Raw genomic sequence first — 254,376 nt, 5'->3', positions numbered from 1 at the left:
CGGCTCACAATTATGTGCATTGTGTTCCTTCTAGAGCCAGTGGTGACCCTATAAAAATATATGTTAAGCAGTATCGATGACACAAAAGGGACATGCTAGGTTGAGTGGAGGGTTTTATAGTTAGCAGTTTTTAGGCATTTACATAATAGTTGAACATTGACATTTTTATTGTATGTGTGTGTGTGTATATATATATATATATATATATATATATATATATATATTATTTGTCACAGAGAGAGCGAGCGAGCAATAGCAGGGGGAGAAGCAGTTTCCCCCCAAGGAATCTGATGTGGGACTTGATCACAGAACCCTGGGATCATGACCTGAGCCAAAGGCAGATGCTTAACTGACTGAGTCACCCAGGCGTGCCTGTATGTGTGTTTTAAAACACTCTCATAAGAATCCATTACTTCCTGCTTGTCACAGTTTCTGTGATGAACAGAATGATTAGTTACTCAACTTCCCCATGGGGAAGGAAAAACTTTCTCCCTCAGTACTGGGTGGGCTGTGGGCAGAGGCCCTCAGCTGTCAGAGACTCATAGGTGTTGCTCCTCCTGAAGAGAGCTGCCTTGCCCAAGTCATGTCCCATTCCTGGGGTGGCCCATCTCTAGTGGCTGATTGATGTTTGGGGGCATAAAGGTTCAGCCTTCCCGTCCCAACTCCGGACAACTGCGAAAGTCATCTCACCCATAAGACTTCCCTGAGGGAGGACAGAGAGCACCAGGGACACTATGGTGGCTTGTCTTCTCCCTTTGCCAACTCTGCTTCCCTGCTTCTCCTTTTCTGGTGTCTGCCTCTAAAACTCTCCCACATGCCATTCTCTTCCTCAGAGTCAGACCCAACCTGTTGATATCTGGCACCAGAAGTAATTCCAAAATGCAGATGCTGGGAGAAGATTTTGGATCTGGATCTTGCACGAATGGCTTGACCATGAGGACTCCCATCAGTAGTGGCGAGTGGGGTGCAGAGGTACAGACAGCACGAGGTACAGATGTGGCTGTTGAAATTTTTGACCCTGTGTGGGTCACGTGACCACTTCCTCACTGTGGACTGGGTGAGAAGGGGCCTCACCTGGGTCATATACTTGGCCACCAGGGATAGGCAGGACACCGTGATGGAGATTCCACAGAACCACATGGGGTAGGGTGGGAGTTCACCAAAAAAAGGAAGATGTGGTGTCCAGCACAGTTGCTGAAGTCCTTATTATGGCCCCAAGGCTCTAGTCCACCAGGCCTTTCTAAACTTCCTGTCCTTCCACTGTGGCCCCCGCCACTGCCCCCCCCGCAAACAGGCAATGCTAGCCTTCTCATTGTTCCTTAAATAAGTGGAGCATTTAGTTCCTGCCTTGGGGTCTGTGCAAGGCCTTTCTCTTTGCTTGGGAAGCTCTCTACTCACCTTACCGTGATTACTCCCTCACTCCGTTTGTGTCTCTGCTCTGTGACATTGGTGTCACTTACTTAGGTCTTCTAGACTACTTCTGGAGTCATTTGGTTCATCTTACCCTTTAGCTAAGCTTAATTTTCTTCACACCATCAAATTGCACTTGGCTTGAAAATTTTTTTTAATTAACATATAATGTATTATTAGCCCCAGGGATACAGGTCTGTGAATCACCAGGCTTATACATTTCACAGCACTCACCATAGCACATACCCTCCCCAGTGTCCATCACCCAGCCACCCTATCCCTACCATGCCCTCCCCTCCAGCAACCCTCAGTTTGTTTTGTGAGATTAAGAAGTCTCTTAATCTCCCTTTGTTTGTCTCCCTCCCAATCCCATCTTATTTCATTGCTTCCCTCCCTACCCCCCATGATTCCCTGCCCTGCCTCTCAAATTCCTCATATCAGAGAGATCATATGATAATTATCTTTCTCTGATTGACTTATTTCACTCAGCATAATACCCTCTAGTTCTAACTACATCATTGCAAATGGCAAGATTTTGGTTTTTTGATTGCTGTGTAGTATTCCATTGTATATAGACACCACATCTTTTTTATCCACTCATCTGTTTATGGACATCTACGTCTATGTTCTTTCCATAGTTTGGCTATTGTGGACATTGCTGCTATAAACATTCGGGTGCACGTGTCCCTTTGGATCACATTTGTATCTTCAGGGTAAATACCCAGTAGTGCAATTGCTGGGTCGTAAGGTAGCTCTATTTTCAACTTTTTGAGGAACCTCCATACTGTTTTCCAGAGCGGCTGCACCAGCTTGCATTCCCACCAACAGTGTAGGAGGGTTTCCCTTATCCATATCCTCGCCAACATCCATCATTTCCTGACTTGTTAATTTTAGCCATTCTGACTGGTGTGAGGTGGTATCTCATTGTGGTTTTGATTTGTATTTCCCTGATGCCGAGTGATGTGGAGCACTTTTTCATGTGTCTGTTGGCCATCTGGATGTCTTCTTTGCAGAAATGTCTGCTCATGTCCGCTGCCCATTTCTTGATTGAATTATTTGTTCTTTGCGTGTTGAGTTTGATAAGTTTTTTATAGACTTTGTATACTAATCTTTTATCTGATATGTCATTTGTGAATATCTTCTCCCATTCTGTGTTGTCTTTTGGTTCTATTGACTGTTTCCTTTGATGTGTAGAGGTTGAAATTGTTTTTGATCATTGCTTTGTATCGGCCACTTGAAGATGAGCTCCTAGAACAAGCATTGTACCTTTTTTCCAGCACTGTAGCAGTGCTCCTGAGAATAGGGCTTGGCCTATAGTAGGTGTTGGGTAGTAATTACTGAATGGATGGAGATAAAGCGCAGATGGTAACAGAGAGAGGCAAAGTAGGGAAATTAACCTGTTTTGACTAAAGAAAGCGATGATAAGGGCTTCCCGGAGGAGAAAGCATTTGAGTTGGATGCAGAGGGTTGGATAACATCAACAAGCAGAAATGGAAAAGTTCAGGGAGAAGGGTGTTTGTGGGCCTTAGAGAGGACCGAGTAGCCCATTGTGTCAAGGGTTATGATGTAGTCTGGTGACTCAGACCACGTGGTCTTGGGGCTGGTTCATAGTGTGGTCTAAGTTCCATTGATAAGCAGTGTCTAACTATGGAATTCATGCTCAGAAATTCATTTCTGCAGTTCTTCAAATAATTCCTTACTAGGTGGCGTGCAAACCACCCATTTGTGTTTCCTGCTCACAGTTCAAACTAATTTACATATCTGTTGACCACACCATTGTTGATACTTACGCATAGTATGTTCAAGTTGAGTAGTTACTCATCCCTGGGGTGTGCCTGGGTGGCTCAGTGGGTTAAGCCTCTGCCTTTGGCTCAGGTCATGGTCTCAGGGTTCTGGGATCAAGCCCCACATCGGGCTCTCTGCTCAGCGGGAAGCCTGCTTCCCTGTCTCTCTGCCTGCCTCTCTGTCTACTTGTGATCTCTGTCTGTCAAATAAGTAAATAAAAAAAATTAAAAAAAAAATAGTTACCCTTCCCTGCCATTTCCGTGTTCCTGCAGGGTCCTAGCACAATGCAGAGAGGACCAGTACTCCTGGCAAGACGGTGGTCGAGAGGGAGCGAGTGACATGATTTCTTAAGCCTGTCAGAGGTTCACACTTGAACAAGGCTTAGGTAAGTCCTCTCAACAATGACAATCAGAAGAGGTTTCAGGTGTTTGCATGTTTGTGTCTTTTCTCGATATTCAAATGTATAGCTCTGCCTTTTAAAATATGGAATATCTAATGGGTATTTTGATGAATAATCAATTATTTTATCAGGTACTTAAATATTCAAATTAGAGAAATTTCTAGAAAGATGGTAAAATCAAAGCAAGTTTACCTTGTTCCTCTTCCTGAAAACTAAAGAAATGAATACAAAGAAATAAATGTAGGGAGAAAAATATCTATAATGAAACTAGGAAATAGCTCAATGCCACACCACAGGTTGAAGAATATCTTCTAGATACAACCTCATTTGAACCTAATCAAAGAGGGTACTCAGAGCTGACTCCTGTATCCTCTGATATTGGGAAGGGATTAATCTTGTGGGTGTCTCAAGGACAAATAGGGTGGACCATGGGAACATTTCTATTCCAGAAGATGTTCAAGGGAGATGATGGTGAAAGGGATCATGTGGCCATTCGATCTTGTCTGTGACCTGTCCCCAGAATAAGATAGCTTCCTGAGTAGCAAGACCTTGAGAGAGCACCCTCACAGAACCAGTATGTTTACATAACAGAGGAATCTTCAGTTTTGTAAGAAAAGAGATTATATGAAGCCAAGGTTTCAGTGGAAAGCACCCCCTACCCCCAGATTTAAAAAAACCAAAGACTAAGAAAGAAAATGAAGATTGTGGCAGAGATATTCTAAAGCAAGTGGTTTTGACAATAAAATGATCAAGAAAGAAAGTCATTGTGAAGATGTGGTACTACTCAATGCTCTTTTTTCTGTCTTTTGGAAACGTCTAATTCCTGGTTTGGACATAGAGAAAGAGGGAGATTAGAATAATTTTGAAGTCATTTGCTTACATGCACCATTGACTCCCATTCTATTTGACTATTATTCCCCTATAACTCAAGTGATATTCGATCTTTGTGCATTAGTTCTTTGCAGCCTAATCTAACTTCTTCTAAGTCAAATAAGAGAAGGAATCAGTAAAGCAAATTTGGAGCTTTCCCAAGATTTCCATGGTTTAGGTCTTTTTCTGATTTTTGTATCCTGATGATCAAGAATTGATTGGAGGTGAAAAACACATTGAAAAATTTTGTCATTAGGTGATTTCTTTTCCTCCCTTTAAGATTTCTAATATATGCAGGTTACCAGTTGCTCCTTATCATTATTTCCTGTAGAGGTTCTGTAGTCCAAAGACAGGGCATTAATTTATGGCTCTGCTGTTTATTTATCTGCTTGAGTTGGGGCAAGTTTCTTAACATGTTCAGGGTTTGCCTTTGAAAAACACAAGTCATATGCACCTCATAAGTTGTTGTGAGGATTAAACAAGATATCGTTTTGTTGGAAAACACCTGACTCAGAGTCTGGGACAGAGAGGGCATTCCAGTAATGTGCTGTTGTTTCTTATTTGATAATAAGAGCTCATAACTCATGAAATATGATAATGCCAAAAAGAATGGTTCCTTCACTGAAGGATTTTGTCCCTCCTAGGTAGTAGCTTGCCTACGACATCTGTTACATTATTCTATATTCTTAAAATTAGCATACCCTATCATTCTGCTGGACATTTTATGGATGGAAATAATGAGAAATTTTATTTTTGGTTCAGATAATGGCCTCTGAGCATATGGAAGCCTCCTAATTCATTGGCAACGAGTTCATAAACTCTGTTGGGCCTGCAGCTGTGAACCTACAGGACCCGTCCTCTGGGTATTTTTAACAGGTTTTTGCTCAGTGATAATTAATAAATTAATAATTGGTGCTAAGAGAATTTAATGTATCATGCAAGGAGAAGCAGAAACAGCAAGTAAGAAACGCATGTTTCTATAAGGGACAGGCTATTAGAACAAAAGGAAAGCTCAAAGGGTGGCTTGACCTTGGCCAACATGCTGGCTGGGTAGATTGCTTATCCCCCATCCCCTCGTGATGGTTAAATGAATGTCCATATTTCAAACACTGATCGTTGATGTTATGGAAGTCATCAAACTTTGTTAGAATAATGGTATGATGGGAACTCTTGAATTATTAATGATCAGTGCCTAAGTATTACATTCATATGGAATACATCTGTACCCTTTAAAGGAAAAGTGATGCACATGTTGTCTTTGTTGTAGGAAGTCCTATTTTTCTACATAATTGTTCTCTTTTGTAGGAAAGAACTCTGTGTACAGTCTCGTCGCCATTCATGTTCAGTATGATTGTAGAAGGGGCTCCTGGGTGGCTCAGTCAGTTAAGTGTCTGCCTTCAGCTCAGGTCATGATCTCAGGGTCCTGGGATCAAGCCTCTGTTTCAGGCTCCCTGCTCAGTGGGGAGTCTGCTTCTGTCTCTCCATCTGCCACTCCCCAGCTTGTGCTCTTTCTCTCAAATAAATGAATAAAATCTTTAAAAATACCCAATATGATTGTAGGCACCCAATAATATGAGCTCAGAATCTGTATACAATGCTCTTTAAAGAGCTTCCTCAAGTATTATGCTGAGCCAAATTAGTCAGTCAGAGAAAGACAATTATCATATGATCTCTCTGATATGAGGAAGTTGAGAGGCAACGTGGGTGGCTTGGGGGGTAGGAAAGGAATAAATGAAACAAGATGGGATCAGGAGGGAGACTCTTAATCTCACAAAACAAACTGAGGATTGCCGGGGGGAGAGGGGTAGGGAGAGGGTGGTTGGTTATGGATGTTGGGGAGGGTATGTGCTATGGTGAGTGCTGTGAAGGGTGTAAGACTGAAGATTCACAGACTTGTACCCCTGGAGCTAATAATATATTATATGTTAATAAAAAATAAAAAAAATATTAAAAAAAATAAAGAGCTCCTTCAAGTTGTTTGGAATTAAATTTATTATTTATTTATTTATTAGTAGTATTAGTTAGTATTATTTAATGTCCAGGGATTGAGAATATTTATTTATCAAACATTACAGGCCACAGTGCCCTTCAGATAGAGTCATGGCCTGGGAATGAGACTGTTCTAGTAAGAATAGTGCCTATTAATTTTCTTAGAAACTGGAGAAAGGAGATGCCTGGGTGGCTCAGTGGGTTAAAGCCTCTGCCTTTGGCTCAGGTCATGATCCCAGTGTCCTGATCAAGCCCCGGTATTGGGCTTTCTGCTCAGCAGGGAGCCTGCTTCCTCCTCTCTCTCTGTCTGCCTCTCTGGCTACTTGTGATCTCTGTCTGTCAAATAAATAAGTAAAATCTTAAAAAAAAAAAAAGAAACTGGAGAAAGGAATGAGAAACATACATGAAGAGAATATTGTTTTTGTGCTTTTTCTTTTTCTTTTTTTAAGATCTTATTTATTTATTCGACACAGAGAGAGAGAGATCACAAGTAGGCAGAGAGGCAGGCAGAGAGAGAGGGAGAAGCAGGCCCCCTGCTTAGCAGAGAGCCTGATGTGGGGCTCGATCCCCAGAACCTGAGATCATGACCTGAGCCAAAAGCAGAGGCTTAACCCACTGAGCCACCTAGGTGCCTCTGCTTTTTCCTTTTTTACCAAAATAATAACCCTCCGACTGTGATCAGAACCCACATGAGAGGCTGACAATCCACACTGCCCGCCTAACATCTCCATCGGATGTCTTGAACGAAAGCTAAATCACCATGTCTAAAACTGTACCAAGCTCGCCACTGGGACTCCCCCATACACATTCCCCCTTTTGGGTTTCCTAGTTCAGCAAATGGCACCGCAGTTCCCCCAGATGGGTATGTCAGGAATTGGGCATTGTTCTTAATCCAAGTACAGCCTTTTGGCTTTAACCTCCAGAACCACAGCTGACCATTTTATTTCTCAGTATCTTCCAAATCAGTCCGATTCTCTCCACCTTCATTGCCACTGCCCTAGATGAGCCAGCAGCGGCCATGTAATGGGTCTGTTCCTTTCTGCTTTTCCCCGCCAGTGCATTCTCTTGCAACTCAAGTAACCATTTAAAACCTAGTTGGATCACATCACTGGCCCATCTTAAATACTTGCAGCTGGGATAAAGCCTGTCTGATCTGGACCCGGGTTTGTCTGATTGCTACTGCTATCTTCTTAGACTCCTTCAGCTGTGACATGCTCCTTCTAAAAGCAGGAATCTCACCTTAGTTAACTCCTTCAGACCTCAGAGCAAAAGCTACTCTTGGGAAGATCTCAGATACTCCAGACTTTTGGTACCAGGTACTTTTTCCTTGAACATTGATCACACACATTCATTGTGTGATTGCTCAATATTTGCCTGTGCAGGTACTCTGTGAGGTCACCATTGTGACATTGTTGCCTGTCCCGTGCCCTTCTTTTTACATTAATTCCTTAGCTCCGTTCATTTTCAATATGTCATCTTCAGGGCTGGTTTGGGGGAGGAAGCAAGAGCCTACAATAATTACCCATCTTGACAGGTGTTCCAGTCCTTTTAATTTCCACAAATAGTATTTTAGTGGCTTCTGTAATCACTATGAGGGACCACAATATGAGATGTTCAGAAAGGCAGGGAAAACAGAACTGTAGTATTGAGGACCGTATAGAGGTAATAAAGCAATGAGGTAGTTACCATAAAAATTGGGATAGATCTTAATTTCATGGGGAGAAAAGGGATTGTAACTGGGAAGGGACAGGCTAGAGGGGCTTCTGAAATATGACTTTTTTTTTTTAAGATTTCATTTATTTATTTGGGAAGTTGAGAGAGCATGAGCAGGGGAAGTAGGAGAAGGAGAAGCAGACTCCCTACTGAGCTGGGAGCCTGATGTGGGGCTTGATCTTGGGACTCTGGGATCATGACCTGAGCCGAAGGCAGACGCTTAACTGACTGAGTCACCTAGGTGCCCACATTTGTTTATTTCTTGACATGGACCTTGATCAGGATGGGTAACATAAATTCTGGAGTCTGTACCACATGGAGACGTGGGGCCCCCTGTTTTTAAAATTATTAGGAATATCAAAATGTTGACAGCAAGTCAGCAGGCCAAGCATGGTACCCTTCTAGGTGGGGGTCCCTGTGTGACAGGACAGGCTGCATGCCCATGAATTCAGTCTTGGGGGTGATTATATGAGAATTCACTCTGTAATGATTTGTTAAGATATGTATATATATTTATGTTTTATGGATTTTCCTCTATGTTTGCAGTGTTTCACAATGAAAGAGATGAAAATAGTTGAATACAATGAGAAGTCCAAAATATATATATAAAAAAATTAGAACCCTATATGATTACTTTGAGGAACTTCTACTGATAGGAAAATGTAAAAGGGTAGAAAATATGAACAAAAAGTCAAGAGATAGGAATAGCAAAAGAAACTGTACTAGCATCTGCATAAAAATAGGGAGCCTCCAAGGAGATGAAAAAATATAAGCAGAGAAATAAATCCTTTAAGGAATAATGACCGAGAACTTTCCAGAATGAGTGAAAGTAGAAAGAATTCATAGCGTACAAAATAGGATAGATAAGAAGTCTACACCTATGTTTACTGTCACGAAATTGAAGAACAAAAAACCATTTAAAATTCTAAAAGCTTCCAGAAGAGAGAACAGATAACTCATAAGGAACAAGAATGAAATGGATGCGTGCTTCTCTTCAATGGCATGGAATACAAAAATATAACGTAGAAGTGTTTTTGAAGTATTCTCTAGGGTCATTCAGGAGGCTTCTGAAATAAGAATGTGGGTAATCAGAGGACAACAGCATATCCTAACATGAGGCTTCATTCCCACTTAACCTAAGAGTTCAGGAAACAAATGCAAAGGAAAGAAACCAGCCAATCAGTTTTAAAGCAGAAACCTGGGCTCCAGGGTAGAGTAGAATCTAGGACAAGAGTGTTTAAGAAAATAATACCCAACTTTTGTAGCAACATGGACGGGACTGGAAGAGATTATGCTGAGTGAAATAAATCAAGCAGAGAGAGTAATTTATCATACGGTTTCACTTATTTGTGGAGCATAACAAATAGCATGGAGGACATGGGGAGTTAGAGAGGAGAAGGGAGTTGGGGGAAATTGGAAGGGGAGGTGAACCATGAGAGACTATGGACTCTGAAAAACAATCTGAGGGGTTTGAAGGGGCAGGGGGGTGGGAGGTTGGGGTACCAGGTGGTGGGTATTATAGAGGGCACGGATTGCATGGAGCACTGGATGTGGTGCAAAAATAATGAATACTGTTATGCTGAAAATAAATAAAAAATAAATTAAAAAAAAAAAGAAAAGAAGATCAAGAAAAATAAATAATGCTGAAAGCACCCAGGAAATGAAGCCTGGGCTACTTCTCAAAGTCAAAGGACTACATCAAAAGTAAAAACTTGGGATGTCTGGGTGGCTCAGTCAGTTAAGCGTCTGCCTTTGGCTCAGGTCGTGATCCCAGGGTCCTGGGATGGAGTCCTGCATGGGGCTGCTTGTATTGCAAGAAATCGGCTTCTCCCTCTACCTGCTGTTCCCCCTGCTTGTTCTCTCTTTCTCTCTCTCTGACAAATAAATAAATAAAATCTTAAAAAAAAAAGTAAAAACTTTCAGGTGTCTTAAGTGACATAAGAAGCAGGTCAGTAAGCTGAGCAAGGAGGAATTCAACAGCTACTGGGGAAACTTTTTCCATTTAGGCTCACAAAACGAAGCCCCGTCATGTAAAGGGTCATCCTTTGAGAAAGCAGGCCTTCATCCACACTGTTGTCTTGGTCTGGCACTTCTCTTTCAATCTTGAGAGTGCAGATTATGTGCAAGGAGCCTATAACTCTTTCCCTAAATCCATAAGGTAAGTTAGTCATGTTCCCGTGGGGTCTACTGTACCCTTAGCATTTTTAATCCTAGTATGGGTAAGCCTGGAGAGGAGGGAGAATGGATTCATGTGATGTTTTTTTCATCCTGTTGCTCCATCTGGACTTGTCCCGTTCCTGAAGCATTACCATTTTTGGAGGTTAGGAGAGAATTGAGTTGAACCCTCTAGGTCCACTTCCTGCAAAGCTGGTAGGGTGTAGGAGCCTTCCCTCGCATGCCCAGGAGCTCCATGTATTTGAGACCAAACCAACCAACGGACAACCACTATTGTGTTTACAGAAAAATGCTTTATCACTGGTTGAATGAAAGAAATGATTACTGTTTTTCAAATTCAACGAGGTGCGGACATGGTAACAGGCACAGAGCTAGGCGCTTATGCATCTATTATTTCATTTTATTCTTAGCATCGTTGTTCCCCTGAAGTCCCAATGGGAAATTCAGTGATACTGCAAGCCATTTGTGGGGAAAATTGCTGCCAAATGCTTAGAGGAAATTCAGAGCTTTAATGAATGGTTTAATTCAGGCCTGAGTTGAACCAATCCCAAGTGCTTTCCTATCCCTGTTCAGATTGTGTGGTTTTTGCCTCTTCCTTTGAATCTCCCACAAATGCCTCAGGTCCCAGACCTTGTCATTGTGAGCCCTGGAACATGCAGGCAGATTTGAGATGAGTGAGCTCTGCTAGGAGAGCACGACTGACCAACTCTTGTCAAAAGGTGTATTTATTAAAAAAAAAATGTCCATTTATTACATTGATCCAGCCAAGAAGTTTGCATCCAATACTCAGGGTCTCCTGCTCTGATGAGATGCTGGCAGAGGGGCCAGGATGCAGACCAGGCGGGTGGGGCTTTCTGGATGGTAGGACCTCAACAGGTCAACCTCAACCTACTGGTCATAGTCTGATTCCAGATAGAAGGCATTTTCTAAATGCCACAGATGGAGTTGCTGGTTCAGTTTTTAACCCTTACTCCAACTCACTATGTGGCAGGCAATTGAGCTCAGAGGTAATACGGTCCTTCCGAGCAGGTCAGGGTCCAAGCTGGAGGGCGTTCGTGGGTTCTCATGCAAGGTCAGGAAGAAGAGAAACCCCATCAGGACCCTTCCCCTCCCTTCCTCAGTCAGGAGCTAGGGTGTGACCAAGGAGGTCCTGGCTCCCTGGTCCTGCCTCCCTGCTTCTCACTGTAAAGTTTCAACCTGTTCTAAACTTTATTATTTACTTAGTAAAAGAAAAAACATAATTTTTTTAAAGATTTATTTATTTATTTGACACACAGAGAGATAATGAGAGCAGGAACACAAACAGGGGGAGTTGAAGAGGGAGAAGCAGGCTTCCTGCTTAGCAGGGAGCCCGATGGGGGGCTCCATCCCAGGAACCCAGGATCATGACCTGAGCCAAAGGCAGACGCTTAACTGACTGAGCCACCCTAGGTGTCCCCTGTTCTGAATCTTTAATGGATGTTCAGAGGGATACCTGTCACTGTCAGGCTGTTTTCTGAGCCGGCAAAGAGCCCTTTGAGGTCAGCTATCACCAAGAGGGGTAGCTGTCACCTGGGGGAAGCAGAGGGGTGACACCGATGAAGCAAGATGCTTTAGCCTGAGAGACTGTGGTCCCGGGGTCCTCCTCCATCTCCTCTGATCCAACCTGCAAGCTGAGAAGCACATCCCTGAGGCAGAGGAACTGGGGGAAGTGTGCTTTCCACGACTGGCACCTGGAAAAGAAAAGCAAATCCTCAGAGCGTAACTGAGGAGAGTTTTATACCCAGTACAAGGACACAGCTTTGGGGTGTGTGTGTGTGTGTGTGTGTGTGTGTGTGTGTGTTGGTAAAATATATATAATATAAAATTTTCCCTTTTAACAATTTTTAAGTACACAACTCAGTGGCACAAAGTACAGTCACACCGTTGTGCAACCATCCCCCCATCCATCCCCAGAACATTTCCCTCACCCCAAACTGAAACTCCCTACCCACTGAATACTGACTCCCTAGCCGCCTCTCTCCCCAACTTCTGGCAACCTCAGTTCCTTCTGTCTCTTTGAATTTGAATACTTACCTACCCCATGGAAGTAGAATCATGCAGTGTTTGTCTGCTTGGGACTGGCTGATGTCACTTACCAAGTCATCAAGTTTCATTTGTGTAGCAACATGCGTCACAATCTCTTTTCTTTTTCCTCTTCTTTTTTAAGTTAATATATGATGTATTACTTGCCCCAGGGGTACAGGTCTGTGAATCACCAGGCTTCCACACTTCACAGCACTCACCATAGCACATACCCTCCCCAATGTCCATCACCCAGCCACCCCATCCCTTCTCCCACCTCCAGCAACCCTCAGTTTGTTTCCTGAGATTAAGAGTCTCCCATGGTTTGTTTCACTTCCAATCCCATCTTGTTTCATTTTTTCCCTCCCTACTCCCCAGACCCCCTGTCCTGCCTCTCAAATGCCTCATATCAAAGAGATCATATGATAGCTGTCTTTCTATGATCAATTTATTTTGCTCAGCATAATACCCTCTAGTTCCACCCAAGTCATTGCAAATGGCAAGATTTCATTTCTTTTGATGGCTGCACAGTATTCCATTGCATATATATATCACATCTTTATCCATTCATCTGTTGATGGACATCTAGGTTCTTTCCATAGTTTGGCTATTGTGGACATTGCTGCTATAAACATTCAGGTGCATGTGCCCCTTCAGATCTCTACATTTGTATCTTTAGGATAAATACCCAATAGTGTGATTGCTGGGTTGTAGGGTAGCAAAAGGTTAGCAATGACCCCAGAAAGATATACACTAACCAAATCAGAAGAGACCTGAAACCAGGGGGAGAAGAAAGGAGGAAAAAAAGAAAAAAAAAAAATATATATATATATATTAGACTAGTGACTAGAACAGAACCACACACTTGATTTTGGGTGTATTTTGGTCTGTTAGAAGAAACTAACTCCCAAAATTTTCAAGGAAGAAAAACTTACATATATACACAAAAATAAAGGGAAACAGAATGAAGGGATGGAATATTATTGTAAAGATGAAAATTAAGAAGATTCTAAAAAAGCAATTGGTAAGATAAGTTGGTTGAAAAAGAAAAAAAAGTTGAAAGAATGTGATAAGAAGATGAGACTAGAACAAAGCCATGCACTAGATTTTGCATATATTTTGATCTATTAGAAGGAGCTGTATCCCAAAATTTTAAAGAAAGAGAGACCTATATGTATACAAAAAATAAGGTTAAATACAATGAAGGGATAGAATATGACTATAACAATGAAAAATTTAAAAAGATTTATAAAAAGTTATCGATAAGATAAAAATTAAAAAGGTTAAAATGGGAAAGAGGAAAAATTAAAAAAAAAGAATGAAAAAATAAAACTTAAGAAATTCAACTTTGGGGGCGCCTGGGTGGCTCAGTCGTTAAACATCTGCCTTTCGCTCAGGACATGGTCACAGGGTCCTGGGATCGAGCCTTACATTGGGCTCCCTGCTTGGTGGGAAGCCTGCTTCTCCCTCTCCCACTCCCCCTGCTTGTGTTCCCTCTTGCTGTGTCTCTCTCTCTCAAATAAATAAATAAAATCTAAAAAAAAAAAAAAAAAGAAATTCAACTTTGAAAGACTAAAGAATCATGGGAACGAAGCCATGATTTCTATGTGCTGTATTCTCATAGCTGTGAAGTTCTGCAGTTCTCCTTGATTGGTGAACTTGGTCGTGGCTGGATGTTCTTGCTGATCTTCTGGGGATGGACCTGTTGCCGTGATTCTCAAATGTCTTTGCCCGAAGGCAGAATTACACCACCCTTGTGGGGACTGGGCCAAGTAATCTGCTCTGGTTTGCTCTTGGAGCTTTTGTTCCCTGAGCACTTTCTGTAGAGCTTTGGAGGATGGGAATGAAGATGGCGGTCTCCCCATCTTCAGCCTGGAGGAGCCGAGAGCTCAGGGCCGCGCTCCTCAATGCGCCCAAGGAGAAAAGCATTCACTCCCTCCTGTCTCCCTGGTCTCCAGCTGCGCTCTGAGCTCACCCGGCCTGTGACCGAGCATTTCTGTCTGGTGCACGGCCCCATTTGGAGTCTCCAAACCCCACAGATTCCTGCTGTGCATTCCCTCCACACCTGCCAGGGGGAAGGTAAGTCTCCTGGATCTGCTACTTGTGGGGTCCCTGCTCGAAGAGTAGTGGCGTGACTGTGCTGGGGATCATGGTTTAAGGTGACCCCGAGTTGAGAGCTCACTCCTCAGCTCTGTCTGTGTAGCCGGCTTCCCTGCTCTGATACCTGGGGGCTCTGCCGCACTCAGACACCCCCAGTCTTTCTGTGACCCCAAGGGACCTGAGGCCACATTGTCCCCGCAAGGGCTCCACCCCTGCTTAGCCTCTGGAGCGATGTCCCTCGGTGGAGCAGACTTCTTTAATAGTACCGATTTTGTGCTCCGCTGCTTCACCGCTTGCCGGGAGCCGGCCCCTCCCCCGTGGTCTATCTTCCCGTCTCTTTGATTCACTTCTCCACACATCCTACCTTCCCGAAAGTGGTCGCTTCTCTGTTTCTAGAACTGCTGCTCTTCTTCTCTCTCCTGTTGGGTTTGTAGGTGTTCAGAATGGTTTGATAAGTAACTGAACTCCTGCATCCTGATGATATTTAGGTCTCCTTCTCCTCCACCATTCTGCTCTTCTCTATTGGTTTATTTTGGAGAGAGAGAGAGAGCATGAGCAGTAGTGACAAAGGAAAAAGGAGAAAGAATCTCAATCAGATTTCATCCTGAGCATGGAGCCAGACGGGGGGCTTCAACTCATGACCCTGAGATCATGGTCTGAGCTGAATACAAGAGTCTGATGTTTCACCCACTGGGCCCCCCGGCGCCCCTTTTCTCCAATTTTACATTATGGGCTCCTGAAGTGAGCCCACTGGCTTGATCTCTTCAAGGTCATCGACTCCCTCACTTTTTGTCTATCGTTTTTCCGTTAAGAAAAAAAAAAAAACCCTCCTTTTATTTGTGATAAAACCCTCTCTCTCAAGCACAGTGTTTTCCTTTGTTCTCTTTTCAAAGAAATGAGGGAAGACATGTTTTTATTTCAATGATGCAGACTCATCTTTAAAATGAGATCCTTTGGGGGCGCCTGGGTGACTCAGTCAGTTAAGCCTCTGCCTTTGGCTCAGGTCATGATCTCAGGGTCCTGGGATGGAGCCCCACATCAGGCTCTCTGCTCAGCCTGGAGCCTGCTTCTCCCCCTGCTTGTGCTTCCTCTCTCTCTCTCTCTCTGACAAATAAATAAATAAAATCTTTAAAATAAATAAATGAGGTCCTTTGAACATGACCTGGCAAATGAAATCAATTATTTATAGTAGCACAGAGGACCCTGTTCTTTTCACCCTAGTAAGACAATGTAAGTGGTTTTTATTAATTTAAAAAAAATTTTATTATGTTAGTCATCATACAGTACATCATTAGTTTTTGATGCAGTGTTCCAAGATTCATTGTTTGCATACAACACCCAGTGCTCCATGCAATATGTGCCCTCCTTAATGCCCATCACTGTGCCCACCCAACCCCCCATCCCCCTCCCCTCAAAAACCTTCAGATTGTTTTTCAGAGTCCACAGTCTGTCATGGTTCATCTCCCCTTCCAATTTCCCCCAACTCCCTTCTCCTCTCCATCTCCCCATGTCCTCCGTGTTATTCCTTATGCTCCACAAGTAAGTGAAACCATATGATAATGGACTCTCTCTGCTTGACTTATCTTACTCAGCATAATCTCCTCCAGACCCATCCATGTTGATACAAAAGTTGGGTATTCATCCTTTCTGATGGCTGAGTAATATTTCCTTGTGTATATGGACCACATCTTCCTTATCCACTCATCTGTTGAAGGGCATCTTGGCTCTTTCCACAGTTTGGCAATTGTGAACATTGCTGCTATGAACATTGGGGCCCTTCTTTCCACCATATCAGTATCTTTGGTATAAATACCCAGTAGTGCAATTGCAGGGTCACAGAGTAGCTCTATTTTTAATCTCTCAAGGAATCTCCACACTGTTCTCCAAAGTGGCTGCACCAACTTGCATTCCCACCTTCTCACATCCTCTCCAACACTTGTTGTTTCTTGTCTTGTTAATTATACCATTCTAACTGGTGTAAGGTAGTATCTCAGTGTGGTTTTTATTTGAATCTCCCTGATGGCTAATGATGATGAACATTTTTTCATGTGTCAGCCATTTGTATGTCCTCTTTGGAGAAGTATCTGTTCATGTGTTCTGCCCATTTTTTGACAATATTTCTGGGTGACAATTTTTGGGTGTTGAGTTTGAGGAATTCTTTATAGATCTTGAATATCAGCCCTTTGTCTGTAGTGTAATTTGCAAATATCTTCTCCCATTCCGTGGGTTGCCTCTTTGTTTTGTTGACGGTTTCCTTTGCTGTGCAGAAGCTTTTGATCTTGATGAAGTCCCAAAAGTTCATTTTCGCTTTTGTTTCCCTTGCCTTTGGAGATGTGTCTTGAAAGAATTTGCTGTGCCCGATGTCGAAGAGATTACTGCCTGACATAGATGATTTCTTAAAATGGCTGCATTCTGTCTCTCACTGTGAAACATAAAGCTGTCTCTGAAGAGCTAATGTCTGGGGCTCATTGTTTGGGACAAAATTTCCCAGCAAAGCTTCTATGCTTTTTTGAGACGTGGTTAAGCACAGCACCAAATATGGATATTTTGGTCCTTGCTTTTCCCTGGCGAATTAAGGAAACAAGCTTAGTCCTTTTTAACTGAGTGGCTGGATACGCAGCATCCTTCCTGGGAAGAAGGAAGGAAAGAACAAGAGAAACAGGCAGACTCTATTGGCAGACAGTTTCCCCCCATGTCTCTTGTGTATCTGCCCGTCTTAGGAGCAGAGGCACTGAGCGGCTTTGTCTTGGGCTGTCTTTACTGTGATGTTTGTACAGCAACTGCCTTGGAAGATGGAAACAGGGTCTCCGTCTGGAACAGAGAGTTGGCAGGTTTACTGCCCTTATGAAAAGCTGGGTTCCTGCAACACACCTGTTCACCTGAAACTAGAGTCCCAGCGAAAGGTGAATGTGTGCTCATTTGGGATAAGAATTGCAGTTCATGGAGCACAGGTTCAGGTAGAAATCCAAACAGAGTCCTGCTTGTAAGGTGAAAGCTAGAGGTTTTTTATTTTTTATTTTTTTAAAGATTTATTTATTTCAGAGATGGGGGGAAGGGGCAAAAGGAAAGGGAGAGAGAATCCTCAGCTAGACTCTGTGCTGAGCTTGGAGCCTGACTCAGGGCTCAATCTCATGACCCTGAGCCGAAACCAAGAGTCAGATGCCTAGTGGACGGAGCCACCCAGGTGCCCTGAAAGCAAGAGGTTTTTATGAGGAAAATGTAAGGCAGCCACTACACAAGTTGAAGAAAAGGAGGAAAGAAAGCCGTTTTCTATGGGCACTAACAGCTAAGCGACTCTGGGTTGTACATTGACTGGCTACTGAGTCTATCTTCAGACAGTTGACAGCTGTCAGCCTTGGGAGCAGGACGTCTATTCTTGATGGCTGGCTTTCCCGGCAATTGCTTAGAACAATTGCCCTTTTGCCCAGTCCATAGGTGGGGAAGGCAGTCTCTCTGCAGTGCCAGCTCTTACTCTGTTTTAAAGATTTTATTTATTCATTTAACAGACAGAGATCACAGTAGGCAGAGAGGCAGGCAGAGAGAGAGGAAGGGAAGCAGGCTGAAGGCAGAGGCTTAACCCACCAAGCCACCCAGGCGCCCCTCATGTTTTTTTAATAAAGATTTTATTTATTTATTTGACAGAGATCACAAGTAGGCACAGAGGCAGGCAGAAAGAGAGGGAGGAAGCAGGCTCCCCGCTGAGCAGAAAGCTGGATGCAGGGCTCCATCCCAGGACCCCAAGATCATGACCTGAGCCGAAGGCAGAGGCTTTAACCCACTGAGCCACCCAGGCAACCCTCTGGCTCTGTTTTAAAATGGCTGCCGTCATGCCACCTTTTCACACACTTCCTTCTGTGCAGGTGTCCCCTGACTCCCTCTGCACTGACCTTCAGGAACTCAGCTCAGGGAATTGGCAGAAAAACATGGGAATAAAGTTCCCAGGTTCCCATGTGGCTCAGTTATTTGAGTATTTGACTCTGGATTTTGACTCAAGTCATGATCTCAGGGTTGTGAGATCGAGCCGCAGGTTGGCTCCCCATGGAGCCTGCTTAGGATTCTCTCTCTTCCTCTTCCTCTGACCCTCTTCCTATCCTCCCCACCTTGCCCTGCCCCCCCCCCCCAAAAAAAATGAAATGCAAATATTTTGGCAGCTGCCATTGCTGTGAGTAGCCAGGTGTTTTGACCCTGACCCGGGAGTTTTGTGTCTTGTTACTGCTGCGAGAGTCTGTTGTGTGAATAGTGGTCTTGGTTCTTGGATTCCCCTTGAAAGCTTTACATGAAGATCCATGTTCAAATAAAGACAGCTAGAAGGAAGGTAGCAAGCACAAAGCAGTGAATTAAGGCCGGTACGCTCTCAAGAAGAGGGAGTGGGCAGAGGGGGCCCCTACACCGAGGTGAGGGGTGTCTTTTCTTCTTATGTCTGCGTAGGTTATGAATTATAGCTAGGGCAGTCTCCCACTGAGGGTTCTTCCAGCGGTCTCAAGGGCTCCTCCTGCTGGTTGGAAGGGGGAGATTTTGCCCCTACCAGGTTCTTGGTGGAACTGTCTGGACCATATCCACCCCCCACCAAGGCCCCCCACCCCCAGGGGGCTGAGACCACAATGTAAATGTATTCTAATGCAGCTCTATCTGTTCCCCTGGGGTACAGATGGAAGAGGAGAGAGGTGTCACCTGTTCATCACTGCCTTTGGCTCCAGCTCTGATAGTCTCACTATCACTCTGCTCTATCACTGTCACCATCCCTAACTGTGGCCCCTGAGAGTGGATCTTCCAAGAGATGTTGTAGGCGGTTGCCTGGAAAGGATGTTGTGGATGTGGGGCAAACTATGACCAGACGTCTGCTCCCAAGACAAGGAGTTCCATATCCATGGCCCTTCCCTCTTATGGTTTTCTTGCTTAGAGACCTAGTTATCACTCTTGTCCCAGAAGATCTCTCCCACTCAGGGAGGGGGGAGGGTACTGGGACCTCTTGTTATCTCAGTCCTGGAAAAAGGCATTTTATAAAGTAGGCACACAAGAAATAATAGCTGTTGATGACTTTGCTCTGAGTTCTCCTCTGTCCTCTGGCTATATATACAACTTGGTGAGACACTAGGATATCTGGGATTCTATTGAAGTCTTTAGCAAATATCAAAGTATGATGTAAAAGTCTTATTAATCTAATCAATACACATTAAGATGAATGGTGTTGGTAACTCGATTTTTACTGGCGTCCACTTTTTAAAAAAAAGTTTTTATTTATTGATTTGACAGAGAGAGAGAGAGAGAGAGAGACAGAGAGAGAACACAAATAGGCAGAGAGGCAGGCAGAGAGAGAGGAGGAAGCAGGCTCCCTGCTGAGCGGGGAGCCCGATGTGGGACTCGATCCCAGGACCCCGAGATCGTGACTTGAGCTGAAGGCAGAGACTTAACCCACTGAGACACCCAGGTGCCCATGCTGGTGTCAACTTGTAATGTGGGGGAAATCACTCAGTAATATAAAATAGATTTAAAAAAATAGATACAAAATCCTTCTTTCGGTAAATATAAATGGTGTTCTAGTGTGTTCTGGGCCTTCGGATCAGGCAACAACTTCTGATTATACCCTTGCCGAGAACTTTAAGATTTGAAGCGGTGCATATTAGGAAATATTTTTACCTAAAATATTTGACTAGAATGATGGCAAATTTAATTTAAAAATTATTAAGAAGAATGGGAAGGTGGGTGAAATAAGAGATAGTTTTAACTACATGTGTCTCAAGGCAAACTTCTATTTTTTTAAAAGGTATTATTTATTGATTTGAGAGAGAGAGTGAATGGGAGAGAGAGGGAGAAAGCACAAGCGCTGGGGAATGGCAGAGGGAGAGGGGGAAACAGGCTCCCTGCTGAGCAGGGAGCCCAAGGCAGGACTCGATCCTGGGACCCTGGGATCATAACCTGAGCTGAAGGCAGTTGCTTAACAGACGGAGGCACCCAGGTGCCCTGCAAACTCCTATTGGTACAAAGAAACAAGGCATCTACCTGAATGCACCCAGTCTCAGGACCAATGCTGTGCCCAAAAATTCTCTTGAAGATCAGGGACCTCATTTAAAAACATTCCAAACCATCTCTCTCGAAATAGAAGGGATAGGAGTATCTCCTCTCCACACTCGTATCAAAATTTCTTCAAAACTCCATCCCTACCTTTTCTTCTCTGGGGTTCATATTTTATAGACTTTAAATGTTTACGCATTTCTTTTAGGAATTTAAACGTTGAATCATTCCTTTTAGGATTTAGAGCAATTCTTTGAGAATGGTATGTAATTCAAAGGGGTCCAAAGCGTCTCTCAAAGGAATTCAATCCAAAGCAACTTGCCTTTGCCTTTGGCAGAGATGTGCCTACTTGAGGGAGAGAGACAGGCAGATTTGTGGGCCTCTAGAGTGAAAGTTCTTCTTAGTTCTTAGAAACACAACCATGGGGAAAACATAACCAAATAGCCAAGAAGATGCTCTTTTGTTTTGCTTTTGTAAAATGACTTCATTTTGATATAGGAAACCACAAGGGAAACATTTAAGTCTTAAGAAACAAACAGAGAAAGTTGACTGGAGAATTTTGAACTGGAGGATGAGTGAAAAAATACAGAAACAAAGAGCTGTTAAGAAAACAATGTCTCCCGGGGCGCCTGGGTGGCTCAGTGGGTTGAGCCACTGCCTTCGGCCCAGGTCATGATCTCGGGGTCCTGGGATCGAGTCCCGCATGGGGCTCTCTGCTCAGCGGGAGGCCTGCTTCCCTTCCTCTCTCTCTGCCTGCCTCTCTGCCTGCTTGTGATCTCTCTCTGTCAAATAAATAAAAAATCTTTAAAAAAAAAAAAAAAAAAAAAAAAAAAGAAAACAATGTCTCCCGAATTTTGTTGTGTGTTAGAATGACTTGGGGAATCTTTATTTTATTAAAAATTAGTTATTTATTTGATGGAGAGGAACACAGCAGGAGAGGGAATGCAAGCAGGGGGAGTGGGAGAGGGAGAAGCAGGCTTCCCGCTGAGGAGGGAGCCCTATGTGGGGCTCAATCCCAGAACCCTGGGATCATGACCTGAACCGAAGGCAGAGGCTTAACTGACTGGGCCACCCAGCTGCCCCTCAAAAAAAAAAAAAAAAAGCAAAACAAAACAGAGTCTAACTGGCCTCCCCCAAAACTGGTAGAACAACGATTGACTGAGGGATCCTGGTGGAAGGCACACGACTTAATTAGGGGATCAAACTATGGAAATAGGGTAGAATTTCTGTTCATCTGCCAGCTCTGTCCTTTGTGTCAGTGGGGATGCAGCTACAGATCTTAGGTCTTCACAACCATATCGCCTCTGACTCCTGGTGCTTCACTGTGGTGTTGCGGGCGGTGGGGAACATGCAGAGGCAAATCACTGATTGATGGCCGTGGTCAGCAGGATATCAGGTATGGATGGCTTTGGGCCGGTGTGAAGAGGACATGTGTCCAGATACGCTCCTGAGGGTTTGATTCTGTTTCAAAGCCAGATTTTCATGATTAGGGGTTCTGATTCACAGTAATGTCTTCTAGCAGAATACCCTGTATTTTAGTCTTGCTGGTCCCTAATTAGCATTCAGAAACTCTTTCTAGGGACATGAATTTGGCTTTTTAGGGCTTTGTTCTAAGATTCCATATATAAGTAAGTTAGTACAGTGTTTGTCTTTTGCTGTCTGACTTAATTCATTGAAGCACGATGCCCTTGAGATCCATCCATATTGTCAAAAATAGCAGGGATTTCTTCTTTTATGGCTGCATAATGCTCCCCTCAATATTTTGAAGGCATTATTCAATTCTCATGAAGCTTCCAGTATTCCTGGGAAGTTCTGATATCTTGATTCCCTAGCCTTTGTTCATGACATTTTTCCCTTCTAGAGAATTATACTTGTGTGAGTACATTCTACGTGGAAAGTCATGTCATTTAGCTCCGGGAAAGCTTTTTTAAAAAAATTATTTCTTTAATAATTTCAGGTTTAATGTTTTCTGTTTCTTTTGTTTTGTTTTGTTTCTGTTCTGTGTTTTGTTCTTAAAGTCAGACACTGCACCTTCTAAACCAAGCCTCCAGATGCCTTTCCTCTCCCTGGTTCCCATGATTTTCTGTTTTGGCTCTATTTTCTAGGACATTCTTCTCAACTTGATTTTCCAACCTTCCATTGATCTTTCAGAATTTTGTTTTACATTTTCAAGTTCTTTTGTTTCTTGAAGCAACCCTTCCTTGTTTCTTGAAGCCATCTTTTACTTAGGATGTCAATGATTATTTTGCTTTTTGAGTTTTTCTTTTTCTTTCAAGTTTCTCTTTTTTTTTTTCCTCCATGACCTTTCTTTTGTCTGGTTTGCCTGTTTTGATCTTATCTCTCACACTGAAAGCCTTCTCCAAGCTGTCTGTTCATCTCTAAGTGAGGCAGTAACAAGTTCTGTGCATGGGCAAGGCATAGCTTTTGGTAGCTTCAAGGTAAGCCCATCTTGGGGGCCTGGGGTTATTTATTAGGGGACTCCCAAATGTCAGGCTTTCCTCCTTACTTAACTCATTTCTCCAGAAAAGAATTCCACTTCCTGCCTGGAGTGGGGTGATATGATCCCAGATTCCTGGTTGCTGAATGAAGGTAAGGGGTAGAGTAGCTCTATAGATCAATACAGTACATAGGCTTTTACAACTTTTGTTGTTCTTTTTAAAGATTTTATTTATTTATTTAACAGACAGAGATCACAGGTAGGCAGAGAGGCAGGTGGGGGGAGGGGTAGCAGTAGGGAGCCCAATGTGGGACTCAATCCCAGGACCCTGAGATCATGACCTGAGCTGAAGGCAGATGCTTAACCCACTGAGCCACCCAGGCACCCCTTTTGTTGTTGTTTTGTGCCTTATTTTTATCTTCTGCTGTTCAGGATAGGCCCACATCCAGAGTCTTTCAAGTTCGATTCCCCAGAGTAGGGGCTTTCAAAGTCTTTGGTTTCAAAATCCTTTTACATGATCTGAAACATTATGGAGACCTCCAAAGAGTGTTTGTTTATGTTGATTATATGCATTGATTTTATTGTGCTACAATTCAAAACAGAAATTTAAAGAGTAGTTATTAATTCATTAAAGATAACAATAAGAAGCACATTGTGTTTTAATATAAACACATGTTTATGAAAAGCACTTAAAATTTCCAAAACAAGCAAACAATTTAGTGAGAAGAGTAGCATTGTTTTATATTCTTGCAAATCGTTTAAGTACCTCGCTTAAATAGAAGACAGCTGGATTCTCACATCTGCTCCACGTATACTCTCCAGAAAACTGCACTCTAGACTAATGAGGGCAAAAAAGACAAAGAATATTCTGGCATTCTTGTAAAGATAGCTTTGACCCTGTCGACTCTGTCTTGGGGATTCCACACTTTAGAACTACTGCTCATGGAAGCAAACTTCCCTCGTCCTGCTGGGATGGGAAGGGGTTGGTGGTCTGTCTCTGCAGGTTGGGGAAAGGGCCTGCGGGTCTAAGTGTTCCTTATGTAGAGACTCCCCCAGATTTCCTGTCCCAAGCTTCACCCCCATCCCTGCCTCCTGTCCCCTTACCTCGGTATCGAAAGTTCCAACCTTTTCCCACTCGGCTAAGTCCGAGTGGTGCTTTTAAAAATTTTGTTTTATTTATTTATTTTTAAAGTAATCTCTGCAGCTGACATGGGGCTTGAACCTACAACCCTGAGATCAAGAGTTGCATGTTCCCCCAACGGAACAAGCCAGCTGCCCCAAGTTGGTGCTTTTAAAACATGTCTGCAAATACCTTGACATTCCTGCTCATGAAAGGTGGTGGCAGTGAGGTCTGTGTTTTCTCTTCTTGAACATGGGCCAGCCTCCATGACTCGTTGACCAGTAAAGTACAGTGAAACAGTGTGACGTGTTAGATCAGAAAAGGTAGACCTTCTGCTTGGTTCTCTTGAGATGCTCATCTTTGGGTCTCTGAGTTGCCATGTGAGAAGTCCTGGGCTGTCATGCTCTGAAGAAGCCTAGACCATACAGACACGTCCTATGTAGGCATTCCAGCCAGCAGCCAAAACTGAGGTCCCCACCGGCAGTCAACTTTTGCCCCCCGAGACATGAGTCACAAAGCCTCCCGATAGTTCCAGACCCCAGTTGTCCAATCACCCCAACTTGAGTCTTCCCAGCTGATGCCTCTGACCTGGTTGAATGACAAGCTGTCCCTGTTCCTGCCATGTCCTTTCTAGATTCCTGACTTCCATAACTGGTAAGCATGTGCACACGCACGTGTGCGCACACACACACACACAGTTATTTTAAGTCACTAAGTCTTAGGGTAGTTTGTTATCCAACCAAAGATACAAGGCAGTTAATGACCCCTCATTCTTCTGCTCTCCATCTTCTAGAATTTTCTTGTCACCATTCATCCACTGTCTTCTTATATTCTGTCCTTCTGTTTGTTAACCCCTTTATTCTTTAATGTTATTTTGGGGATTTTGGCAGATGGTGAAGAAGAACACCTGTTCAATTTGCAGTGTTTTGATGGGTGACTTTTCCAAGTGTCTTTTATCCCACTGAAATACATTTCAAGATTGTTTCCATTTTAATCGTAGTCTGGCTATAAGTTTTCTCTGTGAGTGGGTATGCCTGTGGACTCATGAGATATATTTATTTGACCTTCTGGAGAAAAAGTTAGAAGACAAGTGACGCCTACCACATAAGAACAGTATGCTTCCTGTCAAACATGCCCACGGTATTCCTCCAAAGCTGAGGAGCTTTAGACAAAACATGTTTCCCCTCACCTTTGGGACTCAATGATGGTGTATTCTTTCTTTCTTTTTTTTTTTAAAGATTTTTCTTTATTTATTCTACAGACAGAGATCACAAGTTGGCAGAGAGTCAGGCAGAGAGAGAGAGGGAAGCAGGCTCCCTGCTGTGCAGAGAGCCCAATGTGGGACTCCATCCCAGAACCCTGAGATCATGACCTGAGCTGAAGGCAGAGGCTTAACCCACTGAACCATCCAGGTGCCCAGGATGGTGTATTCTTGAGTTATTACACAAAGAGTTACAGAAATCCTCAAAACCCCCGACAGGAAAAATTAGTCAACATTAAAAAAAAAAAAAGATTTTATTTATTTGACAGGAAGAGAGAGCACAAGCAGGAGAGCAGCAGGCAGAGGGAGGGAGAAACAGGCTCCCTTCTGAACAGGGAGCCCAATGTGGGGCTTGATCCTGGGACCCTGGGACCATGACTTGAGCCAAAGGCAAATGCTTAACCAACTGAGCCACCCAGGTGCCCTAGCCAATAATATTTTTATGCACCAAACTGTGTGTCCTCAAAATTCCTATTTTGAAGTCTGAGGCCCCCCCAGCCCCCTCAACCCTGGACTTCACAGAATGTGACTGTATTTAGAGATAGGACCTTTAAAGAGATAGTGACCAAGTTAAAAGGTGCCTTCTAAGGCATGCCCTAATCCAATTTGACTGGAGTCCTTAAAAGAAGAGGAATCTGAAACACACAGGGAGACGCCAGGGATGTGTGTGCACAGAGAACAGCCCAGGTCAGGAGGCAGTGAGGTGTGAACATGGGGAGAAGGCTCAGGAGAAAACAAACCAGTTGGCCCTTTGATCTTGGACTTCTACCCCCGGAACTGGAGCAAATACATTTCTGTGGTTTAAGCCCACCCACTCCCCCATCTGTGGTATTTTATTACCGTAGCACAAAACAGAATTAAAAATTGATAGCAACATTAAGTGTTGCTGCTTTCTCTGTAGGTTCCAACACCTGACAGATAACAAAGGATCAGATTAAATCAGCTGGGATCCAATGGAATCCAGTGGTGTTTGTTGAGCTCTTTGGGTGGAGCTGTGTGCAGCAGGACCTCCGTAGTGGTGCCCAGGGGAAATCAGCATGGAACATTCTGCTGCCCGTGCAGGTAGGATTGGGCCTTTGGGGCTAATGCGTCCTGTGTGATCATGCTTCTTTCCCCCGGTTTAGGAAGAGAAGAACGTCCACATGGACTCCATAAACAGATGGGTTTCACTTTCTCTAGTTAGTATCCAAGGCACTTCCTTTAAATTTTTAATTCCATCAAGATTTTGCTTCTCCAGAGCCAGGGTGTACTCTTGAGGAAGTAGCACTTCTGAATTAAAAGAAGAATCCAGAGTGTGAATAAGCAAAACTCAAGGAAGGAAAAGAGTGGAGATGATCTCAGGAGCCCAGGTTGTATCTCCTACAACGGATCTTCCCTCCATTTTGGAGGTAACACCATTTCCACGTACAAGGACCCACTGCCAAGAATGTCTTCCCGCGACTCCATCTTGTCCGCACGGTAGACCTTTCATCCATCCCTGTCCATGGATCTGATACCACTTTGTGAAGCCTTCTCAGCTCAGCCACCCCACCCCTTCCTCAAGCCTTTTCTGGAAAAGACCAGACAGTTACTTTCCTGACAGTTGGCACTGTGTAGTTTTTAAAGACACTGTCTGTATAAAGTATAACTGTATTTTTTTTAAACCAAATTTAACATTTAACTTGAGCCCCATTCAGTGAATTCTGAGTTGTCCTGCTTCTTTTTATAGGGAGGGGAAGGTATATCCTCTTCTTGGGTCATCAGTCCCTACTGGCACGTGTCCATCTCAGTCACAATGGCTCCTTCCTGCCTATCTTGGTCATCGGCTTCCGTCTTTGCTGGCCTCCACGAAACGTGGGCTTTCCCAAATGGATTCAAGTGCAAGTTCTAGAAGACAGTCCCTGCTTCTTCAGTCTGACTCACCTCAAGTCTTCCTTAGGTTCTTGGGCTCTCTGTGCTACACAAGGTCTCACCAGGGTCAGGTCAAGGAGACTTGGGATGCTCTTCCAAGCCACAGTGGGTCATGAGAACTCAGTGGGGGCTGTCTTAAGTTCCTTCTTCCCCATCACCATATCTTCCCCACCACTGCAGAGTGTGAGTGAATGTTAGGATTTCATTTAGGAAGCAAAGCTCAGATTTTATCTGATCACGCATCTCCAAACTCAACAGTGGATTCTTTCAGCCGAAGAGGACAGAGGTGGTCATCAGGGACATGGTTAATCAGGACCAGTCTCTGGTCCTCTTGCTTCCCTTCTGACTACACTCGTGAAGCTGAGAGGGCCCCCATCATGGGTGGGAGATGCTCGCTGTAAGTAGTCACTTACAGATATGAGTTTCGTATCTGGACTTGGAAGCACCAAAGCCAATATTTGGATCCTTTGTTCTTCAGGCTGCCTGTGACAGTCTCCCTCGTGTCCCTTCACTCCCCAGGACAGCAGGCTCAAATTGTGACTTCTATTTCTGTCAAGTATATGGCATGTGTGTAGGTGAGAGTGGCTTGTTGTCCTCATTTTTTGACGTTTTTATTTTTGGAGATATAGGTGTACTATTTTTGCTCCTTTTCCTGTTTTCCTCTCTGGCTGACTATAATTCGTAGATGACAACGGGGAGCAGCTGTAAGATGTCCTTGGCCATGGAAGTCAGACTCTGAGGCTGGCAGGAGACAAAGAGGATCCTGGGTCACTGGTAACTTCCTAGAGCTAAAATCCCTGCCCTGGGTTGCCTACCCCAAGACAAACAGCTCTAAGCTCGGATTGTCTTATGTGAAAGAATCCTGTTTTTTTGTGTTTAAGCTCCTGGTCTTTTTTTTTTTTTTAAGATTTTATTTATTTATTTGACAGAGAGAGAGTGAGAGAGGGAACACAAGCAGGAGGAGTGGGAGAGGGAGAAGCAGTTGACCTGCTGAGCTGGAAGCCCAACATGGGGCTCGATCTCAGGACCCAGGGATCATGACCAGAACTGAAGGCAGGTGCCCAGTTTTTTGTCTTTAAATAGAGCTAAACCTACTTCTAACTGATACCTGCTCCCCCAGTCATTTAAAACTTGAGTCTGTAAGTAGGGGGTAGACACAAAGGGAAATAGGACCTCATCACTACTCTCAAGGACTCCCTGAGCCCGTGCAATGGGCAGAAACCTGCACAATTTGCGCCAGCACAAGGTCAAGTTGGAGAAATGCAGAAGGATGTGCAAAATGCCCAAGGAGCTTGGAGGCAAAGGACATGTAAGTGTAGCCTGGGGCAAATAAAGTGGAAGACTCGGCAGAAGATGGATCTTGCTAGAAAAGGAAAGATTGGTTTGGGTTTTCACTAGAGACAGGAAGGGAAGGGGTTTCCAGGCAAAAGGGGAGTTGCATGGCATCTGTTCTAGAAACATTCCCTTGTCTAGTCTGGTAACATTCCTATGTGGAGAAGCATAGGGAGAGATGAGGTTGGAGACCTAGGCTGAGGTTCATTGAGTCTCCATGTAGCAAGGTCAACTGAGAAAGAGTGATGAGAATTTCTCAACACTTTGTGCATTTTTCAGGGCTCATCATGGTAAGTGTACTTTTAATCCCCTGCACCTGTTTCTCCCATCCCCCTCACCTCCCCTCTGCTGACCACCCGTGTTTTCTCTATGATTAAACGTCCACTTTTCGTTGGTCTCTTTTTTTTCTTTGTTTTGTTTCTTAAATTCCACCTCTGAGTGAAATCACATGGTATTTGTCTTTCTCTGACTGACTTATTTAACTTAGCGTAATACACTCTAGTTCCATCCATATTATTGCAAATGGCAAGATTTCATTCTTTTTTATGGTTGAGTAATATTCCACCATATATCTGTCTCTTCTTTATCCATTCAAGTACTGATGGACACTGGGGTTGTTTCCCTATTATGGCTATTTTAGGTAATGCTGCAGTAAACCAAGAGGTGCATAGATCTATTTGAATTCATGTTTTTGTATTCGTTGGGTAAATACCCAGTAGTGTGAGTTACTGGGTCATAGGGTAGTTCTATTTTTAGCTTTCTGAGGAATCTCCATACTGTTTTCCACAGTGGCTACACCAGTTTGCGTTCCCACCAACAGGGCAAGAGGGTTCCTTTTTCTCTGCATCCTCGCTAACACCTGTTGTCTGTTATTTTTGTGTTGTTGATTTTAACCATTTTGACAGGTGTGAAGTGACATCTCATTGTGGTTTTTGGTTGTATTTCCCTGAGGGTCAGCGATGTTGAGCTGATACACAATTTATGTGTATAAGATCAGCCTCAGGTTTCTCTTAAAAGATTAGAGGGGCGCCTGGGTGGCTCAGTGGGTTAAGGCCTCTGCTGTTGACTCAGGTTGTGATCCCAGGGTCCTGGGATCGAGCCCCGCATCAGGCTTTCTGCTCGACGGGGAGCCTGCTTCCTCCTTTCTCTCTCTGCCTGCCTCTCTGACTACTTGTGATCTCTGTCTGTCATATAAATAAATAAAATCTTCAAAAAAAAAAGATTAGAAAATATCTTGTGTGTTTTATAAACACTCAAAATTTATTTATTTTTCTAACACTTGGCCTTTTGTTTATTACAATTGTATACCATGAAAACAATGTGATCCATTTTTCAGAAGGCCCCCTGTAGATGTCCGCAGATCTCTTCTAGTTTACTCCAGCGTGCAGACCAAATAGCACCACATTTTGTGTTTGTTATGAAAAAGGATTGGAAGCACTGACGAAGAGGAAGAAAAGTCTGAGGTCCTGCCACCCCTCCATGGAAGGGGTGAAGGGGAGCCACGTACATAGGTCAGGAGTCAAGGATTATAGACTGGTCTGGATGGGTAGGTCCCTAGGAGCTAATGGCAGTCTGATGTGAGAATAGAGCAATTACCAGGGGTAGGGCCCTCCACACAGGGGACAGGAGCTGAAATCAAGAGATGGATGTTCTCACATGACTCCAAACAGCGAAATGTGGCCAGTGATTTCTCAGGGGTTCAGACAATTTTGCCTCTTTGCAGCAATGATTAGAGTGGATTCAGAGGCAAGCATGGGGGCCTGAGCACCCGTCCCTGCTGCCGCCAAGGGGCGACAGTAATATACTGTGGCTGTCTTGGGGAAGTTGGAGGTGAGGAAGCAAAATCCGGAAGAGTGAAAATTTGGTTGAAGGGTCTGTGTCCTCCAAAAGAGGTCACGGAAACTCATGGTCCTTTGAATCCACAGAGTATTTCGATGAAATCATTTAAACCATTTCAAATGAAAACGATTAAAATATTACTAATTGATGGGGCACCTGGGTGGTTCAGTGGGTTAAGACACTGCCTCCGGCTCAGGTCATGATCTCCGGGTCCTGGGATGGAGCCCCACATCGGGCTCTCTGCTCCATGGAGAGCCTGCTTCCCTCACTCTCATTCACTGTGCTGTGTTCCTTCTCTGCCTGTGTCTCTCTCGGTCAAATAAATAAATAAAATCTTAATAGAAAACATTACTAATTGCAAATCTAAATTATCTAGCTAGGTGAGAGCTTGAGGAGGGAGATCAGACTGGGCCTTCCAGAAACAAGAAATCAAGCTTTCTGGCCACATGTGAAGGCGGAATGAGCAGATAAGGAGCCAGAGCAGGTAAGAAGTTAGACTTCATTTGGTCAGCAGCTGCGGGGCGGGGGTCCGGCACTGGCTGGCAGAGCTGGCTGTCTGTGCTATAGATCGTGACCTTCTTTTCCCTTTTACTTTCTAGTTTGTCCAAGCTGGACTCACTGGTCCCAGAACAAGACCCATCTTTGCTCCCCTCAAAAACCCAAAGTTAAAATTTCCTGTTAAGGAAAATCAGAAGTTTTCTGGTTAGGAAAGAATCTGGTCCAATGAATATACTCATTGGAGTTTTTATTTCTCACTATCCACCTTGTCTTTCTAAATCCTAAAATCCTAAGTACACTAGGTAGCAGAATGGTGATGAATCTCCTCCCACAAAAGTAGCTAGAAGTAGAGACTGGTGAAAAAACTTGCATGGAGACGTCACGAAAACCATCTTCTTGGGTCTGTGGAAAGATTTCGGAAACGGCATGTGAGGCAGTAATTCTGACTTACTGTTTCCCACATACCTTGGAGTAATTTTTTTTTTAGCCGAAATTATTGGATGATTCTTTCTAATGTGAAATGTTTTCCCATCATCAGATGTGCATTGTGACATCCCTGTCATGTGTGTCTGTTTGGTTGGTCATCCCAGGGATGAACGCAAATAAACCGGAAAGTAGGAAAATAAACGGGAGGCCGGGCACCTGGATGGTTCAGCTGGTCAAGCGTCTGCCTTTGGCTCAGATCCTGATCCCAGGGTCCTGGGATTGAGCCCCTCATCGGGCTCTCTGCTCAGCAGGGAGCCTGCTTCCCCTTCTCTCTCTCTGCCTGCATCTCTGCCTACTTGTGATCTCTAGTTCTGTCAAGTAAATAAATAAATAAATAAATCTTAAAAAAAAAAAGCTTTATTGTTTTATTTTTTCAAAAAGGAAGGGTCCAGTTAGGATGCCCAAATTTGAATTAGGCACAGAAAAAATGCGAATATTACTCAGTTAAAATACAACTTCTCTACCATTTTTTTTTCTTTCTGCTTCCTAATTACACTGCTAGTTTATATGTTACAAAGAAAAGCTGAGTTATGAAAGGTGAGGAAGTTATGAGTGAGGGATGCTCAGCTTGGAAATTTTTTTTTTAAAGATTTTATTTATTTATTTGAGAGATAGACAGTGAGAGACAGCATGAGCGAGGAGAAGGTCAGAGGGAGAAGCAGACTCCCCATGGAGCTGGGAGCCCGATGCGGGACTCGATCCCGGGATTCTGGGATCATGACCTGAGCTGAAGGCAGAGGCTTTAACCCACTGAGCCACTCAGGCGCCTCTATTTCTTAAACTTATTAACATATAATGTATTATTTGCTCAAGGCTTTCCTTTCTTTTGACACTCTTATCCTTGAAGAGGGAAGGGATACTGAGTCCACTATTCACATTAATTATGAGCTGCCTTCCTTTTTTTTCTCTGAGAAGACAGAAAACATTAAGGTTTTTAGATGGTAATTGTTCCTTGACTCTGGCCCTGAGTCCAGTCTTTGGAGAAGTTCCCTCTGGTAAAAGCAAGTCACCCACGTGCATTGGAAATGAGGATCAAAGGCTTTCCTAAAGAAGCTAATAGTACTGCGTCCTAAAGACTTGCGAGGGAAAGTTGAGAGAATACATCAGAGAGGTTTTGCAAAGGGGTTTGGAGATGAAAAGTGCAATATAAATGCTAAGCAGCCACAAATTTTTCTGGGAAGAGGTGGAGTAAATGTAATCAGGGCTCTGCTCAAGCATAGCAGCCTGGTGGCCACCTCCACACTTCTATTTAATGTTGATGGAATCACTGGCAGAACTTCCAACAGAGACGGTCTTTCCTCTTACCATAAGGTAAGTAATTTCCACAGAACTCAGGGCAATGCGAGCTTCAGACGTCTCGTGCAGAACTGAAGGAAAAAAGCCAGGCGTATGGTATTTCTATAGTAGGTGCTCAATAAGTATCTGTTGATTTTTATCTTATTTCACCCACGGTTTTCCAGACTCCCCTTACCCTCCTCCCCACGTGCTTTATGAGGATCTCGCCACTAGATGGCGCTCTGTCACCGCAGAAGACTGGCCCCTGGGGTTGGGTGGTCAGGGACGGACCCCTCTGATTTTGTTAATTCGTGAAGAAGGCAAGGGCTTCATTTTAATTCATTTCCTCCTGATTTCCCTTGAAAAGAAATCACGACATTTTTATTGTTTAAATGGTGGGTTAGGGATCCACCGTGTGGTTTTCCTTCTGCATAAAGCAAGTTCACTTTTTTAAAAAGATTTTATTTATTTATTTGACAGAGAGAGACACACAGCAAGAGAGGGAACACAGGCAGAGGGAGTGGGAGAAGGAGAAGCAAGCTTCCACTGAGCAGGGAGCCCAATGCAGGCCTGGATCCCAGGAACCCTGGATCATGACCTGAGTCCAAGGCAGACACTTAACGACTCAGCCACCCAGGCGACCCATGCAAAGGAGAAAGTTTAGAAATGAAGCCAAGAAAGGTACTCATGAGGCTAGAGGTAGCTGGATCCATGAGAAGGCAAAAGTTTTTTAATTTAAAAAAAATTGTATTTATTTATTTATTTGGGAGAGAGAGAGAGAGTGCACGCATGCAAACTGGGCAGGAGCAGAGGGAGAGGGACAGGCAGACTCTGTGCTGAGCCAGACTGGGGCTGATCCCAAGACCCCAAAGTCATGACCCCAGTGGAAATCAAAAGTCAGACACCCAACCAGCGGAGCCACCCAGGTGCCCTGAGAGAGAAAGGAGTTTAGGTATAGGTTAACTCCCCACGTCCTAAACTGTGCTATGACAGCCGGGAGCACGGCAGCCAACTCACAGGGTTGCTCTGAAACGCCCTGACTTTTTATTTTATTATTTTATTATTTATTTATTTATTAAAGATTTTATTTATTTATTTGACAGCGATCACAAGTAGGCAGAGAGGCAGGCAGAGAGAGAGGAAGAAGCAGGCTCCCCGCCGAGCAGAGAGCCCGATGCAGGGCTTGATCCCAGGACTCTGGGATCATGACCTGAGCCAAAGAGAGAGGCTTTAACCCACTGAGACACCCGGGCGCCGCCCTCCCCCTCCCCGGCTTTTTGTTTTTTAAGATTTTATTTATGATCCTGAGTTTTTAGAGAAACATCAGTCAGAGACCAGGCTATCCGCTTCCCGGTTGAACTATTAGGTTGCATGATTTTCCTTCAATGACATGGTGTTTTTGCAAAGTTGGGTCTTCAGGCGTCGATGGGATAAAAAGCAAGTCGGTATAAAAATCAGTACAGAATAGTTAATTAAGAGGGCACTATCCAGTCTGAAGCTGATGTTTAAGGAGCGACGCAGTGTCCAAGAGGCACCTACATCTCTTTCGTAAGTAATTATGGTTATTTTGTAATTAAATGGAACAAGTTTCCCTTCAGTGTCCGGGAATTGTTTTTCCAAACGGCTACTCAGCTGTTAGGACATAAGTACTTATTTGGCTTTTTGGATATTACAACTGAATGAACGAAAGGAGCGGTTAGGTGTTTATTTTGGCATGTGGGTAAAAAAGTTACCGAGATACAAGGAGGGCTTCGAACTTAGAAAATTTGGGAACTTCTGAGCTAATGTGGGAAGGGGCTCCCTGATCCTTCTTGACGAATGGCAGACACACTCCTACCTCAGGGCCTTTGCTCTCACTGTTCTCGGCATCTGAAATGTGCCTCCTTCAGATGTCTGCTTGACTGAACTCTTCCTTTGTGGTTAAGTCCTTGCTCAGGTCCCACCTACTCATGGAGGCCTACACTGACCTCCGTCTTTGGTATTGTACTCCATCTGCCCTCCTCCGTGCGCCGCAGCTACCCCTGCCTTACTGTATTTTTTATTACGCTTATCACTTTGAAAGGCATTACCTAGTTGTTTCTCATTCTTATGGTTTATTATTTGTTCCTCTCGCTAAAGTATAAGAGTCACATGGGCAAAGTTCTTTACTGTTTTATTTATTAACTAAAAAATTGGGGAAGTATTTAGGGGGACACCTGACTGGCTCTGTCGGTAGAGCGTGAGACTCTTGACCCAAGGGTTGTAGGTCTGAGCCCCACGCCTGGTGTTTATTTTTACCTAAAAGTAAGATATTTGAAAAATAAGTGTTTAGACCAATGCCTGGCACATAGAGGTCTTTGTAAATATTTGTTGAAAGAATGAAAAATCATCGATGGCACCTGGAGCCTGGTAAATACGAATTTCCATATATGTTTGTTAAATAAAAAGGATACAGAAGTTATAAGGATGAAAGTACCTTAGGAACGCTTCCTTGCTCCAAGGTTATTTTGCAATTCCTGTTCTTCCGGCAAATGATGAAAGAAGAGCTAAGAAGTCACTGCTGTTGTTGAAATAAATCCTTATGTTTTTGCTTTATAGAATGAGGGTGCAAAGAAATCAAAGAGTCTACTCTTGATGTTTCTAGTTCTCTGCATTCTTTAAACGCAGAAGAGCCTAGAGCTCTTCTAAATTCAGTAGTCTTCCAGGAGAGGTGATCCTTTGCTCTGTGAAAGAAGGAAAAGGTATCTTTCATCTTTCGTTTTTCTAAGAGTCGTGTTTATTATTTATTTGAAAGCGAGAGAGCGCAAGCAGTCAGAGAGGACGAGGGAGACAAGCAGACACCCCTCTGAGTGCAGAGCCCCATGGGGGCTCGATCTCAGGACCCTGATGTCCTGACCTGAGCTGAAATCAAGTCAGACTGACTGAGCCACCTAGGTGCCTCTCTCTGGGGGTTATTTTGCAACTTCAGACCTTTCTGAAGGGAAGGACACCTGATTGAGCTAATGCCACATGTTCTACAGGGAGGGCTGGAATCATCACGTATGCATGAGGGCATGAGGGAAGGAGGTTACCGAGGTTACTGAGTTCGGTTGATTGGACGTGAAAAGGTCTCCATGTTGACTCAGTGTATTAGTTTCCCACATGTGTAACAAGTCACCATGAACTTAGTGACTTGAAACAATGACCATTATCTCACAGTTGGAGGTGTTAGACAGACTGTATTCTCTGCTGGGGGCTGGGAAGTGTCTGCTTCCAAACTCAGTCATGTTGTTGGCAGAACTCATTTCCTGTGGCTGAATGAAAGGACCACACTTCTTAGTGTCTGTTGGCGGAGGCTGTCTTGGGTTCTGGAGACCATCCTGGTCCTAGATTTCCTCAGGAGAATCATCTGTGAAACAGCTTTCAATCCTTGGAAAAGTTGTGGTGGGGATGTTTTGGGCAAAGATGTGACTGCATATAGGGAGATCGTCAATGCATATTAAGTAACTATATTTTATTTAATTTGACCATAAACTTTCACTGAAACAGAGTATGCATTTTATTAAATGTTGGTAACCAACATCTTTTTGGAAATGAGAGAGATAGCTATTTTGGCATTAAAGAAAGGAGGTCTAAATTGCTTTCTTGCATTATTATCTACAAAATCATTCCATTCTCCTGGTAAATTCTACTAACTATAAAACCGAATCATAAAAAAAAACAAACCAAAAAACCAAAGTACTGACTTGAAATCAATCCGTCATTTTTATACTGAATATCTATATTGTTTCTGTAATAAGAAAAATCAAGTGTTATCAGTAAAGATATTAACTTATCAAAAGACGTGTGTAAAGGATTTAGAGAGATGTAGGAAAACAGTCATTTTATGTAAATTTCACTGGGGAAGAATACTGGAATGTTTTCCTCAAGACCCATGAGAACCATAAATCCATGGAAACTTGAGGAGTTTCACTTTGCTCTGGGAAAAGAGAACTGCATGAAGCTTTACCTAGGGGTATAAATTTGCATTTATAAAAATCTATAAAATTTTTACTAAAACCTTGTTTTTAATCATCTCACCATTACATGGATTTCATCACACGGGGAGTGAACTTCGTGCCTGCAGAGAGCCAACGATAGGGGGTTACCCAACAATACAGTCAGGATTTGAACGTTCCAAGAAGTAGATAAGCATTTTGGAAATATTTGTTAAGCACTGCTGACATCCTGGTGCCATACAGAAAATACATGTTTTTTCTCCGTGGCCTCATAACTCAGAGTACCATGGCATCCATCCTACCTTTGGTTGTCAAAACACAGCAGGGCACATTTTATTATCTTAAGGTTTTGTAGGCTCCATGGGAACTTTATAGGTAAGGACAGGTTCTTAAGGACTTTTTAAGGCAGAGATATCCTGTGTCCAGGGTGGGGAAGCTTCATGAGAGATGTCAGCAGATGCCTGGGAGAGGGGGATGGGGTCTGATGAGAGGTAGGCAGATGGCTGCTCCAGGTGTGGAGAACCCCACTGAGAAGGTACAGAACCATCAAACAGCTGTAAGACCTGTAGCAGTGGTTCTCAAACTCAAGCCTCCAACAGAATCTCCTGGAAGGCTTGTTAAAAACAAAGATGGCAGCCCCTACTCCCAGTTTCTGATTCAGCAGATCTGGCTGTGGGTCTGAGAGTGGCATTTAGGACAAGTTCCCCTATGATGCTGATGAGCCTGTTCCAAGGACCCCGCTTTGAGAAACACTGAGCGTCCTACCACTCAGTATGGTTAGGTACGGGTAACTGGCAGAGACAGTAGGAGGTGTGGAAACCTAGAAGGAATGCCTAAAAGGAGCGTGAACGTGAGATGTTTTCCAGGGAGTCTTTGGTTGACAATGGCCTCGGGGACAATCATTTTCCTCCCACCATACATACTGATGAGAAGACGAGTCATCTTTCACTCAGGGAAGCACTTCTCTTTGTGATTAGGGTCACAGGCTTTGGCTTTGGGGGTCAGCTAGGACTTGAGCCTGAGTCCCCGTACTTGGGGCGACACATTCTGGTTTCCTACATCCACGTGGATGTTCTTCCTGGAGTGAGAGGGTGTAACAAATGGGAGAGACAAAAATGACGAGATGGTGGCATCTGTTGGTAGCCGAAAAACACTCAGTGTTCATCTGTAGTGATGGCAGCATCTAGCGGTGGTGGCATCTCACCAAGTGACAGATTGTTCAATGCCTTCACCTCCTCTGGGTCTTTGCCCAAATGTCAACTTTAGGTTATGTTCCAGAACCATTTTTTAAAAAAAAATTTTTATTTATTTGACAGAAAGAGAGGGATCACAAGTAGGCAGAGAGGCAGGAAGAGAGATAGAGAGGGGATGCAGGCTCCCTGCTGAGCAGAGAGCCCGATGTGGGGCTTGATCCCCCGACCTTGGGATCATGACCTGAGCCAAAGGCAGAGGCTTAACCCACTGAGCCACCCAGACGCCTCCAGAACCGATCTTATTTACAGGAACAATAGGCAGAATACATCCCTGTCGCCCAAGCAAATGTGTTCTTCTCATCCATACTTCTTTATTTATTTATTTATTTTTATTTATTTATTTATTTATTTTTTACTTTTTAATTTATTTGACAGAGAGAGATCACAAGTAGACAGAGAGGCAGGCAGAGAGAGAGAGAGAGAGAGAAGCAGGCTCCCCACTGAGCAGAGAACCCGACGCGGGACTCGATCCCAGGACCCTGAGATCATGACCCGAGCCGAAGGCAGCGGCCTAACCCACTGAGCCACCCAGGTGCCCCATACTTCTTTTTTTAAAGAGTTCTCTACCACGCTGTATATTTTATTTGTTTTATCTAACTCTTCCATTGGAAGCTGAGCTTTTTGAATTTGTCCCTTGTTCACTGTTGTATGGCTTTGGCTTTGGAGTCAGCTAGTCTGATGCCCAGAACAATACCTATCACATAGTAGTACTTGGTATGTATTTATTGAACACATGAACAATGTAGGCTTGTGTTATTCTTTGGTGAGTTTGCTCTTTGCCTAAGAGAACTAATATCTGTTTGCTGCTTGTGATTATGGACCCTGGCCAACATAGATAGCTATTATTACTAAGTTTTTAAAAGCAGTTTTTAGCTTCTTTAAAAATCTCCCTATTCATCTTTTGGCATTACTGCTCTACTTTACATAGAAAGGTTATCAGTCAAGGATGTTCCTTATTAGCGAGGATTTGGTGAGATGCAAGTATGAAACAGCTTTGTTTCTTATTTCCATTTTTTTTCCTTTCTGCCATTAACCATGAGCTGTCAAGTCTTACCCATCTCAACACTATCTTGGAGAGAGCCTATTGTTTTGTGGACATTTTTGGGCTTGAAAGTCCAGCCCGGCTTAATTTAATCAGGCTACAATTTCAGCCTCCTTTTTTTTTTTTAATTTTTATTTATCTATTTGAAAGACAGAGATCACAAGTAGGCAGAGAGGCAGGCGGAGAGAGAGGAGGAAGCAGGCTCCCTGCTGAGCAGAGAGCCCAATGCGGGGCTCAATCCCAGAACTCTGGGATCATGACCTGAGCCGAAGGCAGAGGCCTTAACCCACTGAGTCACCCAGGCACCCCTACAATTTCAGCCTCTAGACAATCCTTTTCCACCAGACGTGGCTGGGAGCTCACAAGACCTGTGTTGGTGGAAGTCTGGCTTGCTCCTTCTCTCCTTCTCTACCTCTTTCCTTCCCTCTCCTGGGACTTGCCTTTCCTTTAGTGCATTAAATTTTGGGAGGCAGAATGGAGGAAGAACAGATGTCTCCTACATGAGAGGAGTGCTGTGTTTCTTTACTGGCTAGCCATCTCCTCCATGTGGCAGACATCAAATGACCACACCCTTCTTGCTTAGTGGGCAACCCCTCTGGCTACACGGCTTAAGCCTGGATGACTTCCTTGGTCGGGGCAGTCCATTCCATTGCTGCCCCGCTTTCAGTCAGCCATTTTCCCACAATACAATTCCCTTGTATTCACTTTTTAAAGGAGCACCAATAGGGCACCTGGATGGCTCAGTGGGTTAAAGCCTCTGCCTTCGGCTCAGGTCATGATTCCAGGGTCCTGGGATCGAGCCCCTCATTGGGCTCTCTGCTTGGCAGGGAGCCTGCTTCCTCCTCTCTCTCTGCCTGCCTCTCTGCCTTCTTGTGATCTCTGCCTGTCAAATAAAATCTTAAAATAAAATAAAATAAAATAAAAATAAAGGAGCACCAAGGCAGATTAATATGTCCATTCATAGGTAGAGTCCTCATGGGGGAATGGATGCCAGTCGCCCCCTTTTTTGTAGCCACTGCTAATTTCTTGAATCTCTACTGCTTGGATTTAGGGTAGGAGAATAGCCCAGTCCCTGAAGGGAATGGAGAAACCCCAGGACTTTCACCTTATGCCAGCATTTCCTAATAGGAGCGCTATTGGCAATTTGGGTGGGAAAACTGTTTGCTGTCTAGGGTTCTCCCCTTGACTGCAGGATATTTAGCATCCTTCGATCCTGCCCATTCAACGCCAAGAGCGCTCCCAGAGATGCCTCCTCACATTTCCAGCTCACACTCAGTTTGAGAACCCTTGCCAGGCCAACAACTCAGTGACACATGAGAATCGAGAATTTTGAATCTATCACTTCTACAGGCTGGTGGGAGTCAAGGGTGATAGTTGTGTGACTTTTAAGTTCTGTAGATACATGTCTGTCAGTTCTCTTTAGAACGTGGGAGTTTTTGGGTGCCTAGGTGGCTCAGCTGGTTGAGCGACTGCCTTCGGCTCAGGTCATGATCCCGGACTTCCAGGATCGAGTCCCGCATCGGGCTCCCAGCTCCTTGGGGAGTCTGCTTCTCCCTCTGACCTCCTCTCTCATGCTCTCTCTCACTCATTCTCTCTCAAATAAATAAATAAAATCTTAAAAAACAAAACAAAACAAAAAAGAACATGGGAGTTCTTAGTCCCTATTATCCCCAGCTTTGGGCTTTAGTTGACATTCTGAAACAAGAGAGGGTCTTTCAACATCCTCTTATAGGCTGATCACAACATGTTTCCAAATTGCGTGTTTGCATAGACTGTATTATGTCTGGGGTTTCCTTTGCACAGCTGGTCCCCTCCTAGTGTGTGGGTTCCAGTCAGACTCAATTGGAAAAGCTGTCCTTTCCTTTCTTCTTCCTCCAGTTCTTATGGAGGACCCATCTGGTAGAACAGTATGCTTATTCTTCTATAACTACAAATCCTTTCAGAACCATAATCATGACTTAAAGAATATTTACTTATTTATCTATCTATTTACTTATTTATTTATATATTTAGAGAGAGCCTGAGCGGGGGGAGGCGGCAGAGGGAGAGGGAGAAAGAGAATCCCAGGCAGACTCCACGCTGAGCACGTAGGCCAACGTAGGGCACAGTCTCACAATCCTGAGATCATGACCTGAGCTGAAATCACGAGTCAGATGCTTAACTGACTGAGCCACCCAGGTGCCCCATAATAGTGAATTTTTACGAAGTCTGTAGTTTTACAGGATTTTAAAAGTAAAGCTCATGCTTTGTATTTGATTGAACCATGAAAGGAGCACTCTTGCAGGTTAAAAACCATTGAATATTGGCAACTTTGTGTAATTCAGTTTGATGCTGTTGGTCGATGCCATATTAATTTGAAAGCGACCTTTGCGTAAAGCAGTGGTGCCTATTTTTAGCAGTTGAGACATTATGTTATTTATGAGAGATTTTATCCCTGTTGATCGTGGGTCAGTCTCATCTGAAGAACAGGTAAGATAAAAAGGGAGCCAATCTTTTAGGTTTGCATTATGTCCTGTAGTTTTAGAATGTTTTCGTATGAATGATCTCATTTGCTCTTCCCTAAAATCCACTTCACAGAAGGATATTTGTGCTCCTTCCAGGGTACAGTGAGAAAAAAGGACAGTTTCCATGCGTGTATAAAACATCTAATCTCTTGGGGTGCTTGGGTAGCTCAGTGGGTTAATCCTCTGTCTTTAGCTCAGGTCATGATCTCAGGGTCCTGGGATCGAGCCCTGCATCAGGCTCTGTGCTCAGTGGGGAGCCTGCTTCCCCACTCTCTCTGCCTGCCTCTCTGCCTACTTGTGATCTGTCAAATAAATAAATAAAATCTTTTAAAAAAATCTAATCTCTTAATGGGATCTCTAGTTTTAGAAAGCCCTTTTGCTAATACTTAGGATATTCTCTCAAATTGATTCTCTAGTTAGTCTAAATGTTTAAAATGGTTAAATAATAAAGAACTACCTTGTTATGATCATTGTGTTATATGTTTTACACTTAGTGGTTCTATTGTAGGTTTCGATGAATAATTTCCACATATCCTACAACATACACTTTAAATGAAATGTCTTTCCCGAATCAGTGCATACACCCAGTAAGGAAAACGTCAGTTTTCTTACCAAAGCAGTCAAGGGAGGAGATAAGTGGTTCTGGGAAGGGAGTGTGGTTCAGGAGTCTCATCATGTGGTTTTTGGGATTGGCAACTTTGCGGGGAGGTTGTCATGGTAGAGTTGAGGTTGTAGCATTGGCTTGAAGATGAAAAGAAAAGGTCTTTTATGGGTAAGAATAAGAGAAATTAGTTAATGATAATTTAAAAAAATCCTCAGATCTCTTATTTGTTGGTTATCTACAAACCAAGAGGTCTACATCCTTATTCTAGTACATGCCAACCCATGAAATTCCGCTGATGTGGATTTTTCAAGAAAGCAAGATCTTTCACAAAGTGAATTTAACCTTTGTGTCCACCCATGTGGATTTGGAGACTGTACCATAGAGTGGAGCCCTTTAAATCTGAGTGTTACTCAATATACCTGTTGTTACTGCCGTAGCTACCTCTTTCTTCTCCTGGAGAAGGCCATGAGAGTCTGGAGGCTGTGTCCTTTATTCTCCTTGTTCTGGAAGAAGCTAGGATGTCATGTTGGTCCATTTGCAGTGAACCCCTTCTATTTGCCCTCAGTAACTGTTTCTTTGACCCTCTACGTTGACTCCCCAGAGAAGCAATCTCAAATCTCTGCCAACTTGACATCCTCAATTCTGCTCTAGTCTTTCAGATGACCTCCAAAAGTCCTAGAAAATGCTGAGGGAAAAGAGGTCACAGGACATTGGGTGAGTCCCAACCAGAGATTTATAACAACTTAAAAGAAGAAAAGCATTACATTTTATCATACACCCTTTGGTGTGCTTCTCTCTTTTGGATAGGACACGAGATAATTAATGTGTAAATACCAATTAGGGTGCTTGGCACAGAGAAACCGGTTAATAACCGTTTTTTTTTTTTTTTAATTTGTCTGTCTCTAATTAATAACCTTTGACCAGCAAAGATGGTTTAGAAAAATATTAGGTAACTCAGTGTCAACAAATGTGATGCTATAATGAGTTATGCTGACCTAATTAATGTCCTTGTTCATTTGGTGTCTCAGCTGGCATAGCGAAAATATGCGTGTGAGATGACTCTAAACAATGATGATGTCTCAAATGACACCTGCGGTCAGGCCAGGTGGATGGAGATGCCTTTTACAGCTATCACCCTACCTTGGATTCAGTTTTCTTACTAGGGGCCCCATGATCTTCATGTTACCAGCATGAAACTACAGAGCAATTAGCAAATTTGCCACTTCTCAAAGATATCCACTCATTTTCACTGCTGCTGTGATTGCTACTGCTTCCCTGGACTGATGGGTGACCATTACAGTCCCCCAGCCTTTTCTAAAACCCAAGAAATGGCTTACGAGAGCCTTCCAACTTGGCGTAATACAACTGGTGACCTATGGCACATGCTGGGGCCATTTTCAGGGAGAGGGGGGTGAAGGCACTGACTCAGCTAATGCTTGCTTAGGGCTTGTGGGTAACAGATTACTTCTTATTTGCTGCCTCTTTTTTTTTTTTTTTTTTAAATACTTACATTAAATCCATGAAGTAGGCCCAGCAAGTGTTTTTATTTCTCTTTTATCCATCGAGTTGGACAGTATTATTTGAGGATATTATTCTTTTCCTTTCAAATGAAAAGTGTATGTCCAGCTCTTAAGTGAATTGAAAGAATGGCTAGTTCTAAGAGAAATGGCTAAGTTTCACCCTTTTATTTTATTTTATTTTTAAAGATTTATTTATTTACTTTAGAGAAAGAGACAGAGAGTGAGTGTGGGGGGAGGGGTAGAGGGAGAGAATCCCCAAACAGACCCTCCACTGAGCATGGAGCCCACTGCTTCCATGGGGTTCTATCCTACGACCCATGAAACCATGACCAGAGCTGAAACCAAGAGTCAGACACTTAGCTGACCAAGCCACCCAGGCGCTCCTTGTTTATAATTTTTTTTTTAAAGATTTTATTTATTTATTTGACAGAGATTACAAGTAGGCAGAGAAGCAGACAGAGAGGAGGAAGCAGGCTCCCTGCTGAGCAGAGAGCCCGATGTGGAGCTCGATCCCAGGACTCTGAGATCATGACCTGAGCTGAAGGCAGAGGCTTTAACCCACTGAGCCACCCAGGTGCCCTTGTTTATAATTTTTTAAAAAAGATTTTATTTATTTATTTGACAGATCAAGAGAGATCACAAGTAGGCAGAGAGGCAGGCAGGGGTGGGGGGAAGCAGGCTCCCGGCTAAGCAGAGAGCCCGATGTGGGGGTCGGCCCCAGGACCCTGAGATCATGACCTGAGCCCGAGGCAGAGTCTTAACCCACTGAGCCACCCAGGTGCCCCCCTTGTTTATAATTAAAAAAAAAATTTTTTTTTTTTTAAATCCCTGCCAGGAAGAGTGGGCACCTGGTAAATATTTGGGCAATGAAAGAGTGAATGAAATGTGGAAGGTATCATTACAGATGATCGATATTCCATATTTGAAATTGGCAATCTTGTATCCTGTGTATTGATGAAACTGGACCATTGACCAATTCCTGGATGTCACCCACACCTTCCTGCCCTCTGTGCCTTTGGTCACTCCATTTCTTTCACCTTGATTGCCCGTTATATCTCTATCAAAATTCTACCCATCCATTGGCCTGGGCCAAATGCCATTGTCTCCCTGAAATCTTCTTGGCTTCTTCATCGCCACAGATGGAAATAATTGTATCTCAAAAGGTTCTCGGGGTGCCTGGGTGGCGTTGTGGGTTAGGGGTCCAACTCTCGTTTTGGCTCAGGTCATGGTCTCAGGGATGCAAGATGAGATCGAGCCCTGGGTATGGCTCTGTGCTCAGCTTGGAGTCTGCTTAAGACTCTCCTTCTGCTTCTCACACGACCCCCCAGCCAAATAAATACATAAAAGTAAAAGAAAAAAAAAAGGTTCTCATAGCACATTGCCGTATTTTTCTTATAGTAAAGCATTATTGACAGAGGAGAAGAGTCTGTGAAGCAGCTAACATGTTCATTTGGGTCTTCGTGATTGGACTGAAGTTCAAAATGTGCCCTGGACCCAAGCAGGGCATGCAGGTGCTGACAGAGTTAAACTAATACACCAATGGCTATTTAGCTACAGTGTTACATTTTCTCTATTTCTGTCCAAGTCCCAGAAGGTGGTCCAGGTGCAAGTGACAAGTTGCAATCCGCAAAAGTCCCTGCTGTTCTGAAAATTGAAACATCAGATGTGCCTTGACTTTGCATCCTCAGTATCCTCCCCACTGTATTTCCAATGACCCTCTTTGCAATGCTTACTTCCCTTTGGAATCTTCTTCTGCAGCATATACACATCATCTTCGTAGGATTTAAGTTCTCTGAGAACAGAGAACAGTGCTCATCTTTGTACCTCACACAAACACTTTAAAAATAGTGTCACCCTATGCCAGTTTCTCAGTCATTTTTGTCGCATAAATGATGCCTGCAGGGAATGAACTTTCCTTTCCATGTTGTAATACCTATAGCTCTTCACAAATCTTTTCAATAAAGTTGCTGACAAATGGGAAAAACACGCGCATTTGATTTCTACTGAAATTCCAAAGCCACAGATGGAAATATAAGTAAACAGTAAAGTGGACAAGACTCCCGGGAGAACTAAATTCTTAAAAAGACACAGAGGGGAAAAATTGTCTGGATTAATGGGGGATGAACAATCTCAGTAAGAAACACTGGCATTCCATCTAAAAACCTTGGGAGAGAATGCAGCCTTTTTCTACAGACAAGAGGAAAACAGTAATTTTTAAAAAATGTTTCTAGTTTGGATTTCAGCATGTGGCTCTCCCACAGTCTCCAAATTACTCCTTTAACTCCCAAAGCCAACACAGAAACAACGGAAGGAAGCCTAGGGTATTATCTCTCCTCCAGGGAATAGAAGGCACTAGAAAGAACCACCAGGGTCTCTGGCCTGGGGTGGGGGTAGGGCTGGAGCCAAGGTGTGGCCTGCAGCAGTGCAGTTCCTTCTCTTGTACTGTTATTCCAGGCAGGGGCGGGTTCAGGCTGATTATTTATAGATGAATTTGCAGTGTGACAAGCCTCAGGCTGCGAGGTTCCGGTGAAATCCGCATGACATTGCAGATTTCCTAGAGCCCCGGGAAGGAACCACAGGGCAGCCAAGAGCAAAGCTCCCCTGGCTTCCCCCGCCCCCTCGTCGTCCTTGTTTTTTTCCTTTTAACCCAAGTTTCCCAGAGGGCTTGGGGGGGGGGGGGAGAAAGAAAAAGAAAAACACTGATTCATCTTAAAATGTGTAATGGTGAATTCCCCAGCAGCAGCTTCCTTCCCCACAGAGACGGAGTGTTAACAGCCCGCAGAAATCTGGGTTACTGACTTGGAAACCAAATAATAGGGATGAATGAATGGACCAGAGAGTAAAGAGTCTGCACATAAAGGGAAACTCCTTCTGACTGCATCTTTCATGCTGCTGGACATTAGGATCCCGGCAGGCAGACTCAGCTCTTAGGTTCGGTTGCCCAGTAACCAGAGGATGCACAGATTTCCATTTTTACCTTCTTTCTGATTCAGGAAAGTCTTTTTTTTTTTTTTTTTTAAATTCCTTTTTAAACAGAAGGATTAAAGAACAACCCCCCACCCCGCCCCACCCTCGCCCTCCACATTAAGGTCGAACCAATCCCTTTCACCTGTTGGTGGCTAAAGTGTTTGAAAGGACCCCTGTTTTAAAACAGGTACGATGTTAGGAAATCGTCGGGGCAACGTCGGGATGCAGACAGAGGGTGGTAAGGTAAGAGACAGCTGCACCCCTGCTAGGAGTTCAGGCAGCGGGTGGATCCGCCCCCATGCCTTCCTCGTGGGGGTTTTGGGGGGATGGTAGGGGTGGTGGTTCTCCGGTCCCTGGAGAGCCTTAATCTTGCTTCTTCAACAGTTCAGTCTTGTCTGCCCCCTTGCTGTGAATTTCCCTGTCCCTCGAAAACACCCAGGAGAGTCTCCCGGATTGCCTGATTTTATTTATTTTTTTAAAAGCTTATTCTTAACCCAGCCTTTTCTGAAAGAGAAATCAGTTTTTATTTTATTATTATTATTTTTAAATGGGTCATCAATGAGCTATTTTTAGCAATCCAGTAAAACCAGACAGGGCAGAGTCCTCACTTCTCTCTCTCTCTCATAGAGAAGGTATATGGGGATTTAAAGCTTAAAGTCTTAGGGGAAGCGCTTTTCTTCCATTTGATGGGAAAGCAGCCAAAACAGAGTGGCTGCTTGAAATCCTTTGGAGCGAAGACTGAATCAGGCTGCAGTCTGCTTCTGTGTTTAGGAATGAGCTCTCTGGATGGGGTATGTGCCCCTGGGCTGGTTGTGGCTGGATGGGTGTGTCTGTGTGTACAGCTGAGGGTTCATTGTGAGTAGATGGTGTCATTATGAGTCTATGGGGACACCTGAGAAGCTTACTCCAATGCTCCTCCCTTTAGAATGGCAATCCCTAAGAAGCCAGGCTGTTTAAGGCAAGGCTCACGTTTTTTCTATAGGGCAAACCTGTAAGGAAACCCCACAGAGAGAATTTCCTCCTGTTTGCCTAGGATGAGCAGGGCAGGAAAGACCCATCTGCGGATCTGTTGTCTTTTCACGCTGCCTGCCTGGGAAATGGGTCCTTTGAAATCTCAGCTGTTGTCTCAGAGCTCTGTTGGAATAAAGACCCAAGCAAAAGGAGCCACGGGCTGAAAGATAACTGTAGCACTGTGATGGATCCCCAAGATCACTTCTATCAAACACTCTGGACCTTTGCAAGATCACCTGATGGGAGCAGAGTACCCCAGTTTACTGTTTATTGGGGTACTTTAAGTTGTAATAACCGGCTGTCCACATCCTCTTGGTTGAATTAGTAGAACCTGCTAGGAGATAGCAAGTAACCCCCAAGGCTGAGTGTTTTGTGATGAGTTCAGCCCTTCGTTCTCCAGCGGTAGAGATGCTTCCTGGGTTCGTTACAAACTCCTCATGGGAAACAGTGCCATTCCATGGCACATGGGACCAATTAGAGTATATTACCAAATGTGATTTCTTCCCCGGCATTGCTATAGGAATGAAAGCTGGGCAAAAAGAGCATTGGCGTTAATGTGCATGGGGAAAAAGACGTCGCAGAAATGTCCCGAAATGCGACTTGAATGGGGTGGCGATGGCTCCCTAGTCCTCTAGGTAAAGGAGGCAGTCAGCGATCATTGTGGATATTCCCATATGTTTTGTGTGTATTTGTATACCTGTGTTTATATATTTGTGAGCACAAATGTGAACATGTAAGCACATGTACAAACCTCATTTTTCACGTGAGTGGACCACGTTCTCCTCTCACACTCTTTCAGAGTTTGGATTCCCTGGAAATGAGGGAACCGGGATCAACCCAACTGGTCTTCTGCAGGAGTGTCGGACTGGGGAAGAGTCAGGTTGGCCAGGCTGTGCACTTTGCACCAGGTAGTGTGTCCTCAGTAAAGCTGTGGTGGGGTGGGAGAAGGTGGGAGTGGGGAGAAGAGAGTCAGGAGAGCCAAAGGCTGAGCTGCTTGTCTTGTGGGGAGTGCAAATGTTGCCTCCCAGGCACTAAAATGTTGGAAGCAGAATCTGCAGATCCAGAGGCTACAATGCAGCTTCCCAGCAGACGGACTCCACGTCCCTACTTCAATTTCAAGGACTCTACAGGAAAACCTTTTCTTCAGATTAAGGGGAAGGTAGTCCTGTTCCCCTCTTTCGCCAGTGTGTCTCTCCCAGTTTTTTTTTTTTTTTAAATTTTATTTATTGATTTGTCATAGAGAGAGAGAGAGAGAGAGAGAGAGAGAGAGTCAGAGAGAGCGCACAAGCAGGGGGAGCAGCAGGCGGAGGAAGAAGCAGGCTCCCTGCTGAGCAAGGAGCCCATGTGGGACTCCATCCTGGGACCCTGGGATATGACCTAAGCCGAAGGCAGACTCTTAACCTACTGAGCCACCCAGGCGCCCCTCCCAGTCCTCTTGATGGCCATGGCCACTGCTTCCCACTATTTTTTTTTTCTCCCCTCTAAGGGAAAAAGAAAGGGTAAGTTGTCACCATGTCATCGTCTGTTCCGTTCCAAGCTCCCCTCCCCCACTTTGGGACTCTGATCAGCAGAGAAATGGTTTTTATTGAGACTTGAGTCATCATTCCTCAGGAGCAGAACGTGCAATTTAACAGCATGGACACGTGTGCGGGCTGTCAGCTCCGGTTATGCAGGGGCTCCCAAGGATGCTCTGAAGGTTGCGTCTGTTCACCAGTAATAGGATTTACATCGGGGGATGTTTGTCGTCTCATTTATATGTATTACATTGTTTATGCAGCTCAGCTGCAAGAATGGTGCCGACTCTAGTGATTTATTGTACCGTGCCCCCTCTTAAAGCAGTCGCTGGTTCTGGTGTCACGTGAGGCTTTTGTTGAGGAATGAAATCATGTGGCCAGGTAAATACACAGGACGTTTCTGTTTGGTTTGCGTTCCCGTCTGGTTTTCTCAGCAGGCTCTTGGTTTGAAGGGCGCAAGGGGTAGAGATGACAGCTGAAGAAGAATGAATGGACTGCAAGCTGTCCTTGTTCCCCAGTGACTTGAACGAATGTCAGCGAGCCCTTACTAGTGGAGAAAAGAGGGCTGGAGCAGAAAGGTTTCTGGGGGTGATTTTCATTGTACTCTAGCCTTTGTGAGTTCAAGCCCCACATTGAAGCTTACTTAAAAAAAAATTACGTCTGGACACCTGGGTGGCTCCGTCGGTTAAGCATTAGATTCTTGATTTCAGCTCAGGTCGTGATCTAGGGTCATGGGATCGAGCCCCAGGTTGGGCTCCACATTGAGCGCAGAGCCTGCTTCAGATTCTGTCTCTTCCTCTGCCCCTCCCCTAAGCCCATGTGGTGTGTATGCATGCTCATTCTCTCTCTCCGCACCCCCCCAAAAAAAATTGTGTCCCACAAGTGCCTAGACGTTGGGAGGGAAATAGTGGGTCACACTCAGATTCTCTATACGCCTGCACGGAGTGTGTCCTTTGGCGGATCGGTTACATATGAGCTGGTGGGAGGAGGTCCTTATCCCTCAGGAACATTCAGGAAGTCATTGGGAAGAGCTGGAGAACCTATGTCCTAGGGATCCTAAAATGTCTCAAAAATCACAAATTTGTTGTGGCAGAAGTATCAAACTTGAAAACCCTTCATAAAGTCGGGGAGAAGAGTATTCTGGGCTTCCCTGTGTAGGGGACATATGAAACTGTAGGAACAAACATATGGGGTCTAAATATTATGTCCACAGCAGCCAAGAGATTTCCCAATTGTTTTAAATTGGCTTGATTATAGGAAATGAGAGCACATACCTTAGGATAGGTGCTGAAGCACCTACATCTGGCTTCTGAGGTTATGAAAAGTTGGAAGAAATACAGTGCATCTCTTCCTAGTTAATCAATGCACAATTAAAAAGGTGTTTATTTTTTTTCCATTTTATTTTTATTTCTTTTCAGCGTTCCAGCATTCATTGTTCATGCACCACACCCAGTGCTCCATGCAGTACGTGCCCTTCTTAGTACCCACCACCAGGCTTTATTGTTTTTTAATTATTTTTTTAAAAGATTGTATTTATTTATTTGACAAAGAGATCACAAGTAGGCAGAGAGGCAGGCCTAGAGAGAGGAAGGGAAGTAGGCTCCCTGCTGAGCAGAGAGCCCCATGTGGGGCTCGATTCCAGGACCTTGGGATCATGACCTGAGCTGAAGGCAGAGGCTTTAACCCACTGAGCCACCCAGGTGCCCCAGTTTTTTAATTATTTTTAAAATTTTAGGTAGGCTCTGTGTCCAACATGGGGCTTGAACTCACAACCCTGAGATGAATGCTCTACCGACTGAGCCTGCCAGGCACCCCTCAATGCAGTTTTTTATTTTTGCAAGAGCAGTTGATCAAGGCTTAACGTATCTGTTAGCTTTTCCCATGGGTCCTTAATATTTCTTCCCGTACTTCACGTCCCCCAAAAGCAATGAAATGTGGTGATGGAGAGGGAGTGTATATGAGGAGTGTCCTTGTTATTATTTAAGCTTAGAGAAGGAAGGTAGACCCATTTTTGATCCAGATCACGTTGTATTTAACCAAAGAAAAAAAAATTTTTTTTGCCGTCTCATGACTGTGTGATCTGGAGAGATTTCAAAGTCTTGACTGGAGCACATGCAGTAATTAGGAGGTATTACTAGGTTAATTAGAAGCTGTGCCTCTTAATGATTCAAAATGGTTCAGGGGAGAAAATTGCAAGAGGAGAGTGAGTACAGGGAGAGGATTTGTCTCTCAAAGCTGCTCTCCCGTGAAGGTCATGCTATTGTTATGGCAAGATATGCATGTGTTCCTGCTAGAAATGTTCATTATGCCTGCTTTGTGTCAGCTGTGTTAAGTGAACAGTAATGTATTTATTAAAATAATTTCCATTCATTGACTGAGTTGATGCAAAAGTATGAAACCAGCTTTGACCCTGACGTGATGGGTTAATTGGTCTCCTTGAAATCCAGTCCTCCCTCAGGTACGCTGTCCCTTGGACTGATCTGCAGGTCCCTTAGGCTGGATCTTCTTCCTTTGCTCTCGCTGTGTGGCTAGGCTAGATCTCACAACTCCCTGTGTGGTATGACAGCACGTAACGTCTCGATGTGTCTAGAAAGCACTTTTCTAGCCTAGACCTTTCTCCGGAGCCCCTGCCCCCCCCCCCCCATATGACCGATGGCTCCCCTCAGAGGCAGCACATCCCCTTGGAATTCACACTCAGCCCTCTCCACGGTCTCAATGTGGACCCTTGCTCCCTCATTCAGCAGATCTATGCAGGCATCAGATCCTGGGGATTCTGTCTCCTTAAATCCCCTGAAACCTGTCCACCTTTCCGTTCTGTTGCTGCTGCCCTTGGTCCCTTCGTCCTGCCGTGAATACTTTAGTCCCTGGCCATCCCACTCAGGGCCTCAGGAGCATGAGTGTTCCCCTGTCCTCATCTTTGGTTCCTTTCGTGCCGTGAAACCAACTGGTAAACCATGCCTGGTGCTCTCTGGTGTTATGGAGATGGTTTGTTGTCTGTATGGACTGCCTTGGAACGCTTCGGAGAATCAGCAGAGGTGTGATGCCGTGGAACATTCTAGCATGTTGGTAGTTCCCGTCCCGGACCTCCCTGGGGTAGGTTTGTTAGAGCTACCTGATCTTCTGCTTCCCATCCCTTGTACTTTCATATTTATTTTATTTTTATTTAAAAAAAATATTTTATTTTAAAGAGAGAGAGGGGGAGAGAGAGAGCCCACGAGTGGTGGGGGAAGGGCAGCAGGCAGAGGGAGAAGCGGACTCCCCACTGAGGAGGGAGCCTGACACAGGACTTGATTCCAGGACCCCAGGATCATGACCTGAGCTGAAGGCAGACATTGAACCCACTCAGTCACCCAGGCACCCTTGTATTTTTGTATATAACAAAGGGTGTGGCTTGGTGTGCCTAGTATCCTTATTTGACACCTACCCAGCTGTTCCTCTAATAACCCAAAGACCAGCAGACTTCCTTCCAAATGGTTTGCTTCTGCAGCCAAAACTCTGTACGGGGTCGATGCTCCCGGCTCCTATATTTCTCTGACGTTTGCTGCAATTGACCCATCTTTGTTCTTTTTGTTTTCTCCTTCTTTCTCCTCCTCTTTCTTTTTCTCCTTAAACTCTCCATACACTTTGGGTTTAGTTTTGGTAGAGGCTCCCCCTCCTTTTTTTTTTAGAGGGGATGAGGGGCAGAGGGAGGGGGAGAGAGAGAGAGAATCTCAAGCAGATTCCCTGCTCAGGAGGGAGTCTCATGTGGGGCTTGGTCCCAGGACCCGGAGATCATGACCTGAGCCAAAACTAAGAGTCAGATGCTTAACCCACTGAGGCACCCCTAGTTTTTCTTTTATATTTTACTGCTCATCATTCTCTCACTTATTTCTGTTAAGGTGGCACACTCCCTATTGTTCTGCTTGGTTTGTCTCCCTTTTCCTCCCTTTTGTTTTTTTGTGATTTTATTTTTAAATAACCTCCACACCCCAGGTGGGGCTCGAACCTCAAACCCTGAGATCAAGAGTCATGTGCTCTGCCGACTGAGCCAGCCAGGCTGCGCTGTGCTTTTCTTTTCCCTCACGGCTCCCTGATTTTGCTCCAGAGCCTCTTTCTATGCGGCGAATAGCGGGTCTTCCTTCCAGTTCTGTGCCCCCCCCCTCCACATTCTGGAGTCCAAGGGAGCTCTTTGTCTAGGGTACAAGGCCCTTCGTCTCCCTCTCCCGCCGTTGCTTCCTGTACTGACCCATCTCGCAACTTCTATGCCAGCCATAAGGAATTGGTAACGGTTGGTGTGGATCCTTCTGGAACTGCCGGATGCTCCTGTTCGCCCTCTCTCTGTAATGCTCGTCACCACCCTCTCCACCCTATCCAGTTGCTTTAAGTAACCGACTCCGTTTTCAAAACCCGGTCCGTGCTGTGAACTCAGGAATCCGTTGCCTCGAAGACCTTCCTGCTCCCTCCCACGCTAGAATTGCGGTTCCTCTCTGAAGTCCCTGCTGTGTCCGGCAGGTGCGTCTCCCGAGCATTAGGTCACACTGTGGAGCATGATGGATTCGCACCCCGCACCACATGGTCCCTCCTGTGTTCGAGGATCTGTGCGGGGTGCTCACCCAGACCGTTTGCTGGTTACATATCTGTCTCCCCGTTGAGCAGGGAAAGTCTTAAAATGTACTTTAGAATTATTAGCTTGTATTTTATTTATTTTTAAAGGTTTTATTTCTTTGAGAGAGAGAGCAAGCACAAGCAGGGGAGCGGCAGTGGGAGAGTGAGAAGCAGACTCCCCGCTGAGCAGGGAGCCCCATGCAGGACTCGATCCCAGGACTCTGGGATCATGACCTGAGCCACCCGGGCGTCCCATGCTTTGGTTTCTAAGACCAATCCCTCTGCATATGTTCTGGAGCTACCCTCTCTCACTTTATCAGGGACCACATTTCTACAAGTATCCGCTTTATTTCTTGCATCTTCTAGCGTGGTGGCAAACAGCTCATATCGCCGGTTTTTAAATCTTGGCTCTGCAGATAGCCTCGTGACTCTGAGCAGATGAATGGACTTCTCTCTGCATCTAAAATGGTGATACTTTTGATAATTAAACAAGCAATACAATTATTGCTTGTTTATAGGGGGCCAGTGCCTGGCACAGTGTAAATGCTGAGTAAAAGATCATTTGTGGGGCGTGTGGGTGGCTCAGTCCATTAGGCCTCTGACTCTTGGCTTTGGTGCAGGTCATGATCTCAGGGTCATGGGGTCAGATCCCTGTGCCCATCTCTGCGCTCAGCGGGGAGAATTTTGGAGAATCTCTCTCTCTCCTTCTCCTCTTGCGTGTTCTCTCTCTCTCTCTCTCAAATAAATAAATAAAATCTTAAAAAAAAAAACCACAACACTTGCAACAGCCTATAAAATGCCTCATTGTCATGCAGTAACACACACCCCTTGGGCTCTTGCTCCCCTCCCGCTCCTGCCCCATCTTCATCTCTGCTTCGGAGCAGACATGGTTGGCAGAGCTGCTTGTACCTGCTGTCTCCTCGTTCCCCTTTCGCTCCTTAACTCAATGGGTGGCGCTTTCATCCAGACCGCTCCAGTGAAGCCGCTCCTCCTGGTCAAGGTCACCAGTGATTTCTACCTTGTCAAGATCCCATGGTCAATTCCATCTTTCTTTGTTCCCACCACTGACCTCTCCACTGCAGTGGACATGGTTGAAGATGCCCTCCTCAAAATGCTTTTCTTCTGGGGGCTTCTGTGACATGGGAAGCCTGGGTTTCCCCACCTTTTGGGCCCCTCCTCCTCAGTCTTGATGCTCCCTCACCAGATCTCTGAAAGTAAGAGTCCTCCAGTTGCTTGGTCTTTGGTCCTGTTCCTCATCCAGATTTCCTTCCTCCCTGATCTGACCTCGTCCCGTGGCTTCAGATACCAGTTACGTGCTGGAGAATCCTCAAATTGTTCTTTCTTTCTTTCTTTCTTTTTTTTTTTTTTTTAAAGATTTTATTTATTTATTTGACAGAGAGAGATCACAAGTAGGCAAAAGGCAGACAGAGAGAGAGGGGAAAGCAGGCTCCCTGCTGAACAGAGAGCCGGATGAGGGACTCGATCTCAGGACCCTGAGATCATGACCTGAGCCGAAGGCAGCAGCTTAACCCACTGAGCCACCCAGGCGCCCTCAAATTGTTATTTCTAGAACTCTTCCCTGGGCTCCCCACTCAGATATTGAACAGGTTCTTACCGTAGAGATGCCTGATAGGCATCTGGAATGTAGTATGTTCAAAACAGAACCGTTCACTGTTTTCCTCGAAAGTCACCCCTACCCCCTCCATGCCCCCACCTCCCCCCACCTGCCCCCTGCCTTTCAGGTAAAGGGCACACCATCCAGTATTGGGTGCAACCTGGACCTGCTCCTTCACTGCTTTCTTACCTCCACACCCTGTTAGTCAAAGTCCCCACAATCAGTGCATTATTTCCAGTCCCCAGCTCTGCTCCTGCTTTAGTGCTCCCACCCCGTCTTTCTCAAGCTTAAATTCAACCACTTCGCTCTTGCTGAAAACGTCCATTATACTTAGAATAAAATCCAGGCTCCTTGACATGACCTAGAATCATGGCTCTGGGACGGGACCTCACATTCTTTTGCTTTCTCTCTTGCTCTCTTCACTCTAGCCGCCTTGCCTTGGATTTCTTTGACCTTGAGCACGGCAAGCTCTTTCCGGTATCTGGGATTCTGCACGGGTTTTTCTTTACCTGGGTCTTTATGTGGATACTGTCTTCCCCTACAGATATCCTCTGAGGTATAGCAGTAGGTATTCGACAGAATTGTCTCTATTTATTTAGAACTTTCAACTTAGAGGTGACCTCTTTCATGGCTCTGTATTTTATTTTTGTAACTCTGTTGGAATAGAGGTCTAACTGCCTTTTCTCCCCCAATTTGGCCAATCATCCAATGCCATTTTTTTGAGACATCCATTTTCTCCACTGATTTGAGACGCCAACAGTGGACCCCTAGATGATTCGTACTGGCATTTCTTTTCTTTTTTTTTCCCCCTAAGATTTTATTTATTTATTTGAGAGAGAGAGAGAGAGAGCACAGAGGCAGAGGGAGAAGCAGACTCCCAACTGAGCTGGGAGCCCGATGTGGGGCTCGATCCCAGGACCCTGAGATCATGACCTGAGCCGAAGGCAGAGGCTTAACCCACTGAGTTACTGAGGAGCCCCTGTATGATCATTTCTTTTGGAAGAACTCGTAAATGTCCTTAACCTGCCTCTAGATTTCATGGGATAGCTAGCAAGTCCTCTGGATTATGGTCAAGGTTCCTCTTTGGTTAAAAATTTCTCTGCTTCTAAGAAATTTCAGTTTTAGGCTGGCATCTACTGTCTGAAGGAACATATTTGTGAACAGCTATGACTGTCTTGTAAACACTGTAAGACAAGTCCAAGTGAAGTGCCTATTAACTAACCTTCTTATCTGTGAAATGATTTTCTCACCCCTTCAGCTCTAAATCTTATGATTCTAGGCTTGGCTTCTTCAAAGCTTTTCCCTTATATTTTCGAATGAACTCTACTTGAGATAGTCTGTAGTTTCCATAGGACCTTCTTTGCTTTTGAGATTAGAGTACAGAAATCCAACCACATATAGGTATTTCTTTTTCTTTCTTTTTTTTTTTTTTTTTTTTTAAGATTTTATTTATTTGTCAGAAGACAGAAAGAGTGCACAAACAGGGGGAGAGGCAGGCAGAGGGAGAAGCAGGCTCCCTGCTGAGCAGGGAACCCGATGCAGGACTTGACCCCAGGACCCTGGGATCATGACCTGAGCCGAAGGCAGATGCTTAACTGACTGAGCCACCCAGGCATGCCACACATACAGTATTTCTTTCACTGGAAAAGCAGTAGGTATTTGTCAACACCCAAGACTTGGTGTTTACACTATTGAAGGTTCTAAATGTTCCCTCCCATCCATCTCTGTTCCTTTTTTCCCTCAGCGTCCTACATTTCTTCTTAAATGTGTGACCAGACTACGTGTTGGTAATCGTGGACGGTCTGGAGGTACGCTGGTATTGTGTAGAGCTTTACTTTTCTTCCCTTGTTAGTGCTGGAAATTTCTGATTTTTGGAAGGAAACCGAAATGCAGATATAGCCATGTTTTCTCAAGGTCTTTTTTTTTTTTTTTTTTTTCCTCCAAATCACTGTGCTGAATTCGTACCTTATTTGGACAATTTCCATATTGAAAGGCTGAGAAGGTGCTACTCTGACTTCTCTTTTGCCCTCTGAGAAAAAGGTCTAAACATTTTAGATGGAAATAGCAAGCCTATTATGTAGGAAGTGTGGTTGTAGAGCAGAATGGCATTTTGATAACAGAAAGCAAGAAAACTCCCCAATAGAGCCTGGCTTCCCTATTCTTGGTGCTAAATAAATAATGCATTTTTCAAAGGCTGTGTCTTTGGATGCAAACCTACTTTTTGGTAAAAGAGAAAGGCATTTCCACTCTGTTATTGGCCTTTGGGTTGCTTCTGTTTTCCACCAGTGCTGAAACTGCAGTCAATTAGGTACTTTTTCTTGTGACAGATTGGAAGCCAGAAGGGAGCTGATGAATTCAAACAGAGAAATAGGAGCTAAAAATGTCTTTAAAGCCCTTCTTTGCACATTTTCTCTTTAGAATTTATAGAGTACATTAATTTTCTGATATAATGAGTTATGAGATGCTTAGCCTTATGTAAAGTTAATAGAAGGCATGCTTTATTTTGAATCCCTACCTGTTTCTCAATTTATTTACTTTAATTATGTGCTCTCTGTTACACAATCAGTGGCCTGGACTCCCAGGCCCCCTTGACAATTGATGTCTGTTGTTTCTGTTTTTGTTTTTATGTATGTATGTATGTATGTATGTATGTATTTATTTTACCACTTGGTTCCTCGTTGGATGATGTATGATTGCTAACCTTTTCTGAGTTTGTGGCACCATCTGGATTTTTCATTCAGAGTCCACGGACTGAAAATAGTATGTTTCTTTTTATGGTTGGGCATAATTTTTTTGGGTTCCCAATGGGCACAATTCCTGTCTCAATATCTTCATTTTGAAAGAGATATTTCAAATCCATAAGTATCAATCTGGCCAAGCAGTGTTCGTGTTTGAAGCATTTAGTGAGCGGGGGGATTTGGTGGATAGTTTTTAGTGTCCTGTCCTGATCCCCTTTACCCATGAATTTAAAGATTATTTATCTGTTTGTCAGAGAGAGCATGTGCACAAGCAGGGGGAGCAGCAGGCAGAGGGCGAAGCAGGCTCCCCGCTACGCAGGGAGCCCGATGTGGGACTCAATCCCAGGACCCTGGATCATGACCTGAGCTGAAGGCAGATGCTTGACCGACTGAGCCGCCCAGGCGTCCCTTACCCATGAATTTAAATCTCTGGTCCAGACTCTGCTTCTAGAGAATCCGATCTGTGATGGTTGGTCCCAGGAAAGGGTCCCAAGGAAACCGACCCTAAGAGATTCTGAGGTTGGTCACTTCCTGGGTGGCTGTCAGTGAGCCCCAGTCCCTGGTGCTAGGTGATTTACCAGTCATCCCTGGTTTGCAAGAGCACAGCAATTGTTAAGCCTTTTACTTGTGGAAAGATTGGAGGGGGGCACAAGAGGAAAGAGATGCATAAGCTTGTTGTCATATCGCTGGCATTTGAGAGGTTCACGAACATTCATATTATAAGGACCGTTGCTGAAGACTTCACATGCTCATGGCAGTCAATCACTAACTCAGAGGAAAGTGTGCAAGTCAGAGGGTGTCCTCGGCAGCACTGAAAGGGGTGATTGCATGAAAGGCCAGGCATGGGACTTAACTGCAAGAGTGATATTACTTTGGAGAAGGCTGAATTCTCAGCCTGGACAAGTCTATGGCAGGTCTGTGACCTCTATGACAAGCGAGGTCCCTGTTTGGGAGAGAGCAGGACTCTGAGATCTGTTTTCAAGTACCTGAATTCCCAGATTCCCTTAAATTCTTATAACTGCAGTAGATTCCCTTGTTGGAAGACAGAGTCCTCCTGCTTGCTTAAATACCATGGGGGAGCCACATGGGATAGAATCACCTGGAGAATGATACAGGTTCTCTCCGATCTGCCCCTTCTGTCTTCCTAGCCACCAGACCAATAGCTAAGGTCAAGCCTTAGCATGATCCAATGGGGCAAGGTTAGATTTGCTGGGGAGGGGTAGGGTGTTAAATGCAAAAGGAGCCACAGGACCCATTTGCAACCAGGAGAGCGTGCTGGAGAGTGAATACTGAGGTGTTGGATTAGGCGATAGTGAATTTAAAGTGGCCTAGGGGAGATTATTATTATTTTTTAAGTACAAGATAATCTTCTTCGATACAAGATTTAACAGCCTGGCAAGGACTCTGGAGATAGGTCTAATATTCTGCTGGGATGATGGGTCTTGGAAACCTGGAAGGAAATATGGCCCCACTAAATTGTGTAGAGAAGCCGGAATTGCTAGGGCTGACTCTGGAAGGTTTGCAGTGAAGCCTTTCCCTTAGCTCACACCTGCCTGTGACTTCATGGGAGGTTCTCTATACTCAGTTGTTGAAGGTGGGGAGACCTGAACCAGGTTCATGGATGAGTAGGCCTGCTATGTTTGATGGAAGTGAAAATTCTTTGCTTTCACACCTTCTCCCCACTGAGGGGTGGTTTGGATGCACAGCGGTGTGGGGAAATACTACCTATGGGCAGAGTTTTGAGCAGTGTAGTCATTTGTTGTGTGGAAGGAGAAGTAGCCCAAGGTAAGGGCTACCTATGGGGATGGATGAGCCGTGGCAATGGCTTAGCTAATTAATCAGGGGCCTGGAATAAATGAGATTGAAAGGTAGGAGAAAAGGGATTTTTGGGAGGAGGCACTTGGTTGGACATATGGGAGCAGACCTGAAGTGTGAATTACACACACTAGCATTCGAGAAACAACATCTACTGGGGAATTGTCATGGGCCATGGGGACACAATGACTCAGCCAGTTGATGTCAGCCAACCTTTATTGTTGGCCACCCCAGTGCTTGGGCAGTGAGCTTATGAATGGAGTAATCATGGTGGGAGGTACGAAGACTAGGTAGGGACCCATCAGTGTGGGGTCTCTCCATTCAGGCTTAGCTAACTGCTGCTGAATGGTTGACCATCAACAAGAGCCTGACACCGAGCTCCTGACACTCCTCAAGGTGAGCCAATAGCCACTTGGTGGCACATGGATTAAATTGAACCCCTTCTACCCTGGGAAGAACAATACTTCATCCTGGCTGGGATAGATACATCTTCTGATTATGGGTTTGACCTTTCCACCTGGAACGTCTCCATCAGAACCACTGTACAAGGGCTTAAAGAATAACTCGTCAACATTGGGTCCTGTAGCACCAAGAGACATACTTCATAGAAAACAGGGTGTGCAGGAGGCATATGACCCCCAGATCCATACTTCATCCCGTATCATTGAGAGGCTGCCGGCCTGAAGTGTCAGTCAAGTCCTCTGGGGAATAGGTGGTGAGAATGAGCTTTGGAAGTAGATAAAATGTCTTTGAAAGATTAGGGGAGTGAAGCAGAATTGGGTATGGAAAGCTTTCAGGCGCTAATGGAATCTCATATCTGTGGAAAAAGAAGGGAGGAACCAGGATGAGGGATGGCAAGTTGAAGACCTCAGTGCCCATCTGGCAAGGTCAACAGGGAGTCCCAGGGCAATGGGTGCTTCAAGAGCCCCACCCGGGGCAGAGGTGCTTAGTTGTGGGCTGAGGGAAGCCTGGGAAGAGTGTGGCCTCTGATCAAAAGCTGAGGCAGATCTTGCAGGTGCTGTCGCCCAGAGGATGTCCACAGGGTGCACTCCTTGAAGCTGAACAGAGGGAGAAGCAGATTCCCTGCTGAGCAGGGAGCCGGACCCAGGGCTCAATCCTAGGACCCTGGGATCAGGATCTGGGCCGAAGACAGACTAAGCCACCAGGCACTGCAGCAAATTCTTCCTTAAAGGGAGGTTTGAGTGGCATCCTTCCACGGCTGTCACCATTGACACCCCATGTCCTGTGGATCCACATGATCAGGGGGCATTTCCCTCAGGGTTCTAGTGGACTCTGTTCAAGGGTAGACTCAGCAGGGGGAAGTGGCAGGAGGGTCTTGGGGCTTCCTCTGGTACTCATCATTTTCCTCCTGCACTACCCACTCTAAATTCCCATTTTCACCTGTCCTTGGTGCTTTACTGGGAGGTGTGACCCAAGTCTCCATTCTGGAGGGGTCTGAGCCCCTGTAATTCTCTCCTCTGGTTGGGGCTTTGGCGCTTGTCCATTTACGTTCACAACTGGACAGAGGAGTCCCAACGGGTATCCACGGGGATCCCCGGAATCCCACACATATCCCTCCTCGTCTCCACCTCCGCCTGAGAATCAGGGACCATGGCCCCCTCAGCCCCCACCAACCCACCCCGGTGGTGATTGTTCTCCTTGTCTGTTGTTCCCTGGGCACCAGGCATTCAAAGGACCCAGGATGCAGCCTTAACCTGCAGTTTGTAGAGACCTTTGCTGTGTTCTCTGTCAAGAGCGTGGCCCCCCCTTCCATGGACCAGGACATTTAGCCCTGCAGAGCCTAGAGCGGTGAGAACAGGAAGCGTGAGATGCTGCAGTGGGACACTGGGAATGATGATAAGGGACAATTTCTGCTTCTGTGCCTGGGGTCCTGGATCCATGTATTAGAGGTTTCTGATTCCCTGCGGATACAGCACCCTGAAAATGGCACCTATCTTCGTCGAAAACTGCCTCTGAACCCATGCCCCAGCATGAGGGATATCTACACTGCTGACCGCAGGGCGCAGAACTCATGGTTGAGTACAGTAGGGTTGAACAAAAGATGCATACTGAGAATCAGGCTGCCAGTTTCTCTTCTCATACACGGATAACCAGGAAAGAGAGGGGAAGCCTCTTATTCAGAAAAAAAGAAAAAAAATGTCCAAGTACTGATATTTGTGTATACCTCAGTAAATGCTCACCTCTCTGCTGGTGGGGAGATCTTTTTAAAAATCAGATTATAGGGGCACCTGGGCAGCTCACTTGGTTAAGTGTCCAACTCTTGATCTCTGCTCAGGTCTCAATCCCAGGGTGGTGAGTTCAAGCCCTGTGTTGGGCTCCATGCTGGGCATGGAGCCTACTACATAAAAAAAGAAAAATCAGATTATCTGATTATGTTTGAACATTTGAAAAGTGATACTGGTAGGCATTTGACAGATATGGTGGAGCATGAAGAGAAGAAAAATTAAGCATAGTATCTAGAAAACTAGCTTAGTATTTTGAAAACTAAGGAGATCATGTTGTTGTTGTTGTTTTAAACACCACCTACCAACTTATGAATTCAATTTTTTATAGGGTTTATAGCCTCCTTCTAGAATGTCAGAGCAAGGGGTCCAGCAGGCTTTGCTCACAACTATATCCCAAGTGGTTAGCATGGGAGCTAGAGCACAGGGGACTTTAACAACAGTTGAATAGTTGAACAAAAAAGCAAGCTATTCTTATTTATAATCTAGGAAACAAATATATAGGAAAACTTGGGTGTAAGACCAAACCCTATTATAACATGATTTAATAGCCATGTAATATAATATTAGAAATCACAACACGGGATGCTTGTGTGGCTCAGTCAGTTAAGCATCTGCCTTCTGGCTCAGGTCATGATCTCAGGGTCCTGAGATCAGGCCCCACATTGGGCTCCCTGCTGAGCGGGGAGCCTGCTTCTCCTTCTACCTCTCCTGATATCCCTACTTGTGCACACTGTCTCTCTCTCTTTCTCTCTGTCAAATAAATAAATAAAATCTTAAAAAATAAATCACAACATGATTATCTGTAACAATATAACAAGTAACATAAATATGTATAATTTGAAATAGAAATATTTCATAGCAAATGGAATCAAATAATGTTTTACTGTTTGTTATAATTAATATATTGATTAGATTGCATTATGATTATATAATTAGCATAATATCATTATATACTTCAATTTGCTATAATTATAACATACAACAATTATTTTAGTTTTTATTTTTATTTCTTTCTCCATTTATTTTTTTTTTAAATTAACATGTAATGTATTATTGGCTTCAGGGGTACAGGTCTGTGATCATCAGTCTTACACAATTCATAGCACTCACCATAGCACATACCCTCCTCAATGTCCATCACCCAGCCCCCCAGGCCCCCAGTAACCTTCATTTTGTTTCTGAGATAAGAGTCTCTTATGTTTTGTCTCCCTCCCCAGGCCCATCTTGTTTCATTCTTTTCCTCCCTACCTCCCATGACCCCCAGCCCTGCCTCTCAGATTCCTCATATCAGAAATATCATATGAAAATGGTCTTTCTCTGACTGACTTCTTTCTTTTTTTTTTTTTTTTTCTGATTGACTTATTTCGCTTGGCATAATACCCTCTAGTTCCACCCATGTCATTGCAAATGGCAGGATTTCAGTTTTTTGATGGCCACACAATATTTCATTGTATATATGGACCACATCTTCTTTATCCACTTATTTATTGATGGACATCTAGGTTCTTTCCATAGTTTGGCTATTGTGGACATTGCTGCCAAAAACATTTGGGTGCACATGCCCCTTTGGATCACTACATTTGTATGTTTAGGGTAAATACTAAGTAGTGTGATTGCTGGGTCATAGGGTAGCTCTATTCTCAACTCTCTGAGGAACCTCCCTACTGTTTTCCAGAGTGGCTGCACCGGCTTGCATTCCCACCAACAGTGTAGGAGGGTTCCCCAGTCTCTGCATCCTCGCCAACATCTGTCATTTCCTGACTTGTTGATTTTAGCCATCTGACTGGTGTGAGGTGGTATCTCACTGTGGTTTGGATTTGTATCTCCCTGATGCCGAGTGATATTAAGCACTTTTTCATATGTCTGTTGTCCATTTGGGTGTCTTCTTTGTAGAAATGTCTGTTCATGTCTTCTGCCCATTTCTTAATTGGATTCTTTGTTCTTTGGGTATTGAGTTTGAGAAGTTACTTATAGATTTTGGGTACTTGCCCTTTATCTGATATGCCATTTGCAAATATCTTCTCCCATTCTGTCAGTTGTCTTTTGGTTCTGTTGACTGTTTCCTTTGCTGTGCAAAATCTTTTGATCTTGATGAAGTCCCAATCGTTCATTTTTGCCCTTGCTTCCCTTGTCATTGGTGATATTTCTAGGAAGAAGTTGCTGCAACTGAGGTCGAAGAGGTTGCCGCCTGTGTTCTCCTCAAGGATTGTGATGGATTCCTGTCTCACATTGAGGTCTTTCCTCCATTTTGAGTCTCTTTTTGTGTGTGATATAAGGAAATGGTCCAGTTTCATTCCTCTGCATGTGGCTCTCCAATTTTCCCAACACCATTTGTTGAAGAGACTGTCTTTTTTCCATTGGACATTCTTTCCTGCTTTGTCGAAGATTATTTGGCCATAGAATTGAGGATCCATTTCTGGGCTCTCTATTCTGTTCCATTGATCTATGTGTCTGTTTTTGTGCCAGAACCATACTGGTGATTGATGATGACAGCTTTGTAATAGAACTTGAAGTCTGGAATTGTGATGCTGCCAACTTTGGTTTTCTTTTTCAACATTCCTCTGGCTATTCGTGGTCTTTTCTGGTTTCATATAAGTTTTAGGATTATTTGTTCCATTTCTTTTAAAAACATGGATGGTATTTTGATAGGGATTGTATTAAATGTGCAGTTTACTTTAGATAGCATAGACATTTTCACAATATTTATTCTTCCAATACATGAGCATGGAAAGTTTTTCCATTTCTTTGTGTCTTCCTCAATTTCTTTCATGAGTACTTTATCTTTTCTGAATACAGATTCTTTGCCTCTTTGGTTAGGTTTATTCCTAGGTATCTTCTGGTTTTGGGTGCAATTGTAAATGGGATTTGCTCCTTAATTTCTCTTTTTTCTGTCTTGCTGTTGGAATATAGAAATGCAACTGATTTCTGTGTATTGATTTTATATCCCGACACTTTCCTGAATTCCTGTATAAGTTCTAGCAGTTTTGGAGTGGAGTCTGTTGGGTTTTCCACATAGTGTATTATCTGCAAAGAGTGAGAGTTTGACTTTTTTCTTTGGTGATTCAGATACCTTTTATTTCTTTTTGTTGTCTGATTGCTGAGGCTAGGAATTCTGGTACTGTGTTGAATGGCAGTGATGACAGTCAACAGCTCTGCTGTGTTCCTGACCTTTGGGGAAAAGTTCTCAGTTTTTCCCCATTGAGAATGATGTTTGCTGTGGGTTTTTCATAGATGGCTTTTATGGTATTAAGGTATGTCCCTTCTATCCTTACACTGTGAAGAGTTTTTTTTTTTTTAATTTAATTTTATTTTTTCAGTGTTCCAAGATTTATTGTTTATGTTCCACACCCAGTGCTCCATGCAATACGTGTCCTCCTTAACACCCACCAAGCTCACTCTTCCCCCCAACCCTCCCCCCAAAAACCCTCAGTTTGTTTCTCAGAGTCCACAGTTTCTCATGGTTCATCTCCCCCTTCCATTTCCCCCAATTCAGTTTTCCTTTCCTTCTCCTAATGTCCTCCATGCTATTCCTTATGCTCCACAAGTAAGTGAAACTATATGATAATTGACTTTCTCTGCTTGACTTATTTTACTCAGCATAATCTCCTCCAGTCCCATCCATGTTGACACAAAAGGTGGTTATTTATCCTTTCTGAGGGAGGTATAATATTCCATTGTATATCTGGACCATATCTTCTTCTTCTTCTTCCTTTTTTTTTTTTTAAGATTTTATTTATTTGACAGAGATCACAAGTAGGCAGAGAGAGAGAGAGGGGAAAACAGGCCCCCTGCCAAGCAGAGAGCCTGACACGGGGCCCAATCCCAAGACCCTGGGACCGTGACCTGAGCTGAAGGCAGAGGCCCTAACCCACTGAGCCACCCAGGCGCTCCTGGACCATATCTTCTTTATCCATTCATCTGTTGAAGGGCATCTTGGCTCTTTCCACAGTCTGGCAATTGTGGCCATTGCTGCTATGAACATTGGGGTACATGTGGCCCTTCTTTCACTGTATCTGTATCTTTGGAGTACATACCCAGGGTTGCAATTGCGGGGTCATAGCTCTATTTTAAATTTATTAAGGAACCTCCACACTGTTTTCCAAAGTGGCTGTACCAACTTGCATTCCCACCAACAGTGTAAGAGGGTTCCCCTTTCTCCACATCCTCTCCAGCAATTGTTGTTTCTTGCCTTATTAATTCTAACAGGTGTAAGGTGGTATCTCAGTGTGGTTTTGATTTGAATTTCCCTGATGGCCAATGATAATGAACATTTTTCCATGTGTCTGTTAGCAACTTGTATGTCTTCTTTGGAGAAGTGTCTGTTCATGTCTTCTGCCCATTTTTTGACGTGATTTTCTGTTTTTTTGGGTGTTGAGTTTGAGGAGTTCTTTATAGGTCTTGGATATTAGCCCTTTGTCTGTAGTGTCATTTGCATGGTTTGCCTCTCTGTTTTGTTGACTGTTCCCTATGCTGTGCAGAAACTTTTTTTTATCTTGATGAAATCCCAAAAATTCATTTTTGCTTTTGTTTCCTTTGCCCTTGGAAACATGTCTTGACAGAAGTTGCTGTGGCCAATGTCGAAGAGGTTACTGCCCATGTTCTCCTCTAGGATTTGGGTAGATTCCTGCCTCATGTTGAGGTCTTTTATCCATTTCAACTTTATCTTGTGTATGCTGTAAGATAATTGTCAAGTTTCATTCTTCTACACATAGCTGTCCAATTTTTCCCAGCACCATTTATTGAAGAGACTGTCTTTTTTCCACTGGATATTTTTTCCTGCTTTGTTGAAGATTATTTGACCATAGTGTTGAGGTTCCCTATCTGGGCTCTCTACTGTGTTCCACTGGTCTAGGAGTCTGTTTTTGTGCCAGTACCATGCCGTCTTGGTGATCACAGCTTTGTAGTAAAGCTTGATATCAGGCAACGTGATGCCCAGTTTTGTTTTTCTTTTTTAACATTTCCTTAGCAATTCAAGGTCTCTTCTGGTTCCATAAAAGTTGTAGGATGGTTTGTTCTAACACTTTGAAAAATGCCGGTGGAATTTTGGTTGGGATTGCATTGAAAGTATAGATTCCTATGGGAAGTATAGACATTTTAACAATGTTTATTCTTCTGATCCATGAGCATGGAATGCTTTTCTGTCTTTTTGTGTCTTCTTCAATTTCTTTCATTAGTGTTCTATAGCTCCTTGAGCACAGATCCTTTACCTCTTTGGTTAGGTTTATTCCCAGGTATCTTATGGTTCTTGGTCCTATAGTAAATGGAATTAATTCTCTGATTTCTCTTTCTGTATTTTCATTGTTAGTGCATAAGAAAGCAACTGATTTCTATACATTGACTTTGTATCCTGCCACATTACTGAACTGCTGTATGAGTTCTAGTAGTTTGGGGGTGGAGTCTTTTGGGTTTTCCATATAAAGTATCATGTCATCTGTGAAGAGAGAGAGTTTGACTTCTTTGCCAATTTGAATATTTTATTTCTTTTTGTTGTCTGATTGCTATTGCTTGGACTTCTATTACTATGTTGAACAACAGTGGTGAGAGTGGGCATCCTTGTCATGTTCATAATCTCAAAGGGAAGGCTGTCAGTCTTTCCCCATTGAAAATGATATTTGCTGTGGGTTTTTCATAGATAGATTTATGAAGTTGAGAAATGTTCCATCTATGCTATACTTTGAAGAGTTTTAATCAGGAATGGATGCTGTATTTTGTCAAATGGTTTTTCTGCATCAATTGAGAAAACTGTGTGGTTCTTCTCTCTTCTCTTATTGATTTGTTCTGTCTCATTGATCGATTTGCAAATGTTGAACCACCCTTGTATTCCAGGATAAATCCTACCTGGTTATTGTGGACAGTCTTTTTAATGTTCTGTTGTATCCTATTAGCTAGGATCTTGTTGAGAATCTTGGCAACTGTGAAGAGTTTTGATCAAGAAAGGATGCTGTACTTTGTCAAATGCTTTTTCAACATCTATTGAGAGTATCATATGGTTCTTGTTCTTTCTTTTATTAATGTAGTGTATCACATTGATTGATTTACAGATGTTGAATTAACCTTGCAGCCCAGTAATAAATCCCACTTGATCGTGGTGAATAATCATTTTAGTGTACTTGTGGATCCTATTGGCGAGCATTTTGGTGACAATTTTTTGCATCTATGTTCATCAGGGTATTTGGTCTATAATTCTCCTTTTTGATCAGGTCTTTGTGTCGTTTTAGGATCAAGGTAATTCTGGCCTCATAAAATGAGTTTGGAAGTTTTCCTTCCATTTCTATTTTTTGAAACAGTTTCAGGAGAATAGGTATTAATTCTCCTTTAGATCTTTGGTAGAATTCCCTTGGGAAGACATCTGGCCCTGGGCTCTTGTTTGTTGGGAGATTTTTGATGACTGCTTCAATCTCTTTACTGGCTATGGGTCTGTTCAGCTTTTCTATTTCTTTCTTGTTCAGTTTTGGTGTTCATGTGTCTCTAGAAATGCATCCATTTCTTCCAGATTGTCTAATTTGTTGGCATACACGTTCTCATAACATGTTCTTTTAATTGTTTGTATTTGTTTGATGTTGGTTTTGCTCTCTCCTTTCTCATTCATGATTTTATTTATTTGGGTCTTTTCTCTTTTCTTTTTGATACATCTGGCGAGGAGTTTATCAAATTTGTTAATTCTTTCAAAGATCTATCTCTTGGTTTTGTTGTTTCGTTCTACTGTTCTTTTGGCTTCTATTCCACTGGTTTCTGCTCTGATCTTTATATTATTTCTCTTTTCCTGCTGGGTTTAGGCTTTCTATGCTTTTCTTTCTTCAGCTCTTTTAGGTATAGGGTTAGTTTGTGTACTTGAGACCTTTCTTGTTTCTATTGAAAGGCTTGTATGGCTATATACTTTCCTCTCAGGACTGCCTTTGCTTCATCCCAAAGATTTTGAACTGTTGTTTTTTCATTTTCATTTGTTTCCATGAATTTTTTAAGTTCTTTAATTTCCTGGTTGACCCATTCATTCTTTAGTAGGATGCTCTTTAGCCTCCATGTATTTGAGTTCTTTCCAACTTTCCTCTCATGGTTGATTTCAAGTTTCAAAGCATTGTGGTTTGAAAATATGCGGGGAATGACTCCAGTCTTCTGGTACTGGTTGAGACCTGATTTGTGATTAGATGTGATCTATTCTGGTGAATGTTCCATGTGGACTAGGGAAGAGTGTGTGTTCTGTTTATGTTATAAGTCATATATATTCATTAGATTGCATTATGATTATATAATTAGCATAATATCTTATGGACTTCAATTTGATATGATTATAACATACTAACATTTTCAGTTTTTATTTTTAAAGATTTAATCATCCATTTTAGAGGGAAAGAGAGAGAGGAGAGAAAGCTAGCAAGCTAGCAGGGGGAGGGGCAGAAGAAGAGGGAGAGAGAGAATCTCAACTAGACTCTGTGCTGAGCATGGAGCTTGATGTCGGGCTCAGTCCCAATATCCTGAGATCATGATCTGAGCCAAAATCAAGAGTCAGGAGCTTAACAGACCGAGCCTCCAGGTGCCCCATTTACCATAGATTTAAATGTTAGTTGTCACATTACTGATTTGGAGGTTTTTAGATAACTGGTAGGAATTTAAAAGTTATACTATTGTTTTCTACTTTGGGAAATCAGTTGATAACATCCCAAATTTTGAAGTGAGTAAATGGCTCAAGAAGCATATTATTTAGAAACGTGGAAAGCAAATACTAGAAAAGACATTTGGAGTGGTTGGAACTGTTAGATCCCGGGAAGTCCAGTGAACATTTGGGGAAAGTGACAGAAGCATGTATGGTTTCTCTTGATTGACCTTGTATTGTGTTTGATTCCTCCATTCTGTGTTTGTATTGCATAAATAAAAAATACTCATTAAGTAAATCCATTCTCCAAACAGTTCATTTGAACAAGGTGTTGTGCAATTTTTGTGATCATCTTAGACATATTCCTAGACTTCTTAGGACTGTGGAATCCAGTTGCTGGGGTGGCTTATGCCATTTGTGCTTTTCAGACCAATTTTCTTGGCTTCCGTGCCTATGGGGTAGCTGTATACTGATGCATGTCCTAGAAGGTGCCAGTGCAGGGCTGAGTAGTTGAGAGTGGTCTGGGAGCTGGGAAGGGTGTTTCCAATAGCCTTCACAAAAGTGCTGATATGTGTTTGTAGAACGTACATCCTCAACCGTGTCTGTGGCATGGGGTCTGGTTTTCGACTTCAGAATCCACATAGTGTGGTGCCTTGGAATACAGAAAGCTTAAAAAACAGCTGTTGAATGAGGTTGAATTATTTGATAAATGCTGAGGCATAAAATCAACTATGAGTTTCAGTGTCATTTTGACCTCTTTAAAAAATTCTTTCAGCTATCGTAATACATATATCATCATATATTTGTTAAATGATACAATCTACCTATATGGTAGTAATGGGGAAGGAAGTCTTTTCAACAGAGAGCATAGTAGGCATATGGCTTGATAGAAGCACTTATTTTTTTTAAAAAAGATTTTATTTATTTATTTTTTTGACAGAGAGAGATCACAAGTAGGTAGCAAGGCAAGCAGACAGAGGGGGGAAGCAGTTTCCCCCTGAGCAGGGAGCCCAATGCAGGGCTCGACCCCAGGAACCTGAGATCATGACCTGAGCTGAAGGCAGATGCTTAACTGACTGAGCCACCCAGACACCCCTAAAAACACTTATTTTTAAAAGCATCTATGTGGGGAACCTGGGTGGCTCTATCAGTTAAGTGTCTGACTCTTAATTTCAGCTCAGGTCTTAACGTTGGGGGTCAAAAAAACAAAGCATCTATGTAGGGGGGACTTGCTTGTAGGCAGTTATGATAAAGCAGTTTGGAAACTACATTTTCCCCCAAAAGTACAAAGCACTTTCCACACTTAAAATTCTCCCAATGGAGTGTCAAAGGTATTACACCTCGGGAATTCTTATGCATATTGTATAAGTGGGAAAATAGGCCAAGCAAGGCACCCACCTGAGGCAGAAGTGAGTGGGGGGAGACCCTAATGGAGTTTAATGTCAGAGGCTGGCCTTCATTCTGTGTAGCCCGGCTTGGTGTGCTGGAGAACTTGGCTTGGCCTCTCTACCCAGTACCTCCTATTAACTCCTGAGCAAATGATCTGCCATATTACTACTTTTTATAATTCTTTCCTGGTTTTCAGTTGTTCTAGGTCCTCCAGTCTTTCCCCCTTTGCATTATTTTCTTTTTCTTTCTCCTCTTACTTTCACTCCTGGCCCATTGGAACATTGAAGTTTTATTCTGTCTCTTGTGTGTAATGGAAAGCGTATATTTTATTCATATTTTTGATTGACTAAAGATCTTCCTTTGGATGGCGTCCAGAGTCACGACATTGTAATTGAATAGCGAACAGTTACAGTGTAGAGTGGTTATATTATTATTCCAAGGAAGGGCAATGGTAGGGTAGTAGGTGACTCCCAAATGAGAGACGAAGTACTGAGTTGTTTAGAAAAAATAAATGGCATTTTCTTGGCATTCCAGAAAAGGGGTGATGGAGCTTCTGTAGTAGGTGCTATTGGGGCAAATGTATCGAAACCTAGGAGGAGACCCAGATGAGAAGGACGCAGATTCCTCTGCATCCAAAGACTAGAGGGAAAAAACTTTTTTTTTTTTTTTTTTTAAATTTGAAAGAGAGAGAGAATGCAAGAGCAGGGGTGAGGGCAGAGGGAGAGGGACGGTTTTCTGTAGACTCCGTGCTGAGTGCAGAGCCCAATACAGGGTTCGATCTCAAGACTCTGAGATCATGACCTGACCTGAAATCAAGAGTCAGATGCTTACCCAACTGTGCCACCTAGATGCCCCAAAGGAAGCAGTTCTTGCATGGAAATGAAGTGAGTGAATCATCAAGGAATGACAGTCATGCCCAATCGGCATGTATGTCTGCAGGTTCTCCCAGTTACATAGCAGAGTAGGTTGTACAGTCTAAATAACTGGTCCTTATGCGTCACCACCAGAGGATACAGATAAAAGAGGAAGCAGGGTAACCCCGTGGGTCCCAGGGAAGCCAGCCTGGGATGTGCTGTCTCCCTTCACTTTCTGCATCATAGCAGTCGGAAGACACCAAGTTGCAAATTCCCTGGAGAGTGAAAGAAGACGCATGCAAGGAGGTCTCCTGATTTTGTGTCAAGAATGTAGTGATCTTTACTGTCATTGGCTGCAGATAATTTTGAGCGGAGCCCAACAAGATTATCTTTCCTTGCTCCTGCAGATTAGGACCTGGAATAATGCAAGTAGGCGTCAAGGAGGGACACAGGGTGCTTGTGGACAGCTGGACCCCCATGATGACCACTGCGTTGTAAAGATCCTTCTGTGTGAGTTTTATGCTGCATCATATGTTTGATAGCTGTTTCTGTTACAAGAATCGTCTAACATCAAAGCGGCCTAATCAATCTTCCTTCTCAAGGGCTTGATATTAACGAGAAAATGCAGTTCTAGAGCAACACTTGAACAGGATCTCTTTTGAGGGTTTGCACGTGGGGCCATACAAGAGAAGAACGTAGAATTTCTTCTGCCATCCAGCGTTAAGATGATCTTGCATTTTACGACAGAATCTGTTCGGATGAATATTTGGATTAATTTGTGTTGGGGTACGGAAACAAAATGTATGCTATTAGAAATGCCAGCGTATATATTTTGTTTCTTTTCAAATGAGTTGGCAGGAGAGGTTCTGGGGATAGATTTCAGGACAAATACCCACATAGGCTGACACGATCTGTCCAGATCTCCTCAGTGTCAATTGCATGGACCGGTGCGCTGTCTTCTTGGTGCTTTCTTTCTGGAAGGGCTGTCCTTGGAGATGGTTTTGCCTTAGTGCAAGGAGAGCAGGGAGTGTCTGGGAATCCAGCACCTCCAGAGCCAACCCTTACCTGGTGAAAGGCAATGTTGAGACAAAAAGGACTTAATCCCCCTTGCTCCTGATGGGAGAGTGGCTTCCACTGTCTTCAGACGTATCCGCCCCGCTCCTGCCTGTGGGGTTGAGCAGACGCTACCTTCTCTAAGGCTTGGCTTGAAATCTCACCCTGGCATGGCTGCCTTTCTTATCCTCCTCCTTCCCCACTCCCCCACTGTTTGTTCCTCAGAATACTTCCTAATAAATCAGTTTCACGCGACTCCCCGTCTCAGGGTCTGCGTCTGGGGAAGCCGACCTCAGACACTTAGCAGATGGAGGTGGCATTGGAATGAGAGATAGGCAGATCGTTGTAGGATGATACTTAGGAAGTTTCCAGGCTCTGACTTTCCTCTGATGACCCATCCTGTTTCTGTCCCCACAGAACTGCTTGCTGCATGGTCTTCTGGAGGGTTTTCAGACCCATAGGCATGGCAGAAAAATTCATAATGTATTTAAGTGAAGCTCCCATTTTGCCTGCCAGCAGGTTATTTGCTCATCAATAAGAGACTAGTTATTTTTATGCTTGGGAAGGGAATTCCTTTTTAGCATTCAGATTCATGGCTCTGCTTTGTAAACAAATTACTTCCTGTAACATAATTTATTTCAGTGGGGTGGAAGCAGCACTAAAAATATCTCTGGTATCTGCATCAATCTATAAATATAAGAGGGAGAAAAATGAGAGGTGGCAGGATGGAGGGTTGGGGGCTGGTTTGGGGAGACTGCTAATATTGATCGAAAATGTTCCATGCACCAGACCTGTGCCTGTAATGGGCAGAATGAGGCGGGGGGGGGGGGGGTGCGGGGGGTGCAAAGTCAAGCAGTTAGTGATCAGGAAGCCAGGAATTTAAACCCCATAGAACTGAAGTGAGGGAAAGGAAGCTCTTTTGTGGTTTTATTCTTACATGTTATGATAATTCTGCAGCTCTTATCTTCTTGCAAATACATCAGCCTTTTTGGTTTAATTGCCCCATTCTTTTGCATTTTCATTGCCAAAGGTAGGTCAGGGCTCAGTGGACATCTCTTTTTAGTGTGCTTTGGTGTGTCTCTGTCCCCAGAACACAGCTGAGGTTCCCCAATTACTTCTTCCATAAAATCAAGTTTTTATTTTTTATTTTTTTATTATTATTATTTTTTTTATCATGGGATTTAGGGGGTCTCTAGCAGTTGAAGGGAAGTCCTTCTTTTGACAGTTGCTTTCATCGCCCATTTGCTCTGGCCCATGCTTTTGGCCAGAAGGCTAAGCCAATTTCTTATGCATGTCCAGAAGATAGGCCAATTTGCTTTTGAGCTATGCACGAGCCTTGGACCTTGGGCCTTGGCTACTCTTTAAATTCCTTCTTCCCCTCCCGACTGCTGGAGCAGGATGGGTTGATCGGTGCGCCCTTTCCTCCAGGGTCCAGTACGTGAGTCCTTACCACCATGATCTTTACCTGTCTGGTCTCCCCTTTGCTTGTGGGGTAGTCCTCTCCACCCCACCCACATGCTCACCAACTGCCTTTGTGCCTGTCCACAGCCCCAATCTGTATTTGCCCACTGTGAATAGTTAGATGTCTCCTCATGTATTCTCCACAGAACCACTTGGTCCAACTGCCAATTTCCTGTTGTTTTCTGCTGTTTGGATCATTTTTGTTGTTGAAGTGAACCATCAGAGAGTCTGGGGTTTAGCACTGAAATAGCTTAAGAGATCATTTTTCTGATCCAATCCTCTCTACTTAATTTATCTGATTCATGATGTATATCATTTCATAATTACCAAAGTTCTGTAATTTTTGGTTCTGGAAACTTCTAAGACAAAAAGGAGAAAACAGAGATCAAGTTTAATACTGATGGCTACTAATACTTTTGTGTGTCTTTAAAGAAATGCTGTTTATGCCAGTCATTTAAAAATATAGACCAGGGGCACCTCAGTTGGTGGAGTATCCAACTCTTGATCTCAGGTTTTGAGCTTAGGGTGGTGAGTTCAGGCCCCATGTAGGGCATGGAGCCTACTTTAAAAAAATAAATAGATAAAAATATTGAGTGGTGAGGGAGGGGCAAGATTGTGGAGAAGTAGGAGATCCTGTTTCAACCAGTTCCCTAAAGTGAGCTAAATATTTTCTAGAGTGTTCTGAACACCCATGAAATCAGCCTGAGATGAAAGATTATACACTTCTGCATCTCTAGGGGTGCAGAAGACATCAGTGGAGAGGTAAATCAGAGTGGAACACTTGGACTGGTATCGGAGGATAAACAGAATGGGGAGGGAGCCACCAGAAGCGACCCTTTGGAAAATAATACCCAAATATGAAAGTGCCCTGTGATTGGGGACCAGCATTAACTTGGAGTCTGGTTAAAAGCACTCAAAAAGAGCAAAAGATGTTAAGGGGCAACCGGTTGAATCAGGTGGTCACGGGCAGAGGCCTAACCCAGACCCAGAATGGTCACAGCCGGCGACCTCCATGCCAGAGAGAGCCCAGTGGTGTCTCCAGTCCATGGTCCTTGAGCCCACCACTTTCCTCTGCTTACACCACCGCTGGGCTGGGCACCCTCCTGCCCATACCTGTGAGCCTGGTGTGGGAGCTGAGAGTGGTCTCTGGGCCTGCAGCCCTCCTCGACCTGCATGGCCATGGGGTCTGAGCGCACCCAGTCCACACCTGAGAGAACCTGGCACAGTCTCGGTCGGGGTCCCTCAGCCCACAGCCTTCCATGAACTGCGCCTCTGCTGGGTCTGCATGCACCAGGCGTGGGCATGGACCCCAGACAGAAGTCCCAGCAATGGCAGCCACCTGGGCTCAGGCTCACCCAGACCAATAAGCTCACAGCTTTAGTGGCACAGGGGTGCAGAGACAAGTGGGGGCCTTAGGCGACCGCTGGGATGGTGGCTGGGGGTGAGCACCGCCTGTGGAAGGCTGTGGTCTTCAGCGGAGTTTGCTGATGGAGAATCTGTGGGTTCAGGATCACCCAGAGGGGAGTGGTTCAACATTTGCAAATCAATCAGTGTGATAGAACAAATTAATAAGAGGAGAGAGAACCACAGGGTCCTCTCAATTGATGCAGAAAAAGCATTTGACAAAATACAGCATCCATTCCTGATTAAAACTCTTCAAAGTATAAGGATAGATGGAACATTCCTTAACTTCATTAAGTCTACCTATGAAAACCCAACAACAAATATCATCCTCAATGAGGAAAAGCTGACAGCCTTCCCTTTGAGATCATGAACAGGAAAAGGATGCCCACTCTCACCACTGTTGTTCAATATAGTACTATGTTGAACAAGCAATAGCAATCAGACAACAAAAAGAAATACAAGGTATTCAAATTGGCAATGAAGAAGTCAAACTATCTCTCTTCACAGATGATATGATACTTTATATGGAAAACCCAAAAGACTCCACCCCCAAACTACTAGAATTCATACAGCAGTTCAGTAATGTGGCAGGATACAAAGTCAATGTATAGAAATCAGTTGCTTTCTTATACACTAACAATGAAAATACAGAAAGGGAAATTATAGAATCAGTTTCATTTACTATAGCACCAACAACCATAAGATACCTGGGAATAAACCTAACCAAAGAGGTGAAGGATCTGTGCTCGAGGAGCTACAGAACACTAATGAAAGAAATTGAAGAAGACACAAAAAGACGGAGAGGCATTCCATGCTCATGGATTGGAAGAATAAATATTGTTAAAATCTCTATATTGCCCAGAGTAATCTACACTTTCAATGCCATCCCGATCAGAATTCCACTGGCATTTTTCAAAGAGCTGTAACAAACAATCCTACAATTTTTATGGAACCAGAAGAGACACCGAATTGCTAAGGAAATGTTGGAAAAGAAAAACAAAACTGGGGGCATCACGTTGCCTGATTTCAAGCTTTACTACAAAGATGTGATCACCACGACAGCATGGTACTGGCACAAAAACAGACTCCTAGACCAGTGGAACAGAGTAGAGAGCCCATATATGGACCCACAACTCTATGGTCAAATAATCTTTGACAAAGCAGGAAAAAAAATCCAGTGGAAAAAAGACAGTCTCTTCAATAAATGGGACTGGGAAAATTGGACAGCCGTGTATAGAAGAATGAAACTCGATCATTCTGTTACACCATACACAAAGATAACCTCAAAATGGATAAAAGACCTCAACATGAAGCAGGAATCTATCAGAATCTTAGAGGAGAGCATGGGCAGTAACCTCTTTGAGATTGGCCACAGCAACTTCTTTCAAGACACGTCTCCAAAGGCAAAGGAAACAAAAGTGAAAATGAATTTTGTTGGGACTTTTTCAAGATCAAAAGCTTCTGCACAGCAAAGGAAACAGTCAACAAAACAAGGAGGCAACTCATGGAATGGGAGAAGATATTCACAAATGACAATACAGACAAGGGGCTGCTATCCAAGATCTATAAAGAACTCCTCCAACTCAACACACACAAAGCAGATAATCCTGTCAAAAAATGGGCAGAAGACATGAACAGACACTTCTCCAAAGAAGACATACAAGTTGCTAACATACATGGGAAAATGTTCATCGTCATTAGCCATCAGGGAAATTCAATCAAAACCACACTGAGATACCACCTTACACCAGTTAGAATGGCAAAACTGACAAGACAGTAAACAACAAGTGTTGGAGAGGATGTGGAGAAAAGGAAACCCTCTTACACTGTTGGTGGGAATGCAAGTTGGTACAGCCACTTTGGAAAAGAGTGTGGAGATTCCTTAAGAAATTAAAAATAGAGCTTCCTATGACCCTGCAATTGCATTACTGGGTATTTACCCCAAAGATACAGATGTAGTGCAAAGAAGGGCCATCTGTACCCCAACGTTCATAGCATCAATGGCCACAATCACCAAACTGGAAAGAGCCAAGATGCCTTCAACAGATGAATGGATAAAGAAGATATGGTCCATATATACAATAGAGTATTATGCCTCCATCAGAAAGGATGAATACCCAACTTTGGTATCAGCATGGATGGGACTGGAGAAGATTATGCTGAGTGAAATAAGTCAACAGAGAAAGTCAATTATCATATTGTGGAGCCTAAGGAATAACATGGAGGACATTAGGAGAAGGAAAGGAAAACTGAATTGGGGGAAATGGGAGAGGGAGATGAACCATGAGAGACTGTGGATTCTGAGAAACAAACTGAGGGTTTTGGAGGGGAAGGAGGTGGGGGGATGGGTGAGCGTGGTGGTGGGTATTAAGGAATATAGGAACACTGAAAAAATAAAAAAATATATATAGAGTGAACATTTTATTTCCTGCAGACATTTTTTTCTTTCACAATCTTATACTTAAACATGTAATCATTACGGGCATATTCACTGTCCAGAATTCCAACAATATAGATCAAGTGAGATGTGCCCTTGGGCCCTCTTTCCTGCCCCTCTTCTCAATCACCATCATCAGTGTAGTATACCTCCTTCCTCATCTGTTTCTCTGAATTTACACACATGTATGCACATGGAGAAATATGTAGTTTTGTTTTATAGATATATATATATATAATATATATAAATGTACATATTTTTATATAAATTTATATAAATCATAAAATATAATTATATAAATAAATTATAAAATAAATATTTTATTATATTATAAATTTTATATATAAAATACATAAATTTATATATTATATATATTTTTATATATTTTATATATATTCAGTTTAAATATTTAAATATATTTAAATTTATATTTATGTAATATATATATAAAGTGATACAATTCTTGTGTATGTGTATATATATGCATATATATACACATATATATATATACACATATAAACACATATATATGCATGTATATATATATCTATACATATATACACATATATATGCATGTATATATGTGTGTGTATATATATATACACACACACAAGAATTGCATAATTTTTCCATGCTCTGGTCTGGAGCTTGCATTATTTACTTAAAAATATGCTCTAGGGGCCCCTGGGTGGCTCAGTCCATTAAGTGTCTGCCTTTAGCTCCTGTTGTGATCTTAGGGTCTTGGCATTGAGTCCCCCATCAGGCTCCCTGCTTCCCTACCGCTCCCCTGCTTGCACTCTTTCTCTCTCTCAAATAAAAAATAAAATCTAAAAAAAAAAAAAATACTGTCTAGACATCTATCTGTGTCTGTCAGTAACCTGGAGGAAAATACATGACTCAGTCAAACTGGGTAATTTGAGGAGAGTTTGATGCTGAACCAGGGTGTAGGGAAAACATGGGAACATAGAGCACCCTGAGGTCAGTAATCATGAGGATGCTATTACTACCTCTAGACCAGGTGAGGGAATGAGGGGGAGGAGTTATGGGAGGGGGAGAGGGGGAGGGAAGCAGGAGAGAGAGGGATGCGTGGAATGGGTTGGTTGGCAGGGCTGGGATTGCCAACCCTATAGGGAGGCACCAAGGGGAATAAAAGTCCTTCCTTCCTGCTGCTCCCTTTCTATGATGGATTAAGTGTGTGTGTTACCCCTACATTAATATGTTTGATGTTCAAACCCCCTATCTGATGGTTTTTTGGGGGTTGTAGGGCTGTTGGGAGGCAGTTAGGGTCATGAGAGTGGGGTCCCATCAATGGGGCTAGGGCCTCAGAGAAGGAAACGTGAGAAGGCTTGCTGGCCCTCAGTCCACGTTTATGTGCTGAGAATGGACCAAGGAGCACACACGAGAAGGCGGCTGTGTGCAAACCAAGAGAAGAGCCCTCCCCCCGCCGCCAGCCTAGTTCAACTTTCCAGGTTCCAGAAATGTGAGGAAGAAAATGTCTGCTGTTTAATCCTCCCCCCACCCCACCCCCCCTTGGGGTATTTTGTGATGCAGCCCCGACTGACTAATATACCCTGATCTTGGAAGGAGATTTTCACTGGCTGACCCTTATGGGAAGCTGGAGAGCAAGAGAGTGTGTGAGTGTTTATTGATGTGGTCCGTAGACCTGAGCGTCCCAAGAACAGTACAGGCACATTCTTAGAGTCTTAATTCTTCCAGTAAATTTCAGTACCTCTATATGACGGACATTGTTCTAATGGGCAAGAGAATGCTGTCAAAATACAACAACCACTGTCCATCAGAAGCTCACGGTTACCCTGTGGCGCAGAATGCAAAGCATTCCCTAGCTCCCATGTACCAGAGTTGGCTCAAGATCTCTGCTGGGGTGGGAATCTGTGCTGCTTTGATTTTCCTAACTGAGATAGTGTTGTGGGACTGTCCTTTTCTGTGAGTCTTTCTGTGCATGTAATAGTATTTCTTTCCGGCAGATTCTAAGAATTGTTGGATTAAAGGAAATTCGAATGGCGGCACCTGGGTGGCCCAGTTGGTTAAGGGTCCAACATTTGGTTTCGGCTCAGGTCATGATTTCATGGGTCATGAGATTGACCCCTGTGTTGGGTTCCAGACTTAGCCCAGAGTCTGTTGAAACTCTCTCTTCCTCTCCACCTGCCCCCCTCTAAAAAACATTAATCTTTTAAAAAAGTAAAGGAAATGCACACATTTAATGTTAAATAGGCTCATGAAGTCCCCCTCCTCCCTTGATAACAGTTGTTTCCACTCTGTCAGAGTTTTACCCTTCTGATGGGGGCAGCGGACAGGGATAGCTGGTAGTTGTTGTTTGAGTCTGAGCCCTCGTGTTACTCAAATTTGAACCTTTAAACAGATCTACAGCCATTGGTGATTTTTCTTGGCGAGTTGCCCTGCCTGTTCATATCTTTTGGCTAGTTTTTTTTTTTTTTTTAAGGCTGTGCCTTTCTTGTCTACACTACAGGCCAAGGCTTCCCATTTCTCTTGGATCCTGCTTTTCTTCCGTCTTTCACAGAGTCCTCAGAAATGTATGTGCAAAGCACCTCCTCTTTGTTCCTCATGGCTATTACGGAATTCAAATACATTAAAAAAAAAAATATTCTGTTATGACCAGAGATTTGCAGCCAGAGGGTAAAGGCTGGAACAGGATCTAGCCCAGGGATTGCCAGCCTTTTTCTGTAAGGGATAGTAGTAAATATTTAAGCCTTCACAGGCCAGATGGCTTCTGTCTGGACTGCTCAGCCTGTTTTCGTGCAAAAGGAGCCATCACTGATAAATGATGGATGGATGTGGCCATGTTTGAAATCAACCTGATTTATAAAACAGGCACGGGGCAGGATCTGAGCCAAAGGCCCTCACGTGTAGACACCTGACCTGTTATTATTATTATTTTTTAATGATTGTATTTATTAATTTGTCAAAGAGAGAGCACAAGTGGGGGTGGGGGAGCAGCAGGCAGAGAGCCCGAACTGGGGCTTGATTCCAGGACCCTGGGATCATGACCTGAGTTGAAGGCAGGCCGACTGAACCACCTAGGCACCCCTAGATGTCTTTGTTTGGTAACAGATGAGAGTTGGGAGCCTAGAGGAGAGGGAGTGGAAAAACTAGATCAGTCGCCTCTTCTCCATACTCACCTGTGAATCTGTGATCTTTCTTCCACTTGGCTCTTTTTGTTAGAAAGATACCTAAACATGTCTTCCTTGGAAACAAGAAGGTTACTTTTTCAACTTCTTCCTCTGTGTCTGTGACTGGAAAGCAAAGAAAGCCCAGGCCACCTTGCTTAGGAGGGAGCCACTGAGAGAACTAGGCATGCTGGGGCGATTGTTGGCATCAGGACCAACGGGCGCTCTCGTCCACATCTTATCTTTCCCTTTTAGGAGCCTCTAGAGACATTAGGCAAGATTAATGAAGCATCAAGTATTTGAGCTCTTCTAAGACAAGACTCAAGCATAGCCATAAACATTATTACTTCGTTTTCATCCACAGAGCCCCACAGGGCATAGAATTTGATATCCTGGTAAGAGCGGTGTCTCTTTTTGTCCAGCTTTGGGCGATAGGAAAGGGCTTATATTGGAAGTTAGGGTTGAGGCTTGAGTCTGTGCCTGACACTTACAAGCTGTGTGAGCTTGAAAAAAAATGACTTCAACCCCCAGGTTGTCATTCCATGCGAGTGAGAAAAATGTGAATTATGATGCCAGTCTCATAGGGTTATTGTGAAGATTAAGCGAGACGGTGTGTAAGAAGGTAATTGCTACGTTGCAAAGCATTGTAAAAACAGAAGTTATTAGTATATGGATTGAGAATAGAAGCCCTGCTACAAGCAGCAAATTAGTGGCAATGGCTGTGATTGGGTATTTGAAATGCAGGGAATTGGGCGTATCAATGAAACCCTACAGAGCCCGTATGACATTTAGTAGCAATGAAATGTTAATTTATTTTGGTTTAAATTTTATTGTTCCCAGGAGCTTTATGTCAAGTTTAGCACATCTACTTTTAATCGTCTTGTGATTATCTAGGAGAATAAATTAAATTTTCTTTCCATTTGGGTTTTTTTTTTTTTTTTAAAGATTTTATTTATTTATTTGACAGAGATCACAAGGAGGCAGAGAGGCAGGCAGAGAAAGAGGAAGGGACGCAGACTCCCCACTGAGCAGAGAGCCCGACATGGGGCTTGAACCCAGGACCCCAAGATCATGACCTGAGCTGGAGGCAGAGGCTTTCACCCACTGAGCCACCCAGGCACTCCCCTGGGTGGGGGCGTGTGTTGAAATGAAGTGTCCCCTTTTCAAAGGCAACTGTATACAATTCCCTTTAAAAAGACAACTGTGTACAATCTAGTACTGCTTGGATCTGAGGAATACCGTGCTCTAGTGAATTTCCCTGTTTGTTTTACAAAGTCACTCTTCATGCTCCTTTTTTTATTTAAACAGGGTGGTAGGACCTCATGGATCTAGCGTCCACCTGGTTTGAATTCTAACTTTCACATTATCAGCTACGTCCCTTTAGACAACATACTCACTCACTGTTTCTCATTTCTTTCATCCATAAAATTGGAATTATAGTTCATACCATTTTTTAATGGCTTGTTTTAAGAATTGGATGTGTCTTTGCATGTTAAACTGTTTGGAGCAATGCCTGGCCTGTACTGAGAGCTCACTAGGTACACACAGACCTCAGATATACGGTTTGGTTTCAGACCACCCCAGGAGAGTGAATATTTGCAGTAAAGTGGGTCAAGTGAATTTTTTTGGTTTCCCAGTGTATACAAAAGTTGTACTCACACTGTACTGTAGTCTATTAAGTGCAAAATAACATTACATCTCAAAAACCCCCATGAGATACAGACCTTAATTTAAAAAAATACTTTATGACTAAAAATTGCTACCCATCATCTGAACTTTCAGTGAGTTGCAATCCCTGATCACAGATCCCTATGACAAATAGAGTCATCATGAAAAAGTTCAAAATATTGTGAAAATTACCAGACTATGACACAGAGACACGAAGTGGGTGAGCTCATGCTGTTGGAAAAATGGCGCTGACAGTCTTGCCCAAAGCCAGGTTGCCACAAAGCATCAATTTGTAAAAACTGCAGAATCTGCCAAGTGCAATAAAGCAAATTGTAACAAGATGAGGTGGTCCCGTATTAGATGCTATTACCTATCACGACTGTATGCTAAACATGGTGCAAAGGATCTAAGAGACCTGATCCGTGCATTAAGAGTGCCAAATGAGCAGACCTGGGATTTTAAAGGCATTCTGCTCTCAATGGTGTGGGGAGAAAGAAAGCACACAGAGGCAAAATGGGGAACTCCTTAAGGAATGAAACAGTTGCTTAATTTTAAGAAAACCTTCAACAGACCCTCAAGACCTGGGTTTCGCTTTACATTTCCTTTTATGGAGAAAACCTCCATTGCACAAGTGATGAGGGGTGAAGCCTGGTTTGGATCTCAAAAATCTGTCTTCTTCTGTGGTGGGCCATCACCAGGCCTGCTCCATGGAAGGATCTGGCAGTCTAGAGGCATGGTAAGGAACCAAGCGTGACCATAGCTATGTTGTATAAAGTGCTTTGTCAGCTAACAGCTGTGTTCTGTTACTGTCATGCCGTGGGTACATTTTTTTTTTTTAAAGATATTATTTATTAATTTGACAGAGAGAGAGATCACAAGTAGACAAAGAGGCAGGCAGAGAGAGAGGCAAGCAGGCTCCCTGCTGAGGAGAGAGCCCAATGCAGGGCTCGATCCCAGGACCCTGGGATCATCACCTGAGCTGAAGGCAGAGGCTTAACCCACTGAGCCACCCAGGTGCCCCCGTGGGTACATTTTGAACCTGAACTTGGATATTAGCTCGCTTGGCACATGGTAATATGTGCTGTCCTTGGGTCCTGATGTACCCATGCAAGCTCCTGGCCTACAAGACAAGAGGTGGTGAGTCTGATGTGGCTCTGTCCTCTGGATCTCAGAAGATGGTGCATTGTTTCACGGAGGCTGCTGAAAATACTAAAATGCAGATGCACTTTTTTTTTTTTAAAGATTTTATTTATTTATTTTACAGACAGAGATCACAAGGCAGAGAGGCTGGTAGGGGGGTGGGAAGCAGGCTCCCCCCTGAGCAGAGAGCCTGATGTGGGGCTCCATTCCAGGACCCTAGGATCATGACCTGAGCCAAAGGCAGAGACTTTAACCCACTGAGCCACCCAGGCACCCCATAGATGCACTTTCTTGCGGAGCAAGGAAGGTACAGCAGAACTGTGTCCATAAACAGTATCAAAATCTCTTGCTCTCCATGTGTTTTGGTACCCTTTGTTTGCTTGTTCAGCAGGAAAACAAGATATAAGAAAGGAAGCTCAAATCATTGCTTTTGCCAGTCTTTGTACCTGAACCATCTCTGGGCTGACTGCTCTCCTGCTTGACTGCTGGGAACTCTACCGTTACTAAGCTCAGACATTCCCCGGATCCCCCATGCTGGTGGAGAATTCACTACTTCGAAGTTGTGGTTTTCACTACCAGCAAAGGGTCCAGGAGGACCACCTTACTGTGGGGGAAATGAGATTAATTATACAACAAACTTGATACTCTCCACACAGATTTTTATCTTTGGAGTTTCTCTCGGGACCATTTCATAAAGATCTGAGAATGCTGTCCATAAACTGGGGTCTAATTAGGAAGAGAACTGAAATTTTTTCCCCCTTATTCTCTTGCCGAAGCTGAGATCAACTAAAATTTTCTAAAAATACTAACATTGATAAATTGAGGGAGGTCGGCTTCCCATTATGGTGGGATAAAGATGGTGGTGGTTCCTCTCTTCAGAAGCAAGTACAAAACTGGGTACAATTGTCAAAAGTAACCTTTGAAGGGCACTCGAAACTGACCAAAGGCAGACAGCAGGGAACAATTTATCCTTGAAAATGAGAGTTTTAGGGAAGAACAGCAGGTGATGTGGCCCTCTTATCTGAGGCTCCCTGCATACCTTTAGGGTTGTCAGATAAAATACAAGATGCCCAGTTAAGCTTGAATTTCAGATAAACAAAAATTAATTTTTTAGCATAAGCATATCTAAAATACTCCATTGGATATATACTAAAAAATACTCATGGTTTATTTGAATTTAAAATTTATTTATTTATTTACATTTTAGTTATTTATTTGAGAGAGAGCACAAGCAGGGGCAGAGGGAGAAGCAGGCTCCCTGCTCAGTAGGGGCTTGATCCCAGGACCTCAGCTGAAGGCAGAGCCTTGATCTACTGAGCCAGTCAGGTGCCCCCTGATTTTCAAATTTAACTGGAGATCCTGTATTGCCTTTTTTTTCTTTTTTTGACCTCAGGCAGCCTCCCCCTTCTGTCCACTCCACCCCACACTCCAATAGTGGAATCAAGAATATGCTGCTGGATGGGAAAACCAGTAGCTTTACTGGCCAGAGAGGGTAGACTCGATTTGGGGGTGGAAAGTGGGGATGCAAACTTGTGGATTTTTTGGCTAACAGTGATGAACTTGGTTGGAAACAGGAAAAGTCATCTGCTTGACTAATGGGACATTACAGTTCTTGCGGTGAGAGTTAGGCCAGCCAGCACTTAATAGAGAAATCACAGAAGTGAGCTCAGCTCTTCAGATCTCCCTGGCTGAATGGAAAGCCACACTGATGCACAGAGGAGATCCGAGAGAACTGAGTGGGGAAGAAATCCCAAGGAAGACCTAACTGATGGTAAATTTGAATACATTCCCAGACATCAGTCAGCAGAGGTCGAATGCTTTCTGGACATAAGATGTTTGAGTCCAACTTCTACTCCAAGGATTGACTGACCCATGAAACTTTGTAGACACAGGAAACCATGAAGATGGCATGGTAAAAAAAGACACAACTAAATATGTAAAAAATGTGTCCAGAAACATCAGTGACTACACACCACAGGAGAGACAGATTTTATAGTGTAAGTCCAGGCAAGTTACAAAGAAAAGAAAAAAAATCCTTGGGAAAATGAGACAGAATTAGAGTTGTTACAACATATCATCTAAAATGTCCAGTTTCTAATCCAAAATTATGAGACATACAGGGGAGCAGAAAAGTGTGGTGAATATTCAGGGGAGAAAAAAAGCAATCAGCAGAAACTAATTCTACGTGGACTCAAAGACCTCTACATGTCTATTATAAATAGGCTCAATAAAATTAACTGAAGTTGGATTTAATTATTTGAAAAAACTGGTAGTGAAAGCAAAGAAGAAATTGCAAGAGAGAAATGGAAACTATAAAAAATATAAAAAGAAAAGGCAATCTACCATTGAAAAGTAAACCCAATGAAGAAGTTAGCAGGTAGGCTCAACAACAGATTTGAGATGGCAGATAAAACAGTAACTGATCCTGAAGATAGCAATTACTCAATTCAGAGAACAGAGAGAAGAAATGAGATTAAAGGACAGAAATGAGCGTAAAGCATCAGGGACCTGTGGGATAATATCAAGATCAGTCTCTAATATTTGCAATAGGAGTCATAGAGGGAGAGATGAGAGGGAAAGGGGCAAAAAGAAAAGAAAAAAAGCAACAGTGATCCAAAACTTCCCATATTTGATGAAAACCTGTAATCTACAGATTCAAGAAGCTCAAAAAGCTCTATGAAGGATAAACACCCAGAGAAACACATCTAGTCCCATCATAGTGCAATTGTGGGAAGACCTAAAGAGCACGTCTTGAAAGCAGCAAGAGAAAAATGACTCATTGTCAAAGAGAAACAACTGTATGGAGAGTGTCTGATTTTTTGGGATATAATGGTGTCCAGAAGGCAGTAGAATGGCCAGTTAAAATTCAGGAGAGAGTGTTGTTGAAGAATTCTCTACCTGAGGGGGCGCCTGGGCTGCTCAGTGGGTTTAAAGCCTCTGCCTTCAGCTCAGGTCATGATCTGAGGGTCCTGAGATGGAGCCCCGCATCGGGCTCTCTGCTCAGTGGGGAGGGAGCCTGCTTCCTCCTTGCTTTCTCTAGCTGCCTCTCTACCTACTTGTAATCTCTGTCAAATAAATAAATAAAATCTTTAAAGAAAAAAAAAATTCTCTACCCAAGAAAGCTATTATTCAGAAAACAAGAGTGAAATAGACTTCCCGAATTAATAAACTCTGAAAGTATACCTGCCCTATAAGAAATACTGAAGGAGGTCCTTCAGGCTGAAAGGAAATGATAATAGTAACTCAGATCCACCAGAAGGAATGAAGAGTACAGATGTGATAAAAGTGTGGGTCAGTAGAAAGACTTGTATATGTATTCTCTCTTTTCTTCTAATTTCTTCAAAAAGCATACCACTGTTTAAAGCAAATGTAAGACAGATTTTGGTTTATAACATAAATTGACTTAACATTTATGATAATAGCATAAGAGATGGGGAGAGGAAATGGAGCTTACTGGATGAAATTTGCTGTATTTTACCAAAATGAAGTCAGTATTGTGGTTGGTGCCTGCCTGACTCAGTCAGTAGAGCATGCACCATCCCCTCCTTTTTTAAAAAAACTGATTTATTTATTGAGAGAGTGGCACAGAGGAGGCGCAAATGGTGAGCGAGAGAATATTTTTTTAAAAAAGATTTTATTTATTTATTTGACAGAAAGATAAGGAAGGAGCACAAATAGGCAGAGAGGCAGGCAGAGGGAGAGGGACAAGCAGGCTTCCTGCTGAGCAGAGAGCCTGATGTGGGACTTGATCCCAGGACCCTGGAATTATGACCTGAGCCTAAAGCAGACGCTTAACTGAGTGAGTCACCCAAGTGCCCCTAGAGCACCTTAAGAGAACCTTAAGTAGACTCCATGCTGAGCATGAGCCTGACACAGGGCTCAATCTCTTGGCCCTGAGATCATGATCTGAGGTGAAATCAAGTGTCAGATGCTCAACTGACTGTACCACTGAGGTGCCCTGAGCATGTGACTCTTGATCTGGGCACTGTGAATTCAAGCCCCACATTGGGTATAGAGATTAGTTAAAAAAATAAAGTCTTAAAAAAAAAGTTAAGTCAATATTAATCTTAAGTAGATTGTGATGAATTAATGGTACATAGTGATTCCCTCCAAAACCCCCCAAAAAACAAAACTAAGAAAAGCTTAAAAAGTAGTAGAGGAATTAAAATAGTAACCTAGAAAATACATATTTAACACAAAAGAAGGCAGTACAATGGAATAGAATAAATAGGACAAGAGACACATAGAACAAAAATGGCAAGATGTCAGACATCAGTTCAACTACATCAATAGTTCTATTGAAAAGCAGAGATAATCAGACTGAATAAATAAGCAAGATCCTACGATACATGATGATGTATAAGAGACACACATTTATTTAAAGATACAACATTGACTGGAAATAAAAGGACAGAAAAGGTACAGCTTGCAGAGAGTAGCCATAAGACAGCGGAACTACCGTATAAATTTCAGACAAAACAGACTTTTTGGCAAAGAATATTATGAGAAACAATGTGGAATATTTCTTAATCATAAAGGGTCAATACACCAGGAAGCTCTCACATTTATAAACAATTATATATTTGAGACAATAGTCTCAAAATACATGATGCAATAAGACAGAATAGAAAGGAGAAATTGACAGTTCAGCCATAATGGTTAGAAATTTCAATAGTCCTCTCCAATTAATGGAATTGTTAGACAGAAAATTAGTAAGGAGAGGGAGTCAAGATGGCAGAGAAGTAGCAGCTTGAGACTACTTCAGCTAGCAGGAGGGCAACTAGATAGCTTACCTAAACATTGCAAACACCTACAAATCCAATGACAGATCAAAGAGAAGAAGAACAGCAATTCTAGAAACAGAAAATCAACCGCTTTCTGAAAGGTAGGGCCGGCGGAGAAGTGAATCCAAAGCGACAGGAAGATAGACGGGGGGTGGGGGGGGGGTGGGGGAGGGCCAGCTCCCGGCAAGAGGTGGAGCAACGGGGCACTAAAACAGGACTTTTAAAAGTCTGTTCCGCTGAGGGACATCGCTCCAGAGGCTAAACCCGGGTGAAGCCCATGCGGGGTCAGCATGGCTTCAGGTCCTGCAGGGTCACAGAAGGATCAGGGGTGTCTGAGTGTCACAGAGCTTGCAGGTATTAGAATGGGGAAGCCGGCTACAGAGACAGAGCCGACAGTGAGCTCACAGCTCGGGGTTACCTTGAACCGGTCGCAGGATCGGTGAGCTTGGAGAATGGCCGGAGGCCCGGGAGATGGGGGTAATTGGGTGCTGTTCTCTGAGGGCGCACCGAGGAGTGAGACTCCGGACTCTCAGCTCCTCTGGGCCGGAGACCAGGAGGCCGCCATTTTCATTCCCGTCCTCCGAACTCTACGGAAAGCACTCAGGGGCCGAAAGCTCCTGAAAGCAAACCCGAGCAGATTACTCAGCCTGGGCCCTGGTAAGGGCGGTGCAATTCCGCCCGGGGCAAAGACACTTGCAAATCACTACACCAGGCCCCTCCCCCAGAAGATCAGCAAGAAATCCAGCCGAGACCAAGTTCACCTACCAAGGAGTGCAGTTTCAATACCAAGGAGAGCAGCAGAATTCCAGAGGAAGAAAAAGCAAAGCATGGAACTCATGCAGTTAATTTAATTTTTTTTCTTTTTCAATTTTTTTTCTCTTCTTCTGCTAAATTTTTTAAACTTTTACCCTTTTCTTTTTTAATGTTTTTTAACTAGTTTATCTAATATATATTTTTCTTTTTTATACTTTTTCTTTATTTGTTTTCTTTTTTTAATTGTTTCTTTTCTTTCTTTCTTTTTTATTTTTTTTCTTTCTGAACCTCTTTTTATCCCCCCCCCCCCCCCCCCCCACGATTTGGGATCTCTTCTGATTCGGTTAAAGCATGCTTTCCTGGGGTTGTTGCCATGCTTTTAGTATTTTACTTGCTCCTTCATATACTCTTATCTGGACAAAATGACAAGGCAGAAAAAATTAACCACAAAAAAAAGAACAAGAGGCAGTACTGAAGGCTAGGGACCTAATCAATACAGACATTGGTAATATGTCAGATCTAGAGTTCAGAATGACGATTCTCAAGGTTCTAGCCGGGCTTGAAAAAAGCATGGAAGATATTAGAGAAACCCTCTCGGGAGATATAAAAGCCCTTACTGGAGAAATAAAACTACTAAAATCTAACCAAGTTGAAATAAAAAAAGCTATTAATGAGGTGCAATAAAAAATAGAGGCTCTCACTACTAGGATAAATGAGGCAGAGAAAGAATTAGTGATATAGAAGACCAAATGACAGAGAATAAAGAAGCTGAGCAAAAGAGGGACAAACAGCTACTGGACCACGAGGGGAGAATTTGAGAGATAAGTGACACCATAAGATGAAACATTAGAATAATTGGGATTCCAGAAGAAGAAAAAAGAGATAGGGGAGCAGAAGGTATACTGGAGAGAATTATTGGGGAGAATTTCCCCAACATGGCAAAGGGAACAAGCATCAAAATCTAGGAGGTACAGAGAACCCCCCTCAAAATCAATAAGAATAGGTCCACACCCCATCACCTAATAGTAAAATTTACAATTCTTAGTGACAAAGAGAAAATCCTGAAAGCAGCCCGGGAAAAGAAGTCTGTAACATACAATGGTAAAAATATTAGATTGGCAGCAGACTTATCTACAGAGACCTGGCAGGCCAGAAAGAGCTGGCATGATATTCTCAGAGCACTGAACGAGAAAAACATGCAGCCAAGAATACTATATCCAGCTAGGCTATCATTGAAAATAGAAGGAGAGATTAAAAGCTTCCAGGACAAACAAAAACAAAGAATTTGCAAACACCAAACCAGTTCTACAGGAAATATTGAAAGGGGTCCTCTAAGAAAAGAGAGAGCCTACAAGTGGTAGATCAGAAAGGAACAGAGACCATATACAGTAACAGTCACCTTACAGGCAATACAATGGCATTAAATTCATATCTCTCAATAGTTACCCTGAATGTTAGTGGGCTAAATGCCCCAATCAAAAGACACAGGGTATCAGAATGGATAAAAAACAAAACCCATCTATATGTTGCCTACAAGAAACTCATTTTAAGCCTGAAGACACCTCCAGATTTAAAGTGAGGGGGTGGAAAAGAATTTACCATGCTAATGGACATCAGAAGAAAGCAGGAGTGGCAATCCTTATATCAGATCAGTTAGATTTTAAGCCAAAGACTATAATAAGAGATGAAGAAGGACACTATACCACCCTCAAAGAATCTGTCCAACAAGAAGATCTAACAATTTAAAATATCTATGCCCCCAATGTGGGAGCAGCCAACTATATAAACCAATTAGTAACAAAATCAAAGAAAAACATCTACAATAATACAATAATAGTAGGGGATGTTAACACTCCCCTCACTGAAATGGACAGATCATCCAAGCAAAAGATCAACAAGGAAATAAAGGCCTTAAATGACACACTGGATCAGATGGACATCACAGATATATTCAGAACATTTCATCCCAAAGCAACAGAATACACATTCTTCTCTAGTGCACATGGAACATTCTCCAGAATAGATCACATCCTCGGTCCTAAATCAGGTCTCAACTGGTATCAAAAGATTGGGATCATTCCCTGCATATTTTCAGACCACAATGCTCTGAAGCTAGAACTCAATCACAAGAGGAAATTTGGAAAGAACCCAAATACATGGAGACTAAACAGCATCTTTCTAAAGAATGAATGGGTCAACCAAGAAATTAAAGAAGGAATAAACCTGGCCAAAGAGGCAAAGAATCTATACTCAGAAAACTATAAAGTACTCATGAAAGAAATTGAGGAAGACACAAAGAAATGGAAAAATGTTCCATGCTCCTGGATTGGAAGAATAAATATGGTGAAAATGTCTGTGCTACCTAAAGCAATCTACACATTTAATGCAATTCCTATCAAAGTACCATCCATCTTTTTCAAAGAAATGGAACAAATAATCCTAAAATTTATATGGAACCAGAAAAGACCTCGAATAGCCAAAGGAATATTGAAAAAGAAAGCCGAAGTTGGTGGCATCACAATTCCGGACTTCAAGCTCTATTACAAAGCTGTCATCACCAAGACAGCATGGTACTGGCACAAAAACAGACACATAGATCAATGGAACAGAATAGAGAGCCCAGAAATAGACCCTCAACTCTGTGATCAACTCATCTTCAACAAAGCAGGAAAGAATGTCCAATGGAAAAAATACAGCCTCTTCAATAAATGGTGTTGGGAAAATTGGACAGCCACATGCAGAAAAATGAAACTGGACCATTTCCTTACACCACACATGAAAATAGACTCAAAATGGATGAAGGACCTCAATGTGAGAAAGGAATCCATCAAAATCCTTGAGGAGAACACAGGCAGCAACCTCTTCGACCTTAGCCGCAGCAACATCTTCCTAGGAACATTGCCAAAGGCAAGGGAAGGAAGGACAAAAATGAGCTATTGGGATTTTATCAAGATCAAAAGCTTTTTCACAGCAAAGGAAACAGTTAACAAAACCAAAAGACAACTGACAGAATGGGAGAAGATATTTGCAAATGACATATTGATAAAGGGCTAGTGTCCAAAATCTATAAAGAACTTAGCAAACTAAACACTCAAAGAACAAATAATCCAATCAAGAAATGGGCAGAAGACATGAACAGACATTTCTGCAAAGAAGACATCCAGATGGCCAACAGACACATGAAAAAGTGCTCCATATCACTTGACATCAGGGAAATACAAATCAAAACCACAATGAGATAGCACCTCACACCAGTCAGAATGGCTAAAATTAACAAGTCAGGAAATGACAGATGCTGGTGACGATGTGGAGAAAGGGGAACCCTCCTACACTCTTGGTGGGAATGCAAGCTGGTGCAACCACTCTGGAAAACAACATGGAGGTTCCTCAAAATGTTGAAAATAGAACTACCCTATGACCCAGCAATTTTACTACTGGGTATTTACCCTAAAGATACAAATGTAGAGATCCGAAGGGGCACGTGCACCTGAATGTTTCTAGCAGCAATCTCTACAATAGCCAAACTATGGAAAGACCTAGATGTCCATGAACAGATGAATGGATCAAGAAGATGTGGTATATATACACAATGGAATACTATGCAGCCATCAAAAGAAATGAAATCTTGCCATTTGCGATGACGTGCATGGAACTAGAAGGTATCATGCTTAGGGAAATAAGTCAAGCAGAGAAAGATAACCATCAATGATCTCCCTGATATGAGGAAGTGCAGATTGAACATGGGGGGTTAAGGGGGTAGGAGAAGAATCAATGAAACAAGATGGGATTGGGAAGGAGACAAAACATAAGTGACTCTTAATCTCACAAAACAAACTGAGGGTTGCTGGGGGAAGGGGGGTTGGAAGAAGGGGGGTGGGGTTATGGACACTGGGGAGAGTATGTGCTATGGTGAGTGCTGTGAAGTGTGTAAACCTGGCGATTCACAGACCTGTACCCCTGGGGATAAAAATATATTATATGTGTATAAAAAATTAAAAATTAAAAAAAAAAGAAAATTAGAATATAAAAGAAAATCACTTTCAACTTAACCTATCTGCCATATATAGAATACATTGAACAATAGCACAATATACATTCTTGTTATTGTCTTGTCATTTTTGATTGAATACTGGACATTTTGTATGAAAAGAAGAGTAGAGCCTAAGGTAGGTAGGATTTATGCCCAGAAATGGGTATGACTCTTCTCAGTGTTTCATGAGAGAAGATTGAGCCAATGCAGCTTCGGTTTAAGCTGATTGTAGGGTTTGTTGTTGCTATAATTACTATATATTACTATATTACTATGTATCACAGTCTTTTAATGACCCTGTGTGGTAGTGAGGGGAGGAGTGCTGCTGCCTTGTACTTAATGCAGATTTTAGGTTGCTGGTGGATTTTTCTGTTTTCCTAATTCAATTGCAGCTTTAAGCAGCCCTGACTGCATATAAGGTCTGTGTCTGTAGCTCTTACCTTTCTTATGTTGTATCCTGCCAGTTGTTGTTTATTGGGTGGGAGGCTAAAGATGGGGGTGAAGTGGGCATTCTTCATTCTTTTGGTCCAGGCTCACTGAGCTGGATCCTGGGTACATGGATCTCAAGAATGGGGCTTTTTCAGCATTCTTGTCCCTGACACGGCAGCCAGACTCTGGCTAGTATTTCTGGAGAATTTGGGGCAGGAGATAGTTCCCTGCTCTTCCCCGAGTGGCAGCTGACCACTGCTTTTTGTCAACACAGGAGCAGGAGTGGATCTTTCCTTGAAATGAGTGACAGGTGGGTTGCCTTGTTGCTCCACAGCCCAGCCCTGGTGGGAGATTGCTAGCCCTTGTTGCCAGTACATGGTTGGTGGTGGGTTTGAGTGGGGCTGCCAAACTCTGTCCTTGGAGTTCATCTTTGCCTGGGACTGAGGGAGAGAGGGCAGGTTTTCCACACCTCCACAAGTGGTGTTGACTTCTATCCCTGCCTAGAGGCAGTGGATCTTTCTTAGTTGTAAAGGTGGGAGCACTTCCTGCCCCTTACCCAGGACCCACAGTCCTTGGCTCCTGCTTCCAGAAAGTTCTCTTCTCACAAAGGGAAAAGAGGGTGGGGCTTTGTGTGCCTGTGCTCTGGGGCAGGGGTTGGGAAGTGGGGTGAAAGTGTGCAGACTTCCTGTGTCTGGAGCAACCAGGGATGTGAATGTTCCTCTAGCCCTTGTCCTTGGCCTTGAGGAACTCCTTAAACATGTTTCTATTTTCTGTTTAATACCCTTTTTAAGGTGGTTGCCTCTGTAGGCTGTGCTTTGCCACAGGTGAAACAGTTCAAGCATCTGGCCTCTCCCAGAGGCCTGTCATCTGAAATTTAGTTCATCTGTCTGCCTTGCTGCTTCAGCTCTCCAGTGAGCTCAAAGCAAATTATCCAGCTTTCTTTTGCCTTCAAGGTGGGTTCAAGGTCAATTCTTTTGTGGCTTTCTACATCTAAGGGGAAGAGAAATAAGACACCTCCTATTTCCAACTTTCTTTTTGAGTCTCCTGTGCCACAAGTAGGTGGCAACTCCTTACTCTTTTGGGAGAGAAGGTGATCATGAAGTCTCTATATACCTGAAAAGAAATGGAAGCCATCAAGACACCTTATCCTTCCTTCTTTAAGAGTTGAATGAAGGGGCACCTGGATGGCTCAGTTGGTTAAGCATCTGCTTTTGCCTTAGGTCATGATTTTGGGGTCCTGGGATCAAGTCCCACATTGGGCTCCCTGTTCAGTGGGGACCCTGCTTCTCCCTCTGCACCGCCCCCTCTTTGTGTGTGCACACTAGCTCTCTTTTTCAAATAAATAAATAAAATCTAAAAAAAAAAAGAAGAGTTGAGTAAAGAACTGAATGGCCTATAATGTATCGTTACAAGCATAACATTTTCATACTTTGATATTAAATAAATAGGTTGTTTTAAAGTGGGGTGGGTTCATGAGGGACACCTGGGTGGCTCAGTCAGTTAAGCATCTGACTTTGACCCTGGGCCATCATCCCAGGGTCCTGGGATTGAGTCTTGCATTGGGTTCCTTGCTCAATGGGAAGCCCGCTTCTCCCTCTGCCTGCTTGTCCTCTCCCTCTGACAAATAAATAGATAAAACCTTAAAAAAAATTCTCTCTCTCCCTCTGTCCCTCCCACCCACTCTTTAAAAAAAGGGGGGTCATGAAGAAATGGGGGACTTGGTTGCAGATTTTGACTGGTTTTTGCTTTGAATAATTTCAGATTCTTCATGGTTGCTTAAATTGTACCACCTTGTATTATTTAGAACATCTTTTATTTTCCTTAAGTTACAACTTTGAGTATGATTTAGGTATGTGTACAGTGAAATATTTGGAAGAGATGGACTTTGGCCAGTCAATGGAATTTTATTTGATCTTCTCATCAAATGACTTTAAAAATGAAATGAAAAGTTTCAGCTTTCCCTTTTTAATTCTTTTGGCAAGATACGATGAAATCCAAGAAGAGTAGGAAGATGTCGTGTGAAATGCCAAGAAAATGGATTAGCGCAGAAAAAAACAATCTGTTTTAAGGTGGAACAATTCAAATATTAAGAAAAAGACCTCATTCATTCTGGTGAGAGAGACATTTTGGTGGCTTTATTTCTCATACAAGACATGGGTTATTCTTTATTTAAATTAACGGATACAACCCACAATTCACACGACCCTCTGACCCACCTGTCTAGAGAGAGAATGGTAAACCAACAAGGATACAAAGAACTCACAAAGTGAGTCCCAAGAAGGAAATATTTGGTTCAAGTTCCTACAAGAACTTTGTGGGTATCTGAGACATCACAGTGAGGCAACTGTTTTTGCAATGAAGAAAATATGAAACTTTGAAGCAAAACCAACTCAGAAAAGCTCTTGCTCTTAGGTGTGAAGCCAGCTTACATCTGCCTAGGACTCTGCATGATGACTAACGTTGAACTTGGTGGCTTTTTTTTTTCAATGTAGAATAAACACAGTCTTCACACAGGATCTTATTTTTAAAACTGTGTGTCTCTTTTACTCCCTAGGTTTTATGAAATCATCTAAGACTCCTACCTACAAAATTCTAACATCCTCCTAGAATAGAATTACTTTTTGGTGACTTGGAAAAAATTATGTGAAATTCAGATTTCAGTGCCCATAAATTAACTTTAATGGAGTGCATCCATCTCGTTTGTCATGTATCATCTGTGTATGCTTTCGCTCTACAGAGGCTCCCTTGCATAGTCATCCCAGAGGTCATGTGGCCCACAAAACTTAAAATACTTACTCGGGTTCTTTACAAAGTTTGCTGACCCTTACTACACATCAGTATGCCTCCAACTTGAACATACATACAGTCATCCAAGGATCTTACCAAAATATATCCCCTCCCTCCCTTCCTTCCTACTTTTTTTCCTTTCTTCCTTTCTTCCTTCTGGAGAGCATGCATGAGCATGGGGAGGGACAGAGGGAGAAGGAGAGAGAGAATCTCAAGCAGACTTCCTGTTGAGCATGGAGCCGGAAGTGGGGCTCAATTCCATGATCCCGAGATCAAGACCTGAGCCTAAATCAAGAGTCTGATGCTTTACCAACTGGGCCACCTGCACACCTCCAAGGTATAGATTCTGAAATTCTGATGACTGGTTAGGGAGAAGGAGCTCAGAAAGAGATACAGATGTCACCACTTTCTCACCTCTTGGGGCTTCTATTCCCTTCTTGGTCACCTGGACCCAGAGGAATGAGGGTCAGCCTCACAGACGTGAGCTGAGTGCAGCCACAAGAAAAGGAAGGACAGCCAGCAAGATGCCCTCTGTCAGCAGAACGAGTTGAGAGCTGTGGGGCAGAGGCAGAGGGGGTGGAGGGAACATGTAGAGGGAGCTGTGTCCTACCCAGAAATATGCCCCCAGCTGCTCCACATGGCATCTTCTCCCTTCCCCTACCTCACCTAAAATTCTCACCATCAAGTTCACATGAATAGGATTCCTTTGGTTTGTTTCAGTAACACAGGTTGATGTGGTCAGGAGGACTCAAGGCTCTCTTTCTGCCTCTCTGGTTTCTCTTTCCTCATTTTTTTTGCTCTTTCCTTTTCCTCCCTTCATTCAAGCTCCGTTCTTGTCCTTCTCTCCTTACTCTATATTCTCTCCTGGGTGATGCCACCTGTTTCCATGGCTTCTCTTGCTAGTTTTATCTTGATAACTTCCAAAATCTTTTTTGTCTGGGCTTTCTTCTAAGTATTGGTTTGTCTGCTTGGAATTTCCACTTGGGTGTATCACGCTCAATTCAGATTTAATATTCCCCTGCAGGAGCTCATGGTCATCAGCTCCAGACTGCTGGTCCTCCAGTGCTTTTTCTTGTAATAAATGACTAGCAGCCCCCACTCAGAAGTTTGTGCCAGACTACTGGAATTTATACAATACAAATGTAGTGATCTTAAGGGACACCTGCACCCCAATGTTCATAGCAACAATGTCCACAATAACCAAACTATGGAAAGAGCCCGCTATTCATCAACAGATGAATGGATAAAGAAGATGTGATTGATATACACGATGGAATATTATGCAGTCATCAAAAATGAGATCTTGCTATTTACAACAAATTGGATGGAACTAGTGAAATAAGTCAATCAGAGAAAGACAATTATCATATGAGCTCACTGATAGGAGAAATTTGGAAAACAAGACAGAAGATCATAGGGGAAGAGAGGGAAAAATGAAAGAAGATGAAACCAAAGAGGGAGACAAACCGTAAGAGACTCTTAATCTCAGGGAACAAACTGAGGGTTGCTGGAGGGGAGCAGGGTGGCAGGGATGGGGTAGCTGGGTGATGGACACTGGGGAGGGTATGTGCTATGGTGAGTGCTGTGAATTGTGTAGGACTCACGAATCACAGACTTATACCCCTGAAGCAAATAATACATTTTATGTTATTTAAAAAAGAAAAAATTTGTGCCAGAGACCTGGGAGTCGGGTTTGCCTCTCCCTCTTCCTTACCCCCCATGAGCTATTATTATGACCACCTCCTAAATATCCCTGGGATCCATCCATTTCTTTCTTGCAGTCCCCATTCTAGGCCACTGGCAATTGTCACCCGTTTTTCTGCAATAGCTTTCTGTGGAATCCGCATATTGAATGTCACTGTGCGAAAATCAGTGGTCCTCACCGTGGCCAGAGTAATCTGCTTCAAATGAAAATGTGATCATATCCTGCTTCCTCAGAATAAGGTCCCAAACTCCCTGTTACGGTCTTCAGGCCCTGCGTAACTGGCCCCGGCGCCTTCCTGTTCCTGGCCTGTCTCGTGGACTTAACTCCCTTGCTTCCTGCATTCCAGCCATATTCAATTTTTTTATGTTGTTTTTTTCAGCCAAGTCATTTAACCATGATGCTGCCTATAATTCTCCTTCTCCCCATTGTAAAATGGCTTTTATCTCTGCTCTTAAAACTCGCTTCTTCTGGGAAGCATTTCCTGAGCCACCAGATTAAGTCAAATATTCAGGGTACATGTTTTCATAGCATCCAGCTCATCATAGTGGGTTGAACCTGGACTATAATACAATTGAGTTGTATCTACACATTTACAATAAATAAGTAGAATATTTAAGAAAAAAAAAGGAGGGGGGATGCCTGGGTGGCTCAATAGGTTAAGCATCTGCTTTCGCGGCTTAGGTCATGATCCTAGAGTCCTGGGATCAAGTCCATGTTGGGCTCCTTGGTCCATGGGAGTCTGCTTCTCCCCCTTCCTGACTGCCCCCCCAACAAATCAATAAATAAAATCTTAAAAAAAAAAAAGTAGGATAGTATTTGCATCTCGAGTGCCCAGGGGCAACTTACCCTTGTTGCAGTAGACCTTGGTTCCTCTCTGTCCTGCACTTACCCCAGATGAGAAGTCTCAGCTTTGGTAGAAGACATGGCTGGTTGATATCCACCTCTTGTTCTCTGCCCCCCAGTAGACCTCAAGTGAGTTCAGGGACTGTGGCTTTTCCACCACTGTGTCCTAAGCATGGGGCAGAATGCCTGCCATCAATAATTATCTGTGAATAAATACAAAAAATATAAGCCACCAATTTGATTTGGATACAAATCATGGGGATGTTTAGGAGCCATAGAGTATGTCTAATATCCTCACCTTGTAGAGAATCTGTTTGATGATTGTGATTACTATGACCACCCCATAGGGCTTCGGTGTTTCCCACATAAACCTGGGTGGCGTCCAGAATTTCCTAGCAGGAGATCAGCTTCCTACTTGGCTGTGTGGCATGCTGGCTCCAAAGGAAGAACTGCGTGAAAGACTTTCCAGATCCCTGTGCCCCTTGACATTGTTGAGGGAGTGAGTCCTCACCTCTAGTCCCTCTTCTGAATGACGCTTTGAGACAGCCTTCCCTCTCAGACACGATTCCACTAGGTAGACTTTTGCTGTAAAGACTTTTTGGATTTAGCTTTTCTTCTCGGCGATGGGAAACTTTGTCTTGGGTGTCTCAGCTTTGGTTCCATTCTAATGGAACACAGTATTAATGTCATCCTCACTGGGAGTGGCAGTTGATTGAGAATATAGTGTAGCAGTAAATATTAATAAATGCCGAGTGTTGATAACATAACATAACAGTAAATCCATGGTTTATTGGATGACCACTGTGTTCTGGGAACTGTTCTAATCTAATCTAATACTGATTGGTTCATGTAATTCTTATCCAACTACGTAAAATGCATGCCAAGATTAACCCCATTTTCAGGCAAGGAAGTTGAGGTTAACTTGCCCATGGCCATATGGCTGTTAGGAAGAGGAGCCTGGATTTGAAAGCTTTGTTGAAAGTAACTTCTTTTCCTGAGAGTAGGCTTTCACTGTAGAGCATTGAGAGAGCTATCAGGCTCTTGGTCAAATGAAAGAGCCCCCCCTTGGCTCAGCTCCCCATCTTAGGGTATACTAGGCTTACCTTGCACTTGGAGCTCTTGAACCTGTCCCACCCCTTTCCTCAATATGTCCTGTAGCTCACAGGGGATATTCCAGGGTGAAAGTCCTGTTGTGTTCCAGGGTGAGAGTACACGCTTGGCCCCCTGGCAATCCTGGCCATCCACGTATGGGTTTGTTCTATCCCATGGAGAAGATGAATGTCGCTTCCTTGGCTGGGGAGGTGGGGGTGAGATCGGAAGCTCAGTGCTGAGGGTTGCAGGAAGCAGTGTACATCCTGGAGATCTGTGAGGTTCTTCCAAGTGGAATGGGGAGAGGTTGGGGGCTTGGAGCACGCAGTGCCGCCAAGATGGGAGGAATGATGGCTGCATGAGGAGCCCACCGAGAGTGGAAGCAAAGGTTCCCAAGGCCCAACTTGGCCGGGAGGACGTGGATCTGTGAGAGAAGCCCCCTGCACCATCCCACCTTTTTCATGGATCCTGGCTTGGGTAGGTAATCACAGAGGCCGAGAGCAGGCCCTTCCCTGTGATCCAACATCCCATTAATCCCTGGGTTGTTGAATGATGAAAGGAGTGTGGGGGGAGACCTGGAAGTTTACTGGTATGTTTGTCTTCCAGCCTATCATATGGGTTGGACCTGGAGTATAATACAATTTAGTTGTCTCTACACATTTACAATAAAGAAATATGATATTATTTGCATCTTGCATGCCCAGGGGCAATGTACAATAGACCTTGTTGCAGTAGACCTTGTTCCTCCCTGTCCCACAGCTTAGCGCAGAAGAAAAATCTCAGCTTTGATAGAGAACGTGGCTGGCAGGCAATTGCTGACTAATCTTATATAATGAGAGAAGAAGATCTTGTAAAATCATTCTGGGAAAACATTCTCTGAAGGGTAAGATGTTTGGGATGGCAGTTATATGTCTAGACTCTGGAGTTATTGCTGAAGGTAACACTATTCCCTGCCCCCTCCCCTGCAGTAGTTACTAAATTTAGTTCAAAATAGTTTGCGTCAGTTCTACATAAAGTGCCTTTGAATTCACCTGTAACACAACAAAATGTGATATGAACAACTGCAAAATCTTATTTTTATTTAGCTTTATTCAGCCCACATGTCATTTCCATCAGACTGAGAATGCTCCCAATGTAATTTCCTGGTGTTGAATTATCTCAGATCATTGATAACTGTACCTTTTAAAAGATATGTAGAGGACAAACGTTCTTCAGTTTAGCACATTAAAAAAAGACATCCTTTTTTTTTCATAAGGGGAAGTTTAAGTAATAGATGGATTTTTAAAAGATTACTTGAAGTCTTTGTATTTTATCAATTGAAACTCTTCATGGGAATATGGCCTGTTTAACATACTTATAAAGTGGGGTGCCTGGGTGGCTCAGTGGGTTAAAGCCTCTGCCTTCGGCTCAGGTCATGATCTCAGGGTCCTGGGATTGAGCCCCATGTCAGGCTTTCTGCTCAGCGGGGAGCCTGCTTCCCTCTCTCTCTGTCTCTATCTGCCCCTCTGCCTACTTTTGGCCTCTGTCTATCAAATAAATAAATAAATAAATAAAAATCTTAAAAAAAAAAAACCCCATACTTACAAAGTATGATTTTTCAAGAGGTAAGATCATGATTCCCAGACAGACAGAACATGTGTTCATTGATTTTATTTAATATTTTAATTAATCAAAGAACCTGTTAGATGTTAATACTGGTTGAGAGAACATTTAAGAAGTGAGGACGTTTATAGGCAACTTAATAAAGAAATATTAAGGTAGGATTGCTGAGTTTGTTATAAAACTGTTTAATGTCTAGCAGGTCGTAAATCTTTGGGAGGTATCTGTTCTGTTGAAGAGTTAGCAAGCTCGTGAAGTCGAACCTTTCATCAGTGGCAAAAGTTCATCCCCACATATAATTCTTGGGCAGCTGTTGCCCCATATGATTTGGAAAGTGTGCCCTATGCACACTTTTTGCCTTTCTTCCCCAACTTTCAGACAAATTTCCCAATGTGTTGTTTCAAAAAGGTTATTGGCTCAGCTCATTTCTGGTCTCTCCAGACTTTCCTGGTCTCCCCAGCTGGGTTCCTGGCAACCCAGCTGTGGGGGATAAGGGTGCTACAGAACAGGGCAAGGCTGATGGCCCATCACCTCATTGGCAGGACACCTTCACAAATAACCGCAGCTTTCCAAGGAGTTCTAGACTCTCACTTTAGTGAACAGATGAGTGATGTAAGCACGAAGCCTCTAGCTCTTGTTTTTGAGTAAGTTTCCAGTGATCTCAGAGCAAGGAGCTAATGGGGTTTTTACAAGAAGGCTTATGAAATAAACATGCGTGATACAGTTTAGGGGTCCGGAACCCAGGCACCAGATTCAGAGAGCTCATAATTTCACCAGTGGTCTACTTCTCGTTAACTCTGTCATCTTGATTGTCCACTCGAGCTCTCGGGGCCCTCAGTCTTCTTATGTGGCTTATCATGAAGGTTATCTAATAGAATGAAGGTAAATGCTCTCCATGATGGCTTGGACACAGTTATTGCTTGGCAATAATGAATAAGTGATAAATTATATTACAGATTGTTCTAGGTCAGCCTTGGGCATTTCGGGATGAAATGGTCCTACACCTGAAGATAGGTGCTCACATCAGGGAGAGAGACAGATCTGTAATCCATAATCACAATGGAGGGGCACCTGAGGGGCTCAGTCGGTTGGGCGTCTGACTTGGTTTTGGCTCAGGTCATGATCTCAAGGGTTGTGGGCTCAGGTCCTGCATTGGGCTCCACACTCAGTGGGGAGTCCTGCCTGAAGACTCTCTCCCTCTGCCCCAACCACTCCCTCCTCAAATAAATAAATAAGTCTTGAAAAATATCTTGATGGAAAATATAGCTATGATAGAGAATCCGTAAATGGCTCTGGCCATAATAGTGACAAAGCTGTTAGCTCCACCTAGCAAGAGGTGGTATATGGAAGAATGTTCTAGAAGATGACCTTCAGGATGGGCATTGAAGGATTGGGAACAGGGACCTCAGTCAGGGGCAGCAAACCTTTTCTGTGAAATGTCGGATAGTAAATATTTTAGGCTTTGTGGACCATATCTATAACTGTCACAACTTCCTCTCTCTTTGTATCCTACAGCACAAAAACAACCACGGATGATACACCAACAAATGGGTGTTGCTGTGTCTCAACAAAACTTTATTTATTTTTTTAAAAGATTTTATTTATTTTACAGAGAGAGATCACAAGTAGACAGAGAGAGAAGGGGAGAGAAGGGGAAACAGACTCCCCACTAAGCAGAGAGCCCAAAGAGGGGCTTGATCCCAGGACCCCGAGACCATGACCTGAGCTGAAGGCAGAGGCTCAACCCACTGAGCCACCCAGGCGCCCCCCAACAAAACTTTATTTACAAAATCAGGCAGTGGTCAGATGTGGCCTGTGGGCTTTAGTTTGCCAATCCCTGGCCTAGAGGATGAACCAAAGGATACAGAGATGGATGAACTGTAGCTGGGGAGATAGGGGTGGGATGAAGTTGTTTCCAAACGTGATTGGTGACATTCTCGTAAAGGAGAAGGGCAGGAGTCAGGAGTAGGTTTCCTGACCTTGAATTTCATCTGATGCGATTTCTGGCAATTTCCTTCCTCCCTCAGATATTCTTGGATTATCAAGAGTAGAGCAAGCTAGGGTCACATCAGCCTTGGCCACAGGCATGAAAGGGCAGGACTCAGAAAGAAGCATCTGGGGTCTGATGAAAGAAGGGCTTGTTTTCCATGCATCTGCTGGAGGGAAGGATTATTACTCAAGAAGTGGATCAGAGGCCAGGGACTGGAAGCAAATAACTGAGCATCAGAGCTAGGATGGCCATTAGGAGTCAAAACCAACAGAAGTATGCCAGAAGCCCCAGCTGGAGTCTGCAGCTGAAGTCTGGTGGTCCAGGTGCTAAAAACTGGATGGGGCTTCTTTTTTCGTGGCAATGGTGTGGGTTGTCTGGGTAGAGAGTAGGTAAGAGGGAATAATTGCCATGGTTCTAAGAGTTTTCAAATTTAGGAGCCATACTTTATGTTACAGAGGGACTGGATCATTAGTTTGTTTTATAAAACATAAAAGCAATTTTTGCCAACCAGAGTTCATGCATGTTAGGATTCTAGTTGCGTTCCAATATTCGTTGAGTTTTAATACAAGGGGATGATGCATAGCTGGAAGAAAGTACAAAAGAGAAACAATTTTATGTGTCAGGAGGAGGAAATTCAGCATTTTGAAAAATGTATTTACAAAAGGCATCTTCTAGGTAAACAGGACTTTGAAGATTTCTGTTGCTTAATGTAAGCCAAGGACACCACAGGGCTACTAATGTGATCTTTGTTCATTCAAAGTGTCCCAGTGCTGGGATAGTGCTGAGGTTCTGGGAGGTCTGAATGATTCTGTAGCCTGCATGGTTCAAGGCATATGTGGAGATTTTTAGTTTTTGGTTCTGGGTACCATATCCTAAAGGATAAGCTTGGATAAGAATATGTCAAGAGAGGGGCACCTGGGTGGCTCAGTGGGTTAAGCCGCTGCCTTCGGCTCGGGTCATGATCTCAGGGTCCTGGGATTGAGTCCCGCATCGGGCTCTCTGCTCAGCAGGGAGCTTGCTTCCTTCTCTCTCTCTCTGCCTGCCTCTCAGTGTACTTGTAATTTCTCTCTGTCAAATAAATAAATAAAATCTTTAAAAAAAAAAAAAAAAAAAGAATATGTCAAGAGAAGGATGGCCGGGAAGGTAGAGAATATGTCCGCCATGTACTGTAAGTTTGGTCGCCATATAATTTATTGTCTGAACTGGAATGTGTTGGGAGAACAAAAGAGGGCTGTTAAGAAAAATTATCCCCAACTTGGAAACAAAGCAAGAGAATGATTGACTATCCTTTGTGTATCATACTGGGACATTATCAGCCAAAGATTATTTGATGCCCTTGGAGGCTGTACCCATGACTTTTGTTTTTTGCTATTTGGTCAGAGCCCAGACAGTGTGAAGTCTACAAACTTCCCTTGTAGAATAAATAACCCCAAAGTTTATCCTTCAGTTCCAAGTAGGGTATGACTAACTGGTTTTATATCGCACCTAGCAAACTGTATTCTACCATCTTTTTTCCAGTTCCTCTACTATGTTCTTTGTTCCCTCCCCAATTAATAATTTGAATAAAGTATTTAATGTGGATTCATTCTATGTTTATTTCAGTGTCATATTTTAACTTTGTGAACTTCATATTTTGAGGTATAATTATCATTCTAAAAAAAAAAACAATAAAACAACCCAGGTTAGATGTGCCTGGGTTGCTCAGTTGGCTAAGCGTCTGCCTTCGGCTCAGGTCATGATCTCAGGGTCCTGGAGTTGAGTCCCACATCGGGCTCCCTGCTCAGCGCAGAGTCTGCTTTTCCCTCTGTTCTCTCCTTGCCTCCCTCTCTTTCCCCACCCCCTAAATAAATAATGAAATCTTAAACAAACAAACAAACCCAGAAGGTTAAACCTGGGCTATTCTGGGAAAACCAGACTCTGTAAAGAAATTTTTGAAGGAATTCAGAATATTTATTCTGGAGAAAATAAGGTGTAGGACGCTTTACAGGGGATTTGAGTGATGAAATGTCATTTGTAGTTTTGTGTATTTTGAAAATGTTAGCAGAATGAGGAGGTAGCCTGCCTAGAGCTTCCAGAAGGGGTGGAAAGATGGTGGGCAGCCAGAAGGTAGTTTTTGGGTGCTGAAGCAGTCCGCAAGGGGGTCTAGAGCAGGTCTGTGGAAGCCCTGTTCTGTGAATCAGCCTCTTGTCACTAGTAAGAGCTGGGACCTGAAGGATGGTATAGCTGAGGAAACCAGATCTGCCAGAGAGGCTCAGGGGGATTAGGTATTTTACTGGTCATTGCTGAAGTTGGAATTCAGACCTTGGTTTCTAGGTTTCAAAGCCAGAGCTCGTTCCATCCACATCCCAGCTGGATTCCCATTTTAATTTTACTTGGTGGAGTTTTGGTTAGTATGTCTATACTCCATTATGGATTGAGTTTTACACTCACCAAATTTTATCAACTTCTTTCTAAGCATTAATGCAGTCAACAGAGTTGATATATATTTTTTAAAGATTTTATTTATTTATGACAGAGATAGCGAGAGAGGGAATATAAGCACAGGGGAGCTGGAGAGGGAGAAGCAGGCTCCCTGCTGACCAGGGAGCCCGATATGGGGCTCGATCCCAGGACCCTGGGATCCTGACATGAGCCAAAGGCAGACCCTTAACAGACTGAGCCACACAGGTGCCCCTGTGTGTTTGACATTCTTCATGACTGAGAGAGATTAATCGTGTTGATACATTGTAACATACATATCATGTTGATACATTGTAACATACATCGTTATTACAAGTAAGGAGCAGTTTTAGCGTTGTGACAGAAATTGCTTATAAGAATATGGACTATCGGGGTGCCTGGGTGGCTCAGTGGGTTAAAGCCTCTGCCTTTGGCTCAGGTCATGATCCCAGGGTTCTGGGATTGAGCCCCGCATCGGGCTCTCTGCTCAGTGGGGAGCCTGCTTCTTCTTCTCTCTCTGCCTTCCTCTCTGCCTACTTGTGATCTCTGTCAAATAAATAAATAAAATCTTTAAAAAAAAGAAGAATATGGACTATCATTGCCACTAGAATACCAGAATATCTACCAAAATACACACACACACACACACACACACACACATATGTATAGATCTGTGTACATATACTTAATTGTAGAACCTTTAGAAATGTAAGTCCAGATTTTAAATGAATGGAAACCCAAAACGAGTCTTTCAGCTGAAGGTGTTGTGTATTGGTATGAACCATTCAAACATACCCAGGGAAATAGATCATTCCTTCTTATAGCAGTCTTCAGTTTGACTTTAAGGAAAAACAATTAAAAATGGCTTAGTAAACTCTGAAAAGACTCTATTTTATGGATGATTGCACCACTAAATAAGAAAGCATTATCTGTGAAACAGTCTAATTGAATTCCTGATAACATGGGTCAGCTTTATTGTTTTTCAAAAGAAATCTACACTGAAGATAGATCGGAGCCTCAGAGTGGTTATTCAGCTCCTAAATATTTTTGCTTTGATACATTTGGAAAACAAATATAATGTTTGTGAACTCGGACTAATAACAAAGTGCATTAAAGTCTTCACAATGATAGATTAGTGGAGTCTCAATTCACTTGCTCTGTGACCAACCAGAAATTGTATCCCTTTTTTCCCCATAAGGACACGACCAGCTGCCTTTTTTTTTTTTTTTAAGATTTTATTTATTTATTTGACAGACAGAGATCACAAGTAGGCAGAGAGGCAGGCAGAGAGAGAGAGAGTGGGAAGCAGGCTCCTTGTTAAGCAGAGAGCCCGATGCAGGGCTCAATCCCAGGACCCTGGGATCATGACCTGAGCCAAAGGCAAAGGCTTTAATCCATTGAGCCACCCAGGCTCCCCAAAGACCAGCTGCTTTTGAAATTGTTATCTGGTCTTGATCAACTGCTGCTGTATTCTAGGTTGTCCTTGGTTACTACAAGACATTAAAGACCTGAATGAGGGGCACCTGGGTGGCTCAGTTGGTTATAGCCTCTGCGTTCTGCTGGGGTCATGATCCCAGGGTCCTGGGTCCGAGCCCCTCATTGGGCTCCCAGCTCCAGGGGAGTCTACTTCTTTCTCTGACCTTCTCACCTCTCATGCTCTCTCTCTCTCTCAAATAAATAAATAAAATCTTAAAGACCTGAATGGCTTGAATTAGCCATTCTCAAACTTTGTTGTTGTTGTTGTTAACTGTTACCACCTTCCAGGGAAAAGTAGACTCCTTGATAATGGGGAATTGGAAATGAAAAAAAAAAAAAGAAAATGGTACAAAAATTCATGCACAATGGACTCATTTGTTCATTGTTAGTATTTGTGCTGTCTAAAATGGAAGTATCCAGAATTCGAGCTGATTCTCCTGCAGAGACAAAGAAAGGCCTTGGATATTTGGGTCAGTCTTCAGAAGGAAGACCACATGTCCCCTCTCTTCCGTCTTCCATCATCACGGACTCTGCTTTTTGAGTCTTTGGTTTAAAGCAACAGAGTGGGGGTGTCTGGTTGGTTCAGTCGGTTAAGCAGCTGCCTTCAGGTCATGATCCTGGTGTCCTGAGGTTGAGTCCCACATCAGGCTCCCTGCTCTGCCACTCCCCCTGCTTGTGTGTGCTCGCTCACTCTCTCAAATAAATAAATAAAATCTTTGGAAATAAAAGAATAATGGGTGCCTGGTTGTCTTAGTTAAGTGTCTGCCTTTGGCTTGGGTCATGATCTCAGGGTCCTGGGATCAAGTGCCACGTTGGTGGGTGGGTGGAGTGGGGGGGGTGGGGGGGGTGAGACACGAGGGTTCCTGCACAGCAGGGAGCCTGCTTCTTCCTCTCCTTCTGCCCCTCCCCCTGTTCCTGCTCATTCTCTCTCTCTGACAAATAAATAAATAAAATCTTAAAAAAACAAACAAACAAACAAACGACAAAGTGATCCCAGTGTTAGATTTGTTCAGTCAGAAAAGACATGATAGAAATGAGATGGGAAGAACATTGGCTGTCCCAGGACTGCAATTTCAGGGATGCTGATGGAAAGCCCAGGATAAAAGTCTGCTAACAGGGGCGCCTGGGTGGCTCAATGGGTTGAGCCTCTGCCTTCAGCTCGGGTCATGATCCCGGGGTCCTGGGATCGAGCCCCGCATCAGGCTCTCTGCTCGGCGGGGAGCCTGCTTCCCCCTGTCTCTGTCTGTTGCTCTGCCTGCTTGTGGTCTCTGTCAAATGAATAAATAAAATATTAAAAAAAAAAAAAAAAGTCTGCTAACAATCTCAGTGTTAAAGGTTTGGCTTTGAAATACTGGTGGGGCCGAATGGTTTTCTTTCTGTCCCATTATCACTTACTTGTGCGTTGAGTATTTGAGGGAAGAGGGGCAGGCATGAGGAAGACGGGAAGACAAGGAATTTCCAGGGAGGCCATCAGATCACTTGCAGTAATAATCATTTTCTCCTTTTTTTCTAAAATTGGTATTCATGCCTTCTTTTTACTTTTTTTTTTTTTTTTAATTTTTCCTGTTTCAGAGGTAAAAAACGGTCGAGTGAGCATTTTTCCTTCCCTTAATCCCATCCCTGATAAGGAAATGTCTCTCAGTTTTCACTGTTATTTATGTGAAGAAAAAAATTGTTTTTGCTTTAAGGTAAAATACTCCTTGTCAAATGAAGGAATCATGGTCTATGCAACAATTTGATAACTATTTATTGAATGCTTCCAACATCATAGGCTGTCTTAGGTGCTTGAAATGTCTTTCTGGGTCTAGTTTACAAAGAGGTTTTTAGTATAAATATATAAATACATATAGATATATATAAAAATATATAAATACCTGTTTCAAAAGACTTCATGTTTTTCTTTTTTTACATTGAAGTATGTGATAAATTACATGAATGCATCTCTTCATACTAAATCACTCTCACATTCTTTTTTTTTTTTTAAAGATTTTATTTATTTATTTGTCAGCGAGAGAGAAAGAATGAGTGAGCACAAGCAGGGAGAGCAGCAGGCAGAGGGAGAAGCAGGCTCCCTGCTGAGCAGGGAGGCCGATGTGGAACTAGATCCCAGGAACCTGGGATCATGACCTGAGCTGAAGGCTGAACCACCCAGGCAGCCCTCACTCTCACCTTCTTGCAATGAAATTGATTTGTCCAACTTTTAGAAAACATTGGCCTAGACTTGATTTAGTATATATATGTTTTTGGATTTACTGAATTTTGTGACATACAGAATTATAAGTATGCCAAGTAATTTTTCTTTCCCTGAGATACAGTTGACATATAACACTATCTTAGTTGCAGGTGTACAACATAAGGATTCCATATTCATCTTGAAATCAGGGCCACAATGAGTCTAGTTACATCCATGACCCCACACAGTTACCATTCATTTGTTGTGATGAGAACTTTTAACATTTCCTCTTTTAGCAACTTTCAAATATACAATACAGTATCACTAATGAAAATCACTATGCTGTACATTATATCCCCATGACGTACTTGTGTTATAACTGGAAATGTGTACCTTTTTACAAACCCTTTCATGCCTTTGGTCCAGCCCCACCCTCTGTCACTGGCCACTACCAAATCTGTTCTCTGTATCTATGAGTTTGTTTTTGTCTTAATTTGTTGGCTTACATGCCACATGTGAGTGCTATTTTTCTATCTGACTTACTTCATGTAGCATATGTTGTCAGGATCCGTCCATGTTGTCACAAATGGCTGGACATTCTTCTTCTCCTTCTCTTCCTTATCTTCCTCCTCCTCTTCCTCCCCCCCCCCCCCTCGGCTTCCTCCTCCTCCTTCTTCTTCAGATTTATTTATGTATTTGAGAGAAAGGGCAGGTGCAGAGACAGAGGGAGGGAGATCGGCAAGCTGACTCCCCGCCGAGCATGGAGCCCAGTGTGGGGTTCGATCTTGTGACCGGAAGATCATGACCTGAGCTGAAGCCAAGAGTCAGACATTTAACCAATGGAGCTACCCAGGCACCCCAGGATTTCCTTCCTTCCTTTCTTCCTTTCTCCCTCTTTCTTTCTTTCGATTTAATTTTTTTATTTGATAGAGAGACAGAGAGAGATTGAGAGAATGAGTGGGAGGAGGGACAGAGGGAGAAGCAGACTCCCCACTGAGCAGGGAGCTTGACATGGGACTCAATCCCAGGACCCTGGGATCATGACCTGAGCCGAAGGCAGATGCTTAACCCACTGAGCCACCCAGGCGCCCCTGACAAAGGTATTCTTACAGATTGATTTTTCTGTGAATTTTGGGATCCTTTTTTCTGCGGAGGGGGGGCAGGTTGCTGTATGTGTGTTCCATGGAAAATCTTGTTGGGTTTTTATTTGAATTATACTGATGGTATTTATTATTTGCTGGAGATCAGAAGGTTTACAATGTTCCCTTCTCTAACCATGGGCATGGTTTATCTCTCCGTTTATCCAGGTCTTCTTTGAAGGCCTCCAGTAAAATTTTTCTTCAATAGTATGGTTCAGTTGGTTGTACCTCTCTCAGGCTACTGTTTTTTCTTTTTCCCCCTACTGATTTTCTTTAAATGATTGGTTATCCTTAGTTGTACATTTGTTTTTATGGTGATTAGAGTAGGCAATAATGTTCACCCCCAATACTGATGTCTTACATGGGCCTGTGAATTCTCAGCTTTGCAGTATGGGAGGGTTCTGTTTCAAAGGTGAACTTCCCTCTGGGGTGTGTCTTTGTGGAAGGTCCACTATGACTGCAGGATGACTTGACAGTGGAGGGGTAGGGGAGATGTGTGCCTTGGTGTATTGAATTCTGGAAAGAGTTAGATCAGGCTCTAACGTCCATCACAGACTAGTCAAGCACACCTTTCCCTCTGTTTGGATTTAGGAAGCAGTTCCTTTGAGTTCTGGCTGAGGGCACGTTGCTGTAGACAGCTATTTTGTTTACACCGAGTAGAGGATGGACTGCTTAGGCCAGTTGTCAAAGGTGATTCATTATATAATTACCTTAAATACTGCCCTACGGCCCCTCTGGCTTCTATTCCTGCCAATTCTGAGCCTAGAGCTTTCTTAGTTAGGAATGACCCATCCCTCTGCTTTGTCCTGGACTTATTTTGCATTTTGGTTTTCTCTGCTCTGGTCTATCTGTCATTATGATCCTTTCTACCTTTAATCTTCTAAAAAGCCATCAACATTTCTGGAAAAAAACAACCCTTTCCCCCGCCCCCCAAAATAGTTCTTACCCTGACGATGGCTGTGATTTTTCTTTATTAGCCCAGATTTACTGTCATGTTAGTGACATTTTGATGTGTTTGTATGTCTATGTGATTGGGGAGGGAACATCTACATCTGAAATCTGGAATTTAAAAGAATTCCATTTTTCTAATATGCTATGTTTCCTATATAAGGAAGTCACCGACTTTTGTATGTTTTATATGTAACTAGCTGCCTTTTTGAGCTTTCTTTTTCCTTTTCTTTTATTATTTATTTAATTTTTTAAAGTGGGCTCCATGCTGGGCTTGAACTCACGACCTTGAGATCAAGACCTGACCTGAGATCAAGATTTGGATGTTTAATCTACTGAGCCACCCAGGTATCACCCCCTTTTATTTCTGATGGCTTTATCAGTTCATTTCTTTGTGGTTGAGGAGTTAGCTTTCCTAATATAGTCATTGATTGGCATTAATTTAGTCATTATGATTTGCAGACTCAAGACTGTTCTTTTTGGGAACATCTCTTGTGAAATTGTTCTCATCTGTTCTATTGCCCCTTCATAGATATAAATATATACCTGTGCTTTGTATCTTCTTTTTTCTCATTTTCTAAAATCTCTTTTCATGTTCTGTGGTCTGGGTTCCCAGCAGACACTGAAAACAATGTATATGCAGTAGTTACACCGCAGCTTTTCTTTTCTTTCTCTAGTTTTTTTTTCAATGTTTATTTATTTATTTGACACAGAGAGAGAAAGAGAGAGTGAGCACAAGCAGGGGATGGGAGAGGGAGAAGCAGGCTCCCCGCTGAGCAGGGAGCCCAATGTGGGGTTTGATCCCAGGACCCGGAGAATATGACCTGAGCTGAAGGTAGACACTTAAGGGACTGAGCCACCCAGGAGCCCAGAATAGTACTGTTTTTATCATTCTTTTGTTTCCCCTCTTATTCATATTCGCTTAAAAATAATTTATTGTTTCACTTATCCAGTTTCTAAATTTTCTCAAAAAGAAACCAAGAAGGGGTCACCTGGCTGGCTCACTGGGTGGAATATGTGACTCTTGTTCTCCAGGTTAAAAATAAAATAAAATCTTACAATCTTATAATTCATATTTATTTTATTTATTTATATATTTATATTCTTTTTTAATACTTATATTTATTTATATATTTTATATTATTTATAATCGAAATCTTAAAATCTTATAATCTTAAAAATAAAATCTTCTATTCTCAAATGACACAACAGACAAAGGGCTGATATTCAATATCTATAAAGAACTCCTCAAACTCAATACTCAGAAAACAGATAATAATGTCAAAAAATGGACAGAAGACATGAACAGACAATTCTCCAAAGAAGACATATAAATGGCTAACAGACACATGAAAAAGTGTGCATCATTATTAGCCATCAGAGAGATTCAAATCAAAACTACATTGAGATACCACCTTACCCCAGTTAGAATGGCCAAAATCAACAAGTCAGTAAACAATGTGTGTTGGAGAGGATGTGGAGAAAGGGGAACCCTCATACACTGTTGGTGGGAATGCAAGTTGGTGCAGCCATCTCACCCTGCAATAGCACTACTGGGTGTTTATACCAAAGATACTGATATAGTGAAAAGAAAGGGCCCCGATGTTCATAGCAGCAGTGTCTACAATTGCCAAACTGTGGAAGGAGCCAAGATGCCCTTCGACAGATGAATGGATAAAGAAGATATGGTCCATATATACAATGGAATATTACTCAGCCATCAGAAAGGATGAATACCCAACTTTTGTATCAACATGGATGGGTCTGGAGGAGATTATGTTGAGGGAGATAAGTCAAGCAGAGAGAGTCAATTATCATATGGTTTCACTTTCATATATCATATGGTTTCATATCATATGGTTTCACTTACTTGTGGAGTGTAAGGAATAACATGGAGGACATTAGGAGAAGGAAAGAAAAACTGAATTGGGGGAAATGGGAGGAGGAGATGAACCATGAGAGACTGTGGACTCTGAGAAACAAACTGAGGGTTTTGGAGGAGACAGGGGTGGGAGGTTGGGTGAGCCTGGTGGTGGGTATTAAGAAGGGCACATACTGCATGGAGCACTGGGTATTGGTGCAAAACAATGAATCTTGGAACCCTGAAAAAAAAATAAAATAAATAAAATTAAAAATAAAAAAGAAGTCAAGAGGATATGTACTTATTAAATAGTCACACATAAAATTTTTGTGAAGAGGGAAAATGGGGCAGAGTATACTCACCTCTCCTCTTCTACCATTATGTGGGTCAGATGTGAAGTAGGAAAATGTGCAGAGGTAAATATTTATATTCATCAGACACACAAGCTAGTCCCACATCATGGGAATAATATTTTGGTGCAAGGATGGACAAATAGACCAACAAAATGGATCGAGTCCAGAAAGGGATATGTACATGTATGGTTACTTGGTTTGTGATAAAAGTACTAGTGTGTGGGGGCACCTGAGTGGCTCAGTTGGTTAAGCATCTGCATTCAGCTCAGATCATGATCCCAGGGTCCTGGGATCGAGTTCCGCATTCAGCTGTCTGCTTGGTGAGCCTGCTTCTCCCTCTCCCTCTGCTGTACTCTCTCTCTTTCTTTCTCTGTCAAATAAATAAATAAAATCTTAAAAAAAATGTTCCAGTACGATTCATTGGAGAAAAGATTACTTTTCAATAAATGGTGCTAGAGAAGGTGGTAGCTAGCTGGGAAAAAAAAATAAATCTTGAACTTGACCTTCTACCTTAAAAATTAATTCAAGATGATCATAGCTCTGAATGTGAATGGCAAAACGATAAAGCTTCTAGAATATAATGAAGGAAAATGACCACGGAGTAGGTGAGATTTCTTAAACAGGACACAAAAAGCACTAAGCCATAAAGGAAAAGAGAAAAAGATAAATTGAGCTTCATTAAAATTGAGGACCTCTGTTCATTAAAAGATGTAATTAAGAGAGTGGGTGGGCAAGACAGTTTGGGGAAAGATCATTGTGATACACACATGCGTATAACTTGACAAAGGACTCATATTCAGTAGAGATACTAAAAACCTATAAATCAACAATGATAAGGCATGTAACTCAAATTAAAGCCACAAGGAGAGAATGGCACAAAACCAGTAGAACAGCTAAAATGAAAATACTCAATGTGTTGGTGAGATGTTAGAGCAGCTGACAGTAGATTGGTTGAACCACTTTGGAAAAATATGTCTTGCTACTTATTAAAGCTAAACACTCTCCAATCTTATGACCCAGCAATTCAACTTCCAGATATATATCCAAGAGAAATGAGCTTCTGTCCACCAAGAGGCATATAGAAGGTTGTCAGCAGCTTTCATCCCAGAATCCCAAACTGGATATAGTACAAATATCCAGCAGCAGAAGGATACAAAAGTCAACTGTAGTATGTTCGTAAAAGAGAATTCTTGCAGCCATAAAGGGAAGGACTGACATATGGGAACATGGATAAATGTCAAAAAGTTCTAATGAGAGGCACCTGGCTAGCTCAGTTGGAAGAGTGTGTGGCTCTCGATCTCGGGATCACGAGTCCGAGCCCTGTGTTGGAAGTAGAGATTACTTAAATAAATAAATAAACGTTAAAAAAAAGTTACCTCCCTAACATAACAAAAGAGACACCTTAGAAAAGAAGTTCTGTTGAATTAGTAAAACCAGGCACAAAGGCATAAATATCGTGTGATTCCACATACGTAGAGTTAAAGACGGGTGAAGATAATCAATGACGATAAAGTGGGGTAAGAATTTATACAACTGTATAGTTAAGAATGTATACGTTACAAGTATATAAATCATAGCCGAAACAAGAAAAAAAAAGGTTGGGAAGATGGGTGAGATAGATGATGGGGATTAAGGAGGGCACTTGGGATGGGCAGTGGCTGATGTATGGAAAGGTTGGATCCCTCTATTGTACACTTGAAACAAATATTGAACTTTGGTTTACAAATATGTAAACTTGAAACAAATATTGAACTTGGTTTACAAATATGTAAACCAACTGGAATTAAAATAAAAACTGTTCTAAAAAAGATTTTATGTGTTTATTTGAGGGGGTGGGGGAGTACAAGCCAGGGGCAGAGGCAGAGAGAGAAGTAGGTTTCCCACTGAACAAGGAGCCTGATGCAGAGGACCCCAGGACCCTGAGATCATGATCTGAGCTGAAGGCAGGTGCTCAAACAACTGAGCCACCTGGGTACCCTTAAAATAAAAACTGGAAAAAAAAAAAAAGCTAAGGAAGAAAATAACATCTATAATTTTTTGTTTCCTTGCTCTTGGCTCAGTGCTTTAGGAACAGTGAGTTTTCCATGATTGTGCTGAGAAGTCTTGGCCTCTTTCCTTATGGGCCCAGCAGGAGGCAAAACACAACAGAACGAAACGATAGAAATCATGGTGGCTGTTAGGTTGACCTTTTTGTATCCTGTGAGGAGTGGCATCAATGTCAAACTGGACTCTTGTCCTTTTAAGACTCTCCCTGAGAGAGTGCCAGGGCACGGGGCATTTGTTCATCACTCCTTGGCATACACAGGAAGTAGAGGACTCATCCACAAAGATCTTCCAGCAAGTGGGGGCTGAAGGGCCCCAGGGCACCGTGGAAGCATAAAGGGGAGACAAATGAAGCAATACATGGAGCAGGGCTAAAGGACATATGTGCATAGCCCTATGACCTGCACACACACCTGATAAGTCGTAACTACTCATATTCAATCTTAAGTTTAAACAATTTTTTAAAAATTTGTATTTATTTTAAATTTTTATTCATTTTTAAAAATTTCTTTTCAGTGTTCCAGAATTCATTGTTTATGCACCACCCCCAGTGCTCTATGCAATCCATGCCCTCCTTAATACCCATCACCAGGCTCACCCATCCCCCCATCTCCCTTAAGTTTTTTGATTAAGTCAGTAACACCTCTGAGTACCTGGTAAAGACTCATCTGGCCTTCTTTTAATGTCTGGGCAAGGGTATGTGTGTATGTGGGTGTATATATGTGTGAATATCTGCATGGGGTGTGTGTGTGTATGTGTGTACACATATGTGTGCACTACAAGAGAACTATCTTTGCATTAACCTGATAATCCTTATCTATGAGAGATCACTTCTGCTGGATTTCTGGCGGATGATAAATAGCCCGTTTGCATCCTTAACACCTGCCAGCAAGGAGCCCAGCAGAGAGTCAAGCCCTCTGGTTGGAGAAGTCATGGGCCATTCTGGTGGAGAAAATCAGGCGCTCTAGGGAAAAGCAGATTTAACTGAAGGGTAATTAAGGAAGCAACAGGACTGGAGTGACCGTCATTTGGAAGTGAGGGGGAAGGACTAACGAGAGTGAATGAAGACTGATGGTATAATGCTGACCCAAAGCTAAGTTTCTAGCATTGCCTGAATAATACATAAACTTGTAATTAAACTTTAAGATGAAGCCCTGTGGGAAATGTTCTTTGGGGCCAGAAGAATTCAATATTTCTTGTGGTCATTAAAGGAAAGATGATAAATCATCTTTTCCTTCTCTGTTGGAAGTAAGAGAGTGGGAACTTGAAACACCAAGAAAGTGCTGAGGTATTTAGAAGGAAGAACTTGAGGCTGCTGGAGATGGTACCAGGAGGTTAGAAAGTCCAGACTCGTAGGAGTCTTAGTGAGTTCTCATCTGCTGAAATGTGTGTCATGACCCAGAAGAATTTTGACTTTTTGGTGTGGGTGTTGGGTGGAGGATGGGGAGAAAACTGACTTGGAGTTTTGAACTCTTGGGAGGTTTTTTAAAGGAGAAGTTGATCTAAACACTACTGTCCTGCCGACTGGTATTTGTTGAGCTTAGATTTTAGGTGTGAGATCGTTGCAGTGAAAGTGACTGTTCCAACTATCTTGACTGCATTCTGTGAAATGACTCTGTGTGTGTGTGGCCCCTAGGTGGAGGTCCATTCACAACATTCAGGATAGTGCAGGGTGAACCTCAGAGTAATGGAGATTGGAGTTATAAAAATAACTAGGTCACTTACCACGTTTTAAAATTAAATTACATTAAAAAATGTTTTTGAGAGAGAGAGTGTACAGTGGGGATGTGCGGTAGGACTGGGAAAGAGAGACTCCTAGGCAGCACCCCCCCCCCCACCAGCATGCAGCCCAGGTGACAGGTTGGGGGGGTGGTGGGGGCTTGGTTCCATGACCTGAGATCATGGCCTAAGCCAAAATCAAGAGTGGGACCACTTGAACCAACCAGGTGCCCCACTTACCTCATTTTATACACAAGAAACCAGAGTAGATTATCCACAGTTATGCAGCCACTAAGCAGGTGGGCTGGGAGTTGAATGCAGATTTCCTGACTCAGCATCTGGGGTCCACAAAGAGGTGATTTCAGTCAGAGACTGCCCAGGGCAGGAATCTTTTTGTCATCAATTGCTGGTGCCTTATGGTTTCTCATAGATGATCATACTGGGCATGGATGGAGAAAATCAGACACATTTTTTTTTTTTTTTTCTTTAGGCTACAGGTTTAGGGAATAGAATTTTACTGATTTCAATAGCCATGAGAGGTAGTTTTATTATATCGTCAATAAGGAAGAATAGGGAGAACATTTCTCCTTCAGTTTCATTTATCTGAAAATGTCTCATTCTTTTTTTTTTTTTTTTTTTTTTTTTAAAGATTTTGTTTATTTATTTGGCAGACAGAGATCACAAGTAGGCAGGGAGGCAGGCAGAGAGAGAGAAGGAAACAGGCTCCCCGCTAAGCAGAGTACCTGATGCCAGGTTCAATCCCAGGGCCCTGGGATCATGACCTGAGCTGAAGGCAGAGGCTTCAACCCACTGAGCCACCCAGGAGCCAGTGAAAATGTCTCTTTCTTTAATAATGGCTTGGCTGTTTGGCTCTTTCCCCTCAGCACTTTGAAGGTGTTAATGAATTATTTTCTTCTTGTTGTTACTATGAAGAGTCCATTGTCAGTATAATTAGTGTTCCTCTATAAATAATTGATCATTTTGGCCTTGTCATTTTTTGTGGTTTCTTATAGTTTCACCATGAGGGTCGATTTGTAGATTTAGCGATATTAATTCTACCTGGACTCATTGTGGTTCCTGAGACTTAGGCTTTGTCTTTTACCAGTTGTGAAAAAATTCACAGCTCTTATCTTTGTCATATTGCCTCTCTCCCATTTCCTTGTTTTTTCCTCCCAGTCTCTTAAAACATCTCACTGTCTCTTTCTTTTCCCCTAACCTCCTGTTCATGGTTTGCATCTCTCCACTTATCCTTGTTCATCCTTGACCATTTCCCCACATCTGCCTTCCTCTTAACTGGTTTTCTCTTCAGATTCCAAACCTGCTGCTTTGCCTGTGCATCATGATATCCTTCTTTTAAATTTCTGTGTGTTGCTTCAACCAATATGTTTGTCCTCTTGCTCTGATGGTTGGGGAAGATCCCTTCTCAATCCAGTCTGTCCTGAGAGTGGATTCCTTCAAGGATCCCAGCTTGGGGTGGAGTCTCTCTTCTACCTTCTCTGGGCCAAGGCTCATCTCTTTATGGCTTGTTAATATGCAAATCCTCTGTTACAACTTCTCATTCATTTCCTGGTGTCTGAAGCTTCAGCTCCCACTTACAGTTTAACTTCTATTTAACAAGAAAAAAAAATTCTTGGTGTTCCTCTTCATTTTGGGGGTGTTTTCTTTTATTTTTGTGTCCTTGGTCATGCATTTAAGTGGAGTTTTGAGATCAAGTTCCCCTAGATGCTCCCCTAGATAGCCGGAACCACCCTTGTATCTAGGCTTTGTTACCTGGGGTTGGTTTTTAAGTAAGTCCCCTGGGGGAAGGGGAGCAGGGACAGTTTAGGGGTTAAACAACAAGGTTATTGTTTAACGTGGATGGAAGCCTCTAGCTAAATAGGTCCTTAAAGGGTGAGGCCTGAGATTCTGCATTTCTCACATGATGCCAGTGCTCTGGCCCACAGACCAACCTCTGAATAGCAGCATCCTAGATTACCTATTATTTATTGCAAACAGAAATCAGTGGAAATTTATCTCTTTTCCAAAGAAGTAAAGGATTAGAGCATAGAGAAAAAAATTCTAATAGTTATATTAGTTAGTTTTGTTTAACTGCAAGTTATTTTGTACAAAAACTGGAGAACCCCTTGGCATCCTAGACAGGCTTTTTTTTCTTGGTCTGCAGAATGGCTGTAAATAGGGATTTGAATGTGGTCAGCCAAGAAACTTTTAGAATTAATACATGAATTCAGTCAAATTTCAGGGTACAAAATCAATATAAAAATCTATTGTGTTTTTATATACTAAAAACAAGCTATCTGGAAGGGATATTATGGAAATAATCTCATTTACAATTATATCAAAAAGAATAAAATAGCTAGGAAGAAATTTAACCAAGGAGGTGAAACACTAGGATTCTGAAAACTATAAGACACTGGTGAGAGGAAGTTGAAGACACAAATAAAGGGCAAGACACTCTGCTCAAGGACTGGAAGAATTACTATGTTTAAATGTCCATACTATGCAAAGCAATCTACAGATTCATTGCAATCCCTATCAAAATTCCAACGGCATTTTTCACAGAACTAGGACAATTCTACAGTTTGTGTGGAACCACAAAAAACCCCTTGATAACCAAAGTAATCTTGAGAAAGAACAAAGCTAGAGGCTTCATGTTCCCTGATACCAAACTCTATTATAAAACTATAGTAATTAAAACAATATGGTATTGACATAATATAGATCACTGGAACAGAATAGAGAGCCCAGAAATAAACCATGCTTATAATATGGTCAATTAATTCATGCAAAAAAAGGGATTGAGTCTTCAATAAACGGTGTTGGGAAAACTGGGTGGTGACATGCAAAAGATTAAAACTAGACCACTTTCTTATACCACATACAACAATAAACTCAAGGGGTGCCTGGCTGCCTCAGTTAGTAAAGCGTGTGACTCTTGATCTCGGGGTGGTAACTTTGAGCCCCATGTTGGGTGGAGAGATTACTTAAAATTCAGAATATTTTTTTTAAGATTTTTTTCTAAAAGATATTTATTTATTTATTTATTTATTTATTTATTTATTTGACAGACAGAGATCACAAATAGGCAGAGAGGCAGGCAGAGAGAGAGGAAGGGAAGCAGGCTTCCTGCTGGGCAGAGAGCCCTATGCGGGGCTCAATCCCAGGACCCTGGGATCATGACCTGAGCCGAAAGCAGAGGCTTTTAACCCACTGAGCCATCCAGGCACCCCTTAAAATTAAGATCTTAAAAAACAAAATCAAGAAATGGGCAGAGGACATGAACAGACATTTCTGCAAAGAAGACATCCAGATGGCCAACAGACACATGAAAAAGTGCTCCATATTACTCGGCATCAGGGAAATACAAATCAAAACCACAATGAGATAGCACCTCACACCAGTCAGAATGGTTAAAATCAACCAGTCAGGAAATGACAGATGCTGGCAAGGATGCGGAGAAAGGGGAACCCTCCTACACTGTTGGTGAGAATGCAAGCTGGTGCAACCACTCTGGAAAACAGCATGGAGGTTCCTCAAAATGTTGAAAATAGAACTGCCCTATGACCCAGCAATTGCACTACTGGGTATTTACCCTAAAGATACAAACGTAGTGATCCGAAGGGGCACGTGCACCTGAATGCTTATAGCAGCGATGTCCACAATAGCCAAACTATGGAAAGAACCTAGATGTCCATCAACAGATGAATGGATCAAGAAGATGTGGTATATATACACAATGGAATACTATGCAGCCATCAAAAGAAATGAAATCTTGCCATTTGTGACAACGTGGATGGAACTAGAAGGTATCATGCTTAGCGAAATAAGTCAAGCAGAGAAAGACAACTATCATATGATCTCCCTGATATGATGAAGTGGTGATGCAACATGGGGGGTTAAGGGGGTAGGAGAAGAATCAATGAAACAAGATGGGATTGGGAGGGAGACAATCCATAAGTGACTCTTAATCTCACAAAACAAACTGAGGGTTGCTGGGGGGAGTGGGGTTGGGAGAAGGGGGGTGGGGTTATGGACATTGGGGAGGGTATGTGCTTTGGTGAGTGCTGTGAAGTGTGTAAACCTGGCGATTCACAGACCTGTACCCCTGGAGATAAAAATATATGTTTATAAAAAATAAAAAATTAAAACAAAACAAAACAAAACCCCAATAAACTCAAAATGGATTAAGTACTTGAATGTAACATGCGAAACCATAAAACTGGTAGAAGAAAATGTAAGCAGTAGGCTCCTTTCCATCGTCTTGGTGTTGATTTTGTGGACCTACTTCCAATGGCAATGGCACAAAAGCAAAAATTAACAACTAGGACTACATCAAACTAAAATTCTCCTGCATAGTGAAGGAGACCATGGACAAAATTAAAAGGCTACCTACTGAATACAAAATATTTGTGAATCACATGTCTGATAAGTTTATATCTAAAATAGGTAAGGAACACATACAACTTAACGCCCCCCAAACCCCAATAATTTAACTAAAAATGGGCAGAAGACCTGAATGGACATTTTTCCAAAGAAATCCTGCATATGGCCAGCAGATACCTGAAAAGATGCTCGACATCACTAATCATGAGGGAAATGCAAATGAAAGCCACAATGAGAATGGCTAGCATCATAAAAACAAGAAATAAGAGAATTGGTGGAGAAACCCTCATACTCTATTGGGGGGAATGTAAATTGGTATAGCCACTGTGGAAAAGAGTATGGGGGTCCTTCAAAAAATTAAAAATAGAGTTACTATAGGATCCAATAATTCCATTTGTGGGTATTTATCTGGAGAAAATGAAAACACTAATTTGTAAAGATATATGGAATACTATGCTCATGGCAGCATTATTTATAATAGCCAAGGTAAGGAAACAACCCAAGTGTCCATTGATGGATGAATGGATAAAGGTGATGTGGCATACACACACACACACATATCTCATTCTTTTTTATGGCTGAGTAATATTCCATTATATGTATGTGTGTGTACATACACACATATATATTCCATTTTATATGTGTGTGTGTGTGTATAACGGAATATTACTCAGCCATAAAAAAAGAATGAGATCTTGCCATTTGGAACAAAAGTGGAGCAAGACAGTAATCATGCTAAGTGAAATAAGTCCAACAGGGAAAGGGAAGTACTATATGAGTTTACTTACATGTGGAATCTAAAAAACAAAACAAACAAACAAACAAAACAAAACTCTTAGATATAAAGAACAGATTGGTGGTTGCCAGAAGAGAGGGGAGTTGGGAGTGTGTGAAATTGTTGAAGGTGATCAAGAAGTACAAATATCCAGTTATAAAATAAATACTTCATGGGGATGTCGTGTACAACATGGTGACTATGGTAAATAAATAATATTGTATTGCCTATTTGATTTTTTAAAAAAGATTTTATTTATTAATGTGACAGAGAGATAGAGCCAAAGAGCACAAGTGGGGAGGATATGGCAAAGGAAGAGGGAGAAGAGGGTACCCCACTGAGCTGGGAGCCCAAGGTGGGGCTCGATCCTGGGACCCCAAGATCATGACCTGAGCTGAAGGCAGATGCCCAACTGACTGAGCCACCCAGGCACCCCTGTATTGTTTATTTGAAAGAGTTGATCTTGAAAGTCTCATCACATGAAAAAATGTTATGACTCTCCATCGTGAGAGATGGTAACTAGACTGTGGTGATCATTTTGCAATGGATGCAAATGTCAAATCATTATGTGGTACACCCGAAACTAGTATCATGTTACATTCACTTATGCTTTAATAAAAAAAGGATAATTATGAGATATGAAATTAGGTATGAAAAAGGAAATTATTAGGTATGAAAGATCTGAAAGATGTAAAAATAGTAATTGTAATAATAATAGTCATAGCGATAGTTTAAAAAAACCCATAAACTAAAAACAAAACAAAACAAAACAAAAACCCGTAGGTGATAATAGGGCTCTGGAGTTCTTTTGTGGCTCATACCAAGTGATGGCATATAGCTTTCATTTATTGGGGTGATCTTGCTTGTGGACACACAGTGCTGCAGCTGAGGTCATGGTTCTCAAAGCATAGTTCCTGACAGCAGCATCTGCAACATCTGGGAACATGTGAAAAATGTAGTCCCACTCAGAGCTACTGAGTCAGAAACTCCGAGTCTGGACCCAGGACATCTGGTTTTAGCAGGTGCTCTTGGTAATTCTGATGCATGCTGAAGTTTCTCTGCAGCTGGCATAGAGGTTGTATGGTACATGTCAGAAGGCTGGAGGGCGCAAGCAGACCCTGAAGGCCCTTGTGAATCACTATGTTGAGAAGGTAGAGATCCTATCCTCTTTCTATATTCCCATCAGACAGAACGTGAAGAAGAACGTGCATGCAAGGTCAGGGGTTCTGGGGTTGGCCAACCAGAGTGTCTCCTTTGTAATGAAGAGGGTCTGGATGGCTGGTGTTGATGTCCTTGGAAAACTGGCAATGCAAGGTGGAGAAAGGCTACAGATGCAAGGCTAGCTCCTCCACCATAAGAACTAGCCATGATGCTTTGTCCAGTCTGCCGCTTCTGGACTCCGAGCATGTGAGCTCACCCCAGAAACTTAACCTTCTCGCTCAACGTCTCTGGGTCTTCGGTCCTGGACAAACACTCACCCTTGGCTTAGAATCCGATAGGGTGCAGCAACACCAAGGTTAAGTTTCTCAGCTCTGGCGTGAAACAGCTTCATCTTGAATCTTGCCTCTGCAATTTTGCCTCTGCCTCAGCTGCGTAACTTTCTTGACCAGTTCCCCATTACAATCTTTTTGCTAATCTGGAAAATGAAAATAACTTTCCATTGTTTATTGGGCTAGTGTCGGTATCAAATGGGATTTAAAATAATTGGAAAGCTCACTAATTCAGTCTCTAGGAAATAGCGACTTATTGAATCCTTACCTAAACGCTGTGGTAAGGATCGTTATTTCTTTGTAGGGTTGCAAGAAATAGCAAGTAAAATAGAGGATGCAAGTTAAATTTGCATTTCATATCCACAATTGTATGACCCTACATTTTCACGTTTTCACATTTTCACGTTCTTTGTTAGTAGTGCAAGGAGCATATTTAAACTATAAAATTATTCATCTTTTTTCAAAAAAATTTTATTTATTTTAGAGAGGAGGAAGGGCAATGAGAGAGAGAGAGAGAGAGAATCCTCAGACTCCCCACTGAGCCTGGTGCTTGAAGTGGGGCACGATCCCAGGACCCCCAGATCATGACCTCAGCTGAAGTCCAGAATTGGCCACTCAACTGACTGAGTCACCCAGGCACCTCAAAATTATTCATTGTTTAATTAGAATTCAGATTTCTCTAGGTGTCCTATATTTTATCTGGTAAACCTGTTGCAAAGTTTCAAATGAGTAATGCAGCTAGGAGGACCCAATGGGGTAACTTGTCCAAAGTCATGTGGTTAGTAAGTAATGTAATTGGGATGAAGACCCAGGTATGTCCATTCCAACATCAGATTCTTTCTGTGTTCTGCTATCCCTCATCCTTGGTGTTGGTAACATGTGGACCAATCAATTTCCCTGAAAGGACTAATTTTTATCCCCTTTAAAACACTGGTAATGGGGGTGCTTGGGTGGCTCAGAGGGTTAAGCCTCTCTGCCTTTAGCTCAGGTCCTGATCTCAGGGTCCCGGGATTGAGTCCCATGTCAGGCTCCTTGCTCAGTGAGGAGTCTGCTTCTCTCCCTCTCTCTGTTCCACCCCTCACTCATGCTCTCTCTCTGCTCTCTCTCTGAAATAAGTGAATAAAATCTTTAAAAAAAAATCCTGAAGTTCCTATTGGAGTCCCATATGTGAGAACATATTTAGGCAGAAATAACTCTGTGCTATTGCATTTTTTTAAAAAAATGCTTTTCTAATGACCAGAATGCCAACAGAATTTTCGCACCTTCCTTAGATAAACATGGGGGATACCCTGTGGATTACTGTCTGGAGTTTATATCTGTATTTAGCACATGTGGTATTTATTAATCAATATTCTCTGTCTCTTTCTCTTGGAGGTGTCCTTAAATCCTACAGTTTTTAAAGAAATATATCTTAAATTATTACAATGACCCAAGCATTGATCTGTTGGTAAGTTGAGAAAATACTGATAAATGAAAAAAAAAGTTCTGTGTTCCTGTTGAGCACGATGACCTACACTGAGCGTGATAGATCTTGCTGAGTCACAGAAATCAGATGGTTTTATTTTAATTTCAAAACATGCTTTGATCCTTTTCTCACAATTGAACACAGATATCCAAAACTTGCCGAGTCACTGTTGAAAATATTAACTTCTTTCCTCCTTTTGGTCTCCTTTGAAGAGAAATGATTCAGGAGAGAGAGGAAAATACATGTGAGAGGAGAAAGTGTACGAGATGGCTATTGAGGATGACAAAAATGTTTGCCACTTCAGCATTTTCAAATTATTTGGCAATCAGTTTGACTACTGATGTCGAAATTCATTCATTATCCAAAGTGGCCAAGGCTGCATGAGTTTGCAGTGGTTGTCACATTGCCAGTAACAACCCTGCAAATACCTCAGATGTATTAATAGAATAGGGCTTGCACTGTACCCAGGACTGTTCCAAGGCCCCTGGGATAGAAAGGTAATTGAACTAGATCAATCCTGACTCTCGTCCCTTTACAGCCATTTGGGGAGGCAGGACATAACAATCCGAAATGAAGCAGGGGGCCCGTAAATCTAGACGGGATACCGTTGATATGAGCCTGTGTGGTTCAGAATTGAAATTCATCTTATAACTTCTTTTCTCAGGAGCATTTAACCAGAAGCAAGGGTCCTCAAGTACGTATGGCTGCTACCTTAAATCAGTTTACTTGCATTCTCCTTGTAGTCTCTCTTACTTGTAGTCTCTTTTATCCACTGTATAAACCGTACAAGCACAAATTTAATACAATCTTGATCGCTTATCTTACGAGAGGCATTTAAAAATGGGTCTGAAGGCCAACCTGATTATATAAACTCTAGGATATCGACAACATGGTTAATTCTGTAGTTATAATATTTAATTATGAATTTGCTTGCACTACAAATTTAAAAATGCGTATGTAACATGGGATGATTTTAGGGATGTTGCTTTTTTCTAGGCTCGTATGTTTCTAGAGGACAACACTTTCACTTCTGCCTTAGTTACTGAAGACATCACTTTTCTAAATCCTTGTGTGATGCTGTCAATGGTTGGGTCCAACATACCCATCTGCTTCACACTGGAAAAGTTATTTAAAAAAATGTCTTTTCAGTGTGTCATTGAGATCTGTACAGCATAATCACTCAGTGTGTTGCTTTTCAGGTGATCTTGAAAAAACTTGTTTACCGAAACAACCCATTGGATTCGTGTTACATTTATTGTTCTGCTTTTAAAAAATTCAGCTTTGGGGCACTGGCGTGACTCAGTCATTAAGTGTCTGCCTTCAGCTCAGGTCATGATCTCAGGGTCCTGGGATAAAGCCCCTAGTCGGGCTGCTCAGCTGGGGAGTCTGCTTCTCCCTATCCCTCTCTTCCTGCTTGTGTTCCCTCTGTTGCTGTCTCTCTCTCTTTTATTTACTTATAAATAAATAAAATCTTTTTAAAAAAATCAGCTTTGTCAGTTGAGCACGCTTACACATCCCATGACTTTGGTCATGTCAGGCTGTAGTGGCAGAGACCATAATGTTCACCAGATACACATTTCTTTTCCTACATTTCCTCGCCTTCTTACAATGATATGAGAATCATATCATTTTGCCCTGGCCAGGGCAATGTGAGGGGCTGGGATTGTGTCTCTTCCTGGCATAAGATAGAGGAAGATCCATGGGTGAGCTTCTGGTACCATTGTTGGCAAGCCACACATTCCACATGGTGCCCTTGCAAGACAGTGGAGGCTCCGTTGTCCTGGATTCCTGGGTGACCATGTGGAAGTGAGGTTTACCAACCCACAAGGGCCATGAAGAATGAGCAAGAAATAAACAAGTTGTGTTAAGCCACAGAGTCTTTGAGGCTCATTTGTTACCACGGCATGCCCTTGCCTGCTCTTACTAACTATGTCTTCTTGAAACAAATAAGATAAAACAACAGCTGGGGAACCTGGCTGGCTCAGTCAGTATAGTGTGTAATTCTTGATCACAGTTGGGGTCATTTGAGTATAGAGATTACTTAAAAATAAAAGCTTAAAACAATCAAAACAACAATGGACGGAGTGCTCAATCATGAGACATATTGTCTAGACTTGAATAAAAATCACTCCCGATTTAGTATGAAAATAGTTTGAGAATAGGGGCCCCTGGTGACTCAGTCAGTTAAACATCTGCCTTCAACTCAGGTCATGATCCTGGGGTCCTAGATCAAGTCCCACGTTGGGTTCCTTGCTCAGCAGGGAGTCTGCTTCTCCCTCTCTTCACCCTCCCCCTACCCTGCTCATAATCTCTCTTGGTCTCTCTCTCAATCTCAAATAAATAAGTAAATAAATAAGCAAATAAATAAAATCTTAAAAAAAAAAAGAATTACGTGCTTCTGCTCTAACCATCTCTAACCATGAAAATGCTATTGTGCCAGGGTGTTTTTCTTTAAAAAAAAAAAAAAAAGTAAATATTTTGAGGATATATTTCATCTTATAGCTGAGGCATATGGTATGCTGAAATAGGTTGACTGTTTTTTCCTCTCTTTTTTTAAAGATTTATTTATTTATTTTAGGGAGAAAGGCAGAGGGAGAGGGAGAGAGCGTCTCAAGCAGACTCCCCACTGAGCACAGAGCCCAATGCGGGGCTTGATCCCACCACCCTGAGATCATGACCTGAGCTGAAACCCAGAGTCAGATGCTTAACCCACAGCACCACCGAGGAGTCCCTGGTTGACAGTTTCTTTAAGGTCATGTCTTAAAAGAGTCCGATCTTTTAGATTTGTCAATCATTACTCATCACCAATTAATAAATTATGTCCACGCCGATACCATTTCTAGCAGGCCCACTATTTTCCGTGTGGCAAATAACATCCACAGCCGGTCACCATTTGTCATTTAGAGATTTAGTACAGGACTCTGAAAAAGAGTGGTCTTTATATTATTAGCATAATGACCCACAATTTTCTCAGAAGGTTTGTGTCAGGGGGACCTGGGTGGCTCAGTGGGTTAAGCCTCTGCCTTCAGCTCAGGTCATGATCTCAGGGTCTTGGGATCAAGCCCTGCATCGGGCTCTCTGCTCAGCAGGGAGCCTACCTCCCTCCCCTGACCCCCCGTCTGCCTCTCTGTCTACTTGTGATCTCTGTCTATCAAATAAATAAAATAAAATAAAATAAATCTTAAAAAAAAAAAAAAAAAAGAAGGTCTGTGTCAACATTTACTCAGATTCACACCCAGGCTCAGAATTTGATTGTTAAATGCTGGAATTGTGGATAAAAGGGACCCGAGGCACTTGTATTTGTACCAAAGACATTGTAGTATCAGATAATGGTCCCCGGGCATGAGAGCAGAATTCTATTTCTCTTCAAAGTGTTTACCAATAATTTCCCCAAAGATGCTGCACATATGTCCATACCTCAGTTTGTCCCCTGTGGGCACCATGCCTATTTTGGGCTTTTACTCTAGGTTTCTCTGATGCACAAAGCTGCTAGAAGAAAGAAGAGCCCCTGCCTTTGCCCATCAGGAGGACAGCCCTCTCTGTGCTGGGGGATTGGCTCCAGAGTCTCCTGGATCCCTACAGTTGGGTATTTTCAGAGATGTGAAGGCCTTACCAGCTCTGAGGCACACTGTGTCATGTGGGCCCGAAGCAACTCTTCTTATCTTGAAAATCTCACAGAGAAATCTCTAAACAATATCCTACATGATCATTCTCAGTCTCCTAGTAAGAGGGGTGCAAACCCAGGAAGCTGGAAGAGAAAGAGACAACACCCTTCTTCACCCTTTGCAAGGGTCATATCCCATATTTTTCTGGTGTCATATCCCAGTGGAAGACATTTTTCTTTGTTCAGTTCTAATACCAAGCCTGTCACGCCTTTCACGGGACATGGTGTGCACACCTGCATGTGTGTGCGTGTGTCTGAAAGGTGGAAGTATTACCAGAAGCAGCTTTCCCCGCTTACACCAAAACCAGCCCGGTACATGGTTTTACTCTTTTGTGACACGGACTTGCTTTTTATTCTACAGAGTGTTGTAATCCTATCAGAGAGACTGAGGACACTTGAAAAAGATGACCCTGGGTCTCTCAAATGAAACCAAACGTCGGGTTTGTAGGAATCTGAACAAGAAAGATTTACTTAATGGAAAAGCTCTAGTTGAAAGATAAAACAAGTGTCCATCCCCAGATGAATGGATAAACAAAACGGTGTATATTTATACAACGGGATATTATTTGGCCTGAAGACGGAATGAGAGTGCTGACACCTGTTACCACATGGCGAAACCTTGCAGATATTAAGCTGGGTGAAGGAAGCCAGACACAAAAGGACCAATCCTGTACGATCCCACTGATATGAAGTACTTAAAACAGACAAATTAATTAATATAGACGGTAGCATGGAAGTTACCAGGGTCTAAGAGGTGGGGGGTGGGGAATGGGAAGTTTCTGCTTAATGTGTCCAGAGCTTCTGTTTGGGATGATGAAAAAGAGCTGATGGACGGTGGTGATGGTCCCACAGCACTGCAAATGTAATTCATGCTACTGAACTATGCCCTCAAAAATAGTTAAAAAGAGGAATTTTATGTTATGTCTGTTTAATCACACGCAGTAAGTCTACAAATGTTCTGAGAGTGTGTGTCATTCTCACGGAGGGGACACAGGGGTTTGAACGATGCTGATTTGCCTTCGCTAGATTGTCAGCTCCTTGAGGACAGGAGTGTTATCTTGTCATTGTCCATGTCACTGTATCTTAGAGTAGATACACTGTATCTAGATACACTGTATCTATTAGAGTGTCTTTACCAAGACTCCATGAATCCTGGCTGAATTGAATTAGACAGTGGCCTACAGGATTTTTCAATTTAATTTGTCCTTGGAAGAGAGAAGTGAGTAGATTTTCTGATCAAATACAGGGAAATGCTTTTAAAGGCTTGTTTTCCTGGAACAGTTTGTAGAAGCTTGCCGGTGTTTGACTGTGGGTTTGGTGCCCAGAAACTTGGATGGGAGCCAGGCAGAGCGATGAGAGAGAGAAGCCGTAGGTTGAGGAGGGAGCAGTCAGAATTCAATCTGATGTCGCCCCAGCAAAGGGGATGTTCAAAGGTTAATAGCACAAAGATATTGGCTTTGAGAAAGAACATTCTTTGAAAGAATCCAAAAGGACACAGGAACTAACTTTATTGGAGTTGACTGTACAGAATCTCTACTGTGTAAAAGAAGAAGGCAAGTGGAAGGCACTTAGCATGGTTAATATTCCTCTTTCATTGCAGGAAAATGCAAGTGACAAAAATAGCCAGTGTTTAATAGCAGCTGAACTCGTCCAAAAATTTGTTCAAAAAGATGCTGTTCAGGACTCTGGGTGGCTCAGATGGTTAAGCGTCGACACTTGATTTCAACTCAGGTCATGATCTCAGGGTGATGAGATGGAGTCCTGGGTCAGGCTCTGCGCTCAGCAGGGAGTCTGCTGGAGATTCTCGCTCTCCCTCTTCCCCAGCCCCTCCCCATCCTTCCCTCTCTCTCAAATAAAAAGAAAAAAAAATTTTTAATAAAGATTTTATTTATTTATTTGACAGAGAGAGATCACAAGTAGCAGAGAGGCAGGCAGAGAGAGAGAGAGAGAGAGAGAGGGAAGCAGGCTCCCCACTGAGCAGAGAGCCCGATGCGGGACTCGATCCCAGGACCCTGAGACCATGACTCGAGCCAAAGGCAGCGGCTTAACCCACCGAGCCACCCAGGCACCCCCAGAAAAAAAATTTTTTTTTTTTAAAGACTTTACTTGGCTTCTTCCCTTAGACACAAATGATATCTGTCCATGCAAAAATAAAATATAGTAAAAAGGTGTCCTGGGAGGTTATACTCTTAGGGGATCTACAGTGTAGCATCTAGATTTGGCAGCGATGATTGCAACTTTATTTTATAACTGAAATTTAATCGAATCATTTTTCCTTGAGATCATTCCTTACAAGTCATACGTGAATACATTCTCATGGTATTAAAAAATTCAGGCAGTGGGGCGCCTGGGTGGCTCAGTGGGTTGGGGCCTTTGCCTTTGGCTCAGGTCATGGTCTCAGGGTCCTGGGATCGAGCCCCGCATCGGCCTTTCTGCTCAGCGGGGAGCCTGCTTCCCCCTCTCTCCCTGCTTGTCTCTCTGACTACTTGTGATCTCAGTCTGTCAGATAAATAAATAAAATCTTAAAAAAAAATTCAGGCAGTGGCTGAAGTATGCAGAGTTAACATGGAAAGTGTACCCCTTTCTGATTCTCCCACCTCTTTAAACAACCGGATACAGAGTGTGTTCTTCCAGATGTTTCCCTTAGATTTGCACACATGTATGAATATTTATAGAGCATTTATTTATTTATTTAGAGAATGTGTGCATGTGAGGGGCGGGGAGGGCAGAGAGAAAGAGAGGGAGAGAGAGAATCTGGAGTGGAGCCCAGGGAGGGTCTCCATCTCACAACCCTGACATCATGTTTGGAGCCAAAATCAAGAGTCAGATGCGTAACTGTCTGAGCCACCCAGGTGCCCCATGAGCTCTTATTTTCATTAACATTTTACATCTGTGGGAATCAAACTCTTTTCCTAAAAAATCTGGTCTCATTGCAGGTTTTGAAAGCAGTGGCTTGACTGCAATGAAAGAGAATAACAGGGACCTTATGTCATCTACACACCTGAAAGCCAGTGTTTGTATAATGAGGAATTGCCTGAATTACTTAAGATATTTAAAGGCGCAAAGCTGTACGAGGTGATTTTCAAGCTATTCATATGAAAAGTGGAGAAGTTTGTGGGACCAGAACTTAATAGGACAAATCCCACATAACATAACACACACAGAAAGCCTCCCCACTGTGAAGTCATAGCTTTAGGCTTACCTGTTAAAAAGTGCACCTTTTGTATGTAAGCTTGTTTTTCTTTGACTGGTTGATACCTTAAGAAATTAACACCTTTTCTGTATGTGTTAAAGTTTTGCATTTTCCTTTGTTAAAGTGAGGAATCACAGCTAGTTGAATAATTATCCAAACTAGAACATGCATAATATTAAAGCCAGATAATCTGGAGATCTAAAGCCTGGAGAAAATTAGATTAGCTATAGATTTCTCATGGAAGGCATAACCCTCAATTTAGAAACTGGCTGAGTCTACGGTAAAGAAGAGAGAACGTTACCTTTCAAATTAGTGTCCAGTTATTGTGTTCCAGATGAAAAAATACCTTGTTAGTTTTATAGATATTTGAATTTCGCTTGGAAAGATCAGGTGCTCTAGGTTGTCGCTTCTTCTGTTGGCAGAAGGCAGTCTCTCTCTTTGAACATTGATCTATAGACCAAGGTACAGAACTTACAAGTTGCGCCATCTGTAGTGGGATGTCTCCCACCACCTCAAAACATGAAGACTCTCTCCAGCTTCTATGCCTCTCTGCATGTCGGTCTTCCCCAGAGTTCAAAAGGGCTCCCTGGGGAGGTGTGGGGTGTGGAGACTCAGTGGATTTGGAGCCTCAACTCCTACTTGGAACCAAGTTAGCTGCGTTTTAGGATAAGAATCTTGAGTCTGGTCAGCAGTCAACACACGTGAATTCCCTCGCCTTCCTCTTTTCTGGCATCATAATAGGATTCCAGAACAGGTATGTGTCAACTGAGAGTGCCTCCCACTTTAAAAAAATTTTAAAATTTTTAAATTAACATATCATGTATTATTAGCCCCAGGGGTACAGGTCTGTGAATTGCTAGGTTTACACACTTCACAGCACTCATCATAGCACATACTCTCCCCAGTGTCCATAACCCAACCACCCTCTTCCTCCCCACCTCCCCCCAGTAACCCTCAGTTTGTTTTGTGAGATTAAGAGTCACTTATGGTTTGTCTCCCTCCCGATCCCATCTTGTTTAATTTATTCTTCTCCTACTCCCTTAACCCCCCACATTGCATCTCCACTTCCTCATATCAGGGAGATCATATGATAGTTGTCTTTCTCCGATTGACTTATTTCGCTAAGCATGATACCCTCTAGTTCCATCCAAGTTGTTGCAAATGGCAAGATTTCATTTCTTTTGATGGCTGCATAGTATTCCATTGTATATAGATACCACATCTCCTTTATCATTCATCTGTTGATGGACATCTAGGTTCTTTCCATAGTTTGGCTATTGTGGACATTGCTGCTATAAACATTCTAGTGCACGTGCCCCTTCGGATCACTATGTTTGTATCTTTAGGGTAAATACCCAATAGTGCAATTGCTGGGGTCATAGGGTAGCTCTATTTTCAACTTTTGAGGAACCTCCATGCTGTTTTCCAGAGTGGTTGCAGCAACTTGCATTCCCACGAACAGTGTTAAGTTCTCCATCCTCGCCAGCATCTGTCATTTCCTGACTTGTTCATTTTAGCCATTCTGACTGGTGTGAGGTGGTGTCTCATTGTGGTTTTGATTTGTATTTCCCTGATGAGAGTGCTCCCTTTATAAAAGAGGATTTTATTTATTTATTTAACTGAGAGAGCGACTGAGTGAGTGGGAGGAGGGGCAGAAGGAGAGGGAGAGGGATAATCTGGAGCAGACTGCATGCTAAAGGCAGAGCCTGGTGTGGGCCTTGATCTCACAGCCCTAAGATGGTTACCTGAGCCAAAGCTAAGTGTTGGTCACAACAGGTTGTACTGCCCAGGCGCCCCCAGTGCCCCATTTAAAAAAAAAAAAAAAGACAAATGTTGGTTGCTAATAATAATGCATATGTTTATTTATTTAAAACATTTTTTAAAAAGATACTACTTTTAAGTAAGCACTACACCCAACATGGGGCTTAAACTCCTAACCTTGAGATTGAGAGTTACATGCTCTACTGAGCCAGCCAGACCCCCCAATTTTTAGTGGCTTTATAGACCTTATAAACCAGCAGTTACTAAATGACTCCTTTGTTTAAAACACTCAGCATTTATTTCCAGCTTTTTTTGACCAGGGAGAAATGCATATTTTATGCCCTTCACTTTAGACTTGAGCAGAGCCATGTAACCATGTAAGCAAAGATATTTGGATGTTATGGGAGACTGGGTATTTTACAGCTTTTTTTTTTCTTCTTCTTTCTTTCTTTTTTTATTTTTGTCCTTCGGCTAAACTACCTGTCATCAAGGGGTTTGATTCTTGATGAGCTAGTGTAAAGCAGTCATGGTTTAGGAGGCCAGACTGAGAGGCAGATCAAACAAACAAACAAACATGTCTCTTAATGATCTGTGCATATGGAGTTTTATGACTTCTAAAATGTACCTACTGGCTTTAGTTTGTGTGAGCAACAGTTTAAGGAATGATGGCACAACCAACTTGGATGGCAAGAGATGGAGAGAGTATTAAACCAAGTAGATTCTGAAATGTCTGAAAATGCAAATGACTATGGCATTTGTTAATGAGGTTGCTATTTTTAAAGACACCCACTAATACAGTCAATCTGTTTCATAGCACAAGGTGACTTTTATGTTATTGCTCCTTCTCTGTTTTATGTTATTGCTTCTTCTCCTCCTTTTTCTCATCTTCCACTTAAATATTTCTTTTCCCTGTCTTTTTCTTCTGATAGGATCTACTCAGCTACTACACTTGGGTTAGCATGCACAGAATAGGAAATGCACTTGGTTCGCCTACACCGGTCATTTTTCAAGAGGGTTTGGGGATCTTTCTTTGGATTCCTGGAGGTCAGCAATGGCTGCCTTCCTATTTGGAAAGATTCAGGTGAACAGGAACACTGTACCGGAATTTAAATGTAGGTGTGAGAGCCACAGACTCGTTAACAGTCTGGGTGAACTAAAAGTGTGATTTGATCTTTCTGGGCTGTGGTCTTCTTAGTCTATAAAGTGGGGGTGCTGGGAGAAGAGAAAATCGACACGGACCCTGTGGAGGTCAGTTCACCGTAGCTATAAAAATTACAAATGCAGATACCTTTTGATCAATCGCCCATCTGAGGGTTCATCCGTCAGATTGTGAAATGACAGACATAAAAAGATACTAATTGCTGCATTGTTTGTATTATCAGAAGCCTGGGAGCACACGATAGAGGATTGTTAAATACATTTTCGTACATCTGTACTATAGAATCTTATACAGCTGTATTAGAAAGAGAAAAAACTCTAACGCTGACATGCATGTCCAAGATGCATGAGAAATGAGATACATTAAATGAGAAAATTACGATTCAGAAGAGTGTGTACAACGTACAGTGTTTTGTTTAATAGAAGGGAGGAGGAATGAGAGTACATGTTAACGCTTGATCTTACTTGCATGGAAAAACTTTGGAAGGAAGCATGAGAAGCTAATTGAACACCAAAACTGTCTATTCTCTTACGGAGCCTCATCATGGAAAGTGGAAACCACACCTCACTGTCTCAATGGACACCGCTTTATCTTTCCACTCTCTCTAGTACCGTATTTTCCCTCTTGGGTAGCTGTCACACCCAAGCCGATGGCTCCATTGCTTGTTACAGGAGCTTCTCAAAAGACCCACCCCGTCTTCCCTGGAAAACATCAATAACTTGTGTGTTAGGATTTTGAATCCCTTAGTCTCAAAATCCTCCCCTTGATGGTTTCCTTAATCCTGGGCTGGTATATTGTGATTCTTATCATTCTCAGCCGGGCCCGAGCATTGGAAGACAAGCCTTAAGCCAAACGTCCAGTTCTCAGTGAATTTTCACTTTACCTTACTCTGTCTGAGACAGGGATGTGGTGTCCTCTTGCTCACTGTGGTAAGCAACAAACTCAAGCTTCATCTCATCAACAAACTGTGTTTGTGATCTTGGTGGAGCCAGCTTTTTTTTTTTTTTTTTTTTTTTTTTTTAGATTTTATTTATTTATTTGACAGAGATCACAAGTAGGCAGAGAGTCAGGCAGAGAGGAAGCAGGGGAATCAGGTTCCTTGCTGAGCAGAGATCAGGATGTGGGGCTGGATCTCAGGACCCTGGGTTCATGACCTGAGCCGAAGGCAGAGGCTTTAACCCACTGAGCCACTCAGGTGCCCCTGGAACCAGATTTGTTAGATTAAAAGGTGGTTGCCTGGTGGGGTCGGTATATTTGTGTAGAGGAACTGTCAGATGATGCAAAGTGGGGGGCAAGGTGCTTCACTGAGTATTTTTACACTGTGAATGCATTATCTATTAAAAATGAAATACAATAAAAGTAAATCTTACTTTGAACAAATAAAAATATAAGATAAATTCAGGGGTTAATTATTAAATCACTAAATTTCCTTTCAATGCCATAATTCCATTACAATTTCACGTTGTCCACTAAGAAAGTAATTTCCAAAATTGCAATACGGAAGGCAGCTGCTTGGTTTCTGTCCCGTTGTAATGGGATAGCTTTCAAGTCCCCAGTTTATCGATTCACCCATATTTCTAGCACTGATTTCAATTAACATTTGTCAGAGCTAAAAATACAAATTTTATTTAGAGCCCGGGACTATTTTGACAGAATGATTTTCAACATTGTGACTTTTTAGCACAGGAGACTGTGGTTTTAATTGGAAAACCAATTACTTTAACAACTATTCTGGTCCTGCCCTTTAACATGATTTATATAAAAAGAGGCCCATATTTTTGGAAGGTTATAATGATTATTATGATTAGGGACGATTAGTGACTGGCAGGAAATCCAGGTGTCCCAGGGAGCATGGCTTCTAACGTCAGAGGACTCTTAAGGTCCTCTCAGAGCCTTGGGAGACTGGAATTTATAGGTCTGTTGCTGAAGTTCGGGAGTTGGAAGTAATGGGAAGGACAGGAGGAAGGCAAGGAGGGGGGTGTGGGGGGGGAGAAAAAAAAAGGGAAAAGAGTGGAATTTGTAAAAGCAGTGGGAAATAGTAGCAAAACTGACTTTGGTAGTTTTTGTCAGGACCATAGTTTATTTTGCCTTTTTTTTTCTTTCTTCCTTTAAAGAAGGTATGGAGGGAAGGAGCTAGATTAAAAGATGAAAGACAAGAAAAGAAGTGATACCTTGTTAGGATAGGCTATGGTTAAGTATCACGGGAAAGTAAGCCCTGTAAATCTTTCTTTTTATGATCTGTCAGCTACAGTGGAGAAATGACGCAGAGATAAATGAAATGAACCCTGATCCCTTAGGTTTTATTCCTCAGGATCCACATTTTTTTTTATCTTATTTGATTTTTAATTTAATTTTATTTTTTCAGTGTTGGATCCACATTCTTTAGGTACCTCCTTTTTACCTTATTAAATCTGAGGGTAGAAAGAAAGAAATGATTAATTTTCAAAGTATTGTAACATAGGTCTTGCATTTGCATAATAATATGTTTTGTTTGAGTGGCATTTGCAATTTGCCAGGGGCTCTCAAACCCATTCTTATTCCTGATATTATTCACTGTTGTCCGTGTATGGCAAGTGGAACAAAGAATGTATTCTTTCTTTCTCTCACAGTGTTTTTTCCTTTTATCCAATTAATATTTCACATTTACTCTCATCTTTCAGGCAGAAGTACTTATCCTGCTTCTTATCACTCAACACAAAACCCAATTACACATTCCACGGAATTTTTTGCAACCCTTGTCCTGTTAAGCACGACCTCCGTTGGCCATGTCAGTTCAGTGCTTTGCTTATGAACCGCTCTCTTCATTCACAATCATTTAATTTTTTTCTCTGTAAACTGACAAAGGCTGACATTTGCATATTGGCATGTGGGACTGAAGTTTCTAAAACTAGGGGATTCTTTCGTCCTTTGTGGCTACTGAAGCAGTTGGATTGAAATTCTTTTTATCCTGCCCTTGATTCTGATGAAAATTTGGAGCCCCAAGGGCCCTAGGTTTAGAGAAAAGAGCACCCCGCTGCTAGCTGGGTCTGTGTTGCCTGGAGCACAGGAGACGCAGCCTGGAAGGGCATCTGCCTGAAGACTAAGGATGACTTCCAGGAGAGAACTCATCCTAAGAGGGGATTTGAACACCGCCTGCAGTCTGTCCATAGCTCTCTTTCCTCCCTGGCCTGTGGGTATTTATCTGCCTCTTCGAAGATAAGAGAGAGGTTGATAAAATCAAGAAATAACTATGGTACGACTCACCATGGAGCTCTGTACCTTGGGACACGTGTGGGCAGGGGTCAAAGTATCTTGTAGACACCACAGATTTTGCATAATTAAGTGGCTCTGCCTGGTGGCCAGGGGTTGGTGACTAAAAGCTGACACAGTGGTTACAGGGTAGTTAAGAGGACCTCATTTTGAGCCTCGTGATAAGCCTCCCTGTTGTCACCTGGCATTGGCCACTGAGAGTTTAGAGAATACACTAGTTAAGAAAGATTTACTGTTGGGGCGCCTGGGTGGCTCAATGGGTTAAGCCTCTGCCTTCAGCTCAGGTCATGGTCTCAGGGTCCTGGGATCGAGCCCGGAGTGACCCCCTTCCTCCCTCTCTCTGCCTGCCTCTCTGCCTACTTGTGATCTCTCTCTCTGTCAAATAAATAAAAATCTTTTTTAAAAAAGAGAAAGATTTATTGTCACAAAAAGACAATTCTTTAGACGACATCCATTTCTTAGTGTGGGATTGGGGTTGGGCCGATTTACATGGGTCTGAAACTTGGAAAGATTTCCAAGTAGGAATCTCGGTAATTACTAATTGGATTTGGCAAGGAACTAGCCTAATTAATGCTAGCTTTCATGCCAAATCTTTAACTGTTTATCAGTCCTTCCCAACAAAGAGTTGGAGCTCGCTCCCAGTGATTTCAGTGAAAGTAGCAGTAAAATCCGAGGTAGTTGCAGAAGAGTAATATGGTTCCTGAAGGGAACGCTGACAGGTAAATTGAATTTGCCAGACCTTGAGCAGACTCTATATCCACAACACGCAGGGGATAGGGAACTTGATTGAGGAATCAGGAAGGTTCTTTAGCAAGAGACACTGGTTAATTTTAGGAGGAATATAGTACAAAAATGATTTAAATGACTTCCATTTTTAAAAAAAATATTGATTTATTTATGTGATCTCTACGTCCAACGTGGGGCTTGCATTCATGACCTGAGACCAAGAGTCCCACCCCGTACTGACTGAGTCAGGTGGGTGCCCTAAAATGACTTCTAAAATATTTTTTCTAAAGATTTTATTTATTTATTTGAGGCAGAGACAGCGAGAGAGAGCATGAGAGGGGAAAAGGTCAGAGGGAGAAGCAGAGTCCCTGCGGAGCTGGTAGCCCCATGCAGGACTCAATCCTGGGACTCCAGGATCATGACCTGAGCTGGAGGCAGTCGCCCAACCAACTGAGTCACCCAGGCACCCCTAAATTTTTTTTTTTTTTAAGTAGACTTCACACTGGGCTCATGACTGTGAGAACAAGACCTGAGCTGAGATCAAGAGTCAGATGCTCAACCCACCGACCCACCCAGTGGTCCCTGACTTTTAAAATGTTAAAGATTGGAAGAACATAGGATCTCTACCACAGCTCTTTCTGTTGTCACAACTGAAGTTCACACCTACTAAAAAAAAAAAAGAAAAACCCCTTTTATATCTATGGGAAAAATTATCCAGGGGTGCTTGTGTAGCTCAGTGGGTTAAAGCCTCTGCTTTTGGCTCAGGTCATGATCCCAGGGTCCTGGGATCGAGCCCCGAGTCGGGCTCTCTGCTCAGCAGGGAGCCTGCTTCCCCCTCTCTCTGTCTGTGCCTGCCTCTCTTCCTACTTGTGATCTCTCTGTCAAATAAATAAATATCTTTAAAAAAAAATTCCAAATATTCAGTGAATTATTGAATGACTACTGGTCCCTGAAGGTCTCTTCCAACTTTGTGAGATGTACCATTGTCGTAAGAAGAATATTTTTGCTGGCCTTCTGTGTTTATAAAATCTCTTCTTTAGAATCGAGGTTTTGTATTGGTTGATGTAGGTATTTCTGGGATGGAAACTAGGATGTGGACTAGATGACAGTGAGAATTTATCCCAGTGATAGAACTCTAGTATTTTCCTCAAAAAATAAAAAAACAATTTCTGTGCATTCCTGATCTCCAGGGTCCAGAAGCTCCCTCTCTGGTAGGGAGAGGGGTTTGAATTTGGGTCAGTTTTTGGTTCTCTTATTCATTTTCTACTATGGCTGGGGGAAAAAAAAAAAAAACAAAAACAACAAACAAGACTACTCTACCTTGATTTGTGTATTTCTTATGAAGTGATAGAAGTATGGGAGTGCTTTTGGTTGAAAGTACAAAAAAAAAAAAAAAAAACACACCAAAACACACACACAAAATAAGTTGACCAAAGATTGATTTACTTATAAATGTTAGTCTTTCTACTCTCAAGACAATCCCCTTTCCTCTACTTTGATTATTTATTCCTTCAACAAATGTTTTTAAATTTAAAACAATTTTATGTATGTATTTATTTATTTGAGGCAGAGAGAGAGAGACGGAAACAAATTCTGCACTGAGCATGCGGCCCCAGGGCAGGGTTTAATTTCAAGTCCCTGAGATCATGACCTGAACTGAAATTAAGAGTCAGATGCTTAACTGCCTGAGCCATCCAGGCGCCCCTGTTCCTTCAACAACTATTAATTGGACATCTTCTATGTGCCAGAACTATGGTGTGTGTGTAATGGGGGGCGAATGTTTACAGCTGGAAACAATGGAGACATGGTCTCTCCTAGAGCTATCTGCCTAGCGAGTGGGACAATCAAGGACTTCTCTCCCCTTTACTAGTCACGGGATCTTAGATAAGGCACCTCATGTCATTTGCCTCAGCTTCGTCGAGCATACATCAGATGAAAAATGCCCGCTTCTTAGAGCTGGTGGCTGTATTATATGGGATAATATGTAGAGTGCTTAGCAACGTGTCTACCACAGAGAAGAAGGAGTGCCAATGGGTGTATTATCCTTTTCTGACTCTTGAACCAAAACAATCTGTAAGACAGTAACATTATGAGCAAACCTGAAAACAACTCATTCTAGAAATATGATTGAGGCCACCCCATTCTCCAGCCTTTGTCCTGCAGAAGACTGCCCCTTTGAATTTGCTGAAAATTCATTATAGCTGGGACAAGGGAATGAGGAATGACCTTAAGTCTTCTGTCAGTCAGGCTCACCTAGTAGAAGGGCATGCTGCTCTGGGATAGCCAGGTGCTAAGCTGACTCATCTATGTCTGGGGTTCCCAGGTTCCTTTCCAGAGCCTCCTCATGGATAAAGTCTACTATACGCCATTGGCATTGGGGATGGGAAGTCCTTCCCTCTTGCCCTGCCACGGGGACAGAACGTGGCAGAATTCAGGACACAGCCTTGGGGGACACTCAGGCTCTCATCAGAGAATCTGAGGTCTAGAATACACACCTGACAATTCCCCCTAACTTATATATCACTCCACCTCCTAGTCGTATACCCCAATAACTGTGGGATGTAAAGAAAATAGTCTTAAAATCAAGGAACTGGAAATCAGCTTGGAAGTCAGGAGAGATAATACATATATCACAAAAAGTGAGCTAAACAGGCCAAAACAACACTAGATAACAACATCTGTTTATTGACCTAGTATTGTTCACTGGGCGGCAGGTTAGGGATTCGGATGTCGGTCTTCGGGAGCTTATAGTCTAGAGAGGAAGACAGGACCAAAGCAGCAGTCACAATAGAAAGGTCAAGACTTCCAGTTGCCATAATGAAGGTGGTTTGCTCCTGACAATATCTGAAGGGTCACAGGGGAGGACAGAGAAAGAGCTAAATATGAATGAGAAATAATTGCTATTATTTCTCTCCCTCCAGCGGGGCCGTGACTGACCGGTGTGTGGGGAGGCTTGAGATGGGTCTCCAGGATACTCCTGTCAAACTGACAAAAGAGGGGCAGCTCTCTGCTGGTGCCTTCAGCCTGGTGAGGGAGGCAGGGCAGGAGGAGGTAATGTGGTTTGCAGAGGAAGCCCAAGATGGACCTTGAGGGACTATTGACTTCGAAGACCAGAGTTCGAGTGTCCGCCCGGACGCTCGCTGCTCTGATGATTTGTATTCATCACTTCACTTCTCTGGGCTTCTCTTCCTTCTGCATAAAATGGGGGGGTGGCGCCGGGTAATCTGCAAATGTCTTTCTGTGTGTGCACCTTTGTCCAGTTGCCTCACTGGGAACACAGGGTTAATTTAAATAACGAGAATCTGAATGAAGGCTCATCAAGATTTGGAAGATAGGATTTCTTTTCATGCCAGAACATGCAATGTGGAAAAGTATGCTCCATCCTAGGTATTTCTTTGCATCCTAGGAAATTTCTTTCTAATCTCTTGCAAATGTTTCACAGCTTATATATTCCAGAAAGGACACTTCTCCATGCCTCTCCCATCAACCATGGGCTCTTTGTTGTTTTTATTGCCTTAGGGAGCCGGTCCTCGATTCTGCTTCACAGACTTGGAGAAAAGGTGGACTGGCGTTTTTTAGTTGTTTCTGTCATTTCGGTGGAGTTTTCTCCATCTGGTCCACACTGAGCAGAAACACTCTTCTTTAGACTTCTCAACTTGCACTTTTTTTTTTTTTTTTCCTGTTTTGCAAAAGCGATATGCCGTACACCAAAGGTCACTGTAGGCTGGGGACTGGCTTGATCACATGCGGTGTTTGCCATGATGGACCGGACATTAGAATTTCTATAAAGGAATGAATTCTGTTCTTTCCTCAGAGCACTTTCCTTCTGCAGCCAAAAAGGCTACATTCACACGGAATCAAAGTGACGATCTGTTCATTATACCTTGCCTTGGAGGTACTGCCTCTTAAATTCCAGAAATCCACAGTAAAACAAATAAAGCAAGTGCCACAGTCAAGGGAGTCACTTGAGTCCTTGGGCTTCCCAGTGCACATGAGAGTTGTGTTTATACTCAGCTGCCATCCATCAAGTGTGCAATAACATTGTGCGTTAAAACACAAGGCACACACCTTGATTTAAAAGTGTGTTGTGGCTCAAAGATGTTAGCCATTATCCGAGCTTGCCGCCTATGCGTCATCATTGCTCATCACGGAATCACCATAACGAATGTCCTAACGATGAAAAAGTTTGAAATACTGCCAGAATGACTGAAAAAGGAGAACATGCTGTTGGAAAAAAAAAAAATGGGGCGGATAGGCTGCGTGGACTCGGGGTTTGTGGCGATTTGAAATGAACACAGTATCTGCAAAGCGTGATAAAATGAGGGATGTCCATTCGATGCTACTGATCTTTGTAGATCATCGAAACGCTGAAAACCCAAAGGCTGAAAATCTCTGTAGTTTGATTACTGGAATACCCAGATGGCTTGCCTGCACTGGTTAGGGTCAATGGACAAGGAATGAAACTCTCCTTGTTTGGTTTGGTAGTTACAAAGGGAGGCTTTGTGGCTTCTTGCGGTCCCAGGGAAAAGGGGTCCGTAGGTGCTCATGGCAGCTCTGTTTTCATGCACCCAGGTTTTCTTTCATGTTCTTTTCTGCAGTTCTGCAAATTTGAGAGTGGTGGTGCTGCTGCCCTATTCTTGCTTCGCTGTTCAATGTCACAGCTCTGGGCTTTCCCTTCCCTGGATCATCAACATTTGCAGCGAAGTAAAGGAACAAGAGAGCACCATTCAACACCATGCCTCACGCCAAGGACTTCTAAAGGTCAGGGAGAACCAGCCAGCGTCTTCCTGGCTCCTGTGCCCGGCGTCCCACAAGATGACCAGGTGCCCAGCTGGGTTGGTGTCATTTTTACAGGGAGGCATCAGATCCTGGCAACCGATGGGTAGTCTGATTTGTGGAGGAAACCCAGGGCTTATGTCATTCATTCCAGAAGGCTCTCCAACGTCCCCCATGGCACAAATCAGTTCAGGGAAAGGATGAATTAACCCTTGAAGAAAAGCAGAAGGAGGGGAGAGCTCTACGAATGGGTGGAGAGGTTCGATTTCTGTATTCCCAAAGCCTAGGAGCAGAGAGGTGTATAGGTATTTTGTGCAGAAGCATTCCAAAGACAGATGAGAAGTGCATACACCTGCCTCTGGGGAAGGGCTTAGTGTGCCTTGGGGTGGCCCAGATCAGTGAGCAATGACTGTTTCTGCCCATTCTCAGGGCTCACCATGGAAACGGTTGGGGTGCACAGGGTTCTTATTGTGAGGCCTGGCTCTCTCTCTTCTTTCCTCCTGGGGCCAGAGGATAAGAAGTCCCTTTCTGCATCCAGTGCTCAGAAAGTCACATTGGCTCTGGTTCAGAGAAGCCTGGCCATCAGCAGGACAGGGTAGCTGTGACGGGAGCCCATCCCTCAACTCTAGGGACCCTGCTTTCACGCAGATCCCATCTCAGTGATCTTGGGAGGGTCTCCGCTTTGGCTAGCTTCCACCTCCCATAAGCCTGGGTGCAAGGAGACCATCCTTAGTTGTGTGTGTCTCTGAGTTCAGGCAATCCATACTGTTCCAGGGCGAAACAACACTACCCATTTCTGACAGCTTTGAAGGCAGACCCCTCCTGTGAGCTGTAAATCACAGGCACCCCTCTCTGCCTAGTGCTCTGGAGGAATAAAAACGAAAAATACAAAAGTGCAGGCTGAGAAGCAGCACGCGGGGGCGGGATCGTCTGGGGAGTGTTTCCAGGGAACTCTGGCAGGAGCCTTCTTGCTCATGAAGGATTTCCCCGGCACCGCGCCTGGGCAGGATAACAGATGGGCTTCTCTCTGCCGCAGAAGGGAAAATACCTTTTGTCTTCGCCAATGCCCTTCACTGCGGGCCAGCAGCTAGCAGGCACCCCTTCTGCTCCTGGATGTAGTCTCTGTCAAGAGGCATCTGATTTTTTTTTTTTTTTCTCTGTAAGAAGAGAAATCGTATTCTCACGATGTTCTGCTCCCGAAAGCCGTCAACCGTGAAGAGTGCCCTGTCCTTGTTCAGAGGTGCAGTTTTGGAACGATCAGGGAGAAGCCAAAGGCATTTTCATTTTTAGAGACTGTCAGAAAATATTCACAGGCTTTCTGTTTATAACATATGGCCCCCCACACCCCCCAATCACAGCCCCCCTACTGAGGGGCCTGACCTCATTTTTTTTAATCTTCAAGCTGGGAGCATATGTGAAGATTAGCGACCCGAGGATTTAAAATGACAATTGGAAAAGGTCTCCCTCTTTAGAACCAGACTCTGGGCTCCTGGTCCTCTAATGGTCCTGAGTAGACTCTAATGAGGGATTCAGGCTGAACCTGGTGGTTTTCAGTGCAGAATTTGGGCTTATCCATGTGTTATATATTCACAAGTCTTGTAACGGCTCTCTCTTCGAGCTATGATCCTTTTACACTTTCCTGCTTTTCTGCCTTCTTTTTTCTTTCTTTACCTCCTGTCCTCCTCATCCTTTCGGATATTTTCAATCCATCCCACGGGTTTTAAACCCCACAACTGACCCATTTTTTTTGGGTTGATGTTGTTTCTGAGATAGATGTTTTTGAAGATCTGGCCAAAGAAGGAAAAAAACCCAAAACCAAAAACAAAAACCACCCACTCTAGGGCTATATTCTCCAACTACCTGATAATGATCTATGTGGAAATAATCCCCATGTAAATCCAGGTGGGTCTTCTAATCTAGGAAAGCAGTTGGGTCCTGAAACTGGTTGGTCAAAACAGTTTCCCAGTGCAACATTTGTTACCAGTGACTTTATCTGCCTTCTTGTCAAGCTGCTACATTGTTTGCGCTCTCCTGTTCCTAATTCTTCTTGGTGGCAAGGATGGTCTCACTCATTTTCATACCCTCTATGGTGACTGGTAGACAGATTGGGACTTCAGCTAATTTAATTCAATTCATATAAAAAGTGTGATGTGTCAGAGAGCTGGGGAAATGATTCATGTGCAATTGAAAAGGGCAAAACCATTTCATTTATGGATTTCTAGCTACTAAAGTATTGATTGGAAAGATGAATCTTGCCAGCCAAACTAGTTGGGAGAAGTGGATCCAGGGAATCATTCCAGGGTTCTGTTATTTCCAAACTGCTGCCAGGCATATTTGGAGAATTTGGGAAGATTCTCGGAAACCTACTAGCTTCTGAAAGGAAACGTCCAGAGGAAATGTTTCAAACACTGAAGAATATTTTCTTAACTCTCATAATGCCTGAGTGGGAAAAATGTGTTTACTACAAAAATGTTTTCTGGGGATGGTGGTGACAAAAAAGCCATAAGGTCAGTTTTTTTGGAGGGAACAGAAATTAGAATTAGTTTTCATAAAACTTTGTCATTTGTATGGAATCTTTGATGAAACTGGGGAGTCTTCCCCCCCAACTTATACAGTGCACAAGATATTGAAGACTATGAAGAGAGGGACAAACAGTGATTGATTAACTGTCATAATTAAATAATTAGAATTTATATTTTCCTTAGCATCAGATTCCTTTCTAGAAGGGACTGTGTTGGTTGCTGTGTAAGCCAATGACTGGCTGGAGCTGGTATGTGAGGCTTGAACAATCCTGTTTGTAACTCACATTTTTTTTGTCAGTTACTTTCTGAGGATGGTGGGTTTAGGTAACTGGAGAGCTCTTTTTGGGCGGGGCGGAAATTTGCAAGCTCCAGACAAGAATTGAGTTGCTTAGGACAATAGGGAGGGATTTAGAAAAACAAAGGAGGGAAGCTTGGTAAAGCATTTTAGTGCCCAGAGCACAAGTGGAGGGGGAGAAAACATGGTCTCAGGAGGATATTTTTTAAATATATAATTTATCTTATATCTGAGCTTTAAAAAAATTTTATTATTGAAATATAGTTAACATACAATGTTATAATAATGTCAAGGGTGTAACCTAGTAATTCAAAAGTTCTATACACAAATCACTGCTTACCACAGGAAGTGTAGTCACCGTATGACGCTATTACTATATTATCGACCGTATTCCCTAGGTTACCCTTTTTATCTCCATGATTTTATTTATTTATTTAAAAAGATTTTACTCATTTATTCGACAGAGATCACAATTAGGCAGAGAGGCAGGCGGGGCGGGGGGGGGGGGGCGGGGAAGCAGGCTCCCCGTTGAGCAGAGAGCCTGATGTGGGGCTCCATTCCAGGACCCTAGGATCATGACCTGAGCCGAAGGCAGAGGCTTTAACCCACTGAGCCACCCAGGCACCCCAACGTGATTTATTTTATAACTGGAAATTTGTACCTCTTAATCCTCTTTATCTATTTTGTTTCTATCCCCCAACCCCACAACCACCAGTTTGTTCTCTGTATTTAAGAGTCTGTTTTAGTGTTTCTTCGCTTATTCACTTGTTTTGTTTTTTAAATTCCACATGTAAGTGCAATAATGTATCTGTTTTAGCATGATTACTCTCTAGCCCCATCTGTATCGTTGCAAATGGCAAGATCCCATTCTTTTTTATGGCTGAGTAATATCCCATTAGATATCTGCGCCACATCTTTTCATCTATTCATCTGTCGATGGACACTCAGGCTACTACCCTATCTTAGCTCTAATGTTGCAATAAACCTAGGGGGTTCATATAACTTTTCTAGTTAAATACCCAGTGGGGTGCATATATCTTTTTAAGTTAAATACCCAGAAATGGAATTGCTAGGATCATATGGCAATTCTATTTTTATTTTATTTTATTTTTTATTTATTTGTGTGTGTGAGGGGGTGGGGTAATTCTATTTTTAATTTTTTGAGGAACCTCTAAACTGTTTCCTACAGTGGCTGCATTAGTTTGCTTTCTTACCATCAAGATTCTTTCTTCTCCAAATCCTAGCCATCCCTGTTATTTTTTGTGTTTCGGATGCTAGCCTTTCTGACGGGTGTGAGATGATACCTCATTGTGGTTTTGATTTGCATTTCCAGGAGGAATTTTTTAAAAAGATTAATTTATTTTATCCTAGAGAGAGCAAGCTCAAGCAAGAGGAGTGGAGAGGGGCCAAAGCAGAGGGAGAGAGAGAATCCTAAGCAGATTTCCTGCTGAGCATGGAGCCTGATATGGGGCTCAATTCCATGACCCCGAGACCATGACCTGAGTTGAAATCAAGAGTTGGCCGCCTAACTGACTGAGCCACCTGGGCACCCCAGCAATTTTTTAAAGTGAAATTTTGTTGCATGTTGTAAATCCCCTTTCCACCACCCCTCCCATCCCTCTCTCCCTTTCAGTCTTCAGTAAAATGTGTGTACTCACAATGAAGCTGATTTCACTTGGTTAGGAGTATGATGAGTGTGGTATCATGGTGGGCACATGGGTCAAGACTGCTCACGGAAGATGAGATACATATATATATATTCAAGGAAACTAGTTCTTTTAATCTTCTGACATATGTCATATATGAGGAAAAAATTGGCCTGTTCTATTTAATGGACATAGCATTGCTATATTAGCTTCTAGTAAGCATCCATTACTTGAACCCTGTAGAATATTCTTTTTTAAAATAGATTTAAAAAAATATATATATATATTTATTTTATTTTAAATTTTTATTTATTTTTATTAACATATAATGTATTGTTTGCTTCAGAGGTTCAGGTCTGGGAATCCTCAGTCTTACATAATTCAAAGCAGTCACCATAGCACATACCCTCCCCAGTGTCCATCACCCAGCCACCTTCTCCCTCCCCCCCTTCCCCCAGCAACCCTCAGTTTGTTTCCTGAGATTGAGAGTCTCTTATGGTTTGTCTCCCTCCCTGGTCCCATCTTGTTTTATTTTTTTCCCTCCCTTCCCCTACGACCCCCTACCCTGCTTCTCAAATTCCTCATATCAGAGAGATCATATGATAATTGTCTTTCTCTGACTGACCTACTTTGCTCAGCATAATACCCTCTAGTTCCATCCATGCCATTCCAAATGGCAAGATTTCTGGGTTTTTTGAAGGCTGCATAGTATTCCATTGTGTGTGTGTGTGTGTGTGTGTGTATACCACATCTTTATCCATCCATCTGTTGATGGACATCTAGGCTCTTTTCATAGTTTGGCTATTCAGAATATTCTTAATTTATCTAAAATTTGCAGAGAAGGTATAATAGGCTGAGTAGTTCCTCAAAGACCTCAGGTCTTAACCTCTGGAACCTGAAAATATTACCTTATCTAGAAAAAGTGTCTTTATCGATATGATTAAATTTAGAATCTGAAAGTGGGAAGGATTTAGGATCTGGAATCACCCAGGTGGGTCCTAAATGAAATTGAATGTATCCGTATAAGATAGAGGTAGGGGGGCGCCTGTGTAGCTCAGTTGGTTAAGCGTCTGCCTTTGGCTTAGGTCATGATCTCAGGGTCCTGGAACTGAGCCCCCCCCCCCCCCCGACATTGGACTCCTTGCTCAGCAGGGAGTCTGCTTCTCCCTCTCCCTCTGATGCTTCTTCTGCTTGTGCTCTCTTGCTCACGCTCTCAAATAAATAAATAAATAATCCAAGGAAAAAAAGCCAACCAAAAAAACATTAAGAGATGGAGGCAGAGAGAGAGCACATAAACACAGAACAGAAAGCCACATGAAAACAAGGCAAAGAGATATTTGAAGATGGTGGCCTTGAAGATCAGAGATGTGACCATAAGCTGAGGAAAGCCAATGGCCACCATAAGGTGAAAGAGGCAAGGAATGGATTCTCCCCAACTGCCTCCAGAAACACACAGTCCCGTTCGATGCCATAATTTTGGCCCAGTGGTACAGATTGTGGGCTCTTGGCCTCCAGAACTGGGAGAGAAGAAATTTCTATTATTCTAAGCCACTGAGTTTGTGGTAACTGTCACTAAAGCCAGACCTTGGTATGTTAATGGTTTAGTGATTCCTGATAGTTTTTACATCTCAGTGAGCACACAACTCAAAATGATATCAATAATGTTAATTACAAAGATTCAAACATACGATCCCACCAAGATGGAACTTAAGCTGATTGCAAATAGCTAAGTTCAGTTCAGAGTTTTTGAAGAACTGCTGTTAGTTGAGGTGTCTCGCTTGTGAACCCCAAAGTGTATGAGGGACCTGATGGGGGAAAAAAGGCATAAGGGCCAACTGGAGGAGAACGTGAAGCTATACCACTCAGCTCTTTGATATGTAAAAAGTCTAGTAGCAACCTAAGAGCTCCATTGTATATTAACAATACGCGATTTATTTTGGGCACAGTATTTGCACAATTCTCGGAGGAAAGAGGTATAATTATGAACCACAACCTGCCGTAGAATGGCTACTTACATGGTATTTGAGTTCTGTTCAGCTCAGAACCACTTACACATCTGTCCCCTATAGTGTATCAGATATAAGACCGGTTACACACGGTTCATTCTCTAAAAAATTAAGAGAGTCACATATTAAACCAATGTCTGGTTCTGAAGTTCTGATTAAGGTGACACATGAGGTCATAATCACCCTTGACAATTCCCTAGGAAGGCACCACGTTCGTTGTCAGTGGATCAACCCTCAGTTCAACCACATGATTTATTCCTAGCATTGAATCAGGCAACTTATTTCTTTAGTTAAGCACTTGAAGAAACACTGGGCTTACATAGAAGGCCCATTTCATGAGAGGATTGTTTTTAACATTGGGAGTATACCTGGTGAGACTTGGATTGGAAAGGGAGCGTAATGTGTCCCGTGTTTTCTTTCCTTCTAGAATATTCCTGAATGATGGGTGGGAACTCCCTGCTTTCCGTAAATTGCGGTCTGTTTCTCTTCACTTTGCCAAGTGTGTCTAGTGACTCTGAATTAAGTTCTCCGTGATGGGATGACAATTTTTGCCCTTTTGTTTGTTCATCTGTTCACATTTACTGATAGATAGTAGGGACGGGTAGTAGCTGGGGTTGCTGAGGAAGTGATTTCTGTTCATAAGGAGATTACTGTCTAGTGTGGACATCAACGTGCACGTTGTGGTATGTGGCATATGAGAGGGTGAGCATTGCCAACAGAGTTCAGAGAAGGGAAATCACTTCTGGTGGATGCAGGAAAGACTTTATGGGGGAGGTGGTCTTTTAGCTGGGTCTCACCAGCACAGTGGGAGCTGAAGATGCAGGGAAAACTGTGAAATGACTTTCTACATGTGGGTGAAGTGTGAGTGGGGCAAAGAACGCTTCAGGCTTGCTTAGGAAATAGACCTTTCTTAAGGCAGGGGAGGAGGGACAGAAGAAGAGGGAGAGAGAGAGAATCCCAAGCAGGTTCCATGCATAGCATGGAGCCCAAGGCAGAGCTGGCTCTCACAACTCTGAGATCATGACCTGAGCCAAGATCAAGAGTCAAGTGCATAACCGACTAAATCATCCAGGCACCCCATGGCCCTAGTCTCTTAAGAGGGTTTGGGCCGAATACTGAGAAGGATTGTGTCCCCATCATGGAACAAAATTAACTTTAGACCACATGTTGCTCTGGTTTTGCCTTAAAATTTTTTAAAAATATAAGACCTACAAGAATCCTAGTGCTGCCAAGAAACTTAACCAGATCCCAGAATAAAGCTCATAAATATTGGGTCGCCTGGGTGGCTCAGTCAGTTCAGCGTCTGCCTTCGGCTCAGGTCATGATCCCAGGGTCCTGGGATGGAGCCCCACATCAGGCTCCCTGCTCAATGGGGAGTCTGCCTCTCCCTCTCTCACTCCCCCTGCTTGTGTTCCCTCTTTCACTGTCTCTGTCAAATAAATAAGTTTTAAAAAATCTTAAAAAAATACAAAAGCTCACGAATATTTACAGACATGCAAAAGCATTCAGCACCCAACAAGGTAAAGCAGATGTTGTGTCCTCCACTGGAGGCCTCTCCTCCTTCTCTGTTCTCCATCCATCCCAGAATGTTCTACCTTCAGGACCCTGTGGCTTGACTCAACTCAGCCCCAGGGTGATGATGTATATGGCTTCCTTTTAAAAATGGCATCAGAGTCTAGTTCTGTGGTAGATACACTTGCCAGGTAATAAAATGGTTGCACGTTCTCATCATCTGTGCCTGGCTTCGGCGGCCCTGCAGAATGTTATAAGCTGGCCCACAGAGGTGGTGCGCTCTGACGACCCTCTGGAACAGGAACATTTAATTTCTGATTTATTGGTACTGGAGGTGGAGGAAGCTTTGGGAGAGTGCTCTCATTTCCTTTCATTATTCCAACTTCGCAGGCCTGCAGCCCATCTGCTGGAAAAGTTAATGCAGGAGCTGGAACAATTAGCAAGGAATGAAGATCTTGTAAAACAGCGATGGGTAAAGCCCAGGAGGGGCAGCGCTGGCAAATTTGGGACGGAGAGGAAGTGGCAGAGGCGACAGATGCGTGCTTTTGCGCGAGGACACGGCTTAGCTAATTTGCATGCTTGTTGGCAATTCATTCTGAAAATATTGTGGGAGAGAGACCAGTTGGAGATAGTTTTAAGTAGAATGGTTCTTGGCGGGTAGGTTCGAAAAAATTGAACTGTATTGACTCTGGAGACATGGGCACAGGGGCTGAAGTGAACAAGAGGGAGAGAAGGAAGAAGCATGGGGAGAACAGAGGTAACTGTTAAGTCCAGCCTGGTCTAGAGTCCTTGCGTGGCCATTGAGTAGCTGTGCCAGTGTGGCTGGTTTATTTCATGTGGCTGAGCCTTGTTTCCTCATCTGTTAAATGGATACCTAGTATCTCAGAGCACCGTGTAAAGATTCAAATAAAGCACTTAGTTGGAGTCTTCTTTTTTATTTTATTTTATTTATTTGAGAGAGTGAGCAAGAGAGCACATGTAATGGAGAGGCAGAGGCAGAAGCAGGCTCCCTGATGAGTGAGGAACCTGATGTGGGGCTGCAACCAGAGACCCTGGGATCATGACCTGAGCCAAAGGCAGACGCTTAACCCACTGAGCCACCCAGGTGCCCCTCTAATAACAATTATTAAAGGAGAGATCATACCAGCCCGCATTAATTGTTATTTGGGGATGCAATCATAATAAGAAAAATCCACGGCTCCACATAGTTTCTCAGGTTCATTTTACTGACATTGCTCTGTTAGGATTTTCTTGGAACCCGGCTTTGTTTCAGGCGTCATGGTAAGCGAGCCAGAAGGGGTCAACTGGTGGAGATGCTTTTCTGAAGTCTCTGTTGCTTTGGTTTAGGCATTTCCTTTCCACAGCCATCTGGTTGCTGAGTAGAGCAGGTGTATGGCTCATGTTGGTAGCCGAGAAGAGATCCAGAACCTCTGGGATGATTCTTAGAGTTGTCATTCAGGAGAAACACTGGCATGTGAGTAAGATGCCGGGTTGATCTTTCAACAGTGACTCTAACCCAGGTTAGCACAATGGGAAAGTGATCACATCACACAAGACTCCTCCCTCTCTCCCTCCCTTCCTTTCTCTCTTTCTCTCACTCCTTCTTCTTCCTTCCTTCCTCATTTTATTTATTTGAGGGAGAGAGAGAGAGAGTGAGAGCAACTATCTGAGAAATTAGAAAGGTTGGCTTCTGAGGACCAAAATGGAGGATAGGGTTATGAATGGCTAATGTAAGGGTTATAACTTCTAGGAGTGAAGGAGAAACATGATTTATTGGACCAAGAACCGAAGACGGGAAGTGTTCATGAAGGAGATATGTTAGCAGACCTGAGAACATGAGACTTGGGTATACGTGAACCAGAGTAAGATGGGGACTCTAGGAAAAGGCTTAGGTGGAAACAGATGGATGGTGAATGGCTTTGTCAGAGAGAAGCAGGCAGGATAGTAAGTCAAGGGGGTAAACCCCTAGAGATGAGAGGTGTGGGGGGGCGGTCAGAGAGGTTTATGGAGAGCGGCATCACATATCAGAAATAATGGCTGCTCTGAACACAGAAGGCAACTCATTCTCTGAGCCCCATGCACTGCTTCCTATTGGTGAAGGAGCCTCTGAGCCCTTGGCTGTTGCCTGTGGCCAGGAACAGGTCAGGACTCCCAGAAGAGCTCCACCCCTTAACAGGATGGAGAGCAGAGGCTTGTTGCTGCCATCACTGAGCGTCCTGGAATTTGTAAACCGCTCCTCCTTGGAGCCGAGCTATGGCGTAGGAGTTCAAGGTTCACTCTTATGCCCTTGCGTCTAACTTGAAACCAGCGGGCCATTATTTAGTTCTGGATTTTGGTGTTTGCAGGGAGGAGTGGAAATTTTATGTTTTTGTTTTAAGTGATGACTTCTTCTTTTTTTTTTTTTTTTTTTAAAGATTTTATTTATTTATTTGACAGATAGAAATCACAAGTAGATGGGAGAGGCAGGCAGAGAGAGAGACAGAGGGAAGCAGGCTCCCTGCTGAGCAGAGAGCCCGATGCGGGACTCGATCCTAGGACCCTGAGATCATGACCTGAGCCGAAGGCAGCGGCTTAACCCACTGAGCCACCCAGGCGCCCCTAAGTGATGACTTCTATTCTAATTTGCTTATTGTTATTTAGGATGTCACCATTTTTGGTCCACAGATGTTCCTCCTTATTTCCTTCCATGGCTGTATTGATTTTTTTTTTAAATCTCATCTTTTTTTCTTTTTTCTAATTTCTAGAGATTTTAGAAATGAGACAAGGTAGGTGCCATCCTGATCCAACATGGCTTAGTGATTTGAATTTTTTTCCCTTTTTAAAAAAATTTATTTTTTTAATAAACATATAATGTATTTTTATCTCCAGGGGTACAGGTCTGTGAATCATCAGGTTTACACACTTCACAGCACTCCCCATAGCACATACCCTCCCCAATGTCCATAACCCCACCCCCCTTGAATTTTTTTTTTCAAATTTGGGGGCATCTGAGTGGCTCAGTTGGTTGAGCACCTGACTTTTTTATTTTTTAATCATTTTTTCTTTAGTTAAATTCAATTTATTTAACATAGAGTGTATTATTAGTTTCAGAGGTAGAATTTAGTGACTCATCAGTAGCATACAACACCCAGTGCTCATCATGTCAATTGCCCTCCTTAATGCCCATCCCCCAGTTACTCCATCCCCCTACTGACCTCCCCTCCAGGAACACTCAGTTTGTTTTCTAGAGTTCAGCATCTTTTTTTAAAAGATTTTATTTATTTATTGGGCAGACAGAGATCACAAGTAGGCAGAGAAGCAAGCAGAGAAAGAGGAGGAAGCAGGCTCCCTGCAGAGCAGAGAGGCCAATGTGCGGCTCGATCCCAGGACCCTGAGATCATGACCTGAGCTGAAGGAAGAAGTTTTAACCCACTGAGCCACCCAGGCACCCCGTGTTCAGCATCTTTTATGGTTGCCTCTCTCTCTGTTTTCATCTTGTTTTATTTTTCCTTTTCTTCCCCTATGTTCATCTGTTCTCTTAAGTTCCACATATGAGTTAAATCACATGATAATTTTCTTTCTCTGACTGACTTATTTTGCTTAGCATGATACCCTTAAGCTCTAGTCATGTCATTGAAAATGGCAATATTTCATTCGTTTTGATGGCTGAGTAATATTACCCACACACCCCCCCCCACACACACATCTTCTTTATCCCTTCATTTCCTGATGGACATCTGGGCTCTTTCCAGTTTTGTTATTGTAGACATTGCGAGCATCTGATTCTTAAACTCAGCTCAGGTCTTGACATCAGGATTGTGAGTTCAAGCCCTGTGTTGCACTCCATGCTGGGTGTGGAGTCTACTTAAAATTATTTTATTTTTAATTTGTAAGTACATTCAAGCAGCAAAAGTTACAGAAATAGTACAAAGAATTTCAGTACACGCATTACCCAGATTCACTGATTGTTAACATTTTAGGCCATCTTGATCTATTTGCTTTGTCATTTGTTCTATCATCTATCTACCTACCTATCTATCTAATTTTGGAACCAATTGAAAGCTGCATAGAGTATAATTGTTTACCCCTACACACTTTGTGTAGATTTCCTAAGAATAAGAGTATTATATATTCACAGGACAGGGATCAATCTCAGTGAGTTTCACAGTGATACAATACTTTTACCTAATCTCCCTTCTCACAATCTAATTTTGCCAACTTGCTTTGTAAAGACTTTTGCAGTATTTCCATGTGTATGCATGTACTCCCTTCTCCCCATCCCCCCCATACGACAGGATCCAATTTAGGGTGAAGTAACGCATTTAATTATCTTGTCTTTTTAGGATCCCCAATATGGAACAATTCCTGAGTCTTTCTTTACTTTTTGTAGCATTGAAATATTGAAGACTGCATTCCCCTTTCAAAGCAGAACATTCTCCATGGAGGGTCTGTGTATGTTTTGCCATGATCAGTTTTGGCTCAGGCACCGACCCCTTGCCCTGGTCAGAATACTACAGAAGTGATATTGTGTCCTTCTAAGGATATGTCATCCCAAGACACATGGTCTCCATGGCCTCTCATTTGTAGTGACTTCAATCAGTATTGCCTGATTTTGCTACTGTCTAGATCACTTGCCCTGGCTCCTTATAATCAATCTGTGGTGAGGTGTTTTCAGACCATGCAGGATCCTGCTCCTTACCCAAGTTGACTCCCTATGCTGGAAATGCCTACATAAAACAAAGAGTGACAATACCAAGGATCTGGAGCAACTATAATTCTCCGCACATTGCTGTGGGAATGTAATATGGTGTAAGAATTGCAGAGTACCTGGGATTTTTTTTTAGAAAGTTAAACATGCACTTTCTAGATGACCTAGGATTCTGCACCTAGTTATTTGTACAAATGAAATGAAAGCATATGTCCATATCAGGACTCATGCACCAAATAGACGTGGCTACTTTGTTCCAATGGGCCCAAACTGGAAACAACGCAAACGTCCATCAACAGGTGAGTGCATTTACAAATTGTGGCATATCCATGCCATGGAATACAACTCAGCCATTAAGAGGAACAACGTTCTGATATGTGCAACAGAATATATGAATCTCAAAACCATTATGTTCCTTGAAAGTAGCCAAGGACCACAGAATCTGTGGTGTATGGTTCCAGTTATGTGAAATTCTAGAGAAGGAAAACTCATATCTGATGAGGGGAAGCAGATGGGTGGCTGCCTGAGGCTGAAGTGTGGGGGATGTTGACCGCAAAGGGACATGTGGGCATATTTAAGGTGATGGAAAAGATTTGACCCTTGATTTGAGTGGTGGCTACACAGGTGTATAAATTTGTCCCAACTTGTCAAACTCCACCCATAATGGGTGCATTTTGTCATGTGTCCTGTTATACAGTTTTCCTGTATAACACTGGCAATTCCGCTCCTAGATTTAGCCCCCATTTATGATTCTGCCCTGAACCAACCGTTATGGTGATGGCTACAAAATAGTGATTCCTTAACACCAACATTCTCTCCACATTTACCACTTGGTACTTGACATTCTTCTGGAAGCAAGTGTCCACCCGTCTACCACATCCTTCTTGCTTGTTATCATTATAGACTCAAGCCTTTTCCCACCAAACGTTATCATTGATTAATATCTTTAATTATTTGACACTGATATTTGTCTTGTATTTGTCTCATATTTGGCTCGAGGTAGTCCCTACCTACAGGCTGATGCCTGTGTCCTTGTGACATGCCCCCATCCCTTGTTTTTGAGGACTTCCCTGCTTTCTGGCATAAGATGAAGTTCCAGGCTCATCTAGCATCTTCTCTGCCCCAGGCTGGGAATAGCCATGTTTCAAATTGTCCTGCTTCCTCCTGCCAAGGAATGGAAATGGAAACCATGGTCTGGCTGGTACATGAGCTCATTGCTCCTGGGCCCCCTGTGCATCTAAGCCAAGCCAGAGCTGTTCAGTGTGTTTGTTTTAGAAAGCAATGAAAGGAACAGGGCTTAATTACTAGAACTCTCTGCAAGGAAGGTGAAGAAGAGGAGTAAGGCTAAAAGGGGAGAAAATCACTCTTGAAAAACACTTCTAGAAATCATCCAAGATCCAAAGCTAAAGCAATAATGGCTTAATATTTGGGTGCTCTAGACTTGGCTTTGGCCCCTTTTACTAACTGCCATCCTCTTGTATTCTTTATCCACTTTACGGGTTTTCACGTTGACTGTCTGGGCCTGAAGACAAATGCCGTGTTTCTATTGGAAGCCTGTGGGCCACTCTGTTTCTCAGGAAGGCAGTGGCCTCTGTGGTGTGTGTGTGTGTGTGTGTGTGTGTGTGTGTGTGTGAGAGTGTGGATATCTGTGAGTGAAGATACCCTTGTGTGTGTGATTTAGGAAGGAGATGCAAAGTGAACAGAAAATGGAGATGGGATCTTGGATAGCAGGCTTTGGAATTCTGTTTCCAAGTAAAGTAGGGCAAGGGAGGAATCAACACATCTCTTTTTCTTGAATTACCATGCATTATTTCACAATTTCTATGAATTGGTAGCAAGGCAGCCTCCCCAAGGGTGTGTGAGTGCTGAGACATGGTTCCTAGTTTTTCTTCTTGTGGCTCAAAGTATCCATCAGTGTGTCCCATCTCTGGCACCAACGGTTGCTTAATCAGAGTCCAGCGAGCTGTGGTGTGGCTGGGAGGTCCCTTTAGAGCTCAATAATAAGGCACAGATGGCCTCTCCTCAAAATCATAGTGCATCTGTCACCCCATTGAGGCAAGACAACTGTTGGCTTCTATACTGGGAAAGAGATGAAACCCTGACGCTTGAGTCATTTAATCCTGAACTGAAAGAACCCAGGAGAATACACACAGGAAACACAGACAGGAGATGGGGAGGCCTTCTCTAGCTATAACCGGTCTTATTGAATAAGGAGAAGGCAGGGATGCCCATTAAGTGATGGGAATGGCTGTTTCGGCTCATGTTTCCTGCAGTGAAATCAAATTTACGGAATGGAAACTCCATTAGAGTGTTTTCTTTGACTCATCCAACAGACACACTGAACACATTATAAAGGGAAACTCATCATGGTAATGCTAATTGTTTTCTCCTTTTTCTTCTCATTTTACTCCTCTTATTTTTCATTTTGCAGGCAGTGGACTTTATTAGTTTTGTAAAAAGGATATAAACTTTATAAGAATTCAAGTCATAACGAAAAGGAAAATGGAATCACTCAACAGTCTCCTTCAGAAAGAAAGTTCTTAGTGTTTGGTGAACCCTATGCCGTGGGGGTTTCAATTCATATATTCAGGCAGGATAGCTGGGAATCATTTGGAAAACAGATCGTATGATGCATGCTAATTTAAAGAAAATATATCAAATAAACTGGCCTTGACTTTTACTTGATTCTGTGGAAAAGACATTAACGTTAAAGCAAAGGAATTGCTGAAATCCAGCAAATATTTTTTCGCTCTCTAGGTTTGGAAAAAACGAAGATATACATGTATGTGCATGTCTGTATGTATGCCTGTGTCGGGAGCCAGTATAGGAGGCCTACTATAAGAGCTGTAAGGGACTGAATATGATTGGCTGTTCATTTAGGTCCACTCACGCGGGAGGTGCATGAGCACTGCGGTGATTGGCTAGGCGGGCTAAGCTGCCGGTGTATATATGCTTGAATGTACTTGTAGAGGGGCGGGCCCGCCGGGAGCCAGGCCGCGCCGCGCCGGCCGGCCTGAGGGGCCCGCAGCCCGGACCATGGCGGCGGCGCAGTTCCGGTTAGGCGGCGGCAGCGGTGGCGGGCGCCGAGGGGCGGCGCGCGGCCCTGGAGGTGGCGGCGGCGCCCGAGCGGGGCGGCGGGAGCTGCGTGCTGTGCTGCGCCAGAGGGGGAAGAAGATAAAAAGAAGCCATTAAAGAAGTTTGCCTCCACGCGTGTCTCCGTGTCGTTCCTGCGGGCCGAGAGCGACAAGTGGTGCCGCTGCCGCCGCCGCCTAACCGGAACTGCGCCGCCGCCATGGTCCGGGCTGCGGCCCCCTCAGGCCGGCGGGCCCGCCCCTCTACAAGTACATTCAAGCACATATACACTGGCAGCTTAGCCCGCCTAGCCAATCACCGCAGTGCTCATGCACCTCCCGCGTGAGTGGACCTAAATGAACAGCCAATCATATTCAGTCCCTTACAGCTCTTATAGTAGGCCTCCTATACTGGCTCCCGACATCTCCCCCTTTTTTATTTATTTATAATGGCTGAGATCGTGCCTGTCTTAGGTTGCCAATCCTCAGCACACATGCTTACCCGTCATCGGGTACTCTCCCTGGTCGAAGAGCCCCTGTCTTAGGTTGCTATGGTGTGGGATCAGTCTTACCCGTCTTTGACTACCGATCTAGCATACTTAGCCATATCTGGGGGGAGGTACCAGCCTCAGGAACCATCATGGCTTGAACCATGAGGTGTTATTGTCATTGATTGCGACGGACACGGCCACACACCCAACGTAACATCAGTATGTTAGCTGTGATTAAGAGAACAGCCATGGCACCAAGTCCGGCCCACTGTTGGAGGAACGAAACAGATTGCTGTAACATTTTTTTTCCACTCACTAACAGGTGCAATAGTTACTTTGGTAGAATATATGGATATAATTTGAGCTCGTAATTGCCTAGTTAAATTTTGAAATTGACGGTTCCAGGTACCATTAAGCATATTTCCTAATTGTCTAGAGAGGTTAGCTGCTAAGGATAAGTTGTTATGAGCTATAGGGGTGATACAAAGTCCAGCCATATTATGTATGCATCCTATTGACACAATTGACTCTAGGATATCAAGTTGTTCCTGTACAAAATAAACCCTTTGGTTCACAATAAGGATCCCAGCATGCAAATGTCCATTAATTTGTTCTTGCGTAGCCAATGCTTCAGCGACCATTCCTGTGACGTTGTTGAGTGCAGCTGCTGTCTGTACTGAGGTTGTCAACGCTACCGCGGCAGCAGTAGCAGTGGCGGCGGATGCTGCGATAGCTGCAATAATGGCTGCTGTTATTCCAAAGTCCCGTTTATGTCGAAGCAGCACCAGCAGGTTGTCGGGGTTCACCTGTACTGGCATTGGGATATACATCGGTATCTTGGCTATTACTGCCGAGTCTCCCACCGTGGCGTTCCAACATTCTGATAGCAGACAATTCTGGGACTCACAAGAGAGACTAGATGACTTGTTAGTAGAAGCATTAAAAACTATGAAGAGAAAGGGAGCTCTAACACAGATGGGCATTGGTGAGTAACTTATGTGCTTAGCTGAGGTGCAATTGCAAGTAACATTTGTTTCAAATCGAGAGCCTACGTGATAGTTGTACGTACAGTTACGCCATGTAGACCCATTAATAAAGTGAAGGCTTTCCAAGCCTGTACATGCCTGTGCAGCATTGCAGAACAGCCACCTATCTAGAAGGTGAGCTGACGCGCCTTGGGTCTTGGTAGGTATAATTATAGCCAAAAAAAGGTGGAGTTAGAGTAAGTGGGGATTTTAGGACTGAATGAGAATCCTGTTCCCACCCAAACTCCTGAGAGGCTACTATGGCAGCCACTCGTGCGGTGCAGCTTGCACAATAGCAGGCCTTGGTGCAGCAAGGTTTATACGGAGGAGGCCCCTCGTAAGGTGGCACTGTTGGGGCTGGGCGCGTGGGCATAGGATCTAAGTTATCTACCACTTCCGTCTCTGTTTGTAACTGCGCCATAGCTCCTTCTTTCACTTTTAATTTCAGCTGCGCCATAACTTTCCCCTGCATTTTGAGCTGCGCCATAGCCTTCTTTAGCTTTTCCTCCTTTTTTGCAAGCTCCTTTTGCATCTTGCTCACCTTTTGGCTTTTGGGCGATTTCCCTCCTCTGCTCCTTTCCAAAAACCAGGGAGCCGTTTGTCCCACTTCTCTCAAAAACAAACAAGCTGTTTTATTTTTTAAAGGAGTACCAATTGCCTTAAGGATATCAGAAAGTGGCCCCAGCATTTTATATGTAGCCACCTCGTTTCCCATACCGGAAAGCTTTACTCTCGTCCTTATCCTAGGAACTTTGCAGCCATCTCGTTTCCCATCCCGGAAAGCTTTCTACGCTCGTCCTCGACTTGAGGAACTTTCCCTGTCACTAGACAGAAATAGGTGCACTCTTTACCTGATCGTTGCCTAACTCCGCGTGTCTCTTCTGCACGAGTTCCCGGGTCTCAGCACCACTTGTCGCTCTCGCCAGCAAGAACGACGCGGAGACACGCGTGGAGGCAAACTTCTTTAATGGCTTCTTTTTATCTTCTTCCCCCTCTGGCGCAACACAGCACGCAGCTCCCGCCGCCCCGCTCGGCCGCTGCCGCCGCCGCCTCCAGGGCCGCGCGCCGCCCCTCGGCGCCCGCCGCCACCGCCGCTGCCGCCGCCGCCTAACCGGAACTGCGCCGCCGCCATGGTCCGGGCTGCGGCCCCCTCAGGCCGGCCGGCGCGGCGCGGCCTGGCTCCCGGCGGGCCCGCCCCTCTACAAGTACATTCAAGCATATATACACCGGCAGCTTAGCCCGCCTAGCCAATCACCGCAGTGCTCATGCACCTCCCGCGTGAGTGGACCTAAATGAACAGCCAATCATATTCAGTCCCTTACAGCTCTTATAGTAGGCCTCCTATACTGGCTCCCGACATGCCTGTGTGTGTGTGCACATGCAGGTTTGTGCACACGTGTCTTTGTAAAAATGATTGTTTGGGACCAGAATCCCTTATTTTTACATACATTGAAAATACCTTTTTATGCAAGAGGAAGTCTTAAGTCAAACTTTCTTTCCCTTGAAGATTTGTGGATATCACTAGCAGTAATCTGGTTTTCTTTTGCTTTATAGTTGTGTCTGTACAATTTTTTAAATGTGCTTGAAGCCCAGAAACTTCCTTGATACATGTTTCAGAATCAATCACTCACTCCTTTTCACAGCACCTGGTATACCCTTTTGAGTTGTACATCCAAACATTTCGTGGGGGCACCTCAGTGGCTCAGTGTGTTAAGTGGCTGCCTTCGGTTCAGGTCATGATCCCAGCATCTGAGCTCCCTGCTCAGCTGGGGAGTCTTTTTCTCCCCCCTCCTCCTCCTGGCTCATGCTCTCTCTCTTCCCTCTCTCTCAAATAAATAAATAAAATCTTTAAAAAACCCACTGTAAAGTTTTTCCGGCGAGATAAACACAACACCAGGCCAAGTGGGTGCAAGGCAAGATTTATTAAAAACACTCTCCAGTGAAGTTTCAGGGCTCAGGAGAAGGGGAGCCAGGAAAGTTGCGCCGGGAGGAGGTGGGCACCCTCAGGCGAGGTTCCGCCACTCTGGAAAGCAGAGTGGCGTAAGTCGTGCCCAAGGCAAGGAGAAGGGGGCTTTTAAGGGGCCTCCAGGGGAGTTCAGGGGTCTTTTGGCAAGTTTCCCTTATTTGGATATTTTGCCTGCTCGTCAGGGTCCCATTGGTCCACTGGAGCCCGAGGCGGGAGGGTTTTCAGATTCCTGCTTGGATCCTTGTTCTCCTGTTCGAGCTCAGGTTTTGTGGCAGGGACTTTCGCCATCTTAAGTAGCCCTTTCTTTCTGCCAGCCCAACACCCACATTTCTTGATTTCAGGAAAAAATACTAACATACATGTGATATGGCAATATTGATTTCGGTAGATTGGTTTATTGTCTTGTCATGTGTCATGACAATCCAAAATGACTGTTGGATTCCTTCGGTTTGATGACATAATGCACGGTGCTGCTTTCCCAAATGTCTTTGCATTCCTCCAGTGAAATACTTCTTGGTCATGGTGTCTTGTTATTTTGATATACTGTTGTATTTAATTAATTAATTATTTTTAAAATTAGATATGTGTGAGCTCAGAACTGTCTTTCTCTGATTGACTTATTTTGCTTAGCATAAGACCCTCTCTAGTTCCATCCTCATTGTTGCAAATGGAAAGATTTAATTTTTTTTTGATGGCTGTGTACTATATATACATATATATGTGCATATATATATATCTCACACCCTCTTTATTCACTCATTTGTCAATGGAAATCTGAGCTCTTTCTAGTTTGGCTATTGTGGACATTGCTGCGATGAACATTGGGTTGCAGGTGCCTCTTCAGATCACTACATTTTTTTTTTTAAAGATTTTATTTATTTATTTGACAGAGAGAAATCACAAGTAGGCAGAGAGGCAGGCAGAGAGAGAGGAAGGGAAGCAGGCTCCCCGATGAGCAGAGAGCCCGACGCGGGGCTCGATCCCAGGACCCTGGGATCATGACCTGGGCCGAAGGCAGAGGCTTAACCCACTGAGCCACCCAGGCGCCCCACTACATTTGTATCTTTAGGGTAAATACCCAGTAGTGCGATTGCTGGTCATAGGGTAGTTCTATTTTCAACTTTTTGAGGAACTTTCATGCTGTTTTCCAGAGTGGTTGTACTAGCTTGCATTCCCACCAACAGTGCAGGAGGGTTCCCTGTGAGTGTAAAGTTTTGAGAAAATCTGTATTTTTTTTTTTTTTTTAAAGATTTTATTTATTAATTTGACAGAGAGAAATCACAAGTAGACAGAGAGGCAGCCAGAGAGAGAGAGAGGGAAGCAGGCTCTCTGCCGAGCAGAGAGCCCGATGCGGGACTCGATCCCAGGACTCTGAGATCATGACCTGAGCCGAAGGCAGCGGCTTAACCCACTGAGCCACCCAGGCGCCCCGAGAAAATCTGTATTGTAGGGGCCAAGGGCCAGCCCTTGATGAGCCACATTGGCATTGAACTTTCTTCTGAGTTAAAAGCAATCAAAATCCAGCAGATTCAGGAAAAGCTCTTTACCTCTCCTTCAATTGCCTGCTTTTAACAGACTCCCCTTTATGGTAGAAACGTATCTATGTATCTACATAACAGAGGAACCCCTTTGTTTTCCAAACATCTCACTTTCCTGCTAATGGTCTTTCTCCCATTCGGATCCTAAGAACTCACCCCTCTCTTTAGCTAATGTATGTATCATGTTTCCTGCCTTTGGAATTTCCATATCTATGTAGATCCCCCATACATATGCTATTAAATTTGATTTTCTCATTAATCAGCCTCATGTCAATTTGATTCATGATCCAGCGAGAAGGATCTTGAAGGGCAGAGGAAATTCTTCCTGAAGTAGTATGTTGCTGGAGGCATGGGTTTGGTGTTCTGCTCACTGCCTTGTCTTAACCCAGACTTTATAGGATTTGGCTGGTAGGCCTCAGTTTGTAGATAGTGGTCCTGTGTTTGTTTCCACTGAACCTTTCAGAGAGCAGAGGGAAAAGCAGATGAGTGGGTGTTTGAGTCTGCAGAAAAGAAAGCCAGCAGGGGAGAAAAGAAATAAACTAGGAAAATCTACCAACCGGTTCATCAGCGCTTGAATTACTGAGAAATCTGTATTCACTCTGGAGCAGAGCAGAAAGGCAGACCATTTATAGTGAGACAAAATGACTTATTGGGATTTTGTTATTCTTTGAAGTCTCAGAGCGCTTTGGCCCAATTTATATTTATATGTTGTCAGTTAAGATGCTTCATATGATCAAGGTTGTGTTTATTTATCTCCGGTGTCAGCCTTTTCCTTCTGTTAGTGGAGATTTAGGGGGTGACTTGTGTGCTCTGTTTCAGCATTAATAACCAGAAGTCCGTATCTGTTTCCAGAGGTACGCAAGTTGAATTCCTCCAACGAGCAGCCTCAAGTAGCAGCCAAGCAGCCTCTGGAGTGAGTGTGCACCTGAGTGCTGAGATCCGGTGGGAGGGGTGTGATCTTGTTTCTCAGTTACAAATGCACCTGTCTATACCACCCCACCCCCACTTTGTAATGTTGGGCACTGGACACTGGAGAAGAGCTCTTTTGTCTGCTGGTTTTGTTAGGTCTGCCTGTAGGTGGCGCTAGAGAGCAACCAGAAGGTGGGAGGAAGGAGAAGGTGCAGGCGGTCCCACGTGTGTTCCTTGTACCTGTCCTGATGCTTCTTGCCTCCGCCAGTGCACGTGGTTCCAGTCTCCAGCTGTTATTTGCACTTTCCAAGAACCAGCTTCATCGTCCCTCTTTGGCTGTGGAAGCGCCAGCTGGGCAGCATCCCTCCTCACAGGTTTGAGTTCCAAGAGGTGAAGTTGGTATTTTGCATAATGCATGCATGAGCAGCAGAGTTGATTGTTGAAGTCAATGCTTTATTGACTTCAACAATCGTCATGAGTAGGGAACCCTAAAACAGAAAGAATCAAATTAATAAATCATTTTTAAAAAAATTTTTAAATTTAGATTTAAATTTTATTATTATTTTTCTCTGAGGGGCACCTGGGTGGCTCAGGCAGTTAAGCATCTGACCCTTGATTTTTGGCTCAGGTCATTATCTCAGCGTTCTGAGAGGAGCCCCTGGGGCTCCTCACTGGGCATGGAGCCTGCTTGAGTCTATCTCTCCCTTGCCCTCTGCCTCTCCCCACTTGTGCACCCTCACTCTCTCTCTCAAAAATATATATATCTTGCTTGTAGCTGCTAACAGTTGTATTGCTACCTTTGGGGTGATATTTGAGAATACTACAAAACAAATGCAGCATTCTTAGCTGAGGCCAAGCGCAGCATGGACAGTGAGGGGAAGAGAAGGATCTAGGTTCAGAAACAGAATCCTCATACAAATGAAAAATATGAAAAGCATCAGTAATTCTACAGGCTATCTTCCATGTATGAAATACTTGACTAGGACACAAGAGTCCTACATAGGAGAAGCATACCCTTTCCAGAGCGGCTGGGGAACAGAGCGGCCATTTTTGTGGTGGACCACTGGCCATCTTGAAACCCACATCATGAGGCCTTTGGGGCTTGGAAGTGTGATATTATTATTCTTACTTTTAAAAGACCCATGTGAAGCGTTTTCATTCACACTTTTATTCATAGTAAAATTTGTCAGATGGTAGTTGAAGGGTCTCACATAATTGGTGCATTCTTTCCAATGGTGTCTTGATGGCTATTGTACTGAAGTGTGTAACTTGGAAATTCTTCAGTCTTGCACATAGACGGGCCCAAATGCACATTTCTGCTTATTTAGTGAGCACTTGATGACTTTCCCAATTACCTGCCTTTGTTATGACACATTGTTATAATTTAACTTTCCTAAAGGACATGGTATTGATAGGACCCTGTGGAATAATTTTGATTTTATTTCTTTCCAATTTCAGCTTGGTTGAAGTGATTTATAAAATGTTTGCTTTTATGAAAAGCATCCAAATCCAATCTACACTGATGGGGAAATGAGACTGTTCTGTGTGAGTGTCCTAGATGAACTGGAAGAGTACAGGCTAACTGCCTTTATCTGGAAAACTGGGTTCTTTGTGCGACTTGATCAATGATGTCAGCACATTTGCTGGTTTCTATGTGTTGCTCCATTTCAGAGCTCGGGGACTCATACTTCTGTGTCTCTATATTGACTCATCTAAGTAGCCCGGGCCATGTGATTACATTTGGAATTTCTGGAGCTTATAGTTTGAGTAATTGCAGCTCATAGAGAATGTCTTGCTTATATGGATTTATGCCCTAATTTATGCAATAAATATGGTCAGTCACTGCCATGTATCAGGATCTCCATTAAGCTCTGGGTGGCAGTCGACACCCAGATAAGATCTTTATACTCAGGGAGGTAACTAACAATCTAGCAGAGAGTAGTAAAAAGCATACTAAAAATATTAATGATAAATGTAATAGGTGCTTAGAAGGAAAGTAGACAGGATCTTGTGATAATAACAATGTGGGAAGGGGCCCCTGGGTGGCTCAGTTAGTTGGTTGAGTGTCTGGCCTGAGTTCAAGCCCCGCCTTGGGCTCCGCGCTGAGCATGGTGCCTACTTAAAAAAAGTTAATAATTACGTGGGGAGGTCTCTCTGAAGAGGGGGCATTTGAGCGTGGGATACCTGAGTAGCAGGAGATTAAGGACACAGAACATAGGAAGCAAGGAGGAGCATGGAGAATAATAATCATCATGCAGGAACTTTTGGAAACTTAGATTTTATTCATAGAGCCGTAAGATGTCAGTAAAGGAGTTTAAGCTGGTGAATGACAAAATCATACACGGCAGCAGTTATGGTCCTAATCATAAGCCAAAGGGTATAAAGTAGATATTTGTTCATGTTTTCATAATCGAGTTTCTCTTCTCTAAAAAGTACCTTAGATTATTATTATTTCATTTAAAAGACTAAAATCAGATTGGACGAGGTCCTGGGACACCGAGGACTGTGGACCCCACCTGAAGTGTTTCTTTTCATTGCTTATCTTCTGTCTTGGATAAAGTGGAAATGGTCATTACAAAGCAGTCTTTGCTAATGCTTAATAATCCATTGAGGTCCTCAAGGAAGCCTCAAAGGCTCTGGAACAACCTAGTTTACCTGTGGGTTGAGTGGGTAGGGGAGGGTGGGAAATGGCAAATTTAACCTCTCGTTGGCAGCTGCCTAGTGCTCCAAGCATCCCTTGGTGGAAGTGGTAGGACTCTGATTCAGGGCATGCTGTCAACACTCCCTTTCTGTCTTCCTTCTTCTTCCACTAAGTTACACCCAGGCCCTGGAAATCCCTAAACCGATGCTACAGTGTAGACTGCCATTCAAGGAAGACATGGTCTAGTCTCAGTTTCTTAGGAAATAGATATACATTAAAAAAAAAAGCAGCTTATTTCCTGTTTATCGTCAGGCACATAAATATGCCAACTGAGCATTAGAATTAGGTTGTATTGGGGGATTAGGTTGTACAGGGGAGTTGGGGACAGGAAAAGGGTGACCAGTCATCCACCATCTCACTTTAGCATTATGGAAGCATGATAGCAGTATGGAAACTTTAGTACTACTTGTTGACAATGGTAAGGAGGAACCCAAAAGGTAAACTTTGCCCCACACATTTAGGGGAGGTAAAAGGGACTGGAGAAGCACCTGAATCTCTCAGAACATGGTTTCCCAGCCTTGACTTTTGGGACCTTATAATTCTTTCTTTGGTGGCTGAGGCTATCTTGTGCATGGTACGGTATTTAGCACATCCTTGACCTGGACCCACTAGGTGCTAGTAGCATCCACTTTATTGTGAAAGCCAAAAATCTCTCTGGCCATTGCTGTTTTAGATCCTCAGCCAGATTATCCGTAGTCTCACCCTTCTTCCTCCTGTGTCTTGACTCCTTAAGCCCTCACTTATGTTGGCAAGCATCCAGGACCTTTTCAACTTTTTTCATCAATCCCTTTCCTCATATCCAGTAATCTTGGGAATTGGGTCATGTGTCTGCACTTGCAATCATTCCAGTTTCTCTTTAGTTTATTTGATACGTTCAAAGCCCTGAATTTGCTCTGATTATCAGCTAGGAGAATTTTGAAAAAATTGCTTGGAAAGGTGTTAAGTGTTATCTCTGGGAAACATGAGGCGAGAGCAAAGATACCATCAAGAGAATGGAGGGGGGTATCTTTTGTATCTTATCAAAAAGAGCTAACATTTGGTTGTTTAATTCCTTAGGATGAATAGAACCAAAATTTTATTTCAGTTCTATCAGATGAGAGAAAGAGAAAGCAACTTGAAAGATGAACTTCAACATTCTAAAATATTTTTGTAAACCTGACCTTAGCTTTCTAATTTTCTAACAATGAAATTCACCCATGAATATGTTTAGAAATTGATGGCATTCAACCAATGACCTTAAATGTGTGATATGAGGATATTCTGGAATGATAAAATGGGCAAAACTGGATTCTGATAAAATGTGATTTGGGCACTTAGTAGCTGGGTGACCTTGGACTTTCATTTTTCAATTTAGAAGAAAAAAGTTATTTATTAGGTATGCATTATATAATACCTCCAATTTGGGTAATGATACTTTTAAGGCCTGTAGTGGGGGTCATATATGTGATATTTCATAACTAACAAATATGTAATAAGATGGAGAAAGATATACTTTCTCTGTATTTCAGAAGCAGGAATTCAAGGATTTAGTGTCTAATTGACTTCACCAGAGTCAAATGTTGGCAGTATCATAGACGAAAGTCTTATTGGATCAACTCAATCAAATCAAATTTCAGTTTTGCTATAAATTTTTTAAACTTAATTCTCTTAAAAAGTATATAAATTTAACTGATATGCAATCTTGGTGAGAGATCTAAATTTTTGCTCGTTCCAAGCTTGATAACCAAGTTCAAATAATGCCCCCAGGTGGTTCTGCCTTGGAAGGAGCTGTATTGCTCTTTCTGAGGTGCACTTTCTTCATTCAACATTTTAATCTTTCCTTTCTAAACAGGATAATTATGTTTGTAGATAAGGAAAAGGAGATACCCTCATGTCCAAACCTTTGTGTTTCTAGTTGTCTTATTGGAGAATTTCATTTTCCAATATGGTGACATGACTTTGCGAAGTCAATGAAATCAACTGGGAACCTGATTTCTTGGTGGCTTGGCAATGGTAGGCCATTAAGAAATATCCCTAGCTGGCACTGCATGGACCCTGGGTATCTGAACTTTGGCTTACCCCAAGCATTCTGTACTCTATCTATTCTATTCCCTCTCAACCCGCCTGGCTTCCATGGCTAGTTTTATGAATGCATTCATGGTTATTCCAGTGCCTCATTTCCTTGACATATTCTCCCATGTGTCTCAGCTGTCCCTTGACTCTTCTTTTACCATACTCTTACCACCTGCCCCCACTTCCCTCCCTCTCCTCCCTCAGCTCTGATGGTATCTTTCATCCCATGGCCTGTTCTGGTGATTGTGCAAAAGGGGCAGGAATTCTCACTGACTGCAGTGGCCAAGTGAGTGATTCATTATTAAATATTTAAGAGTTCTGGACATCTGGATGGTGCAGTTGGTTAAGGGTCTGACTCTTGGTTTTGGCTCAGGTCATGATCTCAGGGTCATGAGCTCCAGCCTTATGATAGGCTCCATGATCAGAATGGAGTCTGCTTGAGACTCTCTCTCCATCTCCCTCTGGTCCTCCCATCTTCGTGTGTGCATGTGCACTCTTCTCTCTCTGATAACAAATAAAATAATTCTTTTCGAAAACTAGGGGTTCTTAGCATGTATCAAGCACTGTTGGCTATTTATTGGTTCCTCCTGGAGCCTATATATAGTGGGGAAAGCAGAAATCCAAAAGGCACGCAAGTAACACAAGTAATTACAAAGTGTATGGGTGGAGGAGATCACTACCGAAAGCATAATGGCCCTGAGGTGGGACAGAGTCTAGCTTGACGCAGGGTAAGGACAGAGGCCCACTTGGTTGTGCTGTAGTGAGTAGGGGAGAGTGAGCCACGTTGCACTGTAGACTGTCCTCCTTACCCATCTCACCAGGCGGTCAGTCAAGCACACCCAGAGACAACAAAGGAGATTCTGAAGGATGGACTGGTGCCCTGAGGGTATCTTTAGAGAGCTCTCACTTATAGCTTTACCAGGGCTCTGCTTTTCTGTGAGGCTTAACACAATCTTGGTCAAATGTCTGAAATGGTATATCCCATCTGCTTTGTACCTCATGCTCTGATTCCATTTTTCTAGTCTTATTCCCTCCTTCCTTCCTTCTTCAAGGGACAATACTTTAAAACTTTTCAAAATTAAGAACAGAAACCAAACTACAAATCCAGGAAGCTCAGAAAACAAGAAGCATGATAAATTATTAAAAAAAAAAAAATCTATGCCTAAACATATCCTATTCAGACTGTAGAAAGCCAAAGCCAAAGCCAAAGAGAGAATCTTGAATGAAGCCAGAATGGAGGAAACTACCTATTGTAATATTATGATTTATAATAAGAAATATATATGTGGTCTCTACTCCCATTTAGAGAACAATAAAGGAGTCTTTTGTTATGTTAATGAGGTGACTTTCGGACCTCACCTGAGGATGGGGGCTGGTTTTTAGGGAAAGCAACCTTGCAGCTAGAGGGTTGGGGGCAGAGGAGTGGAGCTGGAGGTTGACTCAGTTGCCAATGACCAGTGATTTAATCAATTATGCCAATGAACTGAAGCCTTCCGTAAAAACCCAAAAGGGTGTGGGGCCACCTGGGTGGCTCAGTCAGTTGAGCATACGACTCCTGGTTTTAGCTCAGGTCATGATTTTGTTGTGGGGTTGAGCCCCACTTTGAGCTCTGGGCTCAGCAGAGTCTGCTTCAGATTCCTCTCCCTCTCCATCCTGTGCACTCTTTCTCTAGAGTAAGTAAATAAAATCTTTAAAGAAATTACCAGAAGGGTGTGGTTGGGAGAGAGTCCAGTTGGTGACCTTCCAGAACTCAGGAAACTAGTTTACTACTAGATTACCCATTTATTATAAATAATATTAAAGTATATGAATCAACAGCCAGATAAAGAGATCTGGATCTGGATCCATAGGGCAAGTTCCTGAACAAAGGAGCTTCTGTCCCCTTGGAATTTAGGGCCCGTAAAGTGACATGTGGATGTGGTCTGTTTCACCCACCTGGATGTTGGTCTAATAGATAACTGCTCAAAAGAATTATAGCAATAGGGTGGCTCAGTTAGGTTAAAGCCTCTGCCTTCGGCTCAGGTCATGATCCCAGGTTCTGGGATGGAGCCCCGCATCGGGCTCTCTGCTCAGCGGGGAGCCTGCTTCCTCCTCTCTCTCTGCCTGCCTCTCTGCCGACTTATGATCTCTGTCTGTCAAATAAATAAATAAAATCTTAAAAAAAAAAAAGAGGTACCATTCATGAAGTGTTGAAAACACATATAGATTTGTATACTACAAACTCTAGAGCAACCACTAACAAAAGTTGAAAAAAAACTAAAGAAGTTGATAGAATTCAAACGTTATTTTATCTGTTGCTCGTACGTGAAAACCACCTTTAAATTCAAGTATGAGGTCTTTTAAGAGTAAACCCTGGTTGGATAGTGGAAAATGACATACCTTGCTTTGGGGAGTGTGGGCTCCTGTTTTGTCTCCATTTTGTATTTCAAGATACTACGAAGTGAAGAAGAAACAGAAGACTGAACATTCCTGTCCATATGCTCTGGTCTTGTCGCTTCACCTCTCTGAACCCATTTCCTTACCTGCCAGTGTGGACATAGCACTACCAGCTTTACCTGTTGTCACTTTACATGAAACAACAGATATTGAAGGTTTTGGGGAATCCTAGGACTTACTTCAATTCTCTTTTTTATTTCATGCTCATTTAAAAAAAAAAAAAAAAGGTATTTTTCAGGCAATGAGAAAACCTCAATAAATAGTCACCAAACTTTCTATCTTTTATGGTTGCTGAGCAAATGTTAGTTATTTCCCTTAGAATGCTGAACATGGAAACAATATTCATGAAAAAATGCAATATCTTGTCTGGAGAGTTTTTGCTGCCCGTTACCCCCTCGGCATAAACTATAAAAACTCAGGGTCCTGGGGTCTAATATTCTGGTTGCTGGCTTTGCTGCAGAAGTTTTGGTCTTTGCCTTATGAAATATGTGATAAGAGCTCAAATGGGATCAAACACATCTTAAGTATTCGGTGAGGTTTCAAAGATCAATTCTTGACTTGTCAAAATGAATCAGCAATAACCACTCCCATTTGGTTTGGTTTGGTTTGCTTTCAACTGTTAATGGAAATAAAATCTTTCGGCGAGGCCTGTTAGTCATCAATACACGGGTTTCCCACTCCATTAGATACATACCTTGGTTCTTGATTATGGTGGTGACATCACAGAGATATTGAGGTCCTCACAGAGAGTGGAAATTTGCCTTTCCAAGTGCCAGCAGCAAGCAAGACATCATGCAGGAGTTCACAGGTTCTGCACCTAGAAGGTAGTAGTACACTCAGGGACTGACTGAGGAGGACATGATAAAGTAGGTAGGTCAAGATCTTTGCTTACTTAGTCATATTTATAGTCAAAGCCCACGGGCCTGCAGCTACGAAGTCTCACATCCATATTCCCTAGGGGAGCAAGTGGGGTGGAGAGTGACCCTGAGCAGGGCAGCGCTACTCTGCCCTCCCCCTGCCAGATGTGGCTGTGCAGAGAGCTATCTGAGGGGGGGAGCCTAGAGGTGCCTGGAGATGCCAGCTTTCCTGGGTCATGGTCTCTGGGAAGGAAGTGGTATCAGACAAAGGACGTGTAAATATACGACAGCCCCATTCCAAAGCCGTGGCGTCTGAAGGTATCCCGAGGTAAGGAAGAGGTTGAAGTTAGAAACTTCAGTTCTTGCGGGGAAACTAAGAGCTATGATTGGGGACCTCAGATATCTTTACAAGTCCTGTCCAGGATAGTCCCTGAAATCGATGGGTAGAAGCGTGGTGTTTGTGAGATGCCTTCAGTTCTGTTCACAGGGAAGTTATCCCTCATCATAAATGCAGACTGCTAGCCATGGCCTTGGAGTAACTAAAGCTTTGCCCAAGGGTTGCACTGGCTGTAGGGGCCACTCAATCCCTGGGCACGCACCCCGTGTTCCTAAATTTTAGGATACTCATCAGATAATCCCTACCATTTTTAAATCAATCTCCCCATATGATTGCACAACTATCTGGACAAAAGACATAATCAGACTCACTTCTTGGTACTGTTTATTGACAATACTTTAACTCTCATAGTGCATAGGGATCCCCTGGGCATATAGTCCCCAGGAAGACTCAATGGCAAGAGTCTCTTTTGGAGGCAGAGAGAGAAGTTCAGGGTCAGCTGATCTGTTTAGCTTTTGTTTCCTCTTTACATCTTTTTAAAATAATTTTTATTTTTTATTTTTTTAGAGAGAAAGAAAGAGGGAGAAAATTGGGAGAGGGGCAGAGGAAGAGGAAGAGAGAGAATCTTAAGCAGGCTCCATGCCTAGCGTGGAGCCTGACTTGGGGCTCTATCTCATGACCCTGCCATGACCTGAGCTGAAATCAAGCGTCAGATGCTTAACCGACAGAGCCATCGAGATGCCCCTCCTCTTTACATCTTAATGCTCAGAATAGGAAACAGAGACAAAGCCGCCACGCTGGGCCACTGGTGCCCATCCTTCTCATGGTCCCCTCCTTGCTGTGTCCTGATTCTGGTGGGGGTTCAGCTTGGCCGCTGGCTACTTCAGCATGACTCCCTCTCCCTGGAGATCACAATAGTCTCGGAAATTCAAAGTACTCCAAAACCACCTTTATTTTATTTATTATGTTTTTAAAAGATATTTATTTGACAGAGACAGAGAGAGAGAGAGCGCACAAGCAGGGGGAGTGGCAGGCAGAGGACGAGGGAGAAGCAGGCTCCTTGCAGAGCAAGGGAATTCAGATATGGGGCTTGATCCTAGGACTCTGGGATCATGACTTGAGCTGAAGACAGTGGCTTAACCAATGAAGCCACCCAAGCACCCCAAAAAACCTTCTGTAAACCTATTCTGCTTTCCTTTCTCCAGGACACAGAGGACGTCCTGTTGTCAAGCTTGGCTAGTGCTTCGCGCTGCCCTCCCCTTCTGTTATTGCTTCCTCCTTTCTGTTTCCTTCTCCCGTCAAAACTTGGCTTTGCCAATCCGCTCCTCTGCCTCTTCTCCCCTCAGTCAGCTTTTCTCTTCTTCGGTCTGGATGAAATCTACTCTGTGTCTGTACAGACCTCACAGAACACAGATTTTAAGGACCCTCCTCCCCGCGCCCCTACCCAGGCTTTTATAAACAAGTTCCTAGAAAAGTCAATTATTTATTCATCATCACTTCTCTCTCTACAGCCTGAACCAGTAGGAACCAAGAGGCTGCATCATAAGCATTTTTGAGAAAATGACATATTAGTAGCTTGGTGGAATATGTGTTTCCATCCCGTCCGTTCAATCTTCCGATGAAGGTTTGGATTTATTTTTCCTGACCTGTTACCTACAGATTTAATTATAAGCGAATGCTGTATCATCTTCTTCCGCCTTGCTTGTGGGAGAGTGATGTGTGCCGTCAGCAGCAAGAAAACCACAGGGGGATTTTTCTCTGCTTTGAACGGCAGCAAGTGTAGGCGAGGAAGCCCCACGCGTCCCACTATCTCCAGGAAAAGGAAAAGGGAAATTTTGCCTGACCAAGCTTTTATCTCAGCAGGGGTACAAATATATATATATATATTTATATTTAAAAAGATCTTATTTATTTGAGAGAGAGAGAGCACAAGCAGGGGGAGCAGCAGTCAGAGGGAGAAGCTGACTTCCCACTGAGCAGGGAGCCTGGTGCGGGACTCGATCCCAGGATCATGACCTGAGCTGAAGGCAGATGCTTAACGGACTGAGCCACCCAGGCATCCCTCAGGATTGTTTTAAAGTGATTTTTTTCCCCTCACATCCAGCGAGGGATTGCATCATGCACTTGGGGACCTGGCATCTTTCTCCTTCGGCTTTATAAGCTGCACTAGCTGCTTTTACGTTGACCTTAACAACATTTCCTTATGTGTAAAATATTACATGATGTGGGAAATTCAGAATAGAGACACAGTTTTTTGGCTTCACTTGTCAGATCATACTGTAGAAATAGCAAAAGGCTGAGAAGAGAGGACATGGACTCTCTTCTTATATCTGTCACTAAAATAAAGCATGACCTTGGTCAAGACCTTCAACCTCTAGGAGCCAGGGGTTTCACAGATGTGTGAAACTCAAGATTCCCAAGAATTCCAAAATGACTCTGCCGTTTGGAAGAGGTAAGCTGGTCCGTCGGGTCAGCTGCCGAAGGCTCCGTCCTTCAGTAGGAGACTTAAAAATGGCCTCTCTCTTCACACCAGAATGTCTTCCTGCATCTATAGACTGTCCACATTTGGGGGGGGGGGGCTCCTGTTCTCTGTGTCAAACTGCTCCAGGTTTTTAAATCTCACTGAGAATGAATGAGCCTTCTTTATTTCTGAGTGCAATATCTAAACTGTCCTTAAACACCACCTCCTTTGCTTCTAGCCTCTGTCTGGAGCAGAAAGTGTCAATGCCCTTGGCCCCAGCCGAGCCTCCCTGAGGGTTTCTGATCGTAGATCCTCATGTCACTACAAAAATACATTCTTCCTGGGCAGCAGAAGGCAGGGAGGTAGTTTAAGATTGAAATCTACTCCCCTCCTCTTGGGCTTGAATCCATTAGACAAATACCATCTAAGAGAGTCTTGTTTGGGAGCGCTGGGGTGGCTTGGTCATTTGGGCTTCCGACTCTTGATTTTGGTTCAGGTGGTGATCTCAGGGTCATGAGGTCTAGCCCTGTGTTGGGCTCTGCGCTCAGTGGGGAGTCTGCTTAAGGATTCTCTCTTTCCCTCTTCCCTTCGTCCTACTCTCTCTTTCTCTAAATAAATAAAATCTTAAAAAAAGGAAAAAGACAGTCTTGTTTGATAAGCCAAGGAATTTACCTCTTCCTAACTAGACTAGTGGAGAGAAACATTCACTAGAGTGCCAGTTTCATTTTTTTCCCCTTCCATAGCCACTTAAAGAATGTTGAAAACTTATGTAACTGTACCCCACCGTTTTTATGTTGCTAACTCTTTTTTCTAGTATCAGTTTAAATCTTTGAGATGATCTGTAATTTCTGGCGCACCGTGATTGTTCCGTTGCTTGCAAATATTTCCAGCCTAGGAGATTTGATTCTCTTCTCAATTTACAAGATCAGTAAGACGTTTCCTGTAACAGAAATTTTACATCACTCCATTTATCCTGGACTCGTATTTCCATTCCACTTCCTGCAGAGAATTTTATACCAAGATAATATATTTCAGGCTTGGAATTCTTTTATTGATCCTTCTGTCACATGTCTGTGCAAGAAAAATATTTATATAAATTGAAATTTAAATTGTTCATCTTAAGCTTGACTTCCCTGTGATCTTCATTGCAGATGTTTTCTGGGGGAGAAAAAGCTTCTTCTGGATGGAATGACCATAACAACCAATTATTCCTGCACAATTAATCAAATTATAATAAATAAAAATTGGGTGCCTGGGTGGCTCAGTGGGTTAAAGCCTCTGCCTTTGGCTCAGGTCATGATCTCAGGGTCCTGGGATCGAGCCCTGCATCGGGCTCTCTGCTCAGTGGGGAGCCTGCTTCCTCCTCTCTCTCTGCCTGCCTCTCTACCTACTTGTGATCTCTCTCTCTCTCTCTGTCAAATAAATAAATAAAATCTTTAAAAATAAATAAATAAGGGGCACCTGGGTGGCTCAGTGGGTTAGGCCTCTGCCTTCGGCTCAGGTCGTGATCCCAGGGTCCTGGGATCGAGCCCCACATCGGGCTCTCTGCGCTGTGGGGAACCTGCTTCCTCCTCTCTCTCTGCCTGCCTCTCTGCCTACTTGTGATCTCTGTCAAATAAATAAAGAAAAAATCTTTAAAAATAAATAAATAAATAAATAAAAGAAAATTCAGACGAGTGACTTTTAGACACAAATGATAAAATTTTTAAGGACATTTTTCTCTTGGTAAAGCTGATAGGACTTGTTCAGTTAGCTCATGAGTCCTTAGACAAGTATCAGTCATTGCCGGAATCAAAATAGGGCTGAACATTGCTTTTATTTATATATTTTTTTCTAGGTGTAAGTACTCAAAAGCCATATCCCCACATAAATAGGTATATAGAAGTGGAAGGAGTCATTTTTATGCAAGTGGCAATGAATTTTTGAACTCCTTCCAAATTATGTATCCAAATCACAGTTATAGGTCATAAAAATGATTTTTAATAATATTTCAGCTGATTACTTGATTTGGCCTTCCTTCAATTTTGTTGAGATTATGGAATGGGAAACTATCCGATTCTCAAGGGATAGTTTGTTACCCACTCATCTGAGCCACCTTCTTTCTGCATTTCTGGAACGTATGTCAAAAATGTTTTATTTATTTTTTTAAAAGAGTTTATTTATTTATTTGACAGACAGGGATCACAAGGAGGCAGAGAGGCAGGCAGAGAGAGACAGGGAAGCAGGCTCCCTGCTGAGCAGACAGCCTGATGGGGGACTTGATCCCAGGACCCTGGGATCATGACCTGAGCCGAAGGCAGAGGCTTAACCCACTAAGCCACTCAGGCGCCCCTCAAAAATGTTTTATTGAGACATACCAATGATTACTAGTTGTACCCGTGATTCTTGACTCTCAGGGACCTCGTTGAATACATCCCCAGAAAGGGTTGGAAAACAGAGCTATTGTTCATTTAAGAACATTTTTGTCCATTCAGTACTGGTGTGCTCCTGGGTTTGGTCTCTATGGGCTCCCTCTCAGGGAGGACACATAATTTTGGGGCATGGAAGAGCTCATGTCCTTGGACCTCCTGGAGCTTTTAAAACCCTGTAGTAGGACTGGGGGAGGGGTACTCTTTCCTTGGAAAGAGTAGGGTGACTAGGAAGTGGGGAGAATCAGCAAGATGTCTCCATTGGAGACATTCTCAGCTGTTCCACTTTTTAATTGAGGTCTTATTAACGCAGAACATTTTATTTGTTTCAGGTGCACGACATAATAATCCGGTATTTGTATGTCCTGCAGTCAGCTGATCCACTTACGAAGCAAGAGTTGAGAGTCGAGCCCCGAACTGATTCCCTCAAAACCAGCCATCCTTATGTTCCCTTGGGAAAACTTAATGGCCCTCGGGAGACATGTGTTTTTCAGTTGGAAGGGCTCGCCTCTAGGGCACGCCCCCCAAATCCTCGATATCCTTATCTGTTACATGTTTTCCTCAAGGTTAATATAGAATTACCGTTCATACCAAGTTCTGTGTGGCTTTTTGGCATCCTTTCCTTGGGGGTGATGGAAAATGCTTCCGGAATTCACCTTCACTTGTCTTGTTGGAAGGAAAAATGGTCATATTCCCGGCACCAGAGGAATTTCTGCTTCCACGGAATGTACCCTGAAAACGCCCCCGTGACGACTTCTCCACGTGGCCCCTGGATGAATGACCGCAGTCACGGACACAAAATCCCCAACACTTCCCTTCCAGCAGTGCGACCCTCGGTTCCATTAGTGCTGATGCTCCTCCCTAGGGAATCCTAACGCAGTCTAGTGCCCGAGCCAGACCTTGACCGCACCTGCCCAAGCTCCTCTTTCCTTTTCCACGTTTCTCACTTGGCAGGTTCCATTTGCTGCTTGACTGTTGAGGCGACATAAAATCCCGGCCACCCTGAGCGGCCCTCAGTGGCTCCCGACAATATCGGAGCCAAGCTGATTTCAGGGCTCGCCGGTCTCAGTGATTGCCCAAACCTGTATATTTTATTTTCGAACCTCAGCACCTTTTGCTTTTTTCCCTTTAAGTGAACAGCGGAAAAGATGATAACAGAGAGTCTTTATTGTCATCAGGGAAGGGGGTCTGGAGTCCTGCCCACTTCACTTATCTGTCTATCCTTCAGTTCTGGGCCGCTGTTTATTTTTTTATTTTTATTTTTAAAAGATTTTATTTGTTTATTTGACAGAGAGAGAGAGAGCACAAACAGGAGGAGGGAGAGAGGGAGAAGCAGGCTCCCCGCCGAGCAGGGTGCTTGATGCGGGGCTCGATCCTAGGACCCTGAGACCATGACCCCAAGGCAAAGACAGACACTTAGCCAACTGAGCTGCCCAGGTGCCCCTGCTAGGTTTATTTTCATTTTTTAAAAAAGATTTATTTATGTGAGAGCGAGCATGCCTGCATGAGCAGTGGGAGGGGCAGAGGGAGAGAGAAACGTTCAAGCAGATTCCCAGGTAAGCATGGCGCCCCATGGGGGGCTCGAACTCATGACCCGTGAGATCATGACCTGCACCGAAACTAATAAGTCGGTCACTTAACCGACAGAACCACCCAGGTCATCCCTCTCCTCTCCCGGTGACTAGGTTTATAAAACACTGTCTCAAGTGGCTTCTCATGGGCCACTCTCACCTGCCTCCAGCACCTTTGCCACAGATCACCAAAGTGTGGCTGTTACATTCGGATACTTACTGAAATCACCTGCAAGCTTTAAAAAATGATAATACTTCTACTTGGGACTTGCCCCCCAACCCTCCAAGAGCTTCTGTTTAAGAGCTCTTGGGTCTCCTGTCCTAGGTGATTATAATGAGCAGCCAAAATCGAAAATTACTGCCTGAGGGATGTTTTCCAATGTAAATTGGTTTCTGTCACTCTCACAGTCTTAAAACATCTTGGTGGTTCTTTTTTTTTTTTTTTCTTAAAGATTTTATTTATTTATTTGACAGAGGGAGATCACAAGTAGGCAGAGAGGCAGGCAGAGAGAGAGAGGAGGAAGCAGGCTCCCCGCTGAGCAGAGAGCCTGATGCGGGATTTGATCCCAGCACCCTGGGATCATGACCTGAGCCAAAGGCATGACCTTAGCCCACTGAGCCACCCAGGTGCCTGCTTCGGTTGTTCTTTAAGTGTGCCTCCTCCCCGTCCAGCAGCCCCATAGCTTCAGCATCACCTGGAACTCATTCGAAATGCAGATGACCTGACCTAACCGCAGACCCATTAAATCAAACTCTGAGCGTAGGATTCAGCAGTCTTCAGTGCACAAGTCCTCCCCGTGGGCTGACCTGGAGAGCCTGGTCTCCCCGCCCCAGTCCCACCCGCTTGCTGTTTACACACTCATGTTCGTTAGAAAAAAATTTAAAATCAGGTCATTTCACAGAATCAGAGGTGGTTTTTTTTTTTTTTTTTTTTTTTTTAATAGCCTGTCTTCTAGTGATTTTTAAACCTTATCAGGTCAAAGCAGTTCTCTGAAAAAAGCCCTTTGTAAATGGAGAGTCCTGAAGCCATCCCTGGTAACCCTGGGCAGAGTTCAGATGGGCTCTTTTTAAAAAAAATTTTTTTTAATTTTTTAAATTTCAGTGTTCCAGAATTCATTGTTTATGCGGCACACCCAGTGCTCCATGCCAAACGTGCCCTCCTTAGTACCCACCACCAGGCTCACCCAACCTCCCACCCACCTCCTCTTCAAAACCCTTGTTTCTCAGAGTCCACAGTCTCTCATGGTTTGTCTTCCCCCTCCGATTTCCCCCAACTCCCTTCTCCTCTCCATCTCCCCATGTCCTCTGTTTTATTTCTTATGCTCCACAAATAAGTGAAACCATATGATAGTTGATTCTCTCTGCTTGACTTATTTCACTCAGCATAATCTCTTCCAGTCCCGTCCATGTTGCTACAAAAGTTGGGTATTCATCCTTTCTGATGGAGGCATAATACTCCATAGTGTATATGGACCACATCTTCCTTATCTATTCATTCGTTGAAGAGCATCTTGGTTCTTTCCACAGTTTGACGACCGTGGCCATTGCTGCTATGAACATTGGGGTACAGATGGCCCTTCTTTTCACTACATCTGTATCTTTGGGGTAAATACCCATAGTGCAATTGCAGGGTCATAGGGAAGCTCTATTTTTAATTTCTTAAGGAATCTCAGATGGGCTCTTTTAAATGCACCACAGCTGGGGGGCGCCTGGTTGGCTTGTTCAGTGGGGCACGCGACTGTTTATCTCCAGGTTGTGGGTTCAAGCCCCATGTTGGGTGTAGACTTTATTCAAAAATAAAATCTTAAAAAAATAAATAAAAGCACCTCAGCTGATTCTGCTTGTATGGAAAGTGCCCACTCGGAGGGTCACACCAAAGAAAGGGCAGTGAGGAATTTAGTTAGCTCTGATGACAAGGAGGGCAAGCCTGTGATTTAGTTTAAGAGAGGACCTCTGGGGTCTGCTTCACCCTCGCCATATGTGGGTGAAAAAAACGAAGCCCAAGGAGGAGTCACGCTCTTTAGCATTTGGTAATTAGTGAAAATACCTGGTTACACGAACATATTGCCTGGGCTTTTAAATTTGCATTTTTGAAAAACAAAAACAAAAAAAACCCAAAGCAACAGGAGAGAACATATGTGAAGACATTAAATGTCAAGCAAGTGAGTCATGCTTTAAAAACTTGAGAAGAGAAAGAAAGGTCTTTCTGTTTAAACTATTCAAGGGGTGCCTAGGTGGCTCAGTGGGTTGAAGCCTCTGCCTTTGGCTTGGGTCATGATCCTAGGGTGCTGGGATCGAGGCCCGCATCAGGCTTTCTGCTCAGCAGGGAGCCTGCTTCCCTCTCTCTCTCTGCCTGCCTCTCTGCCTACTTGTGATCTCTGTCTGTCAAATAAATAAATAAAACAAAATAAAATAAAATCTTAAACTATTTGAGAATCAGGCTTCAGGGATGGGAGTTGATTCTGAAAGTCACAACGGGTTTGTTTTGGGAAGAGCCCGGCAATGAGAGTGAGGTAAGGATCCATGCTCTTTATTTTATTTTATTTTATTTTTTCATTTTTCTGGCTGATGAGTTGTTGCAGCAGACTTTGTAAATATGCAGGTCTGTTTCTGAGCTCTGTTCTGTTGATCTCTGTGTCAGATCTTTCCCTGCTGCCAAACTGTCTTGACTAACGGAGCGTTTTCATAACTCAGTTACTGCGTACGTCCTTCAACTTTTTTTCCCCCCCAAATTATCCTGGTTATTCTAAGTTCTTGACATTTTCACAGACGTATTAGAATCAACTTGTCAGTAGCTACGAAAACAGCCTCCTGGCACTTTGACTGGGGTGTTGACGCTTCAGATAGATTTGTGGAGAATTGATAACACTGAATATTAACGTTCATGAACAGAACTCTCCATATATTTTGGTCTTTTAAAATGTCTTGCTGGGAAAAAGCAAGGTTGTTGGTTTTCAGGGTGTAGCCCGTACCCATAGTTTGTTAAATTTGCCCCCCAAATATGTCTTGTTTTTTGATGCTGATTATATTGTTAATAGTAATTTTTAAATTTTCCTTTTAATTCAAACTTTGCTAACCTGTATGTAATTGCTTTTCATGTGTTCACCCAGCATCCGGTGGCCTTGCTAACTTGTATAATAGGTCTAAAAAATTTTTTTGTAGATATATTAGGATTTCCCATGAAGACAGGCTGTCTGGGAATAAAGACAGTTTCACTTCTTTCTTTCCAGTCTATATGTTTTTTTTTTTTTCCTTGCTTTATTACGTGACTAGAAACTCTTTTTTTGTTGTTGTTTTCAAGATTTATTTATTTATTAGAGAGAACGTGCGTGCGTGGGTGTGCCCGCATATGCTCAGGAGCATGGGGGCAGGGAGGGAGAGAGAGCATCTTCAAGCAGACTCCCTACTGAGCCCAGTGTAGGGCTGGATTCCACACGAGATTATGACCTGAGCTGAAACCAAGAGTCAGACACTTAACCAGCTTGAGCACCTGGTGACTAGAAATTCTAATACGACATTAAGTAGAAATGGTGAGAGCAAGCATCTTCTTATTCCTGCTCTTAGGGGAAGAGAATTCAGCCTTTCACCACTAAACACGATATTAGCTGAAGTTTTCTTTCTTTCTTTTTTTAAAATCAGATTAGGGTAGTTCCTTCTATTCTGCTTTGCTGAGAGATTTTTACCTCTCGTGGGTATTGAATTTTGTCGGATGCTTTTTTCTGCACCTGTTGAGATGATCCTATGGTTTCTTTTGACGTATGTACAAATTGTTGGTGGTGATGTTCTTAGCAGCTTTGCTTGGGTTAGGGAAATTACCTTCTGACTTGAGAGGCAATTTAAAATATGGAAATATCATTTATGATCAAAAAACCTCTTTGTGCCATGGAACATTTCCCTCTGATGTGCTTCATGGCTTTAAACTATTGCAATGGATTAAAAAAAAAATAGTTGGTTTTTCCTTTCATCTATGCTAATGCTTTCCATTAGGAATCAATGAGATTGGATTACCCAAATTTAGTCCTGGCATTTTGCTAGGCAGAATAGTGAAATAGTCTTTTGCCAGAGAGGAAAGGGAATTAATGTTGATTAAGAATTCACTATTCTTAGATAAGCTCTTTGCATGTAGTTCATCATTTAAAATTGTCCTCACATGGACCCCATAGCTAAGAGTCATCTTCATTTTTCAAATGAGATCAGCTCAGAAAGATTTACTCATACAATGAATTAGATTCATGCATTTTTAGTTTTAAAAACAGTATTAAAACATTAGAGAAGGGGTAGCTGGGTGGCTCAGTGGGTTTAGCCTCTGCCTTTGGCTTAGGTCATGATCTCAGGGTCCTGGGTTGGAGCCCCACGTCGGGCTATCTGCTCAGCGGGGAGCCTGCTTCCCTCTTACTCTCTGCCTGCCTCTCTGCCTGTGAAATAAATAAATAAAATCTTTAAAAAAAAATTCACAGAACATTTGGACAAAGGAAGTAGTGAACCGCTTATCATCTCAATGCCCTTACGCAATACATACTATTGGCAATAGATGTTGGGTTTTTTTTTTTTTTTTGGCTAAATATCTGTATGAAGAGCCATTTTGTTAAATGCTTATATATATTCTTCTAATACCTTCCACTTATCCAAGTGTATAGGGGAGAAATATCAGTAAAACATCTGGTATTATATTGAGTGATTGATATGAACCAATAAATGAGAGTTATTTTTATTCTCATCGCCATTTTGTGTCTTGACCGCAGTGTGGTCTCCCCAGAGGTATAGACTGTATCCTCCATAGTAGTCACCACTGTGCTGAACAGGACTGGGTTTTAAGAAATGCTATTGGAACAGTGGCTGGTAGATGAGCAGACTAACCTGTGACCTTAGTTTTGCAGAACAGGAACACAATCTCTCCAGCCTGATCATGAAAGAGAAGGTGGAGGAGGAGTAAGAAAGACTAGAATATTCCAGCAATGGCAACACACAGAATTTGGGAGCACATAATATTGCCTTATCACTCAGAATATTAAAATCAGGATAAAGGAAATGCTCAGCTGGTCATCGGAGCAAAACATTGTGGGTGTAGCTTTATGGTCCCAAATCATTCCCAGCCCACCGTAGGCCTTATCCCTCCTCTGCTCCACAGGAATTTCTCAATCCTGACCCCCCAGTGGGAGTCCTGTTTCCGCCAAGGAGGAGGAGAAGGAACACGGCACCGTGGGAAGACAGGTAGAAAGCCCTCTGAAGTCCCATGTTTGGATCCTGATTCTGTGTGTCAAAGGCATTTTTAGGATGCTTTTTGTGATTTGTTCAAATAAAAATCAGAACACACCACAATACTCTCAGTTGGTTTACCAATAAGGTAACTAATGGCTCATTTCACATAACGGGTCTTCCAGAAGTGAGAAGGCCTTTGGAAGCGATAGGATGCCACTGAGCAGTTATATCCTGCCACCCTCCATTCTTCTACCTTTGTCTACGGGTCATCGGCAGACCAGCAGTTAGACGGCCGTGGCGTTCGCACATCTGGCGTTCACATACAGCAACCACCAGGGGAAGAGAGAGACTGTGTGTCTTTCAGTTCTTTCTCAGGAATCACATAGCCTTTTTTCAGGAGGCCCTTGGCAGACATCCCCACAGAACTGGACAGAATTGCGTGGAGAGCCTGACTGCCGGCAAGGGAAATGCATCATTGCAAACCTACCAGGTGTCCCCTGGACATGGAGCTGGGACCAGCTTCCCAGAAGACCCACCTGTGTACAAAATCTTGGCTTTGGGGTGAAAAAGGTGGAAATGGATGCTGGGTAGGAAAGTTCTGTGTTTGCATTATGGGGTCCCTTGAGAGCTGGGTGACAGGAGCCTGGAGTCGCAGCCCTACGTGCTTTCGAGTTTCCGCTTAGGGCCTGCCAGGTGGGAATAGTAATGTTTTGCCCACTGGATCTCTCTGTATGGCAGCTGAAATTGTATCTATGAAAGAACCATGGAAAGTGGTGTCATTATTGTCAGATCTCTTTAGCTCACACAGACATCCTAATGAGTTTACTGTTCAGTAATGGTTTTAAGTGTGTTAGTCAAATTTCCAGTAAGCATTTATTGTTCTGTGATCTAGATTTGCTAGAATATTGGGCCCATAGTATGTTTTATAATGTTTAGTTGTTCGTAGTATTTAGAAAGCATCTTTTAGAGGTGCCAGGGTGGCTCAGATGGTCGAGCATCTGCCTTTGGCTCAGGTCATGATCCCAGGGTCCTGGGATCCAGTCCCATGTCAGGCTTCTTGCTCAGAGAGGAGCCGGCTTCTCCCTCTCCCTCTGCCTCTCCCCCTGCTTGTGCTCTCTCTGTCTCAAACGAATAAAAAAGAAAATCTTTTAAAAATTAAAAAATAAAAAGCATCTTTTACATATTCAAGAGTCCTTGTTTGAAAAAAAAATCCTTTATTTTGGAGCGTTACAGTCTTCTGACCTTTCGCAACATAGAGATTCATTTATTAGCACTTTTGCAAATAAGTGAAAAGTGCGTTCAGTTCTTTCATGGTTTTAATGGCTCTGCAAAATTTCCACTAGGATCGGTGATAAAGTACCAGATGGAAATCGAATCAATAGGCTGAAAAATGATTAGGTTCAGGGTCTATAAATATCATACCAACCTCTTCTCTAAGATTTTAATCGTGGTAAAATCGTGGCTCATGAAGAAACACAGTTAATGAGAAACACGATGCATGGTGTTGGAGGGAAAATGAGCTCATGTGGGGCCCCAGGAGGCTGGGCAAGGTATGTGGACACAGGGGGTAGAAGTCTGTCTGCTCTTGTTTTAATCAGAGAGTCTGTGGGGAAAAAAAAAACAAAAAACATTTCTCCTCCCTGTTTCAAAGTTACTATCCTAGTCCAGGGGTCCACCACCCCATGTCACAATTTATCCAGTATTTTTTCAACTTCAGATCCTTTAAAAATACCTTAACTGTATGGAATATCATCAGTGGTGTTGTGATAGCATTGTATGGTGATGGACAGGAGCTATGCTTGTAGTGAGCACAGCATTACCCACAGTCGTTTGAATTACTGTGTGGTACACGGGAAACTAATGTTGCTGTGCGTCAATCATCCCTCAAAAAAAGAAAAAAAATTAATTATTTTAACCTCACTTTGCACTTATATTTGGCAGCACCTACTAAATTACTAGACATATATAACAATAATTGGTACCGTAAGTAACTGATGTGTAATGTTCCTACTCCTCCTAAGATGCCTTCTAAGTTAACTATAAGAAAAAGATTTTATTTTAGAAAGAGAGAGAGAGTGAGTGAGTGAGCGGGGGGAGGGGCAGAAGGAGAGGGAGAGATTGTCCAGCTGATCCCCCACTGAGTGTGGAACCCAACGTAGGACTCGATCTCAGGTCTCTGAGATCATGACCTGAGTGGAAACCAAGGGTGGGATGCTTAACTGACTGATCCACCCAGGCGCCCCTCTAAGTTAACTTTTAGGAGTCCCCATTTTATAGATGAGGAAACCGAGCTGAAGAGGTTTTAGTAACTTGCTCAAACAAAGTGGTGGAGGAAGGACTTGAACCCAGGTAGGTATTTTAGGCTTTAAAGCTGCTGCTGGGGGCACCTGGGTGGCTCAGTGGGTTAAGCCTCTGCCTTCGGCTCAGGTCATGATCCCAGAGTCCTGGGATCGAGCCCTGCATCGGGCTCTCTGCTCAGCAGGGATCCTGCTTCCTCCTCTCGCTCTCTCTGCCTGCCCCTCTGCCTACTTGTGATCTCTGTCTGTCAAATGAATAAATAAAATCTTAAAAAAAAAAAAAACTGCTGCTGTCTTTTGACTGTATCTTGAATACAATCTTGTTGAGTCTTCTTGTTAAACAAGATGCTGGCCAGGAAGCTTACCAAGATGTCTCTGTGCCTTGAGACTCTCAATATTATGAATTCTAAGATTAATCAAAATCACACAAGGAAATAAGACTTTTGGCATCTCTCCTCCTGTTTTTTTTTTTTTTTTAAGATTCCATTTATTTATTTGCTACAGAGAGAGAGATCACAAGTAGGCAGAGAGGCAGGCAGAGAGAGAGAGAGAGAAAGAGAGAGAGAGGAGGAAGAAGACTCCCTGCTGAGCAGAGAGCCCGATGTGAGGCTTGATCCCAGGACCCTGGGATCTTGATCTGAGCCGAAGGCAGAGGCTCAACCCACTGAGCCACCCAGGTGCCCCTCTTCTGATTTAAATACACTGGATCAAGCGTGTATGTTTGAAAGAAAAAGGACTTTACTTACATGTGAATATGTACATATGTGTATATATGAATATAGATATATATATTATCTTCTTTAGTATTGAATATTTAGAAGCTTAACCAAGATTTTAGAACTTGTGAGGTTTAGAAACCATGCACCCCCGCAACCCGTCAAAGTGCCATTAACAGTAGCTTTCCTTGGAACTACAGGAAATATTTTGATTATTATTTGGTAATGGAGGTTACAAATATTAGGTACATTTTCCATGCAATAGAATAGTCTCACCAATAATCATTTTTCTTTATCAGATTGATAGGCTTTGCTATGGACCAGCATTTAAATGTTCTACTTTAATAAAAACGTATTTATTTATTACTATTATTTTGAAAGATTTTTACTTATCTATTCAGAGAAAGAGAGAGAGTGTGCTTGAGTAGGAGTGGCAAAAGGCAGAGGGAGAGGGAGAGAGAGAATCTCCACCAGACTTCATGCTGGCTCTGGAGCCCAGTGTGGGGCTGGATCTCTCGACCCTGAGCTCATGACCTAAGCCAAAATCAAGAGTTTGACACTCAACCGACTGAGCCACTGGGGCACCCCTAATAGAAACTAATTTATTGGGGCACCTGGGTGGCTCAGTCGTTAAGCATCTGCCTTTGGCTCAGATCCTGATCCCGGGGTCCTGGGATTGAGCCCGGCATCCGGCTGCCTCCTAGGCAGGAAGTCTGCTTCTCTCTCCTACTCTCCCTGTTTGTGTTCCCTCTCTTGCTCTCTCTCTGTCAAATAAATAAGTAAAATCTTAAAAAAAAAAAAACACGAAAAATCAAACACACAACTAATTTATTTCAACAATCACTATTAAGTGAGTCTCAATTTTCTGGCATTTATGGAAAAATCTAATCATGAGCTATTGAGTTTATGCTGGTGGGGGAAGGCCAAGTATCGTGTTAATGAAAAGCCTTACCTCACATTTTGAAAAGTAAGTTGGTGAGCAAAACCACACTTAGGCTGGAATAACTTCTGCGGTGAACGAAAGGGAAAATACAAACCCTGTTTCCAGGGGAAGTGTATTTGGTGATGACTGACCAAATGCTGGAGCCTGATAAGAGGGCTCCTTCAGGCTTTTAATTGAAATGTGACGACAACAAGGGATCGACAGAAATCACTTCTGATTTCCTGATAAAGGCATCAATCCAATGTCACTGAAAGCTGATAAGACAGATTTCCAGGAAAGAGATTTAAATAGGACCTCCTGCCCGGCTCCTTCTGAACTAGGACGTCGGTGTGCCTTTATTCATTTGACAACTGAATTTTTAATGGCTCTGCGGGTGTCACTGGCAGTAAAGGAGGATTATTTCCATTTTCGCAGCCCTGTTAAAGCTCCTTTGCTCTCTGTAGCTATCTAAATGTGAAATAATAAGATAATATCATCGGCTAGCTTAAGAACTTCCATTTAGGTATTAGAGCAGAACACTCACCTCGGAGGCTGGTGGTTTCCCAGTGTGCAGAGACACGTGTCCTTTGATGCATGGTCTACTGTCTGCATCATCTCAGTCATTACACATGTACCTCGGGGCAACTGTTGCCCCTTACGGCTTGACTTGTGCTTTGGGAAGCAAGCAGAGTGGGTCTCCCTACTACTTGGTTCTCTGGGAGTGCAGCTTCCAGTCTTTGATGCCCATCAAAAGGTGTCTGTCACCTCTTCCCTCTCGAGTGGTCAGGGAGACGACTTTATTTGCAACTGCATGGAGGAATTTTTGGATTTAGGAGAAGGAGCTGATGAACTATAGAGGCATAGGAAGAGGATCCTGTTTGGGGAAGAAAGGACCACCATCCTGTGAGCCTTCTCCTGCCATTATGGATTGGGTTCCTGGCCCACGTCCATGTCCCGGCAGACCCTGAGATGGAGATTGGTGTGTGGAGGAATTCTTAGGGAATACTGGGCACGAGAAGGAGAGAGGAAAAGGGAAGGAAGCGGGACTGGTCAGAGGAACTTGGGCTGTAAAGCAGTCTCAAGAACGTTCTTGGCTAACCTCATGGGAAGTTCTGAAACTATTCCACACGGCGAAGGACATCACCTGTGTGTCAGTGTGTTGGCCCGTCACTGGATTCACACTGCTCCCAGGAGGTGTGGTCTGGGGTAAGGAGCTGTCTTCAGCCAAATTCTGGAGCTGACCATGGAGAGTGGTCAGTTTCCATGCTCCCCAGAGCTTCAGATACTTCCGTCCTTTAAGAAGATCTGTGGGACACAGCACAGTCTTCAGCTCTCCAGAGCCATTAGTTTTGGAGGTAGGGCCTCCAGGTAGAGCGGTGGATGGGGAGGATGTATTTTTTCCAGGAGATTCTGCAAGAAGAATCTGGAGACCCTCCTATGTAGGCGAATGACCCTTAAGCCCTTTCTATCTGGAGATCAGATGGTGTAAAACTGCTTTTCTCTACATTCCTGCCTGATTGCATATTGTCCTTCCTGACTTGTTGATTTTTTAAGTCTAAACTCAATATTTATCATTGTTTTTCTTTTTTAAATTACGTGGGCTGCGGGGTGGGGGGGTTGGGGTGGGGGCGGCACCTGGTTGGCTCAGTCAGAGGTGTACCACTCTTGATCTTTGGGATTGTGAGTTTAGCCCCATGTGGGTGGGGTTGTAAAAATTACTTAAATAAAAATAAAACTAAAAAAACCCCCTGATTTCTTAAGTGAAGTAGGCTCCACACCCAACGTGAGTCTTACACTCAAGACCCTGAGATCAAGAGTCGTGTGCTCTATTGACTGAGCCATCCAGGTGCCCCTAAGTTCAGTACTTGTTTTAATTTTAACTTAGCTTCCTGTGTATGAAAATATCGAGGAAATACAGTTTTCTTGTGGGCTTTTCTCTGTCCCCAGGGATGTTCACAGGCCCCTTTGAAGACACTTAGATCTTGGAGCTGTTTTTCACAAATTTGTCACTAAGTCACTGTAAGGGCCTGCCCCTCCCAGAGGAACTTGCTTTGTGACCCCGGATGTAGGGGTGGGGCAGGCCGGGTGGAGATGTCCAATTGGTGCAGCATGTGTATATCCACTAGGGTGGATTGAGATCTGATTGGCCACCTGTATAGGGGTGGGACTCAACCAACAGCATAAAGGTTGCTGCGAGGCTAGCAGGGGAGAGGAGAGCTGGGACGGGAGCAGAAGAAGAGTCCGTGGGAGTGGAAGAGTCCACGGGAGCGAAGAGTTGGTGGAGTGGAGGAGCTGTAACAGCTTTTGTAAGAGCTATAACCGCCGGGAGCGGTCCCACCACCATCAGTCCCTGCGCCGGCAGTCTCCAGCCTCCCGTGGTCCCGCCTTGGGCGGACCCGAACCGCCCTCTGCAGCCTCCAGCCACCTGCAGCTTCAAGCCGCCTGAGGCCCCGCCTCTGGCAGCCCCAAGCCACCTGCAGCCTTCACCCGCCTGCAGCTTCCAGCAGCCCCGAGCTGCCCAGCCACCAGCGGTGCAGCTGTCAGCGGTCCCTCGACGCCTGCGGCCCTGAGACTCCAGTGGTCCAGCGGCCCAGCGGTCAGCGGTCCCGAGATACCAGTGGTCCAGCAGTCCAGTGGTCAGCGGTCCCCACACCTGCAGCCCCTAGACGTCAGTGGTGCCGAGACACCAGCAGTCCAGCGGTCAGCGGTCCTGACGCCTGCAGCCCCTGGATGCCAGCGGTCCCGAGACGCCAGTGGTCCAGAGATGCCAATGGCCCCTAGCCGCCAGCAGCCTTGCCGCAAAATGCCTCACCACCCCGAGCCACGAGCGGCCTTGTCCGCAGCGGTGGCTTCCTCTGGGTGGCAGCCTTGTCAGAGTGGTATCGTGGGGAGCAGAGTCTGTGTCATCCGGGTTGTCCTCCTTGTCATCGTCGCTGTCATCGTTGCCTCTTTGACATCGGGAGCGGCCTCGCCCAGGAAGCGGTCTTGTCCAGAATGGCCTCTTCTTGGGAGCGGCCCTGTCTGGGGAGCAACCTCATGGAGCAGCGGCCTCATCTTGAGAGTGGCCTCTGCTTGGGAGCGGCTCCGATCATGGAGCGGCCTCATCTGCGGAGCAGCCTCATCTAGAGCAGCCTCGTCCGGAGCGGCCTTCTTAGGAGTGACCTTGTCGGGAACATCGTCCTCGCCTTTTCGTAAGAGATAGCCCTGACCGGTCAGTTTGATTCTTGATGCTTGGCGTGAAATAAAGTTTTGTTTGACCTTTGCTTTGTATCAGTCCCTCGTTCCTTTGATCACGGACCCTAACAGTCACCTGAGTCAGAAATGTCCGAGGAAGTGAAATTCTGATTCCCAGGCTCTACCTCAGCACTAAAACATAAAAACTTGATGGTCGCTGGCACTAATAGGGCCTCATGCATCTTCTAGGCCTGGGAATATGCATTTAATAGTTTCTAGGTAAATCTTAAATGTGGTAAAATTTGAAAACTACAGGCCTAGAAGAATATTACCTTCTTTAGATTGTTCTGAACTATGGATGTGATTGTTAATTTTGTATCTCCACTTGTCTAGACCATGTATCCAGATATCTGGTTCAACATTATTCTAGATGTTTCCGTGAAGCTATATTTGGAGGAGATTAATGTTTAGATCAGTGGGCTTTGAGTAAGGCAGATTACCCTCCTAATGGGAGTGGACCTGATCTAGTCATTTGAAGGGCTTAACAGGGGAAGGACTGGCCACCCCTGAGGGGGATTCTGCCAGCTGACTGCCTTCACACTCAAACTGCTGGTCCTCTCTGGGTCTCCAGCCTCCTGGCCTGTCCTTGCTGGTTCTGTTAGGTCATAAAGAAAACGCTGATACATTAAAAAAAAAAAAAAAAAACATATATATATATATATATATATATATATATATATACACACACATATATATATATATATTTATTTGTCAGAATGAGAGAGAGAGAGAGCGCAGACAGGCAGAGTGGCAGGCAGAGGCAGAGAGAGAAGCAGGCCCCCCGCCGAGCAAGGAGCCTGACATGGGACTTGATTCCAGGACCCTGGAATCATGAGCTGAGCCAAAGGCAGCGGGTTAACGGACTGAGCCACCCAGGCGTCCCGATACATCTTTTAAAACAGAAATTGACAGATCTAAAAAAAAAAAAGAAATTGATGGATCTTACTCTCAAATTACAATGTGATCAAAGTAGGAGTTAATGACAAAAATAGGAACAAACAAAAACCCCTCCCAGGCAGCTGAAAATTTCAAAATCCGAGTGGCCAACTGAATGAGAAGAGAAAATTCAAAGTATTATTACAACATTAAGAATATAGTTATGATTGTCATATTACCTATAGAAACTCAGGGCGAAGACTGCTAATGACTTCAGAGGAGAATTTGTAGCTGTGCACTCTTCCTAAAATAAGCAAGAATAGAAATAAAAGTACACATTCTTCTCAAGAAATGTGAAGAAAACATACCATGGGAAATCAGAAGAAAACATGTAAAAAAAATTAAATAAAAAACCAATAAATATGTGGAATCTAAAAGCAAACAATCAAACAGAAATAGACTCATGAATATAGAGAACAAAGTGGTGGCTGCCAGAGGGGAAGGGGCGGGGGTGGGGATGGGTGAGATGGGGGAGGGGATCAGGAGGTACACACTTCCAGTTACAAAATAAGTCAGTCACATGGATGAAAAGTACAGTCTAGAGAGTATAGTCAATGATAGAGTAATAACATGGGACGGTGACAGATGGTAGCTACACTTGTGGTGAGCACTGAGTAATGTATAGCATTGTTGAATCAATATGTTTTACACTTGCAACTGATATCATATCATACGGCAATGATGCTTCAATTAAAAAAAGATCTCAGGTAAACAACTGGTACCTTGAGGAACTAGAAAGCAGCAAACAAAACCCATGGTTAGTAGGAGAGCGTAAAGATGAGAGCAGAAATAAATGAAACAGACAATAGGAGACAATAGAAAAAGCCAACAGAACACAGAGGTGTTTTTATGAAAAGGAAACGAACAAATCTTTAGCTTGACTAAGAAACAGAACGAGAGGACTAAATAATCAATTCAGAAAGGAGAGAAGAGACATTACAGTTGATGCCACAGAAATTAAAAAGGATCTCGAGAGACTCCAGTGAACAATTACCCCTGAAAAACTGGATACCCTCTAAGAAATGTGCAAACTGCTAGAAATATCAACTGGGTAAGACTGAGTCATGAAGAAATAAAGTCTGAGCAGATCCATAATGAAATAAGAAGATGGGAATCAGTGATCCCAAACCTTCCGGAAGAGAAAACCCAAGGCCAGATGGCTTCACTTGTAAATTCTACCAAATATTTTTATAAGTATTAAATCAATCCTTTTCAAATTCTTTGAGAAAATAAAAAAAAGAGGGAACACCCTAGACTTATTTTGCGAGGCCAGCATTACCTGGTACCAAAGCCAGACAACATTACAGGATGAGAGAATTGCAGGCCAGTATTCCTGATGAACACAAGCACAAAATACTAGCTAACAAAAATACTAGCTATCCTTAACAAAATACTAGCAAACCAAATTCAACGCTATTTTAAAAGGATCATTCACCATGACCAAGTGGGATTTACTCTTGGGATTCCAGGGAATCATAAGCACAAGTCAATAAACATGGCATATCCCATGAATAAGGATAAATATCCTCATGACCATCGCAAGAGATGCAGAAAAAGCATGTGACAAAATTCACCTTTTCATGGTAAAAACTCAAACCCACCAACACTGGGATTAGAAGGAAATTACCTCAGAATTATAAAGGCCATATATGAAAAGCCCACAGCATGTACAATGAGGAAAAAGTAGTCTCTTTAATAAATGGTGTTGGGAAAACTGGACAGCTACATTCAGTAGAATGAATCTGTACTCTTATCTTACCTCCATACCAAAATCAACTCAAAATGTATTAAAGATTTAAATTTAAGACCTGAGACTAAAACTTCTAGAGGAAACGTAGGGCTACACTCCTTGACATCTGTCTTGACACTGGCTTTTTGATTTGACACCAGAAGCAAAGGGAACAAAAACAAAAAATAAGCAAGTGGGACTATGTCAAACTGCAAAGCTCGTATACAATAAAGGAAACCATCAACAAAATGAAGGCGACCTACTGAATGGGAGAAAATATTTGATAGTGGGTTGATTTCAAAGTATATAAGGAACACTTACAGCTCAATAGCAAAACACCCCTAATAACCTGATTTTAGAAGTGCTTAAGACTTGAAAAGACATTTCCCCACAGAAAACCTACAAGTGGATAGAAAGTATATGAAGAAATGCTCATTGTCTCTAACCATCAGGAAAATGCAAATCAAAACTGCCATGGTGTATCACCTCACACCTGTCAGAATGGTTCAGATCAACACAAGAAACAACAGGTGTTGATGAGGATGAGGAGAAATTGGAAAACCTTGGATACCGTTGGCAGGAATGCAGTGTGGTGCAGCTTCTATGGAAAACAGGATGAAGGTTCCTCAAAACATCAAACATAGAACTATTATATGATTCAGGTATCAATCCATGAGTATGGAAATCAGAATCCTAGATGGATAGCGCTCCCATGTTCACTGCAGTGTTACTCATAATAGCCAAGTGATGGAAACAATCTAAGTGTTTACAAACAGATGAATGGATAAAAAAATGGGATATATGTATTCTTCAGCCTTAAAAAAGAAGGAAAACCTATAATATGCAATAACATGGATGAGCAGTCACAGGACAAATATATGAGATATCTAAAATAGTCATACTTAGTGTCTGATGGCTCAGTAGGTTAAATTTCTTTCTTTCCTTTTTTTTTTTAAAAAAAAGATTTTATTTATTTCTTTAACAGATACAGATCACAAGTAGGCAGAGAGGCAGGCAGAGAAAGAGAGGAGAAAGCAGGCTCCCCACTGAGCAGAGAGCCCCATGTGGGGCTCGATCCTAGGACCCTGAGATCATGACCTGAGCTGAAGACAGAGGCTTTAACCCACTGAGCCACCCAGGTGCCCCTTGTAGGTTAAATTTCTGACTCTTGATTTCAGCTCAGTTCATGATCTCAGGGTCATGAGATCGAGTCCTGAGTCAGGGTGCATGCTCTGGGGGAGTCTACTTGGGTTTCTATTTCTCTCCCTCAGGCATGCATGCATTCTCTCTCTCTCTCTCAAATAAATAAAGTCTTTAAAATAGTGAAACTCAGTACCAGAGAGTATAGTGATGGTTGCCAGAGGTTGGGGGAGGAGGAAATGGGGAGTCAGTAATCCAGAGGTATACAATTTCAGTTACGTCAGATGAATAATTTCTAGAAATCGAGTGTACCTATACCTATATAGTGTGCCTGTAACTAACAATACAGTACTTACAGTTTATTACTAAAAATCTGTGAAGAGGATAGGTCTCATGCTCAGTGTCATTGCCACAGTAAAATAAAAAAAGTAAGAAGGTAAAGGAGCTATCATTGGAACCAGAAGAGGAGAGTCATTTCGAAAAGGCCACTTTTGAGAAGAGTTGTGACTTTTTGTTCTACCCTACAAGGTGGAAGAAGGAAGATATCTATTCTGATGTCTCTCTTCTCCCTGAGTATCCCCTCCTGCTGGCACTCTGACACATCCAACAAGAAGCAGAGAGCAAGGGCTATCGGTTTCCAGCGAGTCAACCTCTTAGAGCAGAGAGTGGGGTAGAGAACGTTGAAGAGAAGACACGAAAATGCAAACAGAAGTATTCGCTCACCCAGACAGATTGAAACCAAAGAGCAAACTATCTCATTGGTACGGTGTCCCCTTTGGGGCTTCTTTTGAAGGGCTGCCACCATTGAACTGAATCTAACTCAACTCAGCTGGCCAAGGGAGCAGGGTCCGCCCTCTGGTTGTATGAGGCCGAAGGGGATGGAAGCAAGTCAATGTTACGTAAATATGCTTTGTTCAGATGAAGTGTCACCTTGGGCTCCACATCTTCACATGTGAAGATGGGGCTGCTCTGGGTGAAGAAGGAAGGGAGTATGGAGGCCTCCAAAAACTTGGGGGCCTGGAGCTGTGTGGACACAGTTTTACAACAGTGGGTCTTTTTAAAGGCTCTCCTCACGCACACAGGGAAGCCAAGAACCAGTTGAGTGGAAGTCTACCATTCAAGGTCAAGCAAGGAGCAGTGGCTCCTCCAGGTTCAAAGCCAGGTCTCTTCATTCCTGGTCTCATGGTCTTCCCATCTACCCTTGCTGCCATATCATAGCTTAGACAGTTTTTACTTTCCTTTTTTTTTTTTTTTTTTAATTTTATTTATTTATCAGAGAGAGCACGCACACAGGCAAAAGGCCAGAGGTGGAGGGAGAAGCAGACTCCCCACCAGGCAAGGAGCCTGATACAGGACTTGATCCAAGGACCCCTGGGATCATGACCTGAGCCGAAGGCAGACAATTAGCCAACAGAGCCACCCAGGCGCCCCTGAGGTTGTAGACATTTAACACGAGCCCGCAGCCTTTGACATGGTGTCCTTTCAGGCTGATGTGGCTTGTAATTACTATAGATTTCCACATAGTAATTCTCTTAATTATATTTTCTGTGTCTTGACCGACTGTGACATGAGCTGTCATTTTGCCATCTTAGTTTTGCAGATTTTGCCTTTAGGGAGCCACTCCTTTGACTTCCTGGTGGAGACAGAGTCCCAGGACGCAGGTGCGCAGCCAGGCCTCTGGCCACTTGAGGACTTGGCGGGTGGCCTCCCAGAGCTTGTGGCAGTGGCTCCCCTGTATCTTCACACTTTGAAATACAATTTTTTTAAAAAATAAAACGACTAGGCTGACCCAACGTAAAATAAACCAAGATCACGCTTTTAGAGTAACAACTTAAAGAAGCCAGATGCCAAGGGACAATTATAGTCTGTGCCATGTTCAAGCCAAAAAAAAAGGATTGGTATTTGTTTCTGCTATTTATTATCTTCTTCTTGAGATGATCGATGAGATATTTTATTAAGCTGATAGGTTAATAAATGAAAGAATAAGAAAACAGAATTTCTTTCATGCGTAGTCTTTTATATTGGTGTCTATAGCTGACAAGGGACGTGAATAGGTTTCTCCCCCTCACTCACGCAATCTCTGTGCATTGTTAAACTAGACACGTCATTGTGCAAAGCAGGCATAAGATACAATTATCGTGATGCCCTTCTAGTCTGTCTTCTGGAGAGGGAATCTCTAAGGGAGTTATAACTCCTTGTGTCTTCTCCTTTATTCACCCTGACCCCAGGAAGGTGTCAGGGTCATGTCACGGGTGACCGTCAATCTCCAGAGCCTTCTATGAATGTGAGCATAGAATTGTACTTTGTTGTCTTCAATCTTTTTTTTTTTTTTATCTCTCTGAAAGGAAATCACTGTCAATCTGTACACTCTAGCATTTTACCCATTTAATTACTTATTCAACATACTTTCTTGGGGCCTGTTAGATGTCAGACTCTGTGCTAGGTTCCAGTCATGTAACAACACAAGATGACAGAAGATGGATGCACAACGCAACCTAACGAGCTATTAGGATGGTCTAAACTGTGTTCTGGTAAAAAACAAAAAACAAAACCCCAAAAATAAAAAACCCAAGGTTTTTGTGGCTTAACACAGCTAGGGTTCATTTCTGACTCACTTACGAATCTTACAGTTCTTGGGGCACCTGCGTGGCTCTGTCGGTTAAGCATCTGCCTTTGGCTCAGGTGATGATCCCACGGTCCTAGGATCAAGTCCTGCATCAATCAGGCTCCCTGCTTCTCGGGGAGTCTGCTTCTCCCTTTCCTTCTGCCCCTGCCCCCTGATTGTGCACATGTGCACGCTCTCTCCCTCTCTCTCTCAAATAAATAAACATTTCTAAAAAATCTTGGAAAAAAGGTCATCATTCATAAATGATCAACGCTGGAAAACTCTTTTAGTCCTATGAATCTGCCGTGTGTTGAAAGAGTTAAATTTTCAATTTTGTCAAACAATGTTCTAAAAAAAAAAAAAATACAGTTGTTGGGGGCATTGCTCAGGGAATCTTCCACATAGGACTGAAAATGACTTTCAAAATGGAAAGCAGAGTTCTGGTCCAGCAAAGCTACTCTGGATCCGGTTGGATCACTAAGGGCTTCCAAAATAAATGCTCAACAGCTGAGACACCCAGGCACCCAGAACAATGACCTTTTTAAGAATTTCAAAATGAGCAGGCCGTGCTTAGAGCAGTGATCTCAAAATGAAGCCATGCATTCTCTTCGTATGCCTTTTGACTGGTTCCAAACTTCCGGTCTCCAGTTAGCGTTTTTATTGGAAAATGGCACAGGAAACCAGAGAGACTAGAATGGTATCGATTCTCAAAGGGGTGAGTTAGAGGAATGGTCCCATGGGGCAGAGTTCATGATGTTAGGTAGCCTGTGTAAGAAAATGACAAAAGGGTCCCCTAACGATCCATGTAGTCATGACTCTGTAGAAGTACAGGGAGAAGGTTGATGAGTGGCTCTCCATCCTGGTGCAAGACCAGAGGAAGGAGAAAGGGGCTACAGTTGGGGTCAGAGATAATGGGTTTGGGAAGAAGAGCTTTTGGCTGAAAGTGAGCAAACAGCTGGATGCAATGAAGAAAAATGAGAGATTTCCCATCTCACATTTAGCCAAAGCATTGGCAGGCATGTGGGGGTTCTGTCATTTTTTAAATGGGATTCTTTGGAAATGGGAGCACATCCTGCCTAGGGTTGCTTTAATAATTCTGGGGTGTGGGCTCAGATTTTAGTGGTAACTATATATCAAGTAAACACCTAATTCTCCAAATTCATTTCTTAAATGAAGCAGCTAAGGTTTGGAGAGCTCCCTTGTATATAGATGCATACAGCTAATACCTTAACTGGGATTCCCCCCACCCCCTGACCTGTTCAGTCATAAGGCCACCTTCTTACTGTAACCCCATAGTGATCTTGTGTGCGAGAGCAAGCATTTATCACAGGTAGGGTCATGATTATTTTATAGGGAAGGGATGGCACAACACAATGAACGAATCGGATTATGTAATTCAGTTTGTTCATTTTGTACTCGAGGAGATGGGGTAGGAAAGCGAATTGACTTGATAGTGATCACAGAACGCGTCAATCAAAAGGCTTTGCCAGGATCCAGGCTTCTTGCCCCCAGAATAAACTGCCCTTTTGGATTTCAAGGACATTCTTTGACGAAAGCCTTATCCAGATCTGAAGCAAACCCGGCACAAGGAAGGGTGAATCCTTCTTTGTCTTGGGGGAACTCCTTCCCGGGAAAGTGCATCACCAAGGGCTCTCTGTGGGCTCTGATCCATTTTCTTTGGCGGTTCCACGTGTGCAGAATTAGATACTATTGACTTGCCTGTGGGCTTTCTATTAGACTTTTGGAGAAAAAAAAAAAATCTGCCTGTCAGCTGCTTCAAAACGAAGCCTAATTATTCTCCACTCTGCAGTGACAGACGTCACAGTGATGGCGTATTTGCGTTCAAATACTGCGAATGCTTGACACACGTTATATCCTAAATATTTGAATATTGCAGGCAGAATGTGTTTCCCCGCTAGTATCTGCTGAATTGTAGAATTTAGGGATTTTTATGAAGCAGAGGGGACACTGGAGAAATTAAGTGGAGAACAACAGTCAGACTGCTTTTCAAGGATAATCCCCTGTGTCCAAATCATGTATGTATTATTGTCCTTCGTTTGCATGACCAATTACAGGGAAGTTCCTTATTGGGAGATGCAATAATTTTATATAATTGCAGTAGCTTCAGCCGTTCTGAAGGAGGTTTCCCTAGCAGAACACAGGCTCAGGGAAAACAAATTATGTTGATTTACTAGCAATTTTGCAAATGGATTGTCTGGGGGAATTAGAGGGTGTCTTTTTATGGAGCACAAAGAAACTGCTCACTATTTGACATTGTAAATTGCTTGCTTGGAATATGCAGAGCTGCAGACCCATAATTGCATGTCATTGTCTCTGAGGAGACACCATTTTGCACTTGGATTTGGAGACTTTCCGTGTGATGATTAAGGGAGGGAGATGATACTCATTTACCCGGGTAGCAGAGGGCAGGGCAGGGGCTAAGCACATGCAGGAAAAAGCAGAAAAGAACAAGGCTATTGTAACTTCCTGTTTAAGACCATTTCAACAGCTCTGATTTTACTGAAATTAGCTTATATGAACGGTTGTCCCCAAAAGAGCAGCGAGAGAAGGGAAGATAGTGGGCTACCGAGAAACCTCCTGGTCTCATAAAATCTAGGATGAGATGGATTTTAGAGAGAGTCTAGGCTCAGTTGCCGTTCACTCTGCGGGCAGGAAAGCTGGGAGGTTTAAGGTCATGTCTGGTTGGGACACAGCTGGAGGGTGGAGGGGTCAAGGCTGAATTTTTTTAGCAGATTATCTGAAGTCCCCGCATGGGGAGGGGGGACGAGTCCCGGCAAGCTGATGGTATCAAATCGGGTCTTGCAGCATTTTACAAGCTCTGTATGGCATTTTATTTATTTTCCATGAGACTCAAGAAATTGACCATGGTGATTTTCAGGTGGCCCAATGTGAGCAGTTGCTGAAAAAGACCAGCGAGCTGTGTTCTTGACAAAGCCCCTGCATGCTCTAGTTGGCCATGGGGACGTGTGACTTGGCCAAAATGCCTCATGGCTTCCAAAGTTTAGAGTGCTTCTCTTTTGTGCTGATGTTATGAATGAAGGGTATAAGGATTTGAGGATCCCACTCTTCCTCTGACGCTTCCTTCTTCCTCTTTCCTCCGCATTTAAGAAAACTTGACTTCCTTGGGGGAATTTCTGGCCTGGAGGGGGTAGAGTACCAGTGATAAACCTATGCTTTCTTCATTCCTTTAACCAGAATCACGTTTTTAAAAGTTAAAAAAAAAAAGTTTTTTAATCTGCTGATTTTTTTTTTTTAATTTATTTGACAGAGAAAGAGAGATCACAAGTAGGCAGAGAGGCAGGCAGAGAGAGAGGAGGAAGCAGGCTCCCTGCCGAGCAGAGAGCCCAATGCGGGACTCGATCCCAGGACCCTGAGATCATGACCCGAGCTGAAGGCAGAGGCCCAACCCACTGAGCCACCCAGGCACCCCTAATCTGCTGGATGTTTTAAATTCTTGATTGGTATTACTCACGTGGGACTTATGTGACATTTGATCTCATTTTTACTTAACACTAGATTTGAATATTACAGAGGGTAGAGCTTCAATCTGAGACAGCTTTTTTTTTTTTTTTTTTTTAAGATTTATTTATTTGAGAGAGAGACAGCATGAGAGAGAGAAAGAGCATGGAACTCGATCCCCAAACCCTGAGATCATGACCTGAGCCAAAGGCAGACGCTGTCCTGCGTGGCGTGTCCTGCCTCACACACAGCGGGTTCTTAGTAAATGGTGCTGAATGATGGACACATTCCTGGCCATCTCTGGACCCTTCCCTTTCTGGATCTCTCCCAGTAGCTAGGATTGCACAAGTAGGGTTTCTGCCCACAACCTCTCTTCCTCTGAGACGTGGTGAGTCATGGTGTGGAGATCTCTGCTTTGCTCCCGACAAACCCTCACTCAGACACTCACTTTCTTCTTTCTAGATGTGTCTAGTAAAGAGAAATCTAAGGGCAGTCCTCCAGACCTGCAGCTTGGTGTCCATCAGTGTTCTTTATTCTTAAGTTCAGAAACTCAGTAAAATAATTTTTTTTTTCACTGCCCGGGCAGAACAAACTATGCTTATTATATTTCTAGTGAGTTGGCTTAATGGGAAATACAACTGTCATCCTTTTAGAGAATTAGCCCTTTTTCCATGACCCTGCAATTTTTTTTTTTTCAGGAATCCTTTTTTTTTTTTTTTTTAAGATTTTATTTACTTATTTGAGAGAGAAGGAGAGCACTAAGGGAGCGTGTGGGGCTTGATCTGGGACCCTGGGATCATGACATGAGCCAAAGGCAGACACTTTACCGACCAAGCCATCAGGCACCCCCCTCCCACGCCCCCCCTTTTTTTCAGGAATCTTGCTAGAACAGTGGAACTGTTTTTAGTTTTTCTGGAGCTACTATCATTCGTCTACACCTTAAAATTTAGAATATCATAGAGCCATTATTTTGGCAATGTCTCCATGAGGTAGATTCAAGGCTAATGTTCCAAAGGCCTGTTTTATTAATTTGATTCTTCAGAAAACTTAGTTTTAGATTCATAAATAAATCGTGTCCTGAAGTACATTATGTAACTCTCCCAGATTCTATCTGTGTTCTGTGTGCACTCCTCTTTGAGATCAGTCATTTGATTATATCTTCACTTCGTCATTCTAAAATAGGATTTTAGTTAAGTCATTGCAATGCAGATGGAGTAGGAAGAATTTGAGGAGGCTGCAGGGGTAGAGCTGAAGACCAAGTTTGGATAAACTTGTTAGCGAAAGGAGGGAAATGAAGGGAAAAGCTTAAGATGGCGGAGGAGAGAGAACTGAATAAAGTGTGGGAGGAAGGGTCATCATTGTAGAAACTGATTCAGACTGCGTGTTTAGGAATTACAGCAGGTGTAAGGAATGTGATCTGAGGGCATCTGGGTGGTTCAGTTGGTTAAGTGTCTGCCTTTGGCTGGGGTCGTGATCCCAGGGGATCCTGGGATCGAGCCCTGCATCCCACATCTGGCTCCTTGCTCAGTGGGGAGCCTGCTTCTCCCTCTCCCTCTGCAGCTGCAGCTCCCCCTGGCTTGTGCTCTCTCTCTCATACTCTCTCTCTCTCATATAAATAAATAAAATCTTAAAAAAAAAGTTATATGATCTGGGAGAGAAGAGGAATATGTTTGTCTATGCTAGATCACTATGAGATGTGCAGTTTGACTAGGGCCTGGAAGTTGTATCCAGAATTTAGCTGAAAAGGACCTGGCATTCTACCAGGTACTTGGATGGTAAAATGGATTCAGAACCATTGAAACCTTTTGCTCTCTAAGGATAAGCAAGGCTGAAATCCCTCTGTTCTGGCAATTTTATAAACCAGAGCACTCCCAAGAACTCTCAAGGAATAATTATTCATCCTTGCAGATGAGCTCATATTTAAAATGGACAAATTATATAAGTGAGATCTAGCAGATGCAACCAACAAAATAATTAGTATCCAAAGTAGCAGACACTTTTAAAAATATTTATTTATTTGAGAGAGAGAGAGAGAGAGAGAGAGAGAGAATGTGTGTGTGCCTGCTGGTGGGGGGAGGGGCAGAGGGAGAGAATTCTCAAACAGGCTCCCTGCTGAGGCTCCTGACTCAGATTCCATCCCAAGACCCTGAGATCATGAACTGGGCAGAAACCAAGAGCTGGCTGCCTAACCCGCTGAGCCAGGTGCCCCCAAAGACATAAACATTTTAGATCAAAGAGAAACTATATTACGGAAATATTTAGTATGATTGCAGAGGTAAAATAAAATAATAGAAAACACAATGAAGGAATAAAATAGTATGAATAAGAGCAAGTGGGTTAGGGACGAGGAACCAAGCAGATACCTAGCAACAACAGCAACAAAAAAAGTGCAGTCCTTGAAATTCACAGCAGAAGAGATGAGTTGTAGAGGGGATTAGGTATAGAAGAAGAGAGAATTAGTTGAACTAACATCATTAAAGGGAAATCCCTGGAGATGGTAAGATGGAAAGAGTAAAAGAGCATTAGTAGGTAAATAAGCCACAGGAATAGAATGTGCAGCATAGGGAATATAGTCGGTGGTATTGTAATAGCATTGTATGGTGACAGATGGTGTCTACGCTTATGGTGGGCACAACATAATGTATAAACTTGTCAATTTACTACATCGTACAAATGAAACTAACATACATTCTATGTCGACTCGACTCAAAGTGTTTTTTTAAAAGAGCTGTTCATAGATAAAGATGTCAGGATATGCAGCAGAAAGTATGCAAGAAAGAGAATGGAGAAGAGGTAATGTCAGAACAGATAAGAATTTTTTATAACTGAAGAAAGATATAAGTCGTATTGAAGAATCAGTGTTTTCCAAGTAGAATAAAAAAAAACCTCCTCCCCCTCCCCTTCTTGTTATTTAATATTATCCTCTTCATTGAAAATCCCCTATTTTAGAAATATATCCATGATATGGGTGCTGGGGTGGCTCAATTGGTTAAGTATCTGAATCTTGATTTCAGCTCAGGTCTTGATCTCAGGGTCATGAGTTCAAGCCCCATGTTGGGCTCCCTGCTGGGTGTGAAGCTTTCTTTTAAAAATGTATGTCTGTGATATTGTAAGTAATGTGCCATGAATACAATATGGACCAAAATAGCTCTTCCATGTGGGGAGTTCATAGTCATCATTCTCTACATTGTCAGTGAGAACATATCTCAAGGTTCAGAAACTGAACTAAGCATTTTAGGTCAATTACTTCATTTACTCTTGGAGTCCTATTTTATAGCCTTGTTAGACTAATTGAAAGATGATATCCTCTATGTCTTCTTCTGAATAAAATAAGGAGACCAAAATTAATTGTGCAGTAAAATGTTACATCTTTTCAGATTTTTTATGAGAAAGTCTTTTTACAAATATGTTTAATGTGATTCAAATGATGACCAGCACAATTAATTTATTTAAGGAATTCAATAGGCATTTATTGGTCATCTACTATGTACATTAGGGGTGTAGGTGCTTTAAGGTCTGAGGGTTTCCCCCCAAGTTTTTAACTTTGATACTATGTATAGTTAACAATTACAGTGTTATAGTAGTTTCTACTAGTAAGTAATAACTAGTGGTTAACTAATATTAGTTAACTATTATATGTTAACTATACTGATACCAGTATATAGTATCAACTATACCAGTATATAGTATCAACTATACCAGTATATGGTATCAACTATACTGGTATCAGTATAGTTAACATATATAGTGCTATACTAGTTTCCAGATGTGCAACAGAATGATTCAACACTTCTATACCTTACTCAGTGCTCATCATAAATGGACTCTTTATTTTTTATTATTTTTTAAAAAATATATTTGACAGAGAAAGCACAAGCAGAGAGAACAGTAGAGGGAGAGGGAGAAGAAGACTCCCCACTGAGCAGGGAGCCCTATGCGGGGCTCGATCCCAGGACCCTGGGATCATGAGCTGAGCCCAAGGCAGATGCTTAACTGGCTGATCTACCCAGGCATCCCATATTCTTTAATTCCCATCATAGATCTGAGGGTTTTACCAATCACAGCATACATGTCAATATAACAAGACTTAGTGCCTCAAAACAATATTTATTTGCTTTTAATTCTGTAGGCTGACAATATGGGCCAGGCTCTACTTGCACAATTCATTTCTGCAACCCATGTTGAAAGGCTGGGCTCATGCATGCATTTGAGCTTTGGTTCAGATGTCAGCACAGCAGAAACTTCACTCTACATGCTCTCACATCCCCCAAGAAGCTACCTGGGCCTTTTGCCATGGTGGTAGGAAAGTTCCTTGTAGGCAAGCACTTTTCAAGCTTCTGTTGTATCATGTTTGCTGATATTCCATTGGCCAAAGCAAGTCACAAGGCCAAGGTCAATGTGTGTGTTGGTGGGGGGGTTTTATTTTATCCAATGGGCCTAGATACAGACAGACTAAATTCACGGGCGCCATTTTTAACATCATTTACATCAAGGGTCATTAAAATTTTACTTTATCTTTTTTTTTTTTTTTTTACAGATTTTATTTGAGAGAGAGAGAGAGAGAACACGAGCAGGGGGAGGGGCAGAGGGAGAGAGAGAGAAGCAGACTCTCCGCTGAGCAGGGAGCCCAATGTAGGGGATACAGGGCTTGATCGCTGGACCCGAGAAATCAACGCTTACCTGACTGAGCCACCCAAGCACAAGGGTCATTACAATTTTAACTGGAGTTGAAATCTCAACCTGAAGTTGTGGGGCAAACACAATTGGAGTTTCACTACCCTTTTAAGATTATAAGTCTTAGTTATTTCTGAGATCATGATGGTCTACCTTGAAGCATTTGTTTGGGGAATGTAGTCTAGATGGGCAGCCAATCTGAATTCTTAGGTAAAAGCAGGCTCCCATTAAACAGTGTCCAAGAATCTGTCCATTTTAGCTGAGTAGATGGGTCTTATACAGTCAGTCAAAAGTCTCCTTTTTGAGAGCTTGCCTTGAAGGCAGTGAATTGCTTCTGTGGAAGGATCAAGTGACTAACCTTCCATTCATACCTCACTGCCACAGGCAAAGACTCTCTTGACCTCCTTAGAAGCTGGAAGAAAGATGATGCCCTCCAGGACATTGGACAGCTCCGTCGGCAAGAATATAATTAATCATTACTTTCTGGGTCAGCTCCTGAAACGACTCCTTTATCATCATCCATATTTTTCTAGAAGGGATATTTAAATTCTACTTTGTTTAAGAAAGAATCATGTGGCTGCTTTTCGTGGGTGGGGGTGGGATATGAGTTTTGGAGGGCATTGTTCTTTGCAGAGAGAGATTTTTAAACATCCGTTAAGTATATTGGTTAAAGTCTTAATGTTTTTTGGGATACTTGTGTCTTCAGAAAATTATCACTGTATAGGGGTGCCTGGGTGGCTCATCCGGTTAAGTGTTTGCCTTTGGCTCAGGTCATGATCTCAGGGAAAATTGTCATTGTACAGGCTATCATGGACATTTCCTGCCAGCCATGGTTGCCTCTTTTTTTCTTCCCAGTAGCCCCATACTTCCATCTGGGTATTGACATGTTTCCTGGAAAACTGGGTCTATCTCTAGCTTTGAGATTCCAATTAGACAATCAGTGAATTTTATTCTACTGGCCTCCGTTCAAATGTGGGCAGGTAACCTAAACGATTATAATTAAATTGAATTTGTGGGAACGATAGGGTGATGCTGAACGCAGAGTGGCAAGATAGGAAGAGGTCAGATCCAGGGTGTCATCCATGAGCTGCTGGATCAAGCTTTACCTGAGTACCTTTTCAGTTAGGTGAGCCAGTAAATTACCTTTCTGTTTCATCTAGTTTCAGTCAGGGCATTACATTATCTGTAGCCAACAGCACCCCAACTGACAGCCAGCTGACCTCCAAGAGCAATGAAAGTTTCCTTTGGTGAAATTTCCTTGAAGCCTGTGGAGTGAGCAAGAGGATACTTTTTTTTTTTTTTTTTTTTTTATTTATTTTTTATTTTTTATAAACATATATTTTTTATATACATATATTTTTATCCCCAGGTCTGTGAATCACCAGGTTTACACACTTCACAGCACTCACCAAATCACATACCCTCCCCAATGTCCATAATCCCACCCCCTTCTCCCCAACCCCCTCCCCCCGGCAACCCTCAGTTTGTTTTGTGAGATTAAGAGTCACTTATGGTTTGTCTCCCTCCCAATCCCATCTTGTTTCATTTATTCTTCTACCCACTTAAGCCTCCATGTTGCATCACCACTTCCTCATATCAGGGAGATCATATGATAGTTGTCTTTCTCTGCTTGACTTATTTCGCTAAGCATGATACGCTCTAGTTCCATCCATGTTGTTGCAAATGGCAAGATTTCATTTCTTTTGATGGCTGCATAGTATTCCATTGTGTATATATACCACATCTTCTTGATCCATTCATCTGTTGATGGACATCTAGGTTCTTTCCATAGTTTGGCTATTGTGGACATTGCTGCTATAAACATTCGGGTGCATGTGTCCCTTTGGATCACTACATTTGTATCTTTAGGGTAAATACCCAATAGTGCAATTGCTGGGTCATAGGGCAGTTCTATTTTCAACATTTTGAGGAACCTCCATGCTGTTTTCCAGAGTGGCTGCACCAGCTTGCATTCCCACCAACAGTGTAGGAGGGTTCCCCTTTCTCCGCATCCTCGCCAGCATCTGTCATTTCCTGACTTGTTGATTTTAGCCATTCTGACTGGTGTGAGGTGATATCTCATTGTGGTTTTGATTTGTATTTCCCTGATGCCAAGTGATATGGAGCACTTTTTCATGTGTCTGTTGGCCATCTGGATGTCTTCTTTGCAGAAATGTCTGTTCATGTCTTCTGCCCATTTCTTGATTGGATTATTTGTTCTTTGGGTGTTGAGTTTGCTAAGTTCTTTATAGATTCTGGACACTAGTCCTTTATCTGATATGTCGTTTGCAAATATCTTCTCCCATTCTGTCAGTTGTCTTTTGATTTTGTTAACTGTTTCCTTTGCTGTGCAAAAGCTTTTGATCTTGATGAAATCCCAGTAGTTCATTTTTTCCCTTGCTTCCCTTGCCTTTTGCGTTGTTCCTAGGAAGATGTTGCTGCGGCAGAGGTCGAAGAGGTTGCTGCCCGTGTTCTCCTCAAGGATTTTGATGGATTCCTTTCGTACATTGAGGTCCTTCATCCATTTTGAGTCTATTTTTGTGTGTGGTGTAAGGAAATGGTCCAATTTCATTTTTCTGCATGTGGCTGTCCAATTTTCCCAGCACCATTTATTGAAAAGGCTGTCTTTTTTCCATTGGACATTCTTTCCTGCTTTGTCGAAGATTAGTTGACCATAGAGTTGAGGGTCTATTTCTGGGCTCGCAAGAGGATACTTTTTAAGGATGTTGGTGAAGGAGAGGATGATTCTGACCTAGGAGGGAGGGAACTTTGTCTAACACTCCGCTCCCCAAAGAGCCTTGAGCAAGAAAGATACAGACACATGGCATTGAACGGTGCAAGAACTATCAGTGGGAAAGACTACTCAGAGATGAACTATGTTCTCTTACAGAAGGATAAGGACTGTTTTTTTTGGTCTGGGACCCATCGGCCTTGGCATTCCATTTACACATAGTTATTGGTATTAAAAAATGATTTCATAGGCATGTACTGAGCATCTATTATGTACCAGATGCTTGGAATACAGAGAATATTAATAATAATCCCTATACTCAAAACTTCAAAAATTGGTAGAGAGAGGGTGGGAGAGGTCCAGGGAGAGAAACACACCTTACTGGAGCAAATCTGCACCACGAGTTCTGAGACCATGGAACCACCAGATCCGTCTGGAGGCTAGGACAGTGTGGTTCCTGGTTGCAAGTTCATGACTGTTCTTTTGTGACTGTTGTTTTCCTGTGGCAAACTGAGAATATTCCTAACAACCAAATGAGTGAAATCTTCATAAAACCAAATTCATGAAATTGAATGACTCTCATTTATTCCAAGGTTAGATCCTTCCTGGGTTTGTTGGTTTGTTTTCAGTGTTAACTTGGCCTGTGTATTATGGTAGGTATGGGTATGTGTGTGAGTGAGCAAAGTAATAGTAGACAATCCTATGTTAGAATTTGCTTTTTATTTTTATTTTTATCTATTTTTTAAGAAAGATTTTATTTATTTATTTAACAGAGAGAGATCACAAGTAGGCAGAGAGGCAGGCAGAGAGGGAGGCGGGGAGAAGCAGGTTCCCTCCTGAGCAGAGAGCCTGATACCAGACCAGAGCCGGAGCCGAAGGCAGCGGCTTAACCCACTGAGCCATTCAGGCTCCCCAGAATATGCTTTATAGATAGCAATAATATCTGTTATGATACTTTGGCAATCGCTCGCCTAGGAAATAGATGGAGGTGGTTTGGGGAGGGTATTGTGGAGTGGATCTGAAGAAGAGATACAGTGTCCCTAGGTATAGGGAAGAAAGCCGGTGATCAGCTTATGCAAACACAGAGATATGAAGTGAGCAAGGCCTGTTTGGGGAATGGCAGGCATTTGGGCGTATTTCAAGAAGGGGATGGTAGGTGCTGAGGTCGAAATAACTGGCTTGATTCAGATATTAAAGGGCCTTGAATGTCATGCTAAAGAATTTGGATTTGACCTAACAGCATTTAAAGAAGGGAAGAAACATGATCCAATAGGTGATTTAAAAAGTTAATAAAGTAATAGGGAAATGTGTCCATTTCTCTGACAGTTACTTCTTTCAGTGGCTCTAAAAGTGGAATTACTTTTCAAAGATCAAGGAAGAAACTCTTAGGAGTGCTCAGATATTTATCAGCAGTAAGAACTGATCAGTGACTCTTGCAAAAAGATGAATGACAAGCTTGGCTATTGCTGGTTATTTTGTGAACAGTAAAGGGAACCCATGTGCCCCCAACACACACACACACACACACCAGTGCTCCAGAGTATAGCTTTTAAATCAGTTTCTTGCCTGATTTGTTACAATGAAAAAATATCTGTTAGTCTTTCCAGAAGCCAGTGGGAGCCGTTGGAAGGCATCTAGTTACTGTTAACAAGGAGCCAGGTAAAGACAAGCTCACAGCTTCTGGACTCTGGGTCTGTCTAAGCAGATACTCTTTGGGGGAATAGGAAATAGTTGTTAGTGTCATTTGCCCATTCCAAATGAAAACAAAACCCAAGGGCAAGTAAACTGCCATTTGTATCCTCATCTCAAGGATGGATTTCTATCGGGAAGTAATTGGGGCGCCTGGGTGGCTCAGTGGGTTGGGGCCTCTGCCTTTGGCTCGGGTCATGATCCCAGGATCCTGGGATTGAGCCCCGTGTCGGGCTCTCTGCTCAGTGGGAAGCCTGCTTCTCTTCCTCTCTCTCTCTCTCTGCCTGCCTCTCTGCCTATTTGTGATCTCTGTCTGTCAAATAAACAAATTATTAAAAAAAAAGTTTAAATCGGGGAGTAATTGAGTGGAAAGAAAATCTTTGTCATTGGCAAGAATTTTACTGGGCGTCCAGATCCTTGCTTATTAGCTCTGTGATTTTGGCCAAGTATCTTGACCTCTTTGGTCCTCAGGTCAGGTGCCTACTCCATCTCAGAAACTGCTAGAAGGTTGAGGTGAAATGACCTCAAAAAAAAAAAAAAAAAAAAAAAGCCCAGTTGCTCGAGTATCACAGATGTTCACAAAACGGCAGCCGGCTTCTCACAGATGAGAATGCTAGGCCAATTTCCCTTACCCTCTCCAGGGTCCTAGGCAAGAGTTCAAAGGGAAGCCGGTGTCCCACCCATCTAAATGCTTCAAAGTTCTAAATCAAACGAGCAAACTTAAATACGGATGTTATAGGGTTCTAGATTGGCAAATATACCTTCCCAGTGAAGAGCTCAAAGCTTTGTGCAAAGCAAAAGTTCCTAACAAATAATTGTGGAGAGCACAGATTTCAAGTTAATTTCATTTCATCATTGTCAAAGACCACGGTCCTTTCCAGGAAGATTCACCGGCACTGGACTAGGAGAGAGGGAGGTGAGATTTCTCCTTCACTGGTTGGTTCAAAGGAATCTGTAACTCAAGGCCAGACTCTCACATCCCCTCCAACCTCTGGTGCAAGGTCTGTCTCCTTGTTTCTATGTAGCTGATTCCGCCCTTTTAACAGGGTATTTTAGGTCCAAGCTCTGCCCACACACATTGCAATAGTCACCCTTCCCTGTCCCTTGGGGTAAGGGTATACACAGTGGTGGCATTTCAGGAAGCTGGATCAGGGGAGAGGCCCATGTAGGACCTGGAATTGGAATTAGGACCACCAGCGCAGGAATCACAGAGTCCCTATACCCCAAGCATTACAGAGGAGAGACCTACCCTGCAGGTGGCCACATCACCTCTCTTGAGCAGGGGTATAGATGGAGGAGAGCAAAAGTGGGGCCCTTTAAAGCATAGGGTTCAGCACAGGGGAGCTTGCTTTGTGCGTCGTAGGGGCATGCTGGGTTCAAAGGATAATTTTGAGCAGTAATCTCTTCCCTCTTATTCCAGCCCCCCTTGAGTGCCTCTGATCATCTTTTCTTCTTTGTTTTCCCTTCCTTTGTGTCCCGCTTTGTTGACTCTCTTCCTCACTTCTTCGGACCCTCCAGATGGCGACACGCTCTTCTCCATCCCCCTGGATGTGGAGTTTCTAAAACAGTCAATCACTTTGCACAGCATGTTCATAATAATTACAAAAATAGGACATAACTTCACTCTTCGCTCCACTTAGAGTTGGGTTAGGAGCTGTTCCATTCTATGACGTGGGAGTCCCACTCTTAATTATAATGTGGAGGGGACACGTAGCAGGGGGTTCATCGTGGTGTTGTATGGGCTGACGAAGTAGGGGAAGAAGAACTTGACCTTCCTCAATTAACATCAGGTTTTCTGTCCTTAAACAAAAAGACAGATTGACGAGAGAACAACAAAGAGCTTCTTAACTTATGCAGCACACGGTCGGTGGAAAAAACCTCCGTGAAAACTCAAAGCTGTATGTTTGTAGGCAAATGACGGGCTAAAGCAAAGTGATTTTAAGCTTCCAGGGGAAGCCACCTCTCCTACCTTTAGGAAGCAAAGGGGACGCTTTCTCTGTGTTTACTGCTTCTTAATTGCCTTTGGCTCACAATATTTTTGGTCAGAGAGGCATCTTTTTGGGGTGATGTATTCGGATATCCTCCAGTGGGGAGTTGGGAGGCAAAAGCCTCATTGATACACATACAGCAACATGGATGGATTTTAAGGGCATGCTGATATGTGAAGTAGCCTAGAGCATTGTACCATTGTGTGGAATGAAACTCATTTATAAAAACGGCATAGATTTTATGAGAGCAAGGGTAGTAGAGGAGCGTCATGTGGAGTCATGATGCTAAGATGCCATGGAGGAGAAATGTGATGACCTCAACTCTAGGCACCCGAAATTCAAGAAAACAACATACCGTTTTTTGGTGGGTGATGCCTGTGTGGTCATTGAATTCCTTTCTTTTCAGCCTACCACCCACAGTCTTGAATTGCTTCCTGGGATGACAGCCTCCCCAATAGTCACTGTGCCCTCGATCCTGCACGCCCTAGTAAGGCCATGGGGACAGGCGGCCGGATTACACCCTACTGGGGAGTCTTCTTGCTCTCCCCCGAAGACTCAGGGATGGGTTTGCCATACCTGCCCTAGAAAGAAAGTAAGTTTGTAGATTCGGGCTCCGCCAGGTGTGGGGGCTGTGGGTCCTTGGTCCAGAGTGTTCCTGGTCTCATTTACTAGTTTTATTTTATCTTATTTTAAAATTTTTTTATTCTATTTTTTAAAGATTGTATTTATTTATTTGATAGAGAGAGAGAGACAGCGAGAGAAGGAACACAAGCAGGGGAGAGTAGAAGGGAGAGAAGCAGGGTTCCTGCTGAGCAGGGAGCCCGATGTGGGGCTTGATTCCAGGACCTTGGGATCAGGACTTGAGCTGAAGGCAGATGTTTAACAACTGAGCCACCCAGGAGCCCCTTTATCTTATTATTATTATTTTTTAAAGATTTTATTTATTTGAGTGGGAGAGAGAAAGAGAGAGAATAGAGGAAGAATGAGAGGGAGAAGCAGATTCCCCACTGAGCAGAGAGCCCGACATGGGGCTCAATCCCAGGATCGTGAGATCAAGACCTGAGCTGAAGGCAGATGCTTAACTGACTGAGCCATCCAGGCGCCCCTCATTTGCTAGTTTTTAAAAAAATGATAGTAGAAGTTACTTTGGGTTTCCCTTTTTCCTCCCATGTTAGCACAGTGCCCACTAAAATAAAATAAAAATAGAATTATCAATGGAACCATAGTGAGAACTAATCGATTTAGACCAAGACTGGCTTATGGTTCTTTTTTTTTTTTTTTAGTGCTTATGATTTATAATTCATTAGATTTTTTAAAAAACAATTTTAGGTTGACCTGTAGAACATACAAGCCCATATAAACATGGCTCATGTTATTTATTTATTTAAACTTTTTGGCTTATGGTTCTTGGTTCATCTCCAAGGTTGGGTGGGCAGGAGAACCCATTGAGTTGTCAAGAGAAAGTTAGAGATGTCTATTTACTTTATATCTTTAATTTTTCCCCATATTTTTTAAGCAATAGCCATGATACATTAAAATATATTAATCAAAGGTGCAAACTAAAAGGTATTTGGAGACCACTGCTATAAGGAGACGTTTGTTTGCTTGAACCCTTAGGACCTGTAGAGTGGTGATTTGGCATTGGTCTACGTAGAGGAAAATTGCGCAATTTTCCACAAGTTGTTTTGGGTGATTTATACTTTTTTTGGGAGGTTGGTGGGAAGAAGTTACCTGCTTGCTCCCAAACATTTAATAGCTTGCCTATTATTGTCTAAAACATAATCTCTTAGATCCAGAACATCTCTCCTTGGTCCTGTCATGTTGCTCAACAGAGGGGGGCTGGTGGAGTTTTGGAAGGATAGCCTTCCCTGGTGTGGAACTTCCTGGACCTAGGGAAGTTTAGCTCTCCCTGGCCTCCACACCTACTTGGAGCTTTAAGAGCAGTTCTCTCTGATACTCTGCCTGCGTCTTCCGGGCTTGTCACAGACTCTGAATCTTCTGCACCTCCACCTGGACCCCCTCCATGATTGCACCAACCCACAAAGATCTCTTCCTCCTACGAATGCACAATGTCATGCATTCGACCATTATAGCTTATCTTGTGGTATCTTTTACACTCTCTTAGGTCATTTAGTATGCATATGCTTTGTAAACTTCCATGTGTCCATATATTACGTTTCCAAGCAGCTTCTGAAGAGGGATTCCTAAAGGGTGTGAGAGAGGAAAGAAGGCCTCCATCACTTTTCCTTTTCTGATCAGGGACTCCTTCTAAATAAGGGTGCTACACCAAAAGCTTTCATTCTAGGAAAGCTGGGGCATAACTGACCCCAGGCAATTTAGGAAGTCCTGAGAAATTTCACTGTGGATTGAGAACTCTGTTTCTTTGAGGGACTTGAGTTTTTATTGAGCCATTTCAGGACAGTAAGCTTCCATAAACACGAGTTGCATAAGTGAGCAGAAAAGTTGTACTAACCAACCTCTTGTGAGAACTTAGTCAAAACTGCTTCCTTCCCTCAAAGTGGTAATTAGCAAATTTCCATTTCTCCATGAAAAGAGGAAAAAATGTTCTCTCCCTTTCACATCTCTCTCCTGGCCCTGAAGATCCATCATCTAGGATTTCGGTAGCGTTTTTGATCGCGCCAAAAGCTCTTACTTCCCCCCTTAATTTGGTAAGTGAGGAGAAAGGCAGTGATGATTTTAAACAGTTTTTTTTTTTTTTTCTCTCCACAAGCCTCTTGGAGTTACACGTCCTTGCTTCGAAAGACCTTTGTACAACTTCATGCTTGTTACTTTGAGCTAACAGCCAATTAAATTTGCATGGGAAAGAATCTGTGGAGAGCCTTGGGTTGAAAGCACGGAAACGCTAGGGAACGTTTAGTAAGTTGTCAGCATATAAATCATCACTGCCCGGACCTCGTGAGCTTGTTAAGCTTCAAGCTGAATCAGCAAGATTTACCAAGTCAAGGGGCCCTAGCACTTGTGTCTGTGAGAGGCGAGAGTCTGCATTGATAAAGGGGGACATTGATAAAGGGAAGTGGGGTGCTGGTTTCCATTCTGCCAGCTGGGGACCAGAAGATACCACCCCTAAAGTTTCTATTTGGCATCAGGATTTTGAGCTGGAGGCAGAAAGATGTCTTTCTGAGCCTTCTGTCATTTGAGCAAAAGCAGAAACTCCTGGAAAATGGGGGGGAGGGTGCCATAAATCTCTTCTGGGAAAACTGTATGGGCGTGAAGAGGCAGGCACAAAGATAGGCCGACGCCAATAGTCGCGATTTCATTAGTTCCCTCTATATATTTACCTCATCACCGTGTGCCACCTTTGAAAGCCGAGGAGCCTTCTCCTTTATCTTGTCGCTTCCCTGCAAATGGGAGAGATACTGCAGAAGCCCAGATTCTAACAACACCTTAGCCTTACTCATCTGTGTTGCATACTTCCAGAGGTACGCACGGGCACATGTTAATAAACTTTTTTTTTTAATCTGTTTTTTGTCCATTACGTTTTCCCAAGACCCTCGTTGGAGAGAAGGGATTTTTTTTTCATTCCTTAATGTCAGTCTTAGGGGTGGAGCTGAAGGACCTACGAGGGAGGATGGTCCAGGTAGCAAGGACCCCGTGATTTTCCGGAGTGGCTCCTAACAGTGCACGTAGATCAAATCTCTGTATTAAAATGTTGGACTTAGACACGGATAAAGTCTCTTTGTAGTGAACTCTGCAGTGCATTTGTTCTATGAAAACAGATGCAAGACTGGTAGAAATCCTGCTCCCGGGCCAGTGGAGCTGATGCTGAGCCAGGAGCAAAATTCTCTGCAGGATGTGTATGAGTGCAAAAACAGTTCGGAATTCAGGGACGCAGGTTAGTGTCAGTCATGCGCCACTCACATTTTGGGGCTCTCCTGTGGGCTGCTGGGCTGTTCCTTAGTGCAGGGTGGTGCTCCTACCCCAGGGCCTTTGCACTTGTAAATTTTCTCTGCCTCTCCACCACTGGCCCAGATCATCACATGGCACACCCACTCACTTCCTTCTGGTCTTCACCCTTAAAAAAAAAAAAAAAAAAAAAAAAAAATCAACTGAGTAAATCTGAAGATCAATTGGTTTTAATAAACGATTCACAGCCAGTGGAGGGGAGGGCTCTGGCAGTTGCTGAAAAGGAAAGGTTTTTCAAGGCAGAGTTGGAGGGAGTGAGGGGTGGGGTGGAGGAGGAGGGCACGGGGCGTTGAGGGTGGGGAGGGGAGAGTTTAAGGGCTGGTGGCCCTCCCCTAAGGGGCATGTAAGGGTAGGCCAGTGGGTTACCTCCTAGTTGTTAACCAGGAAAGTCTAGTTTGGCTGGTTAAGGATTACATTCCTGGGGGTGGGAGAGGGGGTTGCAAGTGCTAAGTATTAAGTACTAAGTCTTAGTTTACTGACTTGGGGCCTTTACCCAAGTGACAGTATTTTTGCCCCTCTGGTTTTCTTTTTTAACATCTCAGATGTCACTTTCTCAGGGAGGCCGTCCCCGGACACCCCATCTAAAACTGCCTGTTCCTCTTCCCCATTATTTTTATCTCAGCCTCTTAGGATTACTTAACAGATTCTAAAATGTACTTGGTCTTCATCTTTTTTTACTCCACTCTGTGCTCCCAAACAGAGTATCATCAGCTGCATCCAAGGGAGTTTTTGTCTGCTTTGTTTGCTGTTGTATCCTCCATGCCTAGAATAGTGTTGGGCACATAGTAGGATCTCAATAAATACTGGTGGAAGGCAGTGGGTGACTGCTCTCCCCTGTCCTACCCCCCTGGCCCAGCTCTCCACAGCTCCCCACTGCCCTGCTGTCACTCTGCACTCCCAGAGCTCAACCACCCACCCTGCCTCCCCCCACCCCCACAGCCTCCTCAGCCCCCTGGGCTGTCCTTTCTGAGGTGAGGTTCTACACTCCCTAGATTTCAGCTCTCTCAAGCCACCACGAATCTTTTAAAAATAATTTTTGCTGCTGGTAACTATGTAGAAGGCGGGATTAGCTATGATGATGATCATGGAGACGTCTCAGGGTATTTATAGCTTGTGAGATTGACTATCAATATTACTATGAATTCCAGCAAAATTTGGAGGATCTAGGCAGGCTTGCATCTGTTTTTCTCTCTACCTTTATTTTTTTTTTTTTTTAGAAGAGCCTGTAAAAGATCTTGGTCCTTTTGACTTTTTTTCTTTTTTCTTTCTTTTTTCTTTCTTTTTTTTTTTTTTTTTTTTGGTACCTTCTTTTTACCTTCCTGGAGAGCAGGATGCTTGTTCGCCGACTGGAAAGAGATCATCAGCCTGCGCGCAGGGGAAAGCCAAACACTAAAGCACTAGTCTTTTCCTGGAGAGAAAGATTGATTGCAAAGTGGTCATACCAGGAGAGACGGGAGGCTGGCTCAAATCTGTCAGCTGAGATTAGAACAAGTTTTGTATTTTTACTTTCATTTATTTTTATTTTTTATAATCACAGGGGTGCGGGAAGGGCGGGGACATTGTTGATTACTCAGGAAGAGCGATGGCACCTACCACAGAGCAAATACATCTATAACATATATCCCGTGTCCATTGCAGCATGGAGACTTAACATTAAAGGGAGGTAAAATTTGCTCCCCCTCATACTGCCTCCATGAGGTCGCGGGTAGGACAAGGAGGAGGCTGTGCGGATGCTCCAAACGCTGGTGTAACCTGGATGGAATATTGGGCTTCCTGTCCCTGGTAAGGAATGCGGGGTGTTGCCTGCTCATGGGCTGGAATCTTACCTGTGACCTTCACTTGTGTAGGTCCAGGCCTCTGCTCAGACAGCAGAGTGGGGTCTGAAAACAAACAAGAGCTGATCCCGGAGGGACAGGTCTCTGAAAATCAAGCTGTAAATGTCCTGTGAGGGTCAACCTCATTAAGCCTGGGGGCGTGTGGTTTCAGTTGTGACATCACACAGGACAGCTCCTCCCACTCCACCCTTCACCCCCCATGTCCAAGCAGCTGTGACCTTGGTGTCCCTGTGGTGGGGGGTTGCAGGGCTTGGGGAGTTCCCGGCCGGACACGCTGTGACAGCGGCCACTGGGGACCCTCAGGGGAGAGCTGCTGCCTCAGGTTTCTCCAGACTTCTCCGTGGTTGCAGAGATGGTCTGATGGAGGGAAGGCTGAAATTCCCTTGTTGCCAGACTTCGTGAGGATTATCAGATCCTACCGGAGCCTCTGGTCCACAGAGCCCATTCTGGGCTCCGTCCCTTATGGCAGGAGGCTGGGGCACAGTTCTGGGAGCCATCGGGGAGGGGGGCTGCTGGTGGGGAGACAGGAAATCAGGGACCATGATTGCAACGCTTCATTGTATAATTTTTAACAGGGTCTAATGTTATTTTGTTCCAAATAGTAAGGATTCGGGGGCAACAGCAGGAGAAGGGAGCTTCCATCAAAGAGATGGGGTTTAGGAGATAAAAACCATAAGTGACTCTTAATCTCACAAAACAAACTGAGGGTTGCTGGGGGGAGGGGGTTGGGGAGAAGGGGGTGGGATTATGGACATTGGGGAGGGTATGTGATTTGGTGAGTGCTGTGAAGTGTGTAAACCTGGTGATTCACAGACCTGGGAATAAAAATATATGTATATAAAAAAAAAAAAAAAAAAAAAAAAAAAAAAAAAAAGAATTTGGTTGGGCTCACATTGCGGGTTCTTAATCAGTATTTAGGAGAGTGAATGCCTCTAGTCTTCAGGGAATATCTTGTAGAAGAGGGACTAGGTCAGTGAGTATGCGCCTTCTGTGGACTATGGAAGGAAGCCAGGAAACCGAATTAGAGCACCTCAGATGAGACTAGGCTCAAATCCCCTCTTCCCCTCTCCCAGTCACCCTGCAGTCCCTTTATTTCAATTTCCTATTTTCCTGGGAACCCTGCTGTGAAATCTTCTGTCATACCCTACATTCCATTTTCTCAGAGCTTCTTGAGGTTGGGAAACGTGTCCCAATCTTCTGTGTGGCCGAGGATCCCTAGTAAGAATCCCTGAGGTCAGAAAGGGTGTATCTTTGGTTTGAGAAGGAAACCAGGAAAATGGAACTGTATCAAGTCTGCTCTGATGTAGCTCGGAGTAGAAGCCGGTTTGGCTGGGGAGATTTGCAAGGGAAACCATCGCCTGGGAATACATTGCTTTGTGTCTTCAGGTAGTGTGCTTTTGATGACCTTTTTGATAAGAGTGGGAGAGGTTGAAGAGCATCTCTGACTTAGTGAGCTAAAACCCAAATCACATTAATTGATTAATTAGGCTAAAGAGGCCTTAGATATGATCAAATTGGTCCCTTATCCTAAGTTAGAGAATTTTCCCGTGCCGACATTCAGGGCAGAGGAGTCAAGACTCCTAAGGTCAGTTTGTCTCTGTCTTAACTGGAGGAGGTAGTCCTTTGGCTCTGAGGCTTATCCTAAATCCCGAAGTTTGTAGAACATGCTATATTTATTTGGAATAATAATATGTGTGTACTGTAAGGAATAGTAGAATTTCAGAAAGTAGAAATGCCACCTTATAAGTAGGGTGTACATGACCTAACTCTAGATTTCCCCGCCCCTTTCTCTTCTTTGTTCTCCAGATAGAAAACTATATTCCTTCAACTTCTGGGAGGGGAGGAATCGGAGCGGCTCTCTCATCTCCCCTGCAGTGGCTGGCATTGGAATAACCACGCACCTGGCTATTTCTGATTCAAGTCCAACTCCAAGCTTTGTTTCTTCCAACTCCTCAGGCTAGGCACATGGCCGGTGTTCAATTCATACCTGTTGATTAACTGAATTGTAATTGATGCTTTGCCTTTAATAAGGAACCTGGAGACTTTGTAGGCATTTTCCTTTGGTGTTTTACATGAGAATGTGTCTGGCCCTGTATTTGGAATAAGCATCCCCGCTGGATATAGACTCTGAGGCATGTGGTGAGGACATTGCCCCTGAAAGCGTAATGTGTGTAAGTAAGGTTCCAAGGTTCTCCTGAAACTTTTTTTTTTTCTGAGTTTAAATTAAAGCGAATTAAATGCAGGCAGTCAAAAACATTGAAGCGTTCCTACCTTGCAGGCTTTTTTTTTTTTTTTTAAACCTAAAATTTTAGCCAATAATCTTAGGAAAAAGAATGTCACTAAAGTAGGGCACGCCGTCACCTCTGCTCTCCAGACAGACTATTGTTTGTTTCCTTAAGAGGTGACATTCGGTGTGGCCCAGGGTGGCTGTTGACAGCAGGATCCTTCAGGCCAGCAGGCTATTGTCTGACTTGTTTTGTCCCAAAGCAATTCTATCCCCAGGAAGACTGACAGCAAATAGACTTCTAGCAGAATAACAAGTGTGGGGCCGGTGACAGGCTGACATTCTTCAGAATTTTCTACAGTAAACCAGTCTATTGGCTCTACCTTGGGTTCTGCTCAACCTACAATAAAACATTTAGGAAGACTCCAGAAGCCCCGATCCTTGTCCAAATGAAGAAGAAACGCTTGATTTCAGGACTGGCAGCCGGTGAAAGCAATCCTCCCCCAAGCAACGCCTTTGTGAATTAAAGTGTGCATACAACAGCAGCTGATGTCCATTACGGAAATGGAAATGTGAAGAAATCAATTTGTTCCCGTTTAGAAAACATTTTCGCTTTAGATTTGCAAAATTAACCCTGGGAAATAAAGGCGTACTTTTTTTTTTTTTTTTTTCCCTTGAAGAGGTAGATGTGGCAGAGTGTTAGGTTATAAACCTAAGGAGAGAGAATTCATTGAATTGGATGGTGGTAAATAGAATTTAGCTGAAGTTAATGAAATGTAAATTAGTTGAAATCATATGTATGTAAAAATCTATATGTATATGTGATTTCATATATATATGTGAAATATATATGAAGGCGTATCTATAGGAAATATCTATCTGGCTTCAAAGGAAGGAGGCAGGAGGGTATGGAATGAGGTATTGAATGAGGACAGCTTGCCACTGGATGGGGAGAAGGAGCAGCTGGTAATGAAGGTCGTCTGTTTGCCACTGTGGATTAGGAATAGGGGCCGTCAGAAGGGAAGTGACTACCCTGTGTCTCTTTTCCATTTTCTGATGTTCTCTGTGAGTGTTCGATGCAGCAAGAAGGTTCTGAGAGTCAGAGTCTTGGCAAGCTGGAGAATGAGTGGAGGAGCCCAGGGAATGTCTGGCATGGAAAGAAAGCAGAAGTCATTGGTCATATCCTGTATCCCGCAGAATTCTTCTGAGGTGATGCATTTTTTTCTTCTTTTTCTTTTCGCTCCTGTCTTCTCTGCCTTCTCCTCCTCCTCCTCGTCCTTCTATAGAAAGCATTCATTTAAAAAATACAGGGGAAAGAAAGCAAAAAAGTAGAGATCTTTTAAAAAGGTCGCATCACCCAGATAAAAGCGCTGTTTGCTTTTTGTAAAGATGGGAGATGTGACAGCCTGTTTATATGCTGGGATTGATCCAGTAAGGAGGAGACATTGATGATGCACTGAGACCGCATCAGGCTCCCTGCTCAGCAGGGAGTCTGCTTCTCCCTCTGCCTTCCGCTCCCCCTTGCTGTGCACACTCTGTCTCTCACTCTGACAAATAAAATCTTAAAAATATTATGCTCAACATTTTATCTAAAGATCCTGTGCATGATTTTAAATAATTCATAAGAGAGAATTTATGTAGATGTACAAATGAAAGGGTTGATAGATGGGTAGGTGGGTGGATGGGGGGGTGGACAGAGCTGATGGATAGGTTAAGGAACTCCTAGAGAATAAAAGTGATAAATATAATAGAAAGATATTAGATGCCACAAGTGACAGCTGAGTCCTCCAATTTCTGATTCCTAGGATGTAAAACCTATCAATCCAGGAAGAAAGCAGTTAAAGCAGCTGGCTCATCTTCTGTTTCTATCCCACTTACTCAAAGGGAAGAAGACAGCTGACCCAGACTAATCTGCTTATAGCTGCTGATGACCATCTTCCTGGTGGATAGGCTAACACCATTTACTAGGAGGAAGAGAGTCCTTACTTACACAATGCTCTTAGCAGGAAGTCTTGGGATTAGGATTGTGGAAGGCAGACTAATGCTCCCCCCAAAGATGTCCACACCCTTATGCGTGAAGATCAACTTTACTTTGCTGGGGAACTGGTCCAGAATCCCTTTTTACCTTAAGACAATATTCACACTCCCAGTCTCCTCCAAAGCGTGGTCTAAAGGATGGATCTCACCCTGACAACTACAGGACATCATGCTGGTTCCCTAAACTGAGAACATCATCCTAACAATTTGACGAGCAGGCAGTGACAGGTGCTCACGATGCTCTAGGAAGACAGATGTATGCAGAGGATTGGCAGCCACATCAGGAACGTCTGGAGGGACGTTTGCAGGGACTCAATGGCTCAGGGCAATCCCTGTAAAGTAAAACACAAACTATCGTCCCTCAGGCCTCCTTATCACTAAGCAAGAGGCAGAGCGCGTAGTAGGACTCTTTGGATCTTGGAAGCGATATTTGCTGGACTTTGGAAAACAAGTCCCACTTTTTAATCAGAAACCAGGAGGCTGCCAGTTTCCTGTGGGGTCCAATTCAGAAGAAAGCTCTGCAGCATATCCAAGCTGTAGAACAGTGCCCTGTTCTCTTGGGTTGTATGAGCCAGCAGGTGTGACTGTATTGGAGACCTCTGGCTAGTGACCTTACTGCATAGTCTCTGGCCAGCCCCTGGGGTTCTAGAGCAGGTGCATGCCCTGATAGCAGAGAATGACACACCTTTGGAGAAAGAGCTCCTGCAGGTCAGATAGACTCCAGTAGATGCTTGTAGTTCTGATCATTGTGACTTAGTTTATAAATGGAAGTTCGTGCCTCCTAATCCTTCAGTAAGGGACTTTGCAATTAAAACTTCGCTTATGGGTCCCAGGCTCCCTTTAAAATTAAATTATGAAGTATTTCAAACATGCTATCAAGTCAAAAGAAATAACATGCATAGCATATACTCATCATTGAGATTAAACAACCTGTTCAACTGTTGATATATTTATTCAATGTTCTTGTTCTCTTTTATTTTTTACTTTGTAGGAAATAAGACATGATGAATGGATCAAAATCCTAACCTCCACTTCCCATCTTCCTCCTATCCTGCAAGTGCTTTTTTTTTTTTTTTAAATCTTTCGTGAGTATGTTTTTATGCGTTTATTACACATTTGTGTATTTATGGATACTGTCCTATTGCTACTTGCTTTCTGCATCTGACATCATGTGTTTGAGGGCCATTCCTCTTGATTCATGCAACTCTTTCTCATTTTGGTAGCGGAAAAAATTTCATTGTGCAACCGAGTTGGTTTATCTGTCATCTGGTTCCTTGGCAGATTTTTCCAGTTTTCCTATTTTATGTGTAATGAGCTCAAAGAAACACTTTCTTTGTAAATATATGTGAACACTTTTGTAGGATAGATGATAGGAGTAGAAGATATAGTGAAAAGAAGGGCCATCTGCGCCCCAATGTTTATAGCAGCAATGACCACAGTCACCAAACTGTGGAAAAAGCCAAGATGCCCTTCAACGGAAGAATGCATAAGGAAGATGTGGTCCATATACACTATGGAGTATTATGCCTCCATCAGAAAGGATGAATACCCAACTTTTGTAGCAACATGGACGGGACTGGAGGAGATGATGCTGAGTGAAATCAGTCAAGCAGAGAGAGTCAATTATCATATGGTTTCACTTATTTGTGGAGCATAAGGAATAACACGGAGGACACTGGGAGATGGGAAGGAGAAGGGAGTTGGGGGAAATTGGAGGGGGAGACGAACCCTGAGAGACTGTGGACTCTGAGAAACAGTCTGAGGGTTTTGGAGGGGCAGCACGGGGGATGAGCCTGGTGGTGGGTACTAAGGAGGGCATGTATTGTATGGAGCACGGAGTGTGCTGCATAAACAATGAATTCTGGAACACTGAAAAGAAATTAAAAAAAAAGATGATAGGTTTCTGGTCATTGTGATTGTCATTATGTATGTATGTACATATCTATTTGTCTGTCTTTCTATCTTCTACATCTTTCTTCAAGTTGATTGGGTATTATCCAGTTCTTCTTTGAAGACGTTCAACCAATTTACATTCCACTCACAGCATGAAAGAGTTGCTGTTCCAGAGCTGGTAAGTAGTTGGTGCCAAACTAGATACAGTGGTGAAATAGGTCAACTTTGTCTTCCAGTTGCTACCCTTTGGGAGAGTTCCCCCTGACTTAGAATCTCCACTTCTGAGGTGCCCCAGAACTCTCAGGGCATGACTTTAGGAGTTGTACCTCTTGAAAGATACATCAGTCACTAGGTTTGTTAGACATTTTAATGTTTTACCACTCTGATGGGTGTAGGTTTTGTTTTACTTTGCTAATTTCTTTCATTTTAATAGCTGTATTGATTTTCAATGAATAGAATTTCTTTATTTTTTAGGTGTGCCTGGGTGGCTCAGTGGGTTAAGCCTCTGCCTTCTGCTCGGGTCATGATCTCAGGGTCCTGGGATCAAGCCCTGCATTGGGCTCTCTGCTCAGCAGGGAGCCTGCTTTCCCCAAACCCCCGCCTGCCTGCCTCTCTATCTACTTGTGATCTCTGTCCATCAAATAAAGAAATAAAATCTTTAAAAAAATAAATTTAGAATTTCTTTTTTAAAGATTTTGTTTATTTATGAGACAGAGAGAGAAATAAACAGACCCCCTGCTGAGCACAGAGCCTGATGTGGGACTCGAACCCAGGACCCTGGGATCATGACCTGAGCCAAAGGCGGATGTTTAACTGACTGAGCCACCCAGGTGCCCTCAAATTTCCTAACCATTTCTTTTATATATTCATTGGCCATTTGGATGTTTTCTTTTGTGGTTTTCCAGTTGTTATTAATTTTACATTTTTCTCTTGGATTGTATGCCTTTTTTCATAAATATTTATTCGGCATATGTCTTATTAATGTCCTCTTCTAGTCTGAGGCTTGCCTTTTTAGTTCGTTGTGCCTTTTGTGATAAAGTGGTTCATTTCAGTGTAGTCCTATATACAATTTTCCTTATAGTTTTGGCTTTTTGTATTCTGCTTAAGAAATTAATTTTCATCCGGAAGTCATAAAGATATTCTTCAAATTTTAGAGATTGGCTTCTTATATTTAAGACATTGACATACATGTGTGCGTTGGAGGTCTACTTTTGTGTTTCATTATATGAATTACCAAAATTTTCACCACCACTTATGGAACAGTGTATTTTTTTCACTGTTTGATTTGTTTTATCTACTCTGTCACCTGCCAGCTCCCTTCTGTATGTGGGCTCCCTGAGTGATTTTTTTCTTTTTTAAGATTTATTTGTTTATTTATCTGACAGACAGAGATCACAAGTAGGCAGAGAGGCAGGCAGAAAGAGGAGGAAGCAGGCTCCCCGCTGAGCAGAGAGCCCAATGTGGGGCTTGATCCCAGGACCCTGGAATCATGACCTGAGCTGAAGGCAAAGGCTTTAACCCACTGAGCCACCCAGGCGCCCCCTCCCTGAGCCATTATTACATTGGTTCCATTATACTCTCCTAGTAAGTTAATACTTATAAGCTCCCATAGTCTTTCCCTTAGAAACAATTTGGGCTATTCTTGGCCTACCGAGTGAGTATGGGGATCAAGTTTTGTGAAAAACTCTGTTGAGACCTAGAAATATAGAGAAGAAGCTAGTCGGGGCCAGAGGGGAGGGGTGGGGAGTGGGGAAGGATGGGCAAAGTGGGTGAAGGGGAGTGGGAGGCACAGGCTTCCAGTTATGGAATGAAGAAGTCATGAGCATGAAAGGTAGCATAGGGGAGAGTCAGCGGGATGGTGATGGCATTGTACGGGGACAGATGGCGGCCACGCTTGTGGTGAGCAGAGCGTGACGTGTGGGCTTGTAGAATCATTATGTTATACACCGGAAACTAACAAAACATTATGTGTCAACTACACTTCCATTTGAAAAAAATCTGTTGAGAATTTGACTGAAATTATACTGAAAATATTAATAGATTTTTCTAGTGTTAGTTGGCCCTTACTTTCCTGGGACAAGCCCTGTTTCAATGTGTTCTGTGATTACTTTCAGTATTTCTGGGTGCCGTCTCCTGATGTCTTCTATAGGATATTTGCTTCTGTATTCGCAAGAGACATTAACCTTTTCTTTACCCTGGCCTGATTTGGGGGATGAAGGTAAGAAAAGTCTCCTGAGGTGAGTTGCAGAGGTCTTCTTCTTGTCCCATTGTCTAGAACAAGGGTTGGCAAACTGTGAAGGGCTCACTGAGTTCAGTCTGCTGCCTGCTTTATAAACAAACTTTGGTTGGAACACAGTTTTGCCCATTGATCGACGTGTGTGTTGTTTGTGGTAGCTGTCATGCCGTAGCTCGTCATTGCATTGGAAACTCTATTGCCTGTATGTGAAGACAGGAAAACGGTGAACCCATTAGAAGTGGGGGAAGGAATCATAAAATAAAAAACCCAAATTGGTGAAAAAAAAAAGAAAATAGAGAACACCCATGGATCCAAAAGCTAATTCTTGAAAAGTATTGATGAAAAAGATGAACTTCTAGCAAGATTATCCACAAAAATGAGGAGAAAATAAACGCCAGTAAGAATGGAAAACCAGACATAAAAATAAATGCTACAGTTCATGGCTCAGGGCTCTCAGTAGAGCACAAATAATGCTATTTCAATCAAATGTGAAAACTTGGATGAAATATTTCATTGAGAAAGTAAAAATTGATGAGAGACTTTTTTTTTTTTTAAATAGATTTATTTATTTATTTTAGAGAGAGAGAGCACACGTGAGAGCGGGGAGGAGGAGCAGAAGTAGAGGGACAGAGATCCCCAGGCAGACTCTATGTCAAGTGTGAAGCCCGATGGCAGGACTTGATCCCACAACCCTGAGGTCATGACCTGAGGCAAAACCAAGTGTTGCCCACTTAACTGACTGAGTCAGAATTGGTTTTGACTCCAAAATGGACAGGACCGGGACACCTGGGTGGCCCAGTGGGTTAAGCTTCTGCCTTCAGCTCAGGTCATGGTCTCAGGGTCCTGGGATCGAGCCCCACATCAGGCTCTCTGCTCAGCAGGGAGCCTGCTTTCTCCTTCTCTCTCTTCCCGCCTCTCTGTCTGCTTGTGATTTCTCTGTGTCAAATAAATAAACAAAATCTTAAAAAAAAAAAAAAAAAGAATGGACAGGACATCTAATAGATATATAATCATCATGAAACTGTGGTTAAAAATGGAAACACACACACACACACATGCCCTATATACACACATATACATCCCAAGCCCACTAGGACCAGAACATTTTATAAGCAAGATCTATCACATTTCAGAACAGTCTCACATAATATGTTCTGGACTAGGGGTTGAAAAATTAAGGGTATCATTATACAATTACTCTTTTTAGAAATTACTATAATTAATTTCTTGGGCCCTAGGGATAGTGTCAGAGTAAGTCTGAGCGTGCACAAGGGCACAGGCTCGGGGTTACAACTTCTTGTGAAGACTTCTCTTCCCTGAGTCTACCAGACTCCAGGTGTGATGTAGACTGTCCTCTCACCACCGTGTGATACTCAGTAGATGATTTCAAGCCCATCTTTTCACTAAGGCTGCAGGTCTTTGAAGACCTTGTTTCTAGTACTTTGCTCTACTCAGGCTCAAGGTCTCATCCCTTAGCTCGGAGGAAGGGCCCAGGCCCCTTGTGGCTGAGGCATGCATCCTTTTCCCTCACTTAGGGCATCTGCCACACCAGCTCAAAGACCCTAACAGTTGTGATTCTGGGTCTTTCTTTCGTTTTGGAAACCAGGCAATAACCCATTACAGACTAAATTTTGTTCTCCTCCATCCCCCCAAATTCATATGTTGAAGTCCGAGTACCCTAATCCTTAGAATAGGATTGTATTTTGGGGCGGGATCTTTAAAAATGTAATTAAGTTAAAATGAGTGCCATTAGGGTGACCCTCATACAGTATGGCTGTATCTGTAGAAGAAGAGGAAATGTGGGGACGCCTGGGTGGCTCAGTTGGTTAAGCATCTGCCTTCGGCTTAGGTCATGATCCCAGGGTCCTGGGATCGAGTCCTGCATTGGGCTTCCTGCTCAGCGGGGAGCCTAATTCTCCTTTTGCGTGCCACTTCCCCTGCTTGTGCTCTCTCTCTCTGTCAAATAAACAGACAAAATCTTAAAAAAAAAAAAAGAAAAAAAAGAAGAAGAGGATATCTAGACCCACACACATACAGAGAAAAGACTGTATGAGGACACAGTGGGAAGACAGCATCCACAAGGCAAGGGGATAAGCTCCAGAAGGAACCAGCTCTACCGATGTCTTAGTCTTGGACTTTGAGCCTCCAGGACTGGTAGACAATACATTTCCTCTGCTTACGCCACCCCATCCATGGTTCTTTGCAATGGCAGCCCCAGCAAACAGGTGCCCTCCCTTTTCCCCGTGCGCCCCACTTTGCATTTAACACTATGGTTTGTGAATTCTAGGGAGCATTTCTAATTGTAGCTGGGAGGATTTTCAGGTTGGCCAGGAAACATACCATGGGAATGTAGGTCCCACGCTCCTTTCAAGGAGCCAGACTGTGCCCTCTGGACTCTGCCAGTCTTCATGAAAGGTGGTGCCCGGTGTCTGTCCGTGAACGCCACACCAGAGGTCCAGAGCCCTACCTAGGCTTTCAGCAGGGCTTTCCACTTTTAGGCTCTTTTCTGTGCAAGAGGGGTCTTCCATTGGACCTAACGCTTCACCCCCCCAGACGCCCCTCCAGAGCTTACTGAGCTGCCTTTCAGCGGGCCATCACCCCACTTTTCCCCCTGAGCAGCTCCCCCTGTGTGCCTGTTGCCTTTGCGTTCTGCAAAGCATCTCACACAAAAAAGCCTTGTGGGCCTAAAATCAGTGTAAAGGTTTTTTTTTGTTTTTTTGTTTTTTTTTTTTTTTTAAAAAAAGATGAAATCCAAGTTCCTGTAGAACACTGGATCCTGGTAACTTTCTAGCAGCGAGCCAGAAGCTCACTGATCCCATCTAAGGCGCCCACCGTCCCAAGAGGAAATGGAAGGTGCCCAAGCCCCGATGCCAAGACACACACACACATTTTGTCTTTTCTGAACCAATTAGGTTTGGACTTTACTTCAGCTGACAGACAAGGACACTCAGACTCAGGGATGGGAAGAGATCTGGCTGGGATTCCTCGGTGAGCAGAGTCACGACAGAGCTGGGACCAGGACGGGGGCCCTGAATCAGACTGTGTGTTTTTACCATGCTCGGAGCTGGGCGAGTATCTAAGTGGTTTTGGAAGAGCCCAAACTGGCTTCATTCAGCTCAGACCAGAGGCAGAGGAGAGGTCATAGTTAAATATAAGGTTGTGAGCATTCCAGACGAGGGGTAAAACTGACCATCACGTAGATCAGGATGTTGAAGCTGAAAACAGTATTTTAGAAATAACGACATAGCCATCGAGATAGGTCAGGTGCGTGGTTAACAGCTGGGCCACAGATGCAAGGATGTAGGTAGATGTAGATGTAGGTAGAGTAGAATAAGTGTCCTATTCTTTGCAAAATATGGAGCTCAGAAACGTCATGTTCTTTGTATGCATTTGAGGAAAAAACCTAAGTAGTGTTACATGGTTATCAGAAAAAAAAAAAATGCTGCCAAGGTGCCAAATTTGGTCAAAGAATTCGGGATACTGTGGAACTATCACGCCCTACCCATCCCCTGCTATCCCCCACACCCCTACGCACATACGGTGTAGAAAATGATTATTCTGTAACTCACTGGAAATCTGGATACACTCAGAGAATAAAGGAGTGTGGGGTTGATTCTATTCAAACGTGTAAAAATAATCCGCGTGTGTTCAAGAAACTCTCTGGGTGTGACCACCTCTGTTGCTGCTGATTATTTAAAGTCAACGTTGAGATGGGCTTTGCTCTGCCCGGGCCCCTCCTAACCTTGGCATGGCCCAAGGTGGAAGTGGAAAGGGAGGCCTAATACCATATTTTAAGAAGTTAGAATTTACCAATTAAGCCAACTGTGGAAAGTGTGGAGTGTGTTCTACCGTTCTACTCTGGTATGAAGGTAGGAGCCAGGTTCTGTGTTGAATTGTGAGACTCTGGGGAGTCGGATGAGGCCCTTTTTCCATGGCTCCCGGCTCCCCAGCATTGAGCCTAGCCCCTAGCCCATGCCCCGTATTGTCCCGTCTCCAATCCCATCCTTTGTTGGGGACGGTTGTCTCACACACACATATGGACACCAAGTCTGTGATCTAAGCTCTGTCCTCAAAGGCACTGTTGGAATGCCACTTAGGTTGAGAGGTATATTTGGAGGCATGGTTTCCCTTAGGGGGACAGTCTGAGAAAGAGGTCTATGCAGTCCCTGGAAGCAGGTTCGGGGAGAAGGATCTCTGGATCCAGTGGAAGAAGAACATAGTCTTGGAGGAAGGGGACATAAGGCTTTGGCACCTGTCCTTGGCCATGGCTTCCTAGCCCTGAGGAAGAGCAGGGCCAGTGCATGGAGTCCCTCTGGCCTGGACCTTTGCTGATGCTGGCTTTGCCTCCTCACTCTCCACTGTCTGGTTCTGTAAGACTTGGTTCTTGGACGGGGAGACGGGGACCACTTGGCAGGGCTGTGAGTTGAATGGGAATCATGGCAATGCTGACAGCCTGCTGTTACAATTAAGCCTCTCTTTTGTTTCTAAGGATCATGAAGGAGGTTGGAAGGGAGGGAGAAAATGGATTGACGACATTGACATTGACATGTTGCTGCTTCTGATTGCATGGTCTCTTCTCTTTCTTTCTTTTTTTTTTTTTTTAAACCAGTGTACTAGACAGCATCCTTCCAGGGTCGTCTTACTGTGTTTGCATCTCACCTAGCTACCCGGCTCAGTGACTTCCTTCAGCTGCTAAACCCTCACCTTTGGCGTGTCCCCCCGATGCTCCCCCCATCTGCATTTTCTGTGACCTTTGCCTTTCCTTTGGTGATCTTTGGATCACAGACATAGCTGCCGTCCTCTTGGGCTATGTGCTGTTCTACCCTGTTCCATTGCCGCCTTTTGTGCAGAGAAGTCCCTGGACTTCCTTCTACAGCCCCACACCCCAGCTCTGGATGGCCCCACTTGGTCCCACTAGTTCTTAAAGGTTTTTTGCTTTTTTTATTTGACCGAGAGAGAGAGGGAGAGAGAGAGAGAGAACACAAGCAGGAGAGGGAGCAGCAGAAGGAGAGGGAGAGGCAGACTCCCCGCTGAGCAGGGAGCCTGACACGGGGCTCGATCCCAGGACCTGAGCCGAATGCAGACGCTTAGCTGACTGAGCCACCCAGGTGCCCCCAGTCCCACTAGTTCAAACCAGCTTTTAGTTTGGGTTCAGTCTCCCGGCTGAAGCATAACATATGCATTTATAGATGTAGACACATACATACACATGCAGAAAAAGACGTTGGAAATCATCTCTAAGATTATTTAAGCATCCTTTGGCCCAGATTTGGCCCAGATTTCCAGTTTATAGAACAGGAACGTGAGCCCCATCGATGTGTTGTGAAACGTCACACAGCACGCCAGGGACATAGCGGGGACCCACAGCCGGGCCTTCTGACCCCTTCTCCACTGCCTTCCCCGCAGGTGACATCCCCATCATGTAGATTTTCCCTCTCTCTGCCAACTTATAATTCCTAGAATTATAGAGGGAGGAGCAAGGACCCTGAGATCATCACCTGAGCCAAAGGCAGACGCTCAAGCGACTGAGCCACCCAGGCGCCCCATCTTTTTTTCTTTTTCTTTTCTTTTCTTTTTTTTTTTTTTAATTTGTTCAGGTTTCTCTTCTTATGGTATCTTCTGGTCTACGCACACTAAAACAGATATGTGACTTGGTTCACATTCAGTTCTCTCTCCTCCTAATATCGACCTTCTGAGAAGAAAAGAAGATAACGTTCTTTTTTTCAATTTCAGAAGCCAATCTGTGAGTCTAGGATGGGGATGTAATGGTAACCGTAGGATAATCAAGCTGTTTGCTTCTTGTTGACACCAGAAGCTGGGAACACAGTGAAAAGGTGAATAGATGCTTAGTCTTTGAATGCATTCCCCAACAAGCTAATCAATCGCATCAAGGCTGCCTAAGGTCAAAGTTCTTTCTTTTTTTTTTTTTTTTTAAGATTTTATTTATTTATTTGACAGAGAGAAATCACAAGTAGATGGAGAGGCAGGCAGAGAGAGAGAGAGAGAGAAGGAAGCAGGCTCCCTGCTGAGCAGAGAGCCCAATGAGGGACTCGATCCCAGGACCCTGAGATCATGACCTGAGCCGAAGGCAGCGGCTTAACCCACTGAGCCACCCAGGCGCCCCAGGTCAAAGTTATTTCTTGAGTGTTTCCTAACCCAACATTGCAACACAGGTACACACGTGTGCACATGTGTGAACCATATATAAATGATTTATAATCTTTTTCTGAATAGCCTTGCAGAATATCTTGCAGAAGAATTCTGTGTTCTAGGGCTGAGAGAGCCATTCACTGCATGTGGGTAGTAGTTTCTAGCCTAATTCAGTTCCGTGTGTGTGTGTGTGAAAGTTGAAATATTGGAAAAGGTACAGAACTTAATATGTCATTTATTCAAACCAGCCAATTAGGAAAGATTTTGTTCCTTGCCTCCCATGTGACTCGGTGTTGTCCCTATTCTGTGAACTTTGTCAGATTTGTTTTGGCCCTCCCGGGAGTTGCAATCTGGTTCATTCATGTCTGAGTCTCCTTTTGATGATACATCATAGGCATTGAAGAAATGAAATCGGTAAATAAACACGTGAAAAATTCAGTTAATAAACCTAGTCCATGGCTAAGATGAAATATTTACTGTCAACGCTGTATATCACTTGGTAAACTCATTAGTGAGGCAGTCACTGTAAAGAGAATTAATGTAATTTCCAAATTTAGAGAGTGTGAGTGGAAGAATGAAGACAGGCTCATTTTTTCCTTTACTCTTTATATAATCCTGGGAAAATGGAGTGGAAAAATCATTCCTGCTCTAAATCTCATTTCAAAGGTTGTAGGTTGCATGGGTTCATAATTAGCATCTTTATAGAACTTGACAAAGTATTGGACACATGATGGGACTGCAGTCCATTCTTGGCACAACATCTGTTCAATAGATCTTCATGCCTTGTTGCTCTCATCAAAGCGAATGCTGACATTTATTGAGCACCTGTGTGTATGACATATAGCATTTAATGTAATCACAGTAACCCCATTGGGGTGTGGGTGGGCGGGGGGGGGTGCAAATTAAGTTGTGTCGGACCGCATAACTGAAGAGTGAAAGATCCAGTACTTAGGACTTGGTCTTCCTGCTGAGGGCACGCCTCATGCATCAAATAGTCCCACTTCTTTAGAAGTCTGAGTTGAATGATGCTCTCAGTCGTCTAATAACACTCTTAACTTCATTTTTTTTTTCAGTATAGATACAAATTTTATTTAATTAAAAAGTGGGGTAATCACATTCATCTACAAAAACAATTGATTGTATTATTTATACAAGTATAAAAAGCCTAACTTTTTTTTTTATTAATTTTTTATTTTTTATAAACATATATTTTTATCCCCAGGGGTACAGGTCTGTGAATCACCAGGTTTACACACTTCACAGCACTCAGAGACTCATGACCCCAAGATTAAAAGGTGAATGCTGTAATGACTGAAACAGCCAGCTGCCCCAGAATTACATTATTTATTTATCTTTTTTTAAATTTTTTATTTTTTATAAACATATATTTTTATCCCCAGGGGTACAGGTCTGTGAATCGCCAGGTTTACACACTTCACAGCACTCACCAAAGCACATACCCTCCCCAATGTCCATAACCTCACCCCCCCTTCTCCCAACCCCCCTCCCCCCAGCAACCCTCAGTTTGTTTTGTGAGATTAAGAGTCACTTATGGTTTGTCTCCCTCCCAGTCTCATCTTGTTTCATTTATTCTTCTCCTACCCACTTAACTTCATTTTATTCCTCTGTCGATACTCGTTTCATTTCAACAGAACCTTCTATTGGGTCTTCATTGGAAAGGAGGAAAAAAACTGGGTATAGTTTTTTCCCCCATAGTGTTCAAAATCCTTGAAATGTTCTTAAGACCAAACAGTTTTCATTAAAGGCCATCTTCTGGAAACTTCTGAGAGCTCCATGCTAGGAAAAGAGCTTAGCCTTGAAATAGGACTGTGTCATGCATTTTTAGTCAAACAGAGGCCCCTAAGTGCCTGGTGATAAACATAGGTAATCATAACAGTGAGAATACCTAACTTTCTACCAGGCATTATACTCTGCATTTTATGTCAGTAACAATTAGAGCAACATTGTTTGAATATTTATTAGGTGAAGGATACTGTGTTTTGCATACATTATCTTCTACTTCTTTTTCAGAGTATTTCAGGGAGGTAGAAAAACATTATTTCCAAAAGAAAAGAAATATATTATCTCCATTTTACATAGGAGAAAATTGATCTTCACGGAGGTCGAGTTGCCTAAAGTCACATGGCTGGTTAGGATCGAGCTTAGAATTGATTTTTTAACGACGTGATTTTTCAAAAACTGGAATATTGCAACGGATACCCCTGGAAGTGTCTTCTAAAAAGGAAGGGAATGTCCTCTTGAATGCTCTTTACGAGAATGAAAGCTGAGAAATGAGCCCCCATCCTTCCCAGGTAATTTCTGAGCATGCTTCCCATGTGAGAAGCTCTCTGCCTGAGAAGGGCCTGGGAGGGTACTCTGACACCACATTGCTCTAAAGGAGCTTACTGAATGTTCGGTAGAGATCGGAGAAGCCCACAATAACAACGTTACAACATAGATGGGACCCAGGGGGGAGCTGAGACAGAACACAAGGGTCTTACTCAACTTTGTACCTCTCACTGGCATCCCGCAGAAGAGGAATTAAAACAGTTTTGGTTTTTTTGTGTGTGGGTGAAACAAAATGGCAAAAGCTTTGCCCACCGGCTTCGGATGCTTATTAAACATTTTTCTGGATGAATAAAAAGAGTGCTAAAAGCTTCACGAGCCAGCCTTGGGAAAAGGAAATGGGAACAGGCGGGAAGAAAGGAGGTAGAATGGGGGGGAATGGTGGTGGAGGGAACAGCTACCTGTCCCACTGTTCTATTTTTTGAAGTTTTAAAAACAGATTTCATTTATTTATTTGAGAGAGAGCATTAGAAGGGAGAGGTCAGAGGGAGAAGCAGGCTCCCTGCTGAGCAGGAAGCCTGATGCAAGACTCCATCCTGGGACTCCAGGATCATGACCTGAGCCGGAGACAGCCCCTCAACTCACTGAGCCACCCAGGCTCCCTCCCCAACCTTTTTTTTAAAGTGGGCTCCATGCCCAGCATGGAGGGCTTGAACACACAACCCTGAGATCAAGAGATGTACATTCCACCCACTGAGCCAGCCTGAGGCCCCTCTGTTGGGCCCATTTTAGAAGCAACAAAGATAACAGGAAACAGTCCATGTTTTCTCAGAAGCGCCCAGTTCCTATGAGCAGGAGGTGGCAGCCCTTAGCATCTCCCACAGTAACCCTAAAGCATGACTTAACCGGAAACTGAAGATGTTCACGATTGACCTACAGTTGCCTTGGCTACTTTTTGTTTATTTTTCATCTGACTAACAAATAACAACTTATATAGATCTAATTCTCTTCTTGATCCTCTGTAAATCAAACTGAGAACTTTAAGGATGGCGATAAAGAGGAGATTGAGTTTTGAGTCTTTAGTTCGCTACCTTAAGTTCTGAGAGGCGTGGGCAAGCAGCATGTTGTTTTGGGTGGAGTCCTCTGTACGCCTGGAAGTTGGGTTGACATAATTAAGCTTGCACATATGTGCGTAAGTGTGTATATAAATATATCTCAATTCTCTCTTGTGTCTAACCAGCTATCAATATGCTTTATATATAGATAGATTTGGGGAGTTCCCAAGGCTTATTGATTCTAAGTTCTATAACATCCAAGTTAGTGCTATAAATTACTTTGCCTCATCTATATGTAAAAATTTTCCACTTCAGAAGGTTAACACTTTGCCCACTTCTCTGCACAAAAACCGCTCTGTTAGTGATGTTCAGGGCTTTTCGAAGATGGCCAAGCCAGTTCTTACGATAGGGTCAATGACCAGTGATCGAGCTTTGACTATTTATTTCATTAAATTCTGTCCTCATTTCGCATTGAAAAAACATACCCTTTGGGGGTTAAGGTCTTTACTGATAGCAGCAGCATTGTAATGGTGTGGACATGTCACTTGTGCTACAAGGTCTCTGTGTTGCGGTTACTGTGGGTGAGGTTTGAGGAGGAATTTCCCATCCTTACCAGTCAAAACCCACTGTTTCCTCTAAACAGGAGCGTAGCATCAGGACTGATCTCTGATAGCATAGGCTGTGGAGCCTGGACAGTTTGGGTGTCATTCTCAAGAAAGAGAGTACACAGGGTGTCTGGGTGGCTCAGTCCATTGAACATCTGACTCTCGATTTCGGCTCAGGTCATGATCTCGCTGTCATGGGATCAAGCCCCATATTGGGGTTCACCTTCAGATTCTTTCTCCCTCCCCCTCCTCCTCCCGACTAACATGCATGTGCTCTCTCTCTCAAATAAATACATAAGTGAACAAATAAAAGGGAGTACACAATTAGCTTAATTTTGTAACCAGAAAAGCTTATGAGCATATGAACATCTTGCCAATGCCGGGGAGGAAGATTTTCCTCTGGCCTTCAAGATCCTTCCAGCTGGAGTATGATTCAAAGTGGTGTGAGATTAACAGGAAAAAAATCAAATTTAATAGTATACATACATAGGTATGAGGAATCCACACAGACACGCAAATGCCAAAGATTCGAAACATGACGCTTAGGAAAGGGGCAGCGACCTGGGGATATGAACGGGAGAAAGGGAAGAAGGACCATTAACAGGAAGGCTAGAAGTGATATTTGGAAAATGTAGATATGTTTCTCCTATAAAGGTGGGGGGGTCCTCTGTTAATAGCTCTCTTTCTGGTATAAGCAGGCAGTTGTGGGGAAGGTAAACAGTTTTTCCTTGAATCTGCTGGGTTTTGATTGCTTTTAACTCAGAATAATGTTCACGCCTCTGGGGCCCATGGTGGGGTGGCCTGCCCTTAGCCCCTACACTAGGAACTTTCTTTCACAGAAGGGACTGTGAATGTGAGAGCTTAGGCCTCATTAGTATCACGGTCCATTCGCCTCTGCTTGGTGCTTGTCATACTACCTTCAAAATGCCTTTTCCTATTTCTCTTGCTCCCACTTAACTCTGAGTCCTTGGGGGCAGAGGCCATGTCTTTTTAATCTTTGTATATTTAAGATGTTTTTTTAAAAAATGCTTGTTAAGCTGAACTGAACTGGAAAATGCATTAGGAACTGGCAGCCTTGATGGGCTCCCACCTTGTCCTGCAGAAACTGGGTCAAAAGAGCTTTAATAACATGAAGGAATCCTCACTCATTAGCCTTATGGCGTTTCTCCCCTTGACAAATTAGGGCATGATCTTTCTCCGCCAAGTGTCACGGGTAAAAATATAACAGTGATTACTGTCATAGCAGTGGTTCACAGTAAGGTAGAAGTCAGACTTGAAGGAGGCTTGCAGAGTAATTGTTTTACATACAAGGAATAACTGTGGGTTGACCCATATTGGTGAAGTTATTAGGAGTGGGACAGAAGAGAGAGAAGGAAGTGTTTTACGAGGAGCTGGTGTTTGCTTGTGTGTGTATTAGTTATCTCTTAGTGGAAGCCTGAATACCCAGTGGATTTCTGGAGACCGAGCAGCCAGTCCGGGTCAAAACAGGCATGGAGGTCTGCTGCATATCAAAGGCTTTTCCTCCCAACAGGTTTGATAAATTGAGATCACTTTCTGGGCTTTTGGATTTTGATCCATGGAAGGGTAACCTAGATGAGAAGTCTTAAAGGTAGAAGGAATTTTTTTTTTTTACTTCACAAAAATTAAACTGGCTCTATGTCAAGGTTAGAAGTGCTCTAACCCCACCGGCCATTTACATCTGTGTTTCATTTTCTTTTAAATTTAAGTTTTAGGTAGTGAATGCATAGTGCAATATTGGTGTCTGGAGTAGAAGTCAGTGTTTCATCACTTTCATACCACACCCAAGGCTTATCACAAGTGCTCTCCTTAAGGCCCATTCCCCATCTAGCCCATCCCCCACCCACCTCCCTCCAATCTTCAGTTGTTCTCTATCATCAAGAGTCTCTTATGGTTTGTCTCCTTTTTGTCTTTTCCCGTTTCCCGTATGTTCATCTGTTTTCTTTCTTAAGTTCCACATATGAGTGAAATCCCATGGTATTTGTCTTTCTCGGACTGACTTACTTCGCTTAGCATAATACACTCTAGCTCTATCCACGTTACTACAAATGGCAAGATTTCATGTTTTTGATGGCTGAGTAATATTCCATTGTATATATATACACCACGTCTCCTTTATCATTCCTCAGTCGTACATCTCTGCTTATTGGTTGATTGATCAACAGTTTATTGAGGGTAGAGGATGGGAGGGAAATCAAGTGTGCCAATTAAAACTGTGAGGCTGTTTAAAAGGATTCTGGGAATGAAAATTCCTGAAGATATTCTGGTACAACCACGAAGGGGACAATGATTTCCATGTAAATAAAACTAATGTGGACCCCTGGCAAAAGATGAAGCTAAACTGAATTTTGTAAGAGGGTTTGTGGTTTGCGGATCTGCATATGTATGTAAATAATCAAAAAGTGAAATCTCATGTCCTATCATATTTTTAAAGTCTTAATATCAGATGTAATGTACAGTATTCCCTTTTAACTTGGAGCTCTTTCTTCTTCATATCCTGACTTCTGATTTAGTGATTTAGATCCTTGATCTGATTTAGTGATCCAAGAACACACAGATGTGGTAGAAGTGATTTTACAGAAGGAAGTATGGTTGGAGGGCATCAGGAAGGGAAAAACTTTTTCTACCCTCTTAGTTTCAGTGACTGGGGCATGCTAATTAAATTAACAAAAAGATGGGTTAACAGAAGAAAAGGTGTACAAAGTTTATTTGATGTTACTATTTTGATGTTTATGTGTATGGAGGGCTTATTAGTAAGAAATGAAGATCTGGAAAGGGTGGCTGGATTCAAGGGCTTATCCACACATTTTAACAAAGGGTGATAAATCTGTGAAGTGACAAGAAAAAGGAAAAGGTTTTTGGGCTTCTGGGGGCAGTAGATTGTGGGAATAGGAATAGAGTGAATGGAAGATAAGGGTAATTTTACTAAAGTATGATTGTGCAGACCCATGTCAGTACTGACTTTCTAAGATGTAGAGGAAGGAGTCCTGCCTAGGGGTCAGGAGATGTGGGCTGGGGCCATGATTCTTATTCTAGGCTTGTAACAAGGAAAATAACTTTTCTTGGTGTGTGTGTCAGTGGTGGAGGGGGTGGGGTGCTGGGTCAGAATAGATTATCATCCTCCAAAGTTATGTTCTATAGATTCCTTCAAAATACGAGTCCTTGGACAATGCAGCAAGAAACATCCCTTTCTTGGAAGTTCACGAAGCACATAGCACTAAGAATTGCTGCAGTAAAGAAATCTGCCAAATCCTGTTTTATCCAGGATTGCCGAAAAGTGTTTGACCATAGAAAAACCTTCCATTACTACTTTTGTTATTCTTTTAAAATAGCAGCTTTTAATTACTCCTGAAATTATAGTTCCATAAGAAATACTTTGGGGGCACCAGGGTGGCTCAGTCAGTAAAGCATCTGCCTTCAGCTCAGGTCATGATCGTGGGGTCCTGGGTTTGTGAACCAAGTAGCGCTCCCTGCTCAGCATGGAGTCTGCTTCTCCCTCTCCCTCTGCCTCTTTCCCCTTCCCCCACCTTGTTCTCTAGAGCGAGTGCTCGAGCATGGGTTCTTGCTCTCAAATAAATAAATAAAATCTTAAAGAAAATACTTTGGAAAAATGTGAGCTTAATGATCTCTAAAATACCTTGCTGGCCTTACCCTTAATATTTTTAAAACTTATTTTACTTTAGGAAATAACGCATGTGTGCATAGCTAATATGTTGAGTATTCTACGGAAGGAGGCCAGTAAAGGTGCATTTGCTTTTTAAAAAAAGACAGAGACAGAAAAATATATATACCTGAGAGAATACAGCAAAGACATGGTAATACAGGTGGAAAAATATAGACAGAAAAGAAATTCAGCGGATAAGCAATAGGTATTACCATTAGCGTGTGGTGCGGGTGGTTGAGGGAGAGGTTTATGAGTGTTTTAATCGGGAGGTTTGTGAGATGTTAGTGAAAATACCCAGAGCCACCGGGGAGAGCTAACAAGTGAGGAAAAGGGGTAGGGTCTTCTCAGAAGACTATCTGTTACGTATATGATCTTTAATCTCGAAGAACTCAAGTAAGCCATACAATGAATGTTCCTGTATTAATAATCAGAGACATGGAGTAGTTGTGTCTCGTAGGGGATGTGTGGGAACACGCAGCAGTATGCTGCTGGATGGGGAGCCCTAATGAGTTTAATTATACATAATCTGCTTGGAGAGAATATTTTTGAGTTTTAGTGGAGAACCCATCTTGATCCCAGGCATGGCCCCATCATTGGTGGGGCCCTTTGCATTTTGCACCAGGGCACAATGAAGAGGTGGTGACGGGGTGTGGGGGAGGGGGTGGAGGGATGGGGGTCTCTCTTTAAAAAAAAAAACAACAACAAGAAAAAGTGTCATTTAAGTGCTGGCATGGAATAAAGAGATGAAGAAAAGAAAGTTCCAAGCAAAGAAATAAAAATGAAAAACTGAACCGAACCAGCTTGAATTTTATCATTGGTCTTTATATTGCGCCATGGCGGCTTTCAACACAGATCGGGCGCGTTTAATTTTTCCAACTCATCAGGAGCCTTTAAGTCAGTCGCTGCGGTGGCACCATTTGTGTTTTGCAGCTCAGTCATATATACGGATAAAGAGAATTGCTCCTGACATTTGGATGGGGTCTTAACCATTTACGGAGAACTTTCATGTGCCATTCCTCTGTATACAAATTAACATATTTTATGGAGGATCCAGTAGGGGCTCAGAGAATATATCACATGCTAACTAGTCTATCAAGACAGAGACTCTAATTTTGGCTTCTAATATATTGAGGCTCTATCTATATCCTTTAAGTTATATTGCTGTTGTAAAAATGTCAGAATCTATAAAATGGCAGTTTTCCTTTGTTCATGCTTAATCAGATCCTTTTTTCTCCAGGGGTAGCAGGCGGCTTTGGGCTTTCCTCCCCCAAGAAGGAGCGCTGGAGTGAGTTAGGGCGCTGTGCACCGAAGTTTCCATCTCCCACCTCTCTCTAGCTGCAAAGCCTTGGACCAGTCACTTGGGGCTGAAAAGAGGGCCTAACTCCCCGGATTTACCTGAAGGTTCCAGGAGGTGCTGCCTAGCCACCCTATGCCACCCATGCAGAAAAAAACCTTTTTGGGGCGTCATTTTGTTGCTCCGTAGCCCTTGTATGGCAGAAGGAAGATTAGGGAAAGGAAAACAAACCCAGTATTTGTTAGTTTTTCTACTTTCCAGAAATCCAGCAAAAGATTCCATTTGGGGACTCATTAAAATAGAAAAAGGAGACCCTTTTTAAAGTAGTTTTAAATGGGAGTCAGTTTCAGCCCTTTCAAGGTCCCCAGATGGACCCCCAGCCGATCAGGTAGCTGGTTTTTCTCTCTCAGGGGTTAGAAGCATAAGCCTCTTTCAGACTCTGAGTTGGAGAGACATCAAAAAGAGCACATTAGTGAAAATCTCTCATCCCTGGGAGAGAAACAGGCCTTTGGGTCCCAGCTTTAGAATAAATGCTAAGCTGCCTCTGTCAAATTTAGGGGGATTTAGAGAGAACCAGCCAAAAAAAAAAAAAAATCCCTTAACCTGGAATCAAAATTCTCAGGTCCACCTTCAGAGGTGGGTGACTGCCTGAGAAGCTCCTCTTTTATGATGCAGATGCCCCTGGGGAGCCCAGCCAGCGAGAAGCCCTCCTTTGCCCTTCAAAGCAGTGAGGTCCTGCGTTTTTATCTGAAGGGGCTGTGGAGTTGACTGTGGGGGGTGGACAGGAGAAGTGGGTCTGCTGCTCTGGTGGTGCGAGAACCAGTACCAGTTCCCTGAGCAGCCCTGGGAGGTGAAAGGTCAACTTTGGGAGGCCCAGCCTCGCTCTGACAGTCCTTGAGTCCCTGTCCTTGAGTTCAGCTTGGCAGCCAGTACTATTCCGTTGTGGGGTGAAGATCAAGCCTTGGATCTCAAGGGAAGGTGAACAGTTTCAAAGTTTCTTGAATATTCTGAAAGGTGTACTCAATGTGCCGTCTTTTATCCATTTGAGGCCTTCGCGTAGTAATCACGGTTGTTTTAAATTCCTGGTCTGCTAATTCCAACATCCCTGCAGGGTCTGCATCTGACGCCCACTCTGTCTCTTCAAACTGGTTTCTTTTCTTTTCTTTTTTGGCCTTTTGGTCTGTCTTGAAGTGTTTTCATGATAGCCAGACATGACAAACCCAATAAAAGGAATGGCTGTAACCGGCTTTAATAATGTGTGGTGAGGTGTAGGCAAGGGGAGAAGGGTCTAGTCCTAGGAGTCAAGCCTCTGACTTTACCCTGAGCCTTTACCTCTGGACTGCGGACTTCACCTGCATTCCTCTGCTTTCTTCTCCCTGCTGAGGGGGCACAGGACTGATAATGGGGGATGGGAGTGTATATTTCCCCTTCCTAGTTCGCTTAGGCTCTGATGATACTCAAGCAGGTCAGGCTGGGATTACCCATTTTATTCTCTGGACAGGATGCTCACGTGTGTTTCAACATGACCTCCTTTCTCCCCTTCTGTTGGAGACACCAGGGGACTCTTCTCTAACCCTCACTGTGAGGACCACATTGAGCTCTTAGAAGCTGTCTTAGAACTGTCGTTAGCCATCAGGGAGATTCAAATCAAAACCACATTGAGATACCACCTTATACCAGTTAGAATGGCCCAAATGAACAAGACAGGAAACAACATGTGTTGGAGAGGATGTGGAGGAAGGGAACCCTCTTACACTGTTGGGGGGAATGCGAGTTGGTGCAGCCACTTTGGAGAACAGTGTGGAGATTCCTCAAAAAGTTGAAAATAGAGCTACCCTACAACCCTGCAATTGCACTACTCTCCTCAAAGACACAGATGTAGTGAAAAAGAAGGGCCATCTGTACCCCAATGTTCATAGTAGCAATGGCCACAGTAACCAAACTCTGGAAAGAGTCAACATGCCCTTCAACGGACGAATGCATAAGGAAGATGTGGTCCATATGCACTATGGAGTATTATGCCTCCACCAGAAAGGATGAATACCCAACTTTTGTAGCAACATGGACGGGACTGGAAGAGATTATGCTGAGTGAAATAAGTCAGGCAGAGAGAGTCAGTTATCATATGGTTTCACTTACTTGTGGAGCATAAGGAACAGCATGGAGGACATTAGGAGAAAGAAAGGAAAAATGAAGGGGGGGAATCAGAGTGGGAGATGAACCAGGAAAGACTGTGGACTCCGAGAAACAAACTGAGAGTTTTAGAGGGGTGGGGAGTGGGGGGATGGGTGAGCCCAGTGATGGGCATTAAGGAGGGCAGGGATTGCATGGAGCACCGGGTGTTATAGGCAAACAATGAATCATGGAACACTGCATCAGACACTAATGATGTACTGTATTGTGACTAACATAACATAATAAAAATAAAACACACACACACACAAGTTTGGAGGCCTCCCTCTGACTGGATCCCCTGGGGTTTTTAACTTTCAGACTAGTCCACATAGAGCTTGTAGCAAGTGCTTACTCACAGTTCAGGTTTTCCCACCCCTGGGGGACCTGGTTCCCCTGGCAGATTCTTCTGGGGGATGTTGGTGTTCTTAGCATTTGCCTGTCTGTCTCTCCGGTTCTGGGAGCTGTTGTTTGTCCCATGACCTCAGTTCTCTTACAGATCTAAGAAGAGTTGTTGATGTTTTTGGTTTGTTCAGCTTTTCACTTGTTGTGGAGATGGAGTAGTGACATCCAGGCTCCTGGTGTGCGGACCTGGGAAGGAGGGAAGTCTGGAAGGTTACATTGACATAGCGAGTGCCTACCAGTTCGAAAGCATTACCTTGTATGCTGTTACTCCCTGTCTCAGGGGTGATGTTGAAAAAGCCTATAATCTCTGGTTTTATCAGCCCTCAGAGGGTCTCTGGTTTTTTTCTGGGGACATAACCAATTTTTCAAGTTCTCTAAACAAATATGATAATACTCCATCTCATGTTTTTAAAAGAGTGTTTGTGCATATCACTAACCACAGTTTCCATTCTGGTCTTGAACCTGCTTGCTTTAGCCCCTCAAGAGACGACATGGGGCTCTTCTTTGATGTTCTCTTTGGGCTGATAGCTGTTTGGGGGCATTTTAGGGACGTGTCTCTGGTACTTCATAGATTTACATTTAAATTATTAAATAACAGACCCAGGGCTTGTAGTTAGTGGAGACAATGCTCCCTTGAGGGGTACACTGCTGAGGCACTGTTGCAGGTGGCAGAAATAGCATGGATGTCATTGTCCTGAGGCCTGTGGTTAGCTGTAAAAACGTTTTCGGTGGGAGGGCGCCGAAGTCCAGGACTGGATTCAGCTTGGCCTTTGGTGCTCACCAGGACCTCCCAGGGAGTGGCGCCCCCTCCCCCTCCATCTTATCCTTAATACTGGTCCAGGAAGGGTTGGTGTATATGTTCAAGACCTGACAAAAACCTTCACTTGGGTGCACTTTACTTATTCTTCCCAGAATCCTCCCTTCCATTTGCCAAGACAACTACTCTCCCTTCAAACCCTCTTCAAGCTTCTCTTCAAGAGCATTTGTTTGGGCTTTTCTGTTAGAGTCGTCCTTCTGGTCCATTAAAACTGGAACTGAGGTGATTGGTAACCAACTTCCCTTGCCCTTTCTTGAAGGCGGGAAGGAGACAGTCTTGAGTCATTCCAAAGGGAAAGGGGTAGGTGGTTTATTTACATTCTAGGCCCTCTTTCCATGAGTTCAGTTCTTTAAACAAAGTGAGAGCATGAGTGTCCCTGAAATTAAAAATCTTGTCACATGTTACCTTCAGGAGTCATAAAGCCAAGGAGAAGGAATAGGTTGTTAACGTATTTGAAATGTTGAGAACCACTGCTGAACGACCTACTTTATTATTTTTGTATTTCCAATATTCCTATATATAAACTAGGTAGGGGGGACTTGTGTCTCCCAAGAATTGACAGAAGGAAAAAGAGGCTGCATATTTCAGTTATCCACAGTATTTTACCTGTATGTAATTCACTAAACATTGTTTATTTCTTAATAAAGATTAAAAAAATGTAATATCAATGCTCAACATGGGATTCAAACTCACAACCCCAGGATCAAGAGTTGCACGCTCTACTGACTGAGCCAGCCACATGCCCCTCAGTAAACATTAAGCACCACCAGAGCTAGATTGCGCTGGGGAATTGGAAGATTCTGAGATAAATGGGACATAGCTCTTACCCTAAAGAAGCTTAGAGAACAGAGGATAAAATAGGTTCTAAGAATACAAGCAATGTGCAGACTATGGAACAGAAGTGGGAAACATTGCACTTTTTTTGTGAACGAGAACAGAGGTGGTGTTTGAAGGATTGAAAGATGGGTAAGACTTGACAGCTAGAGGTACAGTCATTCTGGAATAGCCCCCCACCGTCCATCCCACGCCTCTGTTAGGTCAGAGCAATGTCATTTGGGGGATTGATTCTATCCCTCAATCAGATACACTCTGATTGGTTCAACCTTGTTGGTGCAACCCTGCATCCTGACTGTCATAATTAATTCAGGTAACCCAGACCTGAAACATTTTGTTGGATGGCAGATGTAGGTTGAATTTGCATGAATCACAGGCATTTTCTTGGAATTCCATGACACTGATGCTGTATTTTTTTCAAGTTGCTAGTTACTATAATGTATTGATAGGGAGCAGGGAACTGTAGGGTCTGCTATGGGAGAAGCAAGTCTAAGGACAAAGTTGACTCGAGATGGGCACAGAGGGATGGAAAGGCAGAAGAATGGAACTTGAGAACTCTTCTAACAGGTACAAGAAAGTTGAAATCCTTCAACATCTTATAGTTACATAAGATGATAAATTCATTTAACCATTCTGGCTAGTTCACATGAGGACTTCTGTACTTGGAACCAAAAGTATTGTAGATGATATGAGATGAGGGAGGGTGGGCATTTCAGGGAAGCTCAGTGTAGGCTCTTGAAACATCATAACAGGCAAAGGGTAAGTGATTACATGTGCCATATTTGGGGGAGGGGTGCAAGGGTCCTGAACGGCTGGCTGAATTTGAGGAATTTTAGAATTTTTTTAAATTTCTTTTCAGCGTAACAGTGTTCGTTGTTTTTGCACCACACCCAGTGCTCCATGCAATGTGTGCCCTCCCTAACACCCACCACCTTGTTCCCCCAACCTCCCACCCTAGAATTTTACAGCTGAACATAAGTATAAAGATCACTTGTTCCAGACATTCTTTTGTCATATGAGGAAAGGGAGGGTTAGGAAACCCAACTTTTCAGGGTTTCAGTTGGGGAAACCAACTTTTCAGGGGTTCAGCTGGGTGGAGGCAGGCTTGGTCGTAAAAGCTGCCAGTCTGTTCTCTTGATCCTGCCTGCCTCCCCACTTTGTATGTGATCACAGTACCTGGCATCTGGACCAGTTTTACTTCCTCCTCAATGTCCCATGTAACTAGGACAAGATGGTGCCCATCATTTCTGCCCAAACTCTTATTATTCCCTCTATGTGTCCTGTCTTGAGTTACTCAAAACAGAAATGTGATTTTTTTTTCTTCCCACCTAAATGTTCTTCTTATGTGATCTTGCATACCTTCTCTCAAACTCTGTATCCAGATGACTCCCAAACATACAGCCGTAAGCCCATGACTTTCAGACTCTTAGATACATTTTCCATCTGTACATTTTCATCAGAAGTTCTCAGAAGTATATTGGACTGAACATGTCCCAAATGCCATAGATTTCTCCCATTTGCCAAGAAGCCATTATAGCTGACTAGTGGGTCCACTTGTCACGTTTCTGGGATTTATTCCCAGTACTGCCTTCTCTCTGAATTGAATCGTCCATCCCCACTAATTAACCAGTTGGTCAGTACTATTTCTTTTGTCTTTATAATGCTTTCCATTCCCCCTGCCCACTGCCATTGTTTTTATTCAGGTATCAATGTCTCTTTCTTTCTTTCCTTTTTTTTTTTTTTTTTAAGATTATTTATTTATTTATTTGACAGACAGAGATCACAAGTAGGCAGAGAGGTAGGCAGGGAGAGAGGGGGAAGCAGGTTCCCCACTGAGCAGAGAGCCCGACCTGGGGCTCTATCCCAGGATCCTGGGATTATGACCTGAGCCGAAGGCAGAGGGTTTAACCTACTGAGCCACCCAGGCACCCCTCAACGTTTCTTAATCAGAAATTGAAAGTCCATCTCCTTGCCCCCAGTCTTGCATTAGTCCTAACCTGTCCCCCACCCCCACCAATTGTCAGTGATAGTTCTAAAAGATGACACTGTAGTGACCCCAGCTACCAATCTCCCCTGCCCCCAGCGTTGTGATGGCTGTTTTCTTGGCCATTGGACTTGTTTGTGACCCAGCTGAAGTCTCTTTCCCCCACAATGCACAGCCTTCGATGGCTTTGCTCAGATTTTCCTCCCCATTTTTATCTTTTGCTCAGCTACATAGGGTTCAGACAAAGCCACTCTTGGCCAAAGTCATGTTTAAGGCCTCTTACGCGGCCGTTTTGGTTTTTTGCCTTTATTGGTGTGTGTGGTTTGTTGCAAATCAGGGAGTTGTGTCATTGTTGTGTGTTAGTTTTGCTCAACATTAACTTGGAGCTCCCCTCCCATGGCTCTTGAAAGGACAAGCCTGGGCGTAGGCACTGTCTTCCAGACTACTGGCCGCGCTTGTGATATTATTTGTAAGCCTGGCTGTCTGGGAGTCGTCCTCTGCATGAGCAGCTTATTGTTCAGCCAGTGTTTGGTCAGAGGCGGTGCTGGAACCCCTTGTAGCAGGAGGCGTCCACCGCGTGATGGTGGATCTGTACGGTTTGGGCTGCTTTTAAGTGTGTACCAACCCTCTGTGACTGCTCACGAGTGGTCATAGCCTGACATGTATGCACCGCTTTCTTGAGACCCACATCACCTCCAGGACCAAAGCTAACTTCCTTTTTTTCATTGTTGCTTGTAAATATTGGAGAGGAAGAGTGAATGTGTAAGAGGCACAGGTGAACACTGGCTGTATCTTAAGAACTGCAAACGTGTATTTGTTCAGGACTGAGATACTTCACAACCTCTTTTTTTCAGTTGTAGGTCTTCTGTGGAAACCTGAGCCTACTAGTTGCTCCTAATCCAGTTTTCCTCTCTTTATTGCCAGTGGCACATCAGATTTTTAACTGGCCCTACAGCCATTTAAAGACTACATTTCCCAGCATCCCTTGCAGGGAGGTGTGGCCATGTGACTCAGTTTGGGCCAATGATATGTAGGTAAAGATATCAGGTTTGATTTCTGGAAAGTGTACTTAAGGGAAGAAGCACACTCATTTTTGTCTCTCTCTCTCTCTCTCTTTTTTTTTTTTTTTTTTTTTTTTTTTGCCTCTGGAATGACTGTATAAAGGCTGGGTCTTAAAGAGTTACCTTAACACTTGATGGGGCAAAAGTTTTAGAAATCAGTGTCTCTCACAGTTGGTGGAACTGCTCTACAATCCCGGGCTATCCACCTGTGGACCTTAAAAATGGAATTAAATGAAAAAATAAAATCACGTGTTTTTTTAATTTTAAATATTTTATTTATTTATTTGACAGAGAGAGATCACAAGTAGGCAGAGAGGCAGGCAGAGAGAGAGGAAGGGAAGCAGGCTGGCTCCCCGTTCAGCAGAGAGCCCTATGTGGGGCTTGATTCCAGGACCCTGGGATCATGAGCTGAGCGGAAGGCAGTGGCTTTAACCCACTGAGCCACCCAGGCGCCCCTAAAATCACGTTTTAAGCCAGTATTAATTTACCTTAATTTTCACGCAGTAATGAGTCTAAAACTAATCTCATTGTTGCAGCACTAGATCAATTTATAAATAGAAAGTGAGAAATGTGGTGTTAGGTTATGTTTGAAAAAAACACTATATCATTTTGTGATGGAAGTGGTTAATCAAAGAGCACAATGAGGGATGCCTAGGTGGCTCATTGGGCTAAGTGTCTGCCTTTGGCCCAGGTCAGGATCCCAGGGTCCTCAGATCAGGTCCTATATGTGGCTCCTTTTGCTCAGTAGGAAGCCTGCTTCTCCCTCTGCCTGCAGCTCCCCCTGCTTGTGCGCTCTCTCTCTCTCTCTCTCTGACAAATAAATAAAATCCTTAAAAAGAGGAAAAGATCACGATGATATGCCGTTTTAGAAAAACCAGATTTCTGATGTAATTGACATACAATTTACAACTGCACATGCTTTAATTATTCCGTTTGTTAAAGCATGACATATGTACACACCTGTGAAACCAGCATGTCAATTAAGATAATAAATATTTCCATCGTACTCAAAGTTTCTTCTGCTCTTTGTAATCCCCCCTTCCGGCCTCTTTCTTCTTCCTGCTCCCATTCCCCAACTCCAGGTGATCACTGATCTGCTTTCTCACGTTAGATTGTTGCTGGATTATTTTTATTGCTGGGTAACATTGCACTGTAAAGGTATATCACAGTTTGTTTATTCATTCACTTACTGATAATCGCTAGGTTGTTTTCAATTTTGGGTATTATAGATAGGACTGGTATAAGTCTTTGTAAGTCATTTTGTGAACATCTTTCACTTATCTTAAGTAAATGCATAGGAGTGGAATGGCTGAGCCACATTGTCTGCTTACGTTTAATGTTTTAAGAAACTGCAGAATGGTTCTCTTAAGTCTTACCTCCCCACTGGAAGTGTACATGGGTTTAGTTCCTCCACATCCTCATATTTGATACGGCCAGTCTTTTCGGTTATAGACATTGCAAGAGTCTAATAGATCTGGTTTGGTATCTCATTGTGATTTTAATTTGCATTTCCTTAAGACTAATGATGCTAAGAATCTTTTCATCCTTTTCCTTGGTACATATCTTCTTTGAAGGTGTCTCTTCAAATCTTTTGCCTAATTTTTATTGGATTTGTTACCATCTTATTATTTCCTAGTAATTGTTGCTTCCTTATTATTTATTGTTGAGTTTTGAGAGTTCATTATGTTTTTTGGTTGTAATTTCTTTATCAGACGTATGGATCACAAATATTTTCTCAAGTCTGTGACTTGTTTTCTCCTCTCCTCCTTTGCACGGTATTTTTCAAAACACATAAGTTGTTAATTCTGGTTAAGTTCCATTTATCAATTTTAATTTTTTTGACTTATCAGTTTTTATTTTATTTTTTAAAGATTTTATTTATTTATTTGACAGAGATCACACGTAGGCAGAGAGGCAGGCAGAGAGAGAGAGAGGAGGAAGCAGGCCCCCTGCTGAGCAGAGAGACCAGCGCAGGGCTTGATCCCAGGACCCTGAGATCAAAACCTGAACTGAAGGAGGAGGCTTTAACCCACGGAGCCACCCAGGTGCCCCCCCCCGCTTTTTTTTTCAATTTTTAAATAGATCTTTAAACCAAGGTCACAAACATTTTCTCCTAGGTGTTCTTTTATAACTTACAGCTTTAGGGTTTTACCTTAGGTCTATGGTTCATTTTGACTTAATTTTTGTATATGCTGTGAAGGATGGGTGGTTCTTTTTTCCCTCCCTCCCTCCTTCTTCTTTCTTTTGAGTTTATTACTTTTTTTCATTCTCAAAGATACAGGTTTTTATTTCATTGATTTTCTCTATTGTTTTCTATTTTTTTCTATTTCATTTATTTCCATTCTAATCATTATTTTTTCCTTTATTCTGCTTATTTTGTGTTTGTCTTGCTTTTCTTTTTCTAGTTTCTAAATGGATGAAAGCAGTGGCAAGCAATTTGAAACTTTTTTTTTAAGTATATGTGTTCAGTGCTGTAAATTTCCATCAAATTACTGCTTTTGTGCCATCAATTGTTTTGAACTGTTGTGTTTTCATTTTCATCTGGTTCAAAGTAACTTCTAATTTCCCTTTTGATTTTACCTTTAAGTCGTAGGTTTAGGAATGTGTTATTTAGGTTCCAATTATTTGGGGATTCCTCAAATATCTTTCTGTTGTTGATTTCTAACTTAATTCCACTGTCGGAAAACATACTGTGTGTGATTTGAATCTGTATAATTTTATTAGAGAGTTGTTTCATTGCCCAGAATATGGTCTGTTTGTAAATCTTCTGTGTGCCCTTGAAAAGAACGTGCATTTTGCTGTCGTTGGGTATTGCATTCTGCAGATGTCAGGTCTAGCTGGTTACTATTAGTGTTCAAATTTTCTGTGTCTTTACCGATTTTCTGTCTACTTGTTGAATCAGTTATTACACAAGCGGTGTTGAAATACCTATCCATACTATGGTTTATCTGCTTTTTGCAGTTTTGCCCATGTTTCCTTTATATATTGTGCAGCTCTGTTATTAGGTACATGAATCTTTAAGATTATTATACCCTCTTAATGAAATGACTCTCTTTTTTCTTTTCTTTTCTTTTTTTTTTGCTTAAAAATCTATTTTGTCTTATAT

The 254,376-nt window shown here is 43.1% G+C and overlaps 3 long non-coding RNA genes across 3 annotated transcripts; all 3 read left to right on the top strand.

The window, feature by feature from the left end:
* The first annotated feature begins 46,295 nt into the window (after positions 1–46,295).
* On the top strand, positions 46,296–180,453 carry LOC131832613 (uncharacterized). The gene is made up of 3 exons (XR_009354118.1): positions 46,296–46,724; positions 48,292–48,400; positions 180,198–180,453. It is a non-coding gene; the product is annotated as an uncharacterized LOC131832613 (long non-coding RNA).
* A 43,061-nt stretch (positions 180,454–223,514) lies between these two features.
* LOC131832615 (uncharacterized) lies at positions 223,515–225,866 on the top strand. The gene is made up of 2 exons (XR_009354120.1): positions 223,515–223,968; positions 225,788–225,866. It is a non-coding gene; the product is annotated as an uncharacterized LOC131832615 (long non-coding RNA).
* A 904-nt stretch (positions 225,867–226,770) lies between these two features.
* LOC131832614 (uncharacterized) lies at positions 226,771–243,494 on the top strand. The gene is made up of 5 exons (XR_009354119.1): positions 226,771–226,867; positions 228,804–228,907; positions 234,659–234,759; positions 243,326–243,350; positions 243,427–243,494. It is a non-coding gene; the product is annotated as an uncharacterized LOC131832614 (long non-coding RNA).
* The last annotated feature ends 10,882 nt before the right edge of the window (positions 243,495–254,376 follow it).

Source organism: Mustela lutreola, chromosome 5, assembly GCF_030435805.1.
Source record: "Mustela lutreola isolate mMusLut2 chromosome 5, mMusLut2.pri, whole genome shotgun sequence".
NCBI lineage: Eukaryota > Metazoa > Chordata > Mammalia > Carnivora > Mustelidae > Mustela > Mustela lutreola.
The sequence above is the reverse complement of the archived record's forward strand: the minus strand, read 5'-3'. Positions and strand labels throughout refer to the sequence as shown.